Source organism: Tauraco erythrolophus, chromosome 29, assembly GCF_009769465.1.
Source record: "Tauraco erythrolophus isolate bTauEry1 chromosome 29, bTauEry1.pri, whole genome shotgun sequence".
In the NCBI taxonomy this organism is placed as follows: Eukaryota; Metazoa; Chordata; class Aves; order Musophagiformes; family Musophagidae; genus Tauraco; species Tauraco erythrolophus.
In genome coordinates, this window is record NC_141493.1 from 1 (window position 1) to 247,660 (window position 247,660).

Here is a 247,660-nt window from a genome sequence, read left to right on the forward strand (position 1 = left end):
TATACTTTTGTCTCCTTTTTTGTCAATTTGGTTGCAGAGCAGATTTAATGGATAAGCTGCTAGAGTTGCAATATAATAAGGAATATGTGGGATGTCTGAAGAAAATAATGAATTACAGGAACATTCATTTTGTTAGGTCCCTTGCTCACAGCAAAATTTTCTTTTCTTAAATGTGGATCGGGTGTTATTTGCCTCACTTAGTTTTCTTTACAGGGTCCAGGTATCCTGGTCTTACAGGCTGGTTAAAAGCTTGTTCTAACAGAGAACTGTAGAACTGTAAGCAATACTGAGTGGAAATACTGACTGGTTAGTTGCTATCAGTTGCTCTTACTGGCTTTTTTGGAAGCTCAGATGAGTGGTCCTGCAAGAGGGTTCAGCAAAAGTCCATGACCTAAGGAATTTCTAGTCAGTAATCAAGGCACTGTTATATTCAGCTAATCTTTTGGAAGGCATAAATACTTAAATATGTAATACTACAGTTAAAGATATTGGCTTTCCTAAGATGAAAGGGGCTGTTGGACCACTTTGTTTTATTTTTTTTTGTTTGTTGGTTTGGCTTTGCTTAAAATAAGAGCTAGAAGAACTCGGAGAACTTTTGTTTGGTTTAGTTTGTGTTGCATTCTGAGAGGGAATGAAACTTGCTGGCTTTTTTTGGCTTCATCCTTAGGAGGAATAAGCGAAAGCCACTCTTGTTCTTGCCAAATGGTTTGAGTTTGAATACCATATGGATTTAAAGCTAAATGTACATCCGTGAGCCAAAAGCAGAGACACTCTGTGTTCCCAGTTTGCATTTACAGTTCAAAAAGCTCATTAGGGTTTTTACCATTTGCTCTGTATAATCCTCTCAGTCTTAAATAGCTGCAGAATAGCTCTCATCTTCAAAGTGGAGGTTAAGAAAGGAATGGTGTAAAAAGGCAAATATGACTGCAGCTGAGAAATCTGAGAAAAGCAAGTCTCTGTAAGGAGGCAGACAACAAAACTTTAAAAGCATAAGCAGGGTTAAGCTTTCAAAAACAAAGCTAAGAATAGGAGGAGAGGTCTCAGTGTGAAGCTGCAATTGGTGAAACAGGTTAGTATGTACATATTTCTGATCATTCCTTATAGTTCATGTCCCTCCTCACTACTGCATTGTCATTTCAGGTGATTGTAGACTAGGGAAAAAAAGAAAAGGCTATGATGAATTGCGTGAAGATTACAAAGCAGTTTGAAGTGAAAAGTGGCAGAGGATTTCTCAATAAAAAACTTTTTTTTTTTTAATTTCTATTAGTTTGAGATTCACCTGCATTTTCCCTCACTTGCTGAGGTTTGCACATACTGAAGAACCTGATAATAATTAGCGCAGAGGAATGGGAAATGAGAAGTTCTGTGATCCTTCCTGCTGTAATAGAAACTTAAGAAGCGTTTATATGCTACGTTGAACTATGATTCTCTTAGCAGTGTAAAATAGTGATTCATGGTACTATGAAATCAAGCTGTTCTAATAAAATATTTAATCAGTTCAGTGGGAATTTAAGTTTGCTTTCCAGGATGACTGAGAGTTGTTTACAGGTTGTTTAGGGGTGGGGAGGTGAAGACTGATCTCAAATCTGTTTAATTTCATTTTGAACTTCTTGCTTTCCTTACTTTCTCACAGGGTGTCTGTCAGCTGCCAAATAAAGAGGATGGAACAGCCTATCCACATAGGAGAATTGATATCCGGTACACACACCAAAAAAAATAACCCCAAAACCCTACTTTAGCTGTCTGATACGTAGTAGTCATTTGCATCAAGTTCTGCATTAAGTTCTCTACTTCCACGTTCAGAACGTGGCATTTACTAGGTTTCTAGTTCCTTTGCAGTATGGAAGCCGCTGTATGACTGCCTGTGTCTACAACAGGTTATTAGCAAGAATGCTGTATTTTAAATCATGACTTTGTATCCAGTTTCAGAATTGTGACCTACTTTATCGTAGGTCTTTGACATGAATTCTTGGCAGGAGTGCAAGCACCGTAAACATGTAGTGGCTGAACACCAGTAACTTCTGGCTCAGGGTAGATGTGCTGAACTTTTCTTTGATATGCAGTTCGTTTCATTCTTGCATCTGGCTTGTGGGAAAATAAAATGTACAGAGTTGCAGAATGTGTGTGCATCAGTAGGAAGTAGACCTAGATGAATGGCTGAGTTCCAAATGGCTTGTAACTTTTTCGTTATATATTTGTTTTAAATCTGTACTTTTCTTCCACTTTTATTCTAGGCTTATTCCAAAAGATCAGTATTACTGTGGTGTGCTGTATTTCACAGGAAGTGATATATTCAATAAGAACATGAGAACTCATGCTCTGGAAATGGGCTTCACAATCAATGAGTATACAATCCGTCCCTTGGGTGTCACTGGTCAGTCTGCGCCTTTGCACAGAGTATTCTTTCTAGTTACATGCTTTTGTGTGGTCTCCTTAAATTGGTTTCTCAGCGTACTGGAAGTACTTCTGATAAACACTGTAGTTCTTGAAATTCATCAGTGTCCTTTCTGGTATTGGACACCATCATGACAGGACGAGGCAGCCTACTTGCGTGTAGGTAGCACGGTGGCACAAAGTTACCTTGTTGGGCCGCCTAATCTGCTTAAAGTCTTACTGACCTACAGATTGTTTTTCAGTTTCATGCACAGCCCATATGTGGTTTCCACATGGCCCCAAAGTTAGTTCATTACCTTATTTCCTTTGACACTAATGAGAATCAGTGCCTAAACACTGTATGAAAAGGTCTGTGGGGGGATGTTTTGGTTTAAGTCTGTTTCACTTGCAGCAGTTTTGTCTTAATCTTGCAATGCATTTGGCCTTTCAGGATGGTATGCATCTTCCGCCTTTCAATAGCATCTGTAATTTGCTTGCAGGAGTTGCTGGGGAGGCCCTCCCAGTAGAATGTGAAGAAGACATCTTTGACTATATCCAGTGGAAATACCGAGAGCCAAAGGATCGGAGTGAATAACCACTTGTCTAGGTTTGTAATGGAGAGATGTTTTCATAGCTTCTTATGAGCATACAAAGTCCATATACTTTTTTTTGGATGTTACTGGAAAAATTGTACATTACTAATGTTTGAAGCAAGTCTGTGGCGCTGGCACAGGATGTGAAGATTAAATCCTGTAAGATCTCATTTTGATTGATCTTTCTCTCTCCCCCTCCCTCCACTGCTGCCCTTAAAGCTGATGAAAATACTTGCTGTGCTTAACTGAATGGGCTGCAATACTAGAAAAAGCTATGGGGAACGCAGTCAGACCCCTTAGAGGATGTGTATTATCTTTTGCTTTGGGATTTAGTAAAAAACTATCAGACGATAAATCACAGGTTTCTATTTAAGCCCTGAGGAGCAGGAAGTTCTGACGTAAAGGCAAAATGTTGCGTCTTACTAACTTTCTTGCAACTTAGTTTGAAGATGGTGACTGTCAATCAAAAATAATGCTGGTTCTTTGGAGTTACTGGAAAATCTTGCAGAACAGTATTAGCCTTTTATAAAAGTCTACGTACTTTGATTTGATAATACCTGTGGTGATCAAGCTATTAGTTTTTTTTCTAATGATTTTAGTAGCCCTTACGCTATGATCATTGTTAGAATAGTCTGGATGTTTCAAACTGAACAGGCTTTCTTAGCTTGTTTCTTGTAGTTTTGCAAAAGATGACCAGAGTTCTGATGCTTCCATGTTTTAATATCACATACAAAGACATACGTATGCAAACATCACTAACTGTTTAGTATCTAAAAACTGGGCAGCGCTTGGGAGAAATAATGTAACTTTTTTTTTGCTATTTACTTCACTGAGGTTGAAAGACTTGGAAGTAAAACTGTTTCTTTTTGTGTAGTCATTGCAGATTGTCTCATTAAGTAATATGTATGGGGTTTTAAAATTATTTTTTAATGTAGTTTGAGTAATTTTATTTGTAGAGCATCTTGGAATGCTCAAATGAACATTTTGCTAATACAAGCTGCTGGCATAAATTGCTTGAGTATGTATAATCTACAGCATTGGTGTGTAGCAGCAGACACTTTATAAATAACCATAGGTCGGGTTTGGCCATGGCAGTGAATTAGTACAGGCATTGCACAATTAAGCAAACTTAAGTAGTTCTGACACTTCAGTATGAAACCAGTTTGTTTGATATATATCGAGAGACTAGAAGAATTGTATTAGGAGAGCATTAGTCTCACTTAAATTACATGCCATAATTATAAGATTATTCTTACAGTGCTTAGATCTTGGACTTTATGTTCATGTCTCTCTTTTCAAATACATATTTGAAGGGAGTGGGGTGGAAAAAAGCACCTGAAAGTCTGTTTCCCATCCCCACTAAGTAGATGAAAGTACAAAAAATGTTTTAAGATTTGTTACACCAAACAATGTATTATGACTGCCTGCATGTTGAGGCAGGCTTTTTGGAACATATAAATCAGCCAAAAAAAATAGTGCCTGTGTGCTTACTTGCACAGATAACTGCTCCAGTATTTTTGCTTAAAAAAATCTATCAGCTAACCTAAGACTAGCAAGAAGCATGAAAGGCAGAAATGTCTTCAGTTCCAGTGACGAAGTTGCACCTTGGCACATAGTTTCAGAATGCAAAGTCATTATCGCTGGTGCTGTTGGAATACTACACTTTTATGTGACTATAGAAGAATGAATGTTATACACAAACCAGACGTAACTAATGATTTTCCATAGGATTTCAAGTTCAAAATTGGACAAGGATGTTATATTAAAGCTCTACAATAACTGGAGCAAAAGGGGAAAAGGAAATGGTGTACATGCCTTTGGAAGACCCTTTTTGGTCTTGAAGTGGAATTTTTAAACCGTTCATCATGTCTCTGTCAGCTGCTGTGAAAAACCTCTGATAGTGGAGAACCTGAAATCTGCTGAGCTAGTTGCTTTCTTTGCAGCATTGTTAAACGTTACAGGTCATTTTGACACCAGGTGGAAACATGTGAGGCATCTAGACTTCAAAATATTCTTTAGAGCTTTTAAAGAAACTAATCTTCACTTAACTTGCTTGCCTAGGGAGAAGGGAAAGGAATCTCTTAGCACTGGGTCAGCCTATTTGGCACACTGTTGCTTATCATTCAGGGTTATGGGCCGAAATAAATGTAAGGTGTTTGTTTAGGTGCTTATGTGTTGCAGGCTGATGTTTCCTTAGTTGCTACTGTTAGGTTGTGGAAGAGAAGACTGGAGTTTGTGGCACAGTGCACAAATAACTCTAGATTAAAATGCACATCCCTTTATACTGCTTTGCATTACTAATAGCCCTTCGTCTTTTGGCAGGTGCTCAGGTGTGATCGTTGTGCCGCTCTCCTGACTAGTGTTTGACAAGACGAACTGAAGCCACGGTCACAGTGCTGAAAAAATTCCAGATATTGAGCAATGTCACTGAGAACTAACTGGCTTGCAGATTTTGGTCTGGAAACTATGTGTGCAGTAAAGCCCGGAAGCATAGCCTGAGGTGCAAAGGCAGCTTTCTCCCTCTTGACCTGTGATAAGCAACATGTGATCTGCCCTTCTGTCTTTTCTTCAGCCACTCTATCTTGTCCAGAGGTTCTTCCTAGCTGCTCTCCCTGTAACAAATCAATGTTCAACATGCCCTGGCTGTAAGTTAGTCCCCTTCTTCCTCAGCCTCATTCTGTCTTTCTCCTTTTCTTCAGCCCCAAATGTCCTACTGAAATGATTCAAGAGATCCAGAGAAAATCCTAGGGTTTCCATGTTTTCCTATGTAATGAACACAGAATGTTATGCTGTCATGCATGCTGAAGTGTGGTTTCTTTTAGACAAGAGACCTCACGTGCCAGTTCTGAACAAATTTGTATCTCCTTTGTGGATGTTTCTCCTATCCAGAAACTAATCCTTCTTTACTGGTTAAGTGTCTGTTACAGGTTTGGAGAAATACACAGAGATTCGGTAAACGTGTGGAAATTCTTGATGTACATAGAAGGATTATTTTCTGTGTCCTCTGCACTAGCTGTGCTGCCAAGTTTGCTGTTTTAAAAGTGGTATGCTTCTCTTCTACTAAATAATGTATCTGCTAATGTCTTTCGTATAGAGTTTGTCCAGTTGAAACTGGCTGCAAGAACTGATGTTGTGGCTTTTAAAACCATATGGATGTGTGCGTGCACAGAGCTTGTTCTTACACAATTGCCTCTCTGTTCTCTATGTCTTTGATCAGAGTGCAGTTGCATATTCTGGAGAAATCCGTGGAAGTTCTCCAGAAGTTTTCTATGTATCCATTTCTCCAGTTGGGTAAGCAGGTGTGCGAGTGCTTGCAGTTCTTATTTTATGTGCTTAGCTCTTAGTGTAATGGGCTTTGAGTGGTACAGCATTGCAGTTGATGGTTCGCAACTGTCAGGAGCTCTGGAGAGCTTTGTGTTGCCCAAAGATGACAAGAGCAGAAAGCGTTCCATTTCTTTTTTTTTCATCTAAGAACATAACTATGCATATTAACTAGATTATTGTTATAAGAATTGTGCTGTTATCCCATTCCTCATAACTGAGTCTAAAACAAAAGAATGTTGTCATTGCATGTGACACAATGTGGAGATTATGTTTTTAGACAAAGGCTTTTGCCAGGATGGACCTTGCTTTTTATTTCCCAGAGAGGTTGTGGAGTCTCCTTCTCTGGAGATGTTCAAAACCCGCCTGGACATGTTCTTGTGTGATCTAATCTAGGTGGTCCTGCTCCGGCAGGGGGATTGGACTTAGATGATCCTTTGAGGTCCCTTCCAATCCCTGACGTTCTGTGATTCTGTGATTATTTACAAAGTAGAGGAAACACCAATAGAGAACAGCACTGTGGGTGCACCTCTGATGGTAATTTAGTGTCAGAGGCAGCAGCTGAGAGCAAATATCCATGTTTCAGACATGCTATAAAAAGAAGAGGAGAAATGGCACTGAGTTTCCCTAGAGAGAAGAGAAAGGGGATGAGAAATCTAATAAGAGACTGTACAGTCTCTGCATATTATATTGATAATAAGAGACTGTACAGTCTCTACATATATATTGATATTTCGCCTTGTGGTGCATCCTTGAGAGAAAAATCAACTTATCTTTCTTTTTCTCCTGATATTCTTAAACATTCAGAGATTTATAGCCGCATACATTTTTAAAGACAGAAAGATCCATTCTTGATGAAGGTTACAGATCCTATTTTTTATGTAAATATTACTTTTCTTTTTTTTTTGACATCAAGCCTTGATCCAAAAATGTTGAGTGATGAAGAATAAGTGAAGTCTCTGGGTTTTAGCAGTTTGTTTTAAAAAATACAAAACTACACACAAAACAGAAAAAAAAAACAACACCACAATTTAAATATTATATTAAATTGTCTAATGTAGGCTTTTAACAGACAACTGTTTAATCTAGCAGCAACAATCCTGCTTCTCAGGACAGACTGCACCTCTTCTCTTGGTTAACCAGCCTCCTCCTGGTCAAGAGATTGAAAGTTTGAACTGATGTAGGCATTTGCCCACTCAGAACTGCATATTTATCTGCCAGATCTTTTTTTCTGATGTTTCTAGTTCTTTGTATGTGTAGACACCAGAATGAGAAAGCTGGCTGTGTCCTGAAGTACTCTAAAGAATACCATTTTCAGCTACTATCTGTACCTCTTTATCTCCGTGTTTAAGTGTCCTGGTGCAGTGCTGAAGCTCATGCTAAGTTGTCCATGTCCTTCCTTCTAAAACCTTTCAGTAGGGCCATATGCTAATGTGACCATTCTCCTGTTGCATGTGACCTGTGTTCTTTTGTTGCTAGATACCTTGTAGTACTATTGGTTGCACTGTTCTGTATTTTATTCAACTTGCTATTACCCAGAAGACTGGTCGGATTAATTCATGCATCTCTACCACTCCTATAGAGTCAATCTGACCTTTTTTATATGCAAACCTGTCAGCTCTGATTTTATAGCTCGTCTTAAATCATTGTGAAAGGTAATGACTACTTTGGAGGTGAGAGGAGGTCCCGTCAAGATTGCATTACTAGTTGTATTTGGGACAGGTTCTGTTGGTTAACTTAAAACTTAACTAGTTTTAAGTAGTAACTACTTTGATGTATTATAGAGCATCGGCATGGATTGTATCGCTGCTACTGTATTTGAATACCTTGTAGGAGTATAAGGCAAATGTATTACAGAATTGCAACCTTGAAACGCAAGACTATTTTATACATAGTTGAATTGGCTGTTGCTAATTATATAACACTTTTATTGATTTGTCAATGATTATATCCTCTGTCTGCCTTTATGGAGGCTGAGAGGAGTTTGCATCTGTATTGTCAGACTACTTGACCTGACTTGAATCATTAATATCGTTTCTTATTTTTATGACTTAAGCCTACAGAACAACTACATTTTTACTTGGTTTTATATAGTTAGTGTTGATCAGTCTTACTAATGGCTATTACAGGCTGATACTCTTGCTTATCTATCCCCTTATCTTCTTCTGTTTTTCCTATTGGGAGTTTAATTATTTTCTGGGAATGTTCCCTAGCTTTAATGCATGCAGTGGTATGTGAGGTGACTAGAAGTTAACTTGGTACTCAGTGAAGTCTTCTGATGCCTCACAGTAAAAATATATATAGCTTATGTATTCAGTGTTTTCTTCAATAATCTGTGGGAATAAATGAAGTAAGAATTCCATCATGAATGTGTAATCCTGTTTACGCTGTAATTGTAAGAACATCAAAAAGCAGTAAACAAGCTTACCATGTTTACAAGTGTTTCCTAGGCAGCACACAGTGTTCCACTGATACCTTCTCTATCATCCTCAATAGGTAGCCCAGAGGACTACTTTGTCCTGGGATTTGAGGCAGAATTTGCTGGCTTAACAGTCTTTCCCCATAACACTGGATTCTTTTAGGTAGAAGAAAAGTGGCTGGTTCAGAGCGTTTGTGTTTTTTCTTGAACTATATAAATGTACAATGTATCTTCCTTCCCCCTTGTTAACTGGCCCTTCTTTGGGGCTGCTTTGGGTTACTTAGCAGTTCTTTCCCCCTTCTTCCTGCAGAACGGGACTGCAAGATATCTGGTAATGACGGGAGGCAATAGCTGCAAACCTTGTGCTTAAAATAAATGTGTAAATGGGCACGTACTGTACGGTGTGTGCGGACACAGCCGTACGCATTCGGGGTGTGTCCGTGAGAGTGGCTGCACAGCCGCAGTGGGGCGCCGCTCCCCGTCCTCAGCGTGGCGCTCTGGTGGCCCTTACCGAGTGCCGAGCCGCCGTTCGGGCCTGGGAGGCCGGTGAGGTGGCTGACGGCTCTGAAGGGAGCGGCAGCGCCCGCGGGAGCCTCGCACCGACTCGGGCCGGCGGGGTGAGCGCAGCTGCCCCGCAGCGCCGTGCGCGCGCGGCCCGGGGCCGTCGGCACCCGGCCATGGGGCTCCCGGAGCGCGTGTCACAGCTCTCCGCTGGCCGCCAGCCCCCGAGGCGGCTCCGGCCGCTTCGCCGCCGTTTCTCGCTGCAGCAGGCGCGCCTGGAGCTGCGGGCCGCCTGCAGGCGGGTACGGCGGCGCGGCCCGCTCCCGCGGAGCGCGGCCCGCAGCCGCGGCTGCAGCGCAGAGCCTTTTCCCCGCCCTCCGCAGCCCTGAGGAGGAGCCGGAGCAGCGGCAGGCGCGCGGCTGCGCATGCGGGCTGGGGGGCGCCGAGACCTCTACCCGGCGGCAGCGCGGTCGGCAGGTAGCGGCGGGGGCGCGGGCCGCGGCGGGGTGCGGCGCGCGGCCGGCCCTAGCGGGGCCCGCGGCGCTCTCCAGGCGCAACCCGGTGGTGTCCTCGGGGCCGAGAGGGGCGTCCCTCAGGTCCCCTTACCGCGGCGGGGCTGGGCCAGAGCCCCGAGCGGGCGCTGGGTGCTCGCTCCGGCCGACGCTTCTGCGTCCTCAGGCGCGGCCGCGGGCCGTCGAGGCGATGGCCCCGCGGCGCAGGCCTGCTCTCGCTCTGCGGGCGGGCGGCCGGGGGTGTTGCCTGCGCTCCGGTTTCTCGGCCGGGAAGCACGAACTTCTGGGGTCGGCAGCGACCGGCCGTTCCCGCGGCGCCGGCGTTTCGCTGGGGAGACGAGGCGGCGACGCGAGGAGGTCTGGCGGGCCGCGCGCCGTTACCCGTTGCGTAATGAACGGGCGAGGAGGAGGCCGCGCCGCGCGGCGCTGCTCGTGAGGGCGCCCGTGCGCCCGCGACGCTGCCGTTCGGCCGCGCTCGGGGCCGCGCAGCTGCCTGCCGCCGCCGCCGCCGCTCCTCGGCCGGAAGGTGCGTGCCGGTTGTCACGGGCAGCGCTGCCGCGGTGACCGTCAGTAGAAGTGAAGCTGGCTCCCAGAAGTGCGATAGTTCTTCGTTTTCGTTCTCGCGTACGGTATTTTTTTTGGTGGTTTGTTTGTGGTGTGGGTTTTTTTTTTCAGTTATTCCATAGACCGGTGTGGGTTTTCTTATGTTTATTTCTTCATTGAAATTTCCAATTTGGTGTTACCGTTTTGTGGTTTGTATACAGACGTTGGCTTACTGTGCACTACTGTGTGATGGTTGTACTAATTTTATTGTTGTGGGAGTGAAAATCAAAGCACGAGATTAAGGAGGCTTTGTTCGAACACAAGGTACTTAAAATGACTGCTGTGGGTTAGTTCTAGATCTCTGGCTTAATGTTTATTTTCCGGCTTTACATTGTGTTTTGTCAGCTGTTGTCATCGCATCTGATTAAGGGAGAGCAATTCAAATTTAGTATTAATAGTTGTGGAACTGTGAGCTCGGTTCCTCTAAACAATTTTGGCTTGCAAGTAGAGCTGCTTGTTATCAGCAAAGAATTTATGTATTTCAGCATGAGCTAACCTGAAGAATCTGTTTTTCTTTTTTTTTTAGAATACTGTTTAAATACTCGCATAATATTTGACATAGACATTAAAACACATAGAATACAGAAACTACAACTGTATAGTGTAAAGAGAGGAGACATGTTAGGAGAGTGAACAGGCTCACAATATTAAAGATGTCTCAATAGCTCTGTGAAAATAAGGTGTAAACAGAACAGGGTATCAGCCAAAGGGTGAGATTTAGGTTGAGAAGGTGCTGAACAGGATGGTAAAGTCCTTTACTTGAAGTGTTTTCAGTGAAGCTGGTGAGGAGAGCCTCACCACTCAAGACTACTTGGTGGTCAACTCTGTTGTCATTTGTCTTTCCAAAGACCACGCGCATCTGTACAGGGAGGTGGAAAGATTTGAGAGACAGCTGGCAAAGCATGAAAGAGGGAGGAGTGTGGCATGTTTTCAGAAACTGGGGTGGAGGTTCTTACCTAAGTTCTTGCTTTTGTTCGATGTAACATTTCCATGTAATTTTATAGTTAAGAAGTAGACTGATGACTTCTAAACTCTGAATAGGTCAGTCCCAACTCCCAAAACGTGTTGTGGCTTATCGCTGATCATTGTCAAACTTCTAATTGAACACAGATCATGTGGTTTGGAGGCCAGCTACAAATCCATATGATTAAGGAGTTTTCCTGTTATGTTTTCAACAGCTGGACAGTTCCCTGAAAGCCAGCTAAGACTAAAGAGCATTTTAAAAAAAACCCATCAGCTTATGTGTTGTATGAAGTTTTATACAGGGAGTTATCTTTCATATTGTTTTTTGCTGGTTCACAGTTCAAGAGCACGTTAGGCAGTTACTGTATACGTAGAGTATCACCAGGTTAAAATGCCTAAGCATCAGCCTTGCTCCAAGTACTTGAGTTACTAAGCTTTTGAAATCGGCAGCTAGAACTATTCTGACAAACCTATCAAAAAAAACCAAACCAACCTAAAAAAAAAAACCAACCCAATAAACAAACAAACAAAAAAAAAGAACCCAAATTTAAACGGCAAATTGAAACTTCTGAATTGAGAGATTTGTGTGAAAAACCTTTTTAAAAGAAAGATATGCTCTACTCCATAGCTGTGCTGCTAAAACTATTGTAATAATTGAAACTGTGCTGTCATAAAAGTGCACGTTCTGTTTCTCTTTCGTCAATTTAATGATTCACTGGTTGTAATTTTTCCCTCCATGTTTGACAGGTTAAAAGACCTTTTTACATAGTAATTTTGAGAAGTACCTGCTTTGTGTACTAATCTTCAGATAAGGAACCTGCAGTCACGTCTAGCTATTTTAGATCCTCTAAACTCACAGGTATATATTCATAGAATCACAGAATATCTCAAGTTGGAAGGGACCGACAAGGATCATCAGTTATTAAGTCAATGAACATAGAGCGTTTGTCTACTATGGAATGTAAATTGCCTGAGTGCTTCGTTTTAGGAAAGGACTTTCCTATCTGAAAACAGAACTTAATTGCTTAATACAGATATTGTTGCATTTGTGATAGAGAGACTGAGTACACTGGAAAGCAACTAAAATGGTGGAAGAGAAATAATTACTTTAGTGATTGTACATGTTTTGCTTATGTTATTACTTTTTAGATTAGTCTTTCAGTATAGTGTAAAGAACAAATAGGGGATCAGGGATTTATGATGTCAGGTGTTGCAGAGAAGAGTATCAACAGATGCATCATCTGTAGGAAGGATTACATGGCAAAGAGTTACCCTTAAAATCAAACACAAGCATTATCTTTGGTAGCTTTTCTTTTCTGGAGAATTGTGCCTTTACATTTATGCAAACTTACTCTAGAAGGGGGAAGACTAACTTTACTGGGGAAGAATTTTCCTACTTCTTTTAATGTGGATTTTCTGCTGGAAAATCCCTAAATTGTGGTAACTAACATTAAGTATGTCACATAAGCTGTAATATCATGTCCCTGTCCTTTTGAGTTTTGTCCTCCAAAGTAGTTGTAAGTTACCTGTATTAGAAAATGTAGGTTTTGCTACTGTGTATACACAGTGCAGAAATACTCAATGGTGGCTACTGGACAGGATACAGAGATCTCTTTTTATAGTTTACAAATCTCTGAAGACTTTCTAAGAAGTCACAAGTGCACGTGGACGTCGGATATTTTTTCCTTTGGGATTGTTCAGTGCTGACATGGCTTCGCCACTTGGGATCCCTTTCAGAAAGGGTCCTGTCACGAAACCAATCTTTGCTCTTTATCAGAACAATGGTAAGGCTCCTGTGAGCTCTTCTTGCAATACAAGAATGTGAGGCCTACATATGTAGTTGAATGTAATACTGTTCCTGGGGTTTAGTGATTCCAAATAACGGATTTGCTTTCATAGCTTCTTTGAATTGAAGTTTGTTGGTTTCTGACAAAGCAACAATGGCGCAAGGATTACTTTCATGAATGTTCTTCAATGGTCATGCAGTTCTGTATCGGTGAAGTATGCAGAGGATACTAGTCATAGACATTTACAAATGCTTTGGATATAGTTTAGATTTTATGCTGTTAAACCTAAGGTTCTTACAGCTTCCAATATGTTTCAGATCCAATGGCTGTCCCACCATCATATAGTGACTTGGGAAAGTCTGCCAGGGATGTATTCAACAAGGGATATGGTAAGTAACGTGACTGGTGTAATAACCTTTCATATTTTTTCTTAGGTGACTTGAAAATGACAATGAGTACACCAGACATCCCCTAAGCACCGCGTGGTAGGAATTCAGTAGAGGCCCAGAGCATCTAGCCCCTTCTGAATTTGAACTTCAGACATGTGTCATGAAAACGCTACAGCAGGCAAAGGGTTAGAGGGTAAAGTTATGAGTTTGACCTTAAGATGCACTCTGGAACAGTCTCTGAAGAATGCTGCATTTTTTACCTTCCAATTTTTGTGTTTAGAGACATTAAGTCAAACTCACGTAGATTGTCATAGGAGACCATATGTGGCAACAAACAGGTTCCTGAGGTAGAATGATCTTTGTGTTATTCAGAATACCCTAATTGTCATAGTGGAAATAATTTCACAATATTTGCATTCCTCTTCAAAGAATTTAAATTGAGAAATTCTGATATTATTCCCTTTTCTGGGAGCAGTACTAAAACTGTTCACGTTTTTTATCTGGTTTTATGTGTGTAATAAAGATTGCATTTGTATCCCAAATCTATATGCTACATAAAATTAAAAAGCACTCTGGTCTGGTCTCTGCCACCCTGGATTTCAGGCTTTGCTAAAATTCAACTCAAGTTCTCTGCTTTACTGTCAGTTGTTTCAGGCTTTTCTACTCTGTGCAAGGGCCAGCTATTTCTCTAGATTCATAGCAGATGAGAAAGAAAAGGAAGAAAGCAATAGTATCTCTGTATATGATACTGATTGAAGTAAGTTGAAACATATTTTTCTCAGAGAAGGGGAAAAGAAAAATTGCTGCCCTGAAATCAGAAATATAAAAGTAAATTGAGTAAATCAGAAGAAATGGTAACTGTATTGATTGGTCCCAGACTGCAGCTAACTACAGAACGTGGAAGTGCTTCATGATGGGTGACTGTTATGACGAAAAATTATGAGGCCACCCACTTTGAATTGTCAAAATTCCTTCAGTTGTTCCTCAGTAAGATCAACAACTGTTGAAATATGAAAATAGGCTGTTTCAGGTCAGTGTCACCCTACCAGCTGTACTTTGGGTGTGTTGGAAATCAGCCTTGCTTGTATATTGTGGTGAAACAGATGCTGTGTACTCTTCTATTTTCAGGATTCGGAATGGTCAAGTTAGAAATGAAGACCAAGTCTTCCAGTGGCGTGGTAAGTATTAGGGGCTTTGAACATCACCAGCATTGAAATGGAAGGACAAATTCCTGAACTGGCTGGTGGTAATAACTTGCTAGCAGGTGTCACTTCTCGCAGTTCTCATTTTAAAACCTGTAGCTGACAGGTATTTCTATAAGGATGTGTGGAATGGACGTAGTGGTACTTCTTTTCCTGCAGCGTGCAAGAATTTTCACACGTTTTGTTGTGGACATGTGGCTTTCCTCCCCATTCATGTTGCCACATCCCAAACATAAGAGTTTCTTCACCCTGAATAGCTCTCATTCCTGTTCATAAATGCAATGCAGTTTCTCTGTTGTTGGTGGTTTTTATAGGATTTTGAGTCCAGACTGACTCTTTAATCCAAAAGGCCAAGGGGCAAATAAGAGCCACAGTTTAACTTAACTTCATTTTCACTCATCTCCACTGTGCTTACAATGCAAGACTTAATTGAAACTAAATAGTTATCCTGCAGTACCCTTTATGAAGAATTTGAGAGTGTTTTATAGACATTAATTAAGCTTTAGCACTTCAGGTAACTAGAAAATACTATGATTCCCACTTTAATGATGGAGAAGTGGACCTTCCTCATAATTTCACAGGAGGGCTGGCAAAACCAGGAATGGATTTCATAATTTTGGTCTTTAACCACAGGCATATATTATTTACTAGATAAGCTTATTCTTACATTGAGTCTTACTTCTGTCTGTGCTACCACTTGATGCTGGTTGATAACGATATGCTTTTCATCCTACTTCATAACCAGATTTGCCTTAGCTCCCTCCTTCTCTTGCATTCTTATCATGCAAACAGTGTAAGTCATTCCTTTTTTGTTACTGTATTCTGTCTCAGTTAAGCTTTTATGGATTACCTGCATTGCACACCAGGAACGTGTAAGCACAAGTTACTATGTGGTCTCCATACTATGACTGCTGCCAGTTAATGACATCTCATGATGTGCATAGTTTTCCTGGCTGGAAGTTTTGATTCTCAAATAATATGCTAGTGGTTAATTATGCTGTCTTCTGAATGTGACAGAACAAGAACAACCATATCAAGTTCTAAAATGAGCTTTTCCTTTTCCATGCAACTTTTGTGTTGGATATTTATCCAGCTGGTAAGAATAGTGACTGTTTTGGCATGTTGGCTCTTTATCGCTTTGTCTAGGAAGGTTTTCCATGGTGCATACTGTCGTTCATAAAACTGTTCCATTGTTTTTAGTCATGTAATCGTCCATGTCATGAAGCTTGACTGTGTCCATAGCTCTTAATCTGCTCTGTGATCCATGTTTGTAAAGCCATTTGCAATCTTTGTCCAAGAATCCACAATAAGAACATTACAAAAACAGCAAGAGGGAAAACAAGACAGATATGATATTGATACAGTTCTGTTGCTTCTAGTTTTGTGCTTGTTAGTGTTTCTAATGAGCATTCTACTGCAACAAAATGAGGTTTGGAGGATGGAGACAAGATTAGGAACAAAGCATGAGATCTAATTTGTGCTTGGGTATTAATAGGACCTCTGATTGTTATGATACAGAAACGTTTTGGGTGATTTTCCAGTGGATATAAAAGACAACAATGGTAATGTTTATTAGTTATAATTGTTTCATAGATTGCAAGTGGTTTGGCCTACTAAGTGCATGGCATCCTGAAGATGCCAGCTACCATAAACTAGAAGGTCAATGAGAAGCTGAGCTTGACTGCTGATTCAGACTGGAGTGTGCCATGGAACCAGAATGAGCTTGACTTTCAACTACAAAAAAAAAAATCAGTAAATGCTTCTACACCAGATGGTTTGATGAGATGTTTAGACTGTTAAAGATTGATGGCAGTAGATGCTGACTGTGTGCCTTCTGCTTCCAGAAACAGATCCAGTTCTGACACCTTGCAAAACCCTTTGGCTTTGGATCATACGACAGTGCAGGGTTTTTTCCTTTGTAAGAAAAGCATTTTACAATCTTTCCTCTGCTTGATCTGAGAAACAAATCAGGCATTTTTAATCAGGTACCTCTCCTAAGATCAGAAGAAAGTTACTTCTGAATTCTGATGGAGGTTTGAGATGTCTTTACACTGAATTTGTGGAAGTGACATTAGAGCAGCGTGTAGCGATTATGTCTTGAAGGATAGTCTACTGCATGCTGACTTGTATCACATCTTTCTGCTGGCTGGCTCGATGTGCTGTAAAACTGCTGTGCTGTTGTAGTAGCGCATTAGCTTAAGTAAGTGTCTTTCCGCTCCTCCTCCCCTACAGTGCGTAAGGAATGGTACCTGGCTGTACTTCCCTGGCACTTCAAAACCATTTAAAAACAGTCTTTGTACACTTTGCAGAGTCCAGAATTGTGAAAGTAATGTACGCAGCATCCAGGAATACTGTCCTGGAATGAGATGGATTTGGAAGGTCAAGGTTCAAAAGCTTGGATGTGTTGGTAATGGATACTGCTGTCTCTTAAGCACTGTATCTTCCAACATTTAAACCTCAAAAGAGGCATAACTTGGAAATGTAATGGCAGATTAATTGTCTTTCTTCAAGGGAAATATTTGAGATGAGGACAACTGAAATGACATCGGTTCTCAGATGCTTCTTAAAACCTAGCTGGTACACCCTGAGCTTACTACCGTGAAAATATGCCCACTCATTGCTTTATACTCTTGTTGCACATGAAACACTGAGTGGGCTACCTCTTGAGGTATTTGAGGAGGAATGTTTATTGAGACTTCAAGTCCCCTAAATAAGAGGAAGCTCTGATGTATGGGGGACTGGCCAAACAGCATAGGACAGTATGTTACAAAATACATACTATACAAAATTCAAAGTTATTGGTTCAATTACACTAGTCTGTGAAGGACCAGCGGATGGAGAGATGTCAAGGTGCCACTGGGGTCAGGTTGTTTTCTCATACCATGAAAGAGAAAAGGTCTGCAATTTTAAGGCACCTTGCAAAGGGGTGACCTAGCTTCTAAAGCCAGTAGTTGCTGGCTGAGGTAGTGAGAGAGAAGTTAGGATGAGGGAGAAGGTACTAAAGTCATCAACGTCGTATATGAAGAGTCTAAGTGACAACAGTATAAAGGGTGGGGGAACAACATTAGGGTGAAGTAGTTAGTGTGAAAAGCATCAATGACCATTCTCCAGGGGACGTTTTCACTGCTGAAAGGTGGAAAAAGAAAAAAAGAATTAAAAGGAAGAAACACACGAGATGTTTGAATAAATGAGAAAGAAATCAATCTTTTTTTTTTTTTTTTTTTTTTTTTGCTATTCATCTAGCAGCATAAGTTGGATGCAGGATTGCTTTTCTTAAGGGAGAGTGGATTTCCAGAAGAACTATAACTGATGCTATTTCATGCACAATTGGGACAAGACGATAAAGATGATAAAGGGAATTAGATGAGATTGTGGGGAAAAATCCAAGGATATAAGCGGCTTTGTATTCCAAGCAAGTATCTTTTTGTATCTGGGTGAGGATCCATGTGAAGGTACAGAGCAAGTTGTGGAATGTTGAAATAACAATTGCCACTTTGGAGTGGAAAAAAGATAGTGGAAAAAGTTGGGAGTTTTTTTTGGTGCAGGGGAAGTTGGTGGCTAAGTTAAGAAAACAGTGCAGTAAAAATCAGAGGAGGGGAGCAGGTGATCAAATCACGATGCAGATGAAAAGTAAGTGATGATGTCAGGTCTTTGTGTGCTTTGTTGTGCTTTTTCCAACCTAAGCAAGTTCCAGGGCTCTATTAACACACCTCAGTAAAAGAAATATCCAGAACAGAGACGCCAAAAGGAGTAGCATTTTGTGATGCAAAAGTAATTATTTTTGGTGGGGATAGAGAAGAGGAGGAGGATTTTGAGTGTTCTGTCAAAAGACGTAAGGATAGCACGTGTGAGTGCTGGCACTTGACAAGTGGAAAAACTGAATGTAATTTAATATCAGAGTGCTGAAACTTGTATTATGCTCTTGGCAGGAATTCACTGCAACTGGTTCTTCCAACACAGACACAGGCAAGGCTTCAGGCAGTCTAGAGACCAAATATAAGATCAAAGACTATGGACTTACATTCACCCAGAAGTGGAACACAGACAACACATTGGGAACAGAAGTTTCCATGGAGGATCAGGTAAGAGGAAGTAGATACTCTGAAATGTTTCTGCAACTGGTATGAGAAAGAATCGAGCAGAAAACATTGAAGAGTGAAAGTTGCACAACACTATCTGGAGTACTAAAAAGAAAGAAGTTATGCATATTTGCAGAACGCGCAGACTGAGAGAGAGCATCATGAATTTTGGAGGTGGGGGGTGCAAGCATTCCTACAACAATGTGCTGCTACCTAGTGATCCAAAGGTACAGAGTTACTGCAGTTACAGGCATATGCAGTTGAATTGCTTGTTGAATATCACTATTATCCACTCCAAACAGTAGTTTTTGTTTAAAGATGCACTCTTAACTACGTAGAACTGTCATTGCTGCAGCCATGCAGGGAGAACAAAAGTGGGGTCTCGTAGTTTTAAATGCTCTAATACATAAGGACTTAAATTTGGCTGCCTTAAGATTGAATATATTTTGTAAGGTTCAAAAGAAAGATCAGTGTTTGCAGCTTGGCACTGCTTACCACAAAGGGTTGCTAGCATACAGCACTCTAAAAACACACAATTCGTTTTCAAAGTAATAGCTTTATGCTTCTCACTTAATGCCTGAAGTGTAAGGTAATGGTGCCAGATGTAGTAAAAGTTGTGGTGCCCTCTGCCACGTGTGGCCATCAATTTTTGTAGTTATGGTTTTGCACTTTTACCTGTGCTTTAAAATGGAGAATGCTGTCCAGCTCAAAACAAGGGTGGGAAGGCTGAGGCAGGTGCACGGTTTGGCCTGTGAAGTAGTACTGTGTCTTAGTACTACCTGTAGATTCTGAGAGGGATTCTTGAGCTGCTGTAAGGATTGCTGGGACTATATAGAATATGCAAACATGAACTGAACAGTGTGCTTTCTTTAACATAGTTTCTCAGTTTTCCTGTCAACACTAGATTTGAAATCTTCCTGTAATAACGTATCTACAAATCATGCACTGTTATAGGACGTCATTGTGGGGAGAAAAAGTCCAGAATTTTAATTCTTCATCATACAGCATCTTCACGTTTTGTTGTAGAACATGTGGGAAACATTATGGTCATGTTTTGTCTTCTCTTTACACAGGAAGTAGAGCTATAGTAGTGGAATATAACAGATCACATTTCAGCAGAGTTCTGAGCAGATGTCTGTTTTTCTTTGCAGTTGGCTGAAGGATTGAAAGTAGCTCTTGACACTACGTTTGTACCAAACACAGGGTAAATATTTTCTGTTACCTTTATCTAAAGAGTGCTAGAATTTCCCATAACTTTTAATTAGAAATGCTTTTTCTGGTCATTGTGTTAATGCTCAAAAATTACAGTAGAATATTCTGCAGGCACTGCAGAATATTTTGAAGGCAATGGATGATAACCGGGCTCAGAAAGACCAAGGTCTGCTAAAAATGATTCTTCAGCTTTTTGGCCATTGGTAAATTTGTTGTTTTGCAGTAGGTATTCTATTTTTGTAAATCTCCCCTTAAACGGCTAGGTCTTACATGGACTGCTTAACTTGTACCGTCTTTTATCATGTATTTATTTTTGGTAGGCAGTAGAGCAAAGGAGAGGTGTTTATGTCTGGATAATGCACAAAGCTTGAGACTGCTTTATGAATAATTACTGCTGTTTCTTTATTGTTGGAGAGAGCCTATCAGAAAAATCAGAGTTTGAAATACTGCTTGGATATAAGGAATTAGAAGCGACGTCAAAAATGAGACCCCAGGCCTGGGTATGAGTGACAGACAGCGTAGTGTTCTGCGGTATCTTCAGTGGGAGAGAAAGGAGGTTGGGGAGAGGATTAAGGACATGATAAAATTTTGTCTTGGTTATGTTAAGTTTGAATTGATAGCAAAATGAGCACAAAGACGCATTGGAAAGAGAAGAGGAGGCTTCTCCAAGGGGACAGAAAAAAGGCTGACAAAGTGGATGATGTCTGGAGGATAAGGAAATTAGTTTTTGATAGAGGAGACCGGTATCCAGCAGTGAAGAAGGAAGGAGAGCAAGCACTGCATATGAAGGAACAGTGAAGAGAACCAAGCAGATGAAAAGTCCCTGAAGGACAGAAAGGCCAGCTGTCGGTCCAGGATGTCATAGATGCTCCTGAAAGAACCTGATGATGCCATAACGCATTGCACTCACGGAGAACAAAATTTGAAACCTGATGGTTTTTAGAACATTAAGCAGAAACCTTTTTGTCTTTTTTGCTTCTTGAGGATTTTAAGGAGTTTGAGATGGTGACGGAAAAAGTGGCACCACACAAATACATGTAATACTAATACCACCCTTATCCCATGACCTCTTCAGCAGCTGTTAAAGTTCTGAGAAGGCATTACAGTCATTTAACTGGCCTTAAGGGACATACATATGTGAATAAAACTACATATAATATATACTTGTGTACTACTAGGGATGAAATGGCATGTTTCTCTCTGCAGGAAGAAGAGTGGGAAGTTGAAGACCTCCTACAAAAGAGAATATGTAAATCTAGGCTGCAACATAGACATTGATCTCTCTGGACCAACTATCTATGGCTGGGCAGTGTTGGGCTATGAAGGCTGGCTTGCTGGCTACCAGATGGCTTTTGATACAGCTAAGTCTAAACTTTCGCAAAATAACTTTGCCTTGGGATATAAGGCAGGAGACTTTCAGCTGCACACTAATGTGTAAGTATTATGGGAGCCTAGAAAACCATTATCAGAGGAGCCAAACTAGATTAGTGAGCATTAACAGAGTTAGATGAAAGGTGAGTGGATGGATGGAAGGGGATGGTGATTTGTTTTGGAATAATTTATTTTCAGCATTTTCATCTTCAGTACAACTAAAACAGAGGCAACTTTCCAAATCTTGGCTGTCTTTTGAGACCTTGTTTCAGGATAATTTTTTTTGTATATAAGATAGCAGAGTAAGGACACTTTATAATGTAACTTTGGAATCAAAAATCTCTAAACTTCTATTTTGGTGCTAGATAAAAGAGCCTTCAATTAAGCTACTTCACCTTCCCCCACACCCAGAAAGCTTCTGGCTCAGAAATGCCTGAGGTGGAGAGAGGTGTGTGTTGCATTGTGCTTGAGTGTTTCCAGCTGTCATCACAGTGTAGCTCTAGTCTTGGCCTTCAGATGCACTTAATCTTTGAAGATGGTGTATTTAAACAACTGCAAGGCAATAACATTGTTTTCAGTCTCATTATCCCCATAACTGACTTAAGTCTCCTTCTGGATTTGTCTCTTTATGTGTTATCACAGGCTTGCTTTCTTAACTTAAGACAAGTGAGCAAGTTATCCGTTGTTTTTTTTGGTCAGAACCTCAAACCATAAGTCTCAGCTGTTGGAAAGTCTTGTTCCATTCTGCAAGCAAAACCTAAGTTTTGGGTAAAAAACATGAGCAGGATTCTGCCAGCTCCAGCTAGGAAGCAAATGAGCGCGGGTCCAGGAAAGTATTGGAGCTCTTGGTTCATTTTGAGAGATAACGATCAAATGAGTGTGTGGAAGGATTAATCTAAAGAGTTACTGTTTACTAAAGAAGGCAAGGCTTGACACGCTTGCATCTATTACAAACAGGAATGATGGCACCGAGTTTGGTGGGTCTATTTATCAGAAGGTTAATAACAAGATTGAGACATCAGTTAATCTTGCATGGACTGCTGGCAGTAACAACACACGTTTTGGTATCGCTGCCAAGTACCAACTGGATGAGAAGACGTCCCTTGTGGTAAGAATTTTGTTACAGAAACAAGTATTTCAAGCTTCCTTAAATACTGAAAATTTGGTATGAAGTAGTTGCTTTAAACAGTTACTGAGAAAGTATGATAGATGCTGAGCTATGGTGTCTGTTATGGTTCAAATTTAAATTGGGACCTCAAAGGCCCATTTGTGAAATGATGAGGAAAAAAAGAGCTAAAGCACTGTTTTGTCCACTAGTCTGACTAGTGTGTTTGGAGCCTATGCAAAATGTGTTTTCAAACGGTAATGAGGGGAGGAAGAGCCCTTTTCTCTTACCTAACCGTCATGTAAAACTGTACCATAGTTAAATGATGCAAGTTCAGCTGAGCTTACAGCCTTCTCCTAACAATCAGTTAACCCTTGAAAGTCAGCTGAGGTCCTGAGATAAGTGTCATTACTGATGCTTGCAAAATCTTGCAGAAATGTCAGGGTCGAAAAAAATTAAACAGGAGAGAGAGAGAGAGAGAGAGAAAAAGAAGAGGTTCAGGAGCCAAAACGTGTCCACGAGGAAGTGATAGTAAATAAAAGTAATTGTTTATACGTTCTAACACCAAGAACTGAAGTAGTAAGCATTTGTTATGATTCAAAACAATAATTAGTTCCTGGACAAGTCAGCCAAAATTAAAGATGGGAAATGAAACTTTAAACAGCTCAAAACTTACTAATACAAAAATGAGTTTGCATATTCATATATTTATTGCTCATTAAAAAAAAGACCACTACTAAGCAATTTGTGAACAGGGGTCTCTGAACACGACAGACTTCATTGGCTACTGAGGGGGGATGTAATAACTAGCCCTTTACAGAATATAAAGAGACAGTGCTGGGGCAGTGAGGGACAGGGTGGCATTTTATGTAGGTGAAACAAGTCACCATTTGAGGGAAGGACTGAAACTATTACTTAAGCCTGTTACATCTTAAGCTGGAAACTCTTGAGGAGAAAAGAAAAAGATTGGAATACACACCTCTGCTAGAGGGTAGCCTGCAAGTAGCTGAAGGAGTCAATGCACAAGCCACTTTCTCAAGGCACTGGGACAATTCTGTCTGAATATTTATACACAGTGTATAAATATTGTGATTTTCTTTTTTTCCTGTAGGCAAAAGTGAATAATGCCAGCCTGATTGGAATTGGTTATACTCATGCCCTCCGACCTGGTACGTGAGTCCAACTAGTAGCAGGAAATAGTATTAGTACTACACTATGGGTTATTTTACTGTCATCTCTAGAACAGATTAGATAAACAAACTAGCTAGAAATCCTACATAGGCCCACAGAAGTAAAGAGTGTGTACGTACAGAAGTTCCTATAGCAACTAACCCACATTAGTGAGGCTCAAGTACTTGAGGGACAGCATTGTACAGCGGTATCAGTGTACAAAGAGTCTCATTACTTGCTTTCCTAGGTGTAAAGCTGACCCTCTCAGGCTTGATTGATGGCAAGAATTTCAGTGCTGGAGGTCACAAAGTCGGCCTGGGATTTGAGCTGGAAGCTTAATGCATCTTTAAGTGAAACAACAGGTGGTGCTCTGGAAGACAAAGGAAAAGTATACCCAGTGTGTTTCGGCCTTAATAGTAATTTGAAACTTCAAGAAGTCTGAACTTTCTACTCTTCCAAAGAATAATTTTAACCCAACAATGAAGTCCAGAGAGTGCCAGCACATCGAAGGAAGATAGTTGAAGGCATGCATGGAAGTTGTGATGTTTGTGCCACATTTTCTGTATTTTAAATCTGTTCCTAACAAGAGAAGAAAATCCCACCTTTCCCCATTATTATATTGCATCCTGCATGTCCTATACTTCACAACCTTTTATAAAAGGTGGTCTCTGTGCTGTAGTGGAAATTAGGGTTTACATCAGAATGAAATAAATTGGTCACAGTTGGAACATAATAGTGGTGTGTCTTGCCTCAGTTAAGGTTCAGAAAAGTTATGCTCCACTCAGCTCTACCTTTTTTGTGTGTGTGTGCAATTTAAAGTATGGTTAATAGATAATCTGCAAATGCCTAGATGCTTATTTTACATGTACACTGAGGATTTTCTTCTCTGTGGTCTCTCAGATAACATCCTTACACCTCTTGCGTTTCAGAGACCTGCACAGTGAAAGCAGCTTTTTCATTAAAATGTTATTGAGGGTATCAAAAAAAGCAAACCAAAAGTTTACATGTTTTAGATAATTTTCGTTCCCATACAGGAAACAAATATTAGGTAAGTACAACTGTTACACTTAAAGGAAAAAGTGCAAATCAGCAAAGTTAAGAAATTAGGTTCACAGTTCAAGTATATTGGGAAGGTGACATCTACCAGTGACTGTGCAAGCTGATGGCATGCATTGTCCATTGTTCATTAGAAAGCCTAAAAGGCAGCAAAACAACCACCTGTGATGTCTGAGGGAAGATACATCAGGACAGAGAATAAGAACATCTGCTGTCTTAAGGCACAATTAAGTTTTTCCAAGCAGTTAGAACAGGCATTTCCTACTGTATCTTTGTGAAAAAAGTATCCAAGAGGTGGATACTAAAAGCTAGGCCATATGTATCACGTCAGCAGTAGGTGACAGTAGAAGGAGGCACTTGGAACTTCCCTTCTCACAGGCAGCAGCTTTTCACAGTTGGCTTCCTGAAGTAGCATGTCTTCAGAGGCAATGGAAGTGATTTTACATCTGTGTTTGTTCTGGACTGTTTGTTTCTTCTACCTGAAGCTGCAGCCAGCTCCAATCTAGAGCCTAAAGAATAAACAGAAGTACAAAGTTCAGCAGTGGCTTAGAGTTGAGATTTCTCCAGAATAAAGGGGAAGCAATTTTAAAGATTTAAAAATTTTACTGTGAAGAAATTGGTCAATATAGTTTCATGATGAACCATGCGACTGCTATAAAGGAAACCCTTAAGCTGTTTATTTTCTCTAATGAACCAGAATATTTAAAAGAATATTAAATAAGCATTCCTGCCCACCAATGTATTGCCACCACGCCAGCGCATGGCTGCTGTTCTCAGCACGCAGGGAATATGTCAGTTAGCAGTTCAAGTCGGGGAGTGAGTGCTTTTTGTCTCCCACAACACCTACTCTCTCCTTGTCCAGAAGAGTAATATGCAGATTCCTATGAGCCATATTACTTATTGGTGGTGAAGTTAACACAAGCAGAAGTTTGAAGCCATCAGCTTCCCCAGTCCATTTATAGAAGAATATCAGCTATGTTACCATGAAGCTCTGCTCCTGATCCTTCATTGTGTCATGCATCACATTTTCTAGTTGGCTACAGAGTTTCTGTGATTCCAGTAGTAGCTCCTCACTGAAAGGGACAATTATTACATAATTATTTTCCATGGCAGTTTTGTTTAAAGAGATGCTTCCTCTACCTTTAAGAAATATTTCTGGCAGGTATGCTGCAGAATACTGAAGAATACTAACGTTTACCAGTCAGCTCATAAGGTAGTAATTCATTTTGCAACTGGGAAAGTCACTGGCATCCCCAGATTTACTGGGACAGGGGAAAAGAAACCTTTCAACTTGGAGCTGGGTTCTTACCTACGCGGAGTCACTGTTGCTAGAGAAAAAATTGCAGAACAGCCTATAAACTAAAGGAGTAAGCAACATACAAATAAACAAACCAAGGTCTGTCATTCCAACTGGTGATCCAGATCATTTAAGCAAGACAGAACTACAAGTCCTTGTCCTTAACAATATAGCTCAGCTACATCCCACCTGGATTACTGCATTCAGCTCTAGGGCCCTCAACATAAGAAGGATGTGGACCTGTTGGAGTGAGTCCAGAGGAGGGCCCTGAAGATGATCAGAGGGCTGGAGCATCGCTCCCATGAAGATAGGCCAAGAGAGTTGGGGTTGTTCAGCCTGGAGAAGAGAAGGCTCCGGGGAGACCTTCCAGCACTTAAAGCAGGCATACAAGAAAGCTTAGAGAGGCACTTTTTGCAAGGGCATGTAGCGCTAGGGCAAGGGGTAATGGCTTTAAACTGAAAGAGGGGAGATTTCGATTAGATACATGGAAGAAACTCTTCATTCTGAGGGTGGTGAGGCACTGGAACAGGTTGCCCAGAGAAGTTGTGGCTGCCCCATCCCTGGAAGTGTTCAAGGCCAGGTCGGATGAGGCTTTGAGCAACCTGGTGTAGTGGAAGGTGTCCCTGCCCACAGCAGGGGGGTTGGAACTAGATGATCTTGAAGGTCCCTTCCAATCCAAACCATTCTATGATTACCTGACAATGCTCCAAAAATTCCTGTTGGCAGGACTTCAAGTGAGCCCAACCATTCCAGATAAAACAAACCCTTTATTTTTGAGGCAGGAAAAAGTAAAGCTATACATTATTCCCCATCTTCACAAGTCTCAGGAAGACAATCTACTAGGTAGAAAAGACTGCTGACAATGGAAGCTGAACACAAAGCATAAAATGTGAGAAAGCCTGCATGTCTTTTTTTACAAAGCAGAAGCCTCAGCTTCACAGCGCTGGAATTAGCAGTTACAGAACTCCAGACTTTGCCTCACCTTTTCCTGACAGATTCTGATAAATTGTAGGTCCCAGAAGGCACCTGCAGCAGCAGCTGACCAGAGCTACCAAGACGTGATGTGTTCATGCTCTCTGGACTGCCAGTAACAGGACCACGTACTTTACTCTGAAGAAAACACAGAAGATTCAGATTGCCATTATTTCCACTAATTTCCAGCAGCCAGAAGTATGAGACAGCCTGGAACTTGGCTTTAATACTAATTCAAAATAACAGAGAAAAGAACCATAGGACATACTGAATTTACTATTAATTATTTCAATAATCTTTGCTACAAACTGTATTTTCAGATTAAACTGGAGTTTTTATTTTACTTACACAAGCAATTTTCAGCAAGTTCCACAGTTCTTTCTGTCGTTTCTCCTGAAGCCTAACAACTGTCTCCTCATCTTCATTCATCAGATTCATCACTTTCTCCACTCTGGGGAACAATTCCAGTGCCTTCTGCTTGCAAACTACAGTTTTACTATTAAAAAAAATAGTAAGATCACACATAGGCAACTGCAGCAGGGGAACATTTCTGAAGTTTATTTCCTGTAATGCTCCCAGATCTCATTAGCTGTATGCACTAGTATTAAAACCTCTAGAATAAAACCTCTTGCTGAAAGAGAACATGCTTTCTCTCAACCCTCTACAAAGCTCACCTGAGCTGAGCATAAATGACTCGTACTTTTTTTTCAAAGGTCTGGATTGCCTGTAGGAGCAGTCGTACTATTTCTTGGCTGTCACCGCTTGTCCTCTGATCTGGAATGAGAGTCAGAGTATTACACAGAAAGGCAGGCTTATAGCACAGAGTGAGAAGACTCCTAGTGGCGTGTTTCCACTGCTCCTTCAATCCTGAAACATCCCAAGTTCAGGGCATGGAAGTTTGAGTGGGATGAACTGCACTGGATTTTAGCAACTTTCTTCAAAACAATGAGAACTGGAAAGCAGAGTTGGCAGGGTGGGTCTAATGCCTCAGGGCTGCATAGCTGCTCAGAGGAACAGCTATGTCTTTCATCCTATACAGAAGCAGCAGCATGTGCTTGCAGCAACAGCTTGCTCTGAGGAGAGCTCCAGAGGAGTTTTGTCAAGAGCTCAGAAGGCACCAAGGCAGCAAGGCTGGCCTAGTTTAAAATTGACTTCTTGTCTCCCCTTGCCAAAAAAAAACGTGAGCCCAGTAGAGTCTATGTGCAGCTAGTGTATTAGCAGGCCTCAAACGCAGAGAAAGTTTTCTCCGTGCTCATTATTGCATCTCCAAAGTTACAACCCACACAAAGCAAGCTGATCTTGAGCTAAATGTCTTTTACCTCTTGGCTTCTCTCTCAATCTCCGGTACAGCTCTCTGGCTTGTTCTTCTCTAGAAGAAAAAGGCACAGAACATAAAGGACTTCTCTAAAACTTAAATTACACACAAGTAGTTCAAGAACTCAAATCTTTTATATACCAGTTTGCCATTTCAGACAGATGACAGCTAAGGAGTCAAAAACTGTCTTTTAGTCCTCCTACTCCTCCATAATTTGGGCTGAAGTGATAGCATTTTCATTGTCCTGCAGTGAATAAGCTTAGCTAGCAATAGTCCTGCATCAGAAGTTCAAGGTAGTTCAACTCACAAATCCTCCAGTGTTCCTCCTTGTTTACGACCTAGAGGGCTTCTCTGCAGGTCCACAATGTCTGTCTGCAGGGCCATCATCCTCTTCACTAGCTGATCCACATCATCCTCCTGAAAGCAGGGCAGAACATAAGCAATGGGACAGTCTCATACTGAGAGACACTACCACTCAGACTGGCTCTTCTTTTCTCATTCACATTTCTGAACAGTCACGTTAGCAAGATGCAAACAGCAGTCTTGGACAGAGAAAAATGACAATATGAGTACTTTCAGTTCAAGGAAATTAGCTTGGTGCTCTGGGATAAAACAACTTCCAAGAATTTTTTAATAAAAAATTCAGCCTGTGACAAAGAGCCATTGAAGAGTCAGACTTTGTAGTAAACGTACTGTTAGTTCCCAGGCTGTCATGCTTCCCTTTCTTTGGCTATTCCAGATCTCTCATCCTATCCATTCCCGCTTTTCCCCTTTTCCCTCAGTGCACAATCACTTCCACTCCTGGCATCCCAAATTCTGTTTTTCACTTGAACTTGTTCATGTGCAGAAGCTGCTGCTTGCTACACAGTCATTCTGCCCTCTGCCTCCTCCCAGTAGAGGGCTAAGCGTTGGAAAAGAGTAAGATACTGACTAGTCACCTTTTACTCCTCATCTGGGAGTGACAGTCCTTGGCTGTACTTACCGACCGGAGTTACGCTGTCTTGTGTCAAAAGGCTGAATGCCTTACTGGGAAGTGTGGAATATTCACCAAGAATGGGAAATTGTTGTCTTTTCAAGACTGATGCTTAAAATTCTTGCATTCAATCATCTAATCGTTTGCTTTCCCCTTCAGTTTAACTTACGTTCCATATCCTCTTTTCAGCTATCCTGGCTGCAGGATTGGGTTAGCAGGACATCGGAGTGCAACCACTGCAAAATCTCCTCTCGCCTTCCCCAAGATCTCCCTTTTACCCCAAAGCCTTATAAATACAGTGGGCTTCCTGAAGTACAGCCAAGGAACAAAAATGGTGCCACCCAGACCAAGGTAATGCGATACTCAGAATGAGCCCAGACACAAGAAGTTTCTATTTAAGGGAGGACAATGAAGAAAAAAGAAAAAAAAAAAGAAAAACAAGCCTCTTTTTCTTTAGGATAAGCAGTTAGATTTAGAAACATACCCGCCCACAAAGTTCCACAGCTTGCTCCATCTCTTTCCAGGCAAACAGCAGTTTCTCAGAAGCTACAGGAATGAAAAAAAGAGGGATTGCTCTTCTCACGTTCATACAGGAAAAGGTACTGTGTGGGGATAAGAGGCATAAAAAGACCTCTGCTTATCAGATGCTATACTCACTAATTCCAAATTCAATCTGCTCTTTATACTTCTCCAGATCAATTTGGATGCTTGTTTTAAAGAAGTCCAGCTTTGCTTTCAGCTGCTGGGAAAGGGAGGCCATAGAATTCTTCATCTTCGAGAGGGTACTATTGTAACGCAAGAGATTCATCCTGCATGGACAAGAAGAAGGTTCTATTACCCCCTCCCAAACTTAAAACGCAGGCTTCCACTTACATCAAATATAGATACTTCAGAGTGCAGCACTGTGAAGTAACAAAGCATTTGTGTCAGAGGATGGAACTCTCAGCTTTTCATTAATCCTTAACGGCTCCACTCATGGGCTTCCCCATTCCAACAGGGTCCCATTCCTGTCTTTTCCCTTTCACCAGGAGGCAAGGGCAGAGATAAATATTGTAGAGAAACTGCCACCGTACATGGCTGCTCGCTGCCCCTGCTGAAGCCGGTTACAGTCCTCTTTCAGCATCCGGATTGTGTGCCAGATCTGACCCCACACTTTCCGCAACTGGAAAAAGTGGAGATTCTTCTTTGGATCCTGAACTGGAAACAGAGGGGAGGGGTGGAGAACAAAACATACATATCGGTATGAAGGCTAAAAGTGGTGTTATCACATGACAAAACAGACCAAAATATCACTCCTTTAAGGGGCACGTTACCTCCTTGCAAAGCCTATAGTTAGCTAACCCCTAAGCAGCTTCCCCAGTATATTAAAATCAAACATTTCCTTTCCTCAGTTATTTTGACTAATTGAACAAATGCTATGCCAGTCCATTGTACTACTTCTTCGGTCTCAACATGCAAAAGCTCTCTCTACTCTTTGCACACAATACAGACTACAGAACACAGACAGCCCTCTCGATGCAGGCAACCTCTCCCAGTCATGCTAGAGAAAGTCCTTACGGATGCAGTCAACGCTTTCTGGATGAGGGCGCAAGGCAACCTGAGCCTCATAGGCAACTTTCTGGTTATCGAAGAGGAAGAGGAGGTCTGTATCTGCAGCTGCAGTATCATTCACCTGCAGAAGACAAAAGTCCCAGCTAGGTTCTCTCAGAAAAAGCAAGCTTCAGTAACACATAAACAGAACGTTCCTCCTCAGCCAAAGACTGAACACCAGAGGCAAATAGGTGCCTATTCTGCAAAGGCTGTTAGGTCTGTGTGGTTACTGTGACAGAAGCCTGCCAAAACAGCAGGAAGCACTGTGCTCCCAAAGCAAGAGCAGAGCCTGCTGATTCACTCAATGGAAGGAAGAGAATGCACAGACTCACTTTGCTATCAGCTATATGTTTAGTGGCCAACTTCTGAGAAAACAATGCAAGTCCAGCTTCCTGCAGTAGCTCCTGGTCCTGTTCTGGGATTCCTGTGTCTGACTGGATCCTGGCCTTCACAGTCTGCAGAGTCTCCTCCTCTGTCACAGCGTAGGTGTGTACAGTTCCAGTAACCATGTTCAAAACATGAAGCAACTACAAGAAGAGTAGTGTGACATGAGAAGGACTAAAGATACATTGGTCATATTTGAGCACAGATCCCAGAACTGAGACACTAGCCACAGATAAAACGTTCAAAACACTTGCAGGGCTCAGGAAGTCACTTCACAGCTACTTTGTAACATTATGCCAAAATCCTTGTCCTCCATCAAATGGAAGAGAAGGCCACGTGACAATTGAATGGCTTCAGCCACAGAATCCTGTACCAGAATACAGAACCAAGCACACACAAAAGCTATTTGCTACTCCCAACAAGCTCAGGGAGTATTTGTCTTCAAATAAGCAGGAGGAAAGCGCCTGTCAATCACTGTCAGGAGACAGCTGAATAAGATTCTGTGCTGCTCCTCCTCCTAGGTCTATGACTCAAGCCTCTTCTCTCATGGGCTACAGGCAACTGCTCTCTGGAAAACTCTGCAGGGTAATATAGACACATTGCTCACCTTCAAGTTCAAAATGTCATCCAAAGCTTTGAAACACCCATTGGGTCCATATGTAGGATCTGTACCTCTCTGCCGTGGGTGCCACATTAACATGAGTTGCAGCCACTTCTCCAGCCTCCCAGCCAAAACACTGAAGGACCAGAACAAGAAGGGGATCAGAAGAGGTAAAAGTGCATTTGCAGTCACCATATGGCCTGGTCTCTGCAGGAGGACTGACAACCAACTTCCCCTTCTCTGCCAATTACAAATGCAGCGTTTAGAAGGCAGAAGCAGAGACTCACAACTACACAAGTCTGACAAGGAGCACAAGCATTGTTTGTGTCATGCACTCAATTTATTCACAGATTAACATGGTAAGGCATATATGATTAACCAGGTCCTTTTGCAGAAGAAACAATTTATCCCACCAAGGCGTAACAGATTTCTAGTCCTCACCTGTTTAGATTGTTTGGGCAGGGTAAACTGCTAGAAAATTTGACTTCTCCAGATAAGTCTTCTGAAACAACAATATCCAGCTCACTCTTCTGTCGCACTTTTGTATGCCTAAGGAATCCAAACAAGTACAATGGTGAAATAATCGCCTGCCTTTCACAGCCTACATGTTAGTAGACTCTTAAAACTACTCTTGATGGATGTAATACAGATGCTGCTTTGGTTTCCGCTACCTGCCCTGCAGGAGTCAGTCCTGATCCCAAAGAGCAAGTATCAGGAATGCTGAACTTGCTCAAGTAGGTCGAACTCCTGTGAAGGGAGTCAGTCTTCATAAGGGCAAGGAACACATGGATATTAGCCTAAGAATCAAGGGACCACACTTCTACTTCCTGTAAACAGGACAGTCGCACTGCATGCACTCTTACCACCTGGCCCCAGCTCACTCACCATTGCACTGGCTGCCAGTTGGGTAGGAATGGCCGAAAGCCTGTAATGCACTCAAACGCCAGTGTGCCAAAGCTCCAGTAATCCACCGTCACCGTGTACTTCTGCTGTTCCAGCAGCTCCGGAGCCTGAGGCAGTTTACACACGCATGAGACAAAGCCACCCATCTCTTAGCTCTCCGTATCCCTTAAGAGCTCATGAACGGTACAACAGATTCAAGACAGTACTAAACCATCTGCCTCTCATGAGCTTTCAGATCCTCTCAGAGTGAAGAGCAGAGGTTATTGGCACTCCTGCTTCTTATTTATAACAGACATAGCTAGCAAAACTGTGAAAATGCAGTGTCAGAAAAAAAAAAGTCACCTTTGCTAGCTGCAACACGCCAAATGCGCCCCATACGAAGACAAGTACTTCATCCCAACCCAAAGCCTGATAACAGTTAACTCTATCCCACTGCAAAGTGGTAGCTGCTTTTCTTCTGGAATTCCTTCCTTACCAAGTACTGCAGAGTCCCAACAAAGGATGTGCATAGGCTACCCTGATCCAACTCCTTAGCATAACCAAGGTCAATGATTTTGTGTATTAACTGAAACACACAACAGAGAATAAAAATAGAGAGAAGTCCTGTTAAAAGCACACCATACAACAGAGAAATAAAAGATTCGGCTCTTCAAAGGTATACAAGAAATGTGTCAACAAAGAGATGGAAGTGGAAATGGGAGGTTCCTGTAGATTCCTAAACCCACTAAGTATGTAAAGTTGTCATTGGCTTGATACACACAGAGCTAGAGACATTACTGCTAATTCAGATCTTTAGTCAAATCAGTAGTCTGGCTCTTTCCTTAATAGTTGAAAATCAAAACGTCAGGTGTTACCAGAAGTCTAATATAACCTTACATCTCAGCTGCACGCATAATATCGTTCATCTGACACACAGATCTGAGCTAGCTGTCATCCTGGTTTGAGTGCTCTTGCAGATGGACCACTGTAACTGCATCAAGTACATGCAGGTTCCTCTTACGCTTACTTGTCTGTGCAGGCAGGGACACCTGGCTCCCGCTTACCCTTTGCTCTCCTTGCTGCAGCACAATGTTCTCTGGTTTCAAGTCTCTGTGGATGATCCTGTTCTCATGAAGGTACCTGAGAGCAGAAGCTGAGACACAGAAAAAGCCACTTGTAAGAGTATAACTAACAGTACCTAGCACGAGCTCAGTAAGGATTCATTTCCAGCTAGTATAAGCATGGCTTTTGGGTCAAATCTTGTACAATCAAGCATACAATGAAATATCAAGTGCAAGAGGAAAAGTCAGCGTCAAACACTTCTGGACACAGAGTTTGCTCTCTGGCTCTTCCCTCACACCCTTCTTGTAAAGCTTCCAGTCAGCAGGGACCTCCTCAGGCTCCCAAGACCTTTGAGCAGATGATCAAAAGGGATCCTGCCATAACATCTACTAGCTCCTTCAGTGCTCTGGGGTGAATCCCGTCAGGCCCCATGGACTTGTGAACATTCAGCTGACATAGCTGGTCCCTTACAATGTCAGTGTTCACAGATGGAAAGTCACTGTTCCTGCACTCACAGTGCTCCAACTCAGGACTGGGCAGTCTAAGGTCTGAGGCAAAAAAATGCACTGAATGCCTCCACTGCTTCTTCATACCTATTAGTGAGGTGACCATCTTCAGCAAGTATCAGTCCAACGTTTTCTTTAGACCTCCTCATGCTATTAACAGACTTTAAAAAACCTTTCTTGTTGTCTGACACAACACTGGCCAGTTTCAACTCTAATTGAGCTTTGGTCTTTCATGTCTTCTCCCTGCATATATGAACCACAGCTCTAATCTTCCTGTGAAGCCTGACTTTGCTTCCAGAGATCATACGATTTCTTTTTCTTCTTGAGCTCCACGAGGAGTTCCCTGTTCAGCGAAGCTGGTCTTCTGCTCCTCTTGCTTGACTTACAACACACTGGAATTGCCTGCTCCTGTGCTTCTAAAACGCGGTTCATAAAAACTGACTGGCACTCAGGGACTCCTAAGTTCTCAAAAGCAGATGCCCATGGTACTCTGCTAAATAGCTCCACGAATACCTTGAAGTTTGCTTTCTTGAAGGCCAGGGTAGCAACCCTGCTGTTCTTTTTTCTCATTACACTGAAAATTTTAAACTCAACCATTGCAAGATCACTGTGGCCAAGACAGCCACCTGCCATCACATGTCCCACAAGTCTTTCTCTATTCACGAACAGCAAGTCTGAGAGGGCTTCTTTCCTAGTTGGCTGAGTACTGGTAACAAGAAGTTATCTCCCACAAACTTCTATGAATTTCCAAGACCTGCTCATCACAGCAGTGTGATATTTCCAGTCAATGTCTGGGAAATTGAAACATCCCATAAGAACAAGGGCTACCAATCCAGAAATTTCTCCTAATTGCCTATAGAATAATTAATCAGTGCTAACACCCTGGCTGGGCAATCAAGTGGTTATACTCAGCTTTTCTTTACCTATCTGTTTCTTCAACAGTCTTAACCTAGAATTCAAAAGCTGCTCTGCCAAAGACTGTGTTCTGTCCTGTCCAAAGGTGTTGTTCTCCCCATTTCACCTGCAAAATTCTTCATAGGAAATTTCTATGCAACATACTTCCTCTGCTCAGAACCACTGAGACCCCACAACTCGCAGACTAGTGAATTCCATCCATACTAGAAAGACAAAAATCTCATCTTAAGAATACACAAAGGCAGAATAAATGCCCCCTACTTTCTCACACTTGCTCAAGGTAATACCTTTATGTATCTCTCCCTCCTGTGGATTTAAAAAAAAAAAAAAAAAAAATCACAGTGCTAGGAAAAACAAAACTTGGCAGCATTTCCAGGTTGTGCTTTTTGGCCATGACTCAGGCATGAGCCAAAGGGACTCACTTTTCTGCTCTCTGAGACTTCATGTCCTTTCTGACAGCGTTGCATTCCCAGACAGAGCTCTCTGTTCAGTGCAAAGTGATCCAGCTACACTTTCAGAAGTTACCAACAATATAATTGTCCTTCTCCTGAAGGACAGTAACCCTAGAAAGACCATGCACTATAAGTGATCAGGAGAACAAGTTTTATCAGTAGTCAAAAACATTGCTTGTCAGCTACAGTTCAGATCGTACAATTGGAAGTCTGTGTCTCTCTTCTCATACGCACACCAACATGCGAACACAAACTCCACTCTAAACATGATCTGCCATTGTCTCTGTTCAGCACTCAGTGTCTCCTGGTCACTAAGAAGTACAAGGACAACACAGCAGAATACAAATGCTCTGGGAACACAAAAGACAGGAGATAATGCTTAACAGCCACACCTGCAGTAAAAGTAATGACAAATGCAAGTTTATTCTCTTGCTACAAGCTCACTTTCTAAGCACACATCTGCCCCAAACGTGCTTCTTATATATCTTCTCTCTAAAGCCTTAGCATCTGTCCAGTTTTGCCTCAGCTGCAACTCAGATCACAACATAGCTTGACCTTAAAACTCAACCCCAAAAGTCTCTAGACAGTACTTGTCAATCTTTGCACCAGAACTGTCTAAAGTTCCACAAAGTGGTTGCTCAAATGCTAATGGAAACCCACTGATCTCACACACACTCTGAAGTCTTTATGATCAGCCGTTAAGCTGAGGGTGGAGACTGATGTTCAACATAAACCAGAGTCACTTGGCAAGTGTTCGGCTATCCAAAACCTTCCAGGAAATCCTGAGTGGCATTTTTGCTGGGCAAGAAAATCCATTTCTGCATTTTCAAGAACAAAAATCAAAGGTTGACTCTCCTGCAGGGAGGGTTGGCAGAGTGAAACAGAAAACAAGTATACTCTTCAAAGGTCAGTCTAAGACAGAGTCATTAAGGTCACTGCTGCATACCCTTAGAGTGGATTCAGCACTGAAAGGGTTTCCATAGTTCAGGCAACTGAAAGTACTGCTACCACTTACCGATATCAGATAACAAGACAAGAATAGCTTCTTCCCTCAAGCCACAGCAATTCTCCAGTTGGTTCAGGTACTGAAAAAAAACAACACAGAATATACTCTTTCCCTCCTGTATCCTGAGTGAGGCTCACAGTCCCACAAATTCTCATGGATGCAGGAAGTTCCAGTAACAGCAATGAAATTCTCTAGAGGAACAAAACTCTATGGGATTGTGACCTCTGGTAGCTGCAATTACAGCTTCAGGCCTTGGTTTAACTGCATGAGAGGCGAAAAGAGGAAGTGAAAGCCAGCATCATCCCCATTCTCTTCCTCATACTTTCTGCATCCTTCACAGCCATTTCCCCTGTGCCTGGCAGAATCAGCTCCAATCTCAGCTTTAAGCTCACGGTTTTATCTACAGACAGATTATAGCAAAGGCTAGAAAAACAGTAAGATTAGAATTGACATGTGTTATTTTTTCCTATGATAGAGAGGAGTTAATCACTTTCAGGAAGGGTATAGCCCACAGATGTACCCTGCTCTACGATGGTCTTAGCCATATGCACATCCTGTTGCACATCCCTCACACATGCCCTCATCCTCTACGTGCAAACTCCTCACAGTGTCACTTGCAGCCAAACAAATGTGAAAAGTGCTGTCTGAAACTTAAGTCTTCAAAAGCTGAACGTAATATCAAGGACCAACCCACCAAAACCCGTTGGTGCCATGACAAGAATTAGGAAGCATCAAGATGTGAAAACAGAGGTTTTACACGGAAACTTCAATAGAAACCCTGGGATCAGCTGAGAAGCTGATCAAGCCCTCGGTCACCATCCAAGGGACCTCACCTTGCGGAGGTCTCCGCCTTGGCAGTACTCCATGGCCAGCAATGGCAAGTCATTTGGTGCAAGCTTCTGCATCCCTTCAGGAACGTCACGGGCAGCCACCACATTGGGATGGTTCAGCCTGAGGAGCGGAAATGAGACAAGTAGCACGATGAGCGGAACCAGGGTGACACCTGAAAAAACGACTGTTCTGCAACAGCTATACAGTTTCTCACGGTCATCACGCAAAGTCCTACAAGGACATTAACCCTTTTAGAAACTGAACTAGTGAATTCTAAAGGTCTGCAGTTCATCAGTCCTTCACGGACCTAGACTCATCCCAACTCCTCGCATTTCCTGCGCAGCCTGTGCCTTCCATGAACGCACACGCATGACAGCTCTGCCAAGGCGCCGCAGGAACGCGCCTTGCGACGAAACGCGACGCCGTCTATTGCCGTTCTCCGGGAAAGGACCAAACCGCGAGCAGAGCACTGCCCCCCCCAGAACCGACCCACCGCCCCGCAGGACACGCCGGCACAGGCGCTCGGGCCGCGGGGCAGCCATGCCGCAGAGCTGCCGGAGCGCCGAAGGCCGCGGCAGACGCGCCAAAGACCCGAGACTGACGAGACGCAACGCGAGGTTTGGTCCCGCGCGCGCTTCGACGTACTCGCCCCCGAGCGGGTCGCGCGGCAACCGGCCGACAGCCTCTGCGCCCTCCACCGCCGCGCTCGAAGGCCGCCCCGGGGCGCGCTGACGCCACGCCGCCGGGCGGCCGCTCCGCCCGGCCCTTTGCGCCGGCGGGTGGGTACCGGGCTCCGCCCGGGAGCGCCGGGCCGCCCGCCGCCGGGGCGGCCCGCCTCACCTCTTCATGATCTGTATCTCCAGCGCCCAGCGGTCGCGGTTGCGCGGGCTCAGCTCCTGCCGGCACTGCTTGATGGCCACCTGCTCGCCGGTCTCCTGCGGACACAGCGCGGGCTCAGCCGAGCGCGGCCGCGGGCCGGGCCGGGCCGAGGGGGCCGGCCGCCGCCTACCTTGTTGTGCCAGCGAACGACGTTGCCGAAGCCGCCAGTGCCGAGGCGCTCCTTCATCTCCCAGGGGCCGCAGGTCTGCGCCTGCAGGGCCGGCGGCCGGCTCATGGCGGGGCCGCAGCGCTCCGGCTCCACGGGGCCTGGGCCGCGTCCGCCGGCGCTTCCGGCTCCGGCGCGAGCAGCGTGCGGCGCGGGCGCTCGCCCGCCCTTAAAGGCGCCGCGCTGCCTGGGCGCGGGCGCGGCTGCTCCCGGCCTGGCTGCCGGACCTGGCTGCCTGCGCTGAAGAGCAGCGTAGTCGCGGCCGTCACGGCCGCCGTCCTTCGGGAGTCAGGGACTCGGGGTAAAAGGGGAGCAGAGCTCGTGGACTATCCCAGTGAAATAGCTAAGCTGCTGCCTCCTTCTCACAGCTGGTTTAAAATCTGCTCAAGCTGCCGAAGGGTTCTATTTATCTCAGTCCGCCCCTGACCACCCAACCAAAACACTGTTCTGTGCATTAGATCAGGTTTAGATATTGCTTCCTCCTGCGTCGGCTGACACGAAGCGTTTCAATGTCGCTGCAAAGATGCACAACGGCAGAGGGAGGAGGTGCGCAGCCAGACCTGCAGCAGGGCCAGTTGCACGTGCTGCTGAACCTGCAAAGGCCACCAGGCACAGAAGTGTCCTGTTAGGGGGATGTAGGGCTGCTGTAGGATGTCATGATGACGCACTTCATCACTAACATTAAACAGTCCTGCCAAAACTCTACCCTGAGACAGGATCAGCTTAGAGGTAAGCTAGTAGATGGTGCTTGAGAGAGGTGACACTACTATTGCTGGCTTTCCTAAAATATTTTAAGCACTACAAATGGCACAGTACACTCTCTAGACAGCTATAGCTGTCCTTAAGTTTCCCCCATGGCCATTACTTTGTTAGCATCTTTAATCTAGAAGTCCAGTAGCAAATAGCTGTTTAGCTGTTGTCTTTTAAAATAATATAAATTAGCCCCTGCTCACTCACCAGTGTCCAATAATCTTTTTCTCAACAACTGGGAGTCCCTTCTGGAAAAAGTCAAACATAGCTGCCCTTAAATCAGATTTATGGCAGTAATGTTATCACCAACACTGTGACTCTTAGAGAAATACATGTGATAACCTTGACATAGCTTTCCATACAGAGAAGAGATAAACATTCACAACAACCAGTGTTTCATCTTCGCCAATATGCAAAATAACCATTACCATGCTTTCCAAATAAGGACTGTGCAGCTACTTCCTGAAGATGAAGGTCCCTCACACACCATTTCTTATGTCTGTGCTTACACTAAATTGTATCAGGAACCTGATTTCTAGTGAATCAGTTCCTAAAAGTTAGGACACATCCATTACTGTAACAATTGCACCACCAACAGTTTTTGTAACCCAGCCCTAAATTCAGCTCTAAAACTGATCATTCAGATTTGTCTGCTACACTTTGGTGACCTAGTGACCTCATCCTGGTGAGGAGACGTTCATTTTCTAGGATGGACAGTATCAGCAAACATTGAACTCTGGTCCTCAACACGCTATTCCTTATTTCTATACAAGGATCCTTAGAAGTTTTGCTCATTGTCTCCACCTGAGACCTCCTCTCACCATTTCTTCTCTGAGTGGCACTGCTCATGGCATGCTTTGCTCCACATACAGGTTAGGGTCTCTCTGCCAAAGATTCTCAATGGACACCATTCGGAGCGCAGCACACTATGCTCTTGCTCGAATCAGGAGTCTCTCAGTACTAGAACTAAGCCTACAGGTGCAGGCCGCTGGTCACGTTAGACATAATACAGCTGTGCATTCACCTGGGGCACTGCCGGGCAGTGCCCCTCACATTCCCAGCAGCGTGATGGGACAGTTCATCATACGGGACACACGCTGTTCTCACTGTCACTGAAGCTTAAGGTGCTCGCTGGGGAAAAAACGTTTTGAAGATCGCAGCTGCTCGGTGCTGGGAAGAGCGAAAGCGCAAAGCAAACGGGCTGCAGCACCCAGCACGCCCGCCTCGCTGCAGCGAGCGCTCCGCCGCTCCCGCCCAGGCCGACCCCAATGCTCCGCACATGAGCCCCCCTATTCGAACCATCCCAGACCCGCTGGAAGGGGTGGGGCGGTAAAAAACGCACGCCCGACTGCCGCTGGAGTCTCCACCCCCTCGAGTGGAGCCTTAAGTAGGACTGGAGCTGCTCGGGGAGATCGGAGACGCAGAAAACGCAAAGCCAGGCTGGTGTGGAAAGGAAACCGTCAGCAGAATACAGAAGAGGACAAAGCAAAAAGGTGGGTACTGCTCTGCACCTGTTTCAAAAAGTGCATTTCCCATTTTCAACATCAATGGTATTGCCATTAAATATTGTTATTTAATAAATCCTAATGAAGCATCATGGTAGTTAACCAACTGAACTGTTGTTTTTCAGCTTTTGAGGAGATTCGTACTTCTGGATAAAGCTGCTAGCTTTCAGTTGTTTGAAGAAAGCTTCAGCTGTTCCAGGGAAAGGGCTGCCAGCCTCACGCTCTGACCAGTTAGTGGGGAGGAGTCTCCTACACAAAGAACATTAGCCAAAGAACTTAAAACAAAGGAAGAGTTACGGACAAATGTCTTGATGGTCAGGAGAGACCCCGAGAGCTAGCTGTGAAAGGATACCTGATCGTCTTCCTGGCAAGAGATCAGACTATGCCTTTCACCCCAGGCTTCCAACCAGGATAATGGAGGGACAAAGAGGAGGAAGGCGGGTCTTCAGTTCTCCCTAAACACGCTTCTTTTCAAATGCGGCCAAAACCACAGGAAATATTGAGAGTGATTCCCAAAACAAAGCCAGGGTATCTATTTCCTCTGATGCCTTCAAAGACTATAGAATCTTATTTTTTTTTTAATTCTTCTCTCCAAAAGCAGAGGTCTGTGCACTGTTGCATTTTAAAGAGAAATAGAACAGTTTGATATTCATCTGCTCAGTTTAGAAAAGGGATACAGACGCGTTTCCTCCAGAAGGCAGGAAAAGGCAGCAAGGATCTGCGGTCTTCTGCTTGAACTAGATCAAGAGAGCTGTTCATCAGCAAGAAACCCATTAGTGCTATAGATTCAGAATCAAACTATTCTGGAATGGACATACTAGGTTATTGGGAGGCATACAGGGGGAGGGGAACTACTTTTAATTTCTATTAATGGCTTTTTGTTTGACCTTGATAAGATGCAGCCCTTTTTAAGGTCTTATTCCATATCAGTAAGATAATACTCACGTTCTTATTGCTTAGAAGGGCTGTTATTAATAATAAGTTAATATGTGGGATTTTAAGTATTCCTGCTGCTGCTTCAGCAAAGAGAGATAAATTCAGGGTATCATATATTTATGTCCTAGTGTAGCATCAGAACACCACATCTATGCCTCTGGCTTATTGCTAGAGTATTTTTGATTGGAGAGGAAGCAAAGGGTGAGAGCAGAAGGCACAATCTGTTTAGGAGAGCCCTATCAGAAAGCACATTGCTTGCAGGTTTCTGCTTGGATTCTTGTAAACATGGTATCTTTGAAACAGACATATGGTTTCAGTTCAATAGGTCTTATCGTTTGGAACATTCCATTTGACTGGCCTAAGTTGCATCTTTCCCAAAACAGAAAATAAACATCTGGCAACATCTTTTACATTTTTCATGCATAGTGTGACAGCAGTTGCTAATGGATGGATAGGCATCTCCGTATGGAGAGGGAGGAAGGCTGTAGCATTTTAAGATAAGCTAGTCTGAACAGGAGCAGCAGAAATAGGTGGAAGAAAGGATGTGGTATCTGATGCAAGACAACTTTAAGGAGACTATCTGTCACATTCAGCAGTATAAGCATGTGCTGTGTAAGACTAGAATCTGCTTACATAGTGGACTATATGGGATAAACTTAATTATAACCATAAATTTGATTAAACCATGCAGGTGCTTTTTAAATAGGGAGTCCTTTCATGTCAGTCTCCAAGACCGAAATGCTTTGCTGTTGTTGTTTTAATTTAAAATATGTTTCCCTCTCTCCCCTGAAAAATGGCTATAGTTTCCTGCTGGTTTCAGGCAGCTAGGATTTATTCCGAGATATTAGTTTGGCCAGCTTTGCCACTCTGTCCTCCCACAAAAAAAAAAAAAAATCAAATTTCACCAGTGTTGTCTTGGTTTTGGGACATCTTACCAGGTACCTCAGAAATGAGGTCTCAACAGTTCTTTATGGTACTTTGTAGAGAGAAATTCCAATAAAGCAGCTCATGAGTAGTTTCACAGAATGAACCTTTCCATAACAAGGTCTTAGCTAGCAGAATCTTATTCCTTGAAGCTGTCAGTAAGAACTTCGAGCCTTCTCCATAGATAGCAACAAAGATGACCAGTGGTACTAACAATTAGCGAGTTAAAACCTTGCCACCGTGGGATTCAGAACACAAGCCTGCATAGCTCCAATAATAAGCTACAGCTGGAGAGAGTAAGGATCATGTTACACTGGGTTACAGCAGCAACAGAATGTCTCTGAGTAGCAGTTCAGGTCATCCATTTCAGCTTTTGGAACATTGCTGATTTAGTTCAGATGCCAAATGAAGTCAATGCCTATTTGGAAACCACTCTTACAGCTTTTAAAAAGGCTTGTTATACAACGCAAATTGCTTCCTAAGAGGTGAGAAAGGGCTTGAAAGTATATAACAAGTATATTACAAAAATCTGCATGCTAATTCCAATCCCCAAAAGATGTTCTGAATTACAAGTATCTCATCATCAAGATGTGACCTAAAGACAAGACTTGCAGTAACTAAGGTTGTCTGAAGCTGTTCCTGTGAATCTTTTTCAGTCTGACTTGAAACTTAAGTCTCCTCTTTGTGCGGTCTAACAATGAGAAACCACAGCCTAAACTACTGTACTCCCAGTTCTGCTTCAGAGCCTGGAATATTTGCTTTTTGTCTTTTTCTTTGAACAAATTAAAAAGAAATCAAAAAAGCCCACAAACAAACTCTGTCCCTTTTTCAGCCTTGAATCCCAATTATCCAGCTGCCTTCTCTGGCTTTATATAAACAGAGTCTGAGCTCCTAATTTCTGGAAGTAGTAGCTTTCTCTAATTGGGTTGGCTTTCTACTTGTTCAGGGATCATATAATGTAGATGGTAAAAAGCTGGTAGTGTGGGAGACAGTGCCTGAATGTCATTTAAAAGATTTGAAACTGCAGAGCAATCCTAGAGATTGTGAATGAAATCGTATCTTCTTGCCTGCTACTGTACCTCACTCCCAGCTCTTGGTTTTTATAGGAAGCATAATATTTTTAAAGGAAGAGAGAATGTGGACCTCTGGTGCTAGACTTGTTCAAAGCAAGGAGGGGGGTTCCTATTAACATCACTCTCATGATTCATCATCTCAGCCATCTAGACTGACTACTATTGCAGTCTTGGTTAGTACGGAGGATCGAGCCAAATCTGTTCACACTGGTCATTACCTATGTCTCGTACAATTGTAAAAAAGAGCTACTATTACTGCATGCAGGAGTAACTATTACTTTTAGGGAGAAAATTATGAGTTCAAGTCAGGAAACCTGTGATCAAGTTATTTGCCTTATTGTAACAGTTCAGATTACATAGTAATGACAACTCCAGTCCTTAAAAGTTATCACTCAACTGCGAAAATCAATAATACCTTCCCAGTTTTTAATAGATGTATTGGACCTTGCTATTTAATGCCATGTTTCCAAAAAGTCCCATAGGCACTGAGTTTCTAAACTTCTGACACTGTAAAATCATTTGTATCCATGTTATTAATTTTTTTTGCCATGAACAACAGCCTCCTCCCACACAATAGAGTCCTGTTGGTGTACCAATAAATCCTTATTGAAAGCCCTTGAGTTCAGCAGTGTTTCTAACTATAAAACAGAACTTTGCTAGCTACCAAACTCATGCTGCTAAGGTCAGGCTTTACTGAAGTTCTTTTACATGCATACATTTGCCTGATCTTTTACAGTTACTACAAGGTCACCAAGATAAACGAATGGGCAAATACATCTTCTCGGGGATTTCCTACAGGGATTAACAGAGGAGCTGGAAGCCCACAGCGAAGCACATTGCCTTCATAGGCAACAGACCACCTCAGAAAGCCCTTCATTGCCTTTCTCTGTCACATTGTATTTTTCTGCCATGAGGATGAGATTAAAAATGGCGTTTAGTACAGCAAGGGGAAAAAAAAAAAATGTGTTGCTTAATTTCAGCAATAAAATTTTGTATATGCTCAAGACTATGCCGTGTTATGAGTGCCCCCCGCTGCTCAGAATTTTCTCTCTGCCCAGTGGCTGCCCTAAGCCAGTCAGGTGCTAAGCTTTGGTGAAAGAAATAATTTTTCCTCCTTCATCAGGAAACAAACTGAGGGAGGGGAAACCAGGGCACGAGATGGTAACATATCTTGCTTCAGTCAGTGGCTACAGAAATCTAAATTCACGCTTTTGCCAAGAAACTTGCCTGCTCAAGGCCAGACAGAAATAAATTTTGCTACAGTAGGAAGAAATACAGATGGATCACAGTATCTAAATGTCCTTCCTATCTGTTGCCAGGTCAGAGCAACAGTTTCAGCAGGTAGGAAGTTAACCTCAGATAAGTGAAGAGAGAAGTTGATTTTCAAGCAAATTACACGAATGGAGGCAGAAATCCAGATTTATCCCTAACTCTAGCCACACCATACCAGCTGTCGATTTCCCACAGGAGATCATTGGAGGTTCTCTCTCAAGACTACTGGTGTAGGAGACAGGCTATGTAAATCAGTCTGGAGGAAACAGAAGCTCTTCATGTGAGATGGAAGAGGGCTTTATCTGAAGTGTAAAGCTGCTGAAGGGATTAGACGGAATAAGACAGAGTTGTGACTGCATAGAAGTGACACACGGAAAGCAATGCTGCAACAAATAAATGAGAACACTAGACCAAAGGCTAGCCAGCCAGCCAATTGCCATGCTCTCTCTGTTTAGCCAAAGCATATGCCAACAGTAGAAACTAAAAGCTCGGCAGGGGAGAAGCTGTAGAAATACTGAAAATCAAAGACATAGCAGTGCTGCTCCACCTATCATCAACTAACGTCTCCTTGCCGACACATTCTCTACACGACAGAGAAGCCCTTACTCTCACCCAAAGAAGCAGTCTGTGCAGAAAATGCAAATCCTCTTAAACTACTATGTTCACAGAGTGACCCTTCAGCAGATTTTTGTGTCCCTGCAAGAGATCTCTTAGGTAGGCCTCAGTGACCTGAATCTCAATTAGCACTTTCCAATCAGCATTACACTCCTTCATTAGACAAGTCCATCTCTCTAACAAGGCACATGATGCTGCTGGCTTCCAGCAACCGTGGGAAAAAGGACTTGGAATTTACTTCTACCAGTGTTATTGCCCAGGAACACTCTCTTGAGTTTCTTTCAGACCTAAAAGGGCATGCTTTAGCTTGTCGGGTTTCTAAGCTCATCAAGTAAAAGCACATCTGGGTCCAGCCCAGCAGTTTCCCCTGTCCAGGGACACCAGGACACCAGCTAGACCAGATGGCTGAGAACTGCAAAGTAGAAAGTGTGGTTTAATGTAAAAAGAATTTTTATAATTTAATTTTTTTAATTGAAATTTAAACTTACGACCTTGAACTTCATTCAAACTGTAAAATGCCTTTGTTCAATATCTTATTTTTTCTTTTGTCTCTATAGTTAACTGGAGATTTGGAAGTGATGTGGAAAACACTCAGAATGGAAGGCAAACTCCCGTATCTCCTCCTGCTGGTGGGAGCAATCCTGACTGTTCAGTGCCAGGTAAGAGGCTCGCTCATCAAATAACGCTCTTGCCATCCTCCTGCATTTTCAGCAGCACTTCCTGACCATCGACTCCAGGTGTCTGCATCAGACAGAAGGGTAATCTGGTAATATCACTAGAAATCAGACGAAGGAAAAACCTTGCTAAGTAGTCGACCTCTAAGCTGAGATTTCCAGTAATGCTTTATCCTAGCTGGTTTTCTCTTCAGTAAGCAAGTCTTGTCCAAATCTTTTTGGTGTATCTGTTCACTGTCACCTTTCACTTAGTAAGAGTTCCATTGTGACTGCCCTTTAGTTTTCTTTCTATTGTCATCACCTTCATCATTACTCTCACTTACAACTGGACATCCGTGGTTCCCATGTCCCCTCACTTTAAGCCTCACATTGTACAGCTTGAGTAAACCCTACACAATTCTAAAATGTTTAGTTGCTTTCCCCAAAAATTACTATCCCAGCCTTCCTCTTTCTTTTCATGTTATTCTTTCTCTTGTGGCCTGATCAAAGCAGCTTTCTAAATTGGTTTCTTCCTTAAAGCTTTATTCAAAATATTTTATTTAATTGGCTGCAGAAGACATCTCTCAAAGGAAATCAAGCTACAAAGGCTTATGGGGAAACTGCACATCAATGAGCAAAAATAACTGCCTGTTCACATTCACCTCCTTGGAAATTATTTGCGTGAACCTCCTTCAAATAGCAGAAAGCTGACAAGCTCTAGTTAGCACTTGCAATGCCCCAAGAGCACATAATCATTTCACGTGCAATGTGAGTACGGCACATCCCAATTCGCATCACTCAGGTGACAAGCAATCACTGGTAATCTGTGGCAACTCAGTGATTTACAATTCTCTGTCCCCATGCTGAGGTACTAAAGGCACTTTTCACTGTACTGTCTGACAAGGAGGGCAGACAGTTGCTCAGAGCTCCCCTGATTCACAAGACCTCAAGAGGAGGACTGGCTCTTTGAAGCCACTTCTTCACTCAGTTTTCTTAAGAGAGCAGTTACTCACAGAACTAACCTTCTTTGCTTGCAGGGCTTACGCGTGCGTTTCAAACGGGGAGCCAGATCTAGAGGTAAGCCAGGCAAGCTACAACCATGTTACCTGGAGCTTTATGAACACAGGAGGGGAAAGCAGATGATACTGAGGGAACAGAGCCTGAAAGCTGTTTGTCGTGGTTATCTGGATGAGAGATTCAGAAGGCAAAATACCAGACCATTAATACCGTCTACAACTCAAAGAACAAAGTTAGCCCCTCCCTCTGCTCTTCTTCGAAGAAAGAGAGGCCGGTCAATAGTGGAACAGTACATCCAGCAACACGGCAGTGAGAGAAATGGGACAACTGTGGTCTGAGAAGGAAAGAGGGCAGCCTGTTAGACATATGCTCCCATCACAGATACTTTTCTCCTGGAAAAAGAAGGGAGTTCTTTTGCTCAGCCAGGTCTTTTCCCTGAATCTCTAAAAGAGGATTTCCTTTCTCCAATTACAGCCATTTGCACAGACAATTCATCTGGAGCAATTTACCAGCACAGGGGGACCTGGCTGAGGCTCTCAGGGAGCAGAATAGAATACTGTAGGTGCGACAGTGGTTGGAGTCGCTGCCACACTGTGCCTGTCAGAGGTGAGTATGAAGAAGAAAAAGGAAATGGCGGGGGACGAGAGATTGTCCATCTAATAATCCTAAAGAACTCCACTGTTAGGGAAGGAGTTATGACACAAAGTTTGGCTTGAAACAGGATAGGGTAGAAATGAAAATACTAATATATACCAACTCAGGCAGGACTACGCAGGAGCGGGCAAGGGACTGAGGAAGGCTCCTAATAGTGTATGTGGAGAGAATGGAGCAAAGGAAGAATGTAAGCACTAAACGAAAAGACACTAAGCACATGACAATAAGAGGTAGGCAGGGAGAAATAGAACAGGCTAAAGGAGACTGACAGGAGAGGAAAGATGGGCATACATTGCCAGCTTCTTCTGTGAAATGTAACAGTATTTCCTGTTTTTTGCTTATTCCACAGCCTGTACTAGAAATAAATGCTACAACGGGGGCCAATGTTCACAGGCATATTATTCCCCACAGCTCTTCATCTGCCAGTGCCACCAAGGTTTCTCTGGGAAGCAGTGTGAAATAGGTGAGTATACCATGTCAATCACTATGAACAGCGCTACTGGTTTTAGCTATGCAGCACAGAAGGATGAGGTACCTAGAAACTGCTGCTGTGTACTAGGCTTTCTGTTAAGTTGCCTCTTTTTATTCTAAAGCTAATACTACAAAGAACTTTTAAGAAGGACATCTGGGTTGTTCTCAGTGTCTCTTAATAAAACGCTAAATTTTGGAGCTGAAGGCCTTCATGTATACTTACAGTCTGCCTGGCAAGGCATTTTCACAGACTTGGTAGACAAGGCATCTGGGAGCCAAGTTTAAACAGAACAGAGACTGGGGAGGCAGAGTTTGGGATGCTGTCCTTATAGTAACATTTTGTTCCCCTTCGTTCAGATACTGAAGTTAAGTGCTACAAAGATGCTGGAGTAACATACAGGGGTACATGGAGCATGACAGAGACTGGAACTGAATGTTTAAATTGGAATAGCAATGGCCTGATGGACCGGACATATAGCGGCCGAAGAGAGGATGCTGCTGAGCTAGGATTGGGCAATCACAACTATTGCAGGTGAGGGGCTGATGGCACACAGGTCAGAGCCACAGCAATCAGTCCATTCTAAGAGCTTGGAGCAAAGGAACAGCTGTTTGCAGCAGCCTAATACCAAGCAGAGAACACTGCACAGGTGCAAATAGGGCACACCACATGAACAGCAATTGCAACTTCTGTAGACATATCTGAACTTTAGATCTATCTAGACTGGGTGCTTATGACAGACTACAAAATGCATAGATCTCTCACCCCATTGTTTTTCCCTTGCCCCTTCTCAGTGCCTAAAACTCCCTTTGTGAGCCAATTTCCTGCAGCTTCAGATCCTCCTCAAAACTCTAAAAATACAGTGCTTCCTGCACATGGACTAAACTGCACAAACAAGCTGTCCACTCCTGCTAATGGCTGTCTCAACCTCACCTCCATGTACTCCACAATTTTATAATTAAAACAGGAATCCAGATGACTTCTGATGGTTTAGTCCAGGTCTTCACTGCAAAGCAGGATTAAGTTACCAAACTAGGTGACAGACACGGGACCAATAACAATAGGTTTATAATGATGCATAATATCATACCTCTTTCAGAAACCCAGATGACGATTCCAGACCTTGGTGCTATATCTATAAAGGGGGAAAGTACATCTGGGAACACTGCAGTGTGCCCTCGTGTTCAAAAGGTACATGCAGGGGTACAGGGAAGAAACTTTAGAGCTTCCATGATTTATTGCATATATAAGGGTTCTCTGTGGACTTGTGCTATTTCTGTAGCCTGAAAAATTGAGACTGTCATGTTAAATAATGTTTAAGCTTTTAATATTTATGACACTGAGAGACTGAGGTAAGTATAGCTAATATATAGATGCCTTGACAGAAATCACAGTTAGAAACAGCTGACGGGTTCACAGCCATCAGTTAACGTGAAGCTTTCTTATTGAAGCTGGGAACATCAACTGCAAATCTGGAAGAGGCGGAGATTACCGAGGCAGCCACAGTATTACCAGTTCTGGAGCTACCTGTTTGAGGTGGAATTCTCGAATTCTTGTCAACAAGTTATACACTGCTTGGAGAAGAGATGCTTACCAGCTGGGCCTTGGTAGTCACAATTTCTGCCGGTATGTAGTCAGTTACAGAATTTTAAAAATCCCACCAAACTTCCTTGTGGTACTCTTGAGGCAGGGCTCTAGTCTTCTGCATGGGTTATTAAAGCACAGGAACTGCATCACTGCTGTGAATGAAGCTCACTGACGATAGTAATTTTATTCCACCTGACCTATCTATGCTTCTCTAACATCAGACTCCATAAATGCAAGTTTCACTTGCCTCTAGGGCCCTCTGTATCTCTAGAAAAGTCAGTAAGAGTACACCCCGGTCACAGTCTGGCACCTTTAGGTCTCCCCAAACTCCCTACAGATCTGGTAATACAAACAGCTCTTCTCTTTCCTGTGCTGCAGGAATCCTGACAATGACAGCAAGCCCTGGTGCCATGTACTGAAAGGGAATCAGCTCACATGGGAGTACTGCAATGTGCCTACTTGCTGTAAGGATCCTAGCACTCCTGATTCTTCTCTTTCTTTGAGGCATTACTGTTTTGCATGTCATTTGTATTAAACTGAAGCCTCTTAGAGAACTGGGGGGAGGGGGGGGGGAAGCTTTTTAGAATAGAAAGATTCTGCGACTCCGCGCTCACAGAATTGCTTTTTTTTCTCTGCCAGAAGGGAAGGTTGCAGAAAAGGACAGAAAGGGAGGGTTTCCTTGCTGTATTTTTCAAATCAGAATACAAGTTTCCTAGGAAACAGGAATGAGTCAGATAGATACTAATGAGTTCAGGCCAGGCTGCCTTAACATGCACTGATGACTAACAGGCTGTTAAGCCAACTCTCGAAGCCAGAGTGCCTGAACAAAAAGCCTATTTCTGGGTTTGTCATCCACAGCCACCTGTGGCTTACGGCAGCACAGAGTACGCCAGTACAGGATTAAAGGTGGCTCTGACGCAGACATTGCAGCTCACCCATGGCAAGCTGCCATCTTCGTGAACTATCGCCGAGCGCCTGGAGAGCACTTCCTCTGCGGAGGAATTCTGATTGCTTCCTGCTGGGTTTTGTCAGCTGCTCACTGTTTTGAGGAAGGGTAAGTTGAGGATTCAGTACTGTCCGGGGGAAAAAAAAAAAGTCTGGAAAATAGAAGCATCCAGCATAGCCTTACTGGAAGGGTAAAAGACTTGAAAAAAAAACGCTCTTTATCCCAGTAAGTCCTTCTGCACTAAAGATTATAGAGTTAATTGTGCTGAACGTTACAGACAGGCATTTATTGGGCAAACTATCAGCATGGCATTAAGGTACCACAGCAGAATATCAAATAGCTGAAGAACAAAGTTGTCAGTACAGATGCAGAACCATATGAAACTTGAGAACAGCAAGGGGCTGGCAGAGGAGCTTTGCCATGATGGCTGTAAGCAATTAGTGCAAAAATGAAGGCAAATAGGACACTTGAGGTCAAACTGCCTGAGTAATGAAGTAGTAATAGTGATCAAATAAGAAAAGCAGAAGCTCCAACAGCAAATCTTCAAGGGAAAGGTCCGCTCCAGTTAACATGGGAAGAAAGTAAGACTGTCTTGTTCTTCAGCTTTAGTACAAATCAGCTGAAGATTGTGCTGGGTAGGACTTCCCGAGCAACTCCCGAGGAAAATGAACAAAAGTTTCAAGTAAAGAACTACACTGTGCATCAGAGGTTTGACTCAGAAAGTTTCAACAATGATATTGGTAAGAACTTTTCTGACCTCGTGACTGGAAAGGTCATGGTTGGCTCAAGTTTGTCGTTAATGAAGTGGGGATTTTTTTCCCCTCTTCAGCTCTGTTGCAGTTGAACTCAGATGTAGAAGACTGTGCTATTGAAACAGACACTGTTCATGCTGCCTGCCTCCCAACACCAGAACTGCAACTGCCTGACTGGACGGAATGTGAGATCTCTGGTTATGGCAGAAATGAAGAATGTAAGTAGACGACATGTCTACATGTAAGTAGAAGATACTGTGGCCCAAGTTTGGGTTCCTTGCCCTCAAAGAATTCAAGCCTTTAGCTTTGCTTAATGTGTGACCTCCTGAATTATTATATGGGCTTATATCAGCACTACAAACCGTATGTGTAAGTGGGAGATACACAAAACCAAGTTTTGCTGTAAGTTATTTCATTCATCTGAGTTGTGTAAGCTGCATGGTCTAGTAGAATCTTCCTTGATACTCTCCAACAGTAGAAACACAAAGAATGGCACAATGGCTAAGGTAGGAAAGAGAAAAACTGCAATCAAGGCTGCCACATTTCTGCTGTACTGAGTACATTTTGATATTGTCATTCTAACAGAAATCCATTTTTGTCAAGGATTAATATACTATACAGTTGCAAGTAGTTGGATTATTCTAAAAGATACATTGGCTGTGCAGTGATTAGCAAAAAACAACAACAAAACCCCCCACAAAACCAAAACCAACACAGCTAAAGAAGTAACAATCCTAGATATGTATTAAAAAGCTGGCTAAATGGTTTTGAAAGTGAGATACAACAAACGGACATAAAACCTGTCTGAAAGTGTACACACGCTGGCCTATATTTAAAACAAACAAAAAAACAGCTCTTATTTTACTGGCACTTTCTATGAATTTCTTTTTATTCTCTAACTAGTAAACTTTTTGAGACGGAGACTGTGAAGCATCCATCATAACAAGACCTAATCATTATTTGAACCCATAGGGTTTTTACAACAGACTTGAAGATTTAATGTGTAAGTGTGGCATAAAGTGTTTTTAAAGTGCTTTTGAAACTAGTCCTCAGCATTGCTTATGGGGAATACCGGATATTAGGAGGGAAGGGATGCTGCAACTGTAATTCAACATTAGACTGAACAACAACAATCCTGCCAACTTTGAGCTTTGTGCAATTGCAGCTATGCAGGAGAATAAAACCAACACCCAAAACAAACAAACAAATAAATCCCTTCCATTCCAACATAACACAAGTGTACGTTCCTATCCACTTACTCAGTATCGTGTACAACGCATCCACTTTTTGTTAGCACAAGCGTAATACTAAAAAGTCAGGATCCTGTTTCATATAGTTAGTGATTTTCATAGGCACTTCCTGTGACTTCATTTTGATTGATGTAACTGTGCAAAGATGACTTATCCATCCAAGAAACCCTGCAGTCTTTAATTTGGAGCCTACAAAAACCTCTTCAGCATTTAAGCTTGCTAAAGAAGCAAAATTGTCTCTCAACTAGATCGAAGCTGTTGTCACTAACAAAGCAAAACTGCCAAGATTTAAAAAAAGACCTTTTTGTAAGGAAATATTAGTTTAGCAATCCCTCCACCCCCAGCTACTTCTGTTTACTCTCCCCTAAAATACAGAAACTGAACTACAATTGAAAAAATAAATATATACACATACATATATACATAGACATATGTATTTATATTGTCATTTTTCTTCCAGTTTCTCCATTCTATTCAGAGCACCTGAAGGAAGGCCATGTCAGACTGTTTCCAGCCAGTCGGTGCACAACACAGCATCTAGACAACCGAACAGTTACAGATAATATGTTATGTGCAGGAGACACAAGGCACCTTGATGATGCCTGCAAGGTAAACCCAATTCCGTTCCTCTTTTCTGTTCAAGTCTGTCCTTAATAGCCTGAGCTAACTAAAAAAAAAAAAAGCTTCAGAAAATAGTTTAAAGAAGTTCTACATTTGGCTACATGGAAGTTCTAGTAGACTTCTGTTGAACAGAACAGAACTGCAGGCTCCTCTTTCTTTTTTCTTCCCCTGCCCATCATAGCTAGGAAAGCAGGCTGCACTTAACCAAGCAAACCAGAATAATACAGACTGAAGATCACAAATATAGGAAATACCACAAAACTGAGCAGGAAACTCCACCTCAGCAGCATTTCCTAATATTTTCTCTTATGTGAGCATGCAAAGCATTTAGCAGGAGGTTCTGTAAAAGGAAGGGGATGCCACTCTACTGAAAAGTGGAGAAAAGAAGAATGAAGGCCAAAAGATGATGGAGAAAGAGCAGCTGTAACATGAGAAAAAACAAGGGCATGCATTCAATTCACATCCTTTCTGTTTAAACAGCTCTCTAATAATTTTGCTTTACTGTTACACACAGCAGTATAAAATACCCTGGATCTTTATAGCTTGGATAAGAGCATTCCTCTTTTTGTTCTTGTCAACGTCTCACCTACATTTCATAAATGAGCCCCACAAAGTTAGCGTTAAGTTAGATTTTTTGGGGGTCTCTCCCCATGAAAGGAGCATTGAGGGAGTCTGGAACACAGAGGTGGCTTACTTTTGTGAAAGTGCTGTTACTAAGAGCGCTTGATTTGTGAGCATACTACGTAGGGTATTTCTGTAGACACTAGTGCACCACTTAAGCCAGTGGGGGGAAAAAACAATGCAAAACCAAACCAACAAAAAAAGGAAACTGTTACTAACCTGCTGCTTCTCTGTAGGGTGACTCTGGAGGGCCTCTGGTCTGTATGAAGGATGATCGTATGTATCTAATTGGAATCGTCAGCTGGGGAATAGGCTGCGGCCGCAAAGACATACCTGGCGTTTATACAAATGTGCAGCGTTATCTTGACTGGATTCAGGACAACATGAAACTCTGAGAAAGAAAAATGAACTATCCACAATCTTGTGGCCATGCCCTTGCAGCTTCCTTCTGGGTGCTTTAAGGATGCTGACAGGGCTTCCTGTTTGTCCAGATGCTTAGGACTTTCAGTACAAGAGGAAGACAAACAGCAATGTATGGGAAGGGCACATTCTCAAATTACTCTCCTTTCCTTATTACAGGTTATCGGAAGCTAACTCTCCTTTCCCCCCACATCACCAAGCTTTCTTCTTGCATCACATCACATGAGTACAATTAAAATAAATTTTGGCCTGAGAGAAAAAACATGAGAGAACATCATGCATCCCATGAGCAGCTATGTTGTTTTGGGAATGGGTGTGAACTGAAGGCAAAGGGGACAGATTTAATTTCCTAAAAACTTCATCTCCCTCCTCCTTATTTGGCTGTAAATTTGGAACACATCCAGTCAGGCTTAAGCTCTGTCCTTACACCATTTTACTTTGGTTATTTAAGCTGGTTTCAGCTTGACTCCAATAGAAGAAGCAAAGCTGTATGGCTGTTATTGCCATAACAATATACTACTTGCTTTTTCAGTTGCAAACTGAGTCTGAGCTTAAACGCTCTGAGCAAATCCAGGATGACGTGTGTTAGGACATTCAGTTCTTCCACTTGCTTTTCCTCCTTATATGAACTATTTAAATAAATATGGAATAGGTAAAAATCTTAACAAGAGCCTTATCTGCCACAGAATTAACACATTGCTACTAAATTTCTATGCATTATCATTTGATGTGAAAGCAAGAGCTCTCTCTTTAGCACAGCAGGGCAGAACAAAGGACAAGTGTAATGGTAGCAGTTTTAGGTGCCTGCTAGATTTACATCCACAAGTAAAGATCAGGTCAAACATCACAAGGCTGCATTTGTCCTTTAACAGAAAACAGGACAGGTATAACCAGAATCTCAGTAATGAAGCATTACTTACTTGCATTGCAATTGCCATGTGACGTTAAGTGGTATCTATGCATGTCCTAAGAGTTAAGCCTCTTTTGAGAGATTCTCTCTTGTCCATAAAGTAAGAGAGAGAAGGTGTGATTACTGTTTTGCAAAAAGAAAAAAATATATTGAGGCTACAAAAGGAGTTTAGCTTTAGTATCAATCAGGCATTGTAGCTAGAAAACTAATCTGTTGTATTTGGGAAATTCAAAATATTACAGCTCAAAAATGTTTACTCTCAGTTTTAAGGAGCTCTCTGATGATCTACTAGCAGACCCTGTAGTCAAATACAGAAGCTTATGTAATAACTAAGTACAGAAGAGAGATTCAATAAGGATGCCCATTACTTCCTCAAACAGGTTTTGTAAATAATGGTTTCACAAATGGTCCATGTCTTTCTAGCTACCAGCTTAGAAACTGACCTCAAAGAGATATTTTCTAATGTCCTGTGAAACAGTAGTGTTAAGTCCAGTTAGCTTCAGCAATGAGTCCCATATTCCAGGCAGTGGAAGGGGAAAAAAAAAAAAAAAAAAAGAGATTTTTTTAAAAAAGAGCCACAATTCAGGGGTTTTTGGTGTATTTTTTTGTTGTTGTTAATTTTATTTTATTAAGTATATCCTTGATTAAACAGACAATTTCCATTCCTCTCCCCTAAACCCATTTCCAAGCGCTGCTGTGCCTCACTATCTCGGCATTCACAAGCCTGCCAAATATTTGCAGCCTGTAAAACACCCAAAACTGTTCCAATGAGTAACACAGGTAAGTGTCCTCAGGAATACAACTTTTGTTCCACAATTCAAACAGTCTATTAAATACATTATTTGAGCTTGGTGTGATATAACAGCCACCAATAAAATGTAACTGAACCACAACTGATACTGATATCTTTTTGAAAAATACGTCGTACAAAAACTGTTCTCTGCAACTTAGGTTTTACATCACAACTGTTATCAGCTCCTTGAAAATACCCTTACATGAAATATCCAGGGTGACCAGAGAGCTATACAAGCCTTAGCTGCCATGTGTGCACTGGTTGCTTCCTTCCATCCTGGTCTGTCTTCTGTGACATCTTCTCTGCCGCTGATTTAAAGGGCTCAGAATCAACTCCAAATTTTTCCAAATGCTTTTTTAGCTCTCATTTTGTTACAGATCATTATAAATCTTGGAGATTTACCAAATCCCAATCTAAAAACTAGAATTTATCTTCTCTAGCCTTATTTAACTTCCTGTTTCATTTCTCAAAAGTTGATGCCACCTGTCTCGGTGCATTTAATTGCGTTTCTCTGGCTTGTTTACCCATTACAATCCTCTCTGATAAAAATGCCTGAGATGGTTTCCATCTCCAGGACATCACCTTTTCCTCCTCTTACCCTGTTTTTTTCCCTCTATTTGTCCTCTTCCAGCACACAGTAGCACCATCTTGAGACAAGGTCTGAGACAATGATGACTGCCACCTGCTTGCCTCATCTTTCTTAGCACTTTGCAGTTGGTATTATCAGATTCAAGTTCTTTCAGAACCTGAGTCAACATCAGCATTTATTGTAACTGAAGTACACAGCTACACCTCACATTGCCCCCTAAATCTCCTTATATCATCATCTACCAGGTTACCTCACTGACGTTGCTCCCTTCTTCCCCCTTCTGCCCTGCTTCATCTTTCATTCCATAGGAACTTGCAGCCATCTCACACTGATACAGAAAGATGGTCCTAAGGGCCAGACACCCTTACGCATACAAGAAGCCTTTCAGAATCTCAACTAATATGAATCGCTTCAGCAGGAAAGAAAAGGTACTTTAAAAAACAAAGCTACAAAGCCAAAGGACAGTATCAGTAGGAGCAGGAAGGTGAAGAGGTATTTAATTGTCTTCATAATTAACGCATAGCCCTTTGCCTGCCACCCAAAATCCTACCTGATAAACAAAAATGGTTCAGCTGCATTCCTAAAGACAGTTTCACTGAGGTTCTAGGAAAAGTTCAGCACTCATTTTGGGATACGGGTAAGAAAAATTACCAAGAAAGTAATTAATTTTGGCTTTTCAGACAGTGACTTAGTCCCAAGCTTACAATCCCAATTGCATAAGGACATTTATCTCCCAAAGGCACCCACTATCCACAATCCAATTGGCATAATTTACTTTCCTCCTCAAATACTAACTGTATTTTTTGTAACGCCCACACAAACCACTCTGAAATGACACAGATGACATGTAAAAATGTATTTTATTGATGCCCTTGCTGAAGGTTATATTTGCACTGAACATGCTCAGCAGTAAGGCCACCTGCTGTGGCATTCATCAGGTGCACTGGAACTTGGAATTCCACACGCAAGATAGCACTCGCCCACTGCAAGTATCCATCACATGCAAACCGGAATGGAAGTTATGCTTCGTTTAGGGTCACCTTGTTTTGTTCACAAGCATGAACTGTACATGCTGGACTCCACAGCCACCTGACAGATGCTGTAGTCACATGTACAGCAGCTTAGGGACAAGTTCTGCTACCACAGAGAAGACACATTGGCATCTAATGGCCAAAGAGTACATTACAAACAATTCAGAACAGTGCTATGTCTCTCATTTCATATTTATGCTGTACAGAGAGATACAGCACAGACTGGAATGGACAGATGTAGCAACAGCTCCTGCAGAAGAGATGGTCCCAGTGAAAAATCCAGTGTAGGCTTGAATCCACCTGCACAGCAGCTGATTGGTACAGGAACTGGAACGAGGTAGGACAGCAAAAAACACTACAAAGGTACCGGGACACAGTTATCTCCAAGAAAGACATCAGTGAGCAGGAGAACAGCAGTATCAACTTCATTTGTAATAGGCAGGCAGAGACAAAAAGCGCTTCCAACAAATTACTAGGATAGTGATCATTTTCATTTAGCCACAGTTTCCATCAGAGTGCTACATCTCCACAAAAGTTCTCCTGCCTGTTTCTCCCCTGACTCACCAAGGAATCTAGGAGAATCCCTACCTTCAAATGCCAACAAAATAAAAAGAGAAGCAGAATTACTGATTTAGCACTATGCAGATGTCACCACTCATCAGTTACAAGATCACATATGCTACAGTCGGCCCTCCGTAGGATACCATACTAAGATTTGGGTGGCTTTCCAGTCTATCTCCAAAGATTCGAGATATTTCGATGACCAAGATGGCTTATGAAATAGCTAGAAAAAGCATCCACTTCTTCCTTTCCTCCCTCTGTGGCACTATCCCCAATCTCAAGGTTCTTAACTTCCCATCTTGAGTGGGACAATCTACCTTTCCACTACTTCCAGTCCCTTTGAGGCAGAATGGCTAGATGATCTCTCTGCTGCCAAGAACTACACATCTGTCCACCTCAATGCCCAGTGATAGAGAAGGGCAGATGCCAGTTACCACACTGGAGTTGAAGTTTGTGGAAATTCAACTTTGTATCATCTACAAAGGGATAAAAGCCAACCAAAATACAAGGAAGAGGAGTTTAAAAAAGGCAAATCCCTAGACTTTCCTTTAAGACAGCAAATGAAGGTGATACAAACTTGCATAGCTGACTCACTAATCCCAAGGTACCTGAACTCCTCTCCCATCTGCTATTGTTCCAATACTTCAGATTCAGCTATGAATGAGACTGTTTCAGGTCAACCTTATTTTTCCCTGCTCCTCCGCACCCCAAGCACTGGCTCTGCTCTCCTGCTCATGCTACTACAGGTAAGGAAGCAACCCTAAACAGATGGATGGGGTAAGAGGCTGCATCCAACAGCCAGGGACAGGAGAAACAGGAAAGTGCTCTTCCTCACTATCAGGATCCTCTAGGTTCGGACTTGGAACTTGCCAGCCTTAGTCATGTATTTTATCCCCTTGAAGGGCTTGTACTTCTCCCCATACATGTCCAAGCGATTCACCTTCAGTCCTAAAGGCAAACAAACACAGCATAAGACTGACTGCTGCCACAAAGAAAGGAGACAGGCCTTCAGGATAAAGGAACAGAAGATCATACTAGAGCTGCAGAAAGCATGGAGAAAGTTTTAGCAAGCAGTAAACAGAATGGAGAAAAGCTGACAACTAGTAATTATCAGAATCATTCTTTACAAACATCTGTACCCTAAAATTCTTTATCCGTCTGTAAGCATGAAATGCAAGGAAACATAGATTGGCTGTTTCACAGAGCATTAGAGATAACAAATCCATGTATCTGTATTCAAAGCACATGATTGTTCACTTCAAGAACATGTTTCAGATAGAATGTACTTCAGAAGGCCTGCAGAGCTACTTCAGAGTGAGCAGAGAACATTCAGCTTCTTTACCTGACCTTACAGTCACTTACCAGATATAGCCAGCTGCTGAATTTTAAACTGCAGATTAATGGTGGGGTTTTCATCTGGTTTTGATGTCCCAGCTTGCAGGCTCATGCTCCCCTTCAGGCTTGGCAGCTTCTGAGGGTTTATTTTCCCCACATCCCATGACAGCAACTTCAAGGAACAGAAAATACAGCAGTGAAACACAAATGCTGTAACACCCTCTAAAGAAGAGTCCCCTTACAATGACAGCTTTTAATGTTTCTTTATAGAAAATGTCTTTGTATCTTGCCTTTCATATTGGACAGACACAGTACAGGCTTAAGAAGCAGCTGCCTCAGACCTTTGGTCTCTCTCTCTTTCCATGAGGTTCCCCAAAAGCCTACCATGAATGATATTTCCACTACTTGTGCTACAGGCCCCATTTCCTATGTGTAACAGTGACAAAAATAAAGCAGAATTGCCTCCTTTTCAAGTGGCTGAAGCAGTGTTGCTTGAGGGTCTACTGTGGGTAAACCATCAAATTTACATTTGTAATAAGGAAAAAAAAAGTGAACTCCAGGGAGGGGGGTACCAAACAACAAAACCAGAACACCCCAACACAAATCAAAACCCACTAACCAACCCAAATCCTCAGTGTTTGCAAAGGACCAAGTCTAACATGCAGCACTAGGCATGACAACTAGATATGCAGAAGCTTGTAAAGCATCCACCAGACTAATGCCTCATCATACACTACCGGTTCTTGAATTTTCTGCACACACCAAGCAACCAGAACTACAATCCATTCAGACACTGAGCTATTTGTGGTGGGGATTAAGACAACTTCTAGTATGCAATTGTCCAGAAAAAGTTCTACCCCAAGAAAATATACTGCCTTCAGAAAAGCAATGTTCAAAGAAACGTCCATGTATGCATGAAGAGCTCAACTTCATTTGCTGAAAGGTAGGAAAAGATTTTAAAAAATTAATCTAATTTCTCTCTTTCCTCTCACCTTTGTAACTGGATCAAAGATATGTGTTCCCTGAGAGGGTGTAAGGGTCATATTTAAGACACCTTTTGGCATCTGGCTAGTGACCATCACTCCCTCTACAGTCTTCCCCATAGTCTGCTTCGGCCCCACTGTGATTTCAAAACGTCCCAGTGAGCTGCTATCGCGGAAACTGATGTTGTGTTTAACGTAGACAGGGATTGCCACAAGACTAGAATAAAGATATGAACAGAAAGTCCTTGTCAATTTCTCACCTTCATCTTTGCTTTTCCTGATGCAGTCCTTGCCTTCTACACTGAAAATACTGGAAACCAATCTTCTTAAAAAAGAAGGCAATCCTACGCTTACTTGTTTGATCTAACAGCAAAGTCAGAATCCTGTTCTCAAGTTTTAATTACACATTTTTTTTAATCAAGCTTGCCATAACTTAGCTTTATACCTTTCTATAGGACAGGTAACTGCATCTGATATAACAGGAGACTTGAGCAAAGGATGAGGAATCTTTTTTCATGTTACAACCAAGCTGGCAAGTAGTTCCAGGCAGTGCAGCAGCACTTCATGCTTGTGCTTTTGATTGGATTTTGCACTCATTTTCACCTACTTGAGATAAGTCTGACAAAGACTAACAAAATGCTTTAGCATCTGTAATCTCAATTAGTACTTGGTAAGCTGCTTCTAGAAAGGAGAGCAAACAGTGGACAAGAACTTGTAGTTCTATTAAGACAGACGTCAAAAAATGAACAGGATTACCAAACTATCTTGTTTTATTTTAAAAGTTTTTATAAACATAGGAAATCAACAGCTTGATTATTCTTTCCTCTCTAGTTTGTTCATCTGCTACTAGTCTTTGAAAAATGCTGGCTGATCAAAAAGAAATGACAGAATCACTGCTCCAAACAACTAGAACACAAGTGTTTTAAAAAAGTGCAAGTTACCATGCACCCCTACGTCATCTGGCACAACATGCTACCTGATCTTTAAATGCAATTCCCTTTTTTTTTTCCCCCTCCCCCTCTAGCCAGGAAAATCCAAATTTCATAATTCACAGCACTACATTCATCACTTACTTCTGAGCACTGACATGGTAGGAAAGCAAGCGAAAATTTCCATCAGGTGGAATGAAGGAGAGTATTCTTTCTGACTCCCAGCGCTTGAAACGTACACATGGATGAAAGCTGACATCATCCAATAGCCGAGGGTTCTGAAATAAAAGAAAATCACAAGGTTAGTGAAGGCAGTACTACTTTAAATAACCTCCACTTCTTCTCAATCTTCTATCCATAAAGGGCCTACCATTCAATGCACTCTGCCCACTTGAAGGTATCTACATTCAGACATGTTAAACTATTTAATGCTGTTATATTTGTGCAATAACAGTACTCAATAACCTCTATCCTATTTTAGAAAATTTAGTCATGTCAAATAATTACATTGATGCATAGTCATAAAAAAGATGGCCCGTTAGGATATCTGCCTAACGCACCACTGTGTCTCAGAAACTTAGTCACAGTACACACTAACAGTCTTTTAACAAAGAATGTGAAAACAAAACCTTTAGGTTCAAAGTTGCTGAAGTTCACTATGAGTTTCCATTGCCAGTTCTTTCTCGTTTTGTTTGGCATGCCCAGGTTCTGATCTACTGGAATCCATCAGCGTGAGACTGAGATCCTAGTAGCTGGGCTGGGAAATTCTTTTCAAAATACTTAAGTAAAGATACATCCTTGAACTTTACCATAAAGGAGAGGGTAAGGTCTGGCATCCCAGTCAGCTTGACACAAGCATCAATCACCCCTTGGATTTCAGCAGTAATTGTGGAACCTGCAACAATAAAGTAAACCTGGGAGGTTATGTGAACCTGATAAAAAAAATCCCAATGTGGAAAAACTATCAATGGGGAGGAAGAAAATTTATTCTTTGTGAAATGTCATGGATCATCATTTTGCCTGCTCAACGTTTTTCTAATTCCCAATGACTTCTAGAGAAGATGCATACAAATAAGAACCACTGACATCACCAATATCCATTTTAATGGCCAATGACCACAGCTCCCAACTCCAATAAGACTAAGACGAATAAAAATTAAGGAGATAGTGCTATGTACAATTTTCACTCACCTTTTATTTTCCCAATACAGAATTGCTTACAGGAAGAAGAAGTAAAAACATTGGTACCTCTCTAAAATTTTTTACTAAATAGCACCTACAAGTTGGCAATGCTCCAGAGTAAGAACAGGAATAGAGCTTCCTACGCTTAAATGAGGGAGCTCCTCTTTGAAAACCTAAATCAGGCACTATTAGGACAAGTTACCCTTGTCTTAGCCAGAAGCAATTTCCATACCTGATTTGTCAATGATTGCATCTATCTCCTCAATCACATCAAAATACGCCTCATTGTTGGTATATTTTACACCAGTACGTCTCCAAGGCACCACTGATAGCTGTCCAGTAGGAAGCTGGTCACCCACATTAGTGCTTCCTGGAAAAAGAAAGGCAATCACGATAACCACAAAAGTTAGACAATGCTCCAGAACAAGTCCTTGGCCTCATATAACTTAATTGTAATTAATCCCCGAGAACCTCTTTCTCTTTGTAGGAGACCAATTACCCTTCCAGACTCACTGTTTGTATTCTACAATTTACATCTCTCTTACATCCAACTCTAAAATATACCACAATAAGGCACGGGGAAGTGTAACTAAAAAAGAAAACAAAAAGCCACCCCAATGAAAAACCCACACCAAAGTAACTCATTCAGGAAGTCATGTCATGGCTGTTACTGGAAATGTAATCTGTCTGTTCCATTTAAAGAAAAAAAAAAAGCGCAGTTGGTGCTGGAACTGGAAGGAACTTCTAAGCAAAGCACTAACACAGGATTCCCTACATACACCTATGCTGGGGTTTAGAATGGTATAGGACAACATAAATTTTCTTCACCCACATCCTAATTTACTTATGCAGGAATATTGCCACACAGACTCCCCAGTTTATCTACTTTTTGTTTCCCTGTACCTGTGATGGTGTTGACAACTGTTCTCAGGATAGTGGGAGGTTTTATCAGTTCCTTAAGAATATTAGACTCTGTTGCCAATGGAAAGCCATTGTCCAGCATCTCCTCCAGCACCTCATAAACCACCACAACATTGTCCTTGATCATCACCTCTGAACAGACACCAAAATAATCCTGTGCAAAAGAAACAATTACTAAACAATCTCTGAAAGAGTCTTAGCGATTATTCAGTTCAGTGCCTCCCACACAGAAATAAATCGAGCGTCTTCTTGGAGGAGGTGAAACAGCGCTGAAACTCCATGTATTAGTACAAGCACAGACAGACTGACCACTCCGACAGACATGCACAACTCTAAGCATACCTCTGCCACTGCACCAGCCAGCTGGCAAATCACTGCATCATCATGTGCTCTTTTCCTTTCTATATAACGAGATTCTCTTTGATAGCCAAGAGATTTTTTTTAATTAGCACTTGAAAATGGCTCAATTGCAATGGATAGAACTGCAATATCAATAAGAAAAACTTACTTTCTGCAACTACTATTCACTTGCATGCAGTGATGCCTTTATTACAATCCAATATTTATGTCCTTCCTCAGCTGTTCTAGTTTTTACCTACAGTACTCTCAATATTTTAACTGTGCAGCACTGCTGTTTAAGGAATTCAACCTCTCCTAATCAAAGCCTTTCATTTACTTTTGTTATAATGCTTGCATGCATACAGGCAATAACACAATTAACTTCAATTCTGTAAATATTTTTTTAGAATTTATTTTGATGTGGAATATGGAGGAAACAGCTTCAAACTCTCTGCATATTGTCTAAGTCCATGTTTGTTTTATAGGAGAACATTTCTGAAGTCCACTTAACACACTGCCTGTGTTTTTTCATTCCGATACCGCTTGGGGTGTATAGACTGCTTACACATTTTAAGATGTATTAGACTAATGGCAGAAGTACAGTATTCTGAAAAGTCTGAAAAATAATTCTATCCATGGAACAAAACCGTCCTTCCTCATAATTTAAAAGGTGTGTAAAGCAGAGCCTTAGAACATGAATCATAAAAGATCCACAGACAACTTTATTCCCCAGCTTGATTCCTCTACTGTTTCTTCAGCTCCTACTCCAAACCAATAATTAGCGATATTAAACTTAGTAGTAAAAATACACCATATCAAATTGTAACTGTGACACAATGTAGGCACAGAAAACAAAGTGGAGATCTTTTGAGATTCAGCATACGTTATAGGAAGCAGTCTCAATAATTCGTCATTTTTTAAAATTGAACATTTAATTCACTCATAGTTTGATTCTACGGGAACTTCATGCATCTTTCCAGAGAGAGCGAGCGCACACAAACACAAACCTGAGCTGCTAGTGACTCAGAGCAATTAAAGATGTCAGGCACTCTGCACAAGGCATGAGCACACATAAACTGCGACTCCAGAGAATTCCCAGTCTGGCACTACAGACGCTATTTCTTTCTCAGACACATCAGATTTGAACACATGGCCAAGCCAGTAACGACGCACTCAAGCCTCACGAAAACCAAGACCTAGGCGTCGACACAGTACATTTTCGGCCTAAACAGCCAACCCCCTCCTCGAGCGCCGTGAGCCCACACTCACGTGCCGGTCGGCACCTGAAGCAAAAGGTCACGACATGTGTCTGGCCAAGCACCCACATCTCCCGTATTCCGGAAGGATGCTGGTCACAAGACGCTTCAAGCCCAGACCTCACTCCTGCTGTCGGCAGGCAGAAGACAGACATCTTCACTATTTCCCTGAGCCGACCGGCAGTCACGTCAGACATAGCACAGAGGGAACATGGCTGCTCTGGGGCAACTCCTGTGCCTCACTTCTTTAGGAAACAAATACGCTTCCAAAAAATATCACTAGATGTAAGCACAGAGGTAGATTGTCACTGATGGACTACAGCACATAGCTATGAATTGCAAAAACTCCTTGTGAGAACAAGATCAGCTTGGTCTTAGTTCACAGCTTCTAGAAGAGACAAGGCTACAAAACAGAAATACAAATCTTGACCGCTGAAGAGCCTTCCTGTGAGCGTACGCTGACCTTGAATCCATCGTCATCCGAGGCAGCACATCCCCAACCACCGCAATCCCTCGAGACCCACTCTAGATCCCCACAAGTGCAGAACGAGAATTAAGAGAGAGGAAAAAGAGAAAAGTAATTGCTGCTAACTTGAAGGGCTACTTTTGCTTTCCCCCGACTCGTTCTCGTTTACAACGCGGCAGTGACCTGGCGCTTCTCCTCTTCTAACCTCCTGGGCACACATCGGCCCTCCGGCTGCAGCCGAAGCCGAGCCACCCCGCGCCGCGCAGCTCTCGCCCCACCGGCGCAACCCCTGCCCGGCCGCGCGAGGCGTACCTGGAAAGTATCAACGACGCGGTGCAGGAACTCGATGACAAAAAGAGGCGGCACCTCACTCTGGATAACGGCCACGAAGAAAATCTTGTGGCGGTAGACGCTGAGCAGGTAGTGGTGCGGCGTGGGGATCACCGGCGGCACGTTCTCCGCCTCCGAGGCCCTCTCCTGCGCCTCGAAAAAGTAGTCACAGACGGAGCGACTGACAACGCTCTTCCAGTGCTTCTCCAGGAAGATGTCCCCCGCGGCGTTGATCAGGAACAGGCTGTGGATCATGACTGCGGCGCGCGGACCACGCACCAGGGCCGCCCTACCCCGCAACCAGCGCACGGCCCCCGCCGCGCCCGCGTCCTCGCCGCCACGAGCCCCGCCCCCTGGTGCGCGGATTGGCAGCGCGAGAAACGGCCCCGAACCTCTGCGGGCGGGGTTTGGCAGCGAGCATTCTGATTGGGCGGCCCAGTAACACCCACGCCCGATTGGCCGAGGAGAGGCGTGCGGACGATGACGCAGCAGGCCGCGCTCAGCACCCGCCCGGGCTCCCAGCTCGGGAACGCGCCCAGCAGCGGCGGCCCCGGAAGGGGCAGCGAGCCCCGCCCCGCGCACGGACCGCGGCGTCGGCCGCCGCGGCCCGGCAGGGGGCGCCGCAGGGCTCGGCGCGCGGGGACCGGGGCGGGACCGGCGCTCGGAAGCTTCGTCGAGCGCTGCCCGGCGCGGCGCGGCGCGGCGCAAGGGACGCTCGTTCCTCGCTCACCTCTCCGCGCCTTCGCCAGCGCCCGACGGCTCAGGAGTTAACGCTCCGCGCTCCTCACGTTCGGAGGCTGCTCGGTGTCCCCCTGCCTCCCGATTTGGGGCGCTCGCCCGGGTTTTCCAGACGGGGTGGTCAGAACCGCACTTCACGCTGGAGATGACGGAGCCTGCGGCCTTACAAACGATGCCTACTAATTTTTTTAACGGTACTCTTTTTCAGGGTAGACATCTTAGTAGTAGTAGCAGTCCATAAAACCTGTTAAATAACCCGGTTTCTGCCGTGAGGAGCCGCTAGTCGAATGTTTTCCACTGCATTATTTGGCTGGTTTGCTCACCACAGAGTAACAACACGACTGAAAACACAATCCAGCTGGCATGAAAAGGACAACTGGCACGCAGAATGCATTTAAACTCTTTACGAAGTGATTCCTTTGCATAATTAGAATAGGTTTTTCATGTTCATATAGCAAAACTCCGGACTTCTGAGTCAGGCAGATGCCATTACAGATAATTTTCCAATTTTACTACTCTGCCGGGAACAAACATAAACAGAAAACCAATGAAAAATAAGCCCTTCCTATCCCATACAAGCTTTTTCACACGGGAAGGAAGGTGACTTCCTGCTGGTCAGGACTGCTGCATAAGCATTGAAAGACTCTGGTCTGCGCTTTTGCGACTAACTATGCTTCACCATCGTGGGCAAATCTTTTAAGCAGTGATACCACCAAGTAGTCAAGATGAGTAAGCTGAATGGACTCGTTATGTCTATAATGCAAAAAAAAATGCACAGGTCAGAGTTCATATTAGATGTATTTTCTATTGATATGTTGTAGCTATTTTTCCCAAAAATGGGGCAGAAGTCAGTTTATTTACTCTGACATTACCTTTAAATACTACTGTATGTGTACATGCTGATTGAAATTATTAGATAATTCAACATGCACTAGATGAGCTTTTCGCTATAGCAGAAAATAATGGAGAAATGACCAATATATTAATTTTTTATGGTCATGATTTGCATCAAATGCATTTTTTAAACATCAAATAATATTTTTAATGTCTAATTCAAATTACTGTAATGAATTACACATTTGAGAGCAATAAAGGGGTAATAATTTGTCATTTAATTACAGCACTTCTAAATTTAAAACAATTATTCATGATTTTAATATAATCACTTTTAACACAAAGGTATTGTAAAGATTATTGTTATCAGTCTGTGAGGCTCCTGGACACTATATTGCTGGGAGTCATATAGGTATCACAAACAGAAAGCCGCAGCACATAGTTAAATAGATCAACAACATAAAGCCTTTATACATTTGTTTCTCTGAGAAACTCAAACATTTCTGGTTTTAACCTGAACTTTAAAATGAAAAGTCATGGGATATGTCTTTCCAATACAGGCATTTCTTTTTTGTCTGATGAAAAGCAATTCAGTTTTGACTGTATGATACAATGTTTAAAAACTGCCATTTCCCTCTGACTGCTTGCACCCATCATCAAAATTTTAATATTTTGCATAGCTCATTACATTGCCACTTCTGTATTTCCTATGGTTACCTCAGTTTCTTTAGCCATCAAGAACACTGGTGCCAATACAAAAGCAACCATAGGGTAATTAATTATTTCTGCACACCAAAGGAAAAGGTTCTCGAGGGAAAAGAGAAATATGTTTCTGCTTTGAAATCAGACAGGTTTATTAAAATATCTTACTGGCACCTACAGAGAACAATTTGCAGTTACACCACTGTTTACTGCTGCAGAAGTGCTGCCTGGCTGCTTCCAAACTGTTACCACAAAGATCATGTTTTGTTCTGAAAGTCAGTCTCCATAGTGGCTCAGGAGCTTATATAAACTGGAACCTAAAAGGAGAACATGGAAGAAGATGCTGCCAAAATAGAATTTCATTTTGCTGGTTAATTTACTGACAGCCTGAAAACTGCTCATTGAAAGGTACAATGCTTCAGTGACAGTACATGAACTTCCAGAGAAACCTAAGCACAGTCAACAAGCAATGCTACAAAACGGTGTTGCCAAAGCATGCACTGTCTTTATGATAAAACAATTCCTTATCATCTGTAGTTTGTCATATGCAGGATTTCTGACTATTAGAATAATAACTGTTAGCCTGTGCTGTGAAAATAAAAGAGAGCTTAGAAGAAAACAGGCCATTTTTTTTATTTATAACAGGCAACAAAACCAATTAATTTTGCAAGCCTGCTAATAATAACCTACTGTCAATTTTGAAACAGAACAGAGTCTACAGACTGATACTCTGTGTTGTAGGAACACAACTGGGTTTCATCGTTATATGCTTGAACCCTCTTAGTCTTACTTTACTTTCTTATCTGGAAATTACATTTATATCTCAATATAATGTGCTTTTCTGAATATAGCACCACAGCCTTGTAATTTAAGGCTCTGGAAGCCATGCAGCATAGAACCACTTGAATTTTGAAGATTCAGGAAGAGGTGGGAGAAGAGATTAATTTGGAGGGAGAATCCAGCTCTGACAGGACAAGGCCAGACCTCTATCGTCTACATGGCAGAAACAGAACTGATTGTACAGTACCTTGTACAACAGCATCTCGAACTCGGCTTCAAGTGATAAGTAATTCATTGAGAACATTTAACTTTTGCACTGAAAAACCTATTCTGTTGAAATATCAAAAGAGTTCCTCTTGCTCAAAAGAGCAATGCCATTCAGAAAACATGAGTTTGGTGTATCAACTGTCTCCACAGTGTTTCTTCAGATTTTTTTTTTTCTTTTCTAAAAAGGGAAGCTAACATGAAACTTTACACAAGAGTTGCACTTGAAGGCAATGGTGAAAAATGTCTACTTTATAGTGTGTACACACAACTGGTAAACTGAGCCAGAGGTCAGAAAAGGTTAGAGAATTGCATGCAGCACATAGCCATTCAGAATGGGTAACAAAATGAGAGTCTTTCAATCAAATATAACCTAGACAAGAACACTGTAAAATGAGAATTTGCTCTTTGCTCATTTCTGCCAATTTTAAGCACATTAGTCCGACGTTCTAGCTCTGCAGAGCAGAAGAGAACCATGCTGTTCCGCCCCTTAGACACGGGTGGACCTCTGTTCTCCGACAGCCCGCTCTTGATCTCAGTAACAGCGCTGCGGGGCCAAGGCCGAAGTGCCGAGATAGCTCCCAAGTTATTTCCGTGTAGAACGGCTAATGTTTTGGCAGCGTATTTTTCCTCTACAAACTAAAACGTATCGAAAATGTCAGAAAGTTACACAAATTACCTCACAAAGATGCGTAAGCACAGAGCAGACCTTAAACGCGCGCAGCTGAGAGGCACGGGCAAGGCATCCTCGCTCTCCAAGCTACCTGGTCCCGTTACTGCAGAGTTCGACATCACGTCGGCACCTTTAAGTCGGAAAAACTCAGAGTCACTCTTCCAAGCGCAGCCTTAGTCAGGCCTAAGCGATGGATTTCCTGCGTTACAGGTTATACCCAGAGCGCGACCGCCCAAGCCCTCCCGCCGTTCCTGCCCGGCCCTCGGCGGTCGGAGCAGCCGGCAGCTATACCCTCGGCCGCAGCCCCGCGGTTTCGGAGCGCACCCCACAGCCGCAGCGAGACAGCCGCGTCGGCGGCCGCTCTCGCAGCTCCCGCCACAGCGCTGCTTCCAGTCAGCCTCCACCGCGCGCCACCGTCTTCCCGCTCCGGCCCCACGCCCTGCGCACATGGCGACGCAGACCGCCCTCGGCAGCTGGCCCCGCGGCAGCGGCCCGGCCGCTCAGGCCGCCCGACGAGCAGCCCCGCCTCTCCCTGCCGCGCGCTCCCGCCGCGGGCCCGGTGTGCCGCAGCACCCACCGCCGCGGCTCTTCCCGGCGGCGGCCGCTCCCGCCCCGCCGCGCTGTTCCCCGCGCGCGCCCCCGCCCGCCGCGGGCTGTTCCCCTCCCACGCCCCCTCCCCCCGCCGCAGAGCTCCGGACCCAAGATGGCCGCCGTGTCAGTTTCGGGCTTCGCCGCCGTCCGGCCTATGCCTCTCGGTTCCCGTCTCTCGCAGGCCTCGGTAAGTAGCGCTGGCGGCACCACCCCGGCTCGGGTGCCCGGTGCCAAGGAACTCGGGGACAGGCGGCTGGCGAGCTCCGTGGCCCGGGGAAGAGGAAGGCCCGCTGGGTGCTCCAGGCTCGCGGCCTGTTCCGGCCCCGCCGCCGCTCTGCGCCAGGCCCAGACCCGGCCGCCCGCTCCCCTGGGGCCCGCCAGGCCTACACCCTGGGGACGCGGCGTCTACGGCACGGCGCGGATGAGGCGGGCGATGCAGGCCAGGGAGTCGCGGGCTGAGCTCCTCTGTCTCTGACTCGAGAGGAGTGCGGCTGAGGCGGGCGCGGGCCTGGGCCCGGCCGAACCCGTACGGGGAGCCGGGCTGCACTGCCCGTCTCGGGGGGGGGGAAGGACGGCGTGCAGCCCGCCTAGCTGTTGGGGCTGCGGCCTGCGCCCCGTTTCTCCTGATTCCGCTGGTGCGAGGCTCTCGACTGAGGCACTTGCGCCCCTCGGGGCGCCGTGTGCGGGGCCCGTCCGGGGTAGGGATGGGGACGAGCGGTAGCAGGTGCAGGGGCCGCTTGTCAGGCAGAGAGCGAGCGAGCGAGCCGGCGTTGGGACCGTCCCGGTATCGCCCCAGCCTGGCCGGGCGGTTACGTAACGTCCTGCGCACGGAGCTCCGCCGGGGACAGCGCACCGCGTCCTCCCTGGCCCCGAGCTCGGGGCGTGCTGGGGCGCCCTGGGAGCACAGCCTCGCTTTGCTAGGCAGACCAGTCTCGAGGACCATATTTCTCTTTACCTCTGTTGTTTGTGGGGTAAAAGAACTCTAGGCAAGCACTGCATCCTTTCTGGTCTAAACAGTAGTTCTGAATCTTTCCAGTATTGGCTGGATGGAGCTGTGCGATTGAGTCTGATGTCTTTATGCAAATGTGTCCTGCGTGTTGATAAATTCTTCAGTACTTACTAGAAAGCAGAATGGCAGAACTGTGTTGACAACTAGCTTGTGACTAAGATTTAGTGGGCAGAAAATTATTATTCCTTGTAATAATTTATAAATCCTTCTTGGTTAGTGTACTTTTGCAGTAGAACTTCAGCACAGCATACTGTTACCACACGTACGAAAAGCCTTTGTTAAAGACAACTAAAGGCCTTGAAGTAGAGGCTGCTACCCTTCTGTCTGCATCTTTAATTAGCAGTGTCATAAGCATTCCTTCTTCATTGTGTATGGTCACCTGTTACTTTGTCCTCAAGTGTTTTCACTATGCTTCATCTGTACTGAGGATTATAATATTGTATTCTTCTTTTCTACAGTCTCTGAAAGTGGAACATTTAATTACAATCTCCAGCTGAGTTTTTTCACTTTTTTTTCTTGATGGAACAACTGTCATAGCTTTTCTTAGCAGGAGGGAATCAGACCTATGATTACACTCCTGGAAAAGCTCTGAAAGTTTCTTGCGGTTTGCTCAAGGCTTTTAGCTATTCCTACTGCTTTCTATGGAAGTTTCAGGCAGTGTCTTCCATGTGCAAAAATGAAGAGAGCTACTGCTTTTTTAAGATCTTTGTTGGGAGTTATTTTTCCTCCCAAATATTAATTTAGGATGTGTTCAGCAATAATATAAAACTTGGTATAGAATTTATACTGACTTACGGATTGAAATAAAAAGGGCATGCTTTTTTTCTCTGTTAAAAAGACTTTGGTTTTTTGCTGTTGTTAGTAGTGAAGATAAAACCTTTAGTTCTTACTTCAGTGTTTCAAAACTGCTATGCGTTTAATGAATTAATGTTGGCTGCTAATTTTTTTCTTTTTTTTTCTCTAACCATTCTTTGGAAATGTCTCTCTTCTTGTTTTCTCACAGGCCTAATGTTACAGTTTTTCTGATTGTGAGTGTGCAGACCAGATGCTGAGGTGAGATCTTTATACCTTTACAGAAAAACTTTCTCTGAAGTGATTATGGGATTTATTGGAAAGAATGAGGAAATTTCTGATTGTTTTTCTTTCCTCTCTGCAGTGTGAAAACAAATAATGTTTGAGAAAGGAGGAGTAATTCAGAACAGGAAACACGTATGCTATGGTTAGCTGGTTCCCATCATTCGAGAATCTGTTTTCTCATTGTGTGAAACTTGTTCAGCATCGGGATAAAGGATAACGACTCTATGGATATACAGAATTCTTCACCATGGTAAAACTCGCCAACCCGCTGTATACAGAGTGGATTTTGGAGGCAATCAAAAAGGTAAAGAAGCAAAAACAGCGTCCTTCAGAGGAGAGGATATGCAATGCAGTGTCGTCTTCGCACGGTTTGGACCGCAAAACTGTTCTGGAACAGTTGGAGTTGAGTGTTAAAGACGGAACTATTTTAAAAGTCTCCAACAAGGGTCTCAACTCCTACAAGGATCCTGATAATCCTGGGAGAATAGCACTTCCAAAGCCTCGGAACCATGGCAAGTTGGATGGTAAACCAAATGTGGACTGGAATAAACTTATCAAACGGGCAATCGAGGGCTTGGCCGAGTCTAGTGGCTCATCCTTGAAGAACATCGAGCGCTTTCTGAAAGGTCAGAAAGATGTGTCTGCATTATTTGGGGGTGGCGCTGCCTCCATTTTTCACCAGCAATTGCGATTAGCTGTCAAACGTGCTGTTGGCCATGGAAGGCTCCTTAAAGATGGACCTCTGTACCAACTCAACACTAAAGCAACCACTAATGCTGATGGGAAGGAGAGTTTTGAGTCTCTTTCCTGTCTCCCTCCAGTGTGTCTCCTTCCCCACGAAAAGGATAAGGTAAGATCCACTTTACATGGGCATTTTCTTGTGGTTGATGAAATGTATCAATACAGAGTTGCAATTTGAGGTCGATGATTTGTTTAACTTGCATCTTGTAGGTTAGAAATTACTAATTTGCATTTAGGATCCTACTGTGTCCGAATTTCTAAGTGTGATCAGAGGAAGCATAATAGATTGTAACTTGTACTTTGGACCTGAAAACTGGAAATGAACTACTGTGGGGAATTTACCTCTTAACTCTACTGTATGGTTGAGCTGAATGTATGATAACAGACTTACTATAGTTATGTTAGGAAAACATAGGAAAGTAAGCCTCCTCATTTTAAAGAGAGGTGGATTTGCAAAGCAAACTTGAGATAATCTCTTATTTTCACACTTTTGTTTGACTGCCACTTCGACTTCCTATTTGAATACAGATAACATAGTGAAGCGCTGATTGCCACCTAATGCTGATGTAGAGGCTTTCTTTGTGCCCAGTGAAGTAATCACTTTCTGTCCCAGAACAGTTGTGAAATAAGAAGAAAAGGTGTATAGGATATAGCAGTTGAAAATAAGAGTGAAATCAGAGGATGTAGAGAGCATGGAAACGCTGGAATGAACCCTCATGGACTTCTATTCTCTTTTGTGTGCCTCCCCCACCCTTCTTAAATATAGTTCATTATACAGACTGAAGTATTTTTCTGTTATTTTCTCTTATTGTTATGCTTTTTTCTCCCTCCTTTCTTCCATCCTTCTGCACACTTGAGGTCTTTGACCCCCCCCCTCCAACCTCAAGATGAAGTTGTTGGAGTAAAATTCATACCCAATCAGTTATCTTTCCTGTCCTTGTGTTACTGTGGAAGCAGAGTAAAACGGAAGCTTATGTTCGTTTATGGAAGACCAATTTGCTAGTAATTCATATCTTTACACTGCTAGTCTCCAGGACTTCTAGAATGTGAAAATTATTTTTTCTATCCATAACAGATATGTTTTTCAGCAGCATTGGAAATGTTTTGTTGTTGTAAATACGCTCTTCAGGGATGAGTTCTTTGAGTGCGTGCTGCTCATGTTTTTTAAAGTCAGCTTCACCGTCTGGTGAGAGGGCTGCTTTATGTTTTATTAGAGTTTGAAGACTTAAAACTACTGTAGGAGTCTTCTGCATTAAAAAAATAAATAAATCTGCACAGCTGCTGTATCACCAGTAAAGTTTCTCTGAAGTTCTCCTTGAACTGTAGGACCTCTACTGTGGACACAGTACTTAACTAGTCAGTGTTGTGGGCTGGTGGAACGTAGGAAGTAAGTATTACTATACTGAAAATTCCAGCAGCTTTCTCCATCCTTTTTTTCAAATGTTCTGTCTACAAATATTTCCTATGTACTTCTCCAGCTATATCTATAACCAGTATAGCTGTAAAATGGTATGAAAACTGGATGTAAACAAGTCTAGCACATGAGGCTAGTAATTGATTGAGAGTGGTAACAGTGGAAAATATTAGCTGTGCATATTATTATTAACACAGTATGTTCCGCAGCTTATTCAGTCGTAATGTGCCAAAACTCAGGACCAGCTTGATATTCTTTCAGATGAAGTGTTCCCTGGGATTTTCTTAAAATGGGATATATCAGAGTGGTGAATGATAACGTGGGTTACTATAAATACTGAATTTGGTCTGAGGTTTGTTTTTTGTTCCCTGGAAAAATGTGTGTCAAGTTCTCGTGTGTGCGTAAATATAAAGACATGCACGTGTACATGTATGTGCGGTTTGAGCTGTTAGATACGCTCCCTAATTCATTTCCACCTGCTCACATCTGAGCAGCTTGAACACTAAAAGGATCGTTAGTAACACTAGAATGCACAGTAGCTATAATAAGTTTTGCAAGGAATTTCTTCAATAAATTCTTCTGGGTTTTTTTGGTGGTTTTTTTTTTTTTGGTGTGTGTTTTAAACTAACATCCTAGATTTCTGCTCTTCGTGTACAGTCCCTGCGGTATAATTCATGCTGAGTTTCATACTAGTTTCTTAAGTCATTTTGAAAACATGATATTAAAACATCTATGTAGATTCTACCAACATTAATTGAATAGCAAGTCAGTGGAAGCCAGATCTGTGGGGGGGGTTTTTTGTTTGTCTTGTGTATGTGTGTTTTTGTTGTTGTTTTTTAATGCAGGCACTATGTGATAATCTTCCTTCACTCTACTGTTTTGTGTTAAATCTTAGCCAGTTATGCAGATGCAAAAGGCTTATTATACTGTAGTGATTTTCTTGACTTAATGGGTTCTTGAAAGCGGTGAGGGATTTTTTTGGGTTGGGGTTTTTTTGGAAGGTTCCTTCTTTTCTTTAATGGAATTATTCAGTACAGATTCTTTGGGAGTATTGTGACAATGTTTCTCTTGATTCTTAGAAGAGTCTTGGCAACAACATGAACAAAAGGTCAACCTCCCAAACCCCTAATGACCTGTCTCATTTGCTGTTAATCTGTTATCCTTGCATTGTTTGACCTTTACCATTCATTTAAGAACTCTCCGTGTATCATATGATCCAAATTTATGAATCTTAAACATGTAATATTTCTTCCTTTCATTTGTTCAAATGCAGCTTCCACTCAGCTGCAAGTGCTTACCTGTCTGTTGGATGGTAGTGTCACTTTCTTTAGATGCCTAGAAGTGAACATTCAGTTCTGGATATTTTCCTGTGTATTATGAAACTGACTGCCTTGCGGGAGGTCTACAAAAGTTGTGGCTTAAATTTTTTAAACAGAGTAAACGTAAAGCAGCCTGACAGAAGCTTTGTTTAGTAAATATTACTTGCTTTTTTCAGATCTTATTTTTTGTCTCAGTGTTCTGTGAATACCACGTTCTGGTGTTCAAGGGCAAAAAAACCTGGCAAGCTTTTAGAAGGTAGTAATGACATGCTGCTGACATTACAGTTTTGAAATCCCTGAACTAAAAACACTACTTGAGTGAAAACAAACAGAAAAAACAACCTGCTGATGGGCAGAGCTCATTGCTGAAATCTGCTTATCTGTTAGTGAGGATGGCTGACAAAGAGTTGTCTTAAATTTCAGTTTTAAGCCTCTGTGTGCCTTCACTTGTGTAGGCTTTAGGGAAGTGGCCTTTATTTTCAGTTTCCTGTAGTTTAGAAGCTAAAATGGGAATTGCAGTTAAGAGCTATTTTTGCATTCCGTGTGATGTTTTGGACTAAATGCTGTGCTTCACTTTGGTGTTGTTTCTGTGATAGGTGATAGACTGGTAAGATTCACAATGCGTATCCCTGTTGTGGGAAGAAAGGAGGGGGTGGTGGCAAATTGTTGTAATACCTAAAAGTAAAGGGAGTTCATACTGAAATTGTAATGAAAAAGAAGACGATTGGGTTACTACCTCTTGGGTAAGTATGAGGCAAACACTATCCCTTCAACATAGCTGGAAGTGAGGGAGTGTAGATGTCAGGCCTCCCACATTAGGTCAGCTGAAGTCCACCGTGCATCAGTGACATCTGTAGGGAACGAGCAACACTGTGCAAGCTAGACTCTGAAATAAGTAATCACGCTGTCACAGTGCAATTTCTATAGTAAAGCCCTGATCGAATATGTATGAAAGATGTCTTCAAAGTATAACTGTCACTTCTGTTTCATGTGTAGTTAGCATATTTGCAGACTAAACCAGGATTTTTACTTGTTAATTTTTTTTTTTTTCTTGAGGAGAAATTGCTGTATGGTAGTATTTGTTCAGATAAACAGTTGTTTCTTGAAACTTCCTACTAATTATTATTTTTAAAAGTGCCTTTTCTGAGATGGGAGAAAAAAAATTATTTTGTGCTGCTTTGAAAGCTATAATTTATCTTTAGATGAATGCCATGTATCTTTAGATAGCTGAGGGCAGAATCTTTTTGTTATCTTTATAAAAACTCAACAGAATAAACAATTGATACTGTTTTAACATATACTGGCTATTGAGATGTCTTTGGGAATAGAAAGACTTGACATGAGTATGCAGAAAAAACTTAGTATCTTGATGAAATTTTCTGGGATGTTTCACCACCACTCGATTGGGTTTTTAGATTTGTTTTTGTTTGTTGTTATTGTTGTTGGTGGTGATTGGGGCAGGTGCTGTAGAGATGATTTAGGAAGTTAATTTTATTTGTACTGGCACCTTGCATCTCTGCCAGAGGTTACCATAGCCATTGCAAAGACAAAGCAAGTGGTGTTTTGCTCCTCAACTGCTGTGGTTTGTAGCCCAGTTTATTACTATTAAATAAAATTGTTGGTTTAAGTTAATGTTCTGTGTTGTGAAATTCAGCTGATGCTGGAGGGAGAGAATCTCCAGTGAAGGGACAGAGAGGGCAGCTCAGGGCGGTAGCCTTTTTAGCCATCTCTGTTGTGAACTGGCACATCATCAGAGGCCTTGGTTATGTGCTGTGGAGCTGGCCGTGCAGCCTGCTATACGTTTCTTTTATCTGTACCACTAACGTCTGTATCTCTTCGCTTGCTTTTTGGCACAAAAGTTGGGTTGCGTTTGCCAGACAGAGAGACTGATTTCTCTCTCTTATAGGCACTTAGTTTGAAACACTCTATTTGTGCTTTGAAACCTGAAAAGTAACAAGTGTCTGATGCTTATGTATGGCTATCAAATGCATAATATATATTTAATTGTGGGATAACTTTGTTGTGAGGTTTTTGTTGGTTTTTTTTTGTTATTTTGTTGGGTTTTTTCCCAGTTCTATTGAAACAGAAGATCTCACTGAATCTATGTTGGTCTGGAAAGCCCTGAGTTGTCTTCCTGAACAGTTCTCATTGGTACAGTAGCCTTTATTCGTAAGGCTATGATACCTAGTAGTTCAAATCATATTGTGTTGGCACTGTACAAAAGCATAACTCAAAAGTATCTTGTTTTGGAAAGTTGACATTTAGTGTGAAATAAGACAATGCTTATGAGATGGAGAGCATAAGATAATGCTATCTATGTAACAAATAAAAGTCATGGTATATTAGGTACATTCTGAAAACTTTAATCATGTCTTTTAGTCATTACAAAACAAACGCATTCATGATTTTGAGATTACAAAAAATTACGACTGTGTATTGTGGCAGTACTTACTGCAGGGTATATCTTCCTTTGGAATCATTCAGCATGATTTTAAAATTGGGTAGTATGACGGTCAAGCTAGAAGGAGGAACCCAGCCACAGCTTAAACGCTAGCTTTAGTCAAAAACCAGTGAAGATGTGGGAGATCAGAATGTAGTACTTGTATAAAAGTCCAGGCAAACTGTGTTACTTTATTAATGCAGCAGTTTTTGATAAGTGCTAAAGCTGAAGTGTATTGTTTCACTACCTTGTACGTTCTGTTTATCCATTTACTGTCAACAAAAATAGTAATAATATGTTTAACAAATAGGAATTAAAGGTACCGTTTGTGTGGTCTATGCATGATTTTTTGTAGTATGACTACAATTAACAAGTACTGTTTAATAGTTAATATAATGCTACTACAATGCAAGAATTACAGCACTACTATAAGACTACTACAGTACAGTAATATTTAGTCCTGTTTAAGAGCAAAGAGCTCTTTCCTAGTACATTGTTGTGAGGAACCAAGCTATGGTAAGGTGCAGGTCTGAAGGCTGGAAGCACTAGATAAAGACAGCTTGCTCTGCATTTGTTTTTTTGACACTTGTTACAGAAGACAGGTTAAAAGAATTGTAAGATTTTTTTGTAAAATTGTTGTTACTAAAAAAAACCCAAACCCATTAACATGACAGCTAACTGAAGGAGAAGTTGAAATAATTGATGTGCATGTTGGATGTTTCCAGAGCATTTTAAATTTGATCTCAGGACAACAGTAGGACTGTTTTTTCACAATTGAAAAGAAAATACAGATGGTACTAATTGATCTCCATTTGCACTCTCCTTGAAACTGTCTTTTATGTCAGATAAAACTGGATATGGCTGTAGCAACCTTTAATTAAATATCTCAATATTGTCCTGCAGTACAGCTAAGAGTATAAGAACAAAATTCTGGAAGTGCTTCTTGGGAAAAAAAAATGAGGGAAACTTCTGTGGCTGAAAAATAGGAAGAATATTTGAAGCAGATTCCCTATGCTGTTGTCCTGCATGTGTTCCTTATGGCATGTCTGTTTCCTAGTTTTGTGTTATTATTTATATCTGTTGGTACTTATCAATCACTTTAACTCTGGGTTATTTTACATGCAGCACACTTTGGGCCTTCCCACTTGCAAATAATAGTTCTAGATCCCAGTGTGAGCTCACGTTTATCACCTGAAGCCAAACTTCTTGTATCTTTTTAGAAAGTTCATATGCTTTGAGGACATCATAGTTGTTTTGAAGGCCTTTAAGCATACAATAGCTATTGCTATATTGTGCCTATTTAGGTTAATAACTGTTAATTCCATGTCTTAAAGCAAAGGACTGTCCCATTACTGGTAAGGAAGTTATTCATGGATTGGTTTGTTTTGGGTGGAGTACATAAATGGTCTGCAACCAAAGCGTTGTAATTACATTTTGGGAGCTCACCCTTGCTCTCCAAGGGTGCTCTTTGGGCTTTGGCTCCCAGCTGGAGGAGGGTTAGGATTCACTCTGTTCCAGCTGGTTCTGTGGAAGAGAAGGCTGTAGTTGTATCTGAAAAAATCGTGGTTGATAACAGATGGCCTCCATCTGTACTCTAACTCTGGAAACTTAAGTGCTAAAAAATTACTTTGGACTTGATTCACTAGACTAGCGAACAGGTGAAGTAGCTCTTGGTAATAGACCAAATGTGAGCATATCAGAAATGAGACCCCACCTGAAGTACTGCTTTCAGCTCTGGGGTCTCCAGCATAAGAAGGACATGGAGCTGTTGGAGTGAGTCCAGAGGAGGCCACAAAGATAATCTGAGGGCTGGAACACCTCTGCTATGAAGACAAGCTGAGAGAGTTGGGATTGTTCTGCCTGGAGAAGTGAACACCCCAGGGAGATCTTACAGCAGGCTTCTAGTATCTAAAGGGGGCCTACAAGAAAGCTGGAGAGACTTTTTACAAGGGCCTGTAGTGATAGGACAAAGGGTAATGGCTTTAAACTGAAAGAGGGGAGATTTAGATTAGATCTAAGGAAGAAATTGTTTACAATGAGAGTGTTAAAGCACTGGAACAGGTTGCCCAGAGAAGTTGTGGATGCCTCATCCCTGGAGGCATTCAGGGCCAGGTTGGATGAGGTTTTGAGCAACCTGATCTAGTGGAAAGTGTCCCTGCTTGTGGCAGGGGGCTTGGAACTAGATGATCTTTAAGGTCCCTTCCAACCCAAACCATTCTATGATTCTGCTATCATGGACAGCTATGAATGGATGCTGTGAGATGGTGCATTTAGGGTGAAATGGTGCAGAACAATACCAAGAGGGGCTCTGGCAGTATTTGGAGTAACAGTAACCTAAAGGCAAGGTTTGTGACTGTGGGAAGACATCGGATGTTGTGATGAGTATCTATGTCAATGGGGTGCTACTGTGGAGGAAATGTTTTTAGTGGCGTTCTCTGACACAATTTCAGCAGAAGCTGAGCATAGGGTAGTTGGTTAAAAAGGAGGAGACTAGACCAATGTGTTGACTGGATCAGTCCTTTTTGTCCTGAAGATTGTTGTCAGATACAGAATGATGGATCTCTGAAGTTCGATTAATAAAGGAACCTTATTTACTACAGAGCTTTAAAGTATAGTCAGACAGGGAGGAGAGTGAATGATGTAGAACACTGCTAAATAAACAACAGCTTGATTCTAGTGTAGCTTTGTTATATAGCGAGGAAAGAAATGGCAGAGAGGAGGAGGGCCGATTATTCTATCCCTGCCCTTCTAGTTTCCCAGCAATTTTATCTTAAGTCATAGTGGTGGTGGGAAAAACAGTTAAAAAAGTATAAATACTAAATGAAATATGTCATTTTAGTTGAAAGATAGTTTCCATGTTCTTAAAATAAGTACAAATACGCAATCAACAGAAAATCTGGTAAACAAATCCTCTGTGTGACAGACTACTGAGTCCTTTGACCTCTGTCCTCTGTGGAGTAGATACGTTTTATTCGTACTTGCTGTATTAAAAGGTTTCAAACTAAATTTGTTGTAATGAGCTGTGACAAGTCATGTTAGTCTTTATTCCACCTATTTATTTTCTCTTTATTTGTTTTGTAAATCTGTCTTAATTTTTCTGTCTTCATTTTTTTCTGACTCTGTGAACACCTTTCTTTGAAACAGCTACTAATACTGCTTCAGGCAATGGATGAGAAATTGTAGCTCATTCCTTGTTTCGTTGTCCAAGAATCTGGCAGTCTTCCATTATTACTGCTACTGTGCTCTCTGGACTTGTAGTGAGATTGAAAGAAAGGAGTCCAAAAAGAATGACCCTTGCTCAGCAAACACTGTTCTGCGGACCCATGCATGAACCATGAATTCTGGGTTGAAAATACTCAATCTTCCAAGCGTGTTTCTATGAAGACCTATGAATTACTAAACCATTTAGTTATCAATACATCTATCAGTTCACTGTATTTCCGAAAACTGAATAGAGCAAATTATGGATCTTGGTACACAGCTAAATACCTGCACAAGTGTTATTAAAAATATGAGAATGGAGCTCTTCCTTTTCTGGAATCTTTGCTTTTGAATCTGTATCAGCAAGTTGATTCACCATTCTGTCTCCATTTATCCATGTGTAAAATGGAAATTACGTGAAAACTAAAGATGTTTTGAATTATAAAGGAAATAATAATTTCTATGTATTTCTCCCCATTTCTGTTAAACTGTCCTATCTAATCTTAAAAGTCCCGAAAAATGGGTGATGAATATACCATTTAGATGCATGTGTAGGTTTGACTTAATTTAAAATTCTTCAACAATATACAGCCTCTCCCAGGCATTAGGTTTCTCCACAGTCTTTGAGATTCAATCCTGGATATTTAGTAATGAGGTGATTTGTTTGGAGTGCTGGATCTCTGAACTTGTCTGGACACATAGTGAATTCCTTGAAGGTGTATGTGGAAGGAAAGAAGGTAATTCTGCTGCTCAGTGTTACAATGACTAAGCTTCAGAACCTGCTGAGCATCATTAAGGTGCATGCAAAATCTTCAGAGCAATCTCAGGAAAAAGTACATGCACTTGCCTTGTGCTGCTACTAATTTTTTATTTTTTTTTTATAATATGCATTCGTAAAAAGACAGTGACTGACTACCTCACTTCAGCACAGACTCCACCTGGCTTTGCAAATGCAAGGGACCATTGTATGGGCAATCACTCAGCAGCAGACCTCTTTGGAAAAGGTTTTATCTGCACCTATTTGGGTTTTTGCCACACTTGCTGTGTAAGAGTGCTTATGTGAGAATGATCTATGCTTGTGCAGACTGCACAGGGTGCAGTTTCTTATTTTTGTGAAGGCAGCAGTATCATGAAATGCAAACTGTTTCCAATGAGGTGAGTTAAGATTTCAGTTTGGTGTTGATTTGAAGGGTGTGTTTTGCTTTTGCAGCTGTAGAAGTCTATGACTTCTTATAAATATTATTTCATTTAAAATTGAGTGATATAATCATCTGTTGCTCCTAAGACAGCATCCTATATTTTCTTGAGAATTAGGAAGCTCGGACAAAGTATAAGAGCAAGCTTACAGGCTGTAGCTTTGGGTAAAGAAAACTTCAGTAACTTCAACTGACAGGTTCCTGAATCAGTGTCAAATTAAGGGAGTTTCTTTATACTGCAAATAAAGAAATTTGAGCCTCCCTTCCCTCCCCTTGCCTCCAGTATGCAGGCAGGAAGTCTTGGCATGTGATTGTGACATACAAATCTTGAATTGTTTTAATCTTCTGATTAGAGGACTTGTTAGTGCTGGGAAGGTTATTTAATGATTGACTGTATAAGTATTTCCAGTTGACGTTCTGTAAAGTTCTTGACATGTGCATGTCTAACAGTAAGGCAGTTTCTTTGGTTTGAGTGTCAGCCACCAGTAGTATCCACATTGCTTTTTTTCGTAGATTTCCAGACATCATAACCACTGCATAAAATTCATCCTGTAATGCTGCACTAATATCTAAGCTATTAAACTTCACACTTCACTTTACTCTTGTAGCAGCGTTTCAGATGTTCTCTGTGTTGTAATTGTCCTTCCACAAACAGCAGCACTTATTTTAAATGTCCTTTGATTTTTTCTTTTTAAAGATGTTTCTCTTAGGATGAGGTACGTATTTCATGCTTGTCATTTCTTCTATATGTTTTTTTATCTTTTCTCCTTTACCCTTGTTTTAATGTAGCCTCATGTTTTAGGCCATCATTCTGCCATATAAATATGCTTCTTTCTTTCAAGTGAGACTCAACTAAGTGAACTGGAGACAAAATATCCATTGACATAGGCATACATACATACATACAGAGAGGGTTGTGAAGTATTGGAACAGGCTGCCCAGGGAGGTGGTGGAGTCCCCATCCCTGGAGGTGTTTAAAAAAACGTGTAGATTTGGTGTTGAGCAATATGGTTTAGGGACCCTGACAGTGCAGGGTGAATGGTTGGACTCAATGATCTTGAAGGTCTCTTCCAACCAGACGATTCTATGATTGTGTGTTATTGTGATAGCTTTTCATGTGTCTATTAAAATATATTTAGCATTGTTTTCTTGAGCACAAAGAGTATTTTAAGGAATTTCAGGTTTTACTCTCAGTTGCTTCGTGTTTTTTCTTCACCGTACTGTCTGGAGAGGACACTAAGAATTGTGATTTGTTAACTCAGAAGAAGAGTGAGTCATTCACCAGGTTGAAAAAGCTGAACCCATTTCTGCCCCTCTACTCAGCTCTCGTGAGACCCCACCTGGAATACGGTGTTCAGCTCTGGAGTCCCCAGCACAAGAACGACATGGAGCTACTGGAGCGAGTCCAGAGGAGGGCCACGAAGATGATCCAAGGGCTGGAGCACCTCTGCTATGAAGACAGGCTGAGAGAGTTGGGGCTGTTCAGCCTGGAGAAGAGAAGGCTCCGGGGTGATCTTATCCCAGCTTTCCAGTACCTAAAGGGGGCCTACAGGAAAGCTGGAGAGGGGCTTTTTACAAGGGTGTGTAGTGAAAGGACAAGGGGCAATGGATTTAAACTGAAAGAGGGGAGATTTCAATTAGATATAAGGAAGAAATTTTTTACATTGAGGGTGGTGAGGCACTGGAACAGGTTGCCCAGAGAAGTTGTGGATGCCCCATCCCTGGAAGAGTTCAAGGCCAGGTTGGATGAGGCTTTGGGCAACCTGGTGTAGTGGAGGGTTTCCCTGCCCATGGCAGGGGGGTTGGAACTAGATGATCTTTAAGGTCCCTTCCAACCCTAACCATTCTATGATTCTATGATTGCTGCCACAAGTTGATACTACTGAACAGTACTTCCCAAATTATGCTGTTTTACCTATATACAACAAAAAAAGCCATTATTTATAAAATTACTTTAGTAATATAAAATTCATTAGTTTTTATTTTAGAGGCATAGAACTGAAGTGATTGTTCTTCCCCTAGCCACTGATCCAAAAGGCATGGAATCCAGACTTTGTGATGCCCTGCTCACTGAAACATGTTTCCTCATGTTTTAAATAATTTTCTTCATGTGGTGTAGGTTGTTCTTCCCCTCTGGCTTTTCTGGTTCATCTGCTCTTTCCAGTAGCTTCAGCATTTGAGACAGACCTTTGCAACAACATGGACTATTTGAAGTAAGGAGTGATGGTTTTTCACTTGTTTAAATATAGACACCAAAAACCATTACCTAGCATGAATTTTTCAGAAGCAATCTATTGGTGCTCCTGGATGATAAATTCCTAGCTAGGAAACAAATATACCGTTGTGGGGATGGTTCTGTAAATACTGCTTGTGGTAGATTCTTTCTGGAGGGCTCATATTCAGTATGTCTTAAAAAGCAAAGTGGGGAAAAAAAAAAAGTTGGTATGAATGTATGTCTGTCTTTTACACTAGCTATAATTTTACATCTACTCGATTCCAGCCACAATGACTATGGCAAACAGATGTGCGATGATGGGGCAAAGGCAGTATCTAGTGAGCCTCTGATGGTATTGAAATGTCTGCAGGAAGTAAAGTGCATTCAGGTTGCTTTCAGTGACTGCTGTGGCAATGTGGGCCATAGAGGTGGCTGGGAGTTTCTTACCTCACTTTTCCTAAGTTAAGATGGCTACAAAGCAGATGGATTGGCCAAAACTGAGGTTTTAGAATTATTACACACACACACACACACACACACGTGCTTTTTTCCATAGGCACTTCTCCTTAGTTGCCTTTAGGAGGAGGTACGGTCTGTGAATCTGTAGAGCACGTCTGATTTCTAGACATCCTTTGTATAGTAACAACATGTGCTGAGAGGCTGGCAGGCTGGAAGACACTGTCAGTCCAATTTGTTCTGCCTCCCTCCCTCGCCGAATCTGGTGACATCACACAGATAGATGTGCTTGCAAGAAAAACAGCAGAAGGAGCTGAATGTCTGCCAAAAATTTGCAGTATGAAACTGAGCTGGCTGCTTCCAGTCTTGTTTTCATGAATCTTTCATTGTGTGCTTGTGTTTTTCACTTGCCAGGATGTTCTTTGCTGAACAAACATAGCAGAACTGAAATCTCTCCATACTTACCATAACGCAGTCTCACACAGCAGCTTTGGAGGAGTAGCCTGATCTCCACCATCACAGTTATTCCAATTTAATAAATTAATCTAAAATGTTTTGAATTCTGGTAGAATCTTATATTTTATTTCTTCAAACTGTAGCTAATTTGTGTATTAAATGTGGTTAAATGTTTGTTTGCAGTTTGTCAGAGATGGTAAATACAGGAAACATTGAAGCTGTGAAGGATAGTCTTTGATCAGGTTCTTCTAAAGCTGGACAGTGGACATCCAAGTTTGAAGGGCTATGGAGATGAACAGGATGTGCACAAATAATGGCTAGAAGAGTTAAGAAAGACTGTCTTAGACTGTTGACTGTACAGCGATTCCATGGAATTCTCATTGATGAAATAAATTGCTCATGAACTTCCTGCAAAGGATACATGAAGTAGTTTACTTCTTGCCTGAAAAGGTGCATGAATGTTTCTAGCTTTGCTTTCACAAGGTTGCTTTCACAAATGATACAGGATAACCACTGTTAGATGAGGCCAGCTGTGTTGGGGACATTTTTTTCAGTGAAACAGTGAATACTTTCTGCTCCTCCTGTTCACAGAAAAGTATTAATGTTCAAGAAAAAAATAAATTGCAAGACTGCTAATGAAATTAGTAATAAGCTTTACTGGTCAATAACGTATAGAAAAATAAGAGATAGAGAGAACTGTAACAAATGTAATTGTTCATGTCTTCTGATGTTTCACGAGGAATGTGCAGCTATTACGGTCATACAATCATTTTGTAACTGCCTCAGTCACATAGCTGGAAAGTATATGTAATCATACGAAGGTGTCATTGAATCTGAAACAATTCAGATGTGAACTGCTAATACAATAAATTCCCTGTAATTTGTATACAAGTCTGCAGGATCCATAGTAGTGCTGCTTTTTTTAATGCAAGAACAAAGTGTGTTACACTACTGCTGGTGAAACAGAGTCATAGAAGACTCCTTGGTGCAACATTGTGTGGCAGTCATGGGAGTAGCATTAAAGTTTTGTTTGTTGAATATCTGAATGAACTTTGTTTGTAAGTCGCCTGTTCCTACAAAAGAGGTTTCTTCTGGATAGTGTCATATATTTTGCTTCAGCTACATGAGGATTTTGGAGGTGAAGTTGGATGGAAGTGTGTACAAGGTGAATAGAAGCATAGTTAAGTACAGTTTAATGATATTGACTTGCAAATACAAATGCAATGTAGACATGAGCAAAAGAAAAGCATGCAAGTGAAAGTGTGTGGACTAGGAAAGTAATTGAGTCTTATCCTTAGTGAAGCAGGATGGCAGTCCAATGAAGTGCATCAGACACAAGCTTACTTGGTTGTACCTGGTTTTTCATTCTCACTGCTCTTTTGTGCCATGTTGTTGTTACAATGTAATGAAATTCTAAAAAATTTCAGTAAAATGATCAGCTGCCCTGGATTGCACAACTGCAAGTTTTCCCTTCAAGTCAAACAGGTAAAAGAAAAATAATTCTTCCCTTACTCGTACCAGTTAACATACATTAGTAGTGCATACACACAGCTGATTGACAGTAGCTGAAATGACAATGAGAACATTGGAGTCGTTCGGTTTCAGTGTAACTGCCCTGCTGAAATCGAACTCAGAATTGGAGAAAGGGAAATGTTACTTCATTTTCATAGCCAATTAACGCAAAGCAAAGACGAGTGGAGATTATTGTTGTCATCATTGTTGATGAGGTGGAGGTGTCCTTACCAGCCAGAACGAGTGAGTACACTTTGGGGTAGTATTGCCTGGAGTAAGCTCTTGCTCCAAAGAAAGATATGATTCTTTGGTTAGTAAATTACATAATTCATGCTCTGACAGACTTTTGTCAAGGAGTATCTCTGAGATTGCCATGTTGCTGACTGTATATTACAAAATAGTAAATTCGTAGAACACTTCTTTTTTAAAACAAGGACTTGGCCTCTGTTTGAAGTTCTGGATTTTTATTTTTTTTTTTAGCTATGTCTCTTCCTGTACCAGCCTTTCTCATGGAAGGTGAGGGGACAAATTGGAAGAGCAGGAAGTTGACATATTCTTTAGAATGTAGTGGGTTAGGTTACCCACTACAGGCTTGGAGGTTAGCAGGTGGTTTATATATATTTTTTAAAAATGTAGGACTGCAACTCCGGAAGTTTTAATTCTGATAGCAATCCATTGATTGAATGGAGATTTTTTTTTTTTTAATATAAAATATGCTTTTATAAATCTGGTACGGTAGTCTCTTCCCCCTTCCGCTGCAAAGGCAAACTGTTTCATTAATGTACTAGACTTCTTTAAAGTGTGTCAGATTATATAAGTGGTTTAACTCCTAGGTTTTGATTTCCAAGAACCATGGCAGTTTCTTACAGAGGATTGCACCAAAAAAAAAAAAAAAAAGGTTTGAGATAGGTAACAACAAATAATGGGTCAAAGTGTATGTTCCTTTTTTGGCATAATTCAAAACTTTATCATCTGCTCCCTGCAAGGAGCCTTTTGCCATTTGTTTCTCCCTTCCCCTTCTTGTAGGTTGTTCTTTTCTATTTATTTTTCTTACTTGCTGCCCAATAATAACTTGGTAATTGTTACTATATCTTTCGTATACACCTATTACTGCTGTCAAAAATCTTGCTGTTGTCTTGTCTTCTTACACGTGATTTATCTCATTCCATGGTGTCTGCTGTGATGTTGACCAGAGGGAAGAAATCCTGTTTTATACTTCGTGCTTTGCGAGGGATTCAGTTTTTCAAACTACATCACTTTGTCAGGGGCTGTAGCATATGACTCCTCCAGAAGTAGTAAAGCTCTTGTCCTTCATTTCTCAAAAAAAAAAAAAAAAGAAACGCAGTTACCAGACGGTGTTTATGTGTTCTTTAAGTGGTCCCAAAAGTTTGAATGTCTTATCTGTGGTTATATTGCAATTCAGTAATACAGTTAATATGGTGTTACTGCGTAATTAAGTCCATTTCACTACTCTTGCGGATGTTAGGACTAGTGCATTCTTCGTATATTCTGTAAGGGATGGTAAAAACATCAGTTCTTAGATTGCAAATATGATTTGTCTGATTTCTTTGTCTTGTGATGTTGGGGTACAGCTCTTCTCCATGAATAGGTAGTCTCTCCTGATCTAGGGGAAGGTGTTCCTGCCCATGGCAGGGGGATTGGAACTAGATGATCTTTAAGGTCCATTCCAACCCAAACCATTCTGTGCTTCTATGATTTGCTCCCGTGATGCACTCAGTGCTTTTATTGTCTGTTTTCCTCACAGCCGGTTGCTGAACCAATTCCTATCTGCAGTTTCTGCCTTGGTACAAAAGAGCAAAATCGGGAGAAGAAACCTGAAGAGCTCATCTCTTGTGCTGACTGTGGCAACAGTGGTAGGTGACCATTGACAGTGCTACTCGTAATAATCCACGCCCTTGAGACAGAAGAGCTTAGTATAGTGACTGCTCCTGACCCGTACATATGAGTAGTATGCACCTAATAATAAATAACCTTGCCACTTGAGACAGAGGAGTCTAGTATAGTGACTACTCCTGACCCATACATATGAGGATTATGTGTCTGTGGCATATAGTACAGTTAGTTCAGCTGAATCTCATGCTCCCAGAGGAGAGACAGTTAAGTTAACCTAACACAAATAGTTTGTTTGACTCCAGGAGGTTTTTTTTAAAATGTGGTAATGATAACCAGTTTCAGCATGTTTCTCAATTCAGTTATGAAAAAATTATCTTGGTGTTCTTTTTTATGTGGACCTGCCACTTGCTATCTAGGGTATTGTTTTTGTGTTATAAGTAGATAAGAATAGAAGCACCTAAAAATAGGAGTATCTGGATAACCGAAATTCTGCATGGGAATACGTAATTGATAAAGTAATCTCTCTGTGAGTGTTAACAGCAGAAGAATGGTTTTACTGGTGTAATTTTCTACTTTTTCTGTAGGTCATCCGTCCTGTTTGAAATTCTCTCCAGAGTTGACAGTTCGAGTGAAAGCCTTGCGATGGCAGTGTATTGAGTGCAAAACATGCAGTTCCTGTCGAGATCAGGGCAAAAATGCTGTGAGTACAGTGGGTTATGGACTGAATGAAGAGGATATCAGTTTTGTGGATGTTCTGTTAAACTACAAAATAAAATCATTCTAGAGTCAATTATTTGCAGCTTTTGTTTGAGTCTGATAGTCTTTCTGAAACCTGTGAATTCCGTGATGTGTCTGTAGTTGAAAACTGTGTTCTCTGAGATGGTGCCAAATTAATGGAGGGCTTGATACTGGTGCACGTGTAAAGAGAGATTTACTTTATCTGTCTTGCAACAGGATAACATGCTGTTTTGTGACTCATGTGACCGTGGCTTTCACATGGAGTGCTGTGACCCGCCTCTTACCAGGATGCCAAAAGGTGAGGACTTTGTGATGAAAAAGGTAATCTAAGATGGTGTTGAAAGAGACCAGTAGGTAGAAAGTGCTGCCATGTATTCGTTCCTCTTTTAGCTACATTTAACTTGTTCTTTGTAGCATTATTTTTCAGGTAGTAGAAACTAGAGAAGGGTCAGAGCTTCACATCTGGATTTTCCACTGTCTCCTGCTTCTTGTACATTACTGTCCATGAAGAGTTTTGAAAAAAAATCTTTGAGGTTTGAGGGAATAGAAGTGATCCTTGCAGATTAAAATCATCAGTTTCCATTTGAATACAAAAGAAAGAGATGGGCTTCTAAGTTTTTGAAGTCTTATCTCTTTGGACAGTAGAGAATCCTGAAGTACGACCAAACTTTTCTTTTCCGTCAGAAAGCAGGTTATTTATGGAAGATTCTTCCTTGGTAGTTAGAAAAAAATTTTCCAAAGAAGATAGTTGGAAGTAGTGTGAAGCACGATGTGAGATAATTAAATGTGTAAATTTTTTATGTTTTTTTGTAATGTGCTATGAATTAAAGAGACTTCCTGCATGGTTGTGGGAAGTATATCTAGGGGTGATGAGTGGGGTAAATTAAGCAGACTTGAGTTTAGATTGCTGGAAAATATACAAAATTTTTCTTACATGTATTAATTGGGACCATTGGTACTGTTCCTGCCCTTTCTGTCGGAAAGCCTGGGGCCTATAATTCTCCTTTTTGACCTCTATAGATGTCCCTTGCATTCAGTGATGGGGACTTGTGTCTTATAGGTATGTGGATATGTCAAATATGTCGACCACGGAAGAAAGGAAGAAAACTCTTACACAAGAAAGCAGCACAGATAAAACGACGCTATGCTAACCCAATAGGACGTCCCAAAAACAGGTTAAAGAATCAAAATACAACGTAAGTCTTTCTATAAGGAGGAGTAAGGTGTGAGATTCTATAGGGCAGTGGCTATTTCTGAAGTGTCTGGTCTACTCTGTGAGATTTCTTCTACAATGAAGAGCTTTTTGTTATTCTTGAATACAGAATTTTTGAAGAGTGCTGTGAAACAGTAGAAGTAATCTCAGTGCTTCTTTTTGCCTAGATTCTTGACTCATCATAATAACTTACTATTTAGTTTTGAACTATTCATTATTGTCATAGATGAATTTTGCTGTTTGAGTCAAGTCTCTTCTGCCGGATGGCTGCTTCTTCCAGCAAAATTGTTTTGCTTTGCGTTTTTCAAGAACCCTTTCTGATGTTTAGAGAAACTAAGTAATCTATGATACAGCATGTGAGGTGGTGGTTTGATGTATATTTAATCTGACATTGCTGCCAGGAAATATTTGACCCCTTTCTGCTTCCATTCCACATGTTTCTGCATTTGTGGGGCACTCTGTTGTGTTGCAACAGATTGTGTGGCCTTGTCAAGGTTGTTGTGGGGCAGCCAATCGTCAGGGAATTGGATTTGGGTGGGTGGGAATTCTTTGGATAACCGTTAAGCCAGAGCAATTTCCTTGAATTAAGATTGCTGCGCGGTGCTTGTTGTGAAGCAGCACTACTGACTGAGCAGGGGACAAAACAATGAAGGAGCATGTCACAAGAACATGTGTTTGGACATCAGATGAGCTTAAAAAACAAAACAAAACAAAAAAAACCTAACCGATAGCACCGAAGAATGTTCTGGAAAAAAAACTGATGAAGTTTAATGCTTATAAAAATGCAAAGGGAATGTCTCTCTTAAACATCTTAATTTTTTTCAGTCTATGGGATACCTTTGCTTAGAGGAGCTCCCAGTATAAGTCAAAGAGGCAAAAGGAAAGCTAGCTATCTGCTATTGCCGTTTTGTCTCTTTTAATTTTTATTTCATGATTTGTTCACATTTTTTTACCGTTGTTCCATCATTTCATTTGCAAAATATATCCACAGAATTATGCATAGATGCTTAGTTTGACTTATTAGGAAAAGCAGCCTATTTCTATCCTGTGTAGCTGCAAAGATTGTAAGTAAAACAGTCAGCTTCCTGAAACAGCAGTTGATCTAGGGCAATCCCTCTGAGAAACATTAAATACTCTGTTATCTCAATAGAGTTTTAAAATTTCCAGCCTGAAAGATGGCAGCTGGTTGGAGATCAACACTGTTTTCTGCTAAGATAACCATCAGTGGTATATGTTCTTAGCTATTGTGCGTGTCCTGCATACATTAATTTTCTGTGTAGTTCTATGACAATTTCCTATTGGTATGAAAACTTGGACAAATGGCAAGTGTAAATGTTTAGTGTCTGCATAAATTGAAACCTTCTGTGCAATGCATTCATGCTGGCTACTGATTTTATTGGTGAAAATATATTGTTTATACTCAAATTAATTGCATATAATGTTCAATGTGGAGAAAAATAGTACAGTACTTCTACTGTGAGGTTTAGAATCCTGATTCCTCTACGATACACGAGCTCTTGACTACTCCTTTATTATTAAATTCTTCAGTTCATATTTAGTTTGTGTTATCGATAAATAAGTAGGGAAGATGGTATTCCACTTTGCAACCCAAAATAAACCACCTTACCAAATCTTCTGACCGTGTCTTTATCCTTCTCGTTCTTTAGATCAAAAGGCCCTTTCAGCAAAGTTCGAACTGGCCCTGGTCGGGGTCGGAAGCGTAAGATCACTCTGTCCAGCCAGTCAGCATCATCAGAAGGAGGATACCTGGAGCAGACAGACGTCTTGGACTTCTGCAGAGATGGCAGCACCACCTTGAAGTTCAACAAGAAAACCAAAGGGCTTATAGATGGCCTTACTAAATTCTTCACTCCCTCCCCTGATGGACGAAAAGCTCGAGGGGAAGTGGTAGACTATTCTCAGCAGTATAGGATCAAGAAAAAGGGTACCAGGAAATCTAGCACTTCAGAATGGCCCACAGGTAAAGATTTTTCACCCTGCCAATGTAAGTATCCTGTACACCAAGAAAATGTTCAAAGGCTAGGATGTTGAAGTGACTGGAATTGTTAGAGTTCAGAAACTTTGAGTTTGAAGTTAACACTCAAATGCCATTATCTTTGATGCATCAAGGTAGAATACCACTTGAAAAAAGGAAGCGATTCTAGAGACATTTGCCTCTTTCTCTATGATGGCAAGGTATGATGAGGGATTAAATGATTATTGTGAGGTAAGATGCTCTTTGATAATGAAGGTCTTGCAGATAGCCCTAGGAAATGTGATAGATAATGTCACGTTTGAAAGAGGTAACCTAGCGAGTGGTTAATGAAAATAAGAACAGCAAGGTCGAAGTAGGAGATGGGAAACAGATAATTCAAACCAGTCTGACAGACCCATGAGTTTTCAATCTATTGTGTAGGCTTGCATGCAAATATTTCTTAATTTTCTCAACCATAGAGGAGTCTGCTTCATACAGTTTGGCACCTACTTGCTGGAGAGCATCCCTTCTTTTGAACGCAGTACCGCTTTCCCTGTTTGTTTTTTTTTTCCTAGCTTAAGACATTAATCTGTGACTGGACTTTTGATTTAATCTGTGTTCAGATCTTTACAGACTTGTTGAATTGTTTTGTAGCTTGAATTGTTCCTAAGCAAGCGGTGGAAAATATTCCACAATAACATACAAGGTTTACAGCTTTAGAATAGTTATGTGCATTAGCCTAACTGGAACTCGAAGAACAATAATAATATTAATGTTTCGAGGATGAGATGAAGTGCCTTGTGGATTTGGTTTGCTTTTTTTGTGGAAGGGATGTTTCTTGGGTGATGAACTTCAGTGTCCTGGTTTTGGTTGTACCAGGTATGGCATTTAAATAGTTGTGATCTTTCTTTGTGAGAAACAGACATAGTAGTAAGCCATTTATCCAAAACTGTCTCGTTGTTATAAATGCCGTCATGATACTATGAAAGTCTAAGTGGTGAGTTTTGGACCTGATTAAGTATATGACAATGCTTCTTACGTGGGCACAAATCCAGAACTGGTTCTTCCTCCATGGTCCCAAATCTGAATAGAAAATCTCATCAAAAAAACTTGGCACAGTGTCTGAATACAGCTAGATGATGTTTGTCACTGCACTAAAAGGCAAGTATTCTTCTGTAAATGTAGATGAATATAATTTTCTTTCTTATTTACAGACAATCAAGATGGCTGGGATGGAAAACAGGAAAATGAGGAGCGTTTTTTTGGGAGCCAGGATGTCTTAACCGAAAAAGACATGGAGTTGTTTAGAGATATTCAGGAACAAGCACTGCAGGTAAAGTTCAGTTTTCAGTGTCTGACAGTAAGTACCAAATCTGTAAAAGAAATTTAAACAAACCCCAAAAACCTACCCCACCCCAACAACAAAAAAACAAGAAATACAGAATCTAGATGAGTCAGTCTGTCATAGAAGCTAATGTGCTTGGTTTCTGCTGCTTGAGAGTGATGGGGAACTGATCTCAAGAGAGCTGAAGGATAATATAAAAGTGAGCATAAGAGGTAAGGTGGGCATCTAAAAAGCCTTGAGGGCTGTGACTTTAGTTGTGTCAGAACATAGAGCTGTTAAATAGCTGATAAAACGTGGACCATTAAAATAATAAAATATGGGACTCTGCTAGCAGCATGGGTCACATAGGGCCCCTGGCTAATTAGAACATTTTTTTTCTACTTTAAGTCCTTATGGAACTGGACAGGGCATTACTGTGTGTCTATAGGCACGTATATGTGCATATACATGTGTGTAATATGTACGTGTATCTCTCTACCTGTACATTTCAGTAACTTGAGTGGTCTTAGGACTTAACTCCTTCTGAAGCCAAAGGGGTCAGTTAAGTTTGTGCAGTGACTTCCCTGAACAGTGCTTCACTAAGTATAACTGTCCTTTTAAACTTCTCCAGGTATTTGACTTCTGTTTGTTTACCTATGATTCTGTCATAGGCTGGTTTAATTCCCCTATACTAAATATAGTCTTTGTACCAAAAGAGTTAATGAATGTTGAATTGTGGTAAGACCGAACTACACTAAGTGTGTGATAAAGCAGACTAAGATGAAGCGCAGTTAACTCTTTCACTGACGTGCAAATACAACACTACTGTGTAACACTGCGTGTTTCAAACTTCATAACAGGATTGATTTTTAGAAAACCAAACCTCAGTGTGTGCATCATTGAGCAAATTGCACATGAGACTATGGCTGGTGACCATTAATAGATTTTAGAAAAATAACTGAATATCTGAAATGAAATCTGTGGAAATACACCCAGAATAGAGAAAATACTTATCTCCAAACACCTGCTTAGAAAAAGAAGCAAGTTTTGGAGAGATTCCCCCCACTCCTTCCTGTGGGGGGAAAACACTTGTAGATACTTTAAGGTGGCTAGTTGGTTGGTTTTGGTGAGGAAAGGGTTGACCAGAGTTGTGATGCAGCTGATACAGGGACCCTGTGCGTGTACACTGAGCTAACTGCCTCACCAAAGAAAACAGCAATACAGTGACATGTCAAAGGCTTTTGAGTGAGCTAAGGAAAAGATACTGCGTATTGAAAGTTCAGGAATAAAGTAATTCAGAGCTATTTGTAGCTAGCACAGAGGCTGAAGCAATAGCCTGCTATTGAAGGCTTTCTTCTAATGACTGTGAGGTGTAAGCAGTTGTCTGGGAGCTGGGTCCCTATGTCTGTGTTGGGCATTCATCTGGAGGAGGGGTTTGTTGCTGAAAAGAAGGCACAAGCGCAGGACTCGTTGCAGGTGCATGTTACTCCATTTTCCTTAAGACTTGTCAGATGGCTGTGATGATTGTGTGTGTTATTGACCTGTTGTACTGGACGATAATAGTGATTCCTCTGAAACTAGAGTGCAGGAGGTGCTTAACTAGAGATTATCATTGCTATAAAGATCCGCCTTCATAAACTGCTCTTTTGGTGATTTGCTCTGTCAAGGAGTAAAATTCTTGTGTTGTGTACAACCTTGTATCAGTTACCAAAAATGCCGAGGTTTTACTTTTCTTTCTTATGGAATCCTCACAAATGGCAAAAGCTTTTAGCACCCCAGATTGTGCTTATTTAATAGTATTGTCTTAATTATTTTTCTTAAACACTAAGGAGTTTGTTCTCATTACATCTGGCTTTTGAGTTGAAGTAAGATAAAAGAGTCAATTTATCTAGTTTCTGTCCTAGTAGGTAAGTAGCCTAAGATGAAAGGAGAAGCCTAAGGATTAAATCTGTGAACTGATGGGGGAAAAAATAATAATGATTAGGTGTTTGTGGATCATACGGAGGTAGTAAGCTCTAAGACCTTATTTGGCTGACTACTGAAATAGTCTGTTTGTCTTCTGAGTAAGAATAGAAGGAAACATGCATCAGTTACTGATGGCTCTATTTGGAGCTCTTGGAGTAAATATCTTCATAGGAGATTACTGTCCTTTTTCATCTATGTAGAGTTCCTTAAAATGTTTGTTTCTAGGGTTAGATTCTGAGGTGATTTCTGCCTACACCAGTCCCACATAGGAAACTTAGGAAAGTGTTAATTTTGAATATTAGCCTTTCAAACCTGAAATCATTGTCCTGGGTATAGCTGTTTCATTTTACTAGCATAAATTTGCATGTAGTTAATTCACTGGTACTCTTCACAGTAGTTTCTAACCTCCTGCGTGAAACATGGTCTCGTTTATTAATGACTCTGCAGTCCAGTTGATTCATATGATAATATAAGGGCAGTGGGAATATTTGGATTTCTAATTGTGTGAGTGACAAGTCTTTTGAGAGAAAATCTTCATGAATTGACAAAACATATGTTTTCTTTGAAAGCAGAGCATGTAGTTCCCTTATTTTTAGTTCCCATAAAATACACAGTTACTATCAGAAAGACAGAGGAAATAAAGGTTGTATAAGTAATTTTAAAATACTGTATTTTCTTTTTTTTTTTTCTTCTAATAAAGAATTTGAGGTTTTTCTTTGTCTTCTGCACTTATGATACAGGTAGCCGTACTCCTGAGTTCACATGTTGTCTCGGAGCTGGGAGGGCACTAATGTGTTAGGTTAAGTACTTGAATATTCTAGAATATTTCATCTCAGGAGCAGCTTATGTGTTTCTGTTCTTGGCTATTGAAATAAAAAGAAAGGAAATATCAATGGGACTGAAAAAAGACTGTATTAAATTTTGCCGTGTACTAATTATATTTAAAACTACAACATGCGACGGCGTGAAAGGTAGTGGAAGTACGTGGTATGACAATATTTATTAATTCTTCCCTTTTGTGAGTCACATGCGTGTTTGAAGTGTGACTGCTACTGGTTTTTAGTGTCAGAAAGCAACGTCTGCATCTTCCTAATTCTGAGTCGAGTAGGATGGACTGTGTAGATAAGAATATTTTAATTTATTTCTGCTTAGAAATCTTCACAAAGTTCACAAAACCTTTTTTTTTTTTCCCCTTGCATAGAAAGTAGGGGTGACTGGCCCTCCTGATCCACAAGTCCGATGTCCTTCTGTCATTGAATTTGGCAAGTATGAAATCCAGACCTGGTACTCCTCTCCATATCCACAGGAATACTCAAGGTACAACTGAACATTCTCCTCTGTTCTTGCTTCAATGTTTATGGGAAAGCTGTACTCCAACAGATGTAGAAATCTTAGGAAGATTCTATCTGAATGTAGGACAGAAGCAAAGTACACATAATCTAGATACTTTTTGTGGTAGTTTATAGATATTTTAAGGTCTTTTTAGGCTGAGTCAAAAAGTTTATAATGTCTCTGCAACAACTTACATATGCTGTGAGCATTCAAACTGCCACAGGAATATATGATTAGATGGATTCCCAATGAACTAACACAATCCATGCCCTGAAGAGGGAGTAGCCTCAGCTAAACGATCTGGTACTGGGCTGTTATTAAGCATATAAGTGATTAGAGTATTTGACTCTCAAAGTACATTGGTTCTTTTTATGTGGTATGATGGAATGGTTTGGGTTGGAACAGAACTTTAAAGACCATCTAGTCCAACCCACCTGCCGTAGGCAGAGACATCTTTTGCTAGATCAGGTTGCTTATAACCCTGGTCAGCCTGACCTCAAACACTTCCAATGACAGGGCATCGGCAATTTCTCTGGGCAACCTGTTCTAGTGTCTGACCACATTTATCATAAAAGATGTCTTCCTTCTGCCCAATCTAAATCTATCCTCTTTCTGTTTAAAACCGTTACCCCTTGTCCCATCACTACAGGCCCCAGCAAAAAGTCTCTCTTGGTCTTTCTTATAAGCTCTTTTTATATACTGAAAGGCCACAATAAGGTCTTCCCTGAGCCTTCTCATCTCCAGGCTGAGCAACCCCAGCTACCCCAACTCTCTCAGCCTTTCCTCACAGGAGAGGGGTTTCAGCCCTTGGACCTGTTTGAGTGAGTCTAGAGGACAGCCACAAAAACAAAACATGTCTTGTTCTGAGGACCCCAGAGCCAGACCCATTACTCCAGGTGAGGTCTCACAAGAGTGGAGTAGAGAGGGAGAATCGCCTCTCTTGACCTGCTGGCTATGTTTCTTTGGCTGCAGCCCAGGATACAATTGGCTGTCTGGCCTGCAAGCACACATTGCTGGCTCATGTCCAGTTTTTCATCTACTAGTATCTCCAAGTCCTCCTCCACAGGGCTGCTCTCAATCCATTCAGCATCAGTCTGTATTGATGCTGGGGATTACCTCCATCCAGGTGCAGGATCTTACACGTTGCCTTATTGAACTTCATGGGGTTCTCATGGGCCCACTCCTCCAGCCTGTCAAACTCTCTATGGGATGCCATCCCTTCCATCCAGCAGATCAACTGCAGCACTCCTCATGATGAAAAATAATAAATTTGTTTAGGGAATGGTATGTTACCTGTGTATTAAAAGATTTGATTAGAAATGGCTGTATACTAGCTATGGGAGTTGAAAGAGAAAAATAAATAGAAATTTCACAGCAATTACTCTGATGTATTATTTTTATGCTGTATGTAGTTCAACAGAGCCAAAGAAGAAGTGTTTAATGTTACACATTCTGGCATCTGAAAGATTGTTCTGCTGTTACGCGTGTATAGTTGTTCTGATGTTTGTTGCTTAAGAACTTTGCAAACTGTCTAAAATGCAAACTCTCTGAACTCTAACTTGGTTCAGAAAGAGGAGTAACTTCTAAAGGCTATAGCTAGAGAGAGCAAATGAAATAAAACTCTTTCTGCCGTCAAATAAGAGCATGTGGTCTGTCATGAGGAATTATTCTAGCTCTGCTAAAGGCATTTAAGGTAACTGAAAATAGCATCTCTGCCCAAGCTAGAGTATGTAAGTGGAGCTAAATCACAACACTATTGGGACACTTGCATTCAAATTATTCATGGCAGTGTAGTATGTAAAATGGTTTTAAAGCGAACGGATAGATAGTGTTGCAATGCATTGCTCAGGGGTACATACAGTTGTCTGTTATGAGGAGTAAAGGGAGATAATAGGAGCTATTTATCTAATCCATCCTAGCATCACTAGCACAGAACTGGGGTTTTTTTTTGCTATTTTTTTCTAGGATTTTAATCAATGCATATATTTCTTCTGACATTGTAAAAGTAATTATGCAGGACATTAAATACATTTGGTTTTAATATGCATTCGTTACAGAATAAGTAAGTGCCATGATTTAAGTATGGTAAGGTGGTTTTGGCCTGGTTAGCACATACATAAGGTCAGTAGATACCATGTTTGTTTTCATCAAGTTCTCTATCTGCAGGAGTGAGGAATTTTGTACAAAAGTCTGTACTTTCAGTCTTTGATCTTTCATTATATTTGCTTACAGGCTACCCAAGTTGTACCTTTGCGAATTCTGTCTAAAATATATGAAAAGCAGAACTATTCTCCAACAGCATATGAAAAAATGTGGCTGGTTTCATCCTCCAGCCAATGAAATTTACAGAAAAAACAATATTTCGGTCTTTGAGGTAAGTTAGAAAACTAACCCACTCACTTTTATCTATGAAATGGTGTCTTTAGCTCCCAATAGTGTGATAAGTTTTCCATAGCCCTAAAGATCGTCTTTCTTCAAGCATTCTATTGCTAAGGATGAAGAACTACAAGCAAGCAATGGGAGTTGACCTGATGTATAGCTTATTCATCCATAAAACATATGAGATGGCTCGCTTTATAAAAATACCTTTTCATTTTAGGAAAATTAATTTTAAGTTCTCTCTTAAGCTAATGAATGTAACAGTGATTTGGCCATGGGCTTTATGCTGTGGAAGTTTAAGTCTTTTGAGACGCTACCTGTGGCAGAGAAGTCTTGCTCTTATGTTAGATGATTCAAATGTACGGGGATACCCAGATGAAGCATGTCCTTGCATGACAGCAAATGGAGTGACAAAACTTTTCCTCATTTCTGTAAGGTTGATGGCAACGTCAGCACTATCTACTGCCAGAATTTGTGCTTGTTAGCCAAACTCTTCCTGGACCATAAGACACTCTATTATGATGTGGAGCCGTTTCTTTTCTACGTGCTGACACAGAATGATGTCAAGGGCTGTCACCTTGTTGGCTACTTTTCCAAGGCAAGTATTTGAGTACTTCAGGCTTGGAACTGCATTTGCTATGGTGAGAAATGCTGCTTCAAAGTCTTTAAATTGTTGTAATGCAGGCTTTTGCATTTTATGAAATATATTATGTAATATAGGCGTAGGCATCTGTTGCAACCAGATTTTGTTTATGTTACATTTGGAGACCACTAACTACACCAACTAATAAAACCAAGTTTCCTCACACTGTTGAAGAGCATATATTCTCTAGGGAACTTGTGCTGCAGCTAGTAGTTAAAAAAACCCTGAACTCCTCAAATTGCTTCCTCCTCTTGGTGGTGTTAGGTAGTACTGTTTGTGAGATAAGCATTGTTACCGAGTAGTTCTATCTCATCTTTCCTTCTGTTAATACATTGTTTTTCCAGCAAGTTTGGCAATTTTGTGCCTCATTTCAAACCTTTTTTTTTGATGGAACAAGGCCAAGATTTCAGATGGGCCTTTTCTTAAGATTTTTCTCAGTAATTGTTATACTTATTTTTAAATCATTTTAATTTAATCTTTTACTTTCAGCCTGCAGAACGGCAGATTTGGGATTTTAGTAAATTATGGTTATAACATTTAAAGATTGACAGGAATACTGCAGTCTTTTTCAGTGAACTTAGCTGCCTTCAGATTCATGCTTTGAACTTTATCTGCTATGCAGCCCAGGCTCTTTACTGTATTGTATCTAAACAGAAGGTGGTAGTTATGTCAAGGTTTCATTCTTTTGGTTTTTCTGAACTGAAATAATGGTAATAGAGTTTTAATATTATTCTCTCTTTTAAAGTCTTTCTTTGGCTCATGTACATTGTTGTTCTAAAGAAACTTTGACTGTAACTTTCTCCCTCAGTTTTTGCTATTGGAAGTAGTTAGGGACTTGTACAGGACAACTTCTACTATTTCTCACTCTTTTTTTTTTTTTTTTTTTTTAATTTGCCGCTTTTTTCCCAACAGGAAAAACACTGCCAGCAGAAGTACAATGTTTCCTGTATAATGATTCTTCCACAATACCAGCGTAAGGGCTATGGCAGGTTCCTAATTGACTTCAGTAAGGAACTTTTTCTTCACTTTTTTAAGTCTTTGTCTTTTCATATTTTAAAGAAAGGCTTACCTGTGGAAGAGGATATTTTTCAAATTAAAGCGTCTTGGGACAAAGGATTCTAATGCTCACAAAATCATCTGAACTTCACAATTTCTCTTATTGTTGGAAGGCTTCAATTCTAAAGATAAATTGATCATTTCCCCCCTAATTCTCATGTTTCCTGTGTAAGCAACTTATGGTGGAAACTATAGGTTTGTGTCAGTATAGTGTTTTTAGCAGAGGCTTACCTTGTACATGTAGTTCTTTCTACAGAAAGACAACCCTAAAACTGCCCGATCTATTGAAACCTTCAGCAGCTTGATTAGATGAATGAGTGTCTTAAGCAAAAGGTAGTCATAGTTTTGTTTTAATTTAGCTTTGAGAGCAACAAAAACAGGCATACTTAATTGTTTGAGTAGTCAAACAATGTAATTCTCAGATTCATACATGGATCTCAGCAAGTTCTTGAAACTTGCCACTGTAACTATCTCTCTCTCTAATATAGTCCTCACTGGGGAAATGCTAATTTTAGAGTTACTGTCCAGAGGAAAAACCCTACTGGTATAATTATATTAGAATGATGTTGCTGGTAAATATCCTTGTGTAGATTAAGTTGTTGTTCTTCTGAAAACATTGATTAAACAAAGGAACTCAATAATGTATCTTAAGGAATCAACAAATGTGGGCTATAGTAGAGCAGCAGTGACAAGACACATTTATCAACTGTTTCTTCCTTCCCCTCTTTGTCATATTGGGGAGGATATAACCTCTCTTGTTATTGAATGTGTACAGTATATCACAGTCTTAAATTAATTAAGTCTCTGCAGATACAGCTTGGTATTCTCCAGTATGGCTCTGAAGTTTGGCAGTAGAGTTTAAGAAAATTGTTAGCCATAATTGTTTTAAATGGCTAAAATATGTTTTCTCTCTGTCATCTTCAAAATTGCTATTGCAGTTGAAGATACTCAGCAGACTGTGTGCCTCAGGCTTAGCACAGTTTCTAGTTGGCAACTGCTGCCATCTCGTGGCGTTGCCCGTAGACGATGTCTGGTGGCGATGTGATTTAGAAATCTCATACTATTGTCATTGAATAATAGGAGTTTAGACAACGACAAAAAAAATCAGCCAGACCAGTCGGTATATCCTTCAAAATTATAATCTAGACCTTGTAAGCAGCATTCAGCTACTTTCTGGAAAAATGCCTTTGTAGAAGTTGGGGTGGAAACAGAAGCTGTATGTGCTAATTTCTAAAATTTTCTTGTGTGTCTTTAGGCTATTTGCTTTCAAAGCGTGAGGGTCAAGCAGGATCACCAGAGAAGCCCCTGTCAGACCTGGGGCGCCTCTCATATATGGCTTATTGGAAAAGTGTAATATTGGAGTGCCTTTATCATCAACGTGACAAACAGTTAAGCATCAAGAAATTGAGTAAACTGACTGGAATCTGCCCTCAAGATATCACTTCCACTCTACATCACCTACGAATGCTTGACTTCCGTAGTGATCAGTGAGTACAGGAGTCCTGTTGTATTTCCAAATAGTTTCAGATGTATTTGGATTAAATTTAACGGTGTTTGGAGACAAGTCATATCTAATAAGCTTGATTTTATTTTAAGACTTAAGCATCCAAATACTGGCTGTAGAGATTCGTGATGCTCATGTGTGATGCAAGAATTGTTGAGTGCCGAAGCTGGATCAGATTTCCAGCTGTATAGTACTGCAGCTCTGGAACTCCTAAGTAATTTGCAGCTGTGATAGAAAGCAAGCTGGTCTCTCGGCCATGTTCTCTTGGAATCCCTCAGCATAATCAGTCTAACATACTTGCAAAACAAAGCAACGAACAGCAACTTCCCTTCTCTAGGGGGAAATCTGTGCCTTTTTCCAGTCGCTGAGCAGACAGTTGTTTTCCCCCCTTTCCTTTGTGCCTCAAAGATGCCATTGTCTGTGTGAATCATAGAATTGCTAGGATTGGAAGGGACCTCAAAGATCATCTAGTTCCAACCCCCCTGCCATGGGCAGGGAGACCCTCCACTACACCAGGTTGCCCAAAGCCTCATCCAACCTGGCCTTGAACACTTCCAGGGATGGGGCATCTACAACTTCTCTGGGAAACCTGTTCCAGTGCCTCACCACCTCTGAATGAAAAATTTCTTCCTTACATCTAATCTAAATCTCCCCTCTTTCAGTTTAAATCCATTGCCCCTTGTCCTATCACTACACGCCCTTGTCCAAAGTCCCTCTCCAGCTTTCCTGTAGGTCCCCTTTAAGTACTGGAAGGCTGCTATAAGATCACCCCGGAGCCTTCTCTTCTCCAGGCTGAACAGCCCCAACTCTCTCAGCCTGTCTTCATAGGAGAGGTGTTCCAGCCCTCGAATCATCTTCGTGGCCTCCTCTGGACCCGCTCCAGCAGCTCCATGTCGTTCTTGTGCTGGGGACTCCAGAGCTGAACACCGTATTTCAGGTGGGGTCTCACGAGAGCTGAGTAGAGGGGCAGAATCCCCTCCCTCAACCTGCTGGCCACGCTTCTTTGGATGCAGCCCAGGATACAGTTGGCTTTCTGGGCTGCCAGCACACATTGCCGGCTCACCTTGAGCTTCTCATCCACCAGCACTCCCAAGTCCTTTTCCTCAGGGCTGCTCTCAAACCATTCTCTGCCCAGCCTGTACTTGTGCTTGCTTAATTCAAGTACAAGCCTGTACTTGAATTAAGATAGGGTGCTTGAACAGTGGGATAGATCACTGGGAGAAATGAGATGTGTGGATATCAAATAGAGGTAGTTTGCTTTCCCCAGCTGAGTGTACAAGTCAAGTGAAATACTGGGTATTATTCTTGATTCAGACCACAGCAGTTTTAGGAGTGGAGTTGTATTCCGTTGTGTTTTTATTAAACTTGGAACTTATTTGGAAAACTTGAAGTTATTTGAGAACAATCTTATGTCCTCGTTTCACAGTATACTTTAATCAGTGCTATCACTCCTAACTCCCTGAATAAAATCCACTCTGGTAGTGGGACTGTAACTTTTTAAAGCAGTCCTTTTGTTACCATTCAGTATCTTTCACCTTCTGTTGCCTGTTCCCCAAATGGCATACCCCTTGTCTATTTAACACATAATAGAAGTGATACTCTGCAGCTGATTTTTACCCATGGAAGAATGGTGGCTTCACCATTAACAAGAAGTGGAAAGAATTTTAACAACATTTTTTTAGTTTTAAGATGCTTTCTCTGGTAGTCTGACGGTACTGCAAACTGTACAATTGTAATGAGCTTTCTGTCCTCTCTGAAGTTATTCATGGCAGCACTGATTGAGAGTATACAGATATTTCTGTAATATCTTATGTGTTTCATATGACATGTACAGTATGTAGCCTGTTGTTAATCAGAGTATTATTACTGTTTAGATTTGTGATCATTCGTCGGGAGAAGCTTATCCAGGAACATATGGCAAAGCTTAGAACTAATGTCCGACCTATAGATGTGGATGCAGAATGTCTGCGTTGGACACCTGTTATAGTTTCCAACTCAGTTGTCTCTGAAGATGAAGAGGAGGAGACAGAGGATGGGGAAAATGAAGAGCAACAACAGCAGAATGAAAAGGATCCAGAGGCCAGTGTAAGAGTGAATCCGTTACTTCTGCGTGGCATATCGTTTACACTCAGTGCTTTTTCAGGCAGCGCTAACGGAATTTCAAATGCCAAGCTTGGGCGTTTGGTGTAATTGTAAAAAGCAATGTAGTCATGATTAGTTTATGTATCTTTATAGTTTCAAATTAGAAACTAAACATAGGGAAAACATTGAGGCATAGTCTAGAGAAGGGTTAAAGACTACGTCTGAAAAGAGTAAAAAGGCTCTTTCTACCTTTAATTATTTTTCCAGTATGTGTGTGTATGGGAGGGCAAACCCCACAAACAAAAACCAAACAACAAACCTGCCTCCTACTCTCAAGCAACCTGGTCTCTTATCAAATTATTGAAATAGGTTTAGGTTTGAAGAACTCGGTATTTCTGTAAGTGACAAGTAACATAAATGGAAATGAACCAACAAAAACTTTTAACGTATGTCGCCAAAGGTTTTTGCTGTGTACTTTTGCAAAACCACTACTAGCTTTAGAGTTAGTGCCCACAGAGCAGTGAAGGTTTCTGAAATACAGGCTGCTGTCCTTGGAGGTTTTCACTCTCACATCAGGTGATAATTTGCCTCTTAGTATTCCAGTCAGTGTTTATGCGCTGTTACTGCATTTACATTAAACTAATTGTACAATTTAATGGAAAAATAGCTTGAATTTTGTCTCACTTTTTTCTTGAAAATTATACAAATACCATGTTTGAATGTAGCAAGATGATGTTTTCATTCCAGCAGGCCACTGGATGGCTGCTGCTGACTGAAGTCACTTGTCAGGAAGTTAATTGAGGTATAGATCACCTGGGAGGAAAGGAGTAGCAGTTAGCACTGTTAGAATCACATGAAGGTCAATTCTTTTGTTATTCTCAGATTCTTGTTAAACTTTTCTGACTTCTTGCTCAAAAGCTTTTGTGGAATCAAATTCAGGATAGACATGCATGCTTAAATAGGAAGTGTGAAATCTATTTATTTTTATTTAAATCAGATGGTAAAATCTGTGTCATGGGAAAAGAAAGAGCAAGAGCCATACTCACCTCCAGAGAGTGAAAAAAAGCCAGACATTGTTGCTCCAGCCAATTCTGCACGGCCAAACAAGCACATTTTTCCCCTGGATAGTCTTCCTGCAAACAGTCAGCCATCACGAAGAGGTCGATGGAACCGCAAGGGCAAAAAACTTCGGGAGCCCTTTTGTGAGAAGGAGTCGATACTGGCCATCGAGGACAAAACAGCAGTTCCCAGTGGGCGATGCAGTGAATGTGAGGAGAAATCAGCCGCCTCCCGAGGCCGGTGCAGTGACTGTGAGGAGAAGTCAGCAGCCTTGCAAGGAAGATGCGGTGAATGTGAGGAGAAGTCTCCAGCCTCAAGAGGCCGGTATGCTGAAGATGAGGAAAAATCTGCCGTTCCCCAGGGACAGTATGGCAAAGGTGAAAAATGTGCAATTCCCCGTCGGCGGTACAGCGAAGGTATGGAAAAGTGGAGAGGACAGTTGAAAAAGAACACAGAGCCACTGAAGTGTAGATTCCCAGAGGACTGCGACCGATTGCCTCGCCGCTACAGTGATAGCGATAGGGCACTTCTGAGGTGTTTTAGTGAGAGTAGTGAAGAGGAAGATGATGAGCCGCTGAGTCCTCGATCAAGCTCTCCACCTGTTCTCACCAAGCCAACATTAAAACGAAAGGTGTGTGCCTTACTTCTTGTTGTCTCTGACTATATCATGCAGCCTGTTTTGCCAGTATGTTGGTGCTTTCTGAAGGATTCTGCAATTCATGAGGTTTGTATTAAGCATAGCAGGTAGCATCTGCTCAGGGTTCCAGAACTCTGTCTGGCAGGTACTTTCTGCTACCTTTTTGTAGTGGTGGTTTTTGTTGAATCAGAGATAGTAGTTGTTTTTTTTCATTCTAACTTCTGCTTGTGCTTCTTATTTTTCCACCTTGGTTATTAAAGTTTTACTCAGTCATGCAAAATAGAAACAGAGATGGTCCTACTTTTAAAAGAAGCTTGCAAAACACAAATCCTATCTAAAGAGCTAAAATTACAGCATAAAGTCTTTGGAATGATTTACCACAGAGACGTGAATTCTATCAATGTGACCAAGAAAATCCTGTCTTTGTGGCATGCTGCGCTAAAACGTCCTCTTCTATATAATCTTTGCAGCTTAGAATAAACTATTCACATCCATGGTTTATTGTCTCTGAACTTTCAGGTCTTATGGATGGGCTGTTAGCTTCAGCTGTTTAAATGGTTTATACTGTTACACAAATGTCAGTCTAGCAATCTTCATGGAAGTCAGTCGTCTTGCATTGTATTTTAAATCTGTCTAACTGAAGGCAGGTGCCGATCAGTATTTCTAGTGAAGTCTTGATTTGAGAAGGGCCCCCTTGTCCTGCTTAGGCTGTTGAACTCTGCTGTCCATGTTTTGCATTTATCAGTGTTTTATCTCTACTGCATCTGATAAAATGTCTTGTCTTCTCCCACCTTCCACTTTCAGAAACCAATTCTTCATCGGAAGAGGCGAGTCCGCAAGCGTAAGCACCACAACAGCAGTGTTGTCACTGAAACAATCTCAGAGACTACGGAAGTGCTGGATGAACCATTTGAGGACTCAGACTCTGAGCGACCAATGCCACGATTAGAGCCTACATTTGAGATTGAAGAGGAGGAAGAGGAGGAGGAGGACGAAGAGGAGGAGAATGAACTTTTGCCCAGTGGATACTTTCGGCACTTAGCCCCACCAGACACACTCAGGCATAGACCCTCTTCTAAGAGGAAGTCCAAAGATGAGGAGGAGTCTGATGACAATAATGGTATGTTGGGTGGTATGCTGTTAAAAGTTTGATACAGATAGTGTGTCAGTGATACTAGCTCATGATGGAACAAGCTGCTTACCTTGTCTTGTAACTTCTAGCCAAAATGTAGGATTAGGCATAAATTACCAGTCAAACCAGCCTCAAACATTCCCAAGTCTTATGGAAATGTGATGTATGCTTTAAAATATCTTATTAGCAATGACCTGATCACAAGGTATCCTTTTGATTCAGCTTTCCTAGTGGAATTAGTATCTGTGATTGCAGAAAAACCTATGCAGCAGAGTCATTTATAGAAATAAAACAGAAATGGAGAGCCCTCAGTTTTCCATAACAAAGAGAAATAACAAGTCCTCTTTTGAGATCCTGTTCTTCACATTGCACATTCTACCTCTCAGCTTCTCGTATCTCCTTAAAGTTCTCTGAACCTTCAGTTCATGAAATAAAATTATTTGGTTGGAACTGATTACTTAGAGTGCACTGACAGTTCAAAAGAAACATCTGTCATTCAGATGCTCCATTAGTAATCTTCAGTGTGGCTGTTGTATGTTCTGTTCTCCTGATGGTCTACATTGTGCAAGGTAGTCAGCCAAATAAAAATGAAGAACTGGGGGTGAAAGAGAAATACGGTGCTGTTATCCCACAAGAAAAAAAACGTTACTGGAATGAACTCATTAATTTATGTCTTTCAGCTAGTCTGTGGTTAGCAAAGGAGAATTTTTCTTTAAAAGTACTTAAATACTGAAAGCATCAATACGATTATAGCCATGTGTTCTATCCATTTAGCATCGGTTACCTTTAAATCCTTACAGCAGCATGTAAGTGTGCAAGTTCAGTGCAAACATGTTGATGCAGCATGAAGTTTGCTTAGAGGGAATACATGCAGTCAGCTTATACCATTGGGTTTTTGATTCTGTTGTGATCAGATTACTTATGAAATACATTTTTACGGTACTCCAGCACCATTAATAAGACTAGAGAGTTGGGAGACGATCTGTTAGAGAAGTGGTTTTCAGTCTCTCTCATTTGCACTCTTGTGAATATTTTCTGTTGGAGATGCAGATCTCTTTAGAGATTCCACACACATACATTGTTTTATAAACTACATCAGTGATTTTTAACCATCTTTTGCAGACTACAAATAGTCCATAGTGTGCCCAGAGATCAAAAATGGTGTTTGGAAAGCCAGTTTTAACTCATACCTGTTATATACTACAGTGATAAATTTTTTGCTCACCTACTTGATAAATACTTTACTTTCTTACTCCCCACTTGCGATTTAGTGCTTTCTGTTCCCTTGTCACTTCTGTTGCTTTTTTTTTTTTGCTCCTGAACTTCTGCAAATTTGTCAGAACCTCTGAATAAAAGTAGGTAGTAATCAGACTATTTTAGGGTATTGCTGCTGACATCAAACAGTATCTGTTGGCTGCGTATGCCTTTAATGCAGGTTCCTTTGCATATACATAGTAAAACTGTAATGATCTTAGAGAAAATACAATGTACTTTCTATTACCTAAAAATGTTAGCCCACGGGGATAATCAGTCATGATAAACAGCTGGCCTTTTTTGATAAAAAATTAAGCTGGGTGGAGGGGGCAGCACTGCCTTATGACACTTCAGAAATACAATATTGCAGTCATTAATATTTGGTTCAGATTTAGAGTATTGTAATCATAACTGTGAGTGAGGAATGTTTATAGGAAGCTTAGATTTTTTGGATTTTTTTTCTCTTTTTTTTTTTTAAACTTTCTGACTAAGGGTGATTTGGGTTAGATTTTCCCCTGAAAACTTAATCTCTAGCTGAGGCAACGCATTGAAAGCATTTTATGATTTCCCTGAAATGTAACAATGCAGTCTCTTAAATTTGGTGTCTGATGAGAATTTGAATTGGTTCTGATTGCCGTCAGGGCTACAGTGAGAATGGGTAGTGTGATGTGGTGATTTGAGGCCAGTATTTAATAAGAGTTAGGCATTCTGGAATACAGAATGTGTTCGGTGGTGTAGAAAACAAATAAAGTTTGTGTCTCTATATTCTACCAATTCTGTGCAACTTGGTTACTGTTGCATGGGGGAATGTGGAGTGCTGTAATAGGCTGGGCTGTATTATTTTGCTTTTCCTAGTTCTACCTGTACTTTTTACTGTGAATGTGAATACTGTAAACACTGTAAGGATCTTCTGTTCAAGCTTGCATACATGGTGACATTAACTAAGTGCAACTGAGTACGTACGTATGTTTCTCAGTATCCTAAAACATGATGCACGTGAAATTGAGTGGTCATCAAATCCATATTCTTATGCGAAGACAGTGTCAAATCATAGAAAAAAAAAAAGAAAAAAAAACACAGAATCACAATCCCTTGAGGTTGGCGAGGACCTTTGGAGGTCATCTTGTCCAGCCCCACTGCTTAAGCAAGGCCACCAAGATGAAGTTGCTTAGGATCATGCCCACATAGGTTTTGAATATCTCCAAGGAGGGAGAGCCCACAACCTCTCTGGGCAGCCTGTTCTAGTGCTCAGTCACAGTAAAGACGTGTTTCCTGATGCTCAGATGGAGCCTCCTGTGTTGCAGTTTGTGCCCATTACTTCTGGTCCTGGCATTGGGCACCACTGAAAAGAGCCTGGCTCCATCTTCTTTACACCCTCCCTTAAGATATTTGTACACATTTTATCAATCCCCACCCTGAGCCTTCCCTTCTCTAGTCCCAGCTCTCTCAGCCTTTCCTCCTCAGAGAGATATTCCAATCTCTTAGGCACCTAAGTGGCCCTTTGCTCAGCTCTCTCAAGTAGCTCTATGTCTGTCTCGTACTGGGGAGACCAGACTGGACACCTTTAATATTATATTATTATAAAGGGAGCCTGTCAACATAAGATCATTTACTTTTTTATTTCTAAAAATATTAGATACCTGACAGTACAGATAAAAGCAAAGGGTTTTTACTTAAGAGGTGGTAAATCTAATCCGCTATAGTAGATAGGAAATGTGGAAGAAGGAGAAGAGAAAAAGCAATTTTAAATTTTTTTTTAAAGAGGTGGATTTTTTCTTTTTTTTTGAAAGGTTGAAGTATTACTACTTTAAGAAATACTGTGACAGTAGTGTTTCCTTCTTCCTGCCTAATGATATTCTGACTGTGGTAGATCATTTCTTTCCTTTATTCACATTCCAAATACTTGTTTTATGGATGATTTCAAGGAGTTGTTCAATTTTTAATTTGGTATTTGTTTTAAATTCATTTTTAATACCCAGAATTTTTTCAGAATGCTTCTCATCAGAAATATTTAGAGTAAATAGAGCAAAGGGCAGGAGTAACTCAGCTGGCCTATGATTAGGTTTTAAAAAGCATTTGTGAACTACTAGGAGCACATTATTTACTTTTACCTTTGTTGCATAACTGTGGACTTAAAACAGCTCTTCTTGGGAAATTCATAGTGTGGAATCGATAACATTTTTTAAGATGGTAGAAAGGGCAGAAATGTGAATAAATGTATTCTGAATATTTGGGGGGAAATTGATCTTATATTCATATAGTGGGATGACCAACTTAATTACATTCCTTTCTGGCTGTATAAGCTCTGAACCTATTCTAGTGTTTGGAAAGTCACTGAAATGCAAAACTTGCTTCATCAAATAAGAGTCAGATGAGAAAGAAATTCAGCTTCCTTTTAATGATTTATCAGATTTAAAAAAAAAAAAAATCTAGCCAAATTCAATCATCTGTGTATTTCTGTTGGCATTTAAAAGCATAAGTCATGAGAAAAGTGGAAATATTTCCTTTCTTCAGCAGATGCACAAAATACAGATCTAAATGGAAATGTGCTTTTATTGCAAATTTATGCCTTCCCCTACACTGGAACATGTTCACTTATGAACATATTGTACAATTAAAATTTGTAAAGCATGGTGAGTCTTTCCAGGACTTTATGGTATAGCCTAGTGCAGTGTTTAATTTGAATTGTATTTTAAAGGCTCAGAGCTCTGACCATGCAAAATCTTGAAAGCATTGGTGTTCTTTGAAAATGTAATGTGCAGTGTGATTGCTAATGAGCAGACTTTGATCCTCCTTGTTACCCTTCACAATAAATCTCTAAACTAGTATTGATACATAAAGTTGGTAAACATGATGGGAATGCTTGGGAAAGCTTCCATGAATGCTCAGATCAAACAAAAATGCTTGAACAGTGTTTTTAATTTGTGTTTTCAGGTAACCCAACTTTGAAACCATTATCTATGCTGAGAAAATGTGAAGCAAAGGATTCTTCACTTGAGCCAGATACTTCTACACCCATGAAAAAGAAGAAGGGATGGCCAAAAGGGAAAAGCCGAAAACCAGTCCACTGGAAGAAAAGACCTGGTCGAAAACCAGGTTTCAAACTGAACCGAGAAAAGGTGACACCATCAGTTCAGGATGAAGAAGTTGATGCAGCGGTAGCTAATTCAAAACCGGGGCGTAAGCCCAAAATTTCAGATAAAGAAGAAAGTGTCGAGCAGAAAGAAGCACTGCCTCTTATTGAGGAAAGGAAAGAGAAAGATGTGAATATGGAAGCAGAAGAGGTAGGAGAGGGAGAAGAGGAAGATATAGCCAGCAGTGAAGTAAGAGCAGTGTCTCCTGTGGACAGCAACAGCAGTCCAGTGCCAGAAGTGAAAGAGCCTGAGATAGAAGAGGAGGTAGAGGAGAAGCCACGGGTTCTAGAAGAGCAAAGGCATTCAGAAGAAGAACAGCAAGAACTAGATGAAACTGAGCATGACCATGAGGAAGAAGAGGAAGTTGCAGTAGTGACAAATCAAAATGAAGATCATGATGCTGATGACGAAGATGATGGTCATCTGGAGTCTGTGAAGAAAAAGGAATTGGAGGAACAGCCTGTTAGAGAAGGGGTGAAGGAGGAGCCTCAGGTGCAAGAGTGTTTTTTAGAAACAAGTATACCCAGCAGTAGAGAAGATGCAAAAGAAAAAGATGAAGCAGAGGCAGATTCTGAGGAAGAGCAGGCTTCCCATGAGACATCGGTGGGCTCAGAGCACGTCCCTGGGTCTGAAGATGATCACGAAGAAGAGCAAAATAATAAAGAAGGGTTAATTGAATTAAAGGAAGAGGAAGAGATTCCTCATAGTGAACTAGATCTTGAAACTGTTCAAGCAGTCCAGTCCTTGACACAGGAGGAAAGCAATGAGCATGATGTAGCTTACCAGGACTGTGAAGAAACTCTAGCAGCTTGTCAGACTTTGCAGAGTTACACCCAGACTGAGGAGGATCCTCAGATATCAATGGTTGAAGATTGCCAGGCCTCAGAACATAACAGTCCGATATCCTCTGTTCAGTCCCACCCCAGCCAGTCTGTACGGTCAGTCAGCAGCCCAAACGTGCCTGCTCTGGAGAGCGGTTACACCCAGATAAGTCCTGAACAAGGATCCCTGTCCGCACCCTCTATGCAGAACATGGAGACCAGCCCCATGATGGATGTGCCTTCAGTATCGGACCACTCTCAGCAGGTGGTGGATAGTGGCTTCAGTGACCTTGGCAGCATTGAGAGCACTACAGAGAATTATGAAAACCCCAGCAGCTATGATTCCACTATGGGAGGCAGCATTTGTGGAAATAACTCTTCCCAGAGCAGCTGTTCATATGGAGGACTGTCCTCTTCCAGCAGCCTCACTCAGAACAGTTGTGTTGTCACTCAGCAAATGGCAAACATTGGCAGCAGTTGCAGCCTGATGCAGCAAAACACTGTCCAGCCTGCAGCAAACTGCAATATCAAGTCACCTCAGAGCTGTGTAGTAGAAAGGCCTCCAAGTAACCAGCAACCAACAACACAGCCACAACAGCAACAGCCTCAGTCACAGCAGCCACAGCCCCCACCTCCACCCCAGCAGCAGCCTCCACTGTCTCAGTGTAGCATGAACAACAGCTTCACCCCAGCACCTATGATCATGGAAATACCTGAATCAGGAAGCACTGGTAACATAAGTATCTATGAGAGGATTCCAGGGGATTTTGGTGCTGGGAGTTATTCACAACCATCAGCCACGTTCAGTTTAGCCAAGTTGCAGCAGCTGACAAACACCATTATGGACCCTCATGCCATGCCTTATAGCCATTCTCCTGCTGTGACGTCCTATGCAACCAGCGTTTCTCTGTCCAACACAGGACTGGCACAGTTGGCTCCCTCCCACCCGTTAGCAGGCACACCACAAGCACAAGCCACTATGACACCCCCACCAAACCTGGCGTCCACCACCATGAACCTCACGTCACCTCTGCTTCAGTGTAATATGTCTGCTACCAATATTGGTATTCCACATACGCAGAGGCTGCAGGGGCAGATGCCAGTCAAGGGGCACATTTCCATTCGCTCTAAATCGGCACCGCTGCCCTCTGCAACTGCACACCAGCAGCAGCTCTATGGCCGCAGCCCACCCGCAGTTGCCATGCAGGCTGGTCCTCGCACGTTAGCTGTTCAACGGGGCATGAACATGGGAGTCAACCTAATGCCAACCACCCCGTACAATGTTAATTCCATGAATATGAACACCCTGAATGCCATGAACAGCTACAGAATGACACAGCCTATGATGAACAGCAGTTACCATAGTAACCCTGCATACATGAACCAGACAGCACAGTATCCTATGCAGATGCAGATGGGAATGATGGGGAGCCAGGCCTATACCCAGCAGCCTATGCAGCCAAATCCTCATGGAAACATGATGTACACTGGCCCCTCCCATCACAGCTACATGAATGCTGCTGGGGTGCCCAAGCAGTCTCTCAATGGACCATACATGAGAAGATGAGCAAGATGAACTTGCATCCTAAAAACTGAAATATATATAAATAAAGGAACCTTTTATACTGACGAGCCAGAGAAAATGGACCTTTTTTCAGTTAAAATATTGCTGTAGATTTAGAGGGATTTTCTTTGGTTTATTTTATTTTTTAGGAAGCCTGTTCTTTATTTTTTGGATTCTTTTTGTTTGTTTTGCGTTCTTGTTTTCTTCACAATCCTGAAACATTTTACAGCTAAAATCATTTACAGATGTTTTTTAGCAGGGAAAACATGCACAAAATCTTTTCATAATTTAAAAAGAGCCTTACTTTGCTGACAATGTGGACAGAATATGTGTAACAGTGAAGTCATCTTTCTAAATTTTTTTTTAAATGTATGTCCTTCTCCCTCCCCTGTGCCCCTCTGTATGCAGTTTCTAGTGCTGCAGTCATGTAAAATGGTGGACATGTCAAAGAATAACAACCCTTCCCTCAAAACCCCACCTAGCATTTCCTAATTCTAGCAGGAGGCACTTACTGGGAGACTTGGAAGGGGACACAGAGGATAAATGAAGCTCTTTATTTCTGCAAGTCAGGAAAAATTTTTAATCTTTAATTTTTCCCTGACTCCCTCGCCCTCGGTAAAATTTGGCGTTACGTGTAAACAATAAGCTATTCACAATGGTGTGTTTGTAGATGAGTTAATTGAAATTGTATGTTTCATGCTGAAAATATAATGTAACTTTAAAGTGATCCCATTCACCACCCAGACATGCATGTGCACACACGTGTGCATGCATGCACACATGTTCTGTCACTGTGAACTACTGGAAGCATCTCAAGAGAGAACTGTTTGTATCATGTATAGAGTCATGAGGAGAATAGGGTGGTTAATGGTCTGTTAGGACAAGAACATGGTTGCAGGCTCTTCTGGTGAACTGCAAGTCAGCCACAACTCTGAGATCCCAGACTGCTTTAGTACGTGCTTTGAAATGCTGAAGGTCTTGGTTCTGAGCCTTTGAGTCAGGCTGAGCTCAAAAGCAGCTCTTTCCAGTGGTCTGCCTCTTAATCTCTTTCCTTAGGTAATCTTGGAAGATAAAGCATACATTTTGAGGGACTTGACGAGAACCCTGTGGAGTCCTTGTCACTCTTCCATTCCTGATATGGGGTAGGAAGTTGCTGAATGTGCCATTCTCTGGGGGAGTCAGTGATGTTTTCCCTGATTCTTCAGCTATGTTTGAGACCTGTTTTATAGGGATAGCCACACTTTCGATCTAGTGTGGGAAAAGAAGGGAATTGGCCTACTTTACAGGAGTGAAACAGTCCCAACACTATAGTAGGATGCAGGCAACAGGATTTTGCTGTTATTGCCACATAATCCAATTTACATTCTTTTTGGCTACACGGATGGCATGTCACCCAATACAAAAAGGGACACCCTTTAATGTAAAGTTCTTTTTTTTTATTGTATATGAAGTAGAAATGCAGACACATTAATAAGAATAATTTCTTTTGTTTTTAAACCAAAAGAGTCTAAAAGAAAGTTGGGGTTTCTTCAGATGCACTAAAATCGACTTTCCTCCAATAACTGCTAACCATAAAAGGCAGAATTCAAAGGACTTCCACTTCTTATTTCTGTTTAGTTTTGAGCATGTACAAGGCTGTGTAGGACCCCATTTCTCTGTATATAATATTCCAGTTCCAAATAACCCATGTAGAAAGCGCACTGTGCTGCCCTCTCCTTCCTAGATCTTCAGCTGTGTCACTGCTTCCTGATTGCTGGGGGTGGGGTGGGTAGGGGGGTGGGTGGGGGTCTGAGACAGGAGGAGAAGCTGTTGAAATGAGGGCCATGAATTTATAGTTTGTTTGCCATTATGTTTGGTTTGGTTTTGTATGTTTGGTTGGTTTTTTTTAATCAATTGGGCAGCTCCCTTTTCCACAAGCCTTTGTGACTGTAGAACTATTGTAGAAAAAAAAAAAAATGTTCTTTTCTATATATAAAAAGAAATTATCCAACGCAGTAATATTGGTACCTACCATTTTTTCACTTCTGTTTAAAAAAAAAAAAAAAATATGTATTTTTAGCAAGATAACTTGGGTAATCTTCTAAAAGAAATTAAAAAAACTCACTGTTAGTGACTTTGATGCCTTTTAAAAATAAGAGCTTTTTCATTTCATTCCATCTTTAAAATTTTTTATCTTTGTTGTAGAATATTAAAAACTATTTTAAGAAAGATAAAAATTCTCTTTAAAGAGATCTCTAGAGTGTGTGAATAGGAGCTCCAGATGCCTCTAAAAGCCGCATGTACAAATGAAGCTGAGTCTATTCCTGTCTGTTTATATTTGCTTTTCCTGTTTTGTAACCTTTGTACTTTGTTCATGGTGACTTGTAAGCTAAGGGGAAGGGGTGCCTAGATGCCTTTGTAATTCTCCATGTCATATGCTCCTGGCTGGATGGTCTCCCTTCCTCTCCTTGTATGTAATATCACTTTTTTTTCCCCTTTCTAGCAAGTACTTTCAAAAGAACTCTGTACATTTTAACATAAAAAATAAATTATGTTGAGCCATTTTGGATGTCAGTTGTGCATGTGCATTTTTTTCTTCCATTTGAGTAGCAAACTGTGTCACTGGTCCTGGCAATACGATCCGCGTCGGCCTTTTGATCTGGAAGAGAGGTGGTACTTGGAATTCACTTGCAAGATCTCGTCTGTGTTAATTTTCATTTGCAGCTTCTAATCAGAGAAAGATTAAAGGTAAGAAGAAAAACCAAAAACTTGAAAGCTTCTCCAGAAACCGTCACCTTTAAATTCCTGTCGGTGAGGGCTGCCTAAAGCTTAAGCAAAGCGTTCGCTGTTTTTTGTCAGCTTCTGTTTGCACTGGCACTGCTCGAGAGTTTTGATTTGTGCACCGACAAACGCCCGCGCGCCCCCGCCGCCCGCCAGTCGCGCTCTCAGCGCCGCGCTCGGCGTGTCGGGCCGGACGGCGGCTGCACCGGCGGGGCCGCCCCGCTCGGTCCGTGCGCCGCGCAGCGCCGCGCGCGGCTCGGCCTCCCCACCGCCAGAGGGCAGCAAAGCGCCAGCGGGCCCGCGGTCGCGGCCAGCGCCTCCCTGCGCCGATCGCCGCGGCAGCAGCCGCCGCCCGGCCCCCTCCGGCCGCGCACGGGCGCAGCGCCCGCGGGACGCGCTCCCGGAGCTCCCGGCGCGGCTCGAGGGAGCGCCCGGTGCGGAAGTGAGGGGAGGGGCCAAGTGGCGGCGGGAGTGTTCTAGATGCTTCTCCGCAGATGAGCTCCCGCAGGTGTGGCTTCGAGTAAGCGAAACCGTGCTTGTGTGTCATGGTAAATAAACGACAAGGACCTTTAGGACTAGTAAAGTTAAGTTTGATGTGCTTTTCGTATCTCCGGTCCTCACCAAGATGCTGTATCTTCCCTTAAGCTGATATATTTTCCCTTGGACATGAGTCTATGGATATGAGTCATCTATAAAGATGAGCCTTTATATTGTGTTATGGTTGTTTTATTGAGGCACCTGAATTTTCAGATCAAGCACGTCGAGATGCAGATAGAAGGTAATCATACAGGAACGCTGCTGGGTGGTTCATTCGTTTATTCTCACAACAGGTTTTAGGTTATTCAGGCACGAAGGAGAGGGAGAGTGAGCTGTGATTAAGGTTTTCACCACTTCAATCGTGTGCACTACAGTGAGTACCTCTAGTGTTACAGGTGAGTCATCAGGATCTCAGTAGATACGCATCGTGTGTTTTGCATGTATGTGTATTACTTTCCTATAGTGCTGGTGTTAAGAATGAATTAACCATTCTGTGCCAGAAAGTTGTGTTTAATCATTCATAGCTTACTTTTAATTTTTTTTAAGTTTTTCATTAAAGGAAGCTGTGGCACTGTCCAGTAGCAAAGTTATGAGGCAGCGGGTGATGCCCCAGTGTGCTCTGGTTTTTTCCATGCTTAAACAATTGTGGTTTGGGGTCTTTTGAGTGTTGCTTTTTTTTTCGCTACACATTGAATTTAGTGGATTTGATTTGACCATTAAAATGTGCTCAGCTTGAATTGTTATCTAACAATGGTACTGTTGGAGTCAGCTTTTATTTATTACCAATTTCCAGAAACACTTGTGTTTCTGAAACATATGGGTTTTAAAAGTAAAATACCAGTTGAGAACAGTTGCATGTCCTCTAGCAATTCAAAATGACTTTGACTTCCAGAATTACTGTGCTGAGTGATTAGACTACAGTATAATTCTGCTGCTTTAGATAACTCTAGGATTTGAAATGGTCATGGCAAATCACTTCCATGACATAACAGCATACAGTTATGTTCTAGTAAAATGTTTGTATCATAGACTGACAAGTAGGGCAATTCAAAGTCTTTATCTGATGCCCTGGCACCAAATTATTGTTACACGTGCTGATACGAAATGCTTTTCAAATAATTGTTGGAGATCTTTGCAATGCTTGATCACAAGCTATCAAGCTAGGGATGAGCAGGGCCAATGCCAATATAATTAAAATTAAACTTCTTGTGCATTTCTCAGTTCTTAAGGTAGTTGAAACTATTTTAAGAAGAAAAAGCAATTGTCTAGATAGGAACATAATGATTTATAATAACTTTCTAGCTTTGTGGGCCAACGAACAAAGGTAAGTGTTCATGGAAATCTATAAACAAGATCATGGAAATGTGATTTCAGAATTAATATCCTGATAAACAGTAACTGCTACTTAAGAAATGTTTATGAAAAGCATTATTTGATCAAATAGGCCGCACTGTTAATAGCCTCTGCTTGTTTGTTTTTTTTAAAAAAAACCCACACACACAAGAAAACCTGTTTATGTGGGCTAACTCGATGATAACCACATTTAGGAGCCATGAACAAGGTGACCTCTTTTTTAATATCTTGTCATTCAAACTATCAAATTCTACCTTTAGAGAATGACTTAAATAGGGGAGTTTTTTTTTTGAGAGAGTTGCCAAGTGAGAAAAGGTTGAAATCTGACTGTCTTGAAGCACAAGAACCTTTAGTACCTTATAGCATGGTATCAACAGCTGCTGCTGCAGACTCTGCATTGCCACAGATATCATACTGTGGACATGGTGAGAGTTGTTCCATTCAGCACCGTCAGATTTGCTCTGAGTTAGTTGGTACGTGGACCAAAACGTCTGTTACCAGCTCTCAATAGGCAGGGAAGAGTTTGAATGCAGCCCACAGCAACATACAAACTGCTGCCTGGGAGACTAGTGTTGTCGTTTTGAAAGAGACTAACTGGAAAGAGAATGGTCTTAAAGGGGTCTGGCAGTTCTGAAAGCTCATCGGTGAGATAATTAAGAAAATGCTGAAAGGAGCAGAACCATCTTCATTAGGTTCCCAACTCAGGGAGAGCTCCTTGCTGAGATCCTGTCTCTGCAGTATTAGAGGAATGCAGATAGACTTCAGGCAGACTAAGTTTACAGCAGCTGAGGTAGGACCTGCAGCATCTTTTATCTTCACAGCTTGTCAGCCAGAATAATTTACCTAAAAATAGCTGCCTGAAGTTGAGCTTTGAATGTAAAATCCATTTGCCCCTAACACAGAGAATCTCAGCAACTTCCCCAAACATTGATCTTCACCTAGATCAGGGCAGGAGTCCAGCTACATGTCTAATCTCTTGCAACAGCTGCAGTATCTTGCAGAGTCAGGAATTTGTTTCTGTGCTTCCTTCTCTATAAGAAGTTCTATTCTGGAGGACAGCTCTGTCCGTGGAATTGGCACATAGTGACCTTGTTCATTTGTGTGGTTATTTTCCTAAGGTTTCCCCTGTCAGTATCTATTTGCTCTCCTTTGCCAAATACTTTACCCTGTGAACTCTTTGGAACAGGGACTCTGTTGTTGGTATGTTTGTCATGTGTCACATGGTAGAATCCCAATCTGTGATTGAGGTGCCAGAGAGTTGTTATAGTACAAATAATCTATTTTCAAGGAAGAAGTGATAAATATGGTACTCTGTGCCAAATAATTAAATAAGGTTCTTGAGAAGTTTCTTTTATACTAACATGTTGACTAGCGTATGCACATGGTACCTTTCAGCTATAGGAGGAAGTCAGTTTACTGAAATTCTGTCATCCTCTGTTTCCCCATTTTATCCAATAGGAACGAGTAGCAACAAGATATGACGCATCTACTGTTCCAGATATTTCCCAAAACAACTTCTCCAAAGAAGAGAAAAATCATTGTTGGACAAAAAAATGATGTGGTGAGTTAAGTGAAATTACTACTGGGTCCATTTCCTGCTTGTCCTGTCCTAAGTCCTTGCTGAAATAGCACGAATGTGAAAAAGATAAGCTTCTCTTTATGTACAGCAGATCTCTAGTGTCCCTTTCTACCAACCCTACACTTACAGCACGTAAAAGCTTGATATCAGTCGTAGGCCAAATGCTTCAAAACTTAGAACATCACGAGTGTAAGCCCCTGCACAGGACAGTCTTATGTGTGTGGCAGAGATACCTAATTCCAGTTACCTCAGACTTTTAAATCACGCTGTCAAAATTCAAGACAGATGTTTCAAAAAAACAACCACCACTGGCTCCAAAGACCATTTAGTAGGCATGCCACTCCCACTCAAGTTAGAACACTAAATATAACTTCAAATGCTAGTAGCTAGGGTTGTACTGGGACAATAGCTCTGGACTTAGATAGGGATGAAATCCTCCCTGGTATCTTGAGGGGAAAGGGAAAAGGGTGTCACATAGGAAGGATTGAGTCGTTACTGAACAGCAGATTTCCTGAACCAGGGCTTCAGTCAATTCTGCTGGGAGGGGCTGTTCTCCAGAGCAGCATGTTCAAGTTGCTTTGTGTTCCCTTTTGATAAAAGTCTTCTGCAGTCCGAAGTAGACAAGACTGCAGTTGCTTTAGGAGTGTCCTTGTCCTCCTTTGGTTTGTGTTAGTGACTCGCTCTTGAGACCAAAGTACGAGGCAGAATTTTTCACTCAGAAAGTGATCAGAACTGCCTGGGCATATACAGCAATGGGTCAGCAGGTGATGGTTGAAAGACTGGGGACAGAGGAAAACCCTGAAAAAGCTGTCTTTAGAGGCCATCGCAGACACCCTTAATCATCCATCCATCTATCTATCTATCTATCTATCTATCTATCTATCTATCTATCTATCTATCTATCTATCCATCCATCCATCCAGCTGTGAGACAGGCACTTTGATCTGCTAGGAAATATGACCACTGTCTTCAAGAACCATCATCACAAGGTGTGCAGGGTTCAGTGAGTCCAAGCAGAAAATGTTGGTGCGGGAGGAAGGTAGAAAGAAAATTGTGATTTTTATGGGGTAGCACTTTTGGGAGGCTCTGACAGTCTATGTACAGCTGCAGATCACTGTGATGTAGTTGGGATCTGAAGAATACAATATTAGTCTGGATAAAGTGTTGAGGAAAATTAGTTTGAACAGGGAAACGTTTCTGGCCTTGGAAAAGCATGGATATCCCTCTCATCTGCACTGGTAAAAGCAATTCACCTGCTCAAGTGCACCATCCTTCTCTGGGGAGGGCAGATTGTCGCGGTTCAGCCCAGCCGGCGGCTCAGCCAGCACTCAGGCGCTCGGTCACTGCTCCCCTCGGTGAGGTGAGAGGAGAAAAGTGTAACAAAAGGCTGAGGGTGAGACAAGAACAGGGAGGGAGCACCCACCGACCATGGCCCCGGCAAAAAAAAAAACTCAGCTTGGGAACAAAACAATGTAATTCCTTAATGGTTCATTCAGAGAGGATAACAAGAAACAAAGCCGGATCTTAAAAACACCTTCCCCCCACCTCTCCCTTCTTCCCGACTGGACCTCCTCCCCGAGGGGCACAGGGGGGAAGGAGGCTGCAGGTCAGTTTGTCACATGTTGTTTCTGCTTCTCCTTTCTTAAAGGAGGAGGACTCCTGACACTCTTTCCCTGCTCCAGTGGATCTCCTCCTCACAGGACAGTCCACAGACTTCTCCGCCATGAGTCCTTCCTGCAGGATGCAATCCTGACCCATCAGATTGCTCCGGTGCGTTCTCCCTTGATGACTACTGCTCTTCTCCTGTGCTCACTCTGTTCTGACATACAAGGAGTTAAGAGGTGGGATCTGTTAGTAGGAGGAGGCAACATCCTACGGGCATACAAGCAAAGACTGAGCAGATTGCCACTGCCTGATGCCATTTAGTTGTGTCTATAGTAGATGCTTTGTTGACATCAGGAAAAACAAGGGATGCCTATGCCAAGGTCTGGAGTGTGGCACAGCTACGCCTTGAGTGCAAGTGTGCAGACCCTGCCACGTCATGGGGCTGGGTTTCTGAAGTCTGACTCAACTTAAGTCTTGGAACCTGGAAGGCAGGATTCAGATTAGGGATGCACCGTAAAGTCACAGCAGTGCCTCGCTGCAGCCTTGCTAGCTGTGCCCGGAGCTCGGTGTGCCCCCAGCACTGGAAGGGTGGTGCCCAGACACTAGTGAGTACTGGTGGTGGGCACCGATGCTGTTGTATGTAGCAGAACTTGATTTCGTTCCTGAGTTCTCAGTTGTGAAAAATTAGGAAATTCCTCAGAATTCAAAACTGTTTAACAGAGAGCCGGTTTAGGATGCAAAGTCAAACATACAGAAGTGAGGAGCTCTCAGCGTGTTACGGTTAATTGCGACAACTCTTTTGCCTCCTGCATGCTCATTGTTGACCACAGGTCATTTTTTGTGTTTGGCTTGCGAAGTGCCCATGTGGAAGAGGCACAATTAGGGTGACTAGTACAGCTGTGCTCGTGGCACCTCCTATCTGTGGAGCCTTTCACTATGCAGCTTCTATTTAGTTTTGTAATTTTTTTTGCATGGGCATTCATAAGACATTGCTATATAAAGATGTGCAGCTGTATCTAGACTTGAGTGTATTATTTATCCATGTGGGTACAGTACATAGAACTAAAGCTGTCCTTGGAAAAGCCTTGTAAAATTTGATGATTTCCTATTCTTTGTATTTTATTAGGACCTCCTCTTTATTCTCAGTCATCGTATTCTTTAAAAACTATATGATGCAGCAGTCTTTTTCCTGCTTTTTAGCATCCTACTTGGTCTGTGGGTGAAGCAACAGAATTGGAGGAACTTGGAAAAGAAATTCAGGAAAACTTACTTGGACAGAAAAGTGACCTATAGTGTTTGTACAGTTAAGTGCATCTCAGCTTCTTGCCAGTCTAAATAACCTGTAAGCGACTGTCAAGTAGTTGCTGAGAAATGGACGTTAATCCCCACTTCACCTTCTTCTGACACAAAGGAGACCCTTTCTGTCTAGAATCGGGGGGCACTGTGCCAGAAAAGCGCAGCGTGTGCAGGGCTTCCACCTGGGCAGATAATTTTCCCAGTGCTTTTCCCGTGGGTTTGCACATAGGGGACAGTTTTTCTGAGTGACGAGAATTGAGCTAATAAAGGCAGGACTGCTCAGAAGTGCCTGAACAATAAAGTGCACTTTGCTGCAGGTCACGGTATGGTCACCACCAAAGAGTCCTCCCCAGTTCTATCCTGACCCTCTCACATTGGTGCCATGTGCAGGAACCAAAGTTACACCTTCAGGCCTGACCCCTGGCTTCCAGCATGGAATTGTTTGTGCTTTTGGAACGCAGCTGCAGATGAAATGTGCAGATGTGTGTGGAGAAGGGATGGCTGGCTCTCCAGGAGCCTTGACTGGGGATCCTCAGAGAGGACTTGAGCTCTGGTGACACCTGGATGGGCAGGAGCTGGTGCCTCTGGTTTACTCTTCTGGTGCTGTGTAGCCAAAGAGGCAGTCTGAGCCCTTGGTTTCTGTCTCTCATTCACAGCCAAGATCCCTCCCCTCCCCTCGCTGCTCACTCAGTGGAGAGATGCGAGGAGGAGAGGATGCTGTGAAGCTGCACTTTGCTCCAGTGCTCAGCACATCCTCAGCAGTATCGGCTGTTTTCGAGCAGAGACTCTGCCTGCCTCCTAACAGATGCAGCGATTCCCTCTTGCTCCCCTTGAAAGGAGCTGGAATCATAACCCAGAGAGCGAGCGAGTGATGCGGCTGCTGCACAGAGAGTGACTGAGAGGAAGAAAATTGAAGAGACTGGAATATGTGCCTGCCTCAGCAGCACTGCAGTGGTAAAGCCACCGACTGACTACGTGCAGGTTACTGTTCTGTGTGCATTGCTACAGAGAACCCAGAAGTCAGGATGAAACGCATCAGCCTCCTTTTTCACTGCTTCTCTATTGTCATCACGCATTAATTGCTGAGAGTTATTTTCCTTCCTGTGGCTGACTGCCTGCATCTCTTCTCGTACTGCAGGAGAGACAGTGAGAGGGTGAGTGCAGCACCAGCCAGTGTCCTGTCCCACAAGGAGGATTCTGCATGATGTGCCAGTGCAGTCAGGGGCTGCTACAATGGTGCACGGAACCTCTGGAGCAGCTGGATTTAGGATTATTAATGCTTTATAAAGGTGTCTCAGACTCCATCTAGCAATTAGCTGGAGACATCGGCTGCCCTTTGGGACTTGACTGCTTTCTTTTCTCCTCTCATTACTGGTTTCACGCTCATCTAGGTCGACAGTGTTTGAGCTAGGGGAAGGGACTTTCTTGGCCAGGAATTGGAGGGTGCTGTGTGGAAAGTGCAGGTGTGAGCTCTGGAGGGATCTGCAGTCTGACCGGCCATGGCTCAAGCAGCTAAGCAGCTGAAGAAAATCAAAGATATTGAGGCTCAGGCTCTGCAGGAGCAGAAAGAGAAGGAAGAATCCAATCGCAAGCGCAGGAACCGCTCTCGGGACCGGAAGAAAAAGGTCAGTGGCAGTGGGGCAAGCAGCCCTATATCCAGATGCCTGTGCTCAGGGCAGGGAGTGCTGTTTGTGGTTGGGGGCAAAGGGGGTTGAGATGACAGGGGCGGTCTGGTCCCTGTACAAATCTATGTGCAGTCAGCACAACAAACAGCTGCTAAACACAGGACAACTTTTGGGGGCAGGAATCTGCTGTTTGCCCTGACAGCTTAGGGGAGGGAGGGTATAAAAAAGCCCAGTGAGGGGAGAAAGGAAGTGAGGGGTTTGTCGAGGCAGCTGAAGGCACTCACCACAGTAACAGATTTGATCTCTAAGATAAAATTGCTGGCTTCTAGCTTTGTGCAGTTTCCCAGAGCTGCTTCATGTCTGCAGAGCAAAAGGGCAAGAGACCCCAACCCCTTTCTCTAGTGAAAGAGGAGTTTTGATGTCCTCTCTCTGTGCCCTGCTCGAGCTTCGTCAGAACACTGAAACCCGGGTACGGTGAGGAGCAGAGCACCAACAGAGAAAGCAGTTTTGTGCAGGGGGCTGCGAGCTCTGCTGCTGCGTAGGGCAGGCTGTGTTTGAGGGGGACACGGTCATCCCTCCCAGCAAAGGCATCTTACTTGCTGGCAGCAGATGAGCGGGGGGTCCGGAGCAGGAAGAGGTGTCTTTTCCCTCATCTGACACCGATGTGCTGGAGGCTTGGGTCCGCCAGCTCTTCCAAGCTGCAGCTTCTCTCTGGAAAGTCACTGCCGGTTTTTCCTTGTGGCCAGCTTCCTGCTGGAGCAGGCATGTTGCTGAGATAGCTTTGCTGCCCCTTGAAGACCTCTTGAACTGAGTGTTCTTCTCACGTCAGGGCCTGAGGGTGTATGTGCTATGCACCAGTGCAGAGAGGCAGTGGGCAGAAAGGTGAAACCAAGGGTAATCGAGGGTGCATGTGAGAGGAGGCTGCAATAGGGAATGTCTTAGGTGGGCTTCTCCTCTGCTTTAGGCAAAAGATTTGTAGACTTCCATGTGCCCCCTCTTGAGAGACTCACAGCAGAGCTCTACTGCTTGGAGCATCTCATAGCTGGGCCCTGAGAGTCCTGAGAAGAGTCTTGCTGGGGCACTGGGGATAGGCACCACTAACCAGCCCCCAGGCTTTTATTCTTCCTGCCGCACTGCTGGACAACTGCTGATTCAGGCTCTCTGGGCTAGTCCTGGACACCGAAATTCCTAGATTTTGTTCATCCTTGTTTCTGTTGAAGGCTCACTCTGTGAGTCTTTGAGAAAACATCTCTTCCTTTCTGGCCCCACACCCCCAAAGCAGAGTGCATGTGTGTCTTGGTGATGGGTTGGGAGATCCAAAGATACCTGCAAAGTGTCTGGACTTGGGTGGAAGGTACTAGAGAGGGCACCTTCTTGCCAGCTCTTGTGAGAGACCCAAATTGCACTTGCTGCCAAGACACAGTGACACTGGCGAGGGACCTGGAGGAGCACCACTGGGTACGTGCAAAGGGGTCTGCTTCCCTGGGATGAGGCAGACCTTGCAGTGTCAACAAGCCTTTTGTGGTATGCTGTTTGAGGTTGTCCCAGCGTGGGGAGCACCCAACAAGGGCTCCCTGCAGAAATCAGCAGGGCTCTGGTGCGCCGAGGAGGAGGCAGTCTTCGGCTGTGCCCTCCTGAGTGGTGAACCCCGGGAACACACTGGCAGGAGCGGCCTTGTGACTGTGGTCAGGGTGGGCAGAGCCCCTCCCGCCCTCCTGTTCCTCTGGAGACCAAAGACAGGTGTAAAGGTGTTTGCTTTCCTTAATGCCAGGCCATCTGAGCAGGGCAGCCTCGTAGGGGTGTGCGTTGGTCTGGGTGCGCTGGGTGGGTACGTTGGTCTGGGTGTGTGTCAGTGCCCTGTGCGTCTGCGTGGGACTGTGTCACGTCTGTGCAAAGGGCCTCTCTTTCGAAAGGCTCCTGCACCGGCCGCTGGGATGGACTGAAAGCACTGCTGTGTCGCCGGGTCCTTCTGCTCCTCCACCTCTGCCTGCCTGTTGTGTCTCGGTCCGTGTGAAGATACAGGCTCTTTTGGGCAGAGGCTGTTCATTCACTCTGTGTTTGTATAGTGCAGCATATCAGTGGCTTGATTTAGGGCTGAGCCCACCATGCACGCTGCAATGTAAGTCATGAGTAGAGGGGTAACCTATGATTCAAGGAAGTACCAGTAGGACATGAAGCCGTGGAGGAAGGAGATGACGGCCCCAGAACGAGGTCATGTCGTGGGGCATGAGAGCTTTGTATCCTTTAGTGTTTCCAGCCGTTTTTGTACGGTTGTGTGTGTCCCATGAACTGCGTGGTTGAATCCTGCAAGAACCTTGTGTCCTGTGATACTTGGAGGCAGTGAGTTCTGTTATTCAATGCTGTGTTGCCCAAAACTCTTCTCCTTGGACCACAATTATATTTATTGCTTTTTAGTTTCCATGGCAATTTCTTGGCTTTTGTATTAAGTGCATGTAACAAGAGCCTGACTGACCTTGTACTGTCCGTTTTTGTGTTGTGTGCCTCTCATTTGTCTCCCAGCACAGGGACAGTCCAGGTGTATAACCTTGTCTTCCTCCAGTATTCCCTGCTGCCAGCCTTTGTAATTCAGACAGTGAGAGCTGATGTTTCATTTGACAGGGGCTGCATCGAGGATTTCAGGAATGGTATCTTGTCACTCGCCCTTGATCTCTGTGCAGCCTAGCCACACTCGTGCGTTGGGCCAAGGTGTCTGTTGAGCAGCAGATATGTCCTGAAGAGTGCTCTGTAAGCTCTACAGCGTGGCTGGAAGATGCTGCGGTCTGAGCATGACCCTAGGGAGCAAGCTTTCAGTAGTCCGTCTGTTCCCGCACTTAGCGGAAGTGCTGAATTGCGAGGAATTATGAGGTCTTGCATAATGTGTTGGTGGCTTTTCAGGGTGCTCTGTGGACAGGCAGGTGTGACAGAGCAGCCCGTGAGCAAAGGAGGGTGTGAACTGAACAACAGAATTAGAGAATTTGCCAGGCATCACCCGGGTTGGCTTCTTGCTCTTCCTGCTGCAGCATCCTAGCGTCAGACTCTGCGTTTTGCTGACGTGGCAGTTCACAGGAGGCCAGAGCCGCTCGGCAACAGCCACTGGGCTGCATGAGTCTCTCCTGTGGCCAGTTCACAGGGGGCCAGTGGAGAGGGGCAGCAGCAATGTCTGTGCCCTGGATGCATCTGTCTGTCTGTGTTGTTGTTGTTCTGGGAGGTAGTGGTAGTCAAGAACACTTCCTTCCGCTGCAGGCCAGTCTATCTCCAGAGGCAGAAAGCCCTCAGCTGGTTCAGTACATTCACAGTAAGTTTTGCTTGGGCATCTAAAGAATAGAGGACAAGGCTGCCTGAATTTACTACTTTTTTTTTCTTCTTCTTTTGTTGAGGGGAGGAATAGGGAGGAACAAACCACTTTTTTTTTTTCCCCTCCTGTCTAGTTTCTTTATCTTGCAAGTGTCCAAGGGTAGACAGTCTCTTGTTATAGATTTGTAGAGCATCTCACACAATCTGGTCTTGAATGGTAAAAGAAAATTATTCCTAATAAGAAACTCTCTGCATAAAACTCCTTGCCTTTTTTCTGGTTTTCCATTTCCTGAAAACAGTGCACAGACCAGTTTGAGGGTTCCTGACTCTCCACAGTACAGTGGAGAGTTTTCTTCTGAAAACTTCTGCAGACAAAACACAGCGCAGTGTTTCTTCTGCACACTGCAGCAAGAAATACTTTAGTGCTCACTGTTACACACCAAAATAACGTTCCAGCAGGAGAGGCTGGGAAGGCACTTTAGAGAAGAGAGACAAGAAATTTGTGAGAGAGGGTTTGAAATAGGTGAGAAAGAGAGAGGTGTTTCCATTTGGCAGGAGCTGTGGTGGAGAGAGCTTTTCCACCAGCTGGAATGAAATGGTGGGAGAGGGCAAAGGGAGCACAGAGGATTGAATGACCCTCTTTGTATTCTCAAGCATGGATAAGGAATAAATGTGAACGTAACAGACTGACATCAACTGTGAGAAGAAACTCCAAGCTGAGGTGTGTGAGGTGAGTTGTGAGAGGGGCTAGATCCTGGATGGGCAGCTCTGAGAAGATTGAGGTGTTGCAGAGGATGTTAATGAGACTGATTTTGCATGAACAAAGTTTTGCATGCTTAGGAAGCTAGGGAAATGTGAGAAGTAGAACAAGTCAAGTAGGTTTTGGAACAGCCACAAGCTCAATCAGACAGAGGAGCAATTACAGATGATTCCTTACTAGGACAATTGAACAGTCACGTAGGGTGACCACACTTGTGCTTGTGTGACAAGCAAAAGAGCTCACTCGTGCTGTTCAACCACACTTGTGCTTGTGTGAAAAGAGCTCACTTACCTCCTGTTCACTGATGAGCTGTATAAGGGTTGACCTTAAGTCCAAGCTTGGGATCCCTGAGATGGAAAATCCAGACACCTCTCAGAATTATGCAATGAGCACATGAGACACTAGGGTGAGAAATGGCTGCTACCAAGGAGAAGCCACTGGGGCTGTTCTCTCTGCTTGCCTGCCATCCTTTCCAGGGGCTGTCACTAAGCAGCCGCCTTCAGCTTGCACTGGGTTTAGAGGAGCTGCAGAGAAGAGAGTGATGGACAGAAGGAAGGCAAAGAATTTCAGCAGACCTTTTGAGCACCATTGTGCACTCCTGCCACGAATGCCTGAGCTGGTACAGTTGCTGGATTGGGCTACCTGGATTCTTGCATTCAGTGGCAGTAGATCCTGCCAAAGATGTGACATAGCTGTCAGCCGCCCAGGGCTTCACTGGCTGCTGGGAGCTATGTTGGTATCTGACCTGCAAGTTGGAGCTTATCAGCAAGAGAAAGGACCATGCCACCTGCAGAGTCACCGAGCACGAAGCTGTGCTTTGTCTTCTTTCTCTGCCTGCTCCTAGAGCAGCAGCTCCAGCTGCAACTTCGGTTATCTTCCACTGCAAGTTTTGTCCATTCCATCAGCCAAAACTCGTCCTGCCTCTCCTTGCATTGCAAGAGCAATGGCTGTGCCTGCAGCTTCCTTGAGAAGTTAACAAGCTTCTGGTGTGGCACAGCATTGAGGAAGGCATTTAGGACCATGTGAGATCAGCACTACCTGAGGACACCGGATGCTCCAGCCAGGCTCCAGCTGTTGGTAGCAGCTCTTTTTAGCCAGGACTGTGTATCTGGACTCCAGTTGCCTCTGTCTGAGGCGCTTCTTCTGCAAAGGAATTGGTATCTTGTGCCGGGAACATGATGCCACTGTGCAGTGGCAGGCAGAAGGGGCATGGGATACCAGGACAGCCAAAGCCTTTGAGACTCAAGGAAGCCCTAGCTTTTACCACTTGGAATGTAACCAGAGGGACAGTGTAGACAAAGAATTAAACCCTGCGACTAGGAATAGGCTCAGTCGTTAGCTGTCTAGCTGTTGTGTGGACTTTCAAAGGGATTTTTCCCTGATCAAAGGGTCATCTTAAATCTTTCTGTGGATTGTGTCTGTGCCAGATTCAAAGCAGCAGTACAGTGTTGAATCTTTTCTGCTGTAAATATCCAGTGTGTAAAGCTGGGAAGGTGTTTTGTATACACTGCTGCTGGCAGATTGGGGCAAAGCATGAGCTCCTTTACAGGTGATCCGGTGCACTGAGGGGTGGAGCGAATGTGGAGGATTTGCACCCCACCTTTGCCCAATGTGCCAATGTGGAACTGCTTGGTGTGACTACAGGGAAGCTGTGACCCTCTGAGCTCTCTCAAGGTTGTTGTGGAAGCAAGTCCCATCAGGATCTGGGGAGGATTACGTCAGCTGGCTGCGCTGTCAGGAGATTCAGACCTCTGATTCATAGAAGCTTAATAAATATTTAGTTCTTGCTTTAGGCTAAGTTGGGAAGTACAGGGGCTGTGTGTGACAATGGCTTCCTCTGATGCTGTTTATCTGGCTGCCACTGAAGGCCTGTACCAATGGAAATGCTGTCAGGATTTAAAAAAGCATCAGTGCTGCGCTGTATTGTACTGCTCTGCTCTGAGGGCTGAAAGGGGCATTTTTCTCACAACCCACTGAGGTTTCCACTCTCTCTCTCTCTCTGTCTCTCTGATACGAGAGTCAGCAGGAAGAAGAGTCTGTTTCAAACTTACCTTTGACTAAACTCTGTCCAATTTCACTCACCGCCGCTCACCATCACCCTCCAGCATTTTCGATTAGGTTGCAATTCAGCATGCACTGGTCACAATGGGAGCATCTGTGCTCCCAGCATCTGCATTTTCTTTCCAGTGTTTGCATTAAGTATGAGGGAGAGATGGCAGAGGACAGCACACGGCATATTTGTTTGCAGGAAGGAAAATGGCAATGCAGAAATGACACTGCTCTCAATGTTCCTTCACAGTGGGGAGGTTGCAGGTGCTTCTGGCTGAGCATGGTTTCTTGCAATGGACAGAGACCAAGAGCTCTCTCAAATGGCCCAATTAGAAAAATCAGAACATTTATATGGTAGCAGTTCCTCTCTGGTGTTTACCTTTTTCTTCTTTCACTGTCTGCCTTGCCCTTTGCAGGATGTGGTGCCAGGAGAGCCTAGTCTCTTCGATAATGTGAGCTAATATATAATGAACTGTGTTTGACTTGGGAAGTCCATCCCTTTCCCAGTAAATAGTTGTCCACAAATACTAAAGTCAGTTGCAAGTGAAGAACGCCCTGTACAGTGCTTAGCTAGCAAGGCATTTAAGAGCCTGTGCCTGTGTACTTTCCTGACATTTCCAGGCAGGAGGGAAATGCAGCACCGTGATGGGAAGGGGGAGTGGCTGGCAGATAGGAGATGAGCAAAATAAAGGCATCTGGATGTGAGGGATGTCAAGTCGGAGCAGACTCTGCTGCTGCAGGGTCCCCCTCACTGGGGCGGAGGAGGCACTGAGGGGAAGGTGGTGCCATTCTGCACTGCTGCTCTGCAGGTGCTTAAATTATTCAGGTAGTAATGGCATCTATATGTGCTTGGTGAGCCCACCAGTTATCAGGGTACTAGGATGAGGTGAGCAATGTTTGAAACCTTGCAGCATTCAGAAACCTACCTCAGGAGCAAGTTCTTTTGAACTGTGCCCTGTTCTCAGCACCTGGTCCCTTGGCCAAGGTGTCTGCCGAAGCAGGGCGCTTGCTGCGTACAGGAGTGAGCCCTATCTAGAGCAGGTTCCTTCAGGAGGATAAGAAGCAAAGGACAGTGCCCTTTGTGAAAATGCTGTGCTCGATAGCCTGTGGGGCTCAGTTTATTCATGGGAGGAAGCCGCCTGTCGCGTGCTGAAGCTGAGGTACAGCAAGCTAGATCTGAACTCAACGGAAAGCAGCTTTACAGAGTGCTAAAATTAGAAGTTTAGTCTGAATTATGCTAATTTGTTTTAATTGTCTAAGTATGTCAAGGTTCTTCAGAAGTGTACCCTCTCTGTGCTGGTCTGGAAAGGTGGAGCATCACTGGGGGTGCGATGGAAGGATGGGTCAAGGATTGCAGAGATTTCTGTGTTCTCTGCCCTACTTGTATCTCACTAGAAGTCCTCACCTCCAGCACTCAAAATGCCATGAGGGTAGATTCTGAAAACTTCAGCCCTGGATTGGGTAGACCAGCCTTGTTAAAATATTAGATGAGTAGAGGGCAGCCTCCTGGATGCAGGGAAGTTCCTGACACCTCTATCAGGGAACTGCGCGATATGGCAGAACCATCTGAAAATTCACATTTCCTTTCACAGCTGAACTATGTCATGTTTCGAGCCACGACGCTGCAAACAGCAGCAAAATTCAAGCCCCTTTCCTATTTGCAAACCAAATTTTGCTGACTGCGTAAAACAGTAAGCCAGAGCCATACATTTCTGTGTAGGGGCTGCAAATGTAGAGGACTGTGTTAAATCTACAGCTTCAAAATGTTGCAGCTGCAGTGAAAAATCTACGACAGGAACAAAGAAGCAGGTATTCACTGAAGTGTCTTGGGAGGCAGAGGCAGAGAATGCAGCAGCAGGAGAGCATTTAGAAAACAGACGACGTTTCTATATTTATACAGAGATGAGGAAAGAAGGAAAGAGTGTGCGCGCGCGTGTTAATGTGTGTGCGTGTGTGTCCAGGTCACTGGCAAGACTCCTGTTAAAGCAAAAAGGTACTGCAGCAAGAAAACAAGCGGGAACGACAGGACTTTTCAGGGCTTGTAGGGTGCATTCATGTGCATATGTTGGACCTTTAAAATGGGGAATGCATAGAAGAGAGTGCTGAAACCCACTGCAGAGTATAAACTATGTTAGATTTTTAACTAACCTGATGGTCTCTGCAGAGGCATAATAAATATTTTCACCTTTTTATGCTGTCATTTGTCCAGGCCAGACCCTCTGCAGGAAATGCATAGTGTATTCAGAGTCCATTTAGTTCTGTCATGATGCCATGCCTGGGATGGGGAGCTTTGTGTCTTTCCCAGGACTTGCTGATGATAGCACAAAGCAAAGAATAAGATAAATGCTGTGAGAATGTGCTGTTTTGGTGGGTGAGACAGTCAGGTGTGGGGTGAGCTAAGGACAATTTCAGCTTTAACAGTGTCCTTCCCGACTTGCACAGAGCATCTCCGAACACGGGAATGATACTGCCCGTTTCTGTGGATGCCCCCATGAGCCCTGTGCAGATACCTGACTGCTGGCCACGGGCAGCAGAGACGCTGACCTACCAGTGTGGCTGCTACGCCTAGATCTTGTTCCAGTTCCACGCCCATGTCATCTGGCGCTTTCCTGAACCTTGAGGCAGTACAGATGCCAGGCATCCTGATGCACTGAAGGGGATGTACTCTGAGGGTCCGTCGTCTATTTAAAGGAACATACGGGGGAAGAGCAGAGGGTAGTGTCTGTGCTGTCATCTGGCAGGGACTCAGCTGTCTGCCCAGCTCTTTGGTCGACTGAACCAGCCTGTGGTCACACAGGGTCTCAGAGCCTTGCCTTGGGCGAGCGTTGTGGAAAATGCTGTACTAGGCTTTCCAAGCGTTTGACCCTTCCATCTCCAAACATGCTGCTATTTTAACTCAATGTCTTCTCAGATACTTCAGCCAGCTTGCTCTTTTCCCTCTGTCCCCAGCTGCAGGCACTGCCTCTAAGGCCTGAGCACTGTGTCCTAGCATGCGTACATTGCTCTGCTGGGCAGTAGATACTAGTTTCTTCCATAGCCTGGCTTTAAGTTGTCATTTACAGGTTAGCTGTTGTGAATGGCGTACGCAGAGACCTTGGAATCTCTTGTGCAAAAGGGGAGGGTCCTGGGCATTTGCATAAGGCATGTGCCGTTGCTAGTTCCTCTAGTCCAGCAGCCTCCTGGGCGAAGTGCTGGGCCGGTTCTCGCGGTGAGGTTGCCATGCTGTTTCGCGGAGTGTGTCTCGGCCGCACTGCTGGAGGTGCTGTAGTCTGCTCTGCTGCACGCCTGATCCCTCTGACTTAAGAGTTCACTGAGAAAGAGATTCTTGTGCTGTGCTTTGGATGGACAGTGAACATGACTGGCTTTGCCGTTGGACCTGGAGAGTTCAAAACAAGCCAGTTCCTTTTGCTCTGTTGTTCTCTAGAATCTTTTAAAAACAAAGTTAAGCAGCATGTAGAAAGATTCGGAAACTACCAGCCTTTTTAACACCTCACATTAGTTGGCTGGGAGAAGCAAAATCTTAATATGCAACATATTAAAACTGTGAAAATACATTGGAACGCAAGGCAAATCCTTACGAGTCAGTTGTCCCTCTTTGCGCGTGTCGCTTGTAGGGACGGAGCAGAGAAATGGCTGCTTTGGGCTGTGCCTTCCGCTGGACAGCGTTTGTCAAAGCGTAGGCAGAGATGAGATGCCAACCAAGCTCCTTCCCCCATTCATCTGAACGGGGAGGGGAGAGAGTAAAAGGAATCTTCCTTTGGTCTGCCTGGGAATCAGCTGCACTCTGTTGGTGACTGCTTCTACTTTGTGCTGCGATCATATGAACACTTCTTCCTTTTCTGGGTTCTTACTCTGCTCTTTGAATCGACCATGTTCTACTGTAAATTATTTCCATGGATTTGGTTATAGGAGTAAATAGCGTGTTCTTAATTAAGATGCTAAACTTCAATTATCCAGTGTGCTTGACTTGTGAATCTCTGCATGGAGTTTCTCTTGTTTTGGGTGTTGGTTTCTTTCTTTTTCTTTCATTCTTTCCTTGCCCCCTCCTTTCACCTTGTGGTGGATGAAAGTGCTCAGGCTGGAAGTGAGCATGGGGAGTGGAGTGTGGTGGTGTGCCAGGGAGTTCTCAGACAGGGAGAACTTACCTAATAGGCTTTTGAAGCAGTGAGGAGCGTTATGGTCCTGCTTTTCTTCTTTAATGCTGAAACAGAGTTGTATGTGTGGGCCACTGTCTTTGGCACGGGGGTATTTCAGCTCTGGGAGATGCCTGCATGGGGTCTGTATTTGGCCCGCAGGCTGTAATTTTCTAAGCTTTTTCATTCTTCAGCTCGTTTCCTGGCAGAATCATCTCGGCTCACAGTGACAGTAGATTTGGTCCAAGCAAGAATTGCTCAGCGGAGCGTGGCATGGCAGCTCTCTTCACACGCAGTTTGGATGTGCCACCGCACTGATGCACAGCAACACGCTCCTGTTAAAGAGCAACCTGACGGTCAGCAGACTGACCCCCTGTCTGTGAGGGCTGGGAAAACGCTTCCTGCCGAGCCCACTGTCAAATGGCTGCACAGCTGAAATTGCAGTAAGAGGAGCTGCAGTATCACAGGACAAAAGTATAAAATATCTGCTACCCATCAGTACTGTCTCAGCAAAACTCCTTCTCAAAACTTGTGAGCTCATCCCCGCCAATGTTAGGATACGCCTCTCCAACCTGCCAGAGGAGTTCTCCAAGGCCAGCAGCAGCTCAGAAGGGCATAAACAAGATCACGCTCTCTCCATCCGAAAGGTGAGGCAGCAGCATTCACTGTCTCCGGACAACGCTTTGGCATGGATCAGCAGCACCCGCTACACGGCACCAGCATCAGCAGAGGGGTCACATAAGGGACATTTATTCTGCCTTCTTGTACAGCCACAGGCACCCAGGGTAAATTGCAGGTATTTGGGCAGAGGAGCTGGCATCTTTCACTAATTCACTTTGCTTTAAAGCCGTTCTTTAGAACTAAGAGTACTGTGAGGACACTTGGAGCAAGCTGATCCAGAGGCTCTGCTCACAGCTGAGTAGTAAAGCAACTGCCTTGTGAAGCTTGGTGATAAGGTCCATTTGCTGGGAAGGGGCATCACATATTGGGAGTTTTAGTTTGAACAGACTTCATCTGCAGAGGTGGTGTGTTTTGTCTGTTTTGCTGGAAATAAATGCAGTGTTGCACACAGAGGAGCAGAATGGAGGGTGCCCAGTAATAACATATGAACCTATAGTTTGTTCTTGACAGAAAGAATCTATTGTAAAATATACTGGGAGAAAAAAAAAAAAGAGCTCAGCAGAGGAGGAAGCTTCAGGAGTTTCCTTTATTGTTCTTGTGATGTTTCTGGGGAAAAAGAAACCAACACAAAGTAATGCACTTCTTGTCCTCTTTCTGGAGCTGCAGCCACTGCGGTGTGCTCCGCACCCTTGAGCTGTCTGCTGTTTACTGCTGAGCTTTGCCAGCAGGTTACTGGGATAATGTTAGGCTTGTTTAATGAAGAAAAGTGCCTGGAAAATATGCATGTATCATTTTTATGTTTAAATTGAGAGGTACATGATATGCCAATGATGCAATTGGGAGTTACCAGGAAACAATAGAGATTCAAGGAATCTCTTCAAGTCCCCAAACATGAAAATAAGGACCTAATTTTGGCTATGTTTTCGAAGACCAGCATGAACAAACATGCATACAGACATGTTGTTTGGACGATGTTGTGCCTCTGAAGAGGCACTAAGGGTTGCAAAGAGGTAGGACAACAGACTACAGTGCTGGAGGCTTCCAGCAGGCTCACATACCAAAACTTCGTCAGCAGGTAATGCAGCAAAGCTGTGATGTAATGAAACCAGCGTGCTCTCATGTCTCTACTACAGTGGGCATGCTGGTCAAAACACATTTCTCAACCTCTACCTGCTGGCAGGTGAAAATAGGTCCAAGAGGAAATAATTAGTAGGATTTTTTTTTTGCCATTTAATTCCTTTCACAGGCATGCACAGCCAGAGTATTCACTGTAAAGCAGGTACTTAGACTTCCCCTATACTTGAAGAAGTTGAAAGGAGGAAATCCTTTTAGGTTTTAGGTTGAACTGCCTTTGTGAGCTTAGTAACCAGCATCCTCTATAGTTGCTGTCAAAGGTCCTGTGATGCTTTTCCCAAGAAAGTGTGTGTGTGAGAGTGTGTGTGTGCACGTGTGGACTGACTCCTCTGTTCAGCCAAAATCTTTCTCAGGTAATTGCGTTCTGCTTCCTTCAAGTCCTCTGTTTCTCCAGTTTCTCTGTAGCATTTCTGTGGTCTTCTGAAGGCTACCTCCTCTTAACTCTGAGTCTGGGAACATACTAGTTTAGCAAGAGGGTGAATGAATGTAGGGGAAACCTTGCAACGGTGGAGTAGGCTGTTTTGAAGGTGGTGGAAATAGCAGAGTGCAGGACGTAGATGTTCTCTTTGTAGGAGACTACTTCAGGTTTCTGTATTTCATATAGAAAGCAAATTCTGTCAGAAATTTAGCATAAAACCCCCTCAAACGTTCCTCTGTGCCCTCACGTTTCAGATCTGCTTGGGCCATACTGAACCGCCCTAACCCGGTAGCTCAGAAGGGCACATGGTACACGGGGGTCAGTGTCCTGCGTTTCCTGGCACTGACAGCATTGGTTTATCGCAAAGCCTCAGGGAATCCTAGTGCCAAATGCTACAAGAGTGTTCATCTTTAAAGATAAGCAGTTGTGCAGTCCTTCCCAGCTCGGAGGTGTCCTTGCAGCGCAGGGGATCTCTGTGAGCTGCTGGGAGGGCATCGAGCAGCGTGCTCGTCCCGCGGTTTGCACAGCCTGTTTGTTGTTTGGGCTCACTTCCTCCTCCTGTGCCTGTGATGTGGTGGGAGATGGGGAGGACGTTACACCGCATGTTACTGGGCTCTGCTGGCTCTTCTGTGCCCTTGACAGCCCTTCCCGACTCCGCTTTACCTGCTCGGTGACCAGCACTCTTGTGCTCAGCTCCCAGCACTTGCTGCTGCCACTGAAAACCTGGAGTAACAGCGTCTTATTTTGAATCACTGGGTGAGGGAAGGGGGATTTTTTTATTAACAGCCCAAATTACTCCGTGAACCAGCAGCTTGTCTGATGTTAAATATTAAACTCCACTAAGTGGGTGAGCTGGAGCGCAGGAAGAACAGCGTGCTGGTAACGACTTGCTGTGGCAGGCGATGGCAGTGGTGGCTGCCAGTGTGCATTCATCCTTGCTCCTGGGAGAGTCTTCCATCTTCAGGGCAGTCTCCACGCAGCTCCCCAGCTTCCGAATGGCGTTTTACACGCTTTAAACAGATCGGCACATCAAAGGCTGGCGGATCCTTTCTCTGGCGTTGCCATGGCAGCAGCAGCTGAGAGGATTTGGATGTTTCTGGGATGGGATTGAGTTGCTGGGTGTGTTGGGGTGAGAGCAGGGCTGCTCCCCGCACACCAGCATCCAGTATCATCAGGGACACGAGCGTGCCTGGTGCGGCCAGTGGCGTGTGGGTCTCCTGCTGTGTAAGGAGATGTTCTGCCCCAGCTCGGGGGTGCTGTGATGCGGACCCCTGCGCCTGCACTGCTCACCTCAGCGCCTTTAGTCTGGCAGAGGAGGGGGAGTCCTTCCCATGCTGCACCGCACGCGCAAGTAGGTCAGCAGCATTACACCCTGGGACACACGGCGCTCTGCCCGCTGGCTCTCAAGGCAGAGAGCAAGCCCTGCTGCAGGCGTTGGCTCCGCCGGTGCCTAGCGCTGTTACGGTGCACCTGCCACGGGATGGCTGCCTCAGGTGCCTCTCCCGTCGCCCGCAGCTCCACACATGCTGGATACGGTGGATTTCCAGGAGTGAACAGCGAGCTGAGCTTTACGCACTGTGAAAATTTGGCTTTGATCTGGCTGGGCAGCACACAGTCCAGCATGATGAAGGGGTCTGCTGCTCGCCCTCACCGTTAGTCTGTCAAGCTGTGTGTCCTTGGCAAAATGCCTCGTCCTCCTCATTGTGTGCTGTGAAACGGCCCTGGGAATTCAGAGCTGTTTTGTGAGCGTTTCTTTTTTGGACGGTCCTGGCATCTCCAGCCAGTGTCTGCTGAGGGGTCAGGCACGTGTGTGACTTACTCCGACATGCACGTAGTAAATGTCCTTTGGAGGTGTGGTGGTGGGCACTCCGGAACAGCTGGGTGGTTTGATGAAGGAATGCAGGTAATTTTGAGCACCCTGCACGCTCCTTGTGCTGCCACAGCATAGACAACCGTCAGTATTGTGGCCTCAGTGGTGTTGGCCACTGCAGACTAAGGAAGACGATGAGGTGGTAGTAGTGTGCTGTACCATGTTTTGTGGCGAGTGTGGCAAGCTGTCAAGTTTCTGTGTGGTCACCTGAATTACTTACAAATTCATCTGCAACAAAAGGTGCTTTCTGTTTTCATTGCCTCCATGTACACAGTATTAACTTCCCTGCTTCCCCAAGGCTAGGCTAGACTCCCTAACGGGGCTGGGGGCCCAGTGCTACTACAGGCACAGGCATTCCAACAGGTGTATCTATTTTCTATGTAATATCTCTGAAATTACACTCTTGAAGTGGAAGGCTTCCCTGCCTATGGCAGGGGGGTTGGAACTGAAGGATCTTTAAGGTCCCTTCCAACCCAAACCATTCTGTGGTTCTACGATAACCGCAAAAACAGTGCACTTCTGGTGCCCATCTCAGAACTGGGTAAAGTTCCTGTCTCCAGGGGCCTTCCACAGCACTAGCCGTGTCTATAAAACAGGCTTGTCTAAGGGCATAATGGGACTTTTTCAATAAGTTTCCTGCAGAAGGTCTAACTGAGGATCTGGGCTATGTCTGGTCTGTGTGCGCAGGGGTTCGCTCTCAGGAGCTCCTTATCGCACCATATCACCGTAGGTTCCCAGACCGTATTTACATTGTCGCTGTTCTGACCTGTGCCTGCCACTGTGGATGGAGGAGCTGGGGTGCACATCAGAGAAGTAGGAAGGCAGACCAAAGGGTGTTGTTGACAGGAGTGGAGCAAAGACCATGAAAGTCATTATAGTAAATTCAGTTTTCTCCTTGTGCATTTACCCTGAAGTAACTCTGAGCTGATTTTGCTGCCAGGCTGCAGGAGACCTGTGGGAGAACAAAACCTGATTTGTTCTGTAGCATAGATTCATAGGATTGCTTTGAGGTTCTCCCCTGCTGTCTAGGAGGTGGCTTGCCAGTACCTGTTCCCGAAACTCTGCCTGGTCCTGCTCTGCAATGCAGAATTGGATGCTGGACTGTGAGCAAGAACTGTCATCCACTGCTGACATGCGCAAGTTTTCCAGAGTTTAGATCAGGGTAAACTGATCCAGGAACCACTATTCTCTGGTCTCATTTGTGCTCCCTTTCAGTTCCACTTTTGCTTTAGTTCCCTGTCTCTAAACATCACAGAATCATGGAATCATAGAATGGCTTGAATTGGAAGCAGCCTTTAAAGATCATTTACTCTGACCTCCCTGTCATGGGTAGGGATGTCTTTCACTAGATCAGGCTGCTCAAAGCCCTGTCCAACCTGACCTTGAACGCTTCCAATGATGGGACATCCACAACTTCTCTGGGCAAAATAGGGGTAGCTGAGCGAATATGTTCAGTCTGTACTACTCCACTGGCTCAGGAGCAGATTAACATGTGAGCGAGTGTGTGATATATTTCCTTGCCACCCTCCAAAGAGGCTTCCTTCATTCACAGGTAGTGCTGGAGGGGCTCTCAGCGAGGGTTATAAGCTGACACTGGGCCAGTGGGTTTCAGTGTGTTCTGGAAGGATGGGCAAAGCACAGGGGACCAGCTCATGCCAGGTCCCTGCTCCCTATTGCTGTGCTGACATCAAGCAACTGGGAGAGCAGTGGAGGGTAATGAACAGATGTCTTCAGGCTACCTCCTGTGTTGCTGCTGTGTCCTTGCTGATAGCCCGTGTCCTCCAGGGTAGACAAGCTTAATGCTTGCTGGAGCTGTTGAAAGGGCCTCAGTATGGCGGTACTGATGCTCTGGGAAGCTGGCTTAGCCTCCCTAGGTGCTGAGTTAGACTCACAGAATATCTCAGCCAGAAGAAGTTTCAAGCAAGCATGACTCTGAGAGCCAAGCCTGCTGTCCTGAGCTTCTCACAGCAAGGGGACTTCAGGACATGTCCTGGTCTATCTGATGCACGATCTCTCTGCAATAAACTGCAAAAGGTCTGAATCCTGCCTGGGGTAGAAAGGGGGGACGAAGGCAGTGTGCCCAGAAATCTGAAAGCTTTTTCCCATCTCTCTGCATATACTTTTATAGGCACATCAGGCTGCAGGGCAAGTGTGAATGCCAAGCAGGCTGCCTTGGAAAGGCTTTGCAGAATCTCTTTGACTGCTTGGTTAGGAAGGGTTATGTGAGTCTGTTCATAAGTACGCACGTCGTTGGGATTCCTCCATCTTTTCTCATCATGTTTGTATCTTTCCCTGAACTTGACCTCTGGCCTGTTCGGAGGTCAGATGTGCAGTTCCTGCAGCACGAGGTCCTTGCCACAGCTCACAGCATCCATCTCTTGAGACTGTTCAGAGAGCCCTCTCCTGACAATGGTGATCCCTGATCTTTTCCTCTGAAGTAAAACATGGAATTTCTTCTCTGTCTCATGTTGCTGTCTGGGCTGAGCCTGCAAATGGCCCTGCTGTCCTGCTGGTGAGTTCAAAAGCGTTCGCCCAATGTTGCAGGAAAAAAGGCTGCTGTTCCAGGAGCCCAGAGCTTGTTTTCCAGCATTTGGATGACGTTTGAAGAGAACAGTAAATCATTTGCTAAGTGAGTTATGGGAAGAGTCTCCCCTATTTCCTTTGGCCTTAGTGCAGTGTCCAAAATGCTCCACACTGTGGAGCTGCATTTTTACAGTACATCTCTGGGGAGAAACGGTGGGGACTGGGTGAGGGAACCTGTGATGAGAGAAACTGTGTGGGAGCTCTGTGACTTCTAAACAAGAGTTGCCTAAGTGAGGCTCATAATGTAGGTTTGTGGGAGAGATTTTGGAAAAGCCCTCTGTGTCATGGCAGGGTTAGCACTGGTGTGGGTACCCAAGTGCTACAGCACAGAGGTCCAGCCTGCCTGGTGTAGCATCTTATGTTATCCTAAGGAGTAGGTAAATGGGCTGTTGTCAAGCTGTTGCAAATATATCAGGTTCGTGGCTGCTGTGTTGCAGAGCGCACAGTTGATGTGTCCGGTGATAGGACAGTTTTTTGTCTGTACCTGTGCTGTAGTGATGGTGACTGCTGGAAGCTTTGTCCTACTGGGAGATTTCAAGTTGCAGGTGTGTGGTGGGCACCTTCAAGAGTAGAGCTGGAGAGGGTATGATTTGTTCAGATCTCGCTCTCCAGAGAAGGATTCATCTGGGCTGTGAAGAGGAGCAGTGGCGCTGGTGTTTTGCAGGTGGCGAGGAAAGTTCACTTCCAGAAGTATGAAGCCCAAATCTCCTGTATGATGGCTGACAGAGCTTTGAGTGACAGGTTCCAGGGAGGCTTTGTTCCCAAATTTTTACTGCTGAGGCCAGGGAAAAGTGCTGATACTGCAGACATTCAGTGAAAAAGGTCCACTGGGAGAAATAAAATAGTTGATCTCCTTCGATTTTAGAACAATAGTGAGACTCCCATTAGCTCTGCTAGGTCAGTGGAGCTCTGTCCTCACTTCTATTCTGCAGAATTGCTCACTTTCCAAAGTAGTGTATGAGTGAGTATTTCTGGGACTCTGGGACTCTGCTTCTTTCATCCAGAGGCAACTTATGTAATTGAATTAGACCTCAGGAAAAGCTACTGCGTGATGAAATCATCCTAAATGCTCATCAGTGAGAGCAGAGCTGTGGGCATACAACAGAAATGTGCACATCTCTTCTGAATCATTCATTAATGACCCTTAAAGGGAATTCATGGGTTTCAAGATTTCAAGTGGATTTTCTGCAGAGCTGCCAAGCTATTCTGAAGAGCCTTGCAGTAACTGGAGGAAGGTGCCGGGTGTTGTACTGTGAGCAGGATGTAGTGGTGTGGGCTGTTTTTCTTGCTTTAATGTTCATGTCCGGTTGTCCAGGCATGCCAAAGGTGCTCAAGAAATAAATGAATTGATGGTATCTGGAAGAGCTAATCATGGTGAAAAGTTGCATGTAGTCATCAGAAGATGGATGGATATGCATCCAAGAAAGCGTTTGGCTCCTTTGCTTGCTCAGCAAGGTGATGAACAAAGGCACAGGCTTCCAAGCTCTTAGATGTCTGTATAGGTTTGAACTCTGGGAAGGAGCAGGAGTGTGCGGTTGCACTCCAGACCTCAGGGCATTAACTTCAGTTCAGAAGGCTTGGGTTAAGCCTTCAGGAAGAGCTAGGACAGCAGGATTGAGAAGCTGGAAATGTGTTGCAGATATGCTCTCTGCAAACAATTGCATCTTTTGGGCCTGTTAATGTTAAAGTATTTGTTTTGCTGGTCAGTGTGCTGTGCTGCTTTGTCGTGTACAGTCACTCAGGAGCTGGATTACTGCTCTGAGTGGATTTCTTGATGGAGAGAAGCAGCTACTTAGAATCAGCTGCTCCACTCTTGCAGAAACTGCCTTTCTCTGAGCCAAGCACTGCAGGTAGAGAAGCTGTATGTGTGCCTTGCCCACGGAGACACAGCTGACACCTACTCCTGCTGATGGCAAGGTGTGTAATCAGTAGGCGTATGGGGCTAAGCAGGAAAATTTCTCTGACTGCTGCCTTCATTTGCAGCTTCCTGTGGCGGTTTAAAACATGGCCTTGAGCTCAGAAAGTTACATGTGAACTGCTTCAATTACAGTTTGGGAAACAGTAAAAACCCAGTGTTTTCCCACCTTCACCCCTCTCAAAAGCCTCCTTAAGTCAGACTTCATTCTGTTTAAGTATTAATTGCCTCTGGGTAAAAATGCTTCTGCTAAATAGTGAAGTATCAAAAACTGGAAGGAAGGTAATGGGAACTTGGGACCCTGTCCCAGACCTCTGTCTTGTAAGGGCCAAGATAAAATCTGCAGCCTTTATTTTCTGTATCTGTGGCTGTGGTGGGTCAGTCCTTGGCACTCTGTCTCTTCCATAAGCAGAATCAGTGTTCAGCTCTGATTACTGCTCAGGGCCCAGCTTCCACTCCTTGAAACTCTTTTCCCTGGCACCATCCCAGCCCAGACAACAGTGGTCACTCCTGGAAATCTCTCCAAGTGGGTTTAGTTAAGGGGGCCCTTCTGCCCAGGGGCGACTCTGCACACACTGCGGGGTGGTTATGGGGGCCGGGGGTGGCTTGCGGAGGGCAGCTCCGTGCCAGTGAGCGTTCTGTCACAGTCCCTTTAGACATCAACTCTAGAAGAGAGAGAGGAGTGACCTTGTGAGTGTGGAGTTTGCTTTTGGTGGAACCTGATCTCTGAGCTCCTGAGAGAAGAGATAGTGCTTTGCTTCTTTTGGGTTCTGGGGCGTTTTTTTTTTCCTGTTTTGGGCATTTTTTTCGTTTGGGGTTGTTTTTTTGGTGGGGTTTTTTTTTTTGCATGAGAGCCAGAAGAGCTGGGATGAGTCCTGCTCTATGAGCTGCTGCATTATAAATATTTCATCATAATCTCAAAGATTCTCTCTGAACAATCCCCAGGAGCAAATATTAGTGACAAATGGGTTTTGCTAGCACTTTATAGCTTTCACACATATTCTTTGCAATGCTTATTATGGACTTTGTTATTGATGGTGTAACACAGCTGTTGCTTATCCAGCTCCTAGGAGGGAAGTGTCTAAAGAGTCAGATCAATTAGAGATATGCAGAGAACGGAGATTTCCCATCACTTGTTTTCCTTTGATTGTACCTTGATTCTGTGACCACAAATTCATGGTAAGCTGCAGCACAGCACTGTCACAAGTATTGCCTGCAAATGGCTGGGCTGCACTTATAAATTCACCAAGCTTCTTGCTGATCCTCCTCCTTTTGTTAATTCTGCCCAGCTGTGTGCCAGGTCTGTCCAGGGGAAAAAACTGAACGAGTTGCAGCTGACTGTGGTGTGCGCATGGATTGGAATTACTTTCATTTTTGTTGCAAACCTTCCTGCCTTGTTACTAATCTCCGAGCCCTTTGTCAAACTCCAGAGAATGTCTGTGTCAAATCACAGGCGTACAGCTAATTTTGTTTCTTGCTGTGAATATTAAAATAGAGATTTTCTCCTCCCCTCTGTGACCTCTGTGCAGAACTCTGGAAACCTGGCAGGTCCACTGGAGAAGCAAGATTGCATACCTTACAGAGTGCCTGGAGGTTGAAAGCTTTTCTTGCTGATCCAAGCCCAGATGAAAATATTTTGACAAATCTGAAGAGAAGAGGTTTACAGAAATGGTTTCTAAGTTCTTGTCAAACTGCCTGGACTGACATGACAGAGCAAGAAGATCTTGTTGCAGACCATGGCATCTAGTTACGTTGCAGATCTCAGAGACCAGATGACTGCTGAGAATAAAGGTACATTGAAAGTGTGGGGTGAGATCTGAGTTTTTTGCTCTCCTGTTCGACGCTCAGCAGCGGAGCGGGTTTCTCTCCAAGAGGAGCAGAGTGCAGCCTGCCAGGTGGGGACGATGCATTCATCTGCTTTCACAGGAGGTCAGTCTGCACTGCCTCCAGGCATGCACTGCAGCCAAGTGCCGGATATCTCCATCTTGAGATCTCCAAATAGGCGTAACATTTAGGCATCTCAGTGGATCTGTAATCTTGCAGTTACAGCAGGACCAGTGGATCCAATAGGATCAGTAGCTGGGGTGGATTAACTGCAGCCTGATAAGGGTCTTGTTACATCTTTCAGATTGGTACCTGCCTAAGTGGAAGCAGAAATCTGCACCATAAGTAGTAATTAAGAAGCTATTTGCCCTTGGTCCGTACTGTGGGCATAATGCCAAACTCTGGGTTCCCAGAACTTGGATTTTTCAGATTCAGGCTGAGTTAGGTGGTGCTTTTTGCTCTTGGAACTGCCTGGTCTCTAATAGAGGGAAAAACAGTGAATGTTAATCCTGTGGGCGAGATGTCTTATGGTCCGCTGGATAGGAGAGCTGGATGCAGAGGTTGCTGAACACTTTCTATCTGTGCAGAAATCATCTTTGCAGCCAGGACAGTACAGAACGAAGTCATAGCATAAACAATGGGCCATAGATACTCCTTTCCTTGGGGAGCTCTGCAAGTCATTCGTGTCTTCACTCTGTGAATCTGACTTCCTGAGTTTTTGTGCCTGAATGAGTATAAATAAGATAAATCGGTGTGATTTATATTTTCGCTTGTATTGCCTGGCTCATCCTAATGATGAGCAAGAAGAACACCTTATGACTCATGTCATAAGATACCAGAGAGGCACATGATGTGAAGCTGTCCGTCTGCTCATTATTTGTGCAGGGAGGGGCAAAGGGCTACCTGAACGTCCCAATTTTGGGCTCAGACTGCTTCCTCTCCTGGAACTAAACTACGGTTATGCTGGCACAAGGCAACTGTCTCTCTTGGAGTAAGAGAGCCGGCTGCTTCATCTCCAAAATCATGCCTTTGGAAGCAACAGTGCACAGTTCAAGAAGCACAAACTGAAGAACATCTATTCAATTTGTATTTCTGGATTTCCTTTGGGAATCTCACGGCTCAAATAGTTCTGAACTGATGGATGTCCATGAAGTGGTTTCTCAGATCAGGGATATGATGGGGAGAGATTTCTTAGGTCTGTTAGCTGCTAAGCTTTGCAAACCCAGTCCATTGGATTTCTTGCAAGTTTTCATTTATCCTGTGCTTCTGGATGGTGGTTTTAGACTGATTTGGGGAGAAGTACTTGTAAATTGGCTCCACTCTCACCCCACTATCCCCACTTGCAACAAAGGAGATGAAGAGGCAGCTAGGGAGAAAGGAAGGGCTGGAGAACCTGTGCACAGAAAACCTTTGTCCCCCTCGACCGCGTAACATTGCATAACTCCTTCTCTGATAGAAAGCTGAAGAGCAGGTATTGGTGTGGACCTTTCATGTGGCTTCCTCTGTTGATGATGGCTGATGATTCCAGCACTTTGGAAGCTGAAGGATTTGCCCATCTGAGAGATGAGGCACCAGCAGCTCCTATGGACTTCCTGTGAAATTATGGATCACTGTGCCAGAAACCACAAATGCCCCAGGAAAGCAAGCCTCAGCCTTGCTGTGCTCAGAGGACTGCCTGCTCTGAGCAGCAGAGTGCCTAGTTCAGCACTGCAGAGCATTATTATCTGCTTATTTATGCCTACATCACTGCTATTTTCTCTTAACGGGAGGAAGCAGCCTGACAGCGGCACTGTTTTTCATCCCAGCTCTCTGCTTGCGTGAATCTGAGTACCTTCCGTTATCCATGGCTGGGCAGCAGTAGCAGAATTGCTAAGGATTTAAATTATTCAACTTGTGTTGCTGACTCAGCTTTAAAACTGCATTCACATTTCCTAAGATAACAGCTTGTTGACCAGAGCTGGGGAGCCTGGTGATGGGAGTGCAGGGAATGTTCTCCTCTGTAAGCAGGAAGGAGAGGGGCTGGAGTGAGGTGAACCCCTCGTGTACCCTCGTCCTTGTACCTGGAGGGCACAGCAAGTGCTCAGAGGGGAGCAGCTCTCCTTCAGTGGCTTCAGCCCTGTACCCATCGAGCATCATTTCTCAAACTGCTGAACACAGGAAGGGCTGCACTGCGTTCCCTGAGGAAAGGCACATGCAGTTTCCTCAAAATATTGAAGCCCACTGTTAAAGGAAGTTATTTACTCTTCTCCACAGTAATGTGTTTAAGGTTCTCTGCTGCACAGGCTGCGCTCCCGGTTCCCTTAAATGAAAGGAAAAGAACAGCTGAGGACAGACCAGCATCAGCCCGTGGAGTGCCTGGTGCTGGGAGATCGCTTCTCTGGTTACATGGAAGGTAACAGCGCGGAGGAAGGCGCCTTGCGTTCCTTCACAGCTACATCATCGTGCGGCTGAGGAGTTTCTTCAAAGGTCAGAGGCAGAACTTCGTGTCTCGAAAAAACAAAACTCTTTGTAGCTGAAGGAGTAGTTTTCTTTAGAGACCTCTTCTTCCTTCAAAATTTCTGACAGAAATCTTCTCTCTGCCCTGCCAACTCTGTCTGCAGGTGCTGCTGGAATTCAGTGATTTTATCTCAGCTGTAGACCTGGAATGCAGAGGCACTCAGGCACCAGCGCTGCTGAGTGGCAACCCAGGAGCCATCTCAGGACAGCAGAGGGAGAAATTTTTTTTCCTGTGGGTGTAATAGATATTACAGCATCCAAGGAACAGCACTTAAGGCAATATTGGAACCCTGACTCGCAAAAATCCCCTGAAGCCCACAGGGATGCACAGTGGCCTGAGTGGGAGTTGACAGTTACTATTCCCTGTAACTCTTGGCCACTTTTTCTCAACATGAGTCTGCGCTTTCTTAGAGGGTGTTCCTGTTGTGTCCATTGTAAATCATTTCCCTTCGCAGAGCTCCAGTTTAACTCTCTGATAGCTTTCATGGGTGCAACGTGACGCTGACCTGTACAATCTCATAGACCTTTGAGGGGACATTCATGTGCTCCGATGTCACTAAGGAGATGACACAGTATGAAATCTTAGGGAATGAGCAATCAAGCCAATCCCAGTTCAGGATCCAGAAACAGGTAAGACCTCGGGAACTATCTGAGACCTTAGTCTTTTGAGGTGTTTTCATGGAAGTGGAAAGAGCTCCTGGGATTAAGAGCTGTTGATTTATTAGAGCTGTATTTGTTATTTTTCAAGCTCTCCCAGGCTCTGATTTCTCAGACAGGATTGTGCCTATACTGTTGGTTTCTCCAGAACTGCAAGCTGTGTCAAAGATGTTGCTGTCAGGTATAACGGGCAAGACAATGGTGACAAACTGCCAGTGAAGCAAGTTGCTCTAGGGTACTAGTTTTCAGCACTGATGCATGCAACTCACCCTCGGAGGTGTGGAGAAGCAGCTGGAGGGCTGTTTGCAGGGAGAGCTCTGGGTCTCAGAGGGGGAGCAAAGACTTTGTGGCTTGCCCAGGCTCACCAGGACTGTGCCTGGTGGTGATGTTTCTCTGCCCCTCAGGGGAGCTCTGACCTGCAAATGTCCCTGTCAGGGGCTCTTGAATTTGGGCACTTTTCTCTTTTCTCATGACTTCAGAAAGGCTCTGCCTCGGTGATGGGGACCTGGGGCGATTCCTTCTCACCGACCACCGCATGGCCTGCAGGTGTGTGCCAGAGCACCCTGTGGTGCGTTACAGTCCCGCAGGAATGGCAGCTGTTCCTGCCCCGCTGCAGCCGCAGGGTTCCCCTCCCTCAGCCGTGCTGTGGCTGTGGGCATACAACGTGCATCAGGGAACCCTGGGCTGGACACGTTCCCTGCTGCACCGTGCAGGGCTCACGTCTCCACCCTCACCGGGAGGATGTGGCATCGTTGGATAGCAAGAAATCTGTAGGACTGAGCCGGTCTGCAACTGCTCATCCCTCTCAGCCAAACACTCCAGAGGTTGTCCCATCCCTGCGTTTGCCTCTAGCGGGTTTGTGAAAGTTGCCCCTGCTGGTGCCAGAGGCTGCACAAATCAAAGCTGAATCCTGGTCCCTGCCTGGCAGAGCTCTTGCAGTAGCAGTGGAGGGGCACCTGTCAGCAAACGGGTGGAGCAATCCCACGGGGACTTTTACACTGCTTTTCCCTGAGGTGTGGTAGGACATAACCTCAAATGGATTGGAGAGCACAGGTCTTGTTTCTAGGGCTTTGTCAAACGTGTATGTTATCCTGGTGACTGCAGGACCTGGAAAAGTTGGCATTATACTGAGGCAGCAACTTTGAATAGGCTCATAAGCTGTCTGGTCAGGTCCTGTCTTCAGGGTGCAGCGGACTTGTATTTGCATTCGTGACATGCCGTCGTGGGAGGGGGGGAAGCAGGATCTGAGGCATTGGTGATGTTGCTCTGTGGATGCAGAGCAGCAACAATTTTTTGAGTGAATGTGGTGTGCCAGCCAGCACTTGCAGTGCCCATCTTTTTGACAACTGACGTTTGAGCTCTGCCTGACCTGGAGTTGGAGTCTGTACAGCTCAAATACCAGAGAGATCCCAGACTTCTGGGGAAGTGCTGAATTGTACCAGACAAGGGAAAGGTGGTAAAGACTCTGCCTTGCTCTAATGCTTCAACGTGGCCTTTGCTCAGTACAAAAACCTCAATTTCTGTGTAATGCAAAGCATTTTTCCATCCTAACGGGTTTTCTTGATCTACTTTTCTTGCCTCTCAGCTGATAAAAGCTTTCTCAGGGGTGGGCTGTGCTGTTTTATAGGAATTCCCTAGAGAGATACAGCTGGCAGAGCTGTTGTTTTCCCTCTCTGGAGCTGCTAGTGTCACGAGCATTATTTCTCTGGATGCTGCCCAGGCCTTCCCAGGTGCCATCACCTCACGGCCGTGCGTTCACTGGTTTGGCTTCAGTGCCTGGGAGGAAGTGCCTTGGCCTTCTTGAACCTGTGATTGGCAAAAAGGGCCAGATGAACAGTAGCTGGAAATAGAAACCAGTGCGGCTCCCCTGCACCCCCTCAGCGCTTTGTCAAAATAGCCCCAATTTAGTGTCTGGGTCCAAGATGGGTTTAGCAAAACACGAGCAGAAGGATGCCTCCTGCCAGCCAGGAGCGCCAGAGGAGCATCGCTCCAAGATGTGTCACCTGGAGCTAGAGCACGAGGAGAGGGTGGGACGGGAGCGGTCTCCAGGAGGTCTGTTCCTTTGGAAGATTGGTGTGACTCCCTTGCATGTCTTTCAGAGAGGGCATGCATCAACCAGTGTGGACCCCTTGCCTTCTTGCTGCAAGCAAGGATCTCCTGAAGGGATGCTGGAGCAGGAGTCTGCTGCGCAGGTAGAAGGGGGGAAGGGGCGCGTTCGTTGTACTGCAGTGGGCTGCAGGCTGCAAAGGGCCGGGAGCTGCTGTCACTAGATCTCATTTGCCACTTCAGTGCCATCTCAGTGTCCTTCACTTGGGACTGTGCCCAGCCAAGGTCTGCAGAGACCAGTGAGCAATCTGGGGTCTTCTGCTAACTGCCTCTGGCCCAGCCTGCTTTGTGCAACACAAACCAAGAGATGGTGTGGTTCTGGCCACAGAGCTCTTTCACGTTGCTTTCTATTTCTGAAGTTTCATCTTCCGTTGAAGAAAAGCAGTGTTCATGCACGTGGCTCCTCCCTGTTTACAGCTCATGGATATGTTTATGAAATGTGCCTCAGGCATGACACTCACTAAACACTTCGTTGTCCAGCCTGGCAGCTCTCATCTGACATGGGACAACCTGTAATCTCCAGACTCAGGCAGGCAAGCGTGAGTGGTGATAGGGTGCTGTCCTGCTGCTGATAAACCTCTTCTAGACTGGCTGCTCACACTTGGTTTGGCTGCAGCATTCAGTGTCGGTGGGCTGATCAGAGCTGCAGACCCTAGCTGTCCAGGGTGAGCTGACTTTCTCCTGCAGCGATGACATGCCTGCGTTTCGTGAGGGTGAGTACTTGGGCATGGTAAGGGGCTTGCAGGGCAGCACTAGGGGGAGAAGAATCAGCTCAGTTCTCAGGGTGTTGGTTTGCCTGCGGTAGTTCAGGTGTATCCTGGCTAGTAACATGGACTTAGGTCTGGTCCAGAGAAAATGGCACTTGTTCCCAAAAGATTGCCGCTAAATGGGCCATAGAATGGCAGGAAGGGTTTGCTGCCTTTCTTAGGTCGCTGGGAACTTGCCTAAGATCATGCTGGGAGCCACTGGCAGAGCCTGGCATTGAATCCAGGATGGCTGGGTCCCCCCAATGCTCTGCTTGCCTCATCCTTTGCAGCACTGCTTTGTTGGCAGAAGGGAGGTGCCCCCAAGGGTTGGATTTTTGCACTATTGTAATGGTAAATGTGGATTTCTGTGTTATCATCTTTCTTATTTTACCCACCCGAAGTGCTGGGACAGGTGCAGTGGTGACGTTTGTAGGCACAGTGCTGCACTCGCTCTGCTGAGGAGCAGGTGGCTCTGCTGCTATGGCTTTGCTCGCATGTCCTCACCAGGGATCAGCTGGCAGAGACACGTTGCCAGGCCTGTGCTTCAGGTGCTTTCCTGTCAATGCTTTCTTCCCTGCATGGCTTCCGGAGACTGCACGGCGAGCGCTGGCCGGACCGGCCTGGCTGAGCGCCGCCGGCAGTAGCCTCTTGCAGCCGTGCACAGGGGCTGTGCTGCTGTTCCTCGCAGCCTGCAGATCCCAGCAGAAAGCCCCTTCTCAGCGCCTTTGCTCTTGCAGGCAGGCAGGGCGAGGTGGAGTAGCCCTGCTGAAGCAGAGCCAGAGAAAGAGTTGGAACAGACTGCAGAAATTAGAAGCAGTTTATAAGCATCACTAGAAAAGAGGAGGAATTTTCTCCACAGGTCACTGGAGCAGACCCTGATGACACAGTCTGGACCCCAGCGCATCTCCTGGGTGCAGGGGCACTGCCAGGGCGCAGGGCAGGCTGCAGGCTGGTCTGCAAGGTGTGCCTGAGTCCCTGGCGTGCAGCAGGCAGGCTCAGAGCGTGTTTCTGCTTTCCCCCTTGCACTGGCAACCTGCTAGAGCCCTCTGAACTGCCCCGTGTGCACTGCACACACCTACCTGAGCCATGTCACAGTCCAGGGAAACAAGTGCGTTAGGAAAGCAGGAGATAAAAAGCAGTTACAGTGCTGCTGCATCTCTCTCAGCAGCTGTAAACCCTGTTATGTTGTTAGAAGAGGTGTAGTGCCTGAGCAAAAAGCTCTTGTGTATTGTCTTCAGTCACAGTCTATATATTTTCTGATGAGGTAAAAATAGCTTTTCTTTTTCAGGATATGCAGAGAGCAGAGGCTCCTGCTAACAGCAAAGGAGAGCGACAGCTTTCCCCTGGGCGTGCATGGCCTCAGCTGGCAGGAGCAGTAGCTGTGTTAGTTCTTGCCTTGCTTTGGCTCTGTGTGAAAGGAACAGTGTCCAGGTCTCCAGCTCCCTGTTCAGACCTCTGGACCAGCCCCTGTTCCTCTCTCCACTCATTGCTGCTGCATCCAGCACTGTACTTCATTGGGGAGGTGATGGTTTAAAAATGACAGAACAAGATCTTGGTGCTACTACTTATAAAATCCAATAGTAGCAGCTAGGACCTGGCAGAGGCAAGCTCAAGCTCTCCTAGAACTGCAGGCTGTAGCACCAGGGGATCCTTATCAGAAGGATCAGTCTGGCTGTGTAGGGGCAGCTCCCAAGTCCTTGCTCCATGCAGATTAAGCTGTTTCTCATATCCACCCTTCTCACAGTCCTGAACCTGTTCCAGCTTCAGCAGTTAGCACAGGAGACCTGTGATGGGGGAGGGAAGGAGACAAATGGCAACACAGATGCTGTCGGTATCTGAATATGCTCAGCAGGGACTGAGTTAATGTTGGCCTTGAACTGCACCACCAGTAACAGTCCAGAACTACCTCTCCTGTTAAGAGTGCATAAAAATAGGCTTTCTGAAAGCTCGTTGCTCATGATTATGTAATGATGGAGGACTGCATATAATGGAGGGGCCAGTATGGTGCCTGTACCTGAAAGCTTGTCCCCTCTTCAGTGCTTTCAAAACACTAATTGTCAAGCTGCCTCCCTTCCCACAAACCTGTCAACGGGCCTTCTTCTTTTGCTCTGGGATTTGTCCTCTGCCAGTTGTGCTGAGTTGTCTTCCAGCTCTAACAGCCCCTTGCTGCAGGAACACGAGCAGACCGTGCATTTCCTGCACGCTCCGATTCACCTGCTGCAGGATGGTTGGGCTCCTCCTGGCATTCTGGTCTGGGGATCTCTGCTGGGCACAGAAGCCATTGGCCTCTGGGGTACATGCCTTGGGGAGGCTTGGGACTATCATGAAATCTCCGCTCAGCAGAAAGGAGCATGGTTTACTCAGACTGGTGCATGAAATGAGAACAAACTCACTTGGCAGATGCCTTCCAGAGATGACTGCTTGTGCCTTGACTCCCATCAGTCCTATTAAGATCTGCAGACCTGTCCTAAATCGTGTGGGCAGAGGTGAGAATGATTAGACAACAGAACTTCAGCACATGGATTTATCCTTTTATCTGATGAATTTTCCCAATGCTTTTGCCTTTTTCTTTTTTCTGGGTTTGCAGTATGTGCCTGGTGGCCTGTTCTCTGTGCTCCGCTGGCTGCCTGCCTGCAGCTTTGCTGCCTCTCTGGAGATGCTGTGCTCTGCTGAATGCTGTCTTCTACTCAGAAAGTAAAAACCTGCCAGTAGGTTTTGTTTGCACTGCAGGCACCACTGAGAGGGTCAAGTTTCTGTGAATACAGATAGGAAAGAAAGTTTCTGTAAGGCAGACAGTGTGATTTCTGTTTCTGGGCATTTTTAGTTGAATCTTTGATTCAGTTTTCCTAATCTTCCCTGATCGTCTTAGAGAGATCCTAAGTGCCCTCTTTGACTGCTTTTAATCTTAGCAGCTGTTTTAGTTTGTTACCAGGACTGACGTATTCTTCTCATCTGACGAGAAAGGATCCATGTTATCACCTGCAGACCTGCGCACTTGATGTTTGCAAGGCAGGGAGGTCCCAATGAGCTCTGGTTCCAGAGGAATGGTTGGGCAATTGCTTAAAAGTAAACCACTACACTGACGTACAGTTTTGCTATCTCTCCTGGAAATAATGCCTCAGAAGTGAAGATCATGCCCACTACTGGACACAAGCCCACATGAGCAAAGAAATACAAAAGCAAATGTCAAGGGCTGTTGCAAGGTTTCTCGCACTGCCTCCCCAGCTGGCAGCGCTGATCTTAGATGCCAGCACTCTGGCATTAGCAACTGGAGGTGACTGGATGATCTCCTAGATGTGAGTTGGACCTTTCCACACCGTCTGTGTAGGATACCCGTAGCAATATGTGGCTTTGGTGCCAGGATTCAGGTTTGCATCTCACTGCCAGTCCTGGGGCTCTTTGGCTGTTGGGGTGATTGTGTGCTGCCCAGCCTGCCAGGTGTTTCCTTGCTGGATCTCCTCTGCCCTTGGCTTCATGAGCCCAGGTAGGTCTGGCTCTGTTTCCCCCTGTTCACTGGCAGACTGGCTGTGTACAGGAAGAAGTGTGTCTGCTTGGCAGGACCAAAGGCCATTGCAGGCTCCCCCAGGTAGGGCCAATGGTAAAACTGCGCCTTCCCTTCGCAGCAGCACCCGACTCTCAGTAGGCATCGTGGCCCTCCTGTTGCTGTTCCTCTGTTGTTCACACAGTTTGCATATCCCGGTTTGCAAGACGCCTCAGCTGACTTTGCTCCTAATGTATCCCAGAGAAAGGGTGGTACGTGTTGCTCCTAATGAGGAGTTTTGAGAGAGTATTAGAACAATGGAGCTGCTAAGCTCCTTGCTGAAAGGAGCACGTGGCTTCCAAAGAATACAAAAGAGACAAAAGAGTTTGAAGATGCAGAGTTATCATTAGTGACAAAACTCATGAGGCAGCAAGTGGTGTAATTGCTTTCAAGATCTTTGCTGTAGAGCAGCCATAGAAAGCTTTTAATGCAGCAAAGCCTGCTGCTCCTCACTGACAATGTTTTCCAGTAGCCAGGTCTGGAGGAGGCAAAACTGAATGAATGCCAGCCTGGTCTGCATCCTTCTGCCTCTGGCATGCAGGGACTCAGGCAAAGCCACAGCACAGCCAGCTTCCCTCTCGTGCCCGCATCAGCCGCATGGCTCAGAAGCAGAGCAGACCCAAACTTCCAGGCCACCGGGTCTGACTGCCGTTGGGCAGAAAGCGTTTTGCTCCCCAAGGCATGGGAAGTAATTTGTTATTTGAATGTCTGCATTGTAATTCCTCTTCTCTGGTGTAAGAGCAGCACTGTTCTTCTGTGAGACCAGAGATTCTGAAGAAATGTGGCAGAGACCAGGAAAGGGGAAAGGGGGTCTGAATGATGCGACTGAGAATCGCAACACTGAGGATCCCCTGTAGCGCTGCATGTTTCAACTGCAGGAGAGCTCTGGCTGTGTGATACCTTTGGGTAGAGAGTGAGGAAAAGACAGCCCATTTCAAAAACACTCACAGTGACCACAAGCTCCTCCACTCTTCCCTTTCTGTAACTAGTCCTTGAAGATCTTCCAATGAAGCAAGGAATCAGCTGGTTTCAAGCATCAAAGCACGTTGTTTCTGCAAGCAGTGAGAAGGTGCAGTGGATGCTGGCAGCCTCTGGCAGGGTGTGCTGCCCCACGCCTGCCTGGGCTGTGGCTGGTGGCTGTGTGGCACGGGCAGGGCTGCTCTGCAGGGACTGCTGGAGTCAGAGACTTGTTGGAAAGGGCACCCAGTACCTTTCTTTTGGCATCTTTGGCCCTGTCCATAGCAGGACATGTTCCCAGGCACTCCCACAGACCTGTGTGCACATCCTTGCAGTGAAGAGGTCCCACCTCCTCTGCAACTCCTTAGCAAGAAGCTGGCTCAGCCCTTCCTCATGCCAGGTGCTATATAAGCAATGGAGGAGTTGCAGTCCCTGCTCAGGCTGCTTTGTGGCTCCAGCAGAAACTTGCAGATAGAAGAGACAAGTGGGCAGATAGGGTAAAGAGGGCACTGTAGCAGGATGTGTGTACGCCTTTTGCCAGTCTGAAACAGTGTGGCGAGACTTGCTTCTTGCCTGCCTTTGTGTCCCAGAAAACACTATGAGATCAGCACAAGTCCCTGAACTCATTCCCACTTGAGAATCATCTACTTGCAGCACTTAGCAGCTTGTACAGAGTGGGCTCCTGACAAACTTGGCCACCTTTCACAGAAGGAGGGAGTGTTGAGACCCTCCCTTCCTTTATCAGTGATATGCAGAAGGAGCTGGTCGGAGCTCCTCCCTGGGTGGGAGTGAGAGCATGGCACTGCCAGAAGAGATTAGAGCAGGACTCTATCTACAGCCAGAAGGCAGAGCAGGATTACTGGACCTCTGACCTTGAAATCCAGCCTGAGCCTCTGGTTTGGTAGAACTTCCCCTTTGCTTATTGCCTTAGCCACAGCTACAATGCAATGGGCTTGTTTAGGTCCAGGCGTTGCATGTTGGGGTGAAGAGGCTAGGACATTCATCCAGTGGCAGTAACTCTTTGCAGGGTGAGGCTGAGAGCAGGAAGACACCTGTGAATAGGAACAGAGGTAGCCACTAATCAGGGCCAGGAGAGGGAAAAATTTAGATTGTCAGCAGACGAGGGGAGCTTTTTCCTGAAAGAAAAGAAAAGGAAGGAGAATGGAAGCACAGTCTGATGTGCTGTGCTATGTTTTTTACTTTAGAAGCTCTTTGAGCACTTGGCAAACTCCAGGTCTGAGGCTCCTCCTGTGAGGAGTTGCTGGCAGCAGCCTTCTGACACTTCACAGCTTGAATGTCCGCAGGTCTGGAGCATGACACCTGTGTGCAGGTTGTAGCAGCTGTGTAGGAGTGCAAGAGGTACACAATGGCAAGTGAGGCAGTTTATTTGCTCCTCTGGTATAGCTTCTTCCTGGAAGATTGCTGGGAAGGCACAGGAGAATGGAAAGAAACCCTACAAACTCCAAAGAAAGGAAAACCAGTAGAGACAGTCTCTGCATCTGGAAGCAGTTGCTGTATATCCTGGGGCACATGGGTAGCAAGTGACTGCGTGTGCGTACAAATGCCAAGGGGTGCATGCAGCATGCCCATGCTGTGCTTTATGGTTATTAGTGGATGGTAACTGTGCAATGTGTGTGTCTGTGCTCAGGTGTGTTGGTGATGTGCTGCCCGGGAGATATGTGTGTGTCTTTTTGATACGCACACCAACTTGTGTCCATAGGGTCTCTGCAATTCTTGCTGTCACTGCTCCCCTTTGCTGAAATTCAGGAGATGGCAGTGACCCAATCCTTACTTCAGTTCCTTGGCTAATCTAGTGTTGTCTTGATCTCTGTGACACCGCAACGTAAAGCGAGCTGTTGTGAACGAATGCCCCCCAAGGGGTAGGTAGGCAGCCCCAACATGCATACTGACATCAGAAGAGCAATATGACTGCAGATCTGTTTCTTCTGCTTTTACCATTTGAGCTAAGCTGTCCCTGCTGCTCTGGCTGCTTGTGCTGTCTGATGACCTGCATCTCTCTGTCCATCTCTGAAAGGTGCATGCTGAGCATGGGGAGCAGAAGGGCAGTACTTCTGAGGCACTCAAGCCTCAGCACGTTCTCCAAGGCCCTGGCTCCCAGCATCCAGGGGGCTGGGAGGGAACCACAACCTCTCTCCCCTGTGGCAGGTGTTACCTGTGAAATGCCAGGCTCCTGGGCATGTCTGTGGGGCTGCTCTTTCTGTGCTGTTCTGGAGGTGGTACCTGCAGCTCTGACCCGCTCCCGGCACTTGGCAGCAGTCATCTGCTTTCCGGACGCGGCTTGGTATTAAATATCCTGTCTGACACAATAATGGAGAGAAAATGAACAAATTCCATTAGTGGCTGGCGATCCCTGCAGGGTCTGCATTGGAGCGAAGAGGGAGCTTGTATTTTTAGATAGAAGGCAATGTAACTTACTGGCTCTCTGAAAGCTGGGGAGTAGATAACCAAGGAGGGAGAGAGGGGACACCAGGCTCAGGTTTCAGCTGAAGTGCCGGACTATGGCAGCACGAAAGGGCAGGTCCGGTCCAGACGTGGCTGTGAGTATACAATGCACTTCTCCTTCATGCCTACAGAGACCTCCACTTTGCTTTTCTGCTTGCTTTCTGCCTGTAGTCTCTGCTGCTGGGCACGCTTCGGGAGCCCCTTTGCTGCTGGAGCCTGTAGACTTTCACCATTTTAATCTTTGCAGCTCCATGTGTGTCCCATGGGTGGGAGAGCCTGGCTGAGTTGTGCTTTGGCTTTCCAGGGGATTTGCTGTCGAAGGTCTGCGCTGTGGCTGGCGTGCCACAGCATAGCTGAGGTGCTGCCCTGTCACTGATCCTGACCTGAGGTGCAGAGGCTTCTAGCAGAGTCTGAGGTGAAGAAGCTCTTTGCATTCAACCTGTTGCTTGAAGCTGTCAGTGTTTCCTTGCGAGACCCCAGACAGCACGCAGGGCTCAGAGCACAAACGTGCACTCCTAAGCACAGTGCTGGTGCCCCCTTCTGCATCTTACAGTAGATCATCCTGTATAAGCAGAGCACTGAGATGCCATGTCATGTCTCCTCTGTGCTCACAGCCCTCCACAAAGCCTGCAGCTCTGCTGTGAATCTGGGGGCTCTTCCCAAATGGACCGGACTCTCCTCTGAGGCAGCAGCAAGTGGAGCCAGCTGGTACAGGAGGTCATGCGATCAGCACGTGTTCCCCCTGCACGTGGAGGCTCCACGCCTGGGCAGGGCATGGTGGTGCTGCCCTGCACCACCTGTCCCTCTGACCCTGTGGGCTACCCCAGAAGGGGCCATGGCACCCAGCCACTGCTGTGGGAGCCCGGGCTGAGTTCTGCAGGGTGTGCCTGGCACAGTGGGGGCCAGGGCACCCTGTGTGTGGGCCTTCCTTCTGCAGAGGGTAGCAGAGCAGTGGGTCCAGGACATGGTTATGTTTCTCTGGGGTAGGAGGATTGGACAGAAAGGATAGGCTGGGGGAGGCAGATGGAGGAGAGCAGAACGCAGCCGAGTTGTGCTGCTCCCAGTTTGAATGGCTGAGGCTGCAAAGAGAAGGGAAGAGAGGAGCCCTGGGCTTGTGTGGTGCATCATCCTGCCTAGGTCTGCCTCCAGTGCTGTCCTCTGTGTCTGTGCTGCTTCCAGCTTCTGTCCAGGAGCTTCCTAATCCTGGGTCCTCCTCTGCAGCCTGGCTGTAGGCTCTACAGGATGGCCTGGGATGGCAGGACGTAGGCTTTCATAGCACAGGAGTCCTTCGGTCAGTCCCAACATGAGTGGTACAAGAGGGGTTCTGATTTTCCATTGGAGCTGAAGGCAGGGGAGGGTGTCCTGTGCCCTTGCCAGGGATGTCTCGTGGCTCTTTGCTGAGAGAGCCCTTTGGGCTGTACCTAGCAGGCAGGCACCAGCTTGTAGTCACCAGTCCAAGGTCCCAGCCTCACAGAGCCATGCCACTGCATTTCCACCCTGTTTTGCTCCAGCTTCTGGGGAGCCATCCCATGGTTTTCATTTGCTGCCTTACACTGCTAAATAGCATTGCTTGAAGTGTCACTGTGCCTTGCCCGGGGTGGCTGTGTGTCAGCAGTGCAGGGAGGCATTGTCGTGTTTCTGTCGGAAGAGAGTTGCGACTCGCCTGGCTGCAGAGTGCTCGGCCGGGATCAGCATCCCTGGTGCTGGTTCTTGGACTCGCTGCTGCAAACAGAAACAGCAGTTTCTGGAGGACAGCAGGGGTGGGCTCACCACAGCTGCAGTCTCTCAGCCAGGACACAGAGCATTTCCTGGGCCAAGAGAGCTGCCATGGCTGCAGGAGTCCCTGTAGAGCTCCTCCCTACCCTGCCCGCAGCGCTGGGACAAGCTGCAGACCTCGTGTGGCTCCTGCCCTGTCGTCTGGATGCTCTCTGCTCTAAGGCCAGGTCCCAGCCCTGCTTCTCTCTGTCTGATCTGGGGTGGCTCAGTCTCTCCCAGCGGTTCCACTGTGACTCACGCAGCCCCTGCCTTCTGTGTGGTCATGTTCTCTGCAACCGAGTGAAGGACTGGCCCTGTACTGGTGATGGGGGAGAGCAAGGGGACTCTGTCTCATGCTTTTTGTTTTTTTCCCCAAGGCCGATGCTGCAACCAGTTTCTTGAGAGCTGCAAGATCCGGGAATCTGGACAAAGCCTTGGATCACCTCAGGAATGGGGTAGATATTAACACCTGTAACCAGGTAGGTGAAACTCACAGGGCTTCTGGTACCATCTCTAGTCCATGTGAAAACGTGCCATGCGGTGGCTCCCCTGGGCCTAGTGACTGTCACTGCACCCTTCCTTACAGTGCTCCCGTGAGATGGAGGCAGGGATGTTCCCCATGGTTCCCCATGATTGGGAGCACCTGCCCTGATCCCACAGTCTTACCTGCCACAGAGCCAGCTTATAGTTGGCTGGTAGTAAGTTGCCTGGCAGAGGAAGTTTAAAAACTTTGTGAGAGAGGCTGCTGTTCCTGACCCCACTGCCATCCCAAGCCTGATGTGCCTGGCTCCTGATGGAGCAGCTGGGGGTGAGACGAAAGAGTTGCTGTGTTAGGTAGAGTGCAATGGCAACTTTGCTGCACGGAAGTCGTTTCCTGGGGGCGATCTGCTCTGCAAAGGCATTGTGCAGTCTCCGGGCACACGTCTCCAGAGCAGTGGCATGCCCAGCAGAGGGATCTGTGCACACCACCCTGGCAAAGTACAGTGGGGGATCCCTGGGGTGCAGAGTTGATCCTGGCAGACCCCGTTTTCCTCTTGCCTGTGCCACTCCCTGCCAGGCTCTGCAACCTGCAGCCCCCTGTTCCTGCCTGTGCCAGGAAGCTGTCACAGGAGCTCCTAACCAGAATTGAGCTCAGGGGAGAGGCCACGCAGGGCAGACTGCAGCATGAGAGCTGTCCCTTGCTGAGGAGGTGTCCAGAGCTGAGCTGGGGAGGAAAATGCCTGACCAGGAGGCACATCTGGACCAGCTGTCTTTGGGACAGGGAGGGCAGCAACAGCTATAAAGATCTGAGAGCCTGGCAATACTGGCTGGAGCATAGCAAAGGGCATTAACAGTGAGCAGAGAGGGAGATCTGAGGCTCCCGTAGGGTGACAAGCAACTGGGACAGCTGGAAGGGGCTCAGCTGCTTATCAGAGGGCAGAGCAGATAGCTGTGAGGAGTGTAGCACAGTGGCTGGGGCGTTGCAGGAATCTCTCTTGGGGATATTCCCCTTGCCTGCAATGCTCAGGCTTTCCGTCAGGTTTCCAGAAGCTGCAGCTGAACACAAGCAGGGGATGTTTGAAAAATGCGATCTCGGTGCCTTGGGAGGTGTTGGGCAGGTGAAGCCCCTCCCAGGCCAGAGCAGAGACAGGTCTGCCCCACGGAGGGAGAGCTGTGGGCACAGAGGAATTGTTTGCACATAATCAACAGAACATTTTGTATCTCTGTAGCTGCCGATTGCAAGTGGCTCAGCCTGAATTGGGGTTGGTGCTGCAGGGAGAGACTCAGGGGCTTGGGCCAAGCAGGGGGGACAGACAGACTGCACTGTTGGCTGCTTTCCAGAGCAGTAGTGGTGCTGGGGAGGCAGGTAGCACAAATATGTATTCATCTGGTTCAGTATCAAGTCCCAAACCAAGTGAAGTTCAGACCTGCTGGTCTGTGCGCTGCAGAGGCCAGTGCCGTTACTGCAGACTGGTTGCCCCAGGAAATGTCACCATCTCCTTTTCTTTGCTGACCAATGGTACCATGCAGGGCTGCTGGGCTTCTGCAGGCCCCTGGGGCACACTGCAGCTTGCATTCTCCTTGCTGGGACACTAGGTGAGGTTTGGGGAAAGGTCAGGAGATGCTCATTTTGTTCATCACAGTACTCTCTGGATTATTAGCTCATAATCAGCATCCGGATACTCTGAGAGACTTCTGTCCTGGAGCTGTGTGTGGACATAAGGGATTTAGATCAGAGAGTTCTTGTAGAGACAAGACAGAAAATTTTCAGTTTGAGTCCTTTGAAGATGGGCCTTTCCATGGGGTCTTGTTGGTGGGTTAGAGGCTCTGATCCCGTAATCATTTTGGAGATGTACAGGGTTTGAGGAGGAGAGGCCACATGACATGTGCTTAGCACTGGGCTTGCAGGACTTGGCTTGCGCTCGGTGCTGAGCAGGTCACATGTTTGCACCTGATGGGATCTTCCAGGTTGCTGTGCTTCATTTCAAAATTTGGCCCAGTCATTAAACCCAGCAGCTGCTCCCTTAGTCTCTCCTGGGGGGCCAGAAGCCCCTGTGATTGAGCCGCAGCAGCGGGCCAGTCGCTGGAAGCAGTCACACTGCTCCTGCTTCCAAACACTGAGCTACACGTGAGCAGAGACAAACAGGTGTTTAGTGCACCACTGCGCCCTTACAGACCTCTGGGAAAGCGAGTCGCAAGGAGCAGGGAGATCTTGCTGCTCCGTGTCGCTCTCCTCTCCGGAAGGACTGGGGATGCTGCTGTGTGTGGCATGTCCCTGTGTGCCCTGTGTGTGCAGAGCTGGAGCAGGGCCTGGCAGGGAAATCATCTTACTTTGCCTGTTCACAGGAGGCTCAGAGAATCCTCTCCTGCCAGTTCCTAGGGGTGTCCGGAGGAGAGGGCAAGAGCAGATGGGGCTGTGTCTGGTGGCTCTGGCTGGTGCCTTCAGAGGTGGGAAACCACACGCAGAGCCGCAGCTCTCCGCTCATTTCTGACGACAAGTCTAAATGCAGAGGGGGGATTTCTGTGTCCACTGCTCCAGTGCAGAGGAATGTGTGGTTCTGGAGAGGGCTCTGCAAAGAATTAACAGGGAGACCCAGCCACGAGCTAAAGATGATGGCTTTGACTTTCTTCCTCACCCAGAGAGACAGTCTGTCGTCAGCTGTCTCCACTGACTGGCTGCAAGTCCTGTTTCCAGACAGATTTCTGGTGCTGGTGAGGAGATCTAACACCCTGACAAGGAAGGAGCACGCGGCTACAGCAGTATGAGGCCTTTCTTTCAGTGATGTCTTTGCACTGGTTCCTGCCGTCTCCCTGAGGTTAGATGGCACTTTGGGGTTTCCTTCTGAGGAATATCAGACCTGTGGGAAAGGTCCAACCTCACATGTCCTGTATAAAATAAGGAGGGATATATGTGGTCAGACCTATCCCACAGGCCCTGTATTCTTGCTCAAGTGCAGAGACCTTGACATGCCATCTGATCTTCATCCCGCCACTTTCATCCCCTTCGTTGCTGCCATCTACATCAGTGTCTTCATCACCCTCCGCTCTCATGTTTCTAATTCCCGCATGCTCCCATCTCATCCCTGAGGAGCTGGAGGCCTGAGCAGGAGCACACCTTGCTGCCACAGCAGGGCACGGCGCTGTGCGGGCACGGAGATGCCAGGAGATGGTCCCTTTGGGGTGGGCAGTCACCATCCTGACGGGCAGTCCCGGGCAGGGCCCCGCTCTGGTGTCAGCTAAGTACCAAGTCCTGTCCTTTGTGTTTTTCCACAGGGCTGTGTTTGTCACACTGACAGCTGGCAACTGGGATTTCTGGGAAGCGTTTGCTGCGCTTAATGGGGGGAGTACAGCACCTTTAAAATTAAGCACATCGTGTGGCAGTTTTGGGTCAGATGAGCTGTCAAGCCAAAGCAAATGTGCAGAACAGCCTTTGTTGTTCCTGGAGCAGAGATACCAATGGGCCGCTGGGAAACAATCTTCTGCAAACGTTGTTCTAATTGCTGTAAGGCCAGAGAATAACGATTCCTCACAGGTTTTCAGCATTCAGGAGGTTATTTATGAATCCCCTGCATAAAAAGGCATGCGCTGCGGAGAGCAGCTGAGCAGCTGTGGTCTTGTACTCCAGGTGTTTGTTGCATGAGTGTAACTGAGAAAAAGTGCATGTGTCAGTGGCCACATACCAAAATGTGAGCTCGCGAAGGTGGGGGTGTCCATCGGTGACCATCGGCATGTGGGTGCGTAGGTGCCTTAGCCAAAGAAGCTGGGCTTGACTGGGCAATGGGCTCAGCGTGGCTGGTCCTGGCTGGGGAGTGTTTCCTTTCAGTGTCTCTGTTCTGTGGGTGTTGCAGCATTCCCGCTTTGTTTTCCCTTGGAAGCAGGTCTTTTGTGCTGGAGGCTCATGGGGACTTGGGAGTTGGTGTGCTGAGGAAGCCTGTAGATTTTTAGTTTTTTGCTCTTTGTGCTGTAGTCAGAGTTGAGCAAAAGGATCTGTGACTTTTCGACGAGGGTCCTGGATAGCTGGTGCTTTGAGTGAGAGTGAGTGGGAAACCTCTTTCCAGTATGATAACACTCTTGAAGCTGTTCTAAGTTTAACTGGAGTGTTGATGGCTAGAACTGGAGCCTCCCCGGGCATTTTCTGCTCCCCTACCTATATTTAGGTGGGGATGAAGCAATTCTGTGAAGTGACCTTCCAGTACTCTACAGGAGCTGAAACAGATGGTTGCGAGGTGAAATACTTGGGCAGGACTGTGTGCCTCCGGGGAGCTGGCATCATTCTGCCACGTGACAGCATTGCGTAGGGGTGAGTAAACATAGTGCATCCACCTTGGAGAAGTGAGGGACAAGGGAAGTTTACCTTATGGGGGAAAAGTGACATCTGAAATTGCCTGCAAGTATTTAACCTCTTTGCCAGCAAATATCCCAGCCCTTTTGCTTGCAGCTGGGAGGCAGAAGAAGGTGTCAGCAATAATGAAGCAGAAGCTGTCTTAGCAGCCTGTAGGGTGCTGACTGTCCTGACACCTCCTGACCACCCGGGGATGCCAGCAGGGCACTGGCGAGCCCTGTGCTCCTGGTGAGCCCTGTGCTCCTGGTGCTCCGGTGCCATGTGTGGGAAAAAGGCGAGTGACACTGGGGCGCATGCAGAGATGTTCCTGGGAAGTCACTTCAGTTGTTTGGGAGCTTTCTAGAACTGGTAGAGCTTAGCAGTGGCACAGCCAACACTTTCTCTGCACCCTTAGCTGCAGCTGAGCTCTGTGGGAGCAAAGCCGACCCTCTCCTGAGCACGGGCTGCAGGACTGGGCTGGTGGTGGGCAGTCTGCAAAGCCAGGAGGAACCAGCTGCTGGACTGGAAGCTCCTGAACTGTTGTGAATTAAATTTTGCTGCTGCTTGATAAAATCATTGTCCCAGGCAGAGCTTTTCACTGCACTTCTGTCTGTGTACGTTAAAGGTTTTTGTGTGCACTTACACAGCAGCTCTGGCCCATCCTTACTCTGGGCCATACACAAAACTCAACTCTGCGCTTTAGGTTTGAAAAGTCTGACTGTGGGCAGGTGGTCACAGTAAGGGGCACTCCAATGAAAGTTACTTAAGCAAAGACAGGAGTTGACATCAGGGATATGTCATGAGCAGGGAGGACTCAAACAGTGCCTGTGGTGCCATATGCACACATGCTGAGCTGCAGTGCCACTCATCTGTAGGAAATCATCTACGGGGGCTGCATGTTTTGCTCATGGAGAAACCTCCAGCATTAGTCAGCAACTCAGCATTCAGCTGCGTGCGGTCGGCCTGGCAGCATGGAGCTAACCATGACTGTCGAGCTGCATGCCAGCGCAGGGCTTGAGGGCAAGGCAGTGACTCCTGCACCCGCCGACCTGGACCTTCTCCAGAGTGAGCCAAGTGCCCACAGTCGTGTCTGCAGAGGAGCTCAGAGTAGAGGGTTCCCCAGAGAGCCCCAGTCCCCACCAGCAGGATACTAATGCCCCTCTCCCACCTTTGCTCCCTTCAGAATGGGCTGAACGCCTTGCACCTGGCCTCCAAGGAGGGCCACGTGAAAATGGTGGTGGAGCTGCTGCACAAGGAGATCGTCTTGGAGACAACCACCAAGGTGAGGACAAGGGAGTCTAGTCACAGTAGTCACAACTCCACACCCTGCCATTGCTGCCAGACACCAGCAGGAGCTGTGCAGTGAATCACACTGTTTGCTTTCAGCCGTGGAACGGCTGTGCTGGGGCAGTGCTGGGGCTGGGCTCTGACTTCAGCACAGTCAACGCTGTGCTAGGCACCTCGGGGGGGGTGGAGGTTCCTCTACACACATACCTCTGCCCTGTGGGGACCACGGAGACCACTGCGAGCTCAAGGCGGGAGTAGCAGAAGCCACGACACGTGGTAGTGCTGTCTTTACTAACCTCCTGGCACTGGCTGCTGGCTCAGGGCAGCCCTTGCTGCCCCGGGGCAGCCCCTGCGTGCTGCAGCACTGAGACGGCCGTGGTACCGTTGTCGCAAGCCTGGAGAGCTCTGGTGCTCTGTGAAGAACATATTGTTCTCTCCTTGCATCGTGACAACGGGCTGTGGCTCTTGCTTGGTGGGAAGCAAGACCACGGCGCAAGCAAGCAGGGCTGAGAAACGAGCAGCCCGCAGCCCTGTCGGGAGGTCTGTGAGAGCAGGAGGGGGCCCGGCTCACCACCTCTGCGGTGCTCTGGCAAGGCTCGGGGCGTGGAGCAGAGTCTGGCGTTCTGCCGCACCACCCAAAAGTACAAGTCAGAAGAGCCTGTGTCTGCGTTTTCCAGCCTGTTTATCATCCCTTAGCTCTGCCGGGATGTCTTGGCTACCACGGCACACGCTGCAGTTTTGCCTGAAGACTGCCAGCTCAGCTCCCCCAGCCTCCCTCCCTTCTCCATCTCTCCGTGCTGGAGGTACACAGAGCCTGACAATGCACACAGCTTTTGCTGCCAGTAACTTCATGGGAGAGATGAAATCACTCTCTTCCCTAGCCAGAAAATGTCAGGGGTAACTGCCTGATCTACAGCAGGGATGGGGCATGGAGCAAGGGCCACATGACCCCACAGGCTTCCCCTGGCCAGCTGCTCCTTTTGCACCTGTGTTAGCACGTGTCAGGCCCATCTTTCCCCAGGATCCTGGGATGCTCCAGCCCCTGAGCGCTGCCATGTGGTGTCTTTCAGAAGGGAAACACAGCCCTGCATATCGCTGCCCTGGCTGGACAACAGGACGTGGTCCGGGAGCTGGTGAACTACGGGGCCAACGTCAATGCACAGTCACAGGTAGAGGGACCTGGGCTGGGGTGGGAAAAGCACCCAGCATGCATGGTGGTGTCCTCATGGTGGGAACTGTTCCCAGCGTGGGCACTCCAGCAGCCCTTTACAGTTTCTCTCTAGTCCTGCTTAGAGGCAAGGACTGCTCTGCCAGACTCCTGAAAGATGAGTGTGTGACTGGTGAGGAGAGAGTCTTGAGGGATATGGGGAGACCAGCGTGGTCTCTCTGCTGGGGGAGTCCATGGCAGCACACAGAGGCACGTTCAACGTGTCCTGGGAGGACTCATGGCCAATGGCTCCTTGGCACAGCCACGAGGTCTCCAGCACCTCTGCAGCTCTGCACACTGTGCTGCCTTTGTCCTCTGTCTTGGGCCTGGTGGTGCTGCAAGCTCTTGAGCTTTTGCCCGACAGGAGAAACGTCCCTGAAGCAAAGGAGAGTAGTGGCAGTGAGTGGAAGGCAGTGTCTCCTGGGTTGACTGTTGCTGTGAGGCGTCCCCTGGTTCTTTCTGGATGTGGGGAGCCTCGGACTCCAGCTTTCTATGACTGCTGCACCATTGCTAGTTTTTCGCTTTTCCCCACTCACACTGTGTGTGCTTTTGCCCCAGTTCAGTGAGCTGGGGGTGTGGGTGTTGATGGTCTCTAAGTCTGCAAGGAGCCTGAGAAACTTGAGGAAGAGTTGTGCTGATGTGCACGGCCCTGTGTTTGCAGAAAGGCTTCACACCCCTCTACATGGCAGCACAGGAAAACCACCTGGAAGTTGTCAAGTTCTTGCTGGAAAATGGAGCCAACCAGAATGTAGCCACAGAGGTGAGATTCTTAGGGAGGACCCTTGGGCCCTGCTTGTTGGGGCTGCTCTTGGTTTGTGCCAGGTGTTGCCATGGCTCTTCGGCTCTCCCCCTCTCACCTGCCTCTCCTTGGTAGGACGGCTTCACACCACTAGCTGTGGCTCTGCAGCAAGGGCATGAGAACGTGGTTGCTCACCTTATCAACTATGGGACAAAGGGTAAGGTCCGCCTGCCTGCCCTGCACATTGCAGCCCGCAACGATGACACTCGCACAGCTGCCGTGCTGCTGCAGAATGACCCCAATGCTGACGTTCTCTCCAAGGTGTGTGGCTTTCCCATCCTGTCTCTGGGAGCTTTCCCAAATTCCCAGGGAGAACAGCAGCTTTGTATGCTGTATTTATCCATCCTTTCAGCAGGGAGCATGTGTCTGGCTGGGCTGATCCCTCCTTCTTTCCCCTAGACTGGATTTACCCCCTTGCACATTGCAGCCCACTACGAGAATCTCAGTGTGGCCCAGTTACTGCTGAACCGTGGAGCCAGTGTCAACTTCACACCCCAGGTGAGTGCAAAGTCAGAAGGCTACTGGGGCTGGTACTGCTGCAGCACCAGAGGAGGATGCAGCGGCTGCCGGGGTATGCTGTTGAGGTGGGACCGTGCAGAAGGTAGCACACTGATACACGTCTGGGGAGCGGCCGTTAATAACCAGCATGGGCCTTTTCTACTACGTCTCCACTCTGACGGATTTAGCCATGCATCCCTGGAAGCCCTTGGGACCTTGTGTCCAGGCTGAGGGAAAGCTGATGCTGTTGCTGCAGGGCAGAGCTGATAGACCCTGCAGTTGGCGTGCCTCTTCCAGTCCCATGGTACAGCCAAATCCATGAGCTGGTGCTTTCCTGCAAGCTCTGTGCAGCTTTTGTCCACAGCCTTTAGCTGCAGGCAGGAGCAGGTGCTCACCCTCTCTCCCAGCCCTGTGAAACAGGCTGTTCCTCAGCACCGTCCCTGCGCAGGGATTTAGCTCTCCCCTGCCCTCTGTCCTTTGTTCACCCCATGCCTCCTTGCAGCCCCACGGGGCAAAGAGAAGGGGTTGCTCCCTCTAACAGACTGCCATTCCTTCTGTCAGAATGGGATCACTCCCCTGCACATAGCCTCCCGCCGAGGCAACATCATCATGGTACGGCTGCTGCTGGACCGCGGGGCCCAGATAGAGACGAGGACCAAGGTGAGACTGCTTCTGAATCACCAGCAAGTGCATGAGCTGTCTCCCTCCCCGAGCTCCGGGGAGCCCTGCTGTGTTGTGCTACCCAGCGCATACCCTGAGAACGTCTTGCTGGGTGTGCGAGGGGAGGTCCCTGGGGCACTAAGGGGATGGACCAGCTTTTTCGCTGGTGCACGTAGAGGTGAGAGGAGGCTGCGTGGCTGCAGCAGGTGTGCCCTGGGGTCTGAGGGCAGGCTCAGTTTTGCCGTATTTTGCAAACAAGTCCAAAGTCCCTGTTACCCTCCTGCCTGAGGGGAGCCCTGCCCTTCCTTGCCCATGCTCAGCCCTCGAACCGTCTCTCCCCAGGATGAGCTGACCCCTCTCCACTGTGCAGCTCGCAACGGACATGTGCGAATTGCAGAGATCCTGCTGGACCACGGGGCTCCCATTCAAGCCAAAACCAAGGTACCTGGGGACTCCATGGGGCTGTGCTTGGTGTCAGGTCCCAGGGCAGCACGGGTGGGTAACAAGCTGTACACAATTGCTGGATGACACCCATGGCTGGGCTGGTGCCGAGCTTTTGGCCTGCCAAGGAGTGAGGAGCTTCCTGACCTCCTCCTTGGCCCCAGTGGGAGCCCCTTCTCTGAGGGCTGCATGCTCCAGAGGGACCAGCCCTGAGAGGGGGGTGGCCTGGGGACATCCTGCCCTATAGCAGCAGCTCTTCAGGCCCTGCCCTCTGCTCAGCCTTGCTCCCCTGTAAGTCTCGGTGAGGGAGTTTGAGGCTCTCTCTGGTAGCACCCTGGGGAACGTGCCATTTCTTCTGTCCCTGAGCTGTGGCTTGGCCAGCAAGGCAGGGGTTGGGTGGGATGCCCAGTCCCCTCCTGAGGCCCCACTCCGCGGTTGCAGAACGGCTTGTCGCCGATCCACATGGCAGCGCAGGGCGACCACCTGGACTGCGTGCGCCTGCTCCTGCAGTACAGCGCCGAGATCGATGACATCACCCACGACCACCTCACGCCGCTGCACGTGGCCGCCCACTGCGGGCATCACCGGGTCGCCAAGCTGCTGGTGGAGAAGGGGGCCAAGCCTAACTCCCGAGCCCTGGTCAGTGAGGAGGCGCAGGCAGGGCTGGGGCAGGGGAGAGGGAGAGGGAGAGTGTTCTCACAAATGACTGTCCATCTGTCCGTCTGCAGAACGGCTTCACGCCCCTCCATATCGCCTGCAAGAAGAACCACATCCGGGTGATGGAGCTGCTGCTGAAGACGGGTGCCTCGATTGATGCCGTCACAGAGGTAGGTGGGCTGCAGCCCAGCCCCAGCTCTCCTGCTGCTCTCCTGCTGCATCAGTGGAGCGACTTCCCCGCTGCCTCTGCTGGTCCCCAGGCGCCGCCTTCTTTGTGGCTTAGAGCTCTTTGCAGCTCAGTGCCTGTTGAGCCTGGCAGTGTCGCCCCACAGTCTGCTCCCCACAGGGCAGGGAGGCTGGAGAGGAGGCAGCAGCTCACCGGGCTGCTGGGGCCAGGTCGGGCACCCGGAGTTTGCCTCCACTGGAACATGTCCTGGGGAGGGGGAGGAAGGGGCAGGAAGAGATGTTGGCAATGCCATCAGCCCCCATCTTGGCTCCTCGCCCCTTTCTTTCTGCAGTCTGGGCTGACCCCCCTACACGTGGCTGCCTTCATGGGGCATCTGCCCATTGTCAAGACCCTACTGCAGCGCGGAGCCTCTCCTAATGTGTCCAATGTGGTGAGTCCCACCCTGGCTGGGGCTGTGGGATCTTGGCATGGCGGGGTCCAGCAGGCGGTGGGGATTGCCCAAGCCCTGCTCTCTCTGCTCTCCTGAGCAATCCCTGGTGCCTCCTGCTTTGTGCTGGTGGGAGAAACTGGTAGGGGCCAGAAAAGGCTGTGGGAACTGCTCTTCTGTGCTCAGATCAGAGGAACGACTGCAAGAAGGCATATCCCCTCCTACGGCCTCACCACTTTATCCTGTCCTTGGTGCAGAAAGTAGAGACGCCTCTACACATGGCAGCCAGAGCTGGGCACACAGAGGTGGCAAAGTACCTGCTGCAGAACAAAGCCAAAGCCAATGCCAAGGCCAAGGTAGGTGCAGAGAACCTATGTGATAGTCCAGTCCTCGGAACAGCTGATGCTGGTTTCTTCACTGTCACCTGTCCAGAGCCCGGCCTGCCAGGGGCTGTGCAACAGCAGGAGCAGGGCCAGGGCCCCTTCAGCACAGCGAGCAAGGGACTGATCCAGGTCTGCCAAAAGAGCTTCTCTGCCTCCCTCACAGGACGACCAGACGCCTCTGCACTGCGCTGCGCGCATCGGCCACACTGGCATGGTCAAACTCCTGCTGGAGAACAATGCCAACCCCAACCTGGCCACAACAGCAGGGCATATGCCACTGCATGTCACCGCCCGGGAGGGACATGTGGACACGGCCCTGGCGCTGCTGGAGAAGGGGGCCTCACAGACCTGCATGACCAAGGTAGGCTGCTGTGGCCACTGCCACCAACGGCGTGACCCAGCTGGGCCAAGGCTGGGCAGCTGGTGGCACAGCGTCCCTGTCACAGGACAGCAGCATGCGCCAGTGCTCTCCTTCTCATCCCTGTACACCCTGTGATGGGCTGCCTTTCTCCTCAGAAAGGATTTACCCCTCTCCACGTTGCAGCCAAGTATGGGAAGGTGGATGTGGCAGAGCTGCTGCTGGCACGTGACGCTCACCCCAATGCAGCAGGGAAGGTGAGTGGTGCTCCTGTGGCAGTGGGAGGAATGTTGTGGTATGAGGAGAGGCTCTGACTCACCTGGCTGTGCCCTCTCCCCCTCCCCAGAATGGCCTGACCCCGCTGCACGTGGCTGTGCACCACAACAACCTGGAGATCGTCAAGCTGCTGCTTCCCACGGGGAGCTCCCCACACAGCTCAGCCTGGGTAAGACTGGACCGGGTGTCCCTGGGGATGTGGGTACGTGTCATGTGTCCAATGCATGCCAGCCTGTGGCCAGCGTTGCCCCTCTGCCCTGACACTTAGGGGGTGTACAAGGGACTGATCACCGCCAGCCACTCTCCACGCCTGCTGCTCGTGGCTGCCCACCCCTTGCCCCAGCACGTGGGGCAGGCAGGGGTGCCAGCTGTGTCAGGGATAGTCCCTGCTGGCAGCGTGGTGACTGCTGCCTGGGGACGGGTTTCCATGGCAAGCCCTGTGGAGCAGCGCTGCAGTCTGACAGTTTGGGAAGCCACACACGAATGTTTGCATGCAGCTGTGAAGCAGTGGGTCAGAAAACCCACACGTTCGTGAGAGCCGCCCCGCTCTGCCTGAGCACGGGGAGCATCTCCCCAAAGAGCAGACCAGCAGCCTCGGTTTCCACATTGTTTGCAGACGCTGCATCCTCAGAACAGACAAGTGGCTGCTGGTGCCGACCCTCCCCATCTGGCACTGCCCTCTGCCCCTGGCTACTGGCAGACTCGCTGGGCAGGCATCGGGAGCAGCCGGTACCAGCGCCAATCCGCCGTTGGTCTGCGTCACCAACAGCCTGCTTGTCGCCCCAGGCAGCGGGTGTCTGCCAGCTGCTTCGCTCCTGCAGCGTGGCAGCAAAGGCAGTGCTCTGCCGGAATACTAATCCTGCATATTGCAAGCTTTGCTCCACACCTCAGCCAGACACGTTCTAGGAGGTGTCTGTCTGCCCTGGCTGCTCACAGCTCCATGTTGCTGATACTGCTGTAGAAATTCGTGTGGAAAACTCCAGGACAGCAGATACCAGTTGAACCTGAAGCAGGTGGTCTTTGAAACCCCTGTGCTGTCTTGGCTGGAAGGGTGGGATTTGACCTGGGCATCCAGGCTAGCTGCTGTCAGGGAGGTGTTCGGGTGTAAACCTGCGTTCCTGAGCGCTAGAGGTGACTAGGAAGGGCAGACCTGGCCTGGAGAGGCGAGGGGGCCCCTTCCGTCCCTGGCGGTCTGCATAGCAGGGACCGAGTGCTGCAATGAGCCTCTCTCCCTGCAGAACGGGTACACCCCCCTGCACATTGCTGCCAGGCAGAACCAGATGGAGGTGGCCAGTAGCTTGCTGCAGTATGGCGCTTCTGCGAATGCGGAGTCTGTGCAAGGAGTCACCCCCCTACACCTGGCTTCCCAGGAGGGTCATGCAGACATGGTGGCACTGCTTTTCTCCAAACAAGGCAATGGCGACCTAGGCAACAAGGTAGGCTGTGCCGGCATGTCCTGCCGGGCTGGAGGCAAACACCCTGGTGGGCAGCAGCAGACAGGGTGGTAGTCCAGGCCCTGGTGCCTCCCTGCATTTGCATAGCAGTGCACTGGCCAACAGCACAGTGTCAGTCAGTTCACCAGGTTGGAGACCTGACGTGAGAGTCTCTGCTGGTAGAGCTGCAGTGATGGCATTGCCACTGTGCTGAGATCTCTTCTCTTTGCAGAGTGGCCTGACTCCTCTCCATCTGGTGGCCCAAGAGGGGCACGTGCTGGTTGCTGATGTTCTGGTGAAACACGGAGTCACTGTGGACGCAACAACCAGGGTAAAGTAGTGTGTTGACCATGGCTGTGGTGAAAAACGTGGGGGAGATACCTCTAGGCGGGCTCCAGGAGGAGCATTGATTTTCTTTTTCTTTGTGCAAGAGTCTCGTCTCTCACAGGCATCCTTACCATCTTGTCTGTGTCTTGGGGACTCTTCCTCCTCTTCACCCCCACCTCCCTGGAGAAGTGATTCTTGCCTGCTCCCACAGCTCACACCTGTACCCCTGGGCACAACGTGGTGTGCTCTGCAGTGTGCCCTCTGCCCTGAGTCCTGGGCTCTCGGGCAGCACCCACACGCGTGCCCCATCGTTCATCCATGGAGGCTTGCCCGTGGGATGAGCGTACCCAAGCCAGAAAGGTGGGAGATAATATTGAGGGCAGACTGAGACCTGATCTTGTCTTTCAGATGGGCTATACCCCACTGCACGTGGCCAGCCACTATGGGAACATCAAGCTGGTGAAGTTTTTGCTACAGCACCAGGCTGATGTCAATGCCAAGACTAAGGTACAGAGATGTCATGTGCTCCAAGGACCCTTCTGCCCTGGGCAACAGGGTGCAGGTTGATGGGAAGCGCTTAGCCTCCCTCCCTGCTCCCACTTCCCCCCACCCCACGTTGCTCCAAGCTGTCCTGTCTCTGAAGCCGCTATAGTCTAGCTACAGCCTCGGGCAAGTGCTGGGTTCTGCACAGCCCTTTGCTCACCTGGGGAAGGAGGGAGCTGCCCTCATGCTCCGGGCACGAAGCACAGGGTGAGACCTGGTGGCATTTCTGGGGCAGCAGACTCAGAACTGACGGCAGCACCCTCCGTGCTCCCCTGCAGCTTGGCTACACCCCTCTGCACCAGGCGGCACAGCAGGGCCACACGGACGTGGTGACGCTGCTGCTGAAGCACGGCGCCTCTCCCAACGAGATCAGCACAGTGAGTACGGCGCTCGCCCGCACCCCCACGCCCCGTGGCAAGCTCAGGCGCCTGCCCGGGCTGCCCTGTGGCTGCTGCTGACCCAGTGCTTCCTCCATGCACAGAACGGCACCACTCCTCTGGCCATTGCAAGGCGACTTGGCTACATCTCTGTCACAGATGTGCTCAAGATTGTCACTGAGGAGACCGACATCCCGGTGAGTCCCCGGAGTCTGGGCCCAGGACCCTGTGGAGCAGGGCTGGGACTGGGAGCAGCCAGGCTAAGGCCACTGAGCACAGCTGGGCAGGGCCAGCACTGGCGGCTGGGTGCCTAGCCTGGCATGGGGATGGGGCTACCAGGGGCTGCGCAGTGAAGGGCCGGCCTCTGACACTGCGCTTTGCTCCAGCAGTCAGCCAGTGACAAGCACCGCATGAGCTTCCCAGAGACTGTGGACGAGATTTTGGATGTGTCAGAGGATGAAGGTGAGGGGCCAGACCTGGGTCTCACCATCCGAGATCTACCGGTGGGGCCAGTGTGGCCAGCAGCAGCCCCAGGGATGGGCACTGGCCTTCCTGTCAGCTGGGGTGGGGGAACTGCCTGGCCCCACTTGTGGTCTTGCAGAGAGGATGAGGGGGGCCCACCAGACTCCTGGGGTGGCACCTCCTGGCTTGGGTGCTTCCCTGTGCTATGCAGGAGGGATATGCCTGGATTTCTCCATGGTCCCATGGCCCAGGGACAGTGTGCAGAGATCCCTTGGGCATGCAGAGCCCCACACTGTGTCCTGCTCCGTGGGGTGGTTCCAGCTTAGCTGCAGCTGGTCCACTCCTGCTCCCTCCCACCGAGACCTCACCTTTGCCTCTTCTTACTTTGCAGGCACTGCTCATGTCACAGTAATGGGTATGAAATGTGTTCCCCTGCCCAGCTCAATGGCCCATTTCACCCCATGGCCACTAACCATCCGCACGCCACATCCGTCTGCTGAGCCTTGCTGCTGAGCTGGTGCTGCCCAGCGCAGGCCCTGCCATCCCACCCTGCCCATCTGTGTCCATGCTGCTTGCTGTGGTGTGACTGCATGAACGGGGCTGCCCCCGCTGCAAGGGAGCCCCAGCTCCCTGTCGGCCCCAGGCCCTGTCCCCAGGAGGCGGAAGGGGCTGGTTCTGTAACACGCTCTGGTGCTCCTCCAGGACCACCCTGTACCATCCTGAGCAGGGCAGGGATGAACCTGAGTGCTTGAGGGTCTCCATGCTGCTCCAGTCGCCTCCCCATCACTGGTGCTCTCCCTTCTTTGGGAGGTGCTGGAATCCCTCCCGTAGGGTGAACTCCTTAGCAGGCGTTAATTGGGCCAGCAGGCAACACTGGCTGGGCTCGTGCCTCCAAGGGGGTGCACGGCGGCAGGGTGTCCCCAGCAGGCTCTGCTCTGTGGTAAAGCAGCCAAGGCTCCTGGCAGCTGCCACAGCTCCTGTCCCACTGACCTCGCACTGCCGGCAGACCCCGTTGGGCAGAGGGCAAAGCCACTCTGAGACTGGCTGAGACCCAGAGGACAAGTGTGTGCAGCCAGCAGTGGGAGCAAAGATGGTCCCTGGTTCCAGCCCTGACGAGGGATAGGGCAAGGGCTGGGCATCCGTGCTCCCTTGTCCTTTTGCTTCTCTGCATGCTGAGCCCGCTCTTGGTTTCAGAGGAGGAACTGATCGCACCAAAGCCCAGGACACCTGATCCCAGGGACCAGGAGGGCAAGAGGGAGATGCTGGAGTTTGCGACCACGACACTGGAGCAAACGTAAGGGGCCCTGGGTGGTAGGGAGGAAGTGGGTGCAGGGCACAGGGCCAGCCTGGTGCTGGGCTGGGATGCCAGTGGGTCAGGGACGTCTCTGGGTGAGGAATGGATCACTGTGCCCCATCAGCTACCCCAGCAGGCAAAGGTAGTCAGTGTTGCTCCTGCACCAGGACATAAGTCTGCTGCCGAGTTTGCCTTTGTCCAGTGGCCTCAGGACTCCCTGGGGACAGCCAGGGGCTGAGGGGCCCAGGCCTGCCAACTTCAGCGGCTGTCACTGCCCTCTCCTGCCAGGGAGGAGTCTCCAGCTGTCCTGCAGGTCCCCTGCATCCCACCTGAGACCGTGGTGACCAGAGCAGAGGAGACCGAGCAGGTAGGACCTGTGGAGACAGAAGCTGAGCAAGTCAGCGGGCTGCATGTGCCCTCGGTGTCCCCGCAGGAGGTGAGCATGAGACACAGCCTGCCACTGGCCCCTCCAGGCATCCCCTGCCCGGGTGGAACACCCCCATCACCACAAAGCCAAAACGTGGGCTGGGTGGTGGGGATGGACCTGGTGGTATGGGACTGCCCAGGGAGGCTTGTGAGACTCTGGAGGAGTGAGTAGGCTCAGCACCCCCAAATAGGACCCTGTGCCCACGGGGGCTCTTCCCTGCCTTGCACAGCCCTCTAAGGAATTTGACGAGGACTCCCTGATCCCCAGCAGCCCCGCAACCGAGACCTCGGACAACATCAGCCCGGTGGCTAGCCCCGTGCACACAGGGTGAGTGCCCAGCCCCTGCAGCACATGCACGCTCTGTGCATGAGCCAGCTGCGGGGTGCCCACCTGGCCCTGCCTCTGCCTGCTCCAGGTTCCTGGTGAGCTTCATGGTGGACGCCCGCGGAGGCTCCATGCGGGGCAGCCGGCACCACGGACTGCGCGTGGTCATTCCGCCCCGCGCCTGTGCGGCACCGACCCGCATCACCTGCCGCCTGGTGAAGCCCCAAAAGCTGCCCGCGCCCCCGACGCTGGCTGAGGAGGAGGGTCTGGCCAGCCGAATCATCGCCCTCGGGCCCGCCGGCGCCCAGTTCCTCAGGTGAGCCTGGCTGGGAACGGAGCAGATGGGGATGCCTGTAGTGGGGCTGTCCCTCAGGACTGGGATGGATCTGATCTCCTCTGGAGTCTCTGCCAGCTGGGGCAAGACCTCTGCCCATCTCTGCTTCTGAGGGTCTAGTGCAGGAGAGATCCTGCCTCTGGGCACGTGCAGCGTGGTTCTGGGTGGGTCATTCCAGCATAACGGAGCAGTGGTTGTGCTGTGGTGGGAAAAACCTTGACCAGCATGGTCGTGCCAGGTGCAGAGCCCCATTCTCGGAGAGAGGGGTGTGAGCAGTGCTGCCTTCCTCCTCTGGCAGCCGTACAGCGTGGGCAGGTGCTCTGTCCAGGGCTGCCTTGCTGCCCACGTGTCCGGCAGCAGCACGTGGGTGCAAGCACCCTTCCTCTCCTGTCTGCAGCCCCGTCATTGTGGAGATCCCACACTTTGCCTCCTATGGGCGCAGAGACCGCGAGCTGGTGGTCTTGCGCAACGAGAATGGCTCTGTCTGGAAGGAGCACCACAACCGCTACGACGAGAGCTACATGGAGCAGCTACTCAACGGCATGGATGAGGGTGAGCGTGTTGGCAGGCGCAGGCTCAGCTCCATGGGGTTCCCGCAGGCAGGACTGCAGCGGGCGTGGGTGGTGGGGTGGAACCGAGTGTGGCATGGAAGGAGTGGTGGGTGACAGCCATGGGCTTGGCACATGTGTGCTGATGGCCATGCTGCCCTTGCAGAGCTGGAGAGCCTGGAGGAGCTGGAGAAGAAGAGGGTCTGTCGCATCATCACCACAGACTTCCCTCTCTACTTCGTGGTCATGTCTCGGATTCGCCAGGACTGCGATGAGATTGGCCCCAGGGGAGGGTGTTTGAAAAGCACGCTGGTGCCCATGGTGCAGGCCACCTTCCCAGATGCTGCCGTCACCAAGGGAGTGAGCCTTGCCCTGCAGGTGAGCCCAGGAGAGCCCGGCCAGGGGCCACGGGCGCCTACCGGCAGGGGTGGCAACGGACCAGGCTGTGCCCCAGCCAGGGGCAGCCAGCCCTGACACCTATGCTCATGCTGCCCGCAGGCCCAGCCCGTGCCCGATGAGCTGGTGACTAAGCTGCTGGGGAACCAAGCGACCTTCAGCCCTATTGTCACGGTGGAGCCGCGCCGGAGGAAGTTCCACCGCCCCATTGGCCTCCGCATCCCACTGCCACCGTCCTGGAAGGATAATCCCCGAGACAGCGGCGAGGGTGACACCACCAGCCTGCGCCTGCTCTGCAGTGTGACTGGTGAGGCTGCCAGCCCCTGCCCTGCAGGCGGGTGCTGTCTGGTGGGCACAGGCAGGGCCACCTGACTGGGCTGCAGCTACCGGGAGATATGGGCAGGTCGTGGTGGTGGACAGAGCGGATGCCTGGGGGATGCAGACCCCAGGCTTACGGAAAGGCAGGGTGCTCACCTTTGCTTTCTGCTGCAGGAGGGACAGCCCAAGCCCAGTGGGAAGACATAACAGGCACCACAAAACTGGTCTATGAAAACGAGTGTGCCAACTTTACCACCAATGTGTCTGCCAGGTGAGTCCTGGGAGACTGTGTGCTCATCAGGGAACATGTGCTGCTCCGCGAGTGCCCCTGTGCCAGGAGCAGCCTCCGGCCTCTGTGCTCGCTGCGGTGCTGCCCCGTTCCCACAGGCAGGGCTGTTACCTCCAGACTTGAGACCACCGTGGGTCCCCGTCACGGGTGGGGGGCTGCTGCTGTACCCAGGGCTCCTGGGGCACCTTCTGTGGTGGGATTTGCTGCTGAGGAGGGGGCAACTCTCCTGGTGCTGCCAGGGAAGCTGCCTGACAGCGCCTCAGCCCAGCCCTCCCACAGGTTCTGGCTGGCCGACTGCCCACGCACGGCTGAGGCCGTGCACTTTGCCACCATGCTGTACAAGGAGCTGACGGCTGTGCCCTACATGGCCAAGTTCGTGGTGTTTGCCAAGATGAACGATGCACGGGAAGGCCGGCTGCGCTGCTACTGCATGACTGATGACAAGGTGGACAAGACTCTAGAGCAGCATGAAAACTTCACTGAGGTGGCCCGCAGCAGGGACATCGAGGTTTGTCCCCAGCAACGTGAGCGAGGGACAGCAGGGAGAGCTGCCCAAGCAAGGGGAGGCTAATGCCAGTGGAGGAGCCTGGCCCTGGCCTGGAGAGGGGAGTTGAGATTGCCCCTGTCCAGAGGCACAGGGAGGCAGCTCCGTGCAGGGTCTGAGTCTGTGTCTGCTCCCTGCCAGGTGGTGGAGGGGATGCCGTTGCACGTCGAGCTTTCGGGGAACCTGGTGCCTGTCAAGAAGGCCACTCAGCCCCGCACCTTCCTCTTCCAGTCCTTCCGGGAGAACCGCCTCACCATCCCTATCAAGGTAATGGCAGAGGGCCGGGCTGGGCTGCACGCGGAGCCCCTGCGCCTGCCCCGTGCCAGCCACCTCACCCGCTCTTGGTGCTCAGGTTCGGGACAGCAGCCGGGAAGCCAGTGGCTCCCTGTCTTTCTTGCGCAAGGCCATGAAGTACGAGGACCTTCAGCATGTGCTCTGCCACCTGAACATCAGCATCCCGCCCTGCGCCAAGGTCAGTGCCGGGGCTCCAGCAGCTCTGGGTGGGAGCAGGGGGGGGCTGTCCCTCCTCCAGGCGGAGGAGGCAGCCCTCGCTGTCAGCTTTTCTTCCTCAGCTGCTCCATGTGGCCATGTCATGCCGCTCTGGGGCTGTTAAGGAAGCAGTGGTGCCAGGGCAGAGCTGCTGCCCTCTTTCCAAGCTAGTGACGCCCTGGTTTGTCCCCAATCGCACAGGGAAGTGGCAGTGAGGAGCGGAGGAGGACACTGACGCCATTGTCTCTGCGGGAGCGTTACAGCGTCCTAAGTGAGACCAGCTTCGGTACGCAGCCTGCTGGGACTGTTGGAGCCCTCTCACCACCTGTGCTTGGAGCACCCAAGCCCAATGGACAAGCCGGGCTGGCTCTGTTGTACTGCTTGTGGCAGCTTCCCTCTCCCCGAGGGTGTCCTCGGTCCTGCCGCAGAGCAGTGCCGTGCCTGCAGGACCGCCACAGCAGCATCCCTTTCCCCCCACCACTCTGGTGCTGGATCCTGCACTGCTGAAGCTGTGACTCCCTCTTCTCCTCCAGGCTCTCTGAGCAGCACAGACAAAGCAGACCAGAAGATGGTTGACATAGCAGAACAGCTGGGCCTCAGCTGGGCTGGTGAGTCCACACCTGACAGCTCTGAGGATGCACAACACTCCTCGGAAAGCTGACACTTAGGAAGGCTGAAAACATGCTGCAGAGCGGAGTGGATATGCTTTACACTGCCCCAAGAGCTGGGCCCTGGTGCAGGTGGTATGGCTGCAGTCTGCACTGGCTCCTCCGGCAGGCTGGCCTCCTCCCAGCACTTCTGTTGAACTGGGAGCGTACCGTGGCAGTGAAATGAACCTTCTTGCAGCTGTGTGCGTTCACAGGCACAGATGCCAAGCTAGGGATTTGTTCCAAGTCATACATATTGCTGCTGTTTGTGGAGGTCCAGTGCTGTCGTTGCAGCCAGACACCCAATGGCAGTACCTGCGCGACTCCTTGGTGTGAGACACTGCTGCACTGGTCACAGCCAGCCTGAGCACACGGGCTTCAGCCTCTGCCCCATCCCAGCTCCTGCTCCTGCATATTCTGCCACATTCAGTTGCACGTGATGTGGGAGACTTGGTGCTGGGTCTGGCTGAGCCCTTCACAACATCCCTGCCCTTCTTGGCTTGGGAGCTGTTGGAGGGCACTGGAGGGCATAATGCTCAGATGTGGTGTCTCCCCCAGAGCTGGCGCGTGAGCTGCAGTTTGGAGTGGATGACATCAACAGGATACGTGTGGAGAACCCCAACTCCCTGCTGGAGCAGAGCATGGCCTTACTCAACCTCTGGGTCAGCCGCGAGGGCAAGAGCGTCAAGAGTGAGTACAGCATGGAGGTGGCAAGGCTGGCTGCGCAGAGCAGCACGTGCGTGTCTGGGGGTCCCTAGCTGGTGTTACACCGCAGGTTCATGCATGCTTGCCCACCCAGGGGGTGTCTGGGGCATGGCTGTGTTCTCCCAGCAAACGGTTTGCTGACACTGGCTTCCCCCTGTAGTGGAGAGTCTGTACACGGCGCTGAGGAACATCGACCGCAGCGAGATCGTCAGCTCGCTGGAGGGCTCCGGCCGGCAGAGCCGCAGCCTGAAGGGCAGCTGGCGCTACACGGACAGAGACTACTCCCTCTCACCATCTCAGATGAATGGTGAGTCCTGGCTTCTGGCAGTGGCTGCAGGAGGGCCCCTGCGGCAGAGACTGTGCAGGGCTGATGTGTTGCCTGGCCAGGGTGCGCTCGTGGCGTGCTGGCAGCTCAGTGGGCACAGGGCATTGCCAACAGATGTGACCTCCTCACTGGGACTTGTGCTGCAGGAAGCTTGGCCCTGCCACACTGCCTCCTCGGAAGGGCTCCAGGCAGGGAGGCACATGTTCCTCCTTCTGACGTGCCAGTGAGAGGTGCCTCTGGCTGTGCCAGCTGAGCGGTGGTGTGCCTGGGCGCAGGAACGCAGCCGGGTCAGCTGCAGTGTGTGCCAGCGGGGAGCCGGCACAGCGTGTGCTGCTGCAGCCCCGCGCCGCGGTGCTGTCTGCGTAGCTCTGGCTCATCGTGCTCTCCCTCTCTGTCTCTCTCCGGTTCTGCTCTCTCAAACATGCCACCTAGTGCCATCAGCTGCCGGCACTCCTGTGGGTCACTTCTTGTCACCTCTCTTCGCTAAGCTCATCCTGACCTCTCCTTCTCTCATCTTCCTCTACTGCCTGCCTCACTGTCTCCAGCTCAGCTGAACCCTCTGGGAGCCGCCTCCCGGTCCAGCGACCGCATGTCACCAGCGACTGCCCCTCTCACAGCTCTTGTTCCCGCAGGCACCCACCCCAGGCCCTCTGCTCTGGCGCTGCCCTCTGCTCCTTCCCTGACTGCCTGCGCTGCTTGCTGCCCACCAGGCACCTGCACAGCGTGCTGTGCCCTGTCTGTGCCAGGGGTCCCAGCTGCGCCCCATGCCTCGGCTGTGGCTAACAATCCCTGGCTGCATGAGAGCAGAATGGGTTCTCTGATCATCTCTAGGGGTGGAAGAGGGGTTAGTGGCCTGGAGCTGAAAAAGGCTTGGCAAAGCCATCTATGTGGGTGGGAATGCCCGGCGCGGCTTTAGCCCGTTCTGTGTGCCCAGGCTGTGCACATGGCCCTCAGTGATGTGCACATGACAACTGCTCGAAACCCCGGGGACACCAACAGAGGTGTAGGGCCCTGGCTGCATCCCACAGGGCCTCGGGGCTGCATGACATGTACCAGGGCCATCCTTCCCTGCTCATGGTAGTGCTTCCAGCCTACTCCTCTTTGCTGTGGAGAGGGGTTGACTCTGGGAATCCATGCCTGTCAGACTTGGCCACCTGAACTCCAGGCTGACCGTCAGCCAGCCGGTGCTGGGTGGGAGCTGTTGGCAGGGACCTGGGGGCTGATGGAGCGAGGTAGCAAAGAGGGCACTGTATCCTGCAGTGTGGTGGGGCATCGTGTGGACCCCGGGGAGCAGACAGCCTGAGGGCCTGACCAGACCAGCTCCAGGACTCGAGGGAAGACATGGCAGCACTTGCAGGGACTGTGCAAAGGCAGCAGCTGCTGTGAATGCAGCCCTGCTCAGCCCAGCCACTGGGGTCTGTGGCATGACCATTGCTGTCCTTGGGGCAGGCTCCTTCCTGGAGGCTGTTTTCCTTCTCACCCCGCTGTGCTTGCGTGTGCGTGAGAGGGCTGCTGGAGATGTTGCCTCTGTCTGCCCATATAGGTTATGCTTCGCTGCAGGACGAGCTGCTGTCCCCCGCCTCCCTGCATTACACGCTGCCATCCCCGCTGCGTGCCGACCAGTACTGGAATGAGGTGGCCGTCATGGATGCCATCCCCATGGCTGCCACCGAGCAGGACGCCCTGATGGAGATGTCCGACATGCAGGTGTGGTCCTCGGGGCTCACCCCCTCGCTGGTGACTGCTGAGGACTCCTCTCTGGAGTGCAGCAAGGCCGAGGACTCGGATGCCACAAGTGAAGGCCGGTTCCCGGGGCAGCTTCTAGCAGATGCACATGGCCCAGACCACATGGGCTCTATGGACCTGGTTGAGGATGACACAGTGGACTCAGATGCCATGAATGGTCTGATTGACCTTCTAGAACAGGAGGAGGGGCAGAGGCCAGAGGGGAAGATGCCAGCCGGTGATTGCCAGCCAGGGACCAAGGAGCAAGACACGGAGAGTGAAGTCTCTTTTGTTTCAGTTCAGCAGAAGGTGCAAGCCAGGATCACAGCATCACCTACCATTAGCCACGTTGTGGAGAAGAGCACAGACAGGTACTGCAGCCTGGGGCACTGGGGTGGCTGTGGGAGGGGAGCAGAGCTGCTTCACCAGCTATTGCCCTGTGCTGGGCCAGCTGCAAGAATGTCCCAGCTTTGCTTGCTTCTCTGCTGGTCCTCCAGCTCTGGAGCCTGGGCATCCCCAGCAGACAGAGCAATGACCTGGGCCACACGCCTTGCACCTCTCTGGAGATGCTCTGAGGGGGCTCCTTGCAGAGCACCTGGGAGGGACCCTAGACAGACAGACAGGCCCTGCATGCAGGTCTTGCTTATCAGAGCCATCCCAGTCTGGGCTGCATCCTCCCATGCTTCCATTGGCACTGGTCCTGTGAGGTCCTGGCAGAGCCCAGCGGTGCTCCGCAGCATTGCTTTAGACCCTCGCAGCCTGGCTGTGAGGCTGAGGGGTGGGCAGGGAGCGTGGCAGGGAACAGGTCTGCGCCCTTTGTGCATCTGCGTTTTGTGCTGCTTGTGCCAGGCGCCCGGCAGCGCCGTGAGCTGGGGAGCCTGGTACCTGGCGGGGTGCAGGCTGTGCCAGCGTGCTGCCAGAGGTAGGCTGCTGCGCAGGGTGCAGCACTCCATGGCAAAGCTGACTGCCTCTCTCTCTCTGTCTCTCTCTCCCTGTCCCTGTCCCTCTCCGGTGCCCAGGCTGAGGGACTGGAGTGCAGAAGGCTCCTTTATCTCCTGCCTACAGGACCTGACAGCGGGCTCCTGGCAGGAAGGGGTCACCCGAAGGCTGCTCCCGACGCATACCACAGCCTCCGGCACACAGGGCCAGGAGCAAGAGCAGGTCCTGGTGCCGGCCGTGGAGCTGATGCGGGTCAGTTCCGCAGAGGACAGCGACTGGCAGCCCCAGCACCCCACAGGCGGCTGGCAGGAGGAGGCAGACAGCCGCTTCTTTGGCCAGGTGAGGGTAAGAGCAGGGGGACGTGGCCCCGCAGGAGGTGGATACCCTATGGACAGCCCTTTCCTGAGCCTACCGCAAGGCCATGGGCAGGCTGGTGCTAGCAGAGGCACAAGTCTCCTGGCGCGCTTCCAGCCCCCTGCCCCTGGGGGTGCCTCTCAGCCCAGAATAGCCTGCTGTACTCGATACCTGAGCTCTTGCTCTCCATTTATAACCCAGCTAGCCTCTTTGCTCACGTCCTTATTGAGTATCTGCCCTGGCTGCCAGCCCAGCAGCCTGCTGGAGCCAGATATGGAGCTGGTCTGGGGGCCAGGCTGGGTGGTGGGCATCCTGCCATGGCCACAGAGAGCCAGCAGGTACAAGGGGAGGGCAAAAGCCTTTCCCTGGTGGGGGCATGCACAGCCATCCCAGCAGCACGGCCACGCTCAGAGGTGATGTCTCAGCTCTGCAGTGTGTCTCTCGAGTCACGCGTGATTCCAGGGACACCCCACGCCCCTGGCTGCGCCCGGGGCTGCATTCATCCCGTGATGCTGCCCTCCCACCACAGCCAGGACGGGTTGTTGGCGAGGTGACAGAACGGGGACAGGGCTATCCCGGTTACCGCCCGGCTGGGAACGGGTGGTGCTGTCGCAGTCCGGCCCCGTGACTTTGGCAGAGGCTGTGAGCGCAAAGGACACCCCACCTGCCTGCTCCCTTCTCGCCGCCCACAGCCAGCTGCACCGCGGCAGCTAGGGTTACAGCAGTCCTCCCGCAGAGCCGGGGCACCGCGCTGCGCAGGCTGCAGACCCGCAGGGCTGCTCCTGCCCCGGGGCTTTGACCGTCCCAGCAGGATAGCATGGCTGGCCTCTGAGCAGCGGGCCCAGAGCCGCGGGGCATGTGTGCCGCTGCGCCTGCCAGGACAGGATGTGGGCTTTCCTGGCCCAGCTGGTGATCGCCCTGGTGCTGCTGGCCTTCTTCCTGGTCAGCTGCCAGAACGTCATGCACATCATCAGGGGCTCTGTCCGCTTCCTGCTCAAACACGCCCACCACGAGCTGGACAAGGAGCTCGGGGAGAGCCAGGGGCTGGCGGACGACGAGGAGGCTCTCTCCACCAGGGTTGTCCGCCGGCGTGTCCTTGTGAAGGTAATGAGCAGGGAGCTGAGAGACCGGCCCTGAGCAGATGCAGAGGAGAGCAGTAAAAGGACGGGGCAGGGTGGGAGACAGAGGCTGTGGGGTGCATGTCAGGTGTACTGTTCTGCCTGCAAAGGGCTCCCCTCACCCCCCCCCCGCTGAAATGCCCTGCTGTCTGTTCTGTCGGTGCAGGGAAACGAAGTCCTTCATCTCCCTGGAGAGCAGGTGACTGAGGAGCAGTTCACAGATGATCAAGGCAATATCATCACCAAGAAGGTGAGTGACCAAGGGCATGGTGCGGGCAAAGGCATGCTGCAGCCTTTCTCCTCTGCCCAGCTGCCCTGCCCATCCTTGCTCCTGCCTGCTCTTCCCTGCAGCCCAGAAGCCCGTGCGGGGCTGCCGCACCCCACCATGTTTGGTTATGGTCATGGTACTTGTCTGTCCAGACCCTGCGCGTGGGACAGAGGCTGCATGCCATGTGTGGTTCAGGGCTGAGGGGATGAGGGGGGAGGCATGGTGCTTGGGGGTAGCTGCGATGCCCATCCATGCGGATCTCCACAGGTCATCCGGAAGGTGGTCCGTCGGCTGGGCCCTGGTGACACAGATGACAGGCAGGAGCAGGAGCTGATTCTAGAGGGCTCCCTGCAGAAGCCCCAAGACCTGGAGGCTGAGGACGATCACTTCATGAAATACTCCATCCTGCACCGGGATGGTCTGGGGGCCAAGGTACAGTGTGGCTTATAGCCCTGCCTTGCAGGCACCTTGGCCGGGGCCAGCACTGTCTCTACAGGACTTGCAGACTCTGGGGCTCCACCACCCTCTATCCTTTCTTCTGCCCTGCTTTCCTCTTCTGTTTCTCCTCTAAGGCTTCCAGGGGCAGCTCTTACCTGCTGCACCAGTATTCTTGCTGTGTCTTCTGCCAACTGACTTTGCCTTTCCCTCTCCTGTCTTCTTCTGTATGTCTGTCTGTTCACCTGGTTGATGTCCTGCTTCCTCCCCCTGCGGCTTCCTCAGGAGGAGGTGCGAGTGCGTGTCCCGAAACCAGAGGTCTCCGGGGGCAGGATGGGGGCTCAGATAGTGAAACGAGCCAGCCTGAAAAGGGGAAAGCAGTGACCCCTCAAATGGCCTCTTTTGAGGTAACCCCACGTTTGCTCTTCCTTCTGTCCCAGCTCCCCATGCCACTGCCTGCACTGAGCTGCTGGATATGCACATCCTCCTGGGGGAAGTGTGACAGGGCTGTGCCAGCTTCTGGCCTGCATAGGGGGGTTGCTGTGCTGCAGCAAAATGCTGAGGGTGGGCAGCCGTGTGCCCCTGCTGCTAACCCACTCCTGGGTCCAGGTCCGGGGTGCAATGGGCATGGGGTGCCCCGCTCTGCAGTGGTGCCCCAGCCAGCTGCTTGTGCTGGGTCAGTCTCTGTGCTCAGCACCCTGCTGCGGCCACAGTGCCAGGGGCTGCTGCTGTGCTCACAGCATCCCGGGTACTCGGCGTAATGGCCAGCGATAGGACCACAGGCTGGTTACGCCTGGTTATGCTGGGCTACAGCAGAGGGATGATCTTTGTCCAAAGCTCCTCCAGGGAGCAGATGGCATTTGCATGGGGTCTGAGTGGAGCTGTGCCCTTCCTCAGCAGCACTAACTGCGCAGCCTTGTGGCAGACGAGACCGGCCCTGGTGCCCGCACCTCCCCTTCCCACGGGGTGCGGCCGGGCACCGGCAGGTGCCTGAGTCAGACGGGGAGTGTCACCGTTCTGCCGGGTCGTGCCCTGCTGCCTCCGCTCGTAGCGCTCCCGGCAGACTCGGGCAGCTGCCGCTGCCAGGCGCGCAGCGTGGCACGAGAGGGCGGCAGTGAGGTCTGCTGCAGCTCCTGTGCCCGGGAGAGGGGGTGCAGGCCGTGGCAGGATGCTGCTGGGGGACGTCAGGGCAGCAGGGCAGCAGGGCTGCAGGAGTGGCGGGGTGCAGGAGCATGGTGCTTGTAGCCGTTGAGGGCAGGGGACCTGTCTTTGGCCCAGGGCTGTTCTTCCACTGATCCCCAGTGCGAGCACTGGATCATCCCTTGAGTCTCGTGCATTCCCTGCTCCCTCTGCCTTCCCTGTTGAGGAACTAAACCAGGCTCAAGGCAGGGTGCTTGGCACAGCACACTTGGACCCATCTGCATCATTGTTCTCTGCACACTTGCTGCTGGGCCAGCAGTGCAGCACCTGGGGGAAGGTGCTGCACACATGCTCCCCAGCTGCCGGGCACTGCCTGCCCCAGAGAGGAGGCTGTCAAGCAGGGATGGTCAGTCCTCTGGCCTGTGCTGTACATGCATGGCTGTGTCTGCCTGTCCTCCCTCCCCTTCTTCTCTCCACTGTGTCAGTGGGCTCTCCGTGGATGCATGACAGTCAAGAAGCTTGTGCTTGTGGATACATCTCCATGCAGATGGTGTCCCCACACCATCGCTGCTGGTTCCCAGCAGGGCACTTACTGGTGCTCTGTCGCTGACTCTCTGACACTCCCCAAAACTTGTCTTGTGGTAGCTGGGCAGGATGGGTGCGTGTGGGACAAGCACAGGGTGCACAAGGGGCTGGGACTGCCACGTACCTGCCTGCCCCACCCTTTCTCCTGGCTGTGCCTCTATGAATGCCTGGTAACCTCGTCTCTGTCTCTGTGTCTCTGCAGGGTCTCACCTCAACACCGAACCACTGAACTCCACACATGTTCTGACACATACCTGAGAAGAGAGGAGAGGAAAGCAGAGTGGAGGGGAGCAGGGCTGGCTGTACGTGTTTCTATAGGCTAATGGCATGATTTCTGTATGAGACATACTTACCGTCCTATCCGCATGACTGACTGACTGCAAGACGCATGAGCTACAGTACTTAAAACTGACGGAGGGGCCTCCGTCCCTGCCCCGCTGCTGCCAGGAGCCCAGAGACAGCAGCATGCACCAGGGGCATCCTCTCAGCTCCTCTGGGAGGCAAGAGCTGGACTGGCAGAAAACAAGAGGGGAGGAGGCTCCACCTTCGCACATCCACGTGTGTAAATGCATCCTCACGCCTATGCTCCAGCTGCAAGAGGGAAGCTGGAGCGGCACGGCACTGCTCACCGTGGAAGGAGAGGGGCTCAACCCCCATTGCCTATACTGGACTTGCTTCTCATCCCTCTCAGTGAGTGTTGGGTTATGGGGAGGGCAGCAGTTGCCAGGAGGTGTGCGAGATGAGGGTTGCAGGGAGCACAACTGCCCTGGGCAGAGGGGCTGGTGCAGGGCTGCCCTTCCTCTCCCCAGCACATGCAACACCTCTCACCAGGGCAGGGCTCTGGGCTGAGAACTGAGCTCGTTGCTTGTGTTGAAAGTGTAAACTGTACAGCAATCAGCCTTGTGTATATGAACCAATAAATACTATGCAAACCCCTAGGGACACTCTAGCAGTATGTACAAAGCACTAACAGCTCCGCTCCCGAATACCTCTTCAGGACAGGCAAAACCTTTGGAGTATGTGAGCAGCTCTGGTGAAAGGACATGGGAGGCTATAGGAGTAACAGGGCTCTCCTGTATGCAGGACTGCCCCTCTCCTCCAGCTGAGCCTGGTCCCTTCCTGGCCTGAAGAGAGGGGTCCACAGGCGCAGTACCATGGGCCTGTCCATGGTACAAGCCCCATTTTGTGTTGGCTCCAGCTGGGGTGTAGCTGTAGGCCTGTGATGCGGTGCTTGGGGCCCAGGGACAATGGGCAGTGAGACAGAGCAGGGGATGCTTGTGCCACACATGGGGTCGTGCCTAGCTCTACTCAGCACAATATCTGCTCAGGAGATGAGCCAGGAGCCAGCAGCGCTGTACTACACACCCCATGCAAGGGCTTTGCAGGGTGCCCTGGCCTCCCTGCAGGGGCACAGTGAGCATAGCCTGTGGAACCTGTGGATGCTGACCCCCCCAGGACCAACCCCAGAGCTGTGGGGGGGCTGCTCCCCCTGTGGCTGCACTTCGGCCAGGTGAAATGCCCTGCTGCAGCAGCCTGGACCAAGAAGTCATGCTGGGAGCTAGGACAGCCCCAGGGCCAGCTGCTCTAGCAGGAGAGCAGTGATGGGCAGAGCTGCCCAGGCAACTCTGAGGTGTGTGGTAGGTTCAATCTGCTACAGTATTTGACCCAGGAGGGCCAGATGCAGGTAGAGGCAGTAGGTCCCATGCCCCAACTCTGTCCTTTACCTAACCAAGGTGGGGGCCTGGTCCTTGTAGCTCAGTAGTGTGGGGAACCCCTGCTTTTTCCGCTGGAGGTGGCCACGGACCTGTGTTGCAGGGCCTGAGTTTGCTCTCTGTGGCCATGTGCAGAACGAGCCCACCTCCAGCTTCAGTCTGGTGGCCCTGGCAGGGCAGCCCTGTCTGGCGGTGGGTGCGCATCTGCCAGGAAAGCCCTTGGCTCCCCTGCGGTCAGGAAGAAGCCTAGCTGCAGCAAAGCAAATGACCCAGCTTAGCCATATAGGCACAGACTCTCCATCCATGACCCTTGCTGTGTACAATAACCTCCCTAGACCCACTGCGACAGCTGACTCCGTAGCATCACCGTAGAGTTGTGTGTGGGTCCTGTGCTTTGGCCTTGTATACGCCGTAGGGAATGTGCTGTGCTGCAACCGTGCCAGGCACCTGCAGTGACATTGCTTTGCGCTCAGATTGCTCGTAGGGCTGGTAGGGGGAGGCTGCACCTGACATTGAGCCTAGAGAATGCTGCAGTCTGCACACTAGAAGCTTTTTAGAAGTTTTAAAATTACTTTTATTTCCTTTTTTTAATTGTTATGGAAACAAGCCTTTGGATCTCCCTGTCTTAGCCCCTGATGTATAGATCATTTCCCTGTACACCAGCTATCAGACTACGAATTAATAAAGAAACCAACACGGACCGTGTCTCATCTCTGCTTTTCCAAGGGTGCGGGGAAGACGTGGGCTCTGGGGTGCGTGGCCAGGAGGGGCTCCCGTCGGGGGGGCTGGCGGCTGTCTGTGCTCTGCCGTTCACGGGAGAGGCCGAAGGCAGTGGGGCTCGGGGCTGATCCGACAGCCGGCTCTCCCCGGACGGGTGGGGAAGTGGCCGCTCAGCCGGTGCCACCGGCGCCCCGTACCTCTGCGGAGGGCGTCAGCGGGGGGGTCTCCCAGCGCCCTGCGGGGCCCCGCCGAGAGCCCGAGCCGGCGCTGTCCGGCCCCCGCGGTGCCCCCCCGGCCCGGCCCGGCCCGGCCCGGCCCCTCCGCGCCGCCCCGGGACCCGCCGCGCGCCGCCGCCGCCGGCTTTCAAAGCGCAATTTGTCTGGGCCGAGCCAATCCCGGGCCGGCCCTGCGGCGCAGCCAATGGCAGCTGATGCCGCGGAGGCTCTGCCAATGGGAGCGGCACCTGCCGCCGCCGGCCAATGGGGGCCCCGTATTCTAATGGCCCTCAGCTTTATCAGAGAAATGTGGCCCCGTCCCGCGCCAAGTTGGTGCCCGGTGCCGCGGCGGGGCCAGCGGGGCCGCCTGCCCGCCCAGGACGCGGGCCCCGGGCAGCCTGCTGGGGTCCCGGGCCACCCAGGTGCCCGTCGGCCGGGGCTGGCCCCGGGGCCCGTAGCGCCCGGGCCGGCGGAGATGGGCCGGCTGTCGCGCGCCGGGCGAGCCGGGCTCTGAGGGCCGCCCGGCACCGGCGCCATGGACAGCAGCCTGCCCGGCACCTTCCTGCTCAGCGGGCCCCCGCTGGGCGCCTTCCCCGAGGCCAAGGCACCGGTCTGCCAGTACGCGGTGCAGAGCCCCTTCTACAAGCCGGCCCCCGCGGGGCTGAGCGCCCAGCTGGCCGGCACCCCCCACGGCATCTCCGACATCCTCCGCCGGCCCGCGGCGCCCGGCAGCAGCCTCCTGCCCGGCTACCCGCACGCAGGCGGATTTAACGGACTGAGCTCCCCCGGCGTCTGTTACGGGCCGCAGGTGGGAGCCCTCCCCAAGGCCGGCAGCGATTACGTGCCGCGGGGCCGCAGCTGCTGGGCAGAGGCGGCCCCGGACTGGCGGGGTGGCCGTAAGTACAGCGGGACCGGGGCGGGCGGGCAGGGGGTGGGCATCCCACAGAGCCCAAGCCCGTCGGCACTGGGCCAGGGATGCGGGGTGGGCAGCTGCCCGGGCCGTGTCCCCTCCATCGCCCTGCAGTCGTGGTCCCCTTTTCCCTTTCCAGGTGTTGCTTTTGGAACAGAGGAGTCAGGCAGCTCGTCCGTCCGCTCCCAGCATAGTTACTGGCCAGCCAGCTCTGTCTGCCTTCCCGCCATGCATCCTGCAAGGTGTGGGGCATGGGGGCAAAGTGTTGCCAGTGCTGCATGGCTCTGGGGTCGCGCACTGCTGCTGATGACTCTTCTCTCAGCACAACAACTCAGTGCTGTCCGCCAGCAGCAGGTGCACAGCCCCGCTCCGGCTCCGTGAGGCCCACACAGAGGATGGGGCTAAAGCCTTGAAGCCAGAATACAGCTTTAATTTGGAGGGGAGCCAGTGCGGAGGGACTCTGTGGGTGCTGAGGGCTGGTGGGTGTGCTGGTGCCATGCTCAGGAAAGAGAGATCTGCCCCGAGCCGCACACTGCAGAGAGCCCAGGTGCTCACCCACCTCCCTCCTCCTTTCCCGCAGCCCCTGCTCACCTGGCCGACAGCATCCACAAGAAGAAGCACACGCGTCCAACCTTCACAGGGCACCAGATATTTGCTCTGGAGAAGACTTTTGAGCAGACCAAGTACCTGGCGGGTCCAGAGAGAGCACGGCTGGCCTATTCCCTTGGCATGACTGAGTCCCAGGTGAAGGTGAGTGTGGGTCCCTCAGCAGTACGGGGTGTGTGGTGTGGCGGCTGCTAACCAAGCCGGTCCCATGGGGCGGCAGGTCTGGTTCCAGAACCGACGGACCAAATGGAGGAAGAAGAGTGCCCTGGAGCCCTCCTCGTCCTCACAGCGGGCGGGGGGCTCTGGTGGAGAGCGGGCAGCCTCTGAGACCGAGGACGACGAGTACAACAAGCCCCTGGACCCCGACTCAGATGACGAGAAGATCCGGCTGCTGCTGAGGAAGCACCGTGCAGCCTTCTCGGTGCTGGGCTTGGGCACGCACAGCGGCTGAGTGCCAGAACAACCTGCCCCTCTGGGCCATGGAGTGTCTGGCCCAGCCACCCGCTTCCCGCCCGGGGGGGTGACCCCCCAGCAGATGCCCAGCTGTGAGGATGGGGCAGCTGCCACCCCCCTCCCGGTGGTTCCTGCCCAGGGATCGTGCATGGCTCGTGCTCTGGGAGTGCTGGGAGCAGCACTCATGGTCAGCGCCAGGCATGGCCGTCCTGTTGGCATTGATGAAATAAAGGTCCCAGCCAAGTCCCAGCACTTGCTTCGCGGGTGTGCGGTCCAGGGTGTCCTCATGAGGCTGGGCTGGGGAAACACGTGTGGGGCAGGGTCTGCGTGCTAGGCAGGGGAAGGGGCTGTGGCTGTGGTGCTGTGTGTGGGGCAGGAAGAGCCTACAGGAGTGGGGCAGCCCTGGGGACATTTCCCAGGGTTTTCCCCAGTTTGGGCGTGCACTGGCAGCAAGAAGTGCTAGTTCAAAAGTCACTCATTGGGGCCTCTTGTTGGAACCTGTTAGCAGCAAATAAATATCATTTATCTTAACGGTGTGAGTGAGAGCCCATTCACCTGTCGGGGCTGCAGGATTGATGTGGCATCAATAGCCCCAGTATGTTTGCTGCCAACCTGGTGGACCTCCCCCTGTGTTGCTCCCTGATGCGGTGGGGGCTGCGTGCATGCACACGTGTCTGCACAGCCCCTGCTCTGAGTCCCCATGGCTCAGTCATTGCATGCCAATGGTGGGTGCCACATAGGGCCATCTGACCCTGGCCACTTGGGATGCCAACGAGACTTTTGCTGGCACAGGCACACTGCTGGGGGCTTGGCAGGCTTGGCAGTTCTTCAGCTGAAAACCAAATGCCAGCCAGGTGTGAGCAAACAGACTGGCCACATCCTGGGAGGAAATCAATAGGAGATAAGGTGCTGCCGGTCCATCATTTATTGATTAGCAGCGTGGCACGGGCATGGAGGAGGTGCTAGGGGCTGTAACCCAAGCTGTTCTTCCCTGTGGCCACAGGCAGCGTCAGGGGACAGGCTGGTGGCTGAGTCCAGCCCTGGGTATGGCTGAAGCCCCTGAAGCACTGGGGCTTTGCAGTGGCCCTGAGCACCAGCCTTGTGGTGTGAGGCTGCAGACCATCACTGTGTGACCTGTCTGCCCACGTTTGGCTTCAAGTCGGCTCCAATCTGTCACTTTCTGCCACGTACTGGGCTGAGGGGACTTTGCAAGGAGCCCTGACCACATGGCAGCACTTTCCCAGGGCTTAGAGAAGACTGATCTTCCCCCCACGGGTCCCTATCCAGCCCTGCAGTGAGCGTGTGGCTTGTGATGCTCCCCCTCAGCCACGCGTCCCCCCGGCTGCCTCGATGGGACAAGTGCCAGCGGGTGGCAGAGCGGATGGACCCTTCACAAGGACGTGAGAGGCCAGGTGCTGCGGTCAGTGCAGCGCAGGGCTGGGGACGGGGGCTGCGTGCCCCACGCGCCCTGGCCCCATGGCAGGGCTGGGAGAGCCACGTCACCACTCATGGGCAGAGCCAGCACAGCCGGAGCAGCTTTGCACGGTGGGAGAAGTGAGGGGCTGCTGTCGGGATATTTTTTTGACATTTTCTAAGCTGCCCAGCGTGGCTGACAATTTTTAATGTACTAACTGCCTGGTCCAGTGAGCTGATTAATTGGTGCTGTGGAGATCAATACAAAACAGAAAATTAAAACAATTTTAAAGTGATTAAGTAGTTTAACACCTGTCTGATGCCACGTCACGGCTGGGAGACAAATAAAGCAGGTGGCAAAGGGCCTGGTGTAGTCGGGGAGAGTGACAAATCGCAGCCGCAGCCTGGCTGCCCCGTGCATCCTTGCAGCCGGACAGGTCCCCGGAGCAGTCCCGCTCTGCGCAGCGCCCTGGGGCAGCGGTCAGGACCACCCGCCTCTCCCGCCCGCTCTGTGTACCACTGCTCCCACGGTTCCGATTCCTGGGCAGAGAGCACTGGCCACTCGCTGTGCCTTGCTGCAGCAGAGCAGTTCCCCACCAGTGCTGGGGTCTCAACAGGGCACATGGACGGAGCCTGGTCACTGGCAAGCAGCAGCTCTGCCCTCCCCAAACTCACCTCGTGCCCCACAGCCAGGGCCTGCCTGGGGCTGGGCAGCCCTGGGGCACACCGGCACGGTTCCACCGGGCGCACGCAGAGCTCCGGGCCAGCTGCCGCGGGGGCGTGTGGGTGCAAGCGCGGGCAGGGCAGCCTGGCAGGCAGATGGATAGCAGCTCCGCTTCAATTCTGCATCCCTTTTCTCCCAGACAAACCCCGTCAGATTTTCATAAATCAAAGCGCCACACTGTTTAATAAAAATTTATTGACTTACAAGTGATTATTTATCAAAAGGCCATTAATAGCAGCTCCGGGAATGATGTGCTACTGGGTGGTGCGTGGAGACTAATAGCAAATCAATGCCAGCATCCGGGCAGAATGCATATGAGGGCCCCTGGCCCCAGCAGGCTGCATGGCTCCTGCAACTGGAGCCAGCAGCCCCTACCCCACGGGCCACCCAGCACCCCCCCTAGTTATTTATCGCTTACAAATGAAATGATCGATACTTTTAATCTAGAGCTAAATTTATTAACTTTCCCATCGGAGAGAGACATATTGACTGGGGGCATGGGGAGGGGGAGCTGAGGAGAGATGGATGTATGCCTCCTAACCTGTCCAGCCAGGTCCCTGCCTGCTGTGGAGCATCCCGGCAGCAGCAGGGCTGCCAAGGACGGTCCCTAAGCATGGTGGAGTGGTTGGCAGTCCAGCAGAGCTGGCAGAGGCAGGCAGGGAGCTGCACATCACCACGGTATCTGTGACAAGGGCCTGGGGGTGCCCAGAGGTGCAGAGGGTGCTGCTACAGGCATCAGAGTGTGCACGAGACCTGCCCTGGGGAGAGACACCCTCCACCACTAACCCCCCCCCCCCCAGCCCCCTGGCCATGCTTGCAGAGGCTGCAGAGTGGTGTTTGCACAGTGTCAGAGACAAAAGCGCTGGGTGCACAAACCTGGCGGAAGGGAAGGGTGTGGGTGAGTGCATAGGCACAGGCTGGGGAAAGGTGAAGGAGAGCCTGGCAACCCTGCCCAGGTTGGGGGTGGGGTGGGGTGGGCGAAAACAGGTGGGCGGCAATGCCCACGTCCCCAGCCCAGTGCCACATCCCTGGCTCCAGCTTAGCACGTGGGGAAGGGGCACCCACAGGACCCCGGCAGCACAGCACTGTCTGGGCACCCAATGGTGCTGGGGCAGGGCACACGCCAGAGCCAGCTGCACCATGGCATGGCAGGGACAAGGTGAGTCCAAACAGCACCTGGAGCAAGGGATACTTTGCAAGTCTTGGGGTGAGAGCAGCAACGCTCAGTCAGCCAGAACTGGGGCCAGAGGCAGAGGCTTCCAGGGCTGCTGTGGAGGGCAACCATAGCTTTTTGCAGACACACACCCACTCAGACATCCCCCCCCCCCCCCACACGCACACACAGAGAGTTGGGTAAAACGAGGTAAACTAAAATGCTGGTGAATAGACTCTTAATGCCATAATAAACTAATGGAAGAGAGGTCCTGTGTCACCACACTGTCTGTCAGTAACAAGCAGTTGGTTTGTGTTCCATTGGTGGCACAGGAGCACAAGCAATACGCTTCAGCCCTGTAGATGTTGCATCTCCTTGGCTTCAGCTGCTTTTGTTTTGTTATCTTAGGTGGAAAGGAAAAGATATCAGGCTTTGCTTCTTTTTTTACCCCCTTGATAAATTGCCATAGGTGAAGTTGGGCAGAGGAGACTAAGAAATTGGGGGAACAGTGAAAAGCATGGGGCCAGTAAGGGTGTCTCCATCACCAAACAAGACCAGCCTGATTGTCTTGGGGAGGCTGGATGTTAATGGTGATCAGGTGTAACAGATCACTGATAATTGAATGGTTGTGTAGGTAATGTGTCCATGTGTGTATATGCATAAAGGATCATATTTTGCGCTATGAAAAGCAAAGATAAATTAATTCAGTATTGAAATATTTCCCATAACTGTATGTTAACAGATCATACACTATTAAGTGTAGCTTTACATCACTGTGAGTAAAGCTGTTCCCTCACAGGTATTGTACTGGGAACGGTTTAGTTTGTTTGTGCATAAGTTGATGGTCCCGGGGTAGGTGGAAAATAGCGCACCATGGAAAACGGGGTTCTTCAGCTATGAGGATTAGTTGTGCATTCCCTGCTGGCACCCCGTCTGCGTGCGGATAAGGATGACCTAACTGACCCGAAAGGTTTTGAAGCCACTAACAACGTGAAGCAGCGAGGCCACATAGAACTGAACAATGTAAGTCAGGGTTAGTGCGTCACGTCTCTTGGGAGAGGTTAGGGGAGTTTCTGGACTCTCTTTCCGTTGGCTTCTTTTCTGTCTCTCTTTCTTCATATAATTGTGTTTTACCCAAATGAAAACAAGCAGGAAGTAAACTACCTGAATCCATGTTGGTGGCTACTGCAGGGAAATTCAAATTTAGGGACACAACACAGAACAGCTGTTCTGATCTGGAGGGGTAGCAGATGCCCTCCCCCACCAACCAACACCTGGGGTACGAAGGAGGCACTTAGGTATCACCTTCTCTAGCGCTCGAGAAAATGCAAGCAGGCTTCTGTAGGCAGCAGTGAAACAGCACTTGCTTCTAAGAGCAGGCAGAGGACCCAATGAAAGGGCTGAAGTTTGTAGGAACATAAGGAAAATTGGAAAGTACACGGGATGAGTGCTCAAACGCAAGTTGTTTTACTGAATAATATACTTGCAGAGCTGAAAGGGAAAGGAGTGCAACCTCCAGCACAAGATTTCAGCTTCCTTCCAACAAGATGAGATTATGCATGTGCACATTGGTGTTTAACAGGGTCAGATCCCAGTTTCCCTCAGGAGACAGTTGAAAGGGGATCTCCTGTCCCAGCCATGGAGCCTCAGACTCTCCTGCTCACCCTGGGCTCCCCACCCCAGCACATATGGATTCCTCAAGAGCCCCACCTGCCACACCAGTGACAACTGCCTGGCATCTTGCAGTTCCAGGGGATAGAGGGAGGCTTCCAAGGAGGATGATCCTCATCACTTGAAGAACCCCAGCAAAGAGGCTGTTACTCAGACACTGGAGAAGCCTGGGTCAGGCTCTGACAGGAGGGTGGCGAAAGGAAAAGGCTTCTCCTTTTGGAAGTAAAGCTGGAAATGGCCTGAGAGACCACATACAGCTCCTAAGGGGTTTATGCTGCAGACGCGAGAGGCACAGGCTCACAAAGACTCCCTTGGTTGTCAAGGCAGCTAATTTCAGTGCAGCTCACCAGTCTCTGTGCCGTGGGAGACTTGTGACTGACACACATGCACATCAACACACCGGTCCTCCCCCTGGGCCTGTAAACACCATACTGAAGCGTATGACACGGTAAGTGTTTCATTTAATATCGCCCCTGCAAGGGGCTTCACTGTAACAGTAACAAGAAGGCATCTTTGCCAAGAGCTGCCCAGGGCCTACAGACTCTAGGCAGTAATAGTGCCTCTTGGAAAGAACAGCCAGAGGATGAAGGAGCAAGTCCAAGCAGCTCTGGAGTAGCCAAAGTCCAAAGATTCGGAGCTGCTCCAGACAAGCCCTGGCTCGTGCTGGCGGCAGAGGGCTCCGATCAGGCCCGGCGGGCTCAGGAGCGGCTCCGGTCTTCATGGTTGCCTACAATCATTTTGCTGTAGAGTTTCTGTTGCTCCTCCTTGAATGTGTCTTTCACCTTCTCCCTCTTCAGTCCTCCATCCCTGGGGAGAGAGTCATATCATCAGAGGAGCTGCAGGCACACACCGTCCGAAACTTCAGCTGGGGCTGCTCAGAGCAGGTCAGAGCTCCTGCAACAGCCAGACAGCTACACTTGCACCTTATGTTGCCAGGGCACACTGCAGACCAACTGCCACCAAGGGGAGTTACTGTCACACCGTCTCTGCCAGGAGCTGCACCCCTGGCCCTGCGCTGTGCTCAACGTGGCAGCTCTGTCAGAAGTGTGAGCTGCTCTCATACAACTACAGTAGACTGCCTGCAGAGTCCCTCTGCCTCTCAGGCTCTGAAGATCTCAGTGCTTGAAAAAGCAACTTCCCAAACTCGCTGAGCTGCATCAAGTCAGAACCAGGGCATTTCAGCACGAGCTGAAATTACAGAATGAAGTTCTGGTGCCCAACACACAGAGCAGAAGCAAAGACTTTGGTCCCTGCTACGGAAGAGTAGTTTTGGAGGTCACAGGCAAGATTTATCTCCGTTTCTCCATAGGCCTACTCTGCCCTTAACTCTACACCGCAGGAACACGGAACCCTTGCGCGAGGAAGAGAAAAGCCTGCCTGGACTCACCAGAGCAGATCCACAAGGCCCCCCTGCCTGGCAATGGCTGACTTCACTCGATTGGCAAAGTGGACAGCGTCCTCTTCGGGCTGTGGCAACAAAACACTGTTCAGCAGGAGCAAAGAGCCCAACAGGCAGCAGATCAGATAGGCAAGGTTCACCTTACTTACCTGCCTGGTCATTGGGGGCAAGTACCAGACACTGCAGACAATGGCCCAACTGGTCATCATCCTAAGGAGGTAGGTTACCATGCCATACTTGCTGCTGTTCCAAAAGGCATCTCCAAACTGCGGGTCATACTACAGAGGCAGAAGAGCTCATGAAAGACAGGCAGTGGTTCCACCCTCCCTGAAGCTCCAAGTTCCATCCCAAGCCCAGCTATAGGCCAGCCCTTCCAGAGCACCATATGGAGTGATCTCAGCTTCCCCATGCCCTCAGATCAGGCTGTTGACCCAGCAGTGCCAAGAGTGGGCTGCCAAGACTGAGCTCTCATGCAGAAAGCTACAAGTGCTGCAGTGTTTGGCTTCTCATACCTTGATGGCTACAGGATATACTGTGGCTCCAATTTCAAAGCTCCCCTTTTTGAACATCATCACAGACGTGTTGTTGATGCAGGTTCCTGTAAGAGGCAAGTACAATCTTCTCAACTTCCCTTTGCAAGTCAGTTCAGAAGTCCAAGCTATACACCTAACGGCTAGGGCTGCAGACACCCAGCAACTGCCCCCTAACACTCCCTCCAAACCCTGTTCTCTGTGTGCATAGGATGTGTCACCAGCACATCATATATCTGACTTCCACATTCTGGGTTCAGTCAGCTCTAAAGATGCAATGTCCCCTGTGTCTCAGTGAAGGGTCTCAAAGCCCTTGGCTGCATAAGAAGGGAAGGAACAGAGATGCAGTGCTGTCCCAAAGTGCCTTCTCCACCAGGTGCTTGTCTGGCCTTGCTCCACAACTCACCTTCCGGAAAGATAAGAATAGGCAGCTTGCTCTTGTCCTGAACATGCTCTGTAAGCCTGAAGAGAAGAGTGTCACCAATCAGCACAGGGCACAGACGCTATCACTAGCAATCCACACAGCGTACAGTCCTTATCCTGCAGTCACTGGGCACTATCTGGGTGCCAGCAACAGTCTCCCAACACCCACCAGGCAAGGCGGGGTCCCCGCTCAAGGGAGGTGGGCAGTCGTTCCCCTTTCCCAGCCTCCAGTCCTCCCCCTGCAGCAACTCTCACACCTTTTCGCGACGAGGTGACGATCTTTGACCTCAGAGCGTTCAAACCAGACGTGGGGGCAAGCTTTCACCATGGCTCTTTGTATCACACCCATAAGCCCTCCGTGGATCTGACCCACCTGAACAGGGCAAGAAGACACAAGTTACAAGACCTGGGGACACACAGAAGGCCAAGGCAGCTCCTATCTTCACAGCCAAGATGAGGTTCATCTGTCTACCCCTGCCCTGGAAAGGCTGAGAGGAAAAGTCCCAGGCTCTGCCTGGAAGGACACATGCAGCAAGGCCGACGCGCTTTCCACATTGCAGGAGGTGCAGCTGGGGAAGCGCCTTGCTAAGCCATGGAGAGCAAAGCCCAGCGCTCTACTTGCAAAGCAGTGCCCAGAGACCCCTGGTGCTCCGAGTGCCAGGCCACAACGAGAAACGCACACGTAGCGGGGTATCTGCGCAGGGGGTCTGAGAGTGCCAGGGAAAAGTAGCTCTGCACGCTTAAAAGCCTCTCGCTGCCTCCTCCCTGTCCCACATAATACGCTGCTCCCACCACAGGCGGCCAGGCCCTGGAGGGCAGAGCTGGGGCTGGGCGCAGACCTTACCATCGCGTAGTAGCCATCACTGGCCAGGATGATCACGTCAATAGGAGATGTGTGGTTGGCCACGCAGATGCCTCCATTTCGGGGTCTGTTTTCTCTAAATGCAAAACGAAGGCACAGATGAGGACAGAGGAAGGAGGCGCGAGGCCTGCACGAGGCACAGCACGGAGCGGCCGGTGGGAAGGGCCTCCTGCAGCAGACGCTGTCTCCTTACCGGTCGTGGTAGGTGATGATGGCTGTGAGGGCACGCACGCAGATCCGGTAACACATCAGGTGGACATGCTTGCTCAGGAACTCCTTACACCTGCAGTGCAGGACAGAGACCATCACCTCCCAGTTCCACAGTCTCCCCTGTGACAGTGCCACTCGGTCCGGCTGCCCCAGGCCATGAGATCCAATGACACTCCCCATCTCTCCCACAGGAACACATCACATCCTGGGTTTTGCCGTCAGCTTATGACCACTAATTCTTAACTCATGAGGATGAAACTCTGGCCTTTGCTCTCTTCTGTTCTTACTCCTTTTGGAGCCCAGGGCTGAGCACTCTGCCAGGGGCTTAGCGCTCACACCAAGGCCCTTGTTTAAAATTCTGCTCCTGAGAGGCTACAGATGCCAGGACCACCTGCCTTGTCTGCAGCAGGCAGAACAGACAGGCCTTGCAGTAAAACCTCAGGATTACCAGGTCTCAAACTGCACAGGGGGTCCCCATCCCCTTTTCCCTCAAAGACGAACTCACCTTCCATTTGGCAAATATCCCACCACTGTAGTACCAGTCACCAACAAGCTGATGCCAGTAAACGCCAGGGCTATCCTGCAGAAAGAGGGAAGCTACACACTAGAAAAACCAGGCCACAGGCCCTAATCAGCAAGTAGTCTGTCTCTCCTGATAATGCTGAAAAGGGTCTGTGGGGCTTGGAGACCAGTCGCACTTGCTGCAGCCGGAACAGCCACCAGCACCGTCCCGGCAGACAGGCTCCCGCAGCGGCACTCACCGGAGGGGCAGAAGGAAGCAGTAGCGGATGAGCACACCCAGTCCCCAGAGTACAGTGAGGCGCAGGCTGATATACTGGAAGTTGTAGTTGGTCCTGCTAAGCAGGTTCCAGGACTCCAGCTCTTCAGCTGAGAACCTCTTGGTCACTTCATCATCCATGATGGTCTCAATGCCCTTGCGGCAGAAATAGAAGATATCCGAGAGCTCAAACTCAGGGGTGTCCAGGGCTTTGCCACTGCCACTCCGGCGGATCTCCTTGATCTCCTCTTCCAGTGATGTTGGCTCCTTTGCAATGATACCTGCAACATACAGCAGGCACCTCTGAGCAAAGCGCAACTTGCCTGCTCAAAGAGAGCTGAGAGCTGGGGCCCTTGATGACCCATCCTCCACAGGGCCCCCTTCCTTTCTCCAGTCCAGACAGACACAAACCAGTCCTCCCAGCTGTGTAGAAACGAAACATTCCCTGGGTGCTTCCCTTCCTCACAAAACGGGCCTCTCTGTAGCTCCCTCCAATCCATCTACACAGAAGAGGCTTCCCAGCATACCTGAGCTGCTCAGAGACACCACGTTTACCCCATCTCCCATAAAGGATTTTGCACTTCATATATAGGCATGCAGGGCAGGATCTTACCATTGACATAGGGCTTGTATAAGGGATGGTTCTTCTCCTTGGCACCACGCTCTATTCTCAGTGTTGCCCACTGCAAGAGACACAGGTGACAACAAGATTCGCACGGCCTGTAGCTCCACTTCATATTACCCATGTTTTACAGTCAACCTCCAGGGAAGATCATGGCTAAGGGGAGAAGATGGGGCTAAGGCAGGAGGTGAAAGCAGAACTGAAAGCGTGAGTGATGAACACAAGTGAACTGAGGTGGAACAGAGACTGGCCTGGGAGGAACATTTTTACAGCAGAGATCTGCCTGCAACAGGACAAGAGGACTGGTGGGGAAGTGACGAGCACTAGTGTAGCGCAGCTACGATGCGCACGTTTTGTGTGCCGTTCGGCACAACGGAGCCTCAGCAGGAAGCAGGCACTGCCAGAGGGAAAAAGAGTGCTCAGTGGTGAGATGGCACAGCGAGGTTTTCTGCAGCCTCCGTGTCTTGTAGGCTCTGCTGCACCTGGCACGTGGTTGCCATGGCACAGCCTTTGGGTGGACAGTGCATCCTGCTGGGGTGGTCCACAGCGCAGGAAGCGGATCATGGGACTGGTGCTATTTTTCAACCCTCATTTCTTCCAAGCTCAAAGCAGAGACTGTGCTTTTAGGCTGCTGCTAAAACAGCAGGCTGATGTCGGGATGGGATCCTTCCCTCCTTGATTCAGCTGAGATCTACTGCTGCTTCTCAGCGCATCAGTCAGTCCAAGACAGCAGCAGCAAGCACCTTCGGACAGCTCTATGCCCAGACTACGTGTTACCCACAGAAACCTCTTTCAGCTAATTCTCAAAGACACCAGCAAAAACTGCAGGCTGGATTTCTGGCCAGTCTTCCCACCTGCCCTCCAAGTAACCCTCTCAGCCTTACGCTCTTCTGCATTGTACAGGCCTGGGAGAACCAGCTTCTCAAGGAGCACTTGCATACAATATGCTTACTGTTCCAGGCTAGCTGCTTCATCAGGGATCTGTGGAGAAGGGGAAGCCACTGGGAACTCCTGGCATCTCGATCTCAGCCCTCTCAGCCCACGCCAGCATCAGATTAGGACATGGGAATGCTAATTGCATATGGAGTGTCCGGTTCACCTAGCAGCCTCCTCTGCCAGCAGAAGGAACTGCAGGATTGCAGAAGATTGTCTAGACACTGCCATCCCAGGAGAAGTCAGAAGAGTAGCTCTGACCCAGGAGGAGCTGGGCAGCCTATGGAGAAGGCATTCCTCACAAGACCCAGCAGGTCTCCCTCACCAGCAAGAAAGCTGTGCAGTTGCCACCCCAGGCCCCGCAGCTCTGGCTGTGTCCCACAAGTGCCAGACTCAAGAGCTGCCCCTCTGGGTGAGATTTGCAACACTGGCCTCTAAAACTGGGAAAATCTTTTGGGTAAATAACACTCTCCAAAAATACGACTCTGAATGACCAAATCTAGTGAGTGAATTTTCCACCAAATCTGTGAGCAGTTCTGCCAGAGCGCTGCTCTCTCCCACCACAAAGATTCTTCAATAAAAGCTCAAATAGGCTTCAAAGTCTTTTCAGAAAAATAGTTTCCAAATTAAACACCAAAAGAGGTGTTGAGATTAAATATTCCTGAATTGCAGAAAGAAAAAAAAAAACAAAAACAAGGTGAAAAGTTCCACTTTGGATAAACCAAACTTACTAATTTTTTCTTCCAGTTCAGTCACCCAACTTGAAGTCAGGTCTTCAGATGTCTGTGTTAACAAAGCAACTCACAAAGCCCAGGGTCTTCACATGCACACTTCAGGCTTTTGGGAGGACTCAGAGTTTAAAGACCTGAACATTGCAAGCTCCAGGACTGCTTTCCCAAGCCAGCCACTACAGAGATATCCCTGGGGAAGACGAGCCCTGTTCAAACAGCAGTAGCTGTACTGTAAACCCTTTAGCAGTTTGAACTCCACGTTTAAGAGCCTAAACCTCCCTACCAAGCACAGGGCACCCCTTTTCCTTTTGCTTGGGCTGCCAGGGTAGAGTGGCGTAGGCTTTATCTACTAGGAGTTTGGCAAAAATTCTGGTCTCACCAGGGACTTGCTTCAAGGAGAGGTGTTGGCTGTGAGACAGCCCACAAAATTAGTCTGCCAAAGGCAGGCAAGGGAACAGCATGACTCCAAGTTGGAAAATTCCACTTGGCCTCCGCATTCCAAGAGGGTCAGCAAGAGCTGCTGGTCATCCTCAGAGGCTGCAGGTCCAGACATGGATGCTGGGCTCAGCAGATAAGCAGGAGGCATTCCGGGACAGAAGGATGTTGAGAGCTCTGGGTTCTGGCCACAGACCACTCAGGGCTCACAGTACAGGAAGTCCCACCTTACCTGCTGCTTTTGATTCATCCAAACATGTCCTGGAGAGGAGAAACCCGCTGACTGCAGCCCTCGTCCCTCCCCATTACACCCGACACCCGTTTTGGCTTCTTTCCGCATCGAACTGTAACAGCACCGTGCCTTGCCTGGGACGTTAGCCCATCCAAGCACGCACCCCCTCTCAGCAATCTGCCAATCCAACTGCACTACTGCGGCCACGCTATCCTACTACTTTACTTGAAGACTTACTGGATTAATTACAGGGAAAAAACAGCCCACAAACAGAGGTCTAGGAAACTGCATTTGGCTGAAATGACCCAAACAGGTCATCTGGCACCAGGATACGTCACAAGCAAACCAACCTCCCACCCTAGTCATCTGCAAGGCTCTGCTGAGGGGCAAAAGCCTCTCTTCCTAGCAAAACCCTGCTTGACGAGACCCATGTAAACACACAGAAAATTCTGAAAACAACTTACCTGAAAAATCTTTAATAATGTTTTCATGTAAACCTTGCGGATGCCAAAGGAGACTCCAAAAATTGCTGGCACAATGATGAAAACCAGAAGCAGAGTGAAGAGGACAGTTATGGAAATCCCCAAGAGATTAACAACCAGGCTGTCAAAGGGGAGCAGGAGGAACATGGTGAAGGGCCCAGGCAAGGCTGGTGCCCTGCGGCCAGAGAGAAGGGCTGCCCGCAGCGATTAACCAGTCCTCCTGTTATTCAGCAACAGTCTCACACGTGCAGCGAGTCCGCAGCCTGCTCACAGACCCCATTCCAAAGTTCACATCCTTTTTGGGCTCTGCGAGAGAGGGGATGCAACAGGATCAGGGAGAGTAGTTGGGAAAACAAGTAAACAGTCTGCCAGGAGTCCAGGTGAGTTCAGACAGCGTGGGCTGAAGAGCTCAAAGAAGACGGAACACGTGCACAGGTTCCTCCATGGGCGTGCGGTGGGCACTGCAGTGAAACAACTGTGTGAACGGATATCCTCCCAAGATGCTGCTGAGCAAGTCCTGCTGTGGGGCAGCTTGTGAAGAAGCTGGCAGCAGAATCCCCTTCTGGCTGCTGAGAGCATGCAGAGTCTCTTCACAGGGACAAGGTGGAGTCCATCCCTGAGCCTGCATTGGAGGAGATCGAGGGAGTTGGCACTTGCAGGAGCCTACCGTACGTGGAGCTATTGTTGTTCCTTCCGTGAGGACACAGGCGCTAGCACAGATCCTCGCATGACACCTGGAACAAGTTTAATTCTGGATGGCTCTGGCATCCACTCACGCTGAAGAGTCGTTACAGACATGAATGAAGCCTGTGTCCCTGGAAAGCTCTTCAAACAGCGAGTTGGCTTCTTGGCAGACGAGGCACTCACATGCCACCAGCACTAGCGGAGGAAAGAGAAATCGAAGTCAGGCAAGTCATGCAGCTCAGAGAGACGTCAACTCACAGAGGGTGGCAGGAGGCCAGGGACAGTGGGCTCTGAAACCTGGAAGGCAGTGCTTAGGCAGAGGTCACATCACGCAGAGCAGCTCCTGAGACACAGCAGACCGGGACTGGCATTCCACCTACTGCCTGGCCCTGTCACAGACTTGGCAATCACCTCCTGCTGCCACTTGTCCTGTGTTTTCATACCATCCACACCTCAGATTGAGGAGACTCGTCCAGAACCACGCCTAGAGCACAGGACGCTGCAATCAGGTCCCAAGTACAGGAAAGGAGCCAATGGAGTGACAGAAAATCCTTCCTCGTGACAAAGGCGTTATCATCTCTCTCATTTCAGAGGCATCCGAGAGCACTAAGCCAGCCAGGTACCCAGATTCCTGGGAAGGAATCACTTCCTCTACTCCGGTACACGCATCTCAGCCCTCGGTCACACAGCACAGCTTTACAAACAGTTCAGGACAGGAAGTTAGCCCAAGGGGAGAATTATTGCGGATGATTAGCCAAAGTGGAACTTGTTGGGGCACGGGATCAGGCAAAGGTCAAACACCTGCCACGACAGCCCTTCCGGGGCAGGACACCCTCCGCAGCATGGGTATGCACGAGACCAACTGAGGCTAGCAAAGAGAGACGAGTCTGCTCAGGGAAGACTTCCCTCTGGATACCACCTTCACCTGGCTACGGAGCGTCACCCCGAGGACGGGATTTAACAGGTACCCGACAAGCACACAGGTGTAGAGGAGCGGCTGGAAAGATCCTCTTGTTCCCCTGTACAGTGTGTTCCAGCTGCTGGCTTAGCACTGCTATACCAGTAACGCTAAGAATATTGTCAGTGCTTCAAGGGAACGTGCATGCCTGCATAAACCATGTCCTGGGAAAGACAGCTATGCAGCCAGCCATGTAACTGCCCATTATGCCAGAGCTGTCACCCATCAGAACCAGGGCTCGTGCTGGCAAACTGGTCAGACCAGCCACCAGCCGCTGCGCTGAGAGGGGCTGTTACTGCGTTTCTTCACTGTCACCCAGCTGTGGCCGGTCAGGGCAGGCCACGCACCAGGCAGCGCACACAGCCAGCAGCCACGTGTAACGAATCCTGTGCAAGCACGGCAGCCCTGCCTGCTGGCCACCACCGCTGGGGCTCACGCCAGCACGATGCTGCTGACACCCCGCGGCTGGCAGGACGCCTGTCGGGCCCCGCAGCTGTACCGCCCCAGGGCACAGGCAGAACCCGGCTGCGGGCACCGCGGCCCGGCGGGTACAGCGATCGCATCCCGCACCGCCTGCCCCCGGGCAGCAGCGTCGGGTCGGCACCCGGTGGCTGCGGTGAGCCGCTTCCATGCGAACCGCAGGTACGCGTGACAGCGCACCGGCGGCTGGGCGCGGCTGCGGGGAGACCGGGGGCGGCTCAGCTTTATTCACCGGGAGCACGGCACGGCGCAGCGCACCGGGACGCGGCCGGCCCGCGAGCGCGGCGAAGCAGCGTAGGGCCGAGGGTCGGCCCGGCGGCCTTCGGCCTCGGCGTGTGCGGGAGGCTCCGCGGGAAACGCGACGGGAGCTCCCGCCGCGGGCTGCCGTGCCGGGGAGGGCCGGGCGGGGACGGCAGGCTCCGCTCCTCCGCCCCGGGCCGAGCGGCGGGGGCCGGGCCGTGGCACCAGGGGGCGGGGGCGCCACGGCGCAGCCGCGCGGTGGGCCGGGCCGGGCGACATCACACCGGGCGCGGGGAGGCGCTGCGGCGCGGCCCGCACCACGGCGGGGAGGCCGCGCTCCTCGAGGCGGGCGCCGGTTAACGGTCCGCGGCCGGGCCGGGCCCCGCCCCGGCGCCCCCGACCCCACCGTGCGCAGCGGGCGGGCGGTGGCCCGAGGCCCGTGCGGGGAGACGGGGAAGGGGTGGGGGGCGCCGCGCCGGGCCGGGCCGGGCCGGTAACGCACTCACCTGCCGCCACTGCCGCCAGGCCCCGGGTCCGCCCCCGCCCCGCGCCGTGCGCGCCTCCGCCCCGCGCTGCGTGCGTTGACATCAGCGCGCCGCCCGCGGGGCCGCGCCCGCAGCAGCGCACCGGCGCCTCGCGCCGCCGGCAGAGGGCGCGCGCCCGCCTCCCCGCGCGGCCGCGGCGCGAACGGAGGCGGAGGCCGGACACGGCTCGCGAAGCGCCGTCACTTTATTAACTCCGCGTTACAGCACCGCCGCCCGCAGGCACCCCCGCCGCCCGCCCGCCCCGGTAGCCTGCGCGCTCGGTCGCCCCCGCGGTGAGCCGTCCCAGGGAGCGCGGCTCGGGGAGCGCCCGTAGCCGGAGGCCGGCCGGGCAGCGGGCCCCGCCGGTGGCTGCCGCCACGCCGCTGTCGCAGCCCGGGAGCGCGAGCTGCGCTGAGGCCCTCGGCGGAGCGGGGGTGCGCACCCCCTCCGCGGTAGCTCCGCACAAGGCACTTGGGCAGCACCGGGCCCCCGCAGCTCACATGGCGGGCTCCCACCCGAAGCAGCTGACCGACACCGACGGGGTCCGCGGGCACGGCCGTTCCTTTGTCACTCCCCTACTCTCACAGTAGCGTTGCCTCGAGAACCTACGGGCAGAAGTTACACCGAGCAGCAGCTCCCAGCTTCCATGGCAGGAGCCAGCAGCGAAGAAGTTTCTGCAGAGACCGGCAGCTGCTCATACAGCAGCGGGCCAGGCACACGGAGGAGCTAAAAAAAAGCTGTGAGCAGCATCTTCTGCAGCTGACCCCTCCCCAAAGACCCTTGTACCACAATCAGGACGTGGAAGGGACCTACACCTCTCCAAGCACTGCTTTCCTACCAATAAGGAGCCTGGGTCTCTGAGCGCCGCCAGGTCTGCAGGTGAGAAAGGACCAGGGCGGCAGCCCGAGAGGTGCCAAGATGCTCCCAGGCCCCGTTGGCACTCTTCACGGCATGGGAGGGAGAGCGGATCATGCCCACATGGCAGATCTTGTAGTTCCTCCCGTGGTTGTTGTCCCAGTGGGTCTTCTGTCTGCACTGGAAGGAGATGCAGAACTCTGTGGCCCTGCGGGAGATGGATGACTTGGGCAGGGCAAGCTCAAAAGAGAAGGTGTCTGTGTCGGTCGAGCCGTATGTGCTATGCATATACTGGCAGGAGACATCCTGGAAGCTCTTCCAGCCATCGAAGGTAATGCGGACCATCACTTTCTTCTCATACTCAATGTTTCTGACTTTCACTGTCCCTGACAGGGCATGGTCCTGGATCAGGCAGTTCTCCAGGCAGACAAGGTTGCTGTGTAGGCGGCTGCGGAAAGTCATGTAGTCCGCTGAGGGCTGTGGGAAGTCCAGCACATACCTGCACACTTCTGGGCGTAAGTCCCGCAGCCTAGGTCGGAAGCAGGCAAGGTCAGACAGGGCATGCTGCAAGTCACAGAGGTCCTCCTCAATCTTTGAGAAGAAGCGGACAGCCGTCAGCGAGAGCCCCTTTGTGTCAGCAAACACGACTCTCTTCTTCTTCTGGCCCTTGGAGCTCTTGGTGCTCTCTCGTGGCTCAGGCTCGGGTTCTGCGCTCGGCTTCTGGTTGAGACAGGATCGGAGGGGTTTGCGCCCCCGGTTGCCCCGCAGCTCTTCATAGGAGTTCAGCAGCTTGCGGATGGGGGGCGAGTGGCTCAGGCAGAGCCGCACGGCCAGGTCCACGGGCATAGCTGGGGGGGTGATGGCCCGCGCGCTACACATCTGGAAAAGCCCAGAGGCGAAGAGGGGGTCAGGCGGCGTGCCCCTGGCTGCCGGGCCTCCAGCCCAGGCGAACGCCCCCCCTTGCCTCCGCCCGCCCCCACCCCGCGCTCACTCGCCGCAGCTCATCGCATCCCGCCCGGTGCGCTCCCGCTGCCGGCGGCTCCGCGCCCTCAATGGAGCCGTGGGAGTGCCGGCGGCCGGGACACTCTGCGGCCGCGGCGGCAGCCAATCAGCGCCGGAGACACGCCCCGATCGGCCAATAGGGGCCGGGGCTGCCCCGCCCCGCCGGGCGGAGCACGCGCCTCCGGCCGGCCCCGCTCCGCTCCGCCCCGGCCGTGCCCGCCGGCCCCGCGCGTCCCGGGCACCGAGGGGGCGGCACCGCAAAGGCCCTCCCGAGCGAGGCCGATTAACGAGGGTCGGACTGGCGAGGCCCCCGAGGGAAGGTGGCACAGAGACCGAGCCAGCCCAGCGAGCTGGCTACCGGAGACCATCCTCTCTCTGCCCGGTAACGCTCCTGGCTGCGCTCTGCCCGGGAGCCCAGCTTCCTGCTGCTGAGCTCCGCTACGGAGTGCGCTAACAAGAGGGGCAGCCCGGAAGAAGCTCCTAATGCCAGAAAAACTCGAGCGCTTTTAGAAGTTCAACGTTTAATGAAGTATCAGCGCCCGGAGGAAGCTACAGGAAGAAGAGCGTGTTCCTCTCACACGGGCTTTAGTGGTGGGAGGTTTGAACTGGTTTTATACATGCTTTTTCAAGGGGTTGTCCGAAGACAGCTATTTCCAGGGTGTCTAAGCACAAAGAAAATCCCAGACTCAAGGCTCATTCTCTATCAAAAGTTATTCTATCTCAGAAATTTCTTACCCCAGTTCCTCGCCCTGAAAAAGAAATTCACTCACACCCGAGCAGGCAAGAAACACTGTGGCCTGACATCTACGTTCAAAATACCTTCACTGTTTAGCTCACATGTGACTCCTTGACAGAAAAGACTGTCGCCTAAATCAGATCACCCCTGCCCTGTACTACCTGCTAATCTCTCCAGAGCTGTCTAGCCATTTATGTTAAGCAGCCCTGACTGTTCCTGCTGACAGCACAGATTTTCATCAGCTCATGACACAACCTAGCTATCAGTATTTATACATGGCTTTCCATGGCCACCGTGTCCGAATGTCTCCAGCGCAAAGCAAGGTACCTCTTGCAAGGTGGCCAGAAGCAAGCTTGAACCCAGCACTTGGCTGGCAAAAATCTGCAGGACAGCCCTGGCATCAGTCAGCAAAAACATCCAAAAAAGCCAAAGTCAAAGCAGCACCATCCCCTAGGGGGACGTGTGGCACTTGTGTCCCTGGTGTCCAGACACTCCTGCCTGGGGAGGAGCAGGACAGTGATCTTTGTGGGTGACCAGGAGCCAGATGCACTCGTCTGGCCGGGCCTGCGGGAGCTGAAGGCGTCTGCAGTTGGCCAGTGCTGCTGGGTACCAGCCCCCAGCATCGGAGCAGATCTGCCTGCTGTGCCTAGGCCAGACCTCCTGCTGTCACCACGCAGCCGATGTGCTGCACCAGAAGCCTCGAGCAGAAGGCCTGGCTGGTGACCGTGCTCACTCCCCATTTCTGAGGCCAGCCTCGGAGACAGACGCACAACATCCTTCCACAGAGGTCAGCCGGAGGATCAGCTCTGGAGTACTCACCCCTAGAAGGTTTAACCATGGCTGCAGCTGCCCGAGTTACAAACCCAAGTGACATCTCCTGAGGTTATGTCAGCAAACTGCCCCCCCTTTTCTCTGAACTAAGGGCTCTTGCACATGGTCTCACAAGTTGTCTGCTTTTGAACCTATAAACACTTGAAACTTTTCCAGCAGAATTTCCAGTTGTTTCCCCCATACATACAACAGTTTGTGTAGGTAGTTATTGCTACTAAGGAATAATCATCCTCACTGAATCATGTGTTATTTATTTGAAATTATTTTCTTGCAGACAGTCAGGAAAAAAGAAATAGAACCACCTTTGGATTACTTTTTTCTAGACGGGACTTTCAGAGGAACAACTCCCTTAATACCAGCTCTAACACAGGCTGCATTTCTCAATTCTAGGAAAGCTGCTGTCACTCAGAAGCACAGCAGCGTAGGCCAGGGTTAACCAGGGCAGAGGAAGAGAAAGCTCACAGAAAAATACCAGGGACAGGTTTTCCACACTCCACCTTTCACCCACGACGGGCCTAAGGGAAGACAGTCCCCCTGTGTTGTGACGGGTGCCACAGCAGACAGCCCCAGTACTCACAAGCACAGATGCCCTCCAGCACATACAATGCAGGCGATGAGTCAATTTTCAGCAGTTTCTTTCTGAGAACCATCCTTTCTTCACATCCTCTCAGGCTGACAGTGCGTTTCCTCCCCATTTCAGTGACTTGGGGGAGTTGACACAGACAGGAAAGAGTCTTCCTAGCAATGAAACCACTTGCCCCACATTTCTTCTGCACGCAGCAGAGCAGATCCGGCTCAGGCTGGGAAATCACAGCTCACCATCAGTGCCCTCCTTGCGACCTCCTTCACCATCACCTACTTTGCCTTTAGAGCTAATCATTCCGTAAACCCAAGCTATCTCCACCTTGGAGGGAGCAGAAAACAAAGGATGCATCTGAACTCAAGCCTTACAGCTGACCCCATGGATGCTGGAAAAGCAGCTCCCACTCTGCACATTCTCTTCCCGAGGCACAGATTAAGGTAGATGGACTGCTGGGTCTTTTCCTTCATCTATAAGTATAAACCAAAAGCATCACTTCCTTGACAAAGTTGTGGATGCTTCCCCTAACACAGACAGAACAGAGGCACAGTGTTAGCAGTAAGGCAATATCCAGTCCTAGAAGTGTCCCAGTATTCAGTCATGGAAGGACACGAAAAGCAGAGAGCCAAAACTGAATCTTACTATGAGCCTGACCGATTTGAGTCTGCTAGCCATATTCAAAAATCCTGCACAGCTTGTGATGATGTTGCCATGTGCCAGCTGTCAGACTCCAGAGCGGAGCTGTAGTGAAGGCACTCTGGAAACAATCAGATCAATTTAAGATTCAGCTGCTAGAAGAGGACAGGCGCCCCTTATGCTCACATTGCTGCAGCCACGTGAGATGGACAATTGTTCAGTCAAAGTTAATTGGGCCAAGGAGAAAGTCTGCTAGACGTGCCACCTAGACATCCTGCAAGCAGCTCTTCTATAGCACGCTTCTGCAGCAGGAGATTAGCGACGACTTTGGCTGGGCGTTTCAGTCACCTCTGTGAAGCTGCCTGGGCTGTAGACATGGGCAGGGCACAATCCACAGGCCTTCCTGGGGGGCTGTGCAGAGGTATGTGCTACTGATTCCTAAGGATTAAACCCAGCCTCCTCTTAACGTCTATACTTAAAAGAATCTTCTTTACCTAACTGGATTCATTAGGAACACTATAAACCACACATGCAAAGCCACTCACAATGCAAGATGCACTGTGTCACCCCCCACCTGGCAGAGGAAGGGGAGTGTCAGAGGAGCACCAGGCTGTTTCTCACACAGATCACCATGCAGGGAAGACCCTGCCCTGAAGGAACATGAGCCACTGTCTGTCCACGCACCTGACAGGCACTGAGCTGAGGTAGCACAGGACACCCTGGCTTCTCCTCCAACTAGAAGAGGCATGCACGGCTCAACAGAGCCAGAGGAGCTTTTCCTCCATGTGACCAGCACAAAGGAATTGCTTGTCCCCCTTGCCCCAGCAGCTGTTTCAGCAGAAGGGAGTCTAACAGCTTCTACCCTCACAACCGCAGTCAGAAGCTCTACCAGAACTCTTCACTCTGTGGAGGGAAGGTCTTCAGATCACACATAGCAGAAAGTTGCTTTCTCCTGAGCCTGTGATTATAGTTGTTATGTCTGAGTGAAACTGGCTGCCGCTGGTCTTAAGTAAGAGCATCCCAGCAGCTACACACTGAAACTTTCCAGAAAATGCCCTCTGACTCGTCACTTCGCGTTTGTTCTATTGATCCAAGTCTCCCTGCAGAGGGAGATGAACGTTCTGCTGCAGAAATCAAATACAGAGCATCAACCTGATAGGAAGCAGCACAAATAACACACAAAACATAGAAGGTGAGGCAAAACTAAGACTCCTATTCTCATCCTGCAGCAAGAGGCAGTTCTGGGAAAGCTCTGCCAGCCTTGTGTTCCAATATCTTTCTAAGCAACACAAAGGCACCACCAGCCCTCACAAGCTTACAAAATTCCTCCCAGCTCTTCCACAGTGCTCAGTTGCTGATCATGCAGACCATCCTGTACAAGGGCCTTACGTGCTCTGGAGTTCACTGACCAAAGCAGCCTTGAGCTTGAGGATTAGCTGTAAAAGTGGTGTAACCTCCCTGAAGTCAGCCAGTTCAAAGAAGCAGGTTGGAAAAGCAGTGAGGCCTCTCACTCCCTTTGCTGCACTTGATCTACATGCAGAATTTCAAGAGGTGAAATAGCAGCACTTAAACCCAGGATCTGCTCTGGTGTCAGCTTTACACAAAGCCTGTGCATGCAGGAGAATCAGACTGAAAAAACAAATTTTACATGGGCAGTATGAAGATCCCATGGCTCTGGCACAAACACCCTGAGCATGAACTAGTCCTTAATGTGTTCCAAATCCCTCCTGCTCCTTCTTCAAGAACGAAGATTTGCTCTGCCAGCAAATACCTTAATGTGTGGTGGGTTTTTGCTCAAAGGGTCATGCGGCAAAGATGGTGCAGAAGTATCTCCCTGGTTCACCTCAGAGCAGTTGGCCACTTGCACAACAGCCAGGGTTGCACAGACCCTGTGACGAGATCAAAGCTGATGGGTGAAGGTGGAGTTTACATAGCTGGTTGCCACACCATTCAGTCAGTTTCCACCCAACAGCCTAATTTAAAGAACAGTGCTAAACTGGAACAGGAATGAACACACAGCTGCAGGTTTAAAAAGAAAGTACCCTGCTATTTACAAAGGCTGTGTTCACCTTTGAGGATAGATGTGCTCTGCCCACACCTGCTCTCAAACCAGCCTGGGATCCTGAGGCAGTAGCTACACTTGTCCCTTCCTCGGGGCTCCAAGGGGATTGTGGCAAGGCTGCTGCAAAGCCTTGCTGGAGGGAGTGCTGTGACACAGGCTGCCCTGGCTCAGGGCACCGACAGGAGTCGGGCTGTGTTCCCGCCATGTCGCAAACAATTACGACTTGGACGAGCTGTGGGGCAACGCGCCCCTCCGCACCAGCGGAGCGACAGATGTCCCGCTGGGTTTTTTCCGTGCTTTCCCACGCTGATACTCCCATCGCGCCGTCCGACCGGGACCCGGACCCGGCCCGGACGGCCCCGCGGCAGCCCCGCCCCGGCGCCACCTGCCGGCCGCGGCACGGGGAGCGGGCACGGGCACGGGCGGCGGCGGGCCTGGCACTGCACTCACCGTTCGCCCCTCAGATGAGCTGCACCGCTCCCGAGGCCACCAGCGGGGCGATGGTCTTGTACCGGATCAGATGCTGCGAGCCCTCCTCCAGGTCGATGGTGTACTCCCTGCCGGAGACAGACGCGGAGCTGAGCCCCTCCTGCTTCATGTCAACCCACAGCACCTCTGTGACGTTGACTTACGTGCACTGCACAGGCAAGCACCCACCCACCTCTGCTCATCCGTCTCTGGCTCCACCAGGATGTTCTCCTGACGCTCCAGCACCCTCAGGAACACAAAAGAGTCCAGGCTGGGCTTCGGAACTGCAGACAACAGATTCAGAGCACAAGCTCAGCACTCACTTATGCCCCTCTGCAGGACGCTGAGCTACAGAGGGGTACGAGGGACAGCAAACTCGTGGCCAGTGAAGGGAACGCTAAACACTTCTGATCAGATGTAGTGTCCACTGCCTCAAGGCCAGCACAGCCCTCAGGCAGCAGCACCAAGGGACGGCAGCATCAAGCCACGTACCACGCAGCAGAGCAGCGTTACGACACTGTCATCAAGTCATCTTTGTTCCTACTGCACGCCGGCTGGAGGACTGGCCCTGACTATTTCGTGCTCCCCACAGCCTTCCCCACACCCTCGCTACTACAATTTTCAGGTTACTCTGGAGTCTGGATGTACTGACCTGCTTTTAGGAGAGACACTTTCTGCAGGTTGGGTGGCATGTGTTTTAGGGCCACGTTTTTCAGGTAAGTCTCTGTGTTTGCCATGTACCTGAAACAAATCATTTGAGGATTTACTGGTTTAATCAAATACAAATTTGCAGGGAGAGTATTGACTCAAAATGCCAGCAAGCAACATCTGATCCCGCAGGCATGGCCAGAGACAAGCCTAGTGGCTTGCCCTTGTACCTGGCTCCATTACCAGAGTGATTTTATTTCAGCTCTTTCTTTGTCCATAAGAAAAGCTCCTGGTAAAACCTGTGATTCTTACTGCAAACCTGTTTAAGGCTAACAGTCTCAAGAACTGTTCAGCATAACACACAGGCGAGTTCCATAACCTATAAAAAGGGAGGGAGATGTACCCAAAACACACTCACTCTTTAGCAAAAGCAAACTCCTCTGGTGACAGAATGGAAGGCTCCCCTTCAGCTCGAGACTTCTCCTTCTCCAGGACATGGGGGAAAAACTTCTCTATCTGATATTGGAACAAAATTTCACAGACTGAAACAGACCTCTTCCAGTAGTTCAGTGCCTACAATCTCCAGAGGCTTTCCCTACAAGCAGTGGTCCACTGCTGTACAGGTGTATGCAGCAGCTGCAGGCGTGCCCACATACCTGCTCCTGAATTAACAGTGGTATGGCCAGCTGGAGTCTCCAAGCTGCACAACCATATGTGTACGTGGCAGGACCCAGGCAGAACGTGCAAGCATCCAATTATGCCATCCTGGGCTTCGATGAGGTAAGAAAACACTCACAGTAACTCTGGGATCCTCCTTCATCACAGCATAAAAGCATGTTCAAGGAATTAATTCCTTTGGGTTGCACTTTGGAGGACACAGAGTGTGCACTTAGTTAAAGTGCCTTGCTGAAACAGGAGGCATTGTATGGGTAAAAATCTCTCCTAAAGTCACCCTTTTTCATCCCCTAGGCAGCACAAGCAAGTACTACCTTCACAAGCCTACATCGCAAGTAGCTGCTGAGCACATAACGGATCCTTTCAATCTCCATGTGGTGAACGCTGACCTTCAAGTCTCCTTTCTTTGCCCGTTTCAGGTTTGCCTCCTGCAAGGAAAAGCAAAGAGAAATTAAATGGTTGAAACGTCAAACAACAAGAAAGAAAGAAAGACAAGTTTTGTACATAGGGCCCACAAAAACAAACTGCAGCTGCTTTTGTGAAACACAAAGCACAGTCTCCTTTTATCTCCCAGCCCCCTCGCCAAGACAAGCTCAAAGAAGGCACTCAGAACAGTCTTCTCTCAGGCACAGAGGAGCAGAGCAGACAATCCTGGCAATGCCAGAGGGACCCAAGCACGTAGCTGCCAAGCCAGGCAACCAGGGCCTGTCTGTGCTACTGCCTTAGCCCAGCAGAACCTACCATGTGGTCCAGCTGCTCCACAACACACTCAACGATCTCAGGTTTGCTCTCCAGCAGCTCTGGGGCAAATTTCTCATTCAGCCAGGCCTGAAAGAAGGCGCACCGTAAGCAGACGTGAGGAGCGCACCTGCTATAGGCCCCAGCCCCCAGAGACACCAGGAGCTGCGGCCCCCACGTCCTCCGGCGGGCCCAGGGGCGCGGCCGCCAGCCGCCCCACACCCCGCCGAGGGCGCCGGGCCCAGCTCTCAGCCCCCCGCCCCGACCTCCCCAGGACCCGGCCCCCCGCCGCTCTCCCCAGCCCACACTACCTGCTCCAGGCTGCGGATGAGCTGCGCCGGGGTGAGCACCAGCTCCTCACTGCCGCCATCGGAGTCCGCCCCCGGTCCCTCACCGCTCGCTGCCGCCATGCCGCCGCCTCCCGCCAACAGCCACGGCCTCTGCGCATGCGCGGCACGGCCACTGCGCAGGCGCGGCGGCGCCTGGATCCGCCCAGTGCGCAGGCGCGCGGCGGGCGGGCGCCTCTCCGGTCACGCCGCGAGGCGGCAGGGCCGCGCCGCCCGGCGCCGTGCTGCGGGCCAGCCGGGCGCTGCCGCAGCGCCGCGCGAACGAGCCCGCTCGCGATCCCGCCCGGGGAAGCGGCTCCGCCGAGCTCCGGTGCCCTTGGGCGCGAGCGGCCGCCGGAACCGCGCTCCGTGCGCGGCCGAACGAGCGGCCGGTCACGGGCGCGGCGTGACGCTCGGGCCCAGCTCCCCGCAGGCGGCACGGCCAGGGGCCGGGAGGGGCCGCACCGGGCACCCTCACCCACGAACGGACCCCGCCGCGCCCGCTCTGTGCGCGACCCCGACCCGGCTACTGCGGGAGCAAGGATGGCCCCGCCGGCGCTACCAAGTGTGACACAGACACGGTTTAAGAAAAAATTTACTAATCAATTAGTACTTCTGCCAATATTGCAACAGATGTGAAAGGCAAACACCGTTACAGTTTAGAAAAAACGAGTTTTATACAATTAAAATTTTAAACAAATCTCAAAAAAAAAAAAAAGTGGCTGAGTATTAAGCCTGGAAATTCAGATCCAGTATTAGCACCTACAATACCACCACAAGCCAAAACACTCCCCCTGTTCCGCTTAAGTCTTCTCCTTTTCTAAATTCTTGAATTCCTCTACAATTGGACAACGATGCTCAGAACCTAAACCAGGACATCCTTGCTTTGATAAGGGAAAAGGATAGAAGAGAAAAATATTAAGCCAGCTTGGTTTGTAGGAACTTTACTTCTGCAGGTATTGCTGAGGAATGTCAATGCATGGGGTGTACTAAATAATGCACAGCTCTACTTTTCAATAGTGTACCAGCAGACAAAATTAAGAAACCATCTTACACAACATCTAACAGTTTGTCAAATCAATGTTTTCCTATAAATTATATATAATAAATCCATAAAGAAAGTTTTACACGTCACATATTAATCAGAGTAGGGGAGGAATCATTATGTTTATTGGTTCAGCGTCCATTTCATTGTACCTACTGTTTCACGAATGAACAGACCCCCCTCTTCTGGTGAGCACTGACAGATGCAATAACAGCACAGCTACAGTGGCAGAAAAAACACCAGTATTAAAGTCCAGCTATTCCTCTCCCTTCTAGGAACAACCAAAACATTAAGACAAGTAACACTTTGCCTTTTAGTTTTCCATGAGAATCAGCACAGGAAACGTAAAACACTCATTGCCTGAGTCACTTCTCACCAGGCAGAGGCACTTTGTATCCTCTCACTCCACCAGTACTGAACTGGAGGGAAGGCCTCGCTTCTGGAAAACTCCCCAACTCTGACTTGTAGCTTTCCAAAGCCCGACTGATGTACAGAAGCGTTTAAGAACTAGGGAGGAACAGCACTGCGCTTACGCGACTAAAACTAGACTTCCATTGGCTAAGTGCCCCGTTTCTTTCAGAAGAGTACGTAGCTTTACCACTTCTGTTTTTTCTTGGAAGAAAAAAAAAGAAAAAAAAAAGAGTGATCTCATTGCTTGAAAGTTTGCCACAAAATGGATGCTGATCAGCTAGGTCACCCCATGCGGAGCAGTTTTAGGAAGTTAGTCCTTGTAGTAGATGGCACTGTGGATCTGGCAGCAGAGAAAGGAATGATGCTCTAAAGTAGGAGGTAGGGGAACTTTGATACAGCAAGTCCACTGTTGAGCTATCTGCTAGGAAAAAAGTATCATTATTAGAAACTACTACCAAATAAAACCAACAAAACCCTACACAAACTTTTACATAGCTATTATTTGTTGTTATCTTAGGAGGTATGTAGCAGGAAAGGCAGGGTTACCACGTGCTCTGAACCTTACGACACAAAAACTTCAAGAGAATAAAAAAAGATTTTCATCTATAGAGCAAAGAACAGTTTTGAACATAATACAGGTTTATGCACATGTACACAATCAAGACCTGAATTCCTCTAAAGGTAAATCTGGTATCATCTGATCTGTATGAGCATTTGGTGGCATAATGCCAAGTACTGACACCTCTACTTATTCAGAAAACCCAGACCTCACAAGACATGTGAACAACCTCTGATTACGTTCAACAGTGGGATAAATATTCTGTCTCAGTATGACAGAATCTACCCCTCTGAGCACAGAAAACAGGCTGAGATTGGTTGAGATGGATCTACTATAAGGTTAACATGTACCTGAGACTCCAGTTTTATCTTCCACTGGTCACACCTCTGTCTTCATAAATGGTAATTTCAATCTGCACACAAAAGCAGTTAGGGAAACATGCTATAAAAAGATCATGAAAACTAAAAAAAAAGTGGAAAAATATTAAGTTGTTAGAACCTTTGATCTTTCTGCTTCATACCTGCTGTTCCCAGGCTAATTTCAGAGCTACAGAACAGCACACACGAGAGAGGCCCTGTCAGGTCAGATCAGTGGTCTGACCAGCCCACGACTGTTCTGACAAGAACACAGATGCTGTGCACGGAGGGTTTGTGAGCCGTGCCACCTTCTGTTAAATCTCAGGAAAGGCTACGTGCTACACAAAAGTTAACACTTCTACAGTTCAGCTTCTAAGTTACTAACCAAACTGAAAATGCTTTTACTCAAGCTGGATGTTTTTCTTCAGGAGGTGTATGCATAGAAAACTGTGGAAAACATTGAGAATAATGACGTCATGTAGGTGACAGCTATAAGCTATTTAGACAAATACACAGATAACCCAACTGCAAGGAAGCAGAATGCATTTAATTGGCATTCTGTGTTTCAAATTGCTTCTGTTTCAATATTCTCAAAAAATGACACACATTACTCCTTCTACCCCTACATTTGCTATGTGAAGTGTTTACGACTGCTAAGGTAGTAACTAGGTAAAATGCCTGCAGTTCAAGGGTTGAAGAAAAAAGGTGAAAGTAAGCCAGGCCAGAACCAAGAGCAAGCGCTAGGCTGGTATCAACTCACAGTGATGTCACCCGGCAAAACCTTCACCAGAACCTGAGCTGAGGATCGCAAATTAAACAACACCCATCTCTTGTTTTCACGTTATCAATTGCTGTCCTACCAAGTTCGTCACTTTTTCCAATCGCAAAAACTGCATTTTGAGAGGTCACTGAAACAGAGGAAGCATTTGAAGTGTTGGAAGCACTCTGTTTATACAGTGCGTTTTCAAGGAAGTCTCAAAGGACAGATCCCAGCACTGCATTTTCACTGTCTTTTGATGTGACAAATCTCAATGTGCTATAACCTGGCCAGAGAACAGTACACAGCGGAGAGTAACAAGAGCAATGACACAGTCTGCCATACCACAGGTCAAGCACGACCAGAGAGTGCCATACTGACACAAACAGGTAGCACATCATAAATGGACAAACCAGGAGACAATCTAAGAAAACACAGAAGGATACAACTCTTAGTCCTCTTTCAATGGGGTCTGTCAGAAGGAGGCCCTGAGGAGCATAGATCTTCTCGTTCTGTTCCTGAATGAACTTGGCAATTTTCTTTAGAACCTGGTAACAGAACAACACAGAAGTCACAGTTCTTTGATCAGGTTTGCCTACGCTGGAGTCAGAGCCCCAGCAATATCACAGCCAGAGCGACGTCAGGAGAACCTAGCACAGAACTAGAGACAGAACTTGTGTGACTCCTCTGAAGCACTCCCAATCATTACATTACTCAGACTGACTACTACAGACAAGCCTGACCGAGGTATGTTTGCAATCACTCTGTAGTAAGACCCAGAGTCCATGTGGAATTTGTATGGCAATGGTGCCAGTCACAGAAATAAGTCTGCGACTGAAGCCTTTGAGACACACTGCCTTCCCAGGAACAAGGCAAACAAAGGAAGGGCACCTTTTCGTAATGCGTTTCCATGCACAAGAAGATGGTATAGGCAGTCAGACAGGCGAGACACCCTTCAAGGTAAGATTGGCCCCCAAGTTTCTCAGCTTCTGCATAGAGGTTATTCAGTGTTCGGACAGTCTCTTCGAACTGCTGCCTATCGATCTGCAAGAGAAGTCAAGTTTAGCTGTCATGCCCTGCACGTTTCAGAATTCACTGGTGTCTTCAGGTATCTACCTTCTTTTATCGCTATTTGCACTTCCACACTTTGCAGCCACTGTGTTTAGAGCCAAAGTCTGAAGGACACATTGAGCTACAGACCTGTAGTTCTTCACTAAATATCTGCCAAGTGGTTAGACCAAGTCTGAATTCCAACACAATGTGAACACAAAACACTTAAGAATTACATAACTAAACCAACATGCAACTTAACTGGGGGAAAAAAAAAAGCATAACTCAAACACAGAGAGATCTGCTAGATTAAAAAGAGCAGTTAGGGAGTGGATTGACACAGCTAACTCTTAATATCAACAATGCCTTGCTGCTGCTGCAGTGCTGGTCAAACAGGCTCTCAACAAAACAAAACAAAGGAATGAGGAAGAGAAAAAAAGCACAGTGAGAAAAAGAAAGGGCATTAGCATGGAGTGTTTGTTTTGCTGTCAGTTGAAGATATTACATCTGACAGCAGTAAACAAAATGAAAGTACTTGAGACAGTACTTGTGGGGCTCCTGGACAGGCTCAGCAGAACTGGCTGGGCTCCACAAGAGAGGCCAGTGTTGATGCTCCACAGTACAACAACGCAGGCTTTGTCCTCACGCGCACAATGAACACGTTCTGTTTTACTGCTACAAAGAACAGCTGCCTCCCTCGGCATTAAAGAAAGCAGAAAACCAAAGCATGTCATAAACACCAAAGAGAAGCATTTTGAACTGCTTTTGATGCCGCTCTTCGCTGCACATTAGAAGTATTTGCTTACTGCAATATGATCAAAAATGCCGTTGGTCAACAAACGACGCTTTTATGCCAAAAAATAAACAATATCCAAAGCAGGATATGGTTTTAAACTTTGCAATCGTGCCTCTCACACACTACGCACAGGGCTGCAACAAAAAGAGAGCATTAGAACGCGCCGGGAACCTTTACGTTCGAGACTTTAGCACAGCCCCCTCGGGGAGTGCCCGAGGGCGAACCGATCGCAGGAGAGGGGCGCAGGGGAGAACGCCCGCCCCCGCCCCTAACCCCTCAGGTAAAGGCGCGCAGGTCTGTGCAACAGACCGACCGCACGCTCCCGACAGACGCGGAGCGGCCCGGCGAGTCTGTCAGGTCACGCGTGAGCCCCGGCCCCGGCCCGCCCTCCCGCCAACAGCCCGCGGGCGCACGCGAGCTCCAGCCCTCCCCCCCCGCCCCGCGGCCCAGGGGGCTCCAGAGCACCGTTCCCACCGCAGGCAGCGGCGCGCGAGCCCCGGCGGGGGCGGGCCCCGGGCTGCCCGCGGGCCCGGCCCGCTCCGCCTCACCCGGTTCTCCAGCTCGGCCGGGAACTTGCTCTGGAACTGGCACCGCGTTCCGCCGCTGTAGTCACGCTGGATGAACACCTTGCCGGACACGGGCGCCTGCTGCGGCCTCATCGCGCCGCCGCCACCCGCGGCCGCCGCCGCCCACACCGCGCCGCTCACTTACGGCTGTCGCAAAAGTGTCGGGACGACTCCGAGCTAGGGGAAGGGCGGAAGTGCCGCCTGGCGCACGCGCCGCCGCCTCACCGACCCACGCGCACCCGCAGCGCGCAGGCGCGGCTCCGCGGGGAAGCTGAGAGGCGGGGTCTGCGCATGCGCGCAGGCCGCCCGCCTCCCATTGGCTGCGTGACTACGCGCCCTCCCATCACAGGCGTGGCTCCCGCACGTGCGCGCCGCGTGGTACAGTCCACGTGACGCCCCCCCCCCCCCTCCCGCACACACGGTACAGCCCCGCCCCCCCCGCACACACGGTACCGCCCCGGCCCCCCCCGCACATGGTACCGCCCCGGCCCCGGTCGCGGCGCGGTCCCGCGGTCCCTCCGTGCGGCCCGTGGCGGCGGTGCAGGCCGCAGGGTGTCCGGCCGCCCGCCGAGGTGCCCCTGCGGCCTGTGCTGTCTCGGGGGCTCCTGTCGCGATGGTGTCGCGGGAGCTGGAGCCGGTGGGGGCAGAGCGGCCTCCCGGCAGCGTTACTGCAGTCGGTTGCAGTAGCCAGGCCCGTTGGCCTTCCGCCGCCCGAGTCCTGCTCCTGGGGCGCAGCCGCGGTCAAACACCGGTTAGTTCAAGGAAAACCCGGAATCCATTCTTGCCCGAACCAGCACGGGAAATGACTGACAACCTCGAACCGGAATTTTGTGCCTCTCTGCTCTGCCCCGTCTGAGGGACGAGCAGACTGGGAGGGTCCCTGCTGGGGGGCTGCGGGGCGGTGCAGGAGCTGGCGGGTGACCCGGGCGCCCGGGCCCAGCGCTGGTCTGGGGGATGTCCTGCCCCGTCAGGGCTCATCCGTGGAGATTCGCTGCCTCCCCCCGTTTGTCTCAGGGTGGCAAGTGCTCTGTGAAGCCGCTTCGTCCTTCTGCCCAAGGACTACGCGGGACAGGGCTGGACTCGTGCATCCGCGGCGCTGAGCAGCAGGACGGGGGCTCTGTGAGCAGCATCCCCCTGCGGAGGGTTTTCCCTTTGCGTGTGGAGCATCGCGCTGCTGAGCCGCTTCAGAGCGCAGGGATGGGCTTGAAAGAGCACTGTGCGCCTTCCAGAGCCTGTGGGAGCCCAGCGGGGTGTGTTGTGGGCAGCAGGACATGAGATCTGCAAAGAGATAGTTTAGTTTGAAAATTCTTTAGACAGTGCGAAAATTCACATGCTGCAGCTAAGCGGCCTCTGGATCTAATGACATTATTTAAAAACGTTACAGATTAACAAAACCATAAGGCAAAGGCGAACCTCCTCGGGAGGTGCGATGGTTCTGTTCAGTGTGACAAGTGCCGTGGCCTCCACAAACCCCCTGAAAAATGGCAGCACCCTTTCAGCTAATTCAGAAACCAGGGGAACTGGAAAATGATAAAACTAACTGAAGATTTCCAAGGTCTGTATGGCAAGCTGTGCCCATGGGATTAAAGAAAAATCAGACACTAATTACAAGCACAATTACTGAGCCTGTGCTGCAGCACTGTCCTCAGCGAGTATTTTCTGAGGTCACACATGCGATACTAGGAGTGAGCCTTTCTGCAAGAGCCGTCAGGGAGCTGTTGAGTGGATGTCTGTGGTAATTACTGAAGTACTTCCAGAGAAGTACTGCAGGAGCTTAAGGTCCCATGACACAAAGTCATACAGATACACCATCAGCCAAAACCAGGAAATACATCTTGGTGTGATCCTCCTTGTCTAAATCCTTTTTCCTTATTCTGTGATCTGTGCAAATGAAGCCGATCTCTTGCCTTCAGCATTCCTGAGAGTCCTTTTCTCACCTGGATGTTGTGAAATCCTACACGATCAGATGATAACATTCCGAGGTTCAAAAGTTAGCTAATCAGTGACATGTTTATTTGAACAATTACTGGAAACCATTGCTCAGTGAACAAAAAGTAAAGGGAAGCAAAGCATTTGGGACATTCAGTTTCATTATTTGCTTACTGCAGCTGCTCCTTCTCAGTCTGCTGAAGCTTCCGCTTAGCAGATGATATATACAGGAGAAGAGTTCCCAAGCATCCCAAGGAGGAATGAACTCGAGTGCAGACATGCTGGCTTGGGCCATGTTCTATTTCTACTGGGTTGGTGTCAGAACAGACTGGAGGGCCTGACCTGGTTCCCACGAACCCAGGCACGCACGCTGCTGTGTGGATGGGGAGGTGTCCCAGACCTCAGCGAGGCTCACGGAGGGAGGACACGCTGCCAGGCCATGTACCACGGCTGTGCGGGTCCTGCCCGGACGCTGTGCAGGGAGGGAGGGAGGGTGCAGGGCTCGCTGGCCGCAGTGGTCCTGGTGTCCAGCTGCCTTGCGGCTGGCGTGTAAGGGGAAGGAGAGCCAAGGTCGCTTGATGTCCAGGGCTCTCACAAGCCACAGCACAGCTCTGCCTGCTCCTTCTTGCAGCAGTACTACCGCCTGCTGAGCGAGACACAGACGTGCCTGTGCTTGGTAAGGGCACACCTTCACAGAGAGTGAAGTGAAGCTTTTGGGTAAAGCAGGGGACTGAGGCTTGGGTGAAAAGACATCGTTTTACTGGTTAAATTGGTCTTATGTTTTACCCCCAAAACTCTTGCTGTCTCAGTTGATGGGAAGTCTTGTTAATAACTCTCAGTGTATGTCTGAAATTATTACAAATTGGGAAATAAATAAAAAAAAAAGATGTTTCAAATCTTGCTTGTGAGCCCTTTTTGAGCACGTGTGCATGAGAGATGCATTCAGAGGCAACCCAGCAAGCAGAGTTCCTGCAGTGGAGAAGGTGTGCAGCATGTTCTGCCGTTCTGAACTGATGTGAGCCAAGATTTTATTAGGAATTGTTGCTGCACTTGTTGGCACATCTGCAAATGTACACAGACCCGCGTGCCACAGATGCAAAACTGAGTTGACCCACCTCTCTCGAGAAAATGCTCTGTCTTCATTAGTTCTTGGCAACGTCCTGTTTAAAGCACTTTCTGTTTTTTTCTGAATCCTTTTCATTCTTGCTGAGAAAATGATTATGGAATTTTACAATTCAGTAATAAACTATTATTATTTATTAAATAAGAAGGCCCTGTAAAAAATAGAAGGACAATTCAATCCAGATGCTATCTCTTGCAAGGGCATTTGAAATTCCAGATGTTGGTAGTAAAATGTGGTCTGTGATCCATGGTCTTAGAGACAGAAAATGCTCCTGGCTGGGTAACCTGGCCTTGCTTAGTGTGGCTGTGTGTTGTTCCACAGGCTGGCCTATGCCTAGAAGCAGCCACAGTATCTAACTGTAGAGTTCAACTTTATTCCTTTGCTGAACATACTTTTCTGCATTTTTACAGCTAAGTGTGAGACTGTGAGCACATCAAACCAATGCTGTACTCGTTATATGAAGGTCATAAACCGATGGCTTGCAGAACTGGGCAGCCGTGTGTGCAGCGGAGCAGAGGGCTCAGGAGCCCCTGGGCACAGACATCAGTGGCCAGTGGCCGAAGAAAAACAGTGGCAGCGTATTCGGGGCTCTTCTGTCCCTCACTATTCACCACTTGTTAAGCCTTTTTCTTAAGGTGCCATTTCATGTTTGGGACTACCGCTAGTGCTCTGGCAGCCTGCAGGGATGCTGATGCCTTTTCAGGCCCAGACCAGCTGAAACCTCTCTCTCCAAACGGTGTGAGACAGCCTGTCCTGGCTCGGGGCCACAGACCTCAGCCTGGCTGCAAGAGGAAAATCATTTGATCGTATTTACCTTCAGCAACAACACAGCCTCTCAGCTCTGCAACTATCTGCAGAAGTTTGACCGAGCCCTGACTTTGGTGTGTAGCTTTTTCTCCAGCTGTAGCTGCTGTAGATGGTCCCAAGGGGAAGGGCTGAACGCCGCAGAAGGCACAGGTCTGCCGAGACAGGGAGGCCGTGCTGTGGTGCAGGCGGCAGCAGCGCGTGCCCGGTGCAGGCAGCCGGCTGCGGACAGGGTAGCGCGGGGCATCGGCAGTGCCACATCAGCGGGTCAGAGCCATTTCGATGCTGCAGGGAAGCAACAGGTAATAGGTCTCTCTGGGTGTGGAGGCTGCAGAGATCCCAGACATCAGACTCGGACTAACCAGGAGTAACCTTATTTCCTGTCAACACCGGTGGTTTTTGTTCTCATTGTGTGTCCCCTAGTGCCACTTTTGAACAGACACTGCAGCCAGGGAACTGACAGCTTCCCTGGGCATCTTCTGGCTTTTCATACCTGCCAAAAAACTCCTTGTCTTCCAGCAGGATTTATGTAAACTGGTTACAAATTTGGACACACGTAGTAATGGTAAATCTCAGGTTACGCGAGTTCAGCTTTGCCTACAGGACCACAGCACCTCAGCTTGTACTCATTGTTTAAAAACACAAGACAGCAGTGGCAGAAAGTGTGTTGCAACACGAGGTGAGTACGTGCTGGGCTTCCTTACGTTCATCGCAAGGCAGTGCTGCAAATGGCCTGGAGCAATCGTCCTCACCCCATCGCAGAGGATAAACCCTTGAACGCCCCTGGCAGGGATGGAGGGAGCAGGAGACATCAGTGCTTTGGCCACATCTGGCAGCTGGGTTTGCAATGCCAGGGTTTGGGGAGAAGAGCAGACAGTTCGGACTTTCTGTGAACATCCCCTTGGGAGCTTCATTTCCTTTAAACTCCCCAAAATGCGGATGCTGTTTCTAAACTTTGTGCTGAAAGTGTCAGGGGAGCTAGGGTGTGTAATAGCAGTACAATTAGCAAAGTCTGCACTAGCCCTCCCGAGGGCCATGGGAGTTTTTTTTGGGAGGTCTTGGGACTCCGAGACCCTCCACCGAGGCACTCCAAGAGAGACATATTGAGCCCAGACCCGGTGGTGCGCAGATCCCACTGCAGCATGCCTCCCTTCCTGCCAGCAGCTCTCCGGGTACCGGACAGCAGCGGTTTGACTTCAGGACAGAGTTCCAACTGAGAGAGACCTCTCCGCACAGTAATTGGAAAATGCTAATGCCTAATGCCACCCTCCAGGGAATCCCTCTTCAAAGCCCTGGTGGGGCTGCAGCAGTGGCTCCTCTGGGGAAGCTGCAGCTCCACAGGGGAATCACCCTCCTAAAGATCACACAGAGTGTCTTTTAAGTGGAAATTACTGGTTTTTTTTTTTTCACAATTAGGTGGAGCAGAAATAATTAAGCAGGGCCACAGCCATTGTTATCTTGTACCTGATTGCCAGTGTTCAGTCTGGCAGGGATTACTTCATTGTGCTCTTCTGCTAGTTTTTCATTTTCTTTTGCTAAGAAGCTGATAACGTTTGCTCCTCCCATCACAAAGGATATAGAAATCTGTTTTCAGAGGAGCCACTCTTGCACCCCAAGTCGGTCTGTGGAGTTTGTGGGCAAATAAACCCCAGGAGTGGCTGCTAGGCTAAACAGAGAATATACAGATGGGTGGCAGACTGGGCCTGTGGGTGTCTGGCTGCACATGGAAAGGAAGCAGCACAACACCATTTTAAAGATACCTTTTGCATTTATCCTTTGACTTTTTGCTCTTGAAGTGGAAACTGCGCTAATTTGCTTGGGAGGTTGAGAAGGCTACTGAGAGGGGATTCACCCAGCAAGCGTGGATATCGCCGTCCCTCTCTGGTCATATGCTGAGCACGGCTTGGAGAGCTGGGGGCCCAGCCTGGGAGTTTCTAAGACTTCCATGAACCCTACGTTTTTAGCATTTGCAATTTCGCTTTGCACACTGGCCGAGCCTGGCTGCTTCATTCACTTCACACCAGAGTCTGGTGCAGCATTGTCCTTCCTCTGCAAGAGGACTTTTGATGGCCAAGATGAATTCAATGCCAGTGGAGCAGCAAGAAACATTAACCCTTAATCCTTGGCTAGGGAGGCCACCGAGCAGTAAGAAGACCCTGGTTGGGGTGGCAGGGAGAGGTCTACAGCTTCGTCCTTGGCTGTCCACATGTAAGGACTGGGACAGTCCAGGCTGCATGGTCCCAGGCTCAAGAACACGTTTTCCAGATCTGCTGCCCCACCAGTGGCCAGTGCCAGCTGCCTCATAGAGATGCAAGGCACAGCTGGTGATGGACTACCCCCTATTTTAAGCAAGGAAGAAGAACCCAGGCTTGTCTTTCTAGCAAAGCAATTCTGAGTTTGGATTTCTCTCTACTGTTGCAAGTCGATTTCAGCGTTCCCTGGGGAGGAGGGATAGATTCTGTTACAGCTGGCTAAGAGTTGGCACAAGGGCTTGGAGGTGTCAGGACAGCATGGCTTATTTGGATTTATGAGGCTGCAAGTCACCCCTCTCGCAATGTCTGTAAGCATTTACAGAGGGAACAAGTTTCTGATAAAAACAGACAAAAGTGTATATAAACTGAGGTCAGCTGGAGGCAGAAGCTAGATGAACTCAGGCTTTAATGGAAGGGTGATTAATTGTCAAAATAGCTTGCTGGTGGCTGACAACCATTCTCTATCATTCCTTGTCTCCCTATTCCCAGGCCGAGAGGCTGGAAGTGGTGGGTTGGTGCAGGAACCCTGTGTGGGCTCTCTGATCTGCAAGGGTTCAACATCCTGACATCCCATCCTGTGCTGAAAGTGATGAATCATTTGTTGTCCCCTGTCAACTGCACCAGAATTCAACAAGGAAGAAATAAAACCAAAAATGATTTATTTAGTTTAGTTTTTACAAAATACAATAAGCAGCCTCCATGGCATGCTGTGGACAAAGGCAGCAATTTTGCAACAATATAATACGATGAACAGCGCTGTCACTGTCTCCAAACACAAGCTCCAGAGACACATCTGTGCCGGCCAGCTCCCTGGAAGGTCTCCTGGGCCTCAGCCCAGGCCAGCGGAGGCCAGGCTTCGCTGCAAGCTGGGGAAGGGACAACTACAAAGGACACCCTGGTTGCTCAGGCATCACCTCCAGGAGAGGTACTTGCCATTCTCAAAGGTTGCCAGAAGTCAGCTGGCCACAGGCATGGCCAGCTGGGCCCCACGTTTTTTGGCAGACGCGGACCCTTGCTGCCCTCGCTGCCTGCCTGCCTGCCCCCAGACCGCTCGGGTGGCAGAAGGAGCCAGGCTGCCTCCCTGTCCTCCACCCCCTGGCTTTGCAGAGGAGCTGGGCACACCAGCCTCCTCTCGCCCAGGCACTCTTTCTTGTGCTAAGCAGTTTGCAGATGTGATAATGAGACTCCTAATTCGCTTAGGGAAGGATGGGGGGGAGGGAGAAAAGAAAAAAAAGGCTAAGCGGTGGGCTGCCTTAGGAACTTGGATATCGGCTGATCTTGCCTCGCCCTCCTACCCCCCCCACCTCGTCCCACTGGAACAGCCTGAACTAATTAACCCTCTAGCACTCCATAATGAAGGCTAATAAACACCTAATGGTTTTGCTTGAACAAACAACCTCCGCACAGGCCACAGGAAACCCCCGGTCTCGTCGTGTGGTGCAGGGGAAGACCCGGGATGGGGCTGCCCCCGGCCCTGCCCTCCAGCGCACCGGAGCGCCCGGCAGCCGGGCTCCCCGCGCCGGCGGGGCTTCCCCTGCGCAAACCGTCCGTCGAGAGCGGTCCCAGCCCCGCCGCCCGCCCTTGCTGCCCGGTCAGGGTTTCCCCTGCTCGCCTCCCCAGCGCCCGCGGCTCTCTCCGGACCGCGTCCCGCCCGGCCCTGCCCGCCGCCGCCCGCCGCAGGGCTCGGTGCCCCCGGTGCCCCCGGTGCCCCCGGGGCGGCGGGACGGCGGCCGCTGCGCTGCGCCAGCCGCGCCGCTGGCTCCGGGCGCTGCGCGTCCCGCAGGACTTCGGCTCCGCGGTGTGTCCTAGCGGGGTCGTACGGTACTACGGACCTCGGCTCCGCAAAAATGCGCTCGGAAATGTTCTGCTTAAAATACTGCACCAGACGGACTGCGTTTTCTTAACCTTTAGCTGGTTCCAATGTGCAAACAGTTAAGATCATAATGTTAACATTTTCTCAGATGTTTTATGTGCGTGTAAAATATTCTCAAAGAATGTGCTTTTGAATGCAAGGTTTTATCCAATTACAATTTTACTAGAGTTTATAAAAACGTAAAAAATGTTTTCAGGGTGTCTGAGATGCTGCTGGCTTTAGTAGTAAACTCTGAAGCCCTTGCAGTGCAATATAATTGCTACTACATGGGAGATGTCTCTGGAATTTTTATGATTAGGTAAATGTGCTAATTCTTCAGTCCCGTATTTGGTCACCTCTGAAAACGGTTAACATAGGGGGAGTTCCGAAACCTTCTTTGCGTTCTGTCAGAGGCTAAAGGCTTGGCTTCTGCAGACATGAATGTATTTGAATCAGATACTAAAAATACAACTTAAAAGCTCAGGAGAACTCTTCAATGGACTGGGTTGCTTGGCTTATCTCCCAGCAAGTGTAAGAATAGATCTCTCTTATCCTGCATGGCGACTGTAGCCTCTGGTGGGCAGGCTTCCGGAGGTGTTAAGTGAGAATATATTTCTTCCCTGGCTTAACTGAAAACCTGAATCAAGAGAGGAGATAAATGGAATTTAATGGACGTTCATATAAAGGCATCTACTGTTGTGCTTTTGGAATAGAAAAGATGGCAAACACTGTAATCACTGGGAATCTTCTAGGTTTGCCATGTGGACGTGAAGGCTAAGGATGGAAATGTTGATCATGTAATCTGTCCATTTGTGAAAGATCCACATATTGCATTACAGCATTTTATGATTCCATGCGTAAGTAGTTCATAATTTTAACAGGCTTATTCCGATTCAAAGATAGTGAATTAGAATAAGCCTGTTAAAATTATATAGCAAGCGTGCACAAAATCATAAAGAAAGGTAGTAAATTACCCTGTTAAAGAGGGAGAACCAGGCTCTGTTTCCAAGCTGCACACTGTCAGCTGGCCTGAAGTGGCTCAGCCCCTTGCAACAAAACCACGGTGCTTTCAAGGGCTGCACCCCTTGGGAACTCTTTCTTGCCTGCACCGCTGCTGCAGAGGGAAGGGAAACTCCATCTCGCGCTTGCACCAAACCCGGGCCCTCCAGCCTGAGCCCCCCATGAAGGTCACACAGCAGCGTATGTGCGAGTTGGGGAGCTCAAACAGTTGTGTTAGCTTGATGCGGCTACAGTTTTACGGAAGCTCACGCACCTCCAAGAAAAACAGTGATGAATAAAGCCAGGAGGTCTGGAAAGCCCATCTGCCCACACCTCTGCCTTACTGTGGTGGTTTCCAGGGACTGCCGACCCTCGGCCCCACAGTGCCACGGTGATTGCTTCAGGGCCACCGAAATAGGGTGGCAGCTTATTTCCTGCACTGGGGAGAGGTCAGGGAACTGGCAGAGGCAAAGCACCTCTGGGGAGCACGCAGAGGTCAGCGAAGCAAACCCACGCAGCCCCCAGCCCTGCTCGGGTCCCGAGAGCTGCAGGGGCATCCCCAGCCCCGCTGGCACGAGCCCCTGGCCCCGCTCCAGGAGGTTTCCTGTTGGATGGGTGGTTTGGGCAGTGAGACTTCCGCCCCGGCGCTGCCTGGGGAGGGTAACATGAACCTGTACCGGTGGGTATCTCGCTCAGTGTTTACAAAGGAAAAACAAGCGCAAAGAACAGGATTGTATTTGTTATTTGTAAGTCAAACCAGCTGTGGTCTGAAGGCTGCAGATCCTGCCTCTGAGAAACACCGAACGTCACTGCTGCCCGCAGATGCTTTTCTCGTTGCGTCACCGCAGGGTGGGCTTCCCTCGCTCCAGCACCCAGATGTCCCTTTGCTGGATATCACTGGACCCCAGCAGGAGCGCTGCTGCAGGGAACCCCACGTGCTGCGGTGCTGCCGCAGGGAGCTGGTACCTGCTCTGGGAGCAGCTTGGAGAAAGGGGAGGCTGCCAGGGCCTGTTTGCAGATGAACTGGGACCCCGAAAGCTCGAGGCTCAGGAAAGCCCAGCTGACTCAGGCGCTGACCCTTCACTCAACTTTGTCAGGGATCTCTCGGGGAAAAGCCAGTGATCCGTGCTGGCTCCATGGCCAAGAGTGCCCGGGCACTCCCGGGCACCCTCTGCAGCCGCTCTGATGCGTGGGGTGCTCATTGTGCTGCGGGGCTGCGCATTCCCGCTTCTCTCCTGCTGAGACCGCGGGTGAAGCCGAGATGCTGGAGGGATTGAGTCCTTGCTGTTAACGAGCACAGAGTTTTCCAGCCTGACATGACCAAACGCAGAAACTTGGGGCTCATGGAGGAGACAGGAGGACTTTGAAACAAAGAGTCTTTCAAGCCACCTAATGCAGTATAGATCCAAGAGGACAAATCGAATTTACAGGCACAGCTTAGATTGGGAGATATGCTTGCAGAGCCAATTTGTTTCATTTTATAGGCTTGAAAGATTCTAAGTCAGGGCTCTCTGTATGGTTTGAATTAGGTTTGGATAGTGGTATTCTGGAAAGCTAGATCTGGAGAGGTTTTCACTCAGGGTGTTTGTAATCGAGTAGGCGCCGTCCAGCATTTCTGCAATGCTTTCAAATAAAATTTTCCATGTCTGTCCAAAAACTAAGCTTCCCCATGATTAAGAAAATGATAAATACCTAAAATGAAGGTCTCTATCTTGTATTAAATATTTAGGAATAAGATTCTACACGGGTATCAACAGAGAAAGTGGGGATTTCAAAGGGTGCTGCTTCAAAAAGAAAAAAAAAGGACTCTCTAAGTAGCACCAAAAAATATTTTTTTTTTCTCTACCAGTTTGTGCTATTAACAAGGTTATCAGTTTTATCGTCCATGACTCTGCAAAACATAAAAGCTGTAGGGAGCTGCTGTGTGGAACCTGAGCTTTATCGAGCAGAGCGGAGGGTCCACCAGGGTTGTTGCTCTCCCGGGCCACACGAAGGGCACAGCCACTCGATTCTGGGGCTGTTTTGGCTGCACCTGTCTCTGTGCAATGCAGCCACTGTCCGAGAACCAGACCCTCTACCAGTTCATACAGCAAAAATATGGTGTGGCAGCACAACGCACCACAGGCTTCTCAGTTCTGGCCTTCCTCCCTTACATTCCTCGTGCGTCGAGGTGACTCTCCCAGCTCCACTGCTGTCGTGGTTCTGGCACTTCACTGCTCCCCGGGAACAGGGCTGCTGCTCTGCCCGTGCAGCCTGTAGATCCCCAGCGTGCTCCGTCCTGTGGGACTGGCTGCATCCGATGCATCGGCATGAGCTGCATGCAGACCTGGTGGCAGTTCATAGTCATTTGGTTTCCACCATCTCCGAGTCCCTCTGAGCCGTGGCAGCATTCCTTCTTCTCATCACCTGTGAAGAGGGACAGCCTGGAGCATTTGTGAGGGGCCACAGAGTTTTGGCGATGGTCTGAACAGGGGTTTGACCGCAGGGCTTGGAGCCGGCGGGTCCGTGTCCTGACAGTGTCAGTCCTGGCTCAGGCAAACCCACCGAGATGCTCTCAGGTCCCTTCCCCGCGCCCGGACCGCCTGCGCGCTCCATCTCACGCTGCTCGGCCACGCGACTCAAGCGACTGGTATCTTCCTCCTGTGCTGGTGGGAACCCATTTCACCCTTTCTCCAATGTGAGGGGCCGCCGTGGCTCCCAAGCCTGTGAGCTCTGGGACGTGTTTTGTGCCCTGCAAGCCGAAAGCAGCAAGACCATTTCAGCAGAGGGATAAGCCCCTGGCTCCCACTGCTGAGCTCAGCTGCCAGAAAAGTTCCCCGGGAAGTAGCACAATCTTTGTTTGGTCATTAAAGCAGAAAAAGAGAGAGGGAATCTTAGGAAATGCTTGAAACGATTAGGTGATCTTAACTCTAAGGAGCTAAACAAATGCAAAGCAATCCCCCCCCAGCCCCTCGTGCTGCTGTAGAATGTAATCTCATTTCTAAACACACAATTACAGAAAATAAAAAGAAAAGAATAATTAATTTCTGCTTCCTCATGCAAATCCTCTGACCAATCATTTAGGGATCAGGGGCAATTCAGCTTCTTGTGCAAATTCCAAACTGAAGGCCTGAAAAAAGCAAGTGAATGGATTTACTTTTCTAAGAACCAGAATTAACAAAGGTTCCATTTTCCATGGTTATGTGCCTGGCCAGACAGCCCTTGCTGACAAGCTCTCAAAAAACATGTGTTGGCCTGTTGAAAAGGCCCCAGTGTTGACTGACAGACAATTGAAGTGACAAATTGTTTCATTGTACTCGGCAGGGAGAGCGCTGTATTAGATAATTATGGCGAGGAGGGAAGCGACAGGTCACAGGTCAGAAGACACGTCTGACCCTGTTTTCTGAAAGCCCTGAAAGGAGCCCGCACCCGGGAGAGCAGCGTGACGCTGCCAGCGGTTTCTCGTTCCGTTGTGATGATTAAGAGCTAACGAAGATGGAGCGGGGATGGGCTCGCTCCCTGCTCATGCCGGTCCTGGCTCCTGGGAAGTGGGTGCTGGGGTTTGGCAGCAGCTGGGTGCCATGTGCTGACACATGGTGCCACGAGGGCGAGCTCTCCCGTGGCACCCACTGCCCCTTGCTGGCTCCAGCGATGCCTCATCCATCACCCGGCTGCCTGCGGCAGGGCCGACGGCCGCTGCTGCCTGAGTGTGCCAGGCTGTGATGGTGTGGTCCTGGCAAGGGCTCTGTCCGGCCATGGCGAAGGTGGGCAGGGGTACCCAGCACGGTGCTGGGTGTGCTGGGTGTGCACCTCAGCACAGGTGTGGAGGTGAGGATCCCACAGGAAAACAGAAAGCAAAGCGTAAACGGCTGAAACAGGCTGAGGAACGTGGTCCTCGACTGCGCTGTCTCACCGCTGCAGCTCAGCCCCATCGCTTTGGACCGGTGCAGACCGTTTTGAGGTGCAGCATCTGCCGAGGCAGGCGTCACTGCAGCCAGCAAGGGCTGCAGCTGGAACACTGCTAACATTCCTTCAAGCAGAGGCTAACAGCTGCCCTGGTCTGTGTGGGGCACATCTGCTCCCAGTGCTCCTGGGCTCTGCCTGGTGCCGCCCAGCCACTGCCTCTGCGACCACAGCGGCTGCACAAATGCCCTTTAGGCAGCACCGGACCTGGTGGCACTGGACAACATGTGAGCATCTCGGCAGATCCACGTTTTCAATTGGCAGCAAAGCGCGCGATGTCCAGCCCTGGATCCCATCCCAGGCAGGTCTCTCAGGGGCACGAGCACCTTCCTGCTCTGGCCCATACAGCTCAGCCGGTGAACACCAGCAGGACCAGCCCGTGCTCACTGGGGCCTGCTTTTTTGCTGGCTGCAACAGAGTGCAGCTAATAATTATTGAAGCCTCTCTCCCACCATAGAAATAAAATATGGCATGGAATCACAGCACAGCTACTCCATTGAGAGGGCTGCTCGACTGAGTAATACCAATAATTCAAAACAGATGAGCCGAAGGCTCGAACACTATAGACTTAGTATCCCGCTCTGCCCTGACCCCTGGAACTCGCTGAAAGTTACCTTGAGACTCGCCAGAGCTCTTTGTAACTTCTGTGAGGGTTATTTATTGCAAAGTCATAAATATTTGTTATGGATTTTCTCCATCAATCTACAAAATGAATTAGGTTAGAAAAAATTTATGTACTTGGATTTTGAGCATGTGTTTCTCAGGCACGGGAGAAAAAGTAGAATCTCCATTGTGCAGAGGATGGGCTGCTGCAGAGCTTCGGGCTCTGTTGCCTGCGTTCGTTAGTTCCCTTCCGCAAACAGTTTAAAATGCACAGTCTAGTTGAGAAGGGGGGCAGGGAGGGAAGAGGTTCCTCTTTAAACCTCTCTTAAAATCTTCCATAAAATTATTTATGGGGGAAGGAAAAGTCTATTTCCCTCTCCTCCCTCCCGGATGCCCTGCCAGCCCATTAAAAGCCTGAGATTCAGGGGCTGTTGTGCCCCAGGACATCAACCTCAAGCCAACATCTCCCAGTCTCCCTCAGAAGCCGCACCAGCACCAGCTGGGTGCAACAGGGATGGAGCGCTCAGCCTCTTCCCTTCCCACCCCACAGCACAGCTGCCTCAGGGCACAGCCACCACCTTTTCCCACTCCTTAAAGAGAGGACGCTGGAGCAGGGCTGTTCCTGCCCTGCAGGCACTTTTCTGCGGAATTAAAAAGTTTTCATCCGGGAAAGCGCTTAAGACCTTAACTCCAGGGATACTCCGGAGTTCCCTGGTGCGGTAGGATTTAGGCACTAGTGGATGTAGCACCCGGGTGGCTGAGCGGAGTCAGGGCAGGAGGCAGGGCAGGTCCCTTGGCTCTGCCCCGGGGAAGCTGGGGTCAGCAGGGTGGGAGGAGAGCGTGGGCGCACAGGGAGCGAGCGAGGTGGCCCTCCGTCCTTGTGCTCCAGCCCGGCTGCAGAGAGCAGCTGAAAGTGTCGTGCTCCCCTGGGCGTCTTCTCCACTTCCAGGGCCCAGCGCAGCGCTGCAGGATCCTCCGTGCCAGGTTGGAATGGCACAAAGGATCTGCCCTGTTTTGTGGTGTTGGGTGTTTCTGCACTGCCATTGCCGCAGCCCTTGAGATTCTGGGTTTGCAGCCAACCGGCAGCCTGCCGCGCATCAGAGCCGCTTTTTCGTGTGCTGACGGGAAGTGAAACACGTGGGTTTTCTCTTCAGGACTGAGGGGCTGTGTTTCTTCTTTGCATTAGTTTTACAGGAACCCCAGAAAAACCCAGAAGACCCTACAGGATCCCACAAATCATGCTGACACTTTTAAGCTGTTTGCACTCGGGCTAATGAGCTGCTATTTTAAGAGGTTATTGCTAACAATTAAATCTGCTTTTTGTTGTTGTCATTGTTTTAAATTGTTTGTAGCAGCTGTGCTTGTCCCGTATGTAATCTCAACAAGCCCAGGAGAGAATCTGCCTCAGTTCTCTGTGCTGGCTTTTCCCAGTCCCCACGTCACCCAGGGGCAGTGAGTGTGGACTGGGATGGGGAATGGGTGCTTTTCCCGCAGGAGTGACCCAGGCAGGGTGGAAGCTGGCTAAATGCTGCTGCAGGCTGCGTTCCCCTGCATCACTGCTGGCAATGGGATGGCAGTGGAGAGCTCTCCCCTGCTTGCCTTCTGGGTCGCCTTTCCCAAGCTGCCCTTGTGGACTCTCCTCCCCTCCTTCAGCCTTCGCTTCTGCAGTGATTCCCCCTTCCTTCACATGGTTTCCACCATCTGTTGCTGCCTGAGCCCTGACCGATGCCCCCCTGGCCCTGCACACCCGGACGGACCGTGCTGCGTGGGGAGGGCTGGGCTGCCCCGCAGCAGATTGCGGGAGGTGCCCCGCAGGTCTGCGGGGACAGGGCTGGATGCAGTGCCTTTCCCTGCAGAGCGCCAGGTTTCTACTCTTCCCCTGGCTTTTCTGAGCTCTGTCTCTAGACGAGACCCTCATTTTGCTTAAAAGCCCACTGTGAGCGCAGGATCCTGCACCTCCTTTTCCACTGCTGCAAAGTGACCGCAGCAGACCTGGCAGCCTGTGTGTCCCTACGGCGATTCACGCGCGGACGGTGAGTCCTGCTCTCCCATGTCTGTCTGTCCAGCCACCCAAAAGCTCTTGAAAGGGTTTGCATGAATGAGCTGATCTAGCTTTGTTTCTGCTCCCGTGGTTTGCCCTTTACCCTTTGGCCTTTGCCCAGATCCGTGGCCAGGGGAGTGAGGGTCTGGCCACAGATCACTGCACAGCTGGCCAGATGCTCTCACAGAAGCACAATGAGCCATGGCAGGGGCTCGCTGCTCCTCCCGCTCCCTGGCCCCAGGCACTGGCGTGCCTGGTAAAACACCAAACACGGCATTTTTCTCCCACTGCAAGGAAGACTCCAGCGCGGGTCCTGTGCGTGGGCTGTGTGCGATGCTGGCCCAGTGCCGGGGGGGATGGATGCTGCCTCCCCCTGTGCTCTTGGCACTGTGCCCCAGCTCCATCCTGCTTTTCTTCCACTATGCCTGTGCTGATGCAGCAAACCCGAGGCCCTGCCAGCCCCAGCTTTCGCTCTTTGGTGTGAGCCCCTGGTGCTGGGGTGGATCTGGCAGCTCTCAGCTGGCGTGGAGCGGACGGTGCCTGCGCTGCTGGTGCCGCCTGGTTCTGGCAGGGTGTTTGTGTGTGTCGCTAGGCTGATGTGCAGCTGCAGCCAGAGAAGAACTGTCCTCTTAGGTCTGGCTTCATCTAGGACCTCTGTCCTGCCTGCTGCTGGGACTCCGGGCTCTTGGTCTGCCTGCAGCATTTCCAGTTGCAGGATTGCTCTCACCGCAGCGCTCTGCCCGCCAGCCCAGCCTGCAGCCGGTGCCACGGAGCTGAGTGTGTCCTGCAGGCGGGCGCCGGTAAACGCCTGCATCCAGCCGGCTCGCACAAAGGCAGTGACAGGCTGGCGAAGGCATTCCTGTTGCCACCTTTTCTCTCATGTATCCCTAGGAAGAAGCAGCTTCCTCTCTCATTTCTTTCCCATTGCGTAGCTAGCTGGGACTCTGTCCCACGCAGGTGATACCACTTTCCCTGCTTGTAGGAGAGGTATAGATCAGCTGGGTGTGCCAAAGACCCGCGTGAGTTTTTTTGCGTAGGGGTGCGTCCAGTGACGCCCAGATAGCAGTGACAACTGAGGCTGCACGTGCAAATCTGGGTAGGAGCACTGCAGCTTGCTCGGGCATGAGCGCGCACGCCTGCCTGCGGGCCGGCAGACGCCATGGAAAACAGGATCTGGAGCAGATGATTCTGTGCTGGGTAACGTAGTAGTGGAAAAAGTTGACAGAGGGAGCATGACACCAGGAGCTATTTGTTCAATCAATGATTTACCAGATGTGTACACTGTACTAAAGGCTTGTAAACATACTTTAATGGCCAGCTGTAAATCCAAGCAGTAGCAGTGCCAGCTTCATCTCCATTGGATGTGTTTTAGGAACAGCAGCGTAAGGGCTCTGAATCACTTTGTTATAGGCTCTGTCAGCTCTGCAATTGCGCGTGTAAATCAAAGAACCAATGTCCTTAGGTCAAAATTATTTGAATGTCAGGAAAGGTTTTATGACCAGCAGCTTTTCCTTTTCTGGGTTCCCTGCAGTTTCTTGTCTTCCACAAACGGCATCTCCAGAACATCGGGTTTCCGTCCCAGTGCCCCAAGTGCGTGGCTATGTTTTCACTGACTATGTTGGAAGTCTCTTTTGTTAATCACTGAAGCAAAGTGTCATTAGTGAGAAGTGCAGAGTGTACACAAAGAAGAACTTGCCAAATTACTAATAAGCAGAAACTCCATCCATCTTAATGAGACAGGGTTAAGAAAATAGCAACCTAGAATATACACAATGGAGCCTTTCCACACTGTTTGTTTATTCACGTTAGAAAGTAGCTCAGAACTCCATCTCTGGTGCTGCTCGGAGAGTGTCGCATGGTTTCCAAACCACAGGCTGCTTATGCTCTTGCAAATCATTAAGCATGAGAAAAATAAATAAATAAGTGGACGGATGGCTCAAAAAATTATTAGAGGGAAGAAAAATATTTGGCCTCCAAACAAATGAAACAACAGCGCAACAGAACGGTGGTTCCAGGCTCTCTTCACTGCTGAGCGAGTCAAGTTTGCACCGGCAGCAGGTGAAGAGAGCGTGCTGCTTGCGGCAGGGCCAGAACTCGTCCCTGCGGGTCGGGAAAGGGATGCCGCGCAGAGCGGGTCGCGTGCTGCGGGTCAGCGCCTGGCACGGGTGGATGGCACTCCTGCGGTGCTGCGGCACTGCCAGCTCCAGAGAGAGGATTGCCACTGAGCGAGAAGCGTGAGGAGATGTTTCTTTGTGTTGGACAGGTCTCCAGCTCCCTTCTTCTGGGGTCCTCAGCAAAGCAGCCACGGGTCCCTGTGTGCTCAGTCACCACGGGGCTGCTCCTGGGCTGAGGCCCCATCGCGTTGGCCCGGCGGTGTGATTTATCACTCCCCGGTGACTTGCGGCACTTCCCCAGGTTATTCTGGCAACACAGAAGGGGTTCGCACCCACACCAAGGTGCCTGCACACCTGCGCTCCCCGGCCACATTTTTCTTTTGTTGGGTAAGAAATGACTTGCAGCACATTTCACGCAAGCAGCTCAGCTGCTGGCTATTTTATTGAACGCCAGCGCTCGCTGTATGTTATTCAGACAAACTTTATATATGTTACAGACCCTCTCAGCAGCCTGCACCTGGTCCAGAGCAAAGCTAAGCCTCGTAGAGAAGAATGTGCTGTAATTTAGCAAGTTATTATAGGATAAATATTTATAAGCCCCTGTAAATATTTGCCATCAGTTCCCTCCTGGGACTAGGGGCAGACGGTCAGAGTTTCAGCAGTGCTGAAAGCATTAGCTGTTGTAGTTCTTTATATGTTATCTCAGCTAGTAAACCCTTTGTTGATTGTGTTTAGTTATAGCATTTAATGGTGCTAATTTCACACTAACAGGAGACATCGGCTGGAATTGCTGCGTACCTTGATCCTGGCCCTGCTGCGGGCTGGCTCTTGGTGTCAGCATCCTCTGCAGCCCAGGCAGTGCTGAGCACCAGGCTGGCGTGGAGGAGCGGGCTGCCACAGCTGCAAAACCTCCCTGTGCAGATTCCTGTGCTGCGGGGCAAGGGAGCGTTCCTGCCTCCATCAGTGTTGTTGGAACCTCGGAGCTATCCACTGGGAAAACCAGAAAACAAACACTGCAAAACTAACATCCTCCTGGGCAGGCTGACCCCGGCAGGGGCTATCGGCTCCCAGCTGGCCCAGGGGGTGTCTAATCTAAAGCAAATATTTCCTGGGGGGTGCCCAGGAGCTTTCCTGCTGCAGGAGGTGGGGCGGGAGCCATGTGCCACTGCAAGGGAGGCATGGTGGGCTCCCCGTGCGGGCACAGGGGGGTGGGCTGCCTCCACCAACGCTTTCTGTCCCCTCCTTGTCAGGGCCACGGGCACCGAGGGGCAGTGCAAGCCCTGGCACGGAGCAGCCGTTGGTGGTTTTTGTGTCGTCCTGCTTGGGGCAGGGACAGTGGATGCCTGTGGCCGGACGGTCCCAGCTCCCCCATCCCTGCTGCCTCTGTCGGGGCTGCGACGGGGCTAGCGCGATGGTGGGAAACCAGGGAAGAAATGCCAGGGCAGGCAAGGCCATGACTCCTCCATGCCCTCTAACGCAGCAGTAAAACAATGGGCCCTGGGCAATAGTGCTTGCCGGATTGTTGCACGGGATTATTTGGGGGCTCCACTTTGCTGCTCATGCACGAAAGCCAGTCATTTGGCAAAAATCAGCTCAGTTAGCAGCCATTGTTCGTAAAGAGCCCGGGTCTGAATGGGCTCAGGGCTAATATATTCTATTATCCCACGCCTGCCTGTTTCCCCGGGGCAGCGTGGAGGGAAGCACACATTCCAGCGCTGGGTAGCTGGGGCGAGCGTGCCCTGCCGGCCCCACGGTGCTGCCTGGCGGGCAGCGTGGCCAGGGAGGCTGGGAAGGGGCGGGAGGGCAGCGCTGCGAACGGGTGAGATGGGTGTCAGTGGTGCGAGGGCACGTCAGCCTCGAGCTGTCCCGTCGATGCCGAGTGCCCGCTGCGGGTGGATGTGGAGGAGAGCAGCCACAGCAGAGGAAGCTGCGGAGGGGGGCTGAGCGCGTGGTCCCGCAGGCTGCGGGGATGAACAATGGAGCCAGAAATAAGCATGGTTAATTGGGCTGGGCTTTTCAAAAGACAGGAGAGGACCGGGGATAGCTGAAATTGTGCATGTTGCAAAGCATCTCATTACTCAATAAGAATATGTTAGCCCCTGTGGGAGAGGCAGCAATAAATGGCTATAAAGCAAAGTTAAATGATGACATTAAAGACTATGCAGAGATTTAAGAAGCAGTGGGCTGTGTAATTATGAACGGAAATGGCTGCACAGGCTTCACTCAGAAAACTTAATGCTCAATTTGGAAGGGGTTTGGTGGAAGAGCAGCCCTTCTTGGGCAGCTGCTATTCAAGTGGCCTTATACTGTATATTAAGTAATTTAGTGGTCTAGACCAGAGCTGTTGGCTTTTTTTTTTCTTTCTTTTTTTTTTTTTTTTAAAGAAAAATGGTTTTCTGGGCAATTCTATTTCAGTTTATAATTCAGTCTTGGATTCCCATACAGCCGCTGCTGCTGCTGCGAATGTGGGTATCAGATCCAGAAGAGAAGGGAGCCAGCAAAGACCTTCCCTGGGATGAGTTCAAGAACTGTCCATGCTTTGAGTGTGGATGGATTTGGCAGCCAAGGCACGCTGTTTTGTACCTTTCCTGCTTGGATCAAGAGTGCTGAACTGTGGCGGGCAGCCCTTTGAGCTCAGCGACTACTGTATGGTGTGCCAGGGTTGCCGCCAGCCCAGTAATCAGCGTGGGATGCTCCAGGCATGTGGTGGCACACAGCTCTGAAGTGACCATGACAGAACATTTACCTTGCTTCATGTGGTATTTGCTGAGATGGGGATAACCAGAATCCTGACTGCAGTTTTATCTCAATGTTACTGCTGTTGCCTTTGGAGAGCTCCCCAATTTTCAAACAAGAGTTTCCTAAGTCCCCACCTTGCCTGCCTGATTATGATGTTTCTATCAGACTACTCAGCCTGGAATAGAAAAAATTACAGCGCTGCCAAGTAAAACACACACATTGCCACTCTGAAAATGGAGAGGCTCTGAGACTTACTTATGATCTTGCAATCAAAAATGGAGTTACTCGCACAAGTTGGTTCTGAGTGCCCCAGATGAGCAGGGGTCTTGTTCTGGACCAGGGACTCATACCTGAGGATGTAACACTTGGGTGCAAACAAAGACTCTTGAGAGAAATTCAGCCCAATAGCCCTTGAGCAGAGTGCCCTGTTCTGTGTACCACATTATAGCATGGGGACACTGGGTATGTTTCAGTGTTTCTAAACTGATTTTGGTAAAAGCAAATTCTAGTGTGTCAGAATTTCCCAAGGGATGAGAAGTCCATTTTGCAGGTGTTTCTCGGTGCAGTGATCAGTGCTTTGCTACCATTTCCCGAGCCCAAGCAGTAGGAGAGGACCTGCTCCATCCAATTGCCTCATTCATTCAGCTATGGGCACCTTATGGCAAAGATTTCTCTTGTTTACTGCTGAATTCTCCACTTCATTAGCAGTGCTAACTGGCTTCTCTCTTCTGTTGGCCCTCAGTGAAAGTGGCTCTTTCACGCTTCCAAACTGCAGAGTCTCTCCCATTTACCTCTCAATGAGGTGTAGTTCCTGTATGAAATAGCACAAGCTGTTTAAGCAACAGGCAGCAGCAGTAACGGGAGCTTTGTACGAGTCCGGAGGAGGGAGCTCACCAGAGCTGCCTCAGATGTGGACAGGTGGGTGCAGGGGGCTGCAGAGCTGCTCGATGGCCAGATCCTGCCCACATGGGGACTGAGACAGCTCCTTCTGCCTGGCTTGTGCTGAGTGGCACCCTGCTCTGCCCACAGAGTGGCCACAGGACTCCACGCCTGCGCTGGCACCTGGGTAGGTTCATGGCCACCAGCTTCAATGTGTCCAGCTCCTGGCTTTGGAGGGCAGCAAGTCTTTGCAGGCCCTCGGGAGCACAGCAGCCTGTGCCAGCCTGCTGAGGACAACAGAGCTGGCCTGTGCTCCTGTCCTGTCACCCGAGCAGAGCTGTGCTGTGCCAAGCATCTCATGCTTGTCTCCGAGCAGGGTGTGTGGCTCCAAGCTGTCAGGCTTGCTGTGGCCTAGCTCCCGCTCTGAGAAGCTGCTGAGAGCAGTCCCTCCATGGAGCTCCAGACGGGCGGCAGTCAGTGCTGCTGGTCTGCTTTACAGATGCCCTTTTCTTGCAAGGGGTGGTGACGTGCTGGCACTGCTGCTGGGGGAACAGCGGATGCTGCTGCTGCACGGCTTCTGCTTCCCTTGCAGGTCTGGAGCTAGGTTTCCCAGGCGTGATACCTCTTTAAGAAACAGATCGACTCTTTCTCTCGTGTTTTTTTTTTGGTGGTTTTTTTTTTTTTTTTAAATACCATAGTTTTTTGTTAGAATTTGTCCACAGGGAAATGAGGTCTGCACGGTCCAGTCCAGGTTCTCAGAAACATCTGCAACCTTGGAAGAGCCGCTCAGGAGGGTCTGGGTCTCCCAGAGCTGCCCTGGCTCCGGCGCCCGGGGTGCCAGGCGGCAGCGGGCTCCCTGTCACGGCCCCCCCGGGCTCGGGCCGCCCACTGGAGAAGCTGCCGCGCGGGGCTATGGGTTGTGCTCGCGCGCCCAAACCCGGGGTTCTCCCGGTGCCCCCGAGCCCCCGCCGGCCGCCCACGGCACCTTTCCGGCACCCCGTCGGGCCGGGGCTCCGCGGCGGCTCTCCCGCCCGCAGCCCGCGCTGCAGGTGGTGCGGGGAAGCGCCCGCTCCGGCGCCGGGACAAGCCGGAGCCGCGCCGGGCGCTGTCCCGCAGCCTGCAGAGCCGCCGCGGGACGCGAGCGCCCGCACGGAGCCGCCCGCTGGGCGCGGAGCTCCCGGCCGGCCGCGGAGGCGCCGTCGGGGCCCGCGCGGGCGGAGCGGGGCGGGCCGGGCCGGGCCGGGGCGGAGCGGGATTGGCTCCCGGGGCCGCTGATTGACACCGGCGGGCCAGCGCGCGGCGGGCGGCACCGCCCTGATTG

The 247,660-nt window shown here is 48.2% G+C and overlaps 11 protein-coding genes and 1 pseudogene across 20 annotated transcripts; 6 read left to right on the forward strand and 6 right to left on the reverse strand.

Moving 5' to 3' along the window:
* Positions 1-1,600: 1,600 nt before the first annotated feature.
* POLB (DNA polymerase beta) lies at positions 1,601-9,101 on the forward strand (the record flags this gene model as incomplete). The annotated part of the gene is made up of 4 exons (XM_086627979.1): positions 1,601-1,698; positions 2,235-2,374; positions 2,874-2,980; positions 5,289-9,101. Coding segments are annotated over 3 exons (333 nt in total), but the record flags the coding sequence as incomplete, so codon positions are not given.
* A 201-nt stretch (positions 9,102-9,302) lies between these two features.
* VDAC3 (voltage dependent anion channel 3) lies at positions 9,303-24,335 on the forward strand. Of its 6 annotated transcripts, XM_086628029.1 has the most exons (10): positions 9,626-9,684; positions 13,390-13,461; positions 14,590-14,639; positions 15,757-15,759; positions 18,593-18,745; positions 19,894-19,946; positions 21,161-21,388; positions 22,283-22,433; positions 23,542-23,599; positions 23,848-24,335. In XM_086628029.1, the coding sequence occupies exons 1-10, from the start codon at positions 9,633-9,635 to the stop codon at positions 23,937-23,939; spliced, it is 912 nt and encodes a 303-aa protein (XP_086484155.1). In that variant the 5' UTR covers positions 9,626-9,632; the 3' UTR covers positions 23,940-24,335. The 6 variants fall into 6 exon arrangements, with proteins under 6 accessions (XP_086484156.1, XP_086484155.1, XP_086484154.1 ...); XM_086628030.1 differs by lacking the exons at positions 9,626-9,684; positions 15,757-15,759 and adding an exon at positions 9,303-9,323; XM_086628028.1 differs by lacking the exon at positions 15,757-15,759.
* Positions 24,336-24,379: 44 nt separating this feature from the next.
* Positions 24,380-38,556, reverse strand: IKBKB (inhibitor of nuclear factor kappa B kinase subunit beta). Its single transcript, XM_086628027.1, has 21 exons — positions 38,452-38,556; positions 38,283-38,377; positions 37,445-37,562; positions 36,621-36,690; positions 33,735-33,823; positions 33,167-33,256; positions 32,674-32,798; positions 32,230-32,337; positions 31,795-31,924; positions 31,136-31,330; positions 30,771-30,885; positions 30,287-30,410; positions 29,871-30,022; positions 29,698-29,759; positions 28,548-28,657; positions 28,245-28,294; positions 27,600-27,699; positions 27,274-27,421; positions 26,936-27,063; positions 25,639-25,729; positions 24,380-25,165 (listed from the first exon to the last, which is right to left on the reverse strand). The coding sequence occupies exons 1-21, from the start codon at positions 38,554-38,556 to the stop codon at positions 25,097-25,099; spliced, it is 2,274 nt and encodes a 757-aa protein (XP_086484153.1). The 3' UTR covers positions 24,380-25,096.
* A 7,584-nt stretch (positions 38,557-46,140) lies between these two features.
* Positions 46,141-54,527, forward strand: PLAT (plasminogen activator, tissue type). The gene is made up of 13 exons (XM_009986824.2): positions 46,141-46,221; positions 47,253-47,292; positions 47,707-47,838; positions 48,236-48,349; positions 48,715-48,889; positions 49,455-49,546; positions 49,807-49,981; positions 50,321-50,406; positions 50,801-50,996; positions 51,492-51,628; positions 51,718-51,858; positions 53,351-53,499; positions 54,369-54,527. The coding sequence occupies exons 1-13, from the start codon at positions 46,141-46,143 to the stop codon at positions 54,525-54,527; spliced, it is 1,677 nt and encodes a 558-aa protein (XP_009985126.2).
* A 4,037-nt stretch (positions 54,528-58,564) lies between these two features.
* AP3M2 (adaptor related protein complex 3 subunit mu 2) lies at positions 58,565-66,436 on the reverse strand. 2 transcript variants are annotated; one of them, XM_086628064.1, is made up of 8 exons: positions 66,160-66,436; positions 63,931-63,940; positions 63,098-63,235; positions 62,493-62,578; positions 61,828-61,961; positions 60,764-60,971; positions 59,799-59,943; positions 58,565-59,384 (listed from the first exon to the last, which is right to left on the reverse strand). In XM_086628064.1, the coding sequence occupies exons 1-8, from the start codon at positions 66,430-66,432 to the stop codon at positions 59,284-59,286; spliced, it is 1,095 nt and encodes a 364-aa protein (XP_086484190.1). In that variant the 5' UTR covers positions 66,433-66,436; the 3' UTR covers positions 58,565-59,283. The 2 variants fall into 2 exon arrangements, with proteins under 2 accessions (XP_086484190.1, XP_086484189.1); XM_086628063.1 differs by having other exon boundaries at positions 63,769-63,940.
* Positions 66,437-70,857: 4,421 nt separating this feature from the next.
* On the forward strand, positions 70,858-117,222 carry KAT6A (lysine acetyltransferase 6A). Of its 2 annotated transcripts, XM_086628200.1 has the most exons (19): positions 70,858-70,946; positions 72,772-72,821; positions 72,925-73,695; positions 89,561-89,669; positions 90,234-90,349; positions 90,604-90,685; positions 91,448-91,583; positions 93,268-93,581; positions 94,790-94,908; positions 96,328-96,375; positions 98,066-98,181; positions 100,429-100,570; positions 101,012-101,173; positions 102,131-102,224; positions 103,530-103,761; positions 105,653-105,863; positions 106,858-107,550; positions 108,361-108,676; positions 112,877-117,222. In XM_086628200.1, exons 3-19 carry the CDS (start codon positions 73,093-73,095, stop codon positions 115,462-115,464), a joined length of 6,081 nt encoding a protein of 2,026 aa, XP_086484326.1. In that variant the 5' UTR covers positions 70,858-70,946; positions 72,772-72,821; positions 72,925-73,092; the 3' UTR covers positions 115,465-117,222. The 2 variants fall into 2 exon arrangements, with proteins under 2 accessions (XP_086484326.1, XP_086484327.1); XM_086628201.1 differs by lacking the exon at positions 96,328-96,375.
* An 8,868-nt stretch (positions 117,223-126,090) lies between these two features.
* ANK1 (ankyrin 1) lies at positions 126,091-188,772 on the forward strand. Its single transcript, XM_086627980.1, has 43 exons — positions 126,091-126,216; positions 161,916-162,017; positions 167,523-167,621; positions 168,697-168,795; positions 169,495-169,593; positions 169,708-169,893; positions 170,032-170,130; positions 170,692-170,790; positions 171,133-171,231; positions 171,673-171,870; positions 171,960-172,058; positions 172,407-172,505; positions 172,760-172,858; positions 173,049-173,246; positions 173,402-173,500; positions 173,590-173,688; positions 174,758-174,955; positions 175,185-175,283; positions 175,688-175,786; positions 176,101-176,199; positions 176,304-176,400; positions 176,593-176,661; positions 177,856-177,955; positions 178,244-178,322; positions 178,612-178,709; positions 178,798-179,022; positions 179,438-179,592; positions 179,755-179,966; positions 180,087-180,291; positions 180,477-180,573; positions 180,871-181,099; positions 181,277-181,402; positions 181,488-181,607; positions 181,826-181,910; positions 182,158-182,232; positions 182,830-182,961; positions 183,137-183,283; positions 184,845-185,397; positions 186,046-186,304; positions 187,136-187,423; positions 187,604-187,687; positions 187,973-188,031; positions 188,419-188,772. The coding sequence occupies exons 1-43, from the start codon at positions 126,091-126,093 to the stop codon at positions 188,522-188,524; spliced, it is 5,994 nt and encodes a 1,997-aa protein (XP_086484106.1). The 3' UTR covers positions 188,525-188,772.
* A 4,275-nt stretch (positions 188,773-193,047) lies between these two features.
* On the forward strand, positions 193,048-194,479 carry NKX6-3 (NK6 homeobox 3). Of its 2 annotated transcripts, none has more exons than XM_086628178.1 (4): positions 193,048-193,412; positions 193,503-193,513; positions 194,003-194,172; positions 194,249-194,479. In XM_086628178.1, exons 1-4 carry the CDS (start codon positions 193,048-193,050, stop codon positions 194,477-194,479), a joined length of 777 nt encoding a protein of 258 aa, XP_086484304.1. The 2 variants fall into 2 exon arrangements, with proteins under 2 accessions (XP_086484304.1, XP_086484303.1); XM_086628177.1 differs by lacking the exon at positions 193,503-193,513 and adding an exon at positions 193,593-193,610 and having other exon boundaries at positions 193,048-193,408.
* A 5,423-nt stretch (positions 194,480-199,902) lies between these two features.
* Positions 199,903-207,240, reverse strand: GPAT4 (glycerol-3-phosphate acyltransferase 4). Its single transcript, XM_086628052.1, has 12 exons — positions 207,062-207,240; positions 204,258-204,327; positions 203,628-203,925; positions 203,372-203,446; positions 202,850-202,939; positions 202,639-202,732; positions 202,052-202,167; positions 201,778-201,833; positions 201,354-201,439; positions 200,991-201,119; positions 200,830-200,909; positions 199,903-200,249 (listed from the first exon to the last, which is right to left on the reverse strand). Exons 1-12 carry the CDS (start codon positions 207,224-207,226, stop codon positions 200,141-200,143), a joined length of 1,368 nt encoding a protein of 455 aa, XP_086484178.1. The 5' UTR covers positions 207,227-207,240; the 3' UTR covers positions 199,903-200,140.
* Positions 207,241-207,925: 685 nt separating this feature from the next.
* GINS4 (GINS complex subunit 4) lies at positions 207,926-219,606 on the reverse strand. Of its 2 annotated transcripts, none has more exons than XM_086628053.1 (8): positions 219,508-219,606; positions 219,200-219,286; positions 218,773-218,886; positions 218,202-218,299; positions 217,788-217,876; positions 217,329-217,419; positions 217,118-217,224; positions 207,926-207,958 (listed from the first exon to the last, which is right to left on the reverse strand). In XM_086628053.1, the coding sequence occupies exons 1-7, from the start codon at positions 219,604-219,606 to the stop codon at positions 217,128-217,130; spliced, it is 675 nt and encodes a 224-aa protein (XP_086484179.1). In that variant the 3' UTR covers positions 207,926-207,958; positions 217,118-217,127. The 2 variants fall into 2 exon arrangements, with proteins under 2 accessions (XP_086484179.1, XP_086484180.1); XM_086628054.1 differs by lacking the exon at positions 207,926-207,958 and adding an exon at positions 211,685-211,699.
* LOC104371838 (protein phosphatase 1 regulatory subunit 3C-B pseudogene) lies at positions 210,775-211,666 on the reverse strand (annotated as a pseudogene).
* A 626-nt stretch (positions 219,607-220,232) lies between the features above and the next one.
* GOLGA7 (golgin A7) lies at positions 220,233-225,169 on the reverse strand. The gene is made up of 5 exons (XM_086628057.1): positions 225,045-225,169; positions 223,542-223,694; positions 223,097-223,198; positions 221,888-221,949; positions 220,233-221,396 (listed from the first exon to the last, which is right to left on the reverse strand). The coding sequence occupies exons 1-4, from the start codon at positions 225,153-225,155 to the stop codon at positions 221,902-221,904; spliced, it is 414 nt and encodes a 137-aa protein (XP_086484183.1). The 5' UTR covers positions 225,156-225,169; the 3' UTR covers positions 220,233-221,396; positions 221,888-221,901.
* Positions 225,170-247,660: the final 22,491 nt, after the last annotated feature.

Bases quoted from the DNA above. Each gene is read 5' to 3' on its own strand.
- VDAC3 (XM_086628029.1), top strand. From the start codon at position 9,633: ATGCGGGCTGGGGGGCGCCGAGACCTCTACCCGGCGGCAGCGCGGTCG. The intron at 13,462-14,589 runs GTAAGTAACGTG...TTCTATTTTCAG, and splicing joins TGTATTCAACAAGGGATATG to GATTCGGAATGGTCAAGTTA. The intron at 23,600-23,847 runs GTACGTGAGTCC...TTGCTTTCCTAG, and splicing joins TACTCATGCCCTCCGACCTG to GTGTAAAGCTGACCCTCTCA.
- IKBKB (XM_086628027.1), bottom strand. From the start codon at position 38,556: ATGAGCCGGCCGCCGGCCCTGCAGGCGCAGACCTGCGGCCCCTGGGAG. The intron at 30,886-31,135 runs GTGAGTCTGTGC...TGTCTTCTGCAG, and splicing joins AACATATAGCTGATAGCAAA to GTGAATGATACTGCAGCTGC. The intron at 25,730-26,935 runs GTGAGGCAAAGT...TGTCCCTTTCAG, and splicing joins TCAGAATCTGTCAGGAAAAG to TGAGGAGCTACTACTGGAAT.
- PLAT (XM_009986824.2), top strand. From the start codon at position 46,141: ATGTGGAAAACACTCAGAATGGAAGGCAAACTCCCGTATCTCCTCCTG. The intron at 47,839-48,235 runs GTGAGTATGAAG...CTTATTCCACAG, and splicing joins CCACACTGTGCCTGTCAGAG to CCTGTACTAGAAATAAATGC. The intron at 53,500-54,368 runs GTAAACCCAATT...GCTTCTCTGTAG, and splicing joins ACCTTGATGATGCCTGCAAG to GGTGACTCTGGAGGGCCTCT.
- AP3M2 (XM_086628063.1), bottom strand. From the start codon at position 66,432: ATGATCCACAGCCTGTTCCTGATCAACGCCGCGGGGGACATCTTCCTG. The intron at 62,579-63,097 runs GTATGGAAATTG...TTATTGTTGCAG, and splicing joins TGCAATCATTGACAAATCAG to GTTCCACAATTACTGCTGAA. The intron at 61,962-62,492 runs GTAAAGTTCAAG...CTTTTATTTCAG, and splicing joins ACCTTACCCTCTCCTTTATG to AACCCTCGGCTATTGGATGA.
- KAT6A (XM_086628200.1), top strand. From the start codon at position 73,093: ATGGTAAAACTCGCCAACCCGCTGTATACAGAGTGGATTTTGGAGGCA. The intron at 90,686-91,447 runs GTGAGGACTTTG...TGTGTCTTATAG, and splicing joins TCTTACCAGGATGCCAAAAG to GTATGTGGATATGTCAAATA. The intron at 98,182-100,428 runs GTACAACTGAAC...ATTTGCTTACAG, and splicing joins TATCCACAGGAATACTCAAG to GCTACCCAAGTTGTACCTTT.
- ANK1 (XM_086627980.1), top strand. From the start codon at position 126,091: ATGGCTCAAGCAGCTAAGCAGCTGAAGAAAATCAAAGATATTGAGGCT. The intron at 178,323-178,611 runs GTAGGACCTGTG...TGCCTTGCACAG, and splicing joins GAGCAGAGGAGACCGAGCAG to CCCTCTAAGGAATTTGACGA. The intron at 181,100-181,276 runs GTTTGTCCCCAG...GCTCCCTGCCAG, and splicing joins CCCGCAGCAGGGACATCGAG to GTGGTGGAGGGGATGCCGTT.
- NKX6-3 (XM_086628177.1), top strand. From the start codon at position 193,048: ATGGACAGCAGCCTGCCCGGCACCTTCCTGCTCAGCGGGCCCCCGCTG. The intron at 194,173-194,248 runs GTGAGTGTGGGT...ATGGGGCGGCAG, and splicing joins TGACTGAGTCCCAGGTGAAG to GTCTGGTTCCAGAACCGACG.
- GPAT4 (XM_086628052.1), bottom strand. From the start codon at position 207,226: ATGTTCCTCCTGCTCCCCTTTGACAGCCTGGTTGTTAATCTCTTGGGG. The intron at 202,733-202,849 runs GTAAGGAGACAG...TTTTGCATTTAG, and splicing joins ATCATCACCTACCACGACCG to AGAAAACAGACCCCGAAATG. The intron at 200,250-200,829 runs GTGAGTCCAGGC...CTCTCTCCCCAG, and splicing joins GGCCTTGTGGATCTGCTCTG to GGATGGAGGACTGAAGAGGG.
- GINS4 (XM_086628053.1), bottom strand. From the start codon at position 219,606: ATGGCGGCAGCGAGCGGTGAGGGACCGGGGGCGGACTCCGATGGCGGC. The intron at 217,420-217,787 runs GTCAGTACATCC...TGTTGTCTGCAG, and splicing joins AGTGTCTCTCCTAAAAGCAG to TTCCGAAGCCCAGCCTGGAC. The intron at 217,225-217,328 runs GTGGGTGGGTGC...TGTCTCCGGCAG, and splicing joins CCAGAGACGGATGAGCAGAG to GGAGTACACCATCGACCTGG.
- GOLGA7 (XM_086628057.1), bottom strand. From the start codon at position 225,155: ATGAGGCCGCAGCAGGCGCCCGTGTCCGGCAAGGTGTTCATCCAGCGT. The intron at 223,199-223,541 runs GTGCCCTTCCTT...TTCTGTTACCAG, and splicing joins TGGAAACGCATTACGAAAAG to GTTCTAAAGAAAATTGCCAA. The intron at 221,950-223,096 runs GTATCCTTCTGT...TTTTGTGTGCAG, and splicing joins TTGAAAGAGGACTAAGAGTT to ATTGAAATTACCATTTATGA.